The sequence below is a fragment of the Diabrotica undecimpunctata genome, chromosome 2 (assembly GCF_040954645.1).
Source record: "Diabrotica undecimpunctata isolate CICGRU chromosome 2, icDiaUnde3, whole genome shotgun sequence".
NCBI lineage: Eukaryota > Metazoa > Arthropoda > Insecta > Coleoptera > Chrysomelidae > Diabrotica > Diabrotica undecimpunctata.
The window spans coordinates 2,925,988-3,169,780 of NC_092804.1; the positions used below are offsets into that span (position 1 = coordinate 2,925,988).

The 243,793-nt window shown below is 33.4% G+C and overlaps 9 protein-coding genes and 2 long non-coding RNA genes across 30 annotated transcripts in view; 6 read left to right on the forward strand and 5 right to left on the reverse strand.

The window, feature by feature from the left end:
- The window catches only part of LOC140434072 (uncharacterized), a 10,133-nt gene extending 1,198 nt beyond the window's left edge, over window positions 1-8,935 (forward strand). For 2 of the 3 annotated variants that reach the window (XM_072522083.1, XM_072522084.1), the window contains exons 2-3: window positions 4,808-7,205; window positions 8,713-8,935. In XM_072522083.1, the coding sequence (XP_072378184.1) occupies window positions 4,977-7,202 (2,226 nt within the window). In that variant the 5' untranslated portion in view covers window positions 4,808-4,976 and the 3' untranslated portion in view covers window positions 7,203-7,205; window positions 8,713-8,935. Of the gene's footprint in view, window positions 1-4,807; window positions 7,210-8,712 lie in introns of those variants that run through there. The other variant, XM_072522085.1, reaches the window with a different exon arrangement.
- Window positions 8,936-10,507: 1,572 nt separating this feature from the next.
- LOC140434073 (uncharacterized) lies at window positions 10,508-17,247 on the forward strand. 2 transcript variants are annotated; one of them, XM_072522086.1, is made up of 4 exons: window positions 10,508-10,764; window positions 10,826-10,868; window positions 14,616-16,731; window positions 16,927-17,247. In XM_072522086.1, exon 3 carries the CDS (start codon window positions 14,695-14,697, stop codon window positions 16,699-16,701), a length of 2,007 nt encoding a protein of 668 aa, XP_072378187.1. In that variant the 5' UTR covers window positions 10,508-10,764; window positions 10,826-10,868; window positions 14,616-14,694; the 3' UTR covers window positions 16,702-16,731; window positions 16,927-17,247. The 2 variants fall into 2 exon arrangements, with proteins under 2 accessions (XP_072378187.1, XP_072378188.1); XM_072522087.1 differs by having other exon boundaries at window positions 10,508-10,746.
- Window positions 17,248-21,098: 3,851 nt separating this feature from the next.
- Window positions 21,099-24,575, forward strand: LOC140434074 (uncharacterized). 2 transcript variants are annotated; one of them, XR_011950019.1, is made up of 5 exons: window positions 21,154-21,168; window positions 21,495-21,815; window positions 21,875-21,918; window positions 23,274-24,148; window positions 24,404-24,575. It is a non-coding gene; the product is annotated as an uncharacterized lncRNA (long non-coding RNA). The 2 variants fall into 2 exon arrangements; XR_011950018.1 differs by having other exon boundaries at window positions 21,099-21,815.
- Window positions 24,576-24,747: 172 nt separating this feature from the next.
- Window positions 24,748-66,185, forward strand: LOC140434075 (uncharacterized). 10 transcript variants are annotated; one of them, XM_072522095.1, is made up of 4 exons: window positions 24,748-24,880; window positions 24,937-24,982; window positions 30,762-30,926; window positions 49,406-51,270. In XM_072522095.1, exons 3-4 carry the CDS (start codon window positions 30,830-30,832, stop codon window positions 51,043-51,045), a joined length of 1,737 nt encoding a protein of 578 aa, XP_072378196.1. In that variant the 5' UTR covers window positions 24,748-24,880; window positions 24,937-24,982; window positions 30,762-30,829; the 3' UTR covers window positions 51,046-51,270. The 10 variants fall into 10 exon arrangements, 9 of the variants coding, with proteins under 9 accessions (XP_072378196.1, XP_072378194.1, XP_072378197.1 ...); XR_011950020.1 differs by lacking the exons at window positions 24,748-24,880; window positions 24,937-24,982; window positions 30,762-30,926; window positions 49,406-51,270 and adding exons at window positions 40,514-40,711; window positions 55,459-57,309; window positions 60,195-60,245; window positions 63,142-66,185; XM_072522090.1 differs by lacking the exons at window positions 24,748-24,880; window positions 24,937-24,982; window positions 30,762-30,926; window positions 49,406-51,270 and adding exons at window positions 40,562-40,614; window positions 40,673-40,711; window positions 55,459-57,309; window positions 66,087-66,185.
- Window positions 66,186-70,232: 4,047 nt separating this feature from the next.
- LOC140433140 (uncharacterized) lies at window positions 70,233-85,368 on the forward strand. Its single transcript, XM_072521189.1, has 3 exons — window positions 70,233-70,747; window positions 82,316-82,717; window positions 85,052-85,368. Exons 1-3 carry the CDS (start codon window positions 70,592-70,594, stop codon window positions 85,316-85,318), a joined length of 825 nt encoding a protein of 274 aa, XP_072377290.1. The 5' UTR covers window positions 70,233-70,591; the 3' UTR covers window positions 85,319-85,368.
- A 5,370-nt stretch (window positions 85,369-90,738) lies between these two features.
- LOC140434078 (uncharacterized) lies at window positions 90,739-92,155 on the reverse strand. Its single transcript, XR_011950021.1, has 2 exons — window positions 92,016-92,155; window positions 90,739-91,774 (listed from the first exon to the last, which is right to left on the reverse strand). It is a non-coding gene; the product is annotated as an uncharacterized lncRNA (long non-coding RNA).
- Window positions 92,156-103,999: 11,844 nt separating this feature from the next.
- On the reverse strand, window positions 104,000-129,945 carry trbd (ubiquitin thioesterase trabid). Of its 4 annotated transcripts, none has more exons than XM_072522100.1 (11): window positions 129,875-129,945; window positions 122,335-122,607; window positions 121,740-122,043; window positions 121,366-121,522; window positions 120,377-120,617; window positions 119,387-119,586; window positions 118,936-119,206; window positions 118,583-118,827; window positions 118,078-118,313; window positions 117,737-117,885; window positions 104,000-112,648 (listed from the first exon to the last, which is right to left on the reverse strand). In XM_072522100.1, exons 2-11 carry the CDS (start codon window positions 122,451-122,453, stop codon window positions 112,570-112,572), a joined length of 2,001 nt encoding a protein of 666 aa, XP_072378201.1. In that variant the 5' UTR covers window positions 122,454-122,607; window positions 129,875-129,945; the 3' UTR covers window positions 104,000-112,569. The 4 variants fall into 4 exon arrangements, with proteins under 4 accessions (XP_072378201.1, XP_072378200.1, XP_072378198.1 ...); XM_072522099.1 differs by having other exon boundaries at window positions 129,711-129,917; XM_072522097.1 differs by having other exon boundaries at window positions 129,630-129,917.
- Window positions 129,946-132,890: 2,945 nt separating this feature from the next.
- LOC140434079 (uncharacterized) lies at window positions 132,891-170,812 on the reverse strand. Of its 3 annotated transcripts, none has more exons than XM_072522101.1 (17): window positions 170,649-170,812; window positions 169,965-170,165; window positions 158,186-164,329; window positions 149,787-149,930; window positions 149,617-149,727; window positions 148,533-148,675; window positions 146,413-147,184; window positions 142,160-143,027; window positions 140,945-141,160; window positions 137,714-138,084; window positions 137,425-137,611; window positions 136,166-136,461; window positions 135,799-136,022; window positions 134,507-134,684; window positions 134,119-134,282; window positions 133,543-133,810; window positions 132,891-133,215 (listed from the first exon to the last, which is right to left on the reverse strand). In XM_072522101.1, the coding sequence occupies exons 2-17, from the start codon at window positions 170,152-170,154 to the stop codon at window positions 133,058-133,060; spliced, it is 10,434 nt and encodes a 3,477-aa protein (XP_072378202.1). In that variant the 5' UTR covers window positions 170,155-170,165; window positions 170,649-170,812; the 3' UTR covers window positions 132,891-133,057. The 3 variants fall into 3 exon arrangements, with proteins under 3 accessions (XP_072378202.1, XP_072378203.1, XP_072378204.1); XM_072522102.1 differs by having other exon boundaries at window positions 170,610-170,812; XM_072522103.1 differs by lacking the exon at window positions 170,649-170,812 and adding an exon at window positions 170,261-170,408.
- Window positions 170,813-171,453: 641 nt separating this feature from the next.
- LOC140434080 (caspase-6-like) lies at window positions 171,454-197,173 on the forward strand. Its single transcript, XM_072522105.1, has 7 exons — window positions 171,454-171,612; window positions 171,818-171,883; window positions 179,592-179,668; window positions 182,962-183,569; window positions 191,783-192,030; window positions 196,289-196,383; window positions 196,457-197,173. The coding sequence occupies exons 1-7, from the start codon at window positions 171,563-171,565 to the stop codon at window positions 196,663-196,665; spliced, it is 1,353 nt and encodes a 450-aa protein (XP_072378206.1). The 5' UTR covers window positions 171,454-171,562; the 3' UTR covers window positions 196,666-197,173.
- A 1,908-nt stretch (window positions 197,174-199,081) lies between these two features.
- Window positions 199,082-223,005, reverse strand: LOC140434081 (uncharacterized). Its single transcript, XM_072522106.1, has 4 exons — window positions 222,659-223,005; window positions 221,885-222,139; window positions 215,883-215,996; window positions 199,082-215,010 (listed from the first exon to the last, which is right to left on the reverse strand). The coding sequence occupies exons 1-4, from the start codon at window positions 222,794-222,796 to the stop codon at window positions 214,441-214,443; spliced, it is 1,077 nt and encodes a 358-aa protein (XP_072378207.1). The 5' UTR covers window positions 222,797-223,005; the 3' UTR covers window positions 199,082-214,440.
- A 1,182-nt stretch (window positions 223,006-224,187) lies between these two features.
- On the reverse strand, window positions 224,188-243,503 carry LOC140434082 (PR domain zinc finger protein 10-like). 2 transcript variants are annotated; one of them, XM_072522107.1, is made up of 12 exons: window positions 243,462-243,503; window positions 243,049-243,208; window positions 241,178-241,595; window positions 240,525-240,836; window positions 240,271-240,366; window positions 239,912-240,091; window positions 238,865-238,995; window positions 238,325-238,659; window positions 238,015-238,267; window positions 232,743-233,331; window positions 231,632-232,258; window positions 224,188-227,540 (listed from the first exon to the last, which is right to left on the reverse strand). In XM_072522107.1, exons 2-12 carry the CDS (start codon window positions 243,172-243,174, stop codon window positions 227,521-227,523), a joined length of 3,087 nt encoding a protein of 1,028 aa, XP_072378208.1. In that variant the 5' UTR covers window positions 243,175-243,208; window positions 243,462-243,503; the 3' UTR covers window positions 224,188-227,520. The 2 variants fall into 2 exon arrangements, with proteins under 2 accessions (XP_072378208.1, XP_072378209.1); XM_072522108.1 differs by lacking the exon at window positions 243,462-243,503 and having other exon boundaries at window positions 243,049-243,448.
- Between the last annotated feature and the right edge of the window lie 290 nt (window positions 243,504-243,793).

Below are 243,793 nucleotides of genomic sequence, written 5' to 3' on the forward strand. Positions count from 1 at the left end.
AATAGTTTGGTAGGTACATATTTCCCAAGAATATGTTATGGTATAGAAAAAAATGTAGCTGAGATAATTCTAAACAAAAATGTTTATTGGCACATTTTGTGTAGAATGAACTGTGAAATCAAAATGCGTTTTAATGATGAAGAGTACAGCTTTCTTAAGCAATTTTTGCCAAATATGAGTATTATGGGGCACTGTAAAACCATTTCTTTTAAAGGTTACTTCATTTGTGAATAAAATATTGAAAACTTTTGTTTTCCACAAAATTTATTGTAATTTATTATCATTACAGCTGTTTCAGTATAATTTTTACAGTGACATATTTTTCCTGTATGCCTATGCTTTATAGTCTTTAAATGAATAAGTTGAATACGGGAGAGCTGTTTTGTCTTGAGTTAGTATTTCAGAATTATATCTGTATTTTTTAATTTATTAATCTCCATAGATTCTAATAAAGGCAGCTTAAGGCCTTTATTTTGAATATGGAGAATTTGAAATTGGTCATTAAAAGAATGATTATTGAAGGTGAAGGGCACATGTAGAATCTGTTTTTCTATTATTGAAAGTGCTTTTATGTTCTATAAGTTTGATAAAAGTCCTCCCAGTTAGACTGATATAAGTTTTTGGACAGTCATGAAACATACATCGCTTAAACTGGTAGAACTATAATAAACAGAGAGCAGAACACAATAGGGCTTTAAATAATAGAAAAACAGATTCTGCATGTGCACTTCACCTTCTATATATCGACCCATGCAACGAAAACTATTGTAACTCACTTTTGGTTGAACTGACATATGTAATCGCATTTGAAAATTTTTCGCAAAGATTTCGCTCTAAGAAATGGCGTTATTTTTGTAAGAAATACGTCTTACACACTTAAATTTCTGATATATTATTATGTAAAGGGTTTTAAGGGATTTCACAAATTAAACATAACAAGAAAACTTGTTTTTCTGCTAAATTTTGAAGACTTAATATAGTTTTCGTCGAAGTATTTTAGGAAAAAAAAAGTTACTCTAGATTTAGTAACAGATTTATTGAAAGAAAACATTACTGTTTAATAAATGTTAATAAAAAACATTCCTAGAACTAATCGGAATAACTGAAATTAGAATCTTGTTCATATTCTTCATTATTGTCACTTTCTGCTTCCATATTATTTTCACTAGTTTTAATAATCTGTCCCTTTTGTATTTTCGTCCCATTCTCGGCTTTAAGGGAAAAATAAAACTCATGGTAAACCTCAAGAATGCTAGGAAGACTGTTTCCTCTGGGTTTACATAAATCAAGTAAACCATTCAATTTTTTCTCATTTATTGGAAGCAAGCTTATATACAGTCAAGGTAATTCTTTAGAATTATCGTTTTTTATTGTATTTCTTTTAATCTTTTTTAAAGTTATTATTTTCAGCTCATCGGCATAGTCATATTTGAACTTCATTTTATGAGGCATATCTCATAAAAAGTGCACTTCTTTAATTTTGCTTATCTTTACCTTTTCTTTATCATTATCTTTATCCCAATTTTCTAATTTCAACTTTTGGTTTAAACTACAAAAGTCACTTTGTGCCATTTCTTTTACAATGTATGGCTTTCCAGACACTTTTGCCATGCGAATCAACATGATCCATTGATCAGGGGTGTATATTGCTGATTGCCGCTTTTTGGCATTTTCAATAACAGCATGCATCTGTCTCCTTCGTTTTGTGTATGTCCTGCTTTTAGGAATCGATGAACTATTTGAACTACATTTCTCTCTTACATATATTCTAAGTACAATCGATGCATTATTCCAACGTTAAGACCCTCCTTCAAGTACATTTTTGTTGACTTTTGCCTGGTGTAGTGGGAAGGCACCACAGGAAAAAGTTGAATGTGATGTCGTATCGAGTTTAAGATGCTTTCATAAATTTTATTTGGTCTTGTAGCCTGTTTCCCTCTTTTATCTGCCTCAAGGGATCCACTGTTTCCAATTTTACTTAAAGCGGTTGTTATCCACTGTTCGGATATTCCATAAGTAATGAGAAACATAACTTTGCAAACCGGTATGTCGTTGTTGTTAAGAGCAAGCAAATATTTTCTAGAGAAATTTCGTCTTGATTTGCCGTCTGTTTTTCTCACTTGCTGTTTATCCTCTTTCTTAACGTATCTTGCTATGTAATCCCATTGTCTAGAGTGATTACCAATTTTCCAAAATTGTTCAAACAATATCTTCCTATTTTCCTCACTTATTTTCTCTCGACATTTATTTCTACAGGCTTCTTTGCATGGATTCTTCATCTGTCTGGCAGGAATAAGTTGACCCTTACAGTTTTTGTGTTTGATACCTACCTTTAAATCCTTCTTAGCCTTCACATCAAGCCACCCACTTGTATTTCTTATACGCTTTCTATCTACAGACGTTGACACCCTTAATTTGACTTTTAACTTCAGTATCTGGCATATTAGATAAGTCAGAATCTGATGTTGGTTCCGGTTCATAATTAGGATCGAGATCTGAACTATCTGACAAGTTCCAAGTAAAGTTGTTGGTGTTATCAACAGTTATATTAAGTAATAGTGATGTACCTGATTGTGCATTATGAGCACTGCTTTGCTTGTGTGTAGAGTGGTTGCTGGGAACTAAGGCTGTATCATACGATGAAGTTCCTGCATCTGATACAATGGGTACTTCACTAGCACAAGTAAATTCTGTGATTCGGGAGTCATCCTATTCTAAAAAAAAGACCAGTTAAAATAAATAAATAATAAAAGCAATGAACATACCTAAATTCACTGGTACATTATTTGCTAATTTTACAGGCATAAGTAAACTTGGTTGTCGTTTCATAGATTGTAATGTACATGTGCTAGAAGGGCATACTGTTTTCGAATGTTCTTCTGGTTCTAAAATAATAATTCATGTTAGTAAAAAACTTAGGCTCCCTGATCACCAAGGAGAATGTCATGACGGAAGAAATCAAGCGAAGAATAATCCTAGCAAACAAATGCTATTTTGGACTGAGTAGACATATGAGAAGCAGAAACTTGAGCCAAAAAACAAAAATAACCATATACAAAACCCTTATACAACCAGTGTTGACATATGGGTCGGAGACATGGACCATTTCCAAGGTAGATGAAAATCTCCTGCTTATATTTGAACGAAGGATCCTGAGAAGAAAATTTGGTGGCATCTGTGAAAATGGTGTTTGGAGAAAGAGGTACAACTACGAGATATATCACAGATATAAAAATATATTTGGTGGTAAAGACGTAGTATCCTTTATAAAAATAGGAAGACTAAGATGGGCAGGACATCTGGCAAGATCACAGCAGAACAACCCTCCTAGAAGAATCCTTATGTCACAACCTGTGGGAAGTAGAAGTAGGGGTAGACCAAAACTCAGATGGAGGGATGGTGTAGATGAGGATGGTAGACAAATAGGCGCAGCAAAGTGGCAACAGTTGGCAATGGATAGAACTGACTGGCGTAATAGACTTGGGAAGGTCGAGGCTCTTTTATAGGGCTGTAGCACCAATGATGATGATGATGTTAGTAAAAAACAAGAAATAAAATTAATAACTTACTTGAATCTGATGATTGTTTTTCACATAAGTTTTTTGCATTGTGCAAAATTTTTTGTATTCTTGATTTCATTCTAATTCGCGTTAAAAATGATTATTTTCACAGAGGAGCTACTTTAAATCTTTATAGTAGTATATAACAAACATAACCTACAAGTAAGCATGAGGTGAAACCCATAGTAAGTCAAACTTGCAATACCTTCTGCTGTACCTTGCAACGAAGACTACAGTAACTCAACTTACTATAGTTTTCGCCTGCAGGAGTGAGGGTCAGTAAACGTCAAGCGTTTTTTTGAGTTACTATAGTCTTCGTTGCATGGTTCGATATCATAATCATTATTTTAATGACCCTATCTCAAACATTTCATATTGGAAAAAAGAAGACTCATATGAACTTCAAAAATCTCATTCCCACAACAACTACGTTGTATTTTCTAATTTACAGTCTCAATGCAAAAACTTGACTAGACTAGATATAAACTTATAAAGTTTATATTCCTCTTTTGGACCAAAATATCCATTATGATGCTAAACAATTCTGGAATCTAAACTCATTTAGAAAAAACTATGGTATTCCCAATAATTTGTTCTTAGAAGTGTTGTAATACTGGATCTAGTAAAGCTAACCTTTTTGCACCACATTTTTCTTCTGATTTCACTAATTAAAACCTGAATGTTTGTAACCTTTCTGATTCTGATCATTTAGCTGCTTTTAACATTCTTCCTGTCTATAATATAACTCTTGTAAGAGGTATTCTTAGATATTCAAATTTTAAAGGTTAACTGGAGCTATGGCCCTGATAAGATTCCTTTTCATTTTCTCATAAAGCGTGTTTATACTTTGAGTAAACCCTTGTGCATGTTGTTTAATCAGTCACTTTTAACTGGAATTTTGCCAAACTAAGTTGTTTAAACTACTTGAAAAAAAATTTCTTTCTTGGCATTGAAAGAAATTACTCGGTGCACATGAGTTGAGTCATTAAATACCTGGGTAAAAACCATTTAGATGGTACAAAATTTAATAGGTCTTACATTTTATTTAAAAATATGTTATGTGGTGATATTTATGTATTTCTCGGATAATCTACATAGCAACATAAGACTCCCAATAGGGGTTGCTGTTGACCCTCAGACGATGTCTGAATGGGTTTTAGATCGCAACTAATTAAAATGGCAGTTTTTGAACATAATATTTTAATCTGATAAATAAGACCTTGTTTAATAAATTTTATTACTTTCAGAACTATCAAGAATTTCAACAATAAAATTGTAGATAACACAGCAGTTCTTAGGAAACGGATGACTATTAACGACAGAATAGAAATTGACTAGCCTGAAAATTGACAGGCAGATATTGATCTTAGTCAAGTGGTGCTAAGAAGAGCTAACGCGTCTTTCTGAATAAAAGTGATGAGCTCCATATCTAATTCTGAAGATCAATCCAACGAAGATGCAGCCGAAAATAGTTCAGATGAAACAAAAAAGTTAAATTTAGATCTATGGGATGAGTCCCTATCTCCAGAGACTGATGAGGACTTGCCAGAAGTGTTGAAGTTCTCAGAATTATATGAAGAAGACAATAGCCGCGACAGTCATGTAGTAAATGAGGTATTGATGTCTGATTTACCTGGTGAGGAACTAAATATCTCAGCGAATGATAACGATGAAGACATTTGGCCGAAAACCGAAGAAAACGAGCAAGATGCCCAGTCGTTAAAGGAGGAAGGAGATAGGGAGACGAGTAAGAGGGACATGTCTCCACCTAAGGGCTCTCTATATCAGAAAGTTGAAGCAAACTTAATTTGTGAAGTTGACAAACGTGAAAAGAGTGAAACATTCGCCAGTGAGTATAACCCTTTTAAAACTACTGCAGATAGTAGAAAACCGTCCGCTAATGGAAATGACTCGGCATTTGCCAGTGAGCACAATCCTTTTAAAACTACCTCAGATAATAGAAAACCGTCTGCTTGTGTAAATAATTCGGTTCTTGACGGGGAGTACAACCCCTTTAAGTCTACCGCAGATAACAGAAAACCCTCTGCTCGAATAAAAAAAAGGAAAAGAAAAAATAAATCAAATAGCTTTCATGAAAGAAATCCTTTTGAATGTAATCCAGTCTCCACTTTCGCCAGTGAGAAAATACCTTTTACTAACGACAGAAAGGAAATCCTTGGAACCAATTCTGTCGTCAGTCAGAGGAGTCAATTTCGCCAAGAAACCGGAGGAAGAATTCCTTCCAGAAATGAAATACACTTACGTTTTGATCCCGCTGAAAAAAACCCTTTTGCTAATGACCGAGAAGGAAGCCCTTTTACTAACGGAAACCGAGAAAGAAGCCCTTTTACACGTGGAGCCCGAGAAAGAAGCCATTTTAAAAGCGGAAACCGAGAAAGAAGCCCTTTTAACAGCGGGAACCGAGAAAGAAGCTCTTTTACAAGCGGAAACCGAGAAAGAAGTCCTTTTACACGTGGAAACCGTGAAAGAAGCCCTTTTAAAAGCGGAAACAGAAAAAGAAACCATTTTAAAAGCGGAAACCGAGAAAGAAGCCCTTTTACAACCGGAAACCGAGAAAGAAGCCCTTTTACACGTGGAAACCGTGAAAGAAGCCCTTTTAAAAGCGGAAACAGAGAAAGAAACCCTTTTAAAAGCGAAAACCGAGAAAGAAGCCCTTTTACGACCGGAAACCGAGAAAGAAGCCCCTTTGCACGTGGAAATCGAGAAAGAAGTCCTTTTACTAACAGAAACCGAGAAAGAAACCCTTTTAAAAGCGGAAACCGAGAAAGAAGCCCTTTTAAAAGCGGAAATCGAGAAAGAAGCCCTTTTACACGTGGAAATCGAGAAAGAAGCCCTGTTAAAAGCGGAAACCGAGAAAGAAGCCCTTTTACACGCGGAAGAAATCCTTACAGCACTGAAAGAAATCAACTGCGTCCTAAATTCGATGAGGACAACCGTTTCGGAAGTGAAAGAAGTCGTTTGCCAAGTGAAACTGGAAGAAGCACTTTTAACAGTGAGAAAAATCAATTTCGCCATGAATTAAATGCATTTAACGGTGACATAAATCGCCCAGAATCATCTATGGAAATAGACGATGACATGAAAATAAAGACATTGATTGTTCCTGAAGGATATCCAATAGAACGATTTGCTAAATTAGAAGTTACAGTTCTTGAAGCTTTATTAAATAGACACGTTGAACAGCACGGTATCCTAGGGTTAGATATTGAACACACTAACACCGATGAAGGAACATGTTTGGTCGTATGTAAAGATTGGTTCACGAAAAAGTGGCTAGATAAACTGGTCCCAAAGTTAAAGCGATACAATGGTAAGTCAATGAGAACTTGGAAAATTGATGAAAATCCGAAGAAATTGCAACGTAATGTTGGAGCTACGATTTGTTTCTCTCGTAAGTGTATGTTACCAGCAGCTGTTATTCTTATACAAATAGCAGCTGAAAATCCTGGTATAGAGACGAAGCACTGGCTTGTAGTAAACAAGACTCCAACGTATATACGCGTATTTATGAATGAGAGTGACGCCGTTTATCTTGAAAAGAAATACAGCATGAAAATTAAAGCTGGTGGACAGCAGTTGAAAATAAAATTACACACTCCCATGCAGATGTTTCCAGGTTAATTGGTAAGCCATTTTCTGTATTAAAAATGTAGGCTAAATCTGTTTTATTTTTTAAAAAATAATTGCTCTTTCGATTTCTGATAAATTTGCAAAATAATCAATTTTAAATAAAATATGTTTGGAATAAACCACTCAATAACCCATGTGTCTAAAATACAGATTACGCTAGTAAAGTCCTTTTACTCTATGACGGCCGACATGCAATTAAGATATGAGCAGTGGGGCGTTAATATTTAATTCCGATTGCTTGAAAATTAAAAATATTTAATTTCCTGTATTTTATGTTCAGTAGTAATATTGGATTTTACTGTACCAAAGGCAAATAAAATGAATATAATATGTATATACAGGGCGTGTTAAAATAAGTGGGACGGAATTTCGAATACTCGAAATTATTTGTCGACATCAAATGTTCATCAAGGTCTCTATAAGTTGCTGGTATGTTCAAATTTGAATAAAATACATCCAAGACTTTACTTTCTGCAGACTTCTTCTAATGGCGCTACAACCCTTTGTGAGTCTTGGCCTGCTTAACAATGTCCTTCCATTCTGCCCTGTCGGATACTTTCCTTCGCCACTGCCTGATGTTCATGGTCTTAAGATCCCTCTCTACGTCTTCTTTCCATCTTTTACGGGGCCTTCCTCTTATTCTGTTTTCTTGTTTACTTTTACAGCTCGATTATCTGGCATTTTTTCTAGGTGACCAAGCCAGTTTAGTCTTTATGACTTTACAAATCTAACAATATCTGCGCTCTGCATTAGTTCATCCAGCTCGTGGTTCATTTTAATTTTTCACAAACCATCGCTGCATTGGGTTGGTCCAAATATCTTACTTTCTGCAGACACTGTATTAAATATAACCTAGAAAAACAAATTGGCACTAAATCACTTCGGAGTTTTCAGCAAAACAAAAGGTTTAAACACGTGTAGTCCAGTAATTAATACCAAAGTTATTGAGAGTATGCAGTCCAGTAATTAGACCGAAGGTACTTTATCGTTTAACTACAAGACCACAAAGTCCGAATTTAATTCCCAAAACGCTTTTTTGTTACTTCTTTTTAGCAAACGATTTGTCCTATTCACTGTCTGATATTTCACTATCAAAGTCGTCACTATCTGAATTGTCTATCCGAATAATTAGAGGCCAGACCTCATCTATAACTCGCTCGGTTTGAAAAGACTGAACGATTATGTTTTCCGTATGTCTAATACAATTTTGCCATTGTTCTGCCTTTATTTGTTCTAGCGATTCTTTCCATAAACTAAGAACGCTAGCGTCATCTGTTCTTTTGGATGCATGTTTATCCTAAAAAATTTTGGCTATACCCCAAACTAACTTAATTGCATTATAGTGGCAATGGTAGGGCGGAAGTCGAAGAACTTCACGATCATATTTAAGAGCCATTGTTATGATATGAGCTGATTTATTCGTTTTTGCAAAATTTTCGGCGGAACTTATTGAGTTAAATGGGTCCTATTGAATATTTAAACAAAATCTTTTATGTTTCAGTTAAAATAAAATGCAGTTGTAGTTTCCAACGTATATAAAGAAACACGTAATTCGAATGGCAGTTTAGACATAAACACCCTTAATTCAAGACAGAAAAGTTGGTTTTGTTTATGTAAAAAATAATGTAATATATATAAAATGTAATGTAGAATTAAGAATTGTATTAAGTCCTTGTCATATTATATTTGTATATAAATAAAAAATATAACTGTCGAAAAGTGTTTCTTTATGGCAATGAAGAATTTGTAAAAAATTTGGCAGTTAATCCAGACACTTAAAATGACGAAGAAAATGTTAAATATCGGTTGGTATCAACGTTATGTTTGTATCTAAGTGAGAAAATGACAGTGCAGATACAAATGCAGCATGTTGATTATATTAAAAGTTAAAAGAAGTTATCGATCAATGGATAGCTTGTGACATATACGTATGCTTTATAGATTACCAGAAGGCATTTGACAGAGTAAAACATGACAAATTAATGACTCTAATGCAAGAAATTGGAATTGACAACAAAGATCTTAGAATTATCAGAAACATTTACTACAATCAAACGGCCAAAATCAAAATAGAAGACCAGTTAACTGATAAAATTGCAATAGAACGTGGAGTACGACAGGGCTGTATTTTGTCTCCATTATTTTTCAATATTTATTCTGAATGGGTATTTAAGGAAGCTTTAGACGGTTGTGCGAAAGGAATACTAATAAACGGTGAATGGTTGAATAACATTAGATATGCAGATGACACTATAGTTTTTGCCGATAATCTGAATGACTTACAGATATTAACAAATCGCATAACAGATGTCAGCAACAGATACGGACTAGCTCTTAACATAAAGAAAACCAAATTTATGACAATTAGTAAAAAACCAATACTAAACGCTCATCTTACAATCAACCAACAGAATATCGAAAGAGTCGAGCAATATACATATCTAGGCACCAATTTAAATAGCCAATGGGACCACTCAACAGAAATTAAACAGCGAATAATAAAAGCAAAAGCAGCATTCGTTAGAATGAGAACCATTTTCAACAGTCGAGACATATCATTAAACAAAATGCCGTCTATTGAACTGCTACATATTCACAGTTCTGCTCTACGGAATGAAACCATGGACACTGACTGTTGCATCTATGAATCGGCTCGAAGCTTTAGAAATGTGGTGTTATAGGCGCATCTTACGTATATCCTGGGTTGACAGAGTTACTAATATGGAGGTCCTGCGTAGAATGGGGAAAGAATGTGAAATCCTCATGACCATCAAAACTAAAAAGTTGGAATATCTAGGACATGTAGTGAGAAATCAAGAACGTTACGGTCTTCTCCAGCTGATTCTCCAAGGGAAAGTAAATGGTAAGAGAGGACCGAGAAGAAGACGCATTTCTTGGCTTCAAAATTTACGAAAGTGGTATAACACGACTACCACTGAACTGTTCCGCGCTGCCATAAACAAAGTAAAGATAGCCGTGATGATCGCCAACATCCGGAACGGATAGGCACTTTAAGAAGAAGATCCATCAATGAGTTCTTACTGACTGTTTAAACTCTCAACTTGGATTTTTGTTCTATTAAATTATCTTAAAATGCAATAATTTTATATTTCATTGTTATTGTTGTACAGGATTTTAAGAAATTTTTCCATACATAAAACGGACTTTTCTGTACACGTGTGAGAAAATATTTTTTTCTTCCATGGTTAGACATTATTAAATAAATGTGGCAGCGAACGTGTTGGTAAAAATGTATACAAATGTTAATTTATTCTCTCTGAACCCTGAAGTTAGGTACATACACTACATACATATGATATATATCACCTATGTCAATTTTTGTTAGACTACAAAAATTATTTATTTTTCAACTGATTTGAAGAAAATATATTTATTTTTCAATGTATTTGCAATTTCTGTATCTTCTTGTTCTTGACCAGAATGGATTTTAATAAAGAACTACTTCATTGTATTTATTGACGAGGTGTTTGAATTGATATTTCACAATGTTTGTGGGATCAAAGTTTTGAAATTTGCTGGAAATACGGAATTTGTGAGTATTCAAAGTAGAATTATTTAGTAAACAGTGTGTAAATATATTGTAATTGTTTTAGTTTATGTAACGATTTAAATAGACGGCAGCAAGTCATTTATAAGGTAAGCTATTGCCTCCTTTTTTTTTTTGGTGAAAATATCAGTTTTTTACCCATTCTAAATCTGGATGTTATATGGTTATACAATGTCACGATGATTAAATGGTTAATTGTAAGAGTGCTTCGAATCGTGATTCCAGTAATTAGCAATCTGTCACACCAAGGCTAATACAATAATTTGGACGCCTCAAATATGCACAGAAAGCTTTGAAACAGAACATTTTCATTATATTATTTTATGGATTTTGCAATTTTTTTCTTTATATAAAACACGAACGAATAAATATGTTATTATTGCAGTTAATTAGAATTTTTTTGACAAATAATCTTCTGATAGATTTAGCAATCCTCAAACCACCAGTTGCCAGATTGTAACAGATGTCTTTTTAAATTTATAATATTTATACTGAAATTTTGCTATTTAGTGTTTTAAAACTATGTATTTATTTTTTCTTTTTTAATAATTCTAAACTATTAATTGTTTTATATCTTCTTGCTATTGATTGCATATGTTTCAATTTTAATGTAAATTTCAACACCGCCAAACTGTGTTTTTAGTTCTCTGGCCAAACACCAATATTTCGTTCTGTCGTGCAACATTTGTAGCTACCTTCACGTTATCTGTATATATTCAAATGTTCAAATTTTAACATTCGAAGTGTATTGATATTTGCCTACTATATGGATAAATTTTGTAAGCAACAACTTCTGCCAATAACTCATATTTTAAAACATTGTGAAGGATTGAAAAAAAAAACAAATAGTGATTCTGGTGACAAGAAAATGAATGACAGAAAAGCTAAGATTAGGAATAGAATAAATTAATAGTTAAAATAAAAATTATTTTAAATACGCATACAAAATAGATTTGTGCTTATATTGGAGGATATTGAGATGTACCTACAGTATTTTTCATATAAAAATGCGTGCACGTTATTCAAGATTTACGACGTTAGAACCCCACAGCGTTGCCAAAACATCAGAATAGATAGTAAGTGAGGAATTTTTAAAATGTCAACTATTTACAAATTATACAAAATTATATATTCTAAATTTTAAACGTCCCGCCATTATTTCTTGTTCAAAATAATTTATCTTATATGAAAGCTTATCAGCTTTCTACAGACTATTTAGTTGTTTTGGCATATCACAATCACACAACAATAATTAGTTTTTAAAGCTATTAATCTATAAATTTAATATGTATTTATAAATACAATTTATTAATATATAATATTATATTATGATCAAATTGTGTAAGAAATCAAAACATAAACAAAATTCTTACTCTAAAAAAGCGGCAACATTTTAAACAATTTCGCCACACACTCAACTGTCAAAAAATTTGAAGTATTCTCATATCAGTTGCGCACAATTTTGTCTAATATATTTAATTAAAATTATTATTTTGTGGAATATTAGACTTAAAGAGTTATTTTATAAAATTTATATTATTAATAATAATAAATGTTTTTGGTTATTTAATCAATATAATTCTAAAATTCCCAATATAATGATGATTACATTTTTCTGATTATTATACCATGTTGACGCCTATGAAAAATCGAGCAGTTCCATATGGGTTTCGTATTATTAGCTGTGTTAGGAAAATTTGAACTCTAAGGTTGACATTCTGGAAATTTTAAATAAAAGTGACGTCACTTTATATACATTGTGACGTGCACGCATTTTTATATGAAAAATACTATATGTCAATCTGCAATTCGCAATTTAAAGGGAAATGCAACCAAGAACATTTTATCACCAGATAATTTGACTGGTTTCACCAAGTTTCTGTCATATATTTTTTAAGAAACTCAAAAAATTATGATAATTATAATAATTGCATATGTAACACTATTATTTGATGAAAAAGACAGTCAAGATTTGATTTCACGTACAAAGTTTCTATGTATCTGTTTATACGTATTTCGCCCTAATAGGCCTCATCAGAACAGCTATTCATAGGCTTTGTCAACGTGAAAAATAAATCTTTTCTGTCTTTAAGAAGCAACACTAAAATGGCTTCGAAATGGACGCAATAGCGACATCTGATAATAAATCCGTAAAATAGTTTCGAAACACAATTCAGATTTCTGCCTTAATCTGAGCCTTCTAAAAATTGCAAGGCAAAACAGACGTTGATAAAGATGTTAATAGAGACATGGGGAATCTAAAATTTGCATTCCACGACATGTCTCCTCAACTAAGCAGAAATCCTTAGCGAATTGGTTTCTTGTACTCATATAGAGTAGATCCGAATAAAATGAAAAAGACAGTCAAGATTTGACGAATACGAAAAATGACCGATTTTTGCGATACTCGTTAAGTTTTGTGAACGTTTGTGCTTATTGTTGCCTAAAAGTACGAGCATTATGTCTGATTCCGGAGGTCACACGGCATCGCGTATTCTTCCAGATATTTTGTGTACTGCAAAGATTTTAAGCGAAGCTTTGTTGACTATTAACTCCACTGCGTCTTACGAAGCTTTTGACTTTTATACTTTTTTGCCTAAGAGGCGTAAAAGTAACATTTTTATATTGTCAATCATATTTGAAAAAAAAAATTTTATTTTATCATGTACAACTGGTTCCTAAAAAAACCGATACGAGTCTTATAACAGCTTATAGTCTTCGGTCCATCTGCGTGAAAGGAACTATGAAATTGTTTCCTTCAGAGAGATCTTTCCAAACCTCTTATATACCGTAGCACAGCTCTTCGGCATTTTGAGGTATAAAATTACGCCGAAACAACCGTTTTATAATAACCCCCCACACATTCTCGATTGGGTTTAAATCTGGACTGTAGCTGGGCCATGGTAGAAGGTTTCGATGTTGTTATTCTGGAGGCACTGGTTTATTATATTTGCAGTGTGAACAGGACAATTATCTTGTTGGAGGATAAAATTATTTTCTGGATACAACTGTTCTACACTGGGAAACATGATGTTTTCTAGAATATTCAGATAATTCTGCTCAACAAACCTGCCATCAATACGCCGTACCATTCGCATTCCTCTAGATGACATCTAGATGATTAAATATATTATTATCTGGTATATACACCCCAACTTTGCCCTTTTTAGAAGATTGAAAAATTTTTCCTTCTGTAAATATTACCCTGTCCCAAAATTCTTGATTTTGTAGCTGATGATTTAAAGCAAATATAAGTCTTGATTGCTTCTGTTGCGGTGTAAGAGCTTGTTTTTTTGCTGCAGTTCGGTACCTAAGATGCGATGCTTTAATTCTGCGCCAAGTTGTTTTCTTTCTTCCCGGAAACTGTGACATGACTTGCAATTTTCGCATCTTCATAATGATTCTCTTCTAATCTCTCCAAAAGCGAACGATCTTCATGAACGGTAGATATTTTTGATCTTATAGAACCTTCTCGTCTTTCGAGAGTTTCTTGTTCTCTTCATCTTTTATTAATATTAAAAACTGTTGTTCTGCTTACATTAAAATGGTTCGCCACGGCAGATAGTGACCAACCATCTTCTAATTTCGTTACAATTCTTGCTTTTAATTCTTTGCTAGCATGTGGAGCCATTTTTTGAGGTTGAACAGAATAAGTTATCTGACAAATTTTAAGATTTGAAGTGACAGAGACACTATGTAAAAAATAAGTATTTATCTTTCAAAATACACTGCTCAATTTGCCACAAAATACGCTAAGAGTCGTATCAGTTTTTTTAGGAACCAAATGTATATAAGATCCCAAGAGAATTTTGTTTAATAAAAGGTATTACTTTCAGAATTTTTCAATCCTTGGACACTGATAACTGTCTTAAAGCTGGTGAAAAGCGTTGAGGATAAAAAATAAATACAGTTAAAATGGATGCGATTTATACATTTGGACGACGACAAGATTCAACGTCAGGAAATTTAATGTACCCCAATCGACAAGGCAACACACCGTCTGGTGCAAAAACCCGAAGAGAAATAATTGAGGAAATGTTAGCCGCGAATAGCTTTTTATTATCAGAAACTGAAATGAAAAAAGTGTACTCGATGTTTAATATTAAAGATCCACCCAACTTTTGTATACAAGATCCTTTTAAAGATACTGCTGAAGATTGCCACGCAAGATACGTTTCTGGAACCGAAGAACCTGGAATCATGACTGAGACATTTGCAAGAGAGTGTAACTTGTCAAAGTTTGCCATAGATAATACACGTTCATCTTCTTGGGGAGATATATCAAATGAAATTGAAAATCGAAATGAAAGAAATCAATTTAGTCGCGAAACCCTAGACGTAAATCCGTTTATCCGTCAAAAAAGTCCTTTTATTCTCGAAAGGGGTCCTCTTAACTGTAAAAGAAATTCTCTAGAGCGAAATGATAATCACCGAGATGCCACAAATATGTCATGGGAAAGAAAATCTTTAAGTAATCCTTATAAGCCAGGTAGAATTGACCACTATGAGGATCCTTTTAAACATACTAACTATGCTATTTCTCGTATTCGCAAAAGAAAGCATGGTGGTAGAGAGTTTCCTGAAGTATATGGAGAAACATCATGGAACTATGATGAAGAAAGCACAAACAAACAAGCGAAATATGAAGAAGAAAACCTCAACGGGAGATACCTTTCTGCGACGAGGCAACCTGAAACGATGGCCGGATCATTTTCAAGACAGGAATCGGATATGCATAGTGGAGGAAGCCCTTATGATCGGGCTTCGAATTCATATGGACAGATACCTTCTTACGAAATGAATACTTTCGGGGGTGAAAGAAGTCAAGTCCATCGTGAAACTCGCGGAAGAAGTCCATTCGGTTCCGGAAGAAATGATATCCATCCTGAAACTCATAGAAGAAGCTCTTCTGCTAGTGAAAGAAGTAGCTTTGGACGTAAACTCCGTGAAATAAGCACTCCCACTAGCGAAAGAAATCTATCGAGTTATGAACTGGGTGAAAGTCCTGTTAACCGTGAAATAAATTCTCTTGATCGAAATAGAAGCTCTGATAATCTCCGAGATGTCAGAAATATGTCGCGGGAAAGGAGGACGCGAGTAGATGAGAGAATAGATTTTATACCACCACGAGATAATCCTTATGAGCCAGATAGGATTGAGCTTTATCAGGATGCATCACATTATCCTGGTGAATATATTGCAACTTCTAGTAGTAGAGATTTTGGTGGTGACAGCAATGCTTTTATGGATAGCCGGAATTCGGATTATAGTGAAGGTGATGATATTGACTCACTTATAGATAAGCACGAACCCCATTATTTTAGAGATATGTTCGAAAACGAAGGTAGATCAGCTCCAAAGACACCGAATGAAATAAAAAACAATGAGGAGAAGATAATTGTTGTTCCCCAAGGATTTCCATTTGTGCGATTTACGAAAGATGAAACCAAAGTCCTAAAGCGTTTATTAGGGAAACAGGCTGAAGATATTATTCAGCAAGGACTGCCGTGTCCAAAACTTAGATCTGGTATGTACCAAGGTGGATCGTTTGTCCTCAAGATTAAAGATCAGTACACTAAAGACTGGCTAAAATTTGTGATCCCGCGCTTACAAATGGAGACTGGTCAAATCCTACAAATTGGAGATTACGGTGATATTCCGGAAGATTCGAAGATTAAAGTCGTGATGTGGATTCCTAAGGGAATATCCTCCGGACCTCCAATGAGTATTGTTAAAAAACTGGCAGAACAAAATGCAGGTCTAGTGACGAATCATTGGCGTGTTTTAAATGTTAAGCGCAATCCACAAAAAGCCTCTCGATTCCTATTACGGATAAAACAGAGTGATGTCACTGCTCTACAGAAATTCGACATGAAACCTATTCTTCATAAGAAAAAAACGAAGTTTGTAATTCAAGGTTGAAAGTGAACTAGGATTTTCTCAGAGGAACTGGTAAGCGCTCTTTGAAGATTAACAGATTTTATATTTATTCTTCCCCTCTTTAATTAATTCTGCTTGTTCATTGACGGATTGATACCTCTATGTAAGGTTGTTACAAGTTCTTTTTTCTTCGTCCTTGTAGTGTACATATATCTATATTTTTTTCTATTAACTCTTTTGTAATTTCCTGCTCTCTTATGTTTACAGATTGCATTAGTCGTCGTAATAAAATCGTTCCTGTTCCGAGGCATAATCCTGTTTCTCTGAGCTGTATAGGTTTAAAATCTATCAGTAGGGTGCTAACCTGACAGTCGACCTCCTTTATCCAGGCTTGAGACCGGCAACGATTCTGTCGAGCTACTCGATCCACCCAACAAAACTTCAGGCGGAGTTATCTTTAAAATTATAGACCAAATTATTTATATGTCTGTCAGAAATGTGTTGAGATGAACTTTTATACATAATAATATAATTAATATGTAAAATTGTACTAATAAAAGTTTCTATTTAGTCGTAATAACCATAAAATTTGTTAATTTTATACCTCCGAAAAATCTAGTCGGCTCTTGTGAAAAATTTGGATAATTTACCGAAATCTGGGTAAAAAATGCTCATGACTTTACTGCTGCAGAATTTACGTAAACATATTTTGACAGATTCATAGCTGGAAACCTACAACACAAAAGTTCCTAGCTCGCAGTATTAACAGCTTAAATAAACTTTTATTACAGACTTCTTTCATTGAAAAAAGAAGAATTATTATAAATAGTTTAAGTGTATACTAAACCCATAAAATTTTGGGTAGTATATATTTAAAAAATATATTTCAGTTGTTATAATTTAACATCACTATTTATTATATGGTGCAAATAAATAAATATTGATTGTCGGTAATTCGTAAAGTTCTATTTTATTTACTATTTAGTTTGTTTACTTTTAATATTGGCTATGAGTACTTGTGCTTGGTTGTATAGTAATTTCCAGCCACTTCTAGTCTGTCAAAAAGTAACTAACTTCGCAAAAAAATAATTACTAAATTCACTAGACAGTTTGGACTGGGAATAGCGAACCGACTATATAAGAAAATCCGGCACAGTTACACAAAACTTACAAAATTTGGCACCATGATTCGATGGAGACTGAAATGAACCTCTAACAGTTGCAAGTAATACTGCGATTAATGCTGCAATTATTTTTTTTTTTCACTCGTATTTTAACATACCTTTAAAATTCGATAGGAATGGGATTTAAAATGTATTATTCGTTAGAAGATGTACTAGCTGATTTGAATATATATGTATATATATATATATATATATATATATATATATATATATATATATATATATATATATATATATATATCGGCACAAACGGACAACACTGATCAAAGTATTGTCGCAACAATGACTAAAGTCAAATGCAGTAATATGAAAAATATTGTAAATATTTTGGTAAAATAACAGCAAATTTCGAATTCAACACTTTCAAAATATATTTATAAATAAGTTAATTAAACCCGCAAGAACTACTCCTATAATTCCATACATGCATAGAGGGTTCTATAAAATCGGTAAATTTTTAATTATGGTTTCCTCTTGATGTGCCTATCCGTTACGAATGTTGTCGATCATCATGGCAATCTTTATCCTTCAGCAGCGCAGATAAGTTACACAGGTTTTGTATTGAACCAGATTCTGAGCTTCTTTAACCAAGATGTTCTTCTTCTTCCTGGACCTCGTTTTCCAAGTACGTCTCGGTTCTTATTCATTCTTCTGAGGACCTCCTCATTTGTGACACGATCAGTCCACGGGATCTTAAGCATTTTCCGATATAGCCATATCTCAAATGCTTCCAGTTTTCTGCACATATCTTTGTTCAAGGTCCACGATTCAACACAATAAAAAAGGACAGAGAAGACGTAGCATCGCAGCATTCTTACTTTTGTATCAAGAGAGAGGTTATGACTCTTGAAGAAGGTCCCCATCCGATCGAAGGTGGATCTAGCTTTTCCGATGCGTGCTCTAATCTCCTGGTTGTTGGTCCATTATTCATTTATTATGGTGCCGAGGTAGTTGTGCGTCACTCTTTCTACAGGGGATTGGTTGACGTAGGGTTGATCTTCTGTTATCCTTTTTTTGCTAATTATCATAAGTTTTGTCTTCTTAACGTTTATATTGAGTTAATGTTGTTAACTGTAATACGTGATTTTGTTCATAAGAACTTGTAGGTCTTATAAGTTGTCCGCAAATACTATGGTGTCATCTGCATATCTGATGTTGTTTAGCCGGTAACCATTTAGTAGAATACCTTTTTCAATTTCGTGCAAAGCTTCAATAAATATTCTTTCAGAGTACAGATTGAAGATTAGAGGAGACAAAATACAGCCTTGCCTCACTCCACGCATGATTTTCACATACCTAGTCAGTGTGTTCACCTTCAACTCTGAGATTTGCTGTCTGATTCCAGTAAAGATTGCTAATTATTTTCAGATCTTGGTTGTTAATTCCTGTTTCTTTTAGTATTTGCATCATCTTGGCATGCTGTACTCGATCAAACGCTTTCTCGTAATCAACCAGACATGCGAGACATGCGTATACGTCGCAGTTGACGTCTCTGCATCTCTGGAATAAGACTTGTACTGAGAACAAAGCCTCTCTAGTACCAACAGCATTTGTGAACCCGAACTGGTTGGGGGAAATTTGACTTTCACGTAGCTTGAAGATTCTCTTATGAATTATCTTTAGGAACAATTTTAGGAGATGACTCATGAGGCTTATAGTACGGTAATCTTCGCATTTTTTGGCTCCTGGTTTTTTTGGAAGTGCAATAAACTTAGATTTTATCCATTCTGTTGGCATTTCTCCAGAGTTGTATATGCTGTTGAATATCTTTGTGATTATTGCTATTGATTCGTTGTCTATTAGTTTGAGTAGTTCTGCTTGTATATTATGAGGGCCTGCCGCTTTGACATCCTTTAACTGTGTTATTGCGGAATAAACTTCCTGCTGTAATATTCTTGGTCCATCATTTACCTCTTCTTCTAGCTCAAAGGTATTATCTCTTTGGTCTTCAAATAGTTTTTCTAGATATTCTTTCCAAGTTCTTAATTTACTCTGTTTGTCCAAGATGATGTTTCCGTCAGAATCAGTTATATTTCCTTTTTGCCTTCGTCTTAGTCCCTCTGTGAGTTTTTTAACTTTCATATATACATTGTGACAATCGTACTTTGACTGCAGAGTCTCGTCCATTAGTTTCAGGATCTCATCTGCCATCTATGATTTTTTCTTCATTAATCTATCTGTCTTTAAGTGTTTATCCTTTACATTTTGCACTATTTTTGTAATATGTTCGATCGTTTGTTCTTTGTTCGATTCGTCTCTAATTACAGTCACTTGCTCATTTAACGTGGCTTGGACTCATCCTCGTATCAAGTTCTTTCAGCATACGTAGGTCGTATGATTGTGCTTTCCTTTTCTGTACTGTTTTGAGTTTGACTCGAAATTCTCCCACCAGTGGAACGTGGTCTGTCCCAAGTCTGCTCCAGGATAAGTCTTGACAGATGTAAAGCTGTTTCGGAATCTTTTATTTACTAAAATGTAGTCTATTTGATTCCTAATAATTCTCCCGAGTCTGTCTTGAGGGGATTTCCATGTGTACAGCTTGTAAGGTGGTAATTGGAAGAATGTGTTGGTGACAACTAGTTCTGATGAGACTCTGACTCTAATGATGAGAACTTCATGTCGAGAAATTTTCTGCATGATACTATTGATGTTCTGATAGAACTCAATTGCTTCTTCCTCCCCTTTGTCTGCAGTGGGGACCCTCATCACTCTCTCTGATATTGGTGTAAAGTTAGTAACGCATTTGGCAACATTGGGTGATACGATTATTCCGATTATGGTTAATCCTTATCAATTTTAAAAGCCATTTTACAACTGTTTGTGTTGTTGATTATCCCAAGGTCGCCAAAGAAAATTTTCTTCTGTTGCTTTATATAGTGACCAAGACAAGTGTTGCTCATGTGTTTAATCAACGTAAAACAATCCGTTACTTGATTTTAGCTTATACTGTCAAGTTGGATTTTTGTTATAAGATCTTAAAATCCAATATTTTTGCTATTTTTATTTCATTGGTACCTGAACTTAAGTTTTAGTGAATTTAAAAAAAAAATACATACATAAAGCTGGAATAAAATATCGATTTTTTTTCAGTTCATAAATAAATACGAATATTGCGTGGCAGCAAACGTGTTAGAAATGCATAAACATTTTAGTCTGTTCCCTATGAAATGAACTTAGGTACATAACCATAACATGAGTTGATTTTTACCGAAAGTACAAGCTGAATATATCCGCAAATGTCAAAAATATTTGGGTTTGGCAGTGTTGGCATGTTTTTATAGTGCATATGTATGCTTCAAATATAAAGAGATAAAGCTTTCAAAAAGTACATTTTGATTAAGTATATTATTTTATGAATTCTGCAATTTTTAATTTATATGAAGCAATACCGAGTAAATATTTGTCTCTTTCGAGATTAATTGTAAACACCTGTTGTAATCTGGCAACTGCTGATTTGAGGATTGCCAAATCTATCCCCTAATCTATCAAAGGGTAATTACTAAAAAAAAATTCTAATAATTAACTGCAATTAATCTACAAAGAAACAAATATTTACTCATCGTTGTTTCATAGAAATTAAAAATTACAGAATTCATAACATAATATAAACAAAATGTACTTTTCTAAAGTTTTATCTTTTTATATTTGAAGCATACAGCATCTACATTATAAAAACATGGCAACACTGCTATACCAAAATTTTTTGTTCCATGTTTGACATATGCGGCTATAATCATAATCACAATCAGCTTGTACTTTTGGTAAACTCAACCAATATTTTGATGAAAGTAGATTTATATTTTTGTATTTTCTTATGGTCTCTTGACTTTTGTATAAACGACTGGGTTTCATAAAGAATAAGTAAAGAACTACTTAAATTCGTTATATGGCCATTTATTGAGAGTTATGTTATGAAGACGTAGGATAAAATACAAAAAGTTTTGAAATTTTGCTGGAATTACAATATTAATTGTGAGTATTACATATAATCATTTATTGAATGGTTTGTAAACCTATTGTGTTTGTTTTAGTTAATGGTAAGGATTCAAATAGATTGCAGCAAGTCGTTTATGAGGTAAGCTATTGCTTCTATTATTTTTTTGATGAAATATTGATATTTTTTGTTTATTAGTAACAGGTCAATAATTAAGAATACACTAGAAAGGTTACTACAGAATGAGCTACTAAATGTAAATATAATGTACTGTTTATACGATTATAATTAAATCTGTAGAAAAATAGGGCTCTCCACTCTAGTGGGCTTCAATTCTCTATTAGATCATAAGGAGTTCGACGTTCAGATTATTTAATAGAACTTAGTATGTGTAATAAACTAGTAATACTTGAGTATTGATTGATTATTATTATTATAAGAATCATATGGTAAAAATGAACTTTTTGTTTAAAAATGTTTTACAATCTAGACATCTTAACCGATTTATATCCAAAAGGACATTAAGAAGGTTATGATGTATTCAATTCAGTTAATAAAATCGATTTTTTACTGGAGGTGTTATTTTTAGATCTGCTTGGAGGCTAAATCTAAATAATATGTGAGTTGGGAAGCAATTCTAGTCAAATTCGTGAATTTTTGTAATTGTCGCGATTATCATTTTATTTAGATACAAGTTTATTACTTAATTTTGATTGTTTTTTTGGCAATTTCCTTCCCCAAACGCTCCAACAATGCTATTACACTATTTCTTTTCTCAAGGGAATCAATGAAAAATAGTTGTAGATCTGAAAATATGAATACCAAGACCTAGCCAACTAGTATTTGATCTTTGACTGCTTTTGACAGCTCTTTTGGGAACAAATGAGCAGATTCGTTGACAAAAAAAAGGCTTGAAAGATACCTTTTCTGGCCCAGAATGCTGCAAGAAACCATATTCAGAAATGGCTGATAAGGAATCATAAAAAAATGGAGAGCTACTCAAGGGCAAATCCAGTCCAAGAAAATAAGCTAGAACATTGATAAAAAACTCTCTCAATAAACAGGAGATTAAAATTGTCATTGAAATGGTGACTGGACATTGTCATTTCAGAAAACACAAGATGAACCATGGTGCAGTAAATGCAAATTGAAAGAAAATACATCCTATGCAATTGTAATGTGCTGGGAGATATGAGGCGGGAATTCACTGGTCAACTGAGGATTGAACCAGATTGAGGCTGCAGCAGGACTTATTGGAGTTTCATTTAAAAAAATAGTGTTTGATACAAAGTCTTATGACCAAGTGCCAGAGATCAACCTGTCTCGCTTGAACGAAGAAGAAGGGTCATCATATACTTCCTGCCATTTATCATTTATGATGGTATTGTACTAAAACTAATTATAGAGTAAAAACTTTTTTTTAACCAAACAGTTTAATTTTATCATGTATGTAAGATCCCAAGAGAATTTTGTTTAATAAAAGGTATTACTTTCAGAATTTTTCAAGCCTTGAATACTCACAACTGTCTGAAAGCTATTGAAAAGCATTGAGGATAAAAAATAAATGTTGTTAAGATGTCTGCCATTAATAAATATGGACAACAACAAAATTCAAGATCGAGAAATTTAATGAAACCCAATCAACAAGGCAACAGACTGTCTGGCGCAGCAAGGCGAAAATTAGTAATGGAGGAAATGTTAGCTGCGAATAGCTCTTTATTATCAGAAGCTGAAATTAAAACAATGAACTCAATGTTTAGCATTGAAGGTCAACCCAAAGTTTGTATAAGAGATCCTTTTAAAGATACTGCTTATTCTGATAGAGGATTTCGCGGAGTACATGAAGACTTGCCATGTAATTTTGGTGAAGAAAGAAGAAATCATGAAAATAGGAACCCAAGATACGTTTCTGGGACCAAAAAACCTCAAACCATGGATGAGGCATTTTCAAGGCAGAGTCACTCTTCCAAGTTTACCATAGATAATAGAAGTTCATCCTCTCGTGGGTATAGATCGAATGCAGCGGAAAATCGAAATGAAAGAAACCTATTTCGTCGCGAAACCCGAGATGTGAGTCCATTTAATCGTCAGAGAAGTCCTTACATACGCCAGAGGAGTCCTCTTAATCGTGAAAGAAGTTCTCTGGAGCAAAATAGAAGTTCGGATAACCGTCGATATGCCAGTAATATGCCGCTGGAAAGGAGGACGCGTGTTGATAAAAAAAAAGATTTTAGAACATCACGAGATGATCCTTATGAGCTTGATAGAATTGAGCGTTACCAGAATAGATCACATTATCCTATTCTTCATAGAAGAAACTAAATTTATAATTCTAGATCCAAAGTGAACTAGGATTATCTCAGGGGAATTGGTAAGCTTTTTTTACTATGTCTGGAGCTCATTTTATGCTCATTCCGCAATTTACAGAGAGAATTATTTAAAATTCCTTGTTCTCGATAAGGGAGAGGCGGGTCGCGGGTGCATACTTTACACCATGAGTCAGCTTCGGTGCTTGACAATGCAACCGTGTTGAAATATAAATAATTCACATTATATTGAGAATATTTTTTATGTTTAACAGTTAAATCACAAATTGAATGTATTTAACACATGTTTTATTTTTTAGTTGAAAAAAGGATAATTTACAATCCTTATGGGTATTTAATTACATATTAACTTCAAATAGATGTCCCCAACTTCAAGATACAAGAATTTATTTTTTTATTAGAATTTTATTGTATTGTAGCTTTAGTTTCTTGATTTGGCGTTATATTTGTATTTAAATAAAGAGGTAACAGTAAGAATTTGTGTTTTAGTTGTACCTATTTCTGAAACACTCTTATGACTTTTTTGTCTAGCTTTCGGAATGGTTTTATTCCTTTTTCTTATTACCAAAGAATATAGACGCTTAAGCGTCTATATTCTTTGTTATTACAGTGTCTTGAACCTTGAAGTGAGGCCGGTATATTTATAGACAGTCGATTTTTGATTTGACATTTGACATTTTATCAATGCGTTTTTGCTTTTGCCTTTTGGTTTATCAAGTATCGAGTAATCAACGCAAAAAAAGTTTGAAATTACGGGAATTATCATATTAATAATGGTGAATATTAAATTGAATCGTTTATTGAACAGTGGATAAACATATTTTGTTTGTAGATGTAATGATTTAAATAGACAACAGGAAGTTGTTATATGTTATAAGGTAAGCTATTGCCTCCATATTATTTTGCTAATGAGTTGAAATTTTGTTTACCTAAATTTTGTATAAAGTTTAATTAAAATGATAACAAATAAATCTACAATAATGAGTAACGTGCTGGACAAGTTTTAAGTTGAAACACTGCAATGGAGAATTGTCTACAGTCTACATTTAATGCAGATGTCAGGGTGTATTTTAATCTTATAAAGTCGTAAAAAGAGAAGCATTTTACCTAGGCTGTAGCGGCCACACTATAGAAAATACTTAATTGGAGAAACAGGTTGTAAAGGGAACTCATTTTGTGGGTTTGGTAAAGAGATTTATTAAAGTGGAGATTAAACAAACCCTTAACATTTGGGGCACATTTGTGGTTAAATTGGAGAATATTGAAGTGAAATGAACTACTACTGGGGAAATGCTAGAAAGAATTATGAAGAAAAAGAATGAATTCAGAGCTATGAGATAGACAACAATATTTGTCTTGCAATACACAGAAAATTTGAAGAACTGAGCATAACATGAATAGCATTTGAATGATTAGGTGATTTGGTGGACTAGTTTCACTACTGGGTAATTTGATGGACTAGTTTCACTGCTGGGTAATTTGAAAACTCGTTTCACTATTATTAATCATCCTTAAGTAAACAAGAAAGCACAAAAGTTAATATCTTATTTATTTTTATGTAACTGCCATTATTTATGTGATTATTATTATTACTATTAGAACCATGTGGTAAAAGTAAACATTTTGTTTAACAATATTTTACTATCTAACTTATATCCAAAAAGGCTACAGTTTATGGATAATTATTTTGTAATTATGAGCTAACTATGACATAGGTCATAGTAGGTTACTAGACATCAATTAAAGCATCCCTCACTGACCAGAGTTTAATAAATAACATAAGGCAATGCATAATATTTTTAATTTGTACATGTTTAAAAAGTGATTAATTCAAGCTATCATTATGTTGTGGTTAAAGATAAAATATATTATTCATTATTCTAGGCCTGAAAAAAAAATGTCTACATTTATTGCAAGCTTTTATTCATGCTAATTTCAGGATTTTTATGTAGTTTTTGGAGCTATTATTGTAGATTCGTTCAACTTCATTATACAACATTCGTTTATCATTCTCTGTTGGAGCTTAGTAAATATGTTTTTGTACATGCATACTGTTTTTGATTATGCTTTGAGTGAATTACAAAGTTCCAGGGATTTTTATATAATATAAATTCTGTTCACTCATATGGCAGCTGTGGTAGAATGTATTGTAAGAGTAAATTAAAGCATACTACGATTTATCTTCACTGTTTATTTACTCTGTTTAAATTTCTTCCTAAAATGCACTGGCATTGATGAGTAGGATTCCTTTGGATTAAATCAACACATGGTAATGTGTATAAAATAATTTCAATTATGTTCCGTATTATCTTCCAATTTAGATTCATTAACCCATTGTCTAATATTGAAAAATTAGACAGTGTTAATTTTGAAAATGTGTGCCATATGTTCTCATACCTTGCAGTGGAAGATCTCTTTGTTAACAAGTGCAACAACAATCTGTAATGTTTTCGTAATGTCAAAATACCCACCTGCCACCTGATGTTAAATTTTAGTATCATTTTGGGTCCCATAGGCAGAGTGGATGAACCCTGTCTGCCAGGGCATCATCTCATTTGTTCTCTTACATGCCTGTGTGTCCTGGTACCCATACTAAATTAACTTCTGGACTATGTGGACTTATCTCACCAGCTTGATCTTTCACCTTTACTCTTCCAATCGAAGACAAATTTCATACATGAATTATTTTTTAAAATCTATTGTAGCTGTACAGGATGCCACTGACCATTTGTGGCGATAGTTATTAGTACATAGCAAGGGCATTCCTGTAATTAAGACCAGTGGTTAATATTTATACTATATGGTTTTCATGAAATAATATTGGCATTTAATTTTACTTTTGCTGCCTTGTGCACAATGTCAACTTCATTCTTGTAATCTCTCTAGTTTTCTAGGCTTTGGCTCACATTTCTTTGACATAGTATCACGGATAGATCCAAGAATGTTTTCATTGATTATAGAAGTCTCTTCTGTCATTTTCGAAACTTCTTTAAATTTTTGGGAGACCTTTTCGAATCTCATTGGTCTTTCTAGAAAGTTCTTTGGTGATTTGAGAATCTTAATCGATTTTACTGGTTGCATAAATTTTTCTCATTATTACTTCATCTGCCAACTGGAATTCAAAGCTTTCTATGTGTTCTCCAGTGGTTATGGTGACATCCTTAAATTGTTTTTGAAGAACCTTAGAACCCATACCACAACTGCTTCAACAGTCAGATGTTTTAGTCTTTAAATACAAAAATCAAATGTATTATTATTTATAAACCACACGCAACATTTTCCTATCTTTCATTAATTTTATTAGTTGGACATTTATATTCTTAGTTACCACTTTACATGTAATTACTATTAGTTGTTAGTGTTTGTAAAGTTTCAAAATAAATAAATGCGATATTATTTTTTTAACAAAATGTTAAATTTTATCATGGGGATCTAATAATTATATTACTCATTTATACAGGGTGAGGCATTAGTGCAAAGAAGTTGAATTACTCATTTATTGTAGGAGATACAAAAAAAATTATGTAGCTAAGAGTTGGAGCATTTATATAGAACCATACTTTGAAACTATTTTCAAATATGCAGGGCCATCTACTTTGACAGTGTAGAACCATTTTTTTTTAATGGAACACCCTGTGTATTTTTAGCTTTTTGGACTCTTCTCAGTGTTCTGGTTTTCGCAATATAAGGGTTTGAAATATAATATGCTGTATTTTAAAATAATATTACTTTTTTTTATTTTAGAACAACAGAAGGTTTTGTTAGAATCTTTATAATAAATTACACAACAAATTATCAGCACTTTTTTGTTGTACATTGCACGGAGATATCTTTGTCTAAATGTGATAAATATTGAAAATCATTTATGTAGTTTTGTTGTTGTATTTTATAAAGCTAAAGCGACTTATATCGCTGTATTTGAAAAAACTGAATTTGTTGTAAATTGAAATTTAAAAAAGGCACACATTTTATGTTTTACTCAAATAACTACATTAAGTAATACTATCATAAAGTTCTTTCTTTGCAATAATGTTCAATATCAACTAAATCCAGTGGGCGTATATCTTGTGTTTTTGTTGTTTCAACAAGTCCCTGAAAGTAAGCATTATTGATAGGTGGAATGTATGAAAGCAAATCTAACATGTCCCTCTTCTTTTCATTAGCCACAGGTCTTGGCGCAGGATATAAATTTGTCAGAATGAAATTGGCCTTCTTGATTTTCCTTATTTTAGACATGTGGAAAATGGAAAGGCCTCGTTAGGAGTTTCCTTGTAATATAGCGTAAATGGTTCTTTCTTCAGTGATTGAATCCATTATATTTTGAGCCATGACACATGTTCATTTGTGACTTTTTTTCCCTCTTTGTAATTGCCCCTTCAAGATTCTTTGTAGACTTCCAAGTCTTTGGTGGTGCCCTGTAGTGAAATTAAATCTTAACAGTAAAGATTTTTTAAATTTCAAAGAACTTAAATATGTGGTGTTGTTGTAAAAAAAATTAACAACTCAGTAATGAGCAGACATAAAATTTCAATAACCCACACAAGTAATAACCCGATATAAGAGGTATTCGCTTCCGTCAGCGCTCCCCAAACTCCATGCACCGTTTTTTATTCTTGTTTTATTGCATCTTTAAGTTCCCTCATTTTTGCTATGTGTTTTTTATCGACTTTTTCTGCTTCATTATTTGGATTACATCTTTCAGTTAGACTCTGTCAAACGTTTTTGTGAGGAAGAAATGGAATTTGTTGAACTCTATAGACTTCTCTACTAGTTGCTCTATAGACACCTTCTTTTATATAGCTCGAGAAAAAAGTCTAGCTTGTTTAACTCTGGAGCTCCAGAAGGTCACCTTCTAGCTCTTCCCATTTCAATCCATCTTTCAGGAAAATTATCATTTAAATGCTCATCCACTAAAAAACGCCGTCATATAATATCCACATTATCTGACGTAGATATGTTCTGCGATACTGCCTCCAATAATTCCGGCAGTTCGTTGTCTAGAAAATGTAGATACATTTCTCCATGATCCCCAAAAAATTAGAGTCTGGTGACATAATTTCCAAGAATTCCAGCCGAAACATTCAACGAGCAGATTGTTTGACTTTATTGTGAATTAGAAGATGAGTAATAGTGAAAGTTATATCTATTTATAGTATCATTCTTGTGGAAAGTATCTTCATCTTTAAATAAAACATATTCGAAGAAATATGCATCATTCTAAACTTGTTGCTGCAACCACCGACAAAATTCTACTTTTTTATTAGTCATCCTCACTAAGCTTTTGTACATAATATCAATACGTCTTGTTTTTTTTTAAATCCTACCTACATTACTACCACTATACTATAACAATTTTCAATTGGAGGTGACTCATTACAAATTGAACTGAGAGCTAACGGCAACATTGTTAAATGTCTTACAAATTCTTACTGGCACTTACCGGGAGCATTTTTGAAACATCGGTTAACTTATCAACACTTCGCTGGTCTATATATTTACGTCCTTGGAAATGGTTCGGTTTCTTCATTATCAAGCCTCCATGTCTGCATAGGCGTGGTGTGTTCTGTTTCGTACAGAACAGACAAATAGCAGAATAATATCATTTATTTTTATTCTTTTTATAGCATTAAGATGGTTGCCGTAGCGGGTCCAAGTAATGTACAAAGAAAGCGAAAGTTTATGTCGGTAGAAGAAAAGCAGATTGTCCCGTAGAGTGTATGAAAATTTAAAACATACATTGAAACACAGTGGAAGCTGTAATGTTCATTTTTAACGGGATTATCTGTATTTACAATTGAACGCATTGTAGCTGAAAAAAGGTGGCTGGAATTGTGCAATCTGCAAAAATTTGTCGTTGTAGACGAAAAATTGAATTAAAAAGGGAAACGATTGATTGTAGCGCATATATAGGTAGTGAAAGTGGCTTTTTAGACGATAGTACACCAAAAAAAACAGGATTATCACGAAGAAATGGACGCTTAACGCTTTGAATAATGGTTTGAATCTCTTCTTTCATGAGTCAAGGCAAATTCGGTAATAGTGATGGATAACGTTTATGACAGCCGATCAGTGAACAATTAGAGTAGTTATCAAGGAAGAAGAGAAAATGTGGAGATTGGACGGGATTGTGACACTGTTTTCGACAAGAAACTTCATAAGACTAACTTAGGTAGGCTACTGTTTATTGAAGTACTGTATTAGGCACTCTATAATAACAGTAAAATTTACTTTATTTTGTTAGACAATTATAAGATACCTGTCAAAACATATATGATAATTTAATAATTATATCAGTCTTGGATTTAAATTTTATGTAATTACTTATGTGTATAAATAAATAATTAAAATATTATTTTGGTACACCTGTGCAAAGTTGATAAAGGGAATAGCGGCGGGTCGCTTTAAGTGCGATGTTGCCAATGAATCAACTTCAATTGAAAATTGTTATAGTATAATTTCCAAAGCATTTGCAATTTCCCTCGTACTAATATGCAGATTCTCAGTGAAAATAAGGATTACATTTAATTTATTTTCTTCATTTACAGTAGTTTTTGTATCCGTTACGTCAAATGACGTCGTCGCACTAATGCTCACTCTATATAAATGCATACATAGGATACCGATAATACCTTGTTTAATAAAAGATGTTGCTTTCAGAATTTTCCAAGCATTTCAACATTTAAAAGTGTGAAAAACATTGAGGATAAAAAATCACTACCGGTAAAATGGATTACTGGTTCAATACATTAAAGTCCCAACATGACCAGTCTGTGAATATTGGGCAAGCTCAAAATTCAGGGTCGCAATATCCCAGTCAACAAGGTGCTGATAATAAACGCAAACGAAAACCGGCTTCGGAAAGACGAAAGGCAGTAATTGAGCAAATGTTAGCCGCAAATAGAGCTATATTATCAGACACTGAAATGAAAGTAGTGGGTTCGATGTTTAGTCACTCTCAAGGTCAATCGACAACTTATGTAAGAGATCCTTTCAAAAATACCAACTATTCTAATTCCAAGAAATTTCCCAAAAAAAAGCCTGATGATAGAGAGTTTGCTGAAATATTTGGAAAACCAAAATACCCTTCTGGGAATAAGCAACCTGAAAAGATGGTCGGCTCATTTTTAAGACAGGAATCAGATATGCATCGTGGAGGAAGCCCTTTGGGATATGATCGGACTTCGAATTCATATGGACAGATACCTTCTCGCGAAATGAGTACTTTCGGCGGCGAAAGAAGTCAAGTCCATCGTGAAACCTGGGGAGGAAGTCTCCCTTCCACGAGTGAAAAAAGTCGTTTCGGAAATGAAACCCGTAGAAGAAGCCCTCCCAATAGTGAAAGAAGCCGCTTTGGTCATGGAATCCGTGAGAGAAGCCCTTTCACAACTCGAGAAAGGCGTCCGTTCAGTGATGAAAGGGATCAATTTCGTCGTGAAACGCGTGAACTAAGTCCTCTTAACCGTGATAGAAGTCCTCTGGATCGAAATAGAAGTTCGTATAATCGCCGAGATGCCAGAAATATGTCGCGTGAAACGAGGACGGGAGTAGATGAGAGAATAGATTTTATACCACCAGGAGATAATCCTTATGAGCCAAATAGAATGGAGAGAATTAACCCTTTTATGAATAACCGGAATTTGGATTATACGAGAGATTCAGCACAGAGTGAATATGTCATCACGGCTAAAGATCAGTACTCGAAAGCGTGGCTTGATGATATGGTTCCGAAGTTAAAGGGACACAGGGGTGTAGATCTAAGAGTCGCAGACATAAAAGAATTACCACCCATAGCAGTTAAGGCCATGATGGCTCCTCCTGCAGTTAAGCAGCAAGCTAATACTAAACACGTATCGACTACGTCAGTTGTAGCTGTATTATGGCTTCGTCGCAAAACATGTGATGAAAGTCCACGTGATATTCTTTCAAAACTAGAAGCCCAAAATGCAGGACTATCCACTAGTCACTGGCTCTTTATACGTAAGCAAGGCAATAGAAAAAGAGGTCTGACGATGAACTTTAAGATAGACAACGAAGATGTCACGCGTCTACAAAGAATCAATATGAGACCTGGCCTTGACGGTCAACAATTGAAAATTACAATTAAACCATTTAAAGGGAAGAATTAGGATGTTCAGAAAGAAATCGGTAAGGCATTTTCTACTTTACCAATATAAATAATGCAGTATCTGCATGATACTATGAAATTTTTGTTGTTTATTATACGAGGTGATTCTATGAAACGGTACGATTTCAAACGAACAAAAAAACTGAAAATATATATTTTTATCAAATTTAATAAAACAAATTTATACTACAAAGATGGAAAATAATGTGTAAGTGAAGAAATATTCAGTTTTTAAAGATGATATGGGAAAGGTGGCGTCCATTTTATCGCCACAATCTTGCAGCCGTGGTACAAAGCTGTTTACAACATTGGGTAACATTTTTAGAGGTATTGCTTCCACTTCTTTGCGTATCCATTCTTTCAAAGCCTCTATAGTTCGTGGGGGGTTACTGACACTCGTCGTGTGTGACATGCTGCACCATTCTGTTGAAAGGTCATGTGTTCATTTTTGTAGTTCTTGATTGCCGGAAGAAAAAAATTATTGAACGTGTTCACATAACGATCAGAGTTTATTGTTACTGCGTACTCATTCTCGTGCTTAAAAAAATAAGGTCGGACGATCCTTAACGAAGGATCTTTACCTTGTCTGAATATAAGGTCTTTCGTGTAATTGATGCGGGTTATTGTCGGACCAAGAGCGGAATTTTTTTTTTTTTATTTACATACCCACTTACAACATCTGGCAACAACGCCTTCCATAAGAGCCTATGTGTTAGAGTGAGGTAGAAAATCAATTTTTCCCCAGATTTAGGGGAAATTTTTAAAAAATTTAAGGTCTATTCTGGTCATTTTTGACGCTTTTTGTGGTGGGGGTAAAATGGCTCGTCGGATCGTGACGTAAGAGGTATCATCGGAAAGGGGAGGGGTAACGAATACGTTAACACAAAAAACAAAGATGGCGGCATTACCAAAAGAACACTAAGCTTGTAACGTCTAAACGGCTCAACGTTTAACAATGTGCAAGGTATCGATGGAAAGGGGTGGTGGTAACGAATGTGTTAAAATAAAAATCAACCGCAAAGACAATGCCAAAACGGCACTATATCGTTTCTCAGTTATTATTAGTCAGATTACTACGTGTAACACGTTAAATGAAAGAGGAGGGGATATCCAATACGTTAACACAAAAAAACAGAAGAAAAGACATTGTCAAAACGGTACTATATTGTATCCCAGTTGCTATTGGTCCGATTTTGACTTATGAGACGTCAAATGAAAGAGGATGAGATATCGAATATGACAACAATAAAATCAAACATGGCAACATTGATAAAACGGCACTATATCGTATCTTCGTTGTTATTTGTTCAATTACTACGTATGAAGCTGTAAATGAAAGAGAATGGGCTAATGAATATGTTATCACAAAAAACAGATGCAGAGACATCGTCAAAACGGTATTACATCGTATCTCCGTTGTTATTTGTCCGATCATGATGTTCGAGGTGTCAAATGAAAGGGACGAGGAAATATGTTAACATGAAAAATAAAGATGGTGGTATTGTCAAAAGATCATTTCGTCGTACCTCCGTTGTTATTGGACTGTTGACATAGCCTTTAGCTATTTTAACGTTTTACCCCCACCACAAAAAGCGTCAAAAATGACCAGAATGGACCTTAAAATTTTTTAAAAATTTCCCCAGAATCTGGGGAAAAATTGATTTTCTACCTCACTCTAACAAATGGGCTCTTATGAAAGGTGTTGTTGCCAGATGTTGTGAAATGCCCTGTTTTTCAGTAGATCTGGGGAAATTTTATTTTTGTGGCCCCGAACCGGTGCTGCGCTTTTACTCCTCACTATCCGCATCTTGGTTTCCAAACTGAGATCACTGCAGCACAGCAAGGATTTCAACTTGATAAATGTAGACCGTGCCATTTAAATATATATATATATATAATGTAGGTTTACAAACGTTCTTCGACGTCTTCCGATTTCCAATCTCCATCTGATTCTATCGTTCCATAGATCGTCCTCCAGTTCTCTTTCTCTGATTTCTTTATCAACTCCTTCTCTCCAATTTCTTCTAGGCCTTCCTGGTCTCCGCCTACCTCTTGGTTGCCATTCAAGAATTTGTCTTTCTATTCTATTCTCCGGCATTCTCCTTACGTGTCCGTACCATCTGAGTTGTGTCGTTTTGATGTCATCAACAATATTATGTGTAACCCCCATGATTTCTCGGACTCTCTCGCTTGTTATTCTGTCGCGTCTGGAGATTCCCGCCGAGCGGCGCCAGAAGTCCATTTCTGTTGCTCTAAGCATTTTCTCTGTTCTGTCTTTTAGGGGCCACAATTTGCATCCATATGTTGTGATACTTTTTATTATGGTGTTGTATATTCTTCTTTTATTTTCTTTAGAGATGTTTTTATCCCACAGTACGCTGTTCAGTAAGGCTATGCCTTTCCTTCTCTGTGTATTTCGTTCCTTAATGGCTGCACCTAATTTTCCGTCCTGAGTGATCTTTACTCCTAGGTATTTGTAGTCATCACATAGTTTGATCTCTTGATTTTTCTCTACGAGAAGGTTATGTTGATTTCCTTCGATACTCATGTACTCAGTTTTTTCCATATTCACTTCCAAATTCACTTTCCATATCCACTTGCCATTTAAATTCTGGATCTAATCTCTTGAGCCTAGTCCCATTGTGAGTTGAGGGTAGTTCCGAGGTAAGTGAATCTGTCGACTCTCTGGATCTCTTCGCTACCTGCTATTAGTGTCCCGGGATCTAAATTTGACTTGCAACAATGAATTTAGTTTTGTTAATATTAAGGTCTAGTCCGTATGTTACAGTTCTCACTTGGTCTAGTAAGGGTTGTAGATAATTTAGGTTTTTTTCCTTTTTTTTTCCTTTATGAGGGTGGTGGTCCAAATGTTCGAAATATACCTCGGTCCTAGAAGGTGGGCAGAACCGCCTTCCAGCTTCGGTTATACAGGACTCATCCAGCGTGGCCATGATGATATCCGAGGCCGCGCGTTAGTGTTGTTAGGACACCATCACCGTCAATGCCAGAGACCTATACTGTAATTCCACTATTTGGAAGAGTGATTTCATCGTTTGAATGCGGAGAAGTGGGAAAAGATGTATGAAAATTCAGTGGCGTACACTCACTTTTATTTCAACGTTAATTATATTATATTTTTTAAATATTATTTGTTCTAAATAGGCCACAATTATTTCAACAACACAACTCCGAAAATAAAATGAATGAATTTTTTGCCGAATAACACTACTTGTCTCGTCATCCAAAACAATGTTTTTTCTACCTCTAGTTTTACCTTTTTCTTGTTTTTTTATTTTCCGATGTATTTTTGAGCACACGATCATGGCTACTTTCGAAACTGCTACAAATGTCGATCGCTTGGCTAACATTTGATGCCATTTTTCTGCTGGCAATTGCTTCATATCGTATCACTACTCTTCTGACGTTAACATTTTCCGTCTCTTTTGCGGCTTTTCATTTTTGGAATCAACATCAGAATTTTGCTGTTTTCTCTTGGAACAACTCGGTTGTTCGTCTATTGTATTTCAATAATCACAGAATATAACTAAAAATTGGCTATAAAACGACAAACTCCAATAACACTCGGTTTATCACCACAAACTTCAAGCGCACAAAATATATTCACAAAATACAACACAAGCACTCCCACCAGCACCGCCTATGTAAATGAATGTTTCTTGCTTCGACACGGACGGGCGGTAGTGATATCGTTGCGATGCTTTACAAATACCCAAGTTGCCAAGTCTTTTAAACAGAATGGGAATGAAATTTAAAATTTCGATTTTTATTTTATAAACTTAAATATGTAACAAAACCATGTAAATAAAATTTATTTTATTACAATGTTTGCTCAATTTTTTAGTACTAAGAAAACTCATTTTTTGGTATTTTTATGACGGTAATAATAGCTGTGTCGAAGAATTCAGGTTTGTATGATCATAACTGCTACTTATGAACAAGAATAGGCTACACTATACAGCAGCTCGTGGTCAAGTCTGCTATAGAGAAGCACCAATAAATGTACTAATTATACATTCTGTGATAAAGAAAGAAAGCTCCAGTATCTCGGACATGTGATGCGGGGCGAGAAGTATGGCATCCTGCGACTCATAATGCAAGGAAAGATAGGTGGCAGAAAAAGACGAATTTCATGGCTTAAGAACCTGAGAGAATGGTTTGGATGCAGCTCAAAACAACTATTTAGAGCTAGTGCCTCAAAAATTAATATAGCTATGATGATTGCCAACCTCCGTAGCGGAGATGGTACCTGAAGAAGTGATTTCTTATGAGAAAACGCAAATTAAACGGGTAGTTCACGACGGCCGCTCTGTGTACATTTAAATTTGAGGATATTCTGCGTTTAAACGGTGAAATCACTCTTCCAAATAGTGGATTTTTACTATATCTGCTAAAAAAACCTTCCTCAGCGATGAATTACCGGCCGGATCGCCCTGATTGGGACGCAACATCGGCACGGCGTTCACCCGATCTCTCCTTCACGCACAATTCTCCCGCATTCTAGCACTTTCTCGCTATGACTTAATTCTTATCTCCCTTTCTTCCTCCCTGTTTATGTTCGATCTCGCCCCTTCTCATTCTTCCTTACCTTATCGCATGCTCCTGGGTACTCTGCCTCTGCAAAATTCAGCTTGTTCGTATGATTTTTAGAGGTCAGCTCTCTGACGACTGGACTATATTGAGAATTTTTTTTATGTTTAACAGTTAAATCACAAATTGAATGTATTTAACACATGTTTTATTTTTTAGTTGAAAAAATGGTAATTTACTATCCTTATGAAGTAATTTACTATCCTTATGGATATTTAATTATTAACTTCAAACAGATGTCCCCAACTTCAAATTAAAAGAATAAATTTTTTTATTAAAGTTTTATTGTATTATTGTGTTTAAATAAAGAGGTAAAGTAAAAATTTGTATTTTAGTCAGTGGCGGCCGGCCAGGTGAAGTAGATGAAGGTGAGTTTCACCAAAAAAACATAATTAAATTGAGACAAATAAATAAAAAATAAAAGCAACATTATGATTTCTAAAATCAATTATTTATTCTATTTTAATTAATCTAAAAATTAAAAAAGACAGCTAGCTTTATTAGCGGTAGCTACTTGTCGGTGAAGTCCTGACCTGTGTCACTTGCCGTGTATGATTCAGGAATAGGTGAATATCATTTTTGAAATGAGAAATCCATCTGGATAAGCGTTCACGCTTGCCATTGCAACGTGACGTTAGTCTATCGCTAGTGATAGCTGAGAAAATTAGCAAGTGTAGCTCCGTTTAAAAATAGATTATCCGTCTTCACCCACTAGTTGGATGGGTATTTAGTATTCCTATTTTTCGGAAATTTCGCAGAGACAATATTTTGAAATTTAGTCTAATATATAGATATTTTTTATATAGTATAGTATTTATTAGTTTAGTTACAGTATTAAGTTTATTTGTTTAGTGCACTTTATTAATACATTTCTCTGTGGTTTGTTTCGTATATAAAGTGTTCTCGTGGATTTCGTTTGGACAAAAATAATTTTAGACAGATATGAATCCAATTAATGACTTGGTGAGTAATATATTAGAGACTCCGTTTAGGCATTGGAAAAATGAAGATAAAAAGGATGTTCTTTTACATGGTCGACCAACCAGTATTTTAAACATAGGACTAAAAAATGAAGTTAAAAAAAACATGCAAGTCGTATAACATTAATTTTAAGTCTTCTTGTTTTACAGAATTCAATTGGTTGTGTAGTAGCACAGCGTTAGAAAAATTGTATTGTTGGCCATGTCTCCGTTTTTCAAATAAACAGTCTGTGTGGAATAGAGACGGTTGTGTTGATTTTTTGAATATTAATAGATCGTTGCATAAGCACGCAGATTCTGGAGATCATTTAAAAAGTCGATTAATTAAGTCTTAAAAGAAAACGCTAGATTGCATAAACTAAATTTTAATGAAAATGTTCGACTAAACAGAATTTGTTTGCGGACAGTTATTGGCGCAGTTTTGTACCTCAGCAAACAAGAGTTGTCTTTTAGGGGATATGATGAGAAAAGTAACTCGAGTAACAGGGGTAATTTTAAGGAGTAATTAAATCTGTTAATTGTTCAAAGCCCTTTGGAAACTAAAAAACATTACGAAAAAATCAAAAATGTTTTTAGTGGAGAATCAAAAACAATTCAAAATGAATTAATCGAGTGCATTTCTGGTTACATAAATGATAATATAACTGAAATTAAACACAGTCCATTTTTTTCTCTCCAAATTGATGATACTACTGACATAACGCAGATGTCGCAGTCTTCAATAATATTAAGATGCGTAAATCCTCAAGGACTATTAATTGAAAGGTTTATGGGAATTTACGATGTAAGTGCCGGTAGAACAGCTGAGAATTTGTTCAGTATCGCTGGGACAGTTTTAGAGCCTTTGGAATACCGACATAAGCTTGTACGACAATGTTACGATGGAGCCAGTGTGATGTCAGAGCACTTAAATGGAATTCAACAAAAAATTAAATCACATGCTCCACAAGCAATTTTTGTGCATTGTCTAGCCCATCGACTTAATCTTGTTTTGCAACAGAGCTTTAAGAAAATATCAAAATGTCGATTTTTTTTTGCAACTTGGGATAAAAGTTAGCCAACTGAGGAAGAACATCGTTTCTTAGTATGCTTTAATATTTTTCCGCTGCCAAATTACCATCTACAAATATAGGACCAATAATATGATCTGTTAATACCTGCCCAAAGATTCAACTTTTGAGGTTACTGAGTGTGTGTCTCACGCATCCAATGAGGATTCTCCGCTGACCAATATCTACAGTTTTGTCGGTTTACCTCTCCGTTCAATGTAAATGTTGATTCATCAGAAACAAGAATTGTGCCAAGAGCTATTTCATTTGTGTTAATTTTATCCATCATTTTTTCGCAGAAATCCATTCTACGATCTGGATCGTCTTCTGTTAGCTCCTGCACAAAAATCAATTTATATGGATGAAGCTTTTCTTCATGGAGACACCTTGGGACAGTTGTGTGACTCACATTAATTTGACGTGAACTTGACGTTGGATTCTCTGCAACACTTAACAAAATATCCACTTTCACCTCATCTTCGATGAAGTTCGGTTTTCTTTTTAATGGTTTAACATGTCCAGGTTCTCTGAATTGTGCATACATTTTAGACACAGTACCTTGTGAAATATTAGGCAACTGAGGATACCTCTGATTAAATAAGTTTGCTACTTCAACTGGACTTCTACAATTCTCTCCGTAACCGATCATCATTAAAATCTCAATTCAGTGGGTCTGTGTTAAATATTTCATTTTTATTTGTGCAAGAAATTAGCTTTTAATTAGGAATTTATTATTTTAATGTAAAATGTCAACACACCAACAACTGATTGATAAAAATCCGCATTATTTACAGATTTAGTTTAATTAGCAGACTATCTAGACAGTTTTTACCTATTCATGACAAAAAATGTTAACACGGTTACTAAACAGAAATTTTCCCCAATATACTGACACTGTAGAAGTGTTTTGTCTGTATTTAGCTAATTTAAAATAATACCATAACACATAAATTATTAATTTCAAAATTTCACCTTGTATTATTCATTATAGACCCTACATGATATACCTAGTTCGTTGAAACCAGGTTGTTAAGAATCTTTTAAAAAAATAAAAATATACAGGGTGTTTCATTAAAAATAAGGATTATGGACTATGCCGGAGTTGCGTGGATCACCCTGTACATTTAAATTTATGTTCAAAAAGCGCATATTTAAATTTAAAAGTTAACGTGTCCCAGAGTTTTTTATTATTTTCTATAATAAGGTCACAAACAATTTTATTCCATAGGTGGTTTCCACATTGTATATTAAAGAAAGAGATAACGACGTAAATCGATAACAGAGATCGAAAAAAAAAATAGAATGTATTAAACAGAAAACCCTTGATATTGTACATAAATATTATATTATAGTGTCATAAGAAAACCGAGGTCACGGATGTCATCCACAGAATTAAATCTTTAAAATGAAAATTAAATTATTTTTTTAAAATCTTATTTATTCTGTGAAAATACTTTAGGTCTCATACAAAAATTGCAGTTTTCAGCAATTATTGTTTTAACTAAAAGTGGTTTGATGTAATAATATGAAAATTTTTGTATTTTTTTAGCATTATTATTTCCAATTTATATATTTTTTTATGGCGACTTACCATCCTGTATTGAGGCCGGTATATTTTATGGACAGTCGACCAGTCGATTTTTGGTTTGACATTTGACATTTTATCAATGTTTTGCCTTTGCTCACCGAGTATCGAGTAATCAACGCAAAATAAGTTTGAAATTACAGGAATTATCATATTAATAATGGTGAATATTAAAAGTTGAATCGTTTATTGAACAGTGGTTGAACATATTTTGTTTGTAGATGTAATGTTTTAAATAGACAACAGTAGGTTGTTATAAGGTAAGCTATTGCCTCCATATTTTTTTGAGTTGAAATTTTGTATAAAGTTTAATTAAATTGATAACAAATAAATCTACAATAACGAGTAACGTGCTGGACAAGCTGTAAGTTTAAACACTGCAATGCAATGGAGAATTGTCTACAGTCTACATTTGGTGCAGAAGTCAGGGTGTATTTTAATCTTACAAAGTCGTAAAAAGAGAAGCATTTTACTTAGGCTGTAGCGACCACACTATAGAAAATACTTAATTGGAGAAACAGGTTGTAAAGGGAACTCTTTTTGTGGGTTTGGTAAAGGGATTTATTAAAGCAGTGGAATTGGTGGAATGTTGAAAACAAGGTCACAGCATATACCCTGATAAGAATAAGAAATTTCTTCTTAAGAATTTGAAGCAATTAAACAGTGATATTGTGAAAAATATGTTAGTAGTAATGACACAAGCACAAATGAATAGCTATTTTCTCGGATTAAAAAACGTTTGTACTAGAGTAATTCCACTTATGAAACTCTTTACATTTGGGGCACATTTGTGGTTAAATTCGAGAATATTGAAGTGAAATGAACTACTACCGTGGAAATTCTAGAAACAATTATGAAGAAAAAGAATGAATGCAGAGCTTTGAGATAGACAACAATATTTAAGTCTTGCAATACACAGCTTAAGGAACTTAAAAAATTTGAAGAACTGAGCATAACATGAATAGCATTTGAATGATTAGGTGATTTCATGGACTTGGACTAGTTTCACTATTATTAATCATCCTTAAGTAAATAAGAAAGTACAAAAATTTATATCTTATTTATTTTTATGTAACTGCCATTATTTATGTGATTATTATTATTACTATTAGAACTATGTGGTAAAAGTAAACATTTTGTTTAACAATATTTTACTATCTAACTTATATCCAAAAAGGCTACAGTTTATGGATAATAATTTTGTAATTATAAGCTAACTATGACACAGGTCATAGTAGGCTACTAGACATCAATTAAAGCATCCCTCACTGACCAGAGTTTAATAAATAACATAAGGCAATGCATAATATTTTTAATTTGTACATGTTTAAAAAGAAATTAAGTAAATACCAAATGCCATTAAAAAGTGATTAATTCAAGCTATCATTATGTTGTGGTTAAAGATAAAATATATTATTCATTATTCTAGGCCTGAAAAAAAAAATGTCTACATTTATTGCAAGCTTTTATTCATGCTAATTTCAGGATTTTTATGTAGTTGTTGGTGCTATTATTATAGATTCGTTCAACTTCATTATACAGCATTCCTTTATCATTCTCTGTTTGAGCTTAATAAATATGTTTTTATACATGCATACTGTTTTTGATTATGCTTTGAGTGAATTACAAAGTTCCTGGGCTTTTTATATAGTATAAATTCTGTTCACTCATATGGCAGCTGTGGTAGAATGTATTGTAAGAGTAAATTAAAGCATACTACGATTTATCTCCACTGTTTATTTACTCTGTTTAAATTTCTTCCTAAAATGCACTGTCATTAATGAGTAGGATTCTTTTGGATTAAATCGACACATGGTAATGTGTATAAAATAATTTCAGTTACGTTCCATATGATCTTCCAGTCTAGATTTATTAAACCATTGTCTAGTATTGAAAAATTAGACAGTGTTAATTTTGAAAATGTGTGCCATATGTTCTCATACCTTGCAATGGAAGATCTCTTTGTAAACAAGTGCAACAACAATCTATAATGTTTTTGTAATGTCAAAATACCCACCTGCCACTTGATGTTAAATTTTAGTATTATTAATTCAGGTCCCATAGGCAGAGTGGAGGAACAATTTGTTACCAGGGCATCAGCTCGTTTGTTCTCTTACATGCCTGTGTGTCCTGATACTAAGTTAACTTCTGGACTATGTGGACTTATCTCACCAGGTTGATCTTTCACCTTTACTCTTCCAATTGAAGACAAATTTCATATATGAATTATTTTTTTAAATCTATTGTAGCTGTACAGGGTGCCACTGATCATTTGTGGCAATAGTTCTTCATACATGGCAAGGGCATTCCTGTAATTATCCAGTGGTTAGTATTTATACTACATGGTTTTCATGAAATAATATTGGCATTTAATTGTACTTTTGCTGCCTTGTGCAAAATGTCAACTTCATTCTTGTAATCTCTCTAGTTTTCTAGGTGTGATGAAGGTTTTGGCTCACATTTCTTTGGCATATCACATCACGGATGGATCCAAGAATGTTTTCATTGATTATAGAAGCCTCTTCTGTCATTTTCGAAACTTCTTTAAATTTTTGGGAGACCTTTTTGAATCTCATTGGTCTTTCTAGAAAGTTCTTTGGTGATTTGAGAATCTTGATCAATTTTACTGGTTGCATAAATTTTTCTCATTATTGCTTCATCTGCCAACTGGAATTCAAAGCTTTCTATGTGTTCTCCAGTGGTTATGGTGACATCATTAAATTGTTTTTCAAGAACCTTAGAACCCATCCCATAACTGCTTCACAGTCAGATGTTTTAGTCTTTAAATACAAAAATCAAATATATAATTATTTATAAAACACATGCACTAGGTAGTTTCTTATCTTTCATTAATTTTATTAGTTGGACATTTACATTCTTAGTTACCACTTTACATGTAATTACTATTAGTTTATAGTGTTTGTAAAGTTTCAAAATAAATAAACATATTTTGCATTTTTTTAAGCGATATTATTTTTTTAACAAAATGTTAAATTTTATCATGGGGATCTAATAATTATATTACTCATTTATACAGGGTGAGGCATTAGTATGAAGAAGTTGAATTACTCATTTATTGTAGGAGATCAAAAAAATGATGTAGTTAAGAGTTGGAGCATACATAGAACCATACTTTGAAACTATTTTTAAATATACAGGGCCATTCACTTTTACAGTGTACAACCATTTGTTTTTAATGGAACACCCATGTGTAAGTCATTTTTTGTGCATTATGAGAAACAGAAGGTTTTGTTAGAATCTTTATAACAAAATACACAACAAATTATTAATTCTTTTTTTTTGTTGTACTTTGCAGGAAGGTATCTTTGTGTTTTTGTTGTTTCATGTCCCTGTAAGTAAGCATGGTTGACTGGTGGAATGTATGAAAGCAAATCTAACATGTCCCTTTTCTTTTCCTTAGTCACAGGTCTTGGCGCAGGGTATAAATTTGTCAGAATGAAATTGGCCTTCTTGATTTTTCTTATTTTAGACATAGAGTGGAAAATGGAAAGGCCTCGTTAAGAGTTCCCTTGTAATATAGCATAAACGGTTCTTCCTTCAGTGATTGAATCCATTATATTTTGAGCCATGAGACATGTTCGTTTGTGACTTTTTTTTCCCACTTTGTAAATGCTCCTTCAAGATTCTTCGTAGACTTCCAAGTCTTTGGTGGTGCCCTGTAGTAAAATTAAATCTTAACAGTAAAGATTTTTTTAATTTCAAAGAACTTAAATATGTGGTGTTAATAAAAAAATATTAACAACAAAAATTATGTACGAAATGTTTAGATCCAAGTATCCTGAAACTAAAATTAAATACAGATATTATTATACATTTTTTTGCGAAAACTTTACTTTGAAATTACAATTTTGGAAACAAAAATAGGCCATTTGCAAAGCCTTAACCAGTGGGTACCAGAAGATAAGCAAGAGTTTTATGTCATCATAATAAATTCCTGTAAGACCAATAAATCCAAAACCAAATCATCTTAATAGAACTGGAAACCATGTTTTTTCGATTTTGTTTTAAACTTTGTAAGAATAATGTTTTATTTCTATATTTTATATTAAGTATATTATTTCTTTAATTTTGGTTAAATATATTTTGTGGCTGTTTTTCACAATAAAAACACCATAGAATGATATAAAAACCTAAAAAATTAAATTTGCTTTATAAAATGTATATTTCTGAATATGATCATTGCAAACATTTGGTATAAACTACCCGAGCGACGACTATACACTTGGAAAGCCCTATTTGATGATGGCAATAACCCTGATTCCTCAAGAAATCAAAGATACTATATACTTGTAAATGAGCGTTTCCGAAATGCTGTCAAAAAAGTCACTACATTTCCTAGGGCAGATATTGGATCTGATCATCAACTAAGGTTAAAGCGAATTCAACGACAAAAACCAAAAACCAATGTACTTAACTTTGACGATATAAACATAAAACATAACATTAAAAAAGAATTTAACAATAGATTAAAAAACATCAGAGAACAACTAGAAGATCCAGAAGAACTATGGAGTGAATTTAAAAACCAAGTTAACGAAATCTCCACAAACAATGATTATAGAAAAAACTTAATCAAGAAAAATGAATGGTTGACAGACGGCATCATGAAATTAATGGAACAACTTCGACTGATAAAATCTAATGAAACATAATATAGACCTGCAGAGAAAAATAAAAAAGGAGATCAAATTAGCCAAAAAAAAATGGATGAGAGAAATGTGCGACGAAATGGAGGATGTAATATCTAAACACGACTTATTTAATATGCACAAAAAACTAAAAGAAATGAGTAACATATTTAAAAAACGAGTTACTTCTGTACTCGTCGACAATAATAACACAATTATTGTAAATGAGCACGAAATGAGAAAAGAATGGCAGCTGTATATATGAGAGTTGTTTGAAGATGACAGGAATAATATTGCCGAATTCTACCAAAACTGTACTGACGGCCCAGAAATTATGAAATGCGAGGTAGAACACGCTATAAATAATGCTAAAATTAAAAAAGCTTGTGGTCCAGATGATACACCAACTGAGTTGCTGAAACGAACAGAGGATGATGACATAAAAGTAGTAGTAAGACTTTTTAATTCAATATATAACACCGGAGTGATTCCCACAGATTGGCCTAAATCCATCTTTGTCGCAATACCTAAAAAACACAATGCGAGAAAATGCTCAGAATATCGATTAATTAGCCTAATGAGCCACACTCTTAAAATTTTCCTAAGAATACTTCACAACAGATTTGTTGAAAAGAAAAGATGTATTTGCATGTTTCGTGGACTTCGAAAAGGCATTCGATAAAGTACAGCATGTAAAATTAATGCAAATACTGAAAAATATCGGAATAGATGACAAGGATATTCGTGTTATTAAAAATTTGTACTGGAATCAAACTGCTATCGTAAAAATTGGAGATAACTACACCGATGAAATCTCCATACAACGTGGAGTTAGACAAGGTTGCGTTTTGTCGCCAATATTGTTCAATGTTTACTCGGAGCAGTCATTTAAAAAGGCACTTGCCAGACAACCATAATATGGAATAAAAATCAACGGGGAACTACTTAATGTGATTAGATATGCAGACGATACAGTAATTCTGTCAGGTAATATTGAAGGTCTTCAAATTCTTCTTGATCGTATTCACAAAGTAAGAGAGGAAATGGGCATTAAAATAAACTCAAACAAAAACAAATTTTTAGTGTTTAGTCGTGACCCACATTCCGATGTGAAACTTCAATTAAACGGAGTCCAAATTGAGAAAGTTCACAAAATGACATATTTGGGAACTGTGATAACGGACCAACTAGATCCAGACATAGAAATAAAACGTAGAATAGCAATGACTAAAACTACTTTTATGAAAATAAAGTCATTTCTTTGCAATAATCATCTCAGTTTAGAACTAAGACAAAGAATGGTTAAGTGCTATGTGTGCAGAAGAGTGGATGCTAATGGTATCGATAATGAACAAAATTGAAGCATTGGAAATGTGGGTTCATAGGCGAATGCTGAAGATACCTTGGACAGCAAGGAAAACTAATGAAGAAGTACTAAGGAGCGTCAAAAAAGATAGAAAACTGCTAAAGACTGTTAAACATCGAAAAATGTCTTATCTGGGGCATATAGTAAGAGGAAGTCGATATAAAATATTACAACTGATCCTTAAAGGCAAAATAGAGGGCCGTAGAGGTGAAGGAAGAAAACAAGTTTCTTGGTTAAAAAACATTTGTGACTGGACTTAGATATCAAATGCAGGACAATTATTCCATATTGCAGGAGATCGAGAAGCCTTCGCAATGGTGATCGCCACCGTCGGATAATTCTGATATGGCACGCGAAGAAGAAGGAGATATTTCTGAAAGGACCCAAGTTATTTTTTTTTTGAGAAATCTGTCCAATAAAGAAAATTCAAAATTCTAGATCGATTTGATTAATACATACCTTGAACCGAACCATAGCAGGAGATAATAGCAGCTATCAAATCTCTGAGAAACAACAAGTCACCGGGAATCGATAACATTGCTGCTGAAATACTTAAAGCTGATCCGCATCTAACTGCTGACCTTTTGCTCCCCATAATCCGAGAGGTGTGGGAAATAAACCACATTCCAGCGGGCTGGAAAAAAGGTAACATTATCGAGCTTCCAAGAAAAGGCAACCTCACACTGTGCAAAAATTGGAGAGGAATAACCTTGCTTACTGTCATAAATAAAATTTTCGCGACCATCATACTGAAAAGAATAACAAACAAGGTTGAGTTTCGAGCTAATCAAGCAGGCTTTAGACCAGAATCTTCCTGAATAGACCAGATTAGTACTGTGAGGGTAATAATGGAACAATCGGTTGAATGGAACACACCCCTATACATGGTTTTAGTTGATTTTGAACGTGCCTTTGATAGCTTGTCTCACGCTGCTGTATGGAAAATTTTAGAGCTAAGAAACATCCCGCAAAAAATAATTTCTATTATAAAGTCACTATATACTGATGCGAAATTCAGCGTGACACACAATGGGATCAACAGTGACGAATTCAACATACTTACTGGAGTTAGACAGGGATGCGTGCTTTCTCCGTTTCTTTTTAACATAGCTATAGACTATGTTCTCTCCAAACTAGACTCCAACACAAGAGGGATACAATGGACGTTAACCACACGCTTAAGCGATCTAGAATACGCGGACGATATCTGTCTATTAGGTCAAAGGTTCCAAGATCTGGCTTACCAATTGGAAACACTTTCCACTGAAGCCAATAAAATAGGTTTGAAAATCAATATTAGTAAAACCAAGTCCATGAGAATAAATGCAAGGAACAACACGCTATTTACTATCGACAATATGCAGATTGAAAATTTGGAAAACTTTACGTATCTTGGAAGTGTCATAACAGAAAACGGAGGTACAGAAGACGATATTCGTATGAGGATACGAAAAGCCCAACAAGCTTTCAGCACGCTCAACCCTGTTTGGAGATCTGGCGAGTATACTACAAGGACAAAGATCCGAATATTCCGATCAAATGTCATGTCTGTTCTACTCTACGGATGTGAAATCTGGAAAGTGACAAACACCCTCACAGACAAACTGCAGGTCTTTGTTAACAAATGTCTACGAAGAATTGTTCGTATATTCTGGCCTAACACCATCAGAAACGACGATCTGCTACACCTGACCGAACAAAAGAGGGTACAAAATGAAATTAAGTCCAGAAAGTGGGGTTGGATCGGTCACACACTCCGAAAAAATAGTTGCAGTATCGCAAAGACTGCCCTAGAGTGGAATCCCCAAGGAAAAAGAAAAAGAGGTCGCCCAGTACAAACTTGGAGAAGATCCATCATGGACGAGATAAGAGGCCAAGGAAAGTCTTGGAATGAAGTGAAGGCCTTAGCGCAAGGCTCTATGCTCCACTTAGGAGTTCAAAAACCTTATATATATATATATATATATATATATATATATATATATATATATATATATATATATATATGTATATATATATATATATATATAATATATATATATATATATATATATAATATATATATATATATATATATATATATATATATATATATATATATATATATATATATATATATATATATGTATATATATATATAATATATATATATATATATTAACCGAACCATACTAATGAAAAAAGAATAAAAAGTTTAAAATATCAAGAGGTTCAAAAATAAACAACATTTTTTTGTTTTTCTCAAAACTTGAATGTATCATTTAGTCCCTTAAAGAAATAATCGATTCAATTATTTTGTCAAATTTTCTGTTTATTGAAGCACTGTATTAGGCACTCTATATTAACAATAAGATGCCTGTGAAAACATATATATATATATATATATATATATATATATATATATATATATGGTAATTTAATAATTATATCGGTCTTAGATTTAAATTTTACGTAATTACTTATGAGTGTAAATAAATAATTAAAATATTATTTTGGTACACCTGTGCAAAGTTGATAAGAGGAATAGCGGTGGGTCGCAACTTCAATTGAAAATTGTTATAGTATAATTTCCAAAGCATTTGTAATTTCCCTCGTACTAATATGCAGATTATCAGTGACAATAAGGATTACATTTACTTTATTTTCTTCATTTACAATAGTTTTTGTATCCGTTACGTCAAATTGGACGTCGTCGCACTAATGCTCACTCTATATAAATGCATACATAGGATACCGATAATACCTTGTTTAATAAAAGATGTTGCTTTCAGAATTTTCCAAGCATTTCAACATTTAAAAGTATGAAAAACATTGAGGATAAAAAATAACTACCGGTAAAATGGATTACTGGTTCAATACATATAAGTCCCAACATGACCAGTCTGTGAATATCTATTCGCAAGCTCAAAATTCAGGGTCGCAATATCCCAGTCAACAAGGTGCTGATGGCAAAACACGCAACCGACCAACTGAAATGAAAGTAGTGGGTTCGATGTTTAGTTACTCTCAAAGTCAATCGACAACTTATGTAAGAGATCCTTTTAAAAATACCAGCTATTCTAATTCCAATAAATTTCCCAAAAAAAATCCTGATGATAGAGAGTTTGCTGAAATATTTGGAAAACCAAAATACCCTTCTGGGAATAAACAACCTGAAACGATGGTTGGGTCATTTTCAAGACAGGAATCGGATATCCATCGTGAAAAAAGCCCTTTGGGATATGCTCGGGCTTCGAATTCATATGGGCAGATACCTTCTCGCGAAATGAATACTTTCGACGGCGAAAGAAGTCAAGTCCATCGTGAAACTCGCGGAGGAAGCCCCCCTTCCACGAGTGAAAGAAGTCGTTTCGGAAATGAAACCCGTAAAAGCCCTCCCAATAGTGAAAGAAGCCGCTATGGTCTTGGAATCCGTGGGAGAAGCCCTCCTTCCAATGGAAGACAAGAAACGCGCAGAAAGAGCCCTTTTACAACTCGAGAAAGGCGTCCGATCAGCGGTGAAAGGGCTCGATTTCGTCGTGAAACGCGTGAACTAAGTCCTCTTAACCGTGATAGAAGTCCTCTGGATCGAAATAGAAGTTCGGATAATCGCCGAGATGCCAAAAATATGCCGCGTGAAAGGGGGACGGGAGTAGATGAGAGAATAGATTTTATACCACCAGGAGATAATCCTTATGAGCCAAATAGAATTGAGAGAATTAACCCTTTTACGAATAACCGGAATTTGGATTATACGAGAGATGGTATTATTGACTTATGTGGAGATGAGATGGAAGACAAAAGTAGATCGCTTGGAATAAAGCAGAGTACAGTACAGAGCAACATTGAGAATAAGACGAAAGTTGTACGTGATAATCCTTTTAAGTCAATTAGAAATGGGAAAATTAACCGGAATCCAAATTACCGGAATTCGGATAATACGAAAGATGATATTATTGAATTGGACTTGTGGACATGTGGGGAAGAGATGGAAGACAAAAGTGTAGTACCGAGTAACATAGAGTATAAGACGATAGTTGTTCACAGACGATATCCAGACAAATTATTAAAGGAATTTGAAACAAGAGTTTTGGATGCTGTATTAAGGTCACACATCGCAAGTATTACTCCGAATGATAGACCACAAATTGAACACGGTATTTTCACGGGAGGTGAATATGTTTTCACCGCTAAAGACCAGAAATCGAAAGCGTGGCTTGATGATATGGTTCCGAAGTTAAAGGGACACCACGAGGGTATCCATCTAAGAGTCGCAGACATAAAAGAATTACCACCCGCAGCAGTTAAGACCATGATGCCTCCTGTCACAATCCAATCGAGGTCAGTATCTTTATGGGTTCATCGCAAATCATGTAATGAAGGTCCAAATGTTATTCTTTCAAAACTAGAAGCCCAAAATGCGGGACTGTTCACTAGTCACTGGCGCTTTCTAAGGAGGAAACGGAGTGGAAAACATTTTATAATGATGACCTTTAAGATAGACGAAGAAGATGTCACGCGTCTACAAAGAATCAATATGAGACCTGAGCTTGACGGTGATCAATTGAAAATTTTAATTCAAACATTTTTAGAGAATTAGGATGTTCTGAAAGGAATCGGTAAGGCATATTCTGCTTTACCGATATAAATAATGTACAGTATCTGCAGTAGACTTCCCTGTTAAGAATAGAAATCGTAACTGACAAAATCCCTATTTTGAGATATTCGATGTTTTAGATTTGATTAATTACCATCAAATGTAATGACTCATTAAAAATCTTGTTACAACATAGCAATATATTTTTTGATTACAAATTTAATTGAGTGCGTGCAATTTTCTTTCAGAGTATTTGAAATTAGACTTTTGATAGATACGACATTTAATCCTAACAAATCGTAAAAATAAGGTAAAGTAAAAAGTCTTATCTTAATCAAAGGTATAGTTTATTAAGATAAACAAAATAACACAAAGTCATAATCAGTTTTTTTAATCATCTAAAGCTCCAGGTTCCATTGAAGTTAGTAAATTATTCCAAAACGTTTGTCTGCTTTTAGGCATGTGTCCACACAATTTGGATATAATTAGTTGTTTTCTTTCAGTCGTTATGCCTCTAGGAATGGACTTGTGTGAAGGTTTTGTCATTCCCTGTTTTGCATTCTTTGCATTTAGAATGTTTACTTCACTTTCTGTCTCTGAGGTGAAGCTGGTTTTGTACGAAAAAGTATATTTACCTCTAGAAACATTTACTTGAACCATTTGATTTAGGTATGGCCTGGGATTAATTTTATTCAGTTTATATGCAGAAGTACCATCTTACCATTAAAAAAAGTCAGCTAATTCCATAACAATTACTTTAGCATTACTTGCTGCATTTGTTACTGCATCTGAAAAGTCTTTAAAATCGTATATTTTACCCATTTGCTTCATGGAGCGTTCCACTTGGTGGTGGAATGAGTCCGCAGCCATGAATTTATGGCCAGGCTCAAAATACTTGATACTTAATTTTTCAAGTGCGATATCCTCAGAGTTTCTCAATAAACAGGATGATAACATAAAAGTAGTAATAAGACTTTTTAATTCAATATATAACACTGTGATTCCCACAGATTGGCCTAAATCCATCTTTGTCGCAATACCTAAAAAACACAATGCGAGAAAATGCTCAAAATATCGATTAATTAGCCTAATGGGCAACACTCTTAAAATTTTCCTAAGAATACTTCACAACAGATTTGTTGAAAAGAAAAGATGTATTTGCATGTTTCGTGGACTTCGAAAAGGCATTCGATAAAGTACAGCATGTAAAATTAATGCAAATACTGAAAAATATCGGAATAGATGACAAGGATATTCGTGTTATTAAAAATTTGTACTGGAATCAAACTGCTATCGTAAAAATTGGAGATAACTACACCGATGAAATCTCCATACAACGTGGAGTTAGACAAGGTTGCATTTTGTCGCCAATATTGTTCAATGTTTACTCGGAGCAGTCATTTAAAAAGGCACTTGCAAGACAACCATAATATGGAATAAAAATCAACGGGGAACTACTTAATGTGATTAGATATGCAGACGATACAGTAATTCTGTCAGGTAATATTGAAGGTCTTCAAATTCTTCTTGATCGTATTCACGAAGTAAGAGAGGAAATGGGCATTAAAATAAACTCAAACAAAAACAAATTTTTAGTGTTTAGTCGTGACCCACATTCCGATGTGAAACTTCAATTAAACGGAGTCCAAATTGAGAAAGTTCACAAAATGACATATTTGGGAACGGTGATAACGGACCAACTAGATTCAGACATAGAAATAAAACGTAGAATAGCAATGACTAAAACTACTTTAATGAAAATGAAGTCATTTCTTTGCAATAATCATCTCTATCTTGATCTTATTGTGTATACAAGAGTCTCTCAATAAACTACCGAAATACACAGGGTCGCTTTTCAAAAAGTTTGTTATTTAATATATTTCATTGGTAGCTGTGTAATACACGATTATAAAAATTTATTAAATTATTTCATATGGTATTTTCAGGTTGTTCAAGTGAATATACTTGATAATTGAACATTTTTTAACATGAAGAAAGTAGTTTTTTTGTTCTACGTGAATAATTGTAGTATATGGATCTAAATTCAGAAAGGTACTTTCCTTCACACTTTTTACAGGCTTAGGACTGTCAGCAAAAAACTGGCGTGTTTAAAAGTTTTTGCTCTTCCTAATCGGATACCGTTAAAAATGTACAGTAATAATAGTTCTATTTACAGTATATACATACAAACGAATACATAATGTACAAAAAATAGATGAATTGAAAAAAAAATATAGAAAAATATATACAAGTTAATATTTACAAAAAAAAATACCCAAAATAACTAAAATATATGTATGAATTCCTAAATACCTAATTCTGTTTCGCTGTCGCTATCCTCTTCAAGATTAATAACAATTGGTTTAATTATGTGATTCAAAGTAACATGAATTTTCTACGTTCATTACATGGCGTACTGAATTTTTCCAACTTTCTGGGGAGATATCATCAACACATTTCCTTATTAATTCGACTACACTAACACTTAAAGTCGGAGAAACATTTTGTGACCTAACATTTGACTTTAGTTGGTGCCACATATGCTCTATGGGATTAAATAAACAATAGTAGAACGGAAACCGTAACACTGTATGCCCCTTGTCCTCGTCCAATGCGTCACAAACATATACTTTTTTAATAGAAAATGATTTTAACACTTCTAACAGTTCATTTTTTAAATAACTTTCTTCAAAATATATATCGTTTTCTAACAGGTAGTTTTGAATTTCAATTTTCGTGTTATTTGCACTTGGAGACTTATGTAATTGACGACTGTGGTAACTTGCATTGTCCATTACTATCACTTTATTTTGAAGAAGGTTAGGTGTAAGACAATTCTTAAACCATTGCTTAAAAAGCTCTGTCGTTGTATCCTCATGGTAGTCCACGCAGGAGTCTTTAATGTTCTTTGCAGAAAGCCATAAGGCATTTGGGACCCAACAATTTTCTGATCCTGCATGTAAAATTGTTATTCTTTTCCCTTTGTTTGATGGAGCTTTTGTTTGACACCTGTTGGAAGAATCGGACCATCCTTTGGATGGTGTTTCATGAGTGTCAAACCATGTCTCGTCCAGATAAATTATTGGTCGATCTTCTGTACGGTACTTTCTTATGGAAGTTATATATTCAGTACGCCACTTTTGTAAACGATGGGACTCCATAAGCACTTGCCTTTTGCCAATTGTACGATATCTGAAGCCCATTTTAGACAAAATCCTCCGAAGACTAATGCGGCTACAGTTTGTGTATATTTGTGTATCATCATTAGTAAGCCGTTGTTTTAAAGCATCTAATGTAGGTATCCGTTGCTCTTCGTACATTGTGTAAATTTTTTGTCTTATTAAGTCCTTATCATTTTCGTCAATACATTTGGTAGAACCGGCATCCTTACGCTTCCTTCTTGACTTAATGGGATTTGATGTAATTCTTTTCACTGTGGTTAGAGGTATTTTCGTTAAATCAGATATTTCACTGGCAGCAGTATTATCAGTAGGTCCTCTTGTAAGTAAAGAACTATATATTGTTTTTACGACTTCTCTAGCGTCAGCAATAAATGCTTTTTCTTTGCTGGAACACTGGAAGAAGCACCATCAATGTTTTTCCACGGACGCCACATAATGCTGTTTTATAGGTATACATAGGTATAACACTGATAACACTTGTAACACTTTCAACTAAATAAAACAAAATGTATATTTAAAAATTTCTCATCGGTTTTATATACTTTTACAAATTATACAGAATAGAGGGAACCTGTATAATTATTCCAGGAAATACTTAACGATCAACAAATTTATTGTGGTCATTAAAAGATCAACCATTGATAGTGAAACTCACTGTTAAAATGTTTACAACTTTATGAAATAAAATGTATTCTAATCGTTTTTATAATTTTATACGATTTTTTTAATCGTTTTTATATTACCAGGAATTTATTATAAAAACAAGATAACGACAATCCACAGTAGCTTCAATTTTACCTGAATACTTACCTGCTCAACTAATGTTAACTAAGCTGGGGTACTTGCGGTCGGGTTTTATTGCAATCATTAAGCACTCAACCATTTTTCGTGAAATAAACTATAAATAAATAATTAAAATATTATTTTGGTACACCTGTGCAAAGTTGATAAGGGGAATAGCGAGCGGTTGGTCGCTTTAAGTGCGATGTTGCCAATGAATCAACTTCAATTGAAAATTGTTATAGTATAATTTCCAAAGCATTTGTAATTTCCCTCGTACTAATATGCAGATTATCAGTGACAATAAGGATTACATTTAATTTATTTTCTTCATTTACAATAGTTTTTGTATCCGTTACGTCAAATTGGACGTCGTCGCACTAATGCTCACTCTATATAAATGCATACATAGGATACCGATAATACCTTGTTTAATAAAAGATGTTGCTTTCAGAATTTTCCAAGCATTTCAACATTTAAAAGTGTGAAAAACATTGAGGATAAAAAATCACTACCGGTAAAATGGATTACTGGTTCAATACATTGAAGTCCCAACATGACCAGTCTGTGAATATCTATTCGCAAGCTCAAAATTCAGGGTCGCAATATCCCAGTCAACATGGTGCTGATGGCAAAACACGCAACCGACCAACTGAAATGAAAGTAGTGGGTTCGATGTTTAGTTTCTCTCAAAGTCAATCGACAACTTATGTAAGAGATCCTTTTAAAAATACCAGCTATTCTAATTCCAATAAATTTCCCAAAAAAAATCCTGACGATAGAGAGTTTGCCGAAATATTTGGAAAACCGAAATACTCTTCTGGGAATAAACAACCTGAAACGATGGTTGGGTCATTTTCAAGACAGGAATCGGATATCCATCGTGAAAAAAGCCCTTTGGTTTATGCTCGGGCTTCGAATTCATATGGACAGATACCTTCTCACGAAATGAATACTTTCGACGGCGAAAGAAGTCAAGTCCATCGTGAAACCCGCAGAGGAAGCCCCCCTTCCACGAGTGAAAGAAGTCGTTTCGGAAATGAAACCCGTAGAAGCCCACCCAATAGTGAAAGAAGCCGCTATGGTCTTGGAATCCGTGGGAGAAGCCCTCCCTCCAATGGAAGACAAGAAACGCGCAGAAAGAGCCCTTTTACAACTCGAGAAAGGCGTCCGATCAGCGGTGAAAGGGATCGATTTCGTCGTGAAACGCGTGAACTAAGTCCTCTTAACCGTGATAGAAGTCCTCTGGATCGAAATAGAAGTTCGGATAATCGCCGAGATGCCAAAAATATGCCGCGTGAAAGGAGGACGGGAGTACATGAGAGAATAGATTTTATACCACCAGGAGATAATCCTTATGAGCCAAATAGAATTGAGAAAATTAACCCTTTTACGAATAACCGGAATTTGGATTATACGAGAGATGGTATTATTGACTTATGTGGAGATGAGATGGAAGACAAAAGTAGGTCGCTTGGAATAAAGCAGAGTGCAGTAGAGAGCAACATACAGAATAAGACGAAAGTTGTACGTGATAATCCTTTTAAGTCAATTAGAAATGGGAAAATTAACCGGAATCCAAATTACCGGAATTTGGATAATACGAAAGATGATATTATTGACTTGGACTTGTGGACATGTGGGGAAGAGATGGAAGACAAAAGTAGATCCTTTGGAATGGAGCAAAGTGCAGTACAGAGTAACATAGAGTATAAGACGATAGTTGTTCACAGACGATACCCAGACATATTATTGAAGGAATTTGAAACAAGAGTTTTGGATGCTGTATTAAGGTCACACATCGCAAGTATTACTCCGAATGATAGACCACAAATTGAACACGGTATTTTCACGGGAGGTGAATATGTTTTCACGGCTAAAGACCAGAAATCGAAAGCGTGGCTTGATGATATGGTTCCGAAGTTAAAGGGACACCACGGGGGTATCCATCTAAGAGTCGCAGACATAAAAGAATTACCACCCGCAGCAGTTAAGGCCATGATGGCTCCTGTCACAATCAAATCGAGGTCAGTATCTTTATGGGTTCGTCGCAAATCATGTGCTGAAGGTCCAAATGTTATTCTTTCAAAACTAGAAGCCCAAAATGCGGGACTGTTCACTAGTCACTGGCGCTTTCTAAGTAGGAAACAGAGTAAAAAACAATTTCTAATAATGACCTTTAAGATAGACGAAGAAGATGTCACGCGTCTACAAAGAATCCATATGAGACCTGAGCTTGACGGTGATCAATTGAAAATTTTAATTCATACATTTAAAGAGAATTAGGATGTTCTGAATGGAATCGGTAAGGCATTTTCTACTTTACTGAAATAAATAAGGTACAGTATCTGCAGTAGACTGCCCTGTTAAGAATAGAAATCGTAACTGACAAAATCCCTATTTTGAGATATTCGATGTTTTAGATTTGATTAATTACCATCAAATGTAATGACTCATTAAAAATCTTGTTACAACATAGCAATATATTTTTTGATTATAAATTTAATGAGTGCGTGCAATTTTCTTTCAGAGTATTTGAAATTAGACTTTTGATAGATACGACATTTAATCCTAACAAATCGTACAAATAAGGTAAAGTAAAAAGTCTTATCTTAATCAAAGGTATAGTTTATTAAGATAAACAAAATAACACAAAGTCATAATCAGTTTTTTTAATCATCTAAAGCTCCAAGTTCCATTGAAGTTAGTAAATTATTCCAAAACGTTTGTCTGCTTTTAGGCATGTGTCCACACAGTTTGGATATAATTAGTTGTTTTCTTTCAGTCGTTATGCCTCTAGGAATGGACTTGGGTGAAGGTTTTGTCATTCCCTGTTTTGCATTCTTTGCATTTAGAATGTTTACTTCACTTTCTGTCTCTGAGGTGAAGCTGGTTTTGTACGAAAAAGTATATTTACCTCTAGAAACATTTACTTGAACCATTTGATTTAGGTATGGCCTGGGATTAATTTTATTCAGTTTATATGCAGAAGTACCATCTTACTATTCAAAAAAGTCAGTTAATTCCATAACAATTACTTTAGCATTACTTGCTGCATTTGTTACTGCATCCGAAAAGTCTTTAAAATCGTATATTTTACCCATTTGCTTCATGGAGCGTTCCACTTGGAATGAGTCCGCAGCCATGAATTTATGGCCAGGCTCAAAATACTTGATATTTAATTTTTCAAGTGCGATATCCTCAATAAACTTAAACAAAGTAAACAAAGCCCAGTTTTTATTTTGAGCAGAGCAATTGTCAAGCCCCATTATAACATTTTTAGCGTCTCGGTGAGACAAAAAAAATTTATAGAATGTGCTGGCAATATCCGACTTACTCCGTCCGGCTATTTCTTCGTGCCATAAAATTGCAGTTGGTACTGTTGGCTTTCTAGCAGTGACGACAAAACTTTCATTAAAAGCAATTATTCTAGGTGTAAAAATAATCTCCTTAAACATATCCATTCTCGGAAGCATTATGACCTAGAATATCACAACAAAATAAAACATTTATAATTAATATAATATTTTATTACCTTTTGCAGACGAGTCAGTTTGGTATTCTGATCTGGCAACAGTGTATTTATTTTGATGTACACCAAAGTTGGTGCATTCCTCACAATTATCCACCAATGCATCCTTTTTGTGAAACGTGGATTTTGAATGCAAGTCAAATGATTCACACAACCTAAATTAGGACTCTTCGTGTCCTAATTTTACAAATGAAATATTTAAAGTTGCGACAACTTCTCGATATAAATAATACGAAAACTTGATATTTGGATATTTTTCAATAAAATTCTGGTACATCATTTTTATTGTGATGTCAATGGGAAGATAACGTCGTTCTGGTGCGTTTTCCCGGCGGTAGTGTGGTTCTGTGGGTTTGAAAGATTCTATATGTTCTTTAATAACATTTCGATCCATTTTAATTTCTCCTGTCTTTCCTTGTTTATTCCTGTTGACCGTTACTGTTGAATTTGTTTTAGTAAGGGCATCTCTAATAACTCTGTCATTTTTCTTTTCATATCCCAGCGTTCTCATAAAAAATATTTTTCAGACACTTTGTTTGCATCCGTCATTGTCTTTAAGAATATATAAAAAACTTTTCGACCTTCTAGACACAACACTAGCTGTGGTTTTCCGTTTGGTTACTTGTTCAGATGCGTTATTAAAATTAAAAATTTTCTGTTCGTCTTTTTGCAATTTCCAAAATTCTCCATTTATTTCTGTTCGTCTCGCTTCTATAATTTTTTCGGAACATCTGCTCTTGCAAAAGATACAAGATGGTTTTACATCGTCCTTAGCAATTGTGGCTGTTAATTTTCTTTGTTTTCTCATTGCTAGGCTCTCTTTAAATTTCTTTCGTTTACGGATTTCCCCTGTTTTAGTTAAATTGTCTTTTTCCGTCCTTTTAACGGATACATATATTATATCTACCAAGATTTCTTGAATAAAAGGGAGGCAGTCTTCTTTACCTTCTTCTTCACCTTTGGAATCAGATTCTTCAGGAACAACATTTGCAGCTCTCAAAGTTATGTCACTAATAATCTTCACTTTATTTAAACCTTTTCTGTATAATTTCGGTTCCTCAATTTCTTCCGTCTCTGAATCTGACAAAATAAAATCGGGGTCATTATCATGCTGAAGTTTAGGTTTCTTTTCCACACGTCGTCGTAAACTGTGTATTTTCTCCCTTTGTTGGTTATTTAAAATATGCAGCATTTTAAATGCTCTGCTATTTCTGTCCATTGTTACTGGTTCAGTTAATAAACTTTAATGTAAACACACTTAAAAACACTATAACAATAAGATTAATACTAGTAAATAACTGAAAATCAGATACGCCGAATAACGCTTACAACCGTTTAATTTTTAGGTTAAGAAACTAAAAAGGCGGGAACACTATGAAAGATTAGGTTGGATCTTCCTGTTAGAATATTTTGTCGAAACTACACAATTGTTAAGCAAATTTGTCGTAACTACCAATCGTCTAGATCCGACAAAATTTTAAAGTGGAATAACTTATTTTTAAACAGCAGATAAGACTTTCATTCTTAACATATAGGTAGGTTATTTGGCTGTCCTATGTATTGGCGTTATAACCTAAAAAAACTAAAAATTGCAAATACGACTTCTATTCTTAACACGGCAGTATAGTAGGCACGTAATTTCGTTGGAAAATTTACAGGAACAAGAGCGAGTAAGACACCTACAAGTTGGCAACAGTGTTAGAATGACCATTATAATTAGACTTCGGCAAATATGCAAATAAAAATGTAGAAAATATGCGCATAAATATGCACGTGTTTACCCGAAAATATGCAAATATTTTACAAAATATGCATACCAATAAATAAAAAAATCGTAAAATAGTAACAATTTTATTTAAAAAAAAAAGTGTACATAACTAAATATTTCCTACTATTCATTAAGATTTACATTTATTTTAAGTAACTACATCATTTTTAAGTATGAATAAACTTATTTAGAATTATGGTAACAATAAATGACCAAGTGGTGTTCAAAATTTTCTAACAAAAACTTGTGGCTTCTGTCTGAGTACATATATTTATATATGGAAAAACTTCGTTCAACATCAACTGATGTAACGGGAGCATTTTTCAAACTAACCAAAACATTTGGTTCTAAATTAATTGTTTCCGAAATATTTCCAGCTAGAACACTGACTACTTCAGAAAGAATATGGTAACCTTTATTTTTTTCCATAGTAGCTTCAAATTTTTTTAAAATATCTTTTCCAATATTACCTCTAACGTTCCGACAACATGACGCAAATTCTTTTATTAATGCTGTACTTTCGAACAATGACAGTTTTGGTGATTCTAACTGAGTAATTGTTTTTTGAACAAAACTAAAATTTGATTTTATAAATGAAAGTTCTTGTTGAAGCAAGTTACTCTGAAAAGTTTGTTTAGAATCCAAAAGAGATTGGGAACTTTCATCTGTTAACGTATCAATTATGTTCTTTATTTTAACAAAATGATCTGCATAAAAATTAGCTGCTTCTAACCATGTTCCCCATCGCGTTAAAATAGGTTGTGGTGGAAGAGGAATGTTAGGTAGCATTTCTTTATAAAGTTGAATTCTTATAGGAGATTTAAGAAATACTTTTTTGACACTGGATATCATGGTATTTACAAGAGGAAACTTTTTTCGTATTTCCTCTGCAACTCTGTTTAATCCATGCGCTACACAAGTAACATGTATTAAATCTGGGAAAAATATTTTTAAATTTTGTCCTGCTTTCACCATATAAGGAGCAGCATCCGATAAAATAAGCAGTAATTTATTAGAAGGAATAGTTGTCGGAAGAAAAAAAGTTGCTAATGTTTCTTGTGTAAAACGCGAAATTGTTAAAGCATTTGTTTTCTCAAGTTGCTGGCATGAAATAAGATGAGATTTTGGTAAGGTATCTTCTTTAAGAACACCAATCAATAAATGAGCAATATACTTTCCTGAGAAATCAGTGGTTTCGTCTACAGATATGTAAAAATAATTATCTGCAATTTCTTCCTTAATATTAATTAACACCGACGAGTATAGCCCGTTCACATTATTTCTTCTTAGAGACCGATCACTTGGAACATTAAGTTTGCAATATTTTTTTAGAAACGAACTAAAATTTACATTTGCTAATTTTGAAAGCGGTATGTTTGCAGACACTAATGCGCGACACAAGTCTTCATTAAAAGTTTCTTGCTCATCTAATTTTTTTGAAGTAGATTGGAAACATTTAGCCATTGAAGTTTGATGTTTTCCTCCTATTTTTCCTTTTTTTGCAATGTGTGAAGCAGTTCTCACATGTTGGTCTATCTGAAATTTCTTCTCACATGCTATCTATAAATAAAAATAAAAACCTTTATTTTAACCCAACCTTTAAAATATAAAAATATACAAGGTGTTTTTGGTTAATCAAATAACTGGTTTGGAAAAAAAAACACTCGCTAAGTGTTTTAAATGCAGTATTAATCCACAAATTAGTTTTTGTTACTAACCATTAGTACATCATATAACTTATTTTAAAATTCAACAAAAGTTTTTTTTTTGTTAATTCAATTACAATAAAAATAATTGTGTTTTAGAATAGCTGACTTCATAAAAAAAAGTAAAGGTGAAAAATTTTTCTAAATACACACCATTGTATTGTACCATGGACAATTTTTTCTCACTAAAGGAAGCTATTTTTCATTTAAAAACAACCTACGAGTACTAAATTTCAAGTAAATACGTTTATTGGTTTTAAAGTTATTGTTGTTATTAACTAAAAGAATTTAATTTTTTTTAATTTTAACACCCTGTATCTCGAAAAGTAAATAAGTTTGACCCCTCATTAACTATATCGTTTTGTTCAATTTTTCGAGAAGTATCTACAGTCAAACGTTGTAAGTGTCATTTGGAAACACCCTGTATGTATGAAATATTAGATATTTAATAGAAAATATTAGATACTTACAATTTTGCCACAGACTGAACAGTAGATTTTTCCCATATCCATAGACAGCTCTTTATAAGGTTTAATCCAAGTTGAAGCACTGGTTGTTTTAGGCATTATAAAATCACAATCTTCCTTTTTGTTACGCACAACGAGTGTTTACGCTTTGAATATCAAAACAAAAATGATTTACAAATCTGAGCATCAAATTAGAAATGTTTAGGTACCTAATTCAATAAACTGGGAGATTTTGGAAAATCCCTAAATTAGGAACAAAACTATTAGCCGTTTACCTGCTGTTAAGATACAATAAATTGTAGATAGATTTGGGGATTAGATCATAAAATGCAAATGAGCGAACCCTTAGCGATTATCCAATAACTAAATGCCTCAGTGACCGAGACTTTCTAAGAATGTTGAGGGCTACTTAAATTGATCTTCTTTGAAATTGTAAATGTTTTGTACCTGTAGAGATTACGTACTTAGATCATTTCTTGATTAATATGACTACAAAATTTTATACAAGAATTGAAATAAATTGGTATGTTTAAAAATTTTCAAATACAGTATAAAAATCTGAACTTTTATGCACTTTATGCAAACTTTTATACAAATATGCCAAAATATGAAATATTTGCATAAAATATGCACAATATGCAATATGCATATTTGCCGAAGTCTAATTATGATATTCTACTGAACAGTAGCGTCGATATCTAATTTTAAATTAAATAAAAGTGATTATTTTGCAAACATTTGATTTTAAGTGTAAATGGAACAGTCGCATGTCTTCAAATTATGTGGGTATCAGTAAATATTTTATTTTGTCAAAAAGTTTCATTTTCTATAAAGTTTAAATAAAAAATATGGGTGTTATCAACTTCTTATATACCTAGGTAGAATAGTTCTAGTAATAACACTAATCGATTCGACTGAACAAAACTTATTGTAAAATAATACCTACAGTCCATCTAATTTACTTACCGTTGCACGTCATTATCATTGACAGTTGACAGAGATCGAAGTTGACATAGTTGTCAAAGTATAAAAAAATCCTGAATCCATTTTAAATCAAATAGGTCACATAATTATTTCAAAAGTGGATTATACAACAAAACAAATTAATATTTAATGTAAACAAATAGAAACAAAACAAGAGTTGAAAAATAATCTTTTTAAAAACGATTTGAGCCGCTTGTAGCATCGTATAACGATGTAAAATGGAATACTTAAACAAAAACAACACTTTTTCATTACTTATTAACATTAGTCAACACAGCAACTGTCAAATAAGTGTTACCAATTTATGCCAAAATATCACCTTCGTTCGATTACAGTTACAGTGTGTTCCGAACAAATGTTCTTCATAAAAACGCTTTAAATGAAACATATTCTTGTGTATTTCTTCAAGTTAACATTAATAGAAATCTTTAAATATTATTTCTACGCGTATATAATAAAATATGTCTAGTGGCTGTAATGCCAGTGTACTCGGCAAAGTGATTCGAAAAAAGAACACACCTACCGCCTAAATATTTCGTGTTGGTATCATGTGACCTCACGGGTTATGATGCGGATGACGTGCAACGTTAAGTAAATTAGATGAAGTATATATAAAAAAAAAATTGTTAATAACAGTACCTAATTATCAAAAAAAGTTAAACAGTATGATCAAATATGTACGTTTTATGAACACAAATGCTCATAAGTATTAAAACTTCCTATTTTATCCCTGATAACTTTTATGTTATTATCTACTTTATGTTATCAACTCTATATCAAAAAATTAGAGGCATTTGAACTGTGGATGTATCGCAGAATCCTGAGAATATCATGGACCGAGAGAGTCACAAATGTCGAGGTCTTGAGAAGAATGAATAAAGAAAAGGAAGTCATATTTACGATCAAAAAACGAAAATTGCAATACTTGGGACACATTACAAGAGGCGAAAGATATGAACTGCTTCGAATAATTATGCAAGGGAAAATAGCAGGAAAAAGGTCCATAGGAAGAAGACGAAACTCCTGGCTAAAGAATCTACGGGAATGGTATAGCTGTAGAGCAACGAATTGTTTCGGTCAGCAGTTTCGAAAATACGTATAGCCCTGATGATCGCCAACCTTCGGAACGAAGATGGCACTTGAAGAAGAAGAAGAAGAAGAAGAAGAACTTTTATGTTATTGCAATCAAGAAGAAATAGAGAATACATTTTTTAAATTAAATATAGGGTGTTCTATTAAATAACCACAACTTTGGTTTGACACTGTGTTAGAGAAGACTTAGTACCTCCATAATTTTAAAATGGGTAAGAGGTCTAAAACTTTTATTAACATTTTTTTTAAATATGTACCTATAGATTGTCTCAAAGTGACTAGTCTGAACAGGGTAAATGCACAACATAGATGCGATACTTCTTTGCAAACTTGTATTAAAGTAAACGTCACTTCTTACTACTTAGCCTAATCCATCTTTTGTGTTGAGGGTAGCTTAAGTACTAATGCCCACTAACGACCCTGCCTAGCTTTCTTCTGTCAGTGGTTCTCAAACATAAATAATATTTGCTACAACATACTTGGGTTAAATTAAAATAAAATAGAAATTAAGAAATGCCTTTTATTTATGTTACACAAGCAGTTTGTTTTTAATTCTACAGTATGTGCTAGCGATACAAATCATTTGTTTATAGATTTAAATAAAATCGAATAAAATAAAACTAGAATATAAAGGAACATTTTATTTATGTATTGTTCCGTTCAAAAGTTAAGGGGGGAAGGACTTTTAAAAACCGCACTGTATATGTTGGCAGTAACAAAAAGTAGAAATATCCGAAAATAAAACTAATAAATAAGTTGAAAATAAAAGAAGTCATTGTATTTAATTTCGTGTGTAAATAATCGTAATTGTTCACCATTATATTTAGTTCCTTTTTTTTTGTCAATCGCTGTCACATTTAGTTTCTGCTTCACTATCGTCATCATCATTATTATCGTCACTGTCATCACTATCTCCTTTAATTATATTTATAATAATTGGTTCGATATCATCCAACAAATAGTCAATTTCCCACATTTTTTTTTCTGTTGCTATTACGTGGTTTGCGTAGTTTTTCCATGTCTCTGGCGTAATGCAAAATAATTCTGTTGATTGAGAGTCAGAGTTTTAACCTTGTTTAGGCTGTCGTCTCTTCAAGGAATGGGTACTCCTTTTTTTCTGTTGATAATATTCTAAAAGGTTGATATTAGAAATAAATATTGCAAAATCTACTAATAACCCAGAATATTTGGTAAAATAAAAATTTTGCATTCCAATAGGATCACCTATTCACTAGATTCACTATTAACTGTAGGAATTTTTGAAATACTATGTCTGGAGACAGGAATATTTGTTGTTTTTCACAGTTGAAGGACCTGGCATACTTTCCGCCATTTTGAATCACGAAACCACCACAGCAAACGTTACTAAGTAAAATATACCGTCTTAAAAATCAACGGGTTACTGTCCCCGATCGGAGTCGTGCGCAGCGAAAGTGTTAAAATTAAAAAAAAAATACTATATTTCGCATTTTTCTGTTTAATTGTTAAATCTTCGAGTTGAATTTATTTATCACAAATATTTTTATGTTTTAGGTGATTTCCGCTCCGTATTGGTATGGAGTTTTAAAATTAATGTCCGTACTTCAAGAGAAAAGAGTTAGTGTTATTTAAATAAAAATAATTAACATTTTATTTGTTTCGAGTTTACTTTTGTATTTAAATAAAGAGGTAACTGTGAAATTTTGTGTTATTTGGGGCATCTCACTGTATTAAATGTTTAGAAGAAAATTATAGAAGTAAATATTTGTTGGGGGTGTATTATTAAGGGAGAAGTGGGAGGTCTGGGACAGTGGCGCACCCAGGGGGGGTTTTGGGGGTTAAACCCCCCCCCCCAGGACCCTATTCCGACAGTGTTACACATTTTAAGGACTCTAAATGGAGGTAGTACCATAAAAAAAATTTCGGTGACCAACCAAACCCCCCCCCCCCAGAAGCAAATTCTAGGTGCGCTACTGGTCTGGGACAAGGGAGGTGTGAAACATTTCAAATTTCCCACCTTTATATGTGAACTATCAGTCCTGTACTTTCTCACCCGATGTATTACTGATTGTAGCATTTCCTATTCGTTAAGTGTTGGAGAAGCACATGTGTTGTGATAAAGAGAGAACATTATTGATTTTTCTTTTTGAAAGGTAAGAATTTAACTTGTTTGTAAATTATTTTTTCTTCTTAGCTGGCTTTACAACTCGGGATGAGTCTTCGCCGCATCCACTATCGCCCTCCATCCACTACGATCTTGCGCTTCTATTTCCCATTGTTGTTGTACCCCAATTCTAGATGAATCGGCTTAAAAAATTATTTTTTCTAATTATAATATTTCAAGGCAATACAGAAACCAATATAATGATAAGCTTTAATTAAAGTTTGTAAATTATATAATACAAAACGCTGGGGCACCTTGAGGTTATGTTTGTTCACTGATTTATTGTAAAATGCTCCACTGGGAGGACTTGGACATAAGATGCCTCATAAGTGGAAGAAGAAAAATTCTGAGAGGACTGCTCCATCAAAGTCTCGCATTGTAGAGGCCAGTCAGCAGATTAAAGAAGGGAACAGCACAAGGCAGGTGGCAAAGACTTATAGTATTTCAAAATCGGCTCTTCAACGCCATTTGAAGAAATATGATGAAGCTCCCAACAAGGAATGCGTTGTTTTTTGTTCTAATTTGATATGTGGTATGTTATTCTCCGAAGAGCGAGAATTGGCTCTAGTAGAATACATCCCGGCTGCAAGTAGAATGGTTTATCATGGTTTAACATCAGTTCAGGTCAGAATTCTAGCGTGGCAATATGCAAGTGCCCTGAAGTATAAAGTAGGCAATTCATGGTAAGTTAACCAAATGGCAGGATATGACTGGTTCAAAGGCTTCATGGAACGCCACAAAGAACTTTCGCTAAGGTCTCCAGAAGCTATACAAGTCTGGGAAAGGCAACAAGCTTCAACAAAACCAATGTTGATAGGTTTCTAAATAACTTAAAAACTATCTATGAAAAGTATAATCTCACCCCAGATCTATAAGATCCTATTTGTTACTTATATACCTAATCCTAGATTAAAAATTAAAATAAACTCATTGAAAGGAGTAAAAGTTCAGTTTAATTAAATTGTTATTTAATAAATACTTTAATCTATAATATTCATCTTAAAATATGGAAGAAACATTAGATATAGCTAGTTTAGCTGGCGCAAATGATGAAGAAATAGAGTTGTTTAAAATATTTATGAATATTATCGATGAATAACAATAATCATTAAATAGGACAAAACATACAACAAATTTGATCAAATATCTGTATAAATATAAGCTTTTCTTGGTAAATCTTGTAGTTCGTTCTCCAATCCGAGGTTGGCTGTCATCACAACTATCCGTAAATTATTGGCGGCTGCTCTGAAAAGATCTACTAAGCTGCAACTATACCACTCTCTTGGGTTTCTCAGCCAGGAAATTCTTCGTCTTCCTATGGATCTTTTACCTTGCATTATAAGTCTTAATATCTCATATTTCGCACCTCTGGTAATGTGGCCTAAATATTCCAACTTTCTTGTTTTGATGTGCTTTATGACATCGCAATCCTTTTGTTGCCTTCTTATCACTTCTGCATTTGTAACTCGTTGGGTTCATGGTATTTTCAAAATCCTTCTATAGCACCACATCTCAAATGATTCCAACTTTTTTATATTACCCACTTTTAGTGTCCAGCTTTCCATTCCATACAACAAAGTCGAGAACACGTTGCATCTTAAGTCTTTCATCCTTAGCTCCAGAGGATGGTCTTGATTAACAAACATTGTTTTTATTTTTTAATTGCTTGTTTTGCAATTTCAATGCATATCCTTATTTATCTACCTTGGTCATTGTTTTCATTTACCCAGGTTCCCAGATATTTGTAGTTATTCATTATCTCTACTTGATTTCCCTCGATATCTATCCTTCCTACTGTATGTCGCTTAGAAATAATCATGCACTTGGTTTTCTTAACGTTCATTTGTAGTCCATATTTAATACTGACTTGATGTAATCTATTTACTAAGGATTGAAGTGCTTTTAGACTGTCTGCAAAAACAGCGGTGTCGTCTGCGAATCTTATGTTATTCACGATTTTTCTATTTATTGATATACCCTGCTGTTCCTCTGATATTGCTTCCTGGGGACACCATGCCACTCTGTCTAATACATCTTTTGATTTCTATAGTTTCTGTATCGACATTTTCGATTCTAACCTTTGTTTTTTGATTCCAGTACAGATTTACAATAACCCGTATATCTCGACTATCCACATTCTTTTATTTTAACAGTTTTACGAGTTTCTGATGTCGTACTCTATCAAAAGCCTTTTGATAATCTATAAAGCAGATATAGCATATTTTTTGGCAAATATAATCGGCCAAAAAGAAAATCCGTTTAGAATTAGATCTCTATCTTTTAAAAAAGGTCTGGCCCTGCAAAATATATAGTACTTTTAGAATTTTTATAAACAATTAAACATTTCTCGAGAAGTCATTCGATTTCTAATTAACAGAGCTAATATACATTATAAAGCCTTTTGCATAAACAAAAGAATTTTTACAAAAGTTATTTTAAAAATTTAAAATGGCGAAAAATTCACATTTTTGAACTTTCAATCATTAATTTTGCATAAACTAGGTATTGGGTCAAATGCTTTTTTTATGTAAGTACTTTCATTCAATATTCTACTCATTTTATGATAAGGTATTTATTTGATACAATAAAAATAATCAAAAAAGACCTTTTCTGCACCTTAAAAGTGCCATATAACCAACAGTCTGCAGTTGCAAACACTTGGAGGTTACTCCAGGCACTCCCCTTTATACTACGAAAAGCGGTTAAAATATTGCCAAACATAATTCTTTCCAGAGCCAGCGCACTACAGTGTGGAGGAGTACTGCATTTATCATTTGTAAACAATTGAAGTTGAGTAATCTATTGAAAAGAATTTTGTTTACCGCATTTATCATTTGTGAACAATTGAAGTTGAGTAATCTATTGAAAAGAATTTTGTTTACTGCATTTATCATTTGTAAACAATTGAAGTTGAGTAATCTATTGAAAAGAATTTTGTTTACTGCATTTATCATTTGTGAACAATTGAAGTTGAGTAATCTATTGAATTATGATTTCCAACATCCGTAGGGAGACGGCACTCTAAGAAGAAGAATCTATTGAAAAGAATTTTGTTTACTGCATTTATGACCAATTGAAGATATTCATGTAATCTGCCATTCGAATTTTTAAGTACTGAATGAACTGTAAAGACCTAAGGTACATTAAGTTTCAAATAACATAAAACTGCGATAACAACAGATGACAAACGAAAATAGAAAGGAAAACTAAGACAGACATAGGACAATACTGCAAGCGAGAGAAGCAACATAGGCCGAAGCAAGAAATCTGATAAGAAAAAATGGATATATTTGTACTTACATTAACTATAAAAAAACAAACTCAATTTTGAAATAATATAAATTTGAACCTGCTCTACACCACTTGGCGATAAAAGGACTATTTGCTTATATAGTAACGCTCAAATTGACTCTAAAACTAGTACCTAATTAGAGAATATAAAAATCCTAATTAGATCTTTTTTTCATAGAGACGTTAAGCGACGCTTATTATTGTATTACTGGTCATCTACATCGGTATAAAAAACCAGCCAATTATAGTTGCTTGTTTCATAACCAAAATATGGCGGAGATTTACCAGAAATAAATAATCGGTGACCGTGTAAAGCAACAAAACAGGTTTCTAGCTTTTTATATATTACTTTAATATTTTTTTGATTACTTGTTTCCATCTCTGTCGATCTACTGTAACCATGTATAAAATAACAATCTCTAAATGATAATGATGACCTCATTATGAGTCATCACTCCGCTTACTCATACAATTACTCATAAAAATAATTAGAATCTCAAATAATTGTGGACATACACATCTGTTTTAAATTGTCAAAAAATAGAAACACAACTAAGGAGCCTTGTTAGTAAATTTAATATTATAATAGCAGCTATACTACAATATGACAGAATGGAATAATAGCTTAAACAATTTAGCTGGCAAGGATTTTGGATATATCTGCAGGCTCTGTTTAAGTGACGACATTGACGACAATTTAAAAAATCTTCAACAAGTTGAATATTTGATTGACTTACTGGGAGTCCTGTCAGGAGAAAAGGTAATTGTACAAAGATAAGTTAATTATTCAGTTAAAATATTTTCAATATACATCCAAATAGATGCTGACTTGATTAACCTTTATTTTTGTAATTAGTCAACAGGCGAATTTTATTTTTATAATAACTGTTAAACACAAGTCTTTACTGATTTTTTAATTAAACAGACATTTTTACCATCATAATACATGCATTTTTACTCTGGTTCTAGTCGTTGCTCGTTGCGTTTGCGTCGTTGGTCGTGAAGGTGAAGGATTGTGAACTCTGAAACATCGCGGTGTTGCCAGTTTTACAATGTTTCTTTAATAATCGTATTGATTATTGAAGAATTTAAGAATGTAATTGTTGGACAATAAATTGGCAATTTATCGGTTAGATAAATAGGTATATATCTAGTTATGACTTTTTTGTTATGAAATACACTTGTCCTGACATTATTTTTGGTTTCTATAATTACATACATTAGACTTGTTTAGGATTTTTACTAATATTACTAATTTTTGAAATTCATCTCATTACAATAATTTCCTACTGTCTTATTGGACTTAAAAATATGTTCAGCATTCGTAATAAAAACGTGAATTATTAATCTTTGTCCCTTTGCTAGAGGTTTTGATAATCCAAAGTTATAGAGAATTGAAATCGCGGTAGATATTCGAACGATATGGTATTCTATATACAGTGTAGGTAAAACTTTATGGTCGGTATGTATCTTACGTGAGATGGAATGAGAAACACCTATTTAAAAAGACAGAGGTATATTAGGTCAGCCCATTATATCGTCGAAATAGCATTAGTGGAACTAAGAAAAGAGAAGTTCAACATTGCCAAACTTATTGGTTTTATTTGACCTGTTGTCTTTTTAGCATTTTAACAACATTCGAATTGATTTAAATGGCAGCTTACTGTTTTTTATTTTAAATTTGCCACAATTTTTCTTTTCAATAAGTTTAATTTAACATTTTGATTTCCACTTCGGAAATCGTTTTATGTAAATAAAATTTATTAATGTTTCGTATTTTAAGTACGATTTCCGAATTGGAAATCTAAACATCAAAATAAGCTTATTTTAAAGTCACGTTGTGCCTTATTCGCAATAAAAATAATAAATTGAAATATCAAACCACAATAAAAAACCTTCATACGAAATTATTTGGCAACGTCTCATGTCGCGTAGTCAAAGCACCGAATCAAAGTAGAACACAGGTAACGAATGAGTAGAGGTGGGCATTCTTTTTTTTTTTCGAATCCTGAGAAAACTAATAAATATTTTTGAAAAATTTAAACGCAGAATGAAAGAATTCATTATTACCGAGGGCTGAAAGTCTCTGAAAACTTCTATAATGTTTATTTTAATAAGTTACAGGGGCGAAAAAAGAGAAAATTTAGTGTGATTTTGAATTTTAAGTATCTCATTCAAAAAAACTTTTTGTTTATTTCGGCCCTCGGCAATAATGTCACCTTTCATTCTGCGTTTAAATTTCTCAAAAATATTTGTTAGTTTTCTCAGGATTCGAAAAAAATGAATACATTTAAAAAGCATTGGCCTGAAATTTTGCGCCTACGCTCTTAACGCAACTAAACCGATTTTCGTAAACAATAACTATGATTGTTTAACAGTAGTTTCAAGTAAGAGAGTACCTACATAAACAAACATAATGGCTATTATCGTTTATGTGTATATTTATTGAAGTGAAAGAAACTAATCAAGGATATATTTATTATAACTTGAAAAATAAACTAAACAATACAAATAGTAAATCGTACTTACATTTACATTACCCGTTATTATTAAATCGCGAATCGTCTAAATTGACATTTAAAAACGTAAGTTTTTCTACTTTACTTCTTGTTAACCGTGTTCTTCTTTTATTTAAAATTAAAACCAGATTTTGAACATGTGTTCACATTTACAATACTTTTTGCTAAACCCGATATTAGTAATTATGGATTACTGGTTATGGACGTCGGATACTATGGATGTAAGGTTACCGTTTGCTAAAATTTTATTGCAAGATTCTTGAAGGCAGCGTACCATAACAATCACTGAACTACCCTTCAAGTATTTTTGGCCACTCATTGTACTTGTTATTTCTTAAGACCGTAAAATTTGGGAAAATTGAAAACAAATAATCCAGTCTTCATTATTTAGATTTGGTCCAAGTCTAAGTCTGTATTAACTAATACAAAAGTGGAACGGATTGCCTCTTCTAACTCAGTCATTCTTTTTAACATGTAATAGGTGAAGTTCTACCTAGTTTCCACGTCTTGGATTGGCCGTTTGGGAACTTTGTTATGTTGTAATTCATACTTTAAAAGCCTTTCAAAAGATAAGGTACTTTTTTTGAAATGTGTTTTTTTAGAAACTGAAATTTGAAATTAGTGAAATAATTTCACTAGTTTCAAAAGCGATCTTTTCTGAACTATGGTTTCCAGAAAAATGGCAGCAGCCTAATAAAATCGTTTTAAATTCTAAATTTTCGGTTAAATATTGTCCTGTTAATGCGATGTAACTCAGTTACTCCATATGTCCAAAGTTCAGTAGTAATACAGATATTTTCTACTTCTTTAACAACTTGTGATCTAATAATTTGCTTAGTTTTGGTAAAACATTCCTGAAGTAATGAGCCTGACGTAATGAACAAGTTTTTCTTGTTGGTGGTTTATATCCAGGAATCCACCCTGCAAACTTTTTAAAAGCTCGTTCTTCAACTATGGAAAACGGATGAAACGAGTCTTTGCATAGGTTTATTAAATGCATATCTATTTGTTTCTTTTGTTCTAAACTAATATTTTTATTAATGGAAGTATCCATCACCTTTTGACGCTTGGGTCGCGGTGGCAGTATGTCAGTACTTGTAGTAGAAGTAGTCGAAACGGACAGAAATGCGTCAGGAGAAGTTTCAATCATTGCAATATTCAGAAAGTGGACCATAAAAGCTGCATCTTCTACAAATGCGCATTTTTTGAAAATAAAATATTATTCTTATACTAGGTCAATAATTTTGACTAAGAAAAATAATTCATAATTGAATATTTACAATAAATAAATCCTTTGACGAACTATCAATAAAGGTTTGAAATCGAAAATGCAGATCAATCGTAAATCGAAACTCATTCATTAATCAGAATACCTAGTTATAGAAAACAAAAGAAAGAGTTAAGAAGCTGGTTACTTCTATAAAAAAAGAAAAAGAAGATTGTACTAGTGAAAATCAACCAGTACAAGAAAAAGAAACTGATAAAGATGACTTAAGTCCATGGTGTATTTTTGATGAATTTATTGGACATGACTCATCTAAACATACACCTGTATCTAGAGATATAAAAGAACTCGACATGTATTTGTCTGATGATATTACCCACAAAAAATTTCGAACGGTGTTTGGAACTGTCCATTACAGTGGTGGAAAAACCATCGCCATGTATATCCTAACTTAACCAATATATTCATAAAATATTGTACTATTGTAACAAAATCTGTTCATTGTGAACACATGTTCAAAATCTGGTTTAATTTTAAACAAAAGAAGAAACAACAAGAAAAATGGAAAACGTATGTTTTTAAATTTCAATTTAGACGATTCGCGATTTAGTATGTGTCATGTAAATGTAAGTACTATTTGTATTGTTTAATTTATTTTTTAAGTTATAATAAATATATCCTTTGTTAGTTTCTTTCAATATAATAGCCAATATGTTTTTTGTGTACTAGTTTATTTGAAACTACTGATAAACAATCAACTAGTTACAGTTTACGAAAAACGAATAAAAAATTTCGATCATTTATCTCACACATAATTTGTTTTATTTAAATTTAAAGATAATAAGCGCTTAAATAAATACCCTATAATACGTCTTGGCCTAATAATGGCCTAAATGCACTGATAGTCTTTCAACTTTTTTAACGTTTCATTAATATTTAAGATAGTGATTGTTTCAACTGAAAAATATAAGTTCGGCAACGCTGCGTTGTCATTTCATGAGTTCGCCATTAGTTGGAGTCATCGGCTTATACAGGGTGTAAAAACATTTTTTATCGCTTTGAATTATTCTACACTCAAGTAACCGAAGAGGCCCCTCTCCCCAATATAAGAAAAAGCTGAGATTTACATCCATATAGGAACTACCTAAATACAACATGTTTGAAATTTAAAGAATTAAATTATCCAAACATTAAAGCAAGGGTTAACATTGATAACACAAGATTATTTTGTTAATAGGTATTCATACTTTAATTTATTTCAGAGTTTTTACTTACCAACATTTTTTTTCTTATTTTTCTTTTTCTTCCCTCTTGTATGTAGGCTTTAAAGCGTGTTTCTTCTTCAGTATTAGCCTCCTAAATTGTTTAAATTATTGCACCATCTTTTTCTTGGTCTGCCAATACTTCTTCGTCCATTTGGTGATTTATCTCGTGGTATTCGTACTATCCTATCCTCTGCCATTCTACTAATGTCTTCGTTCCACTCCTGTTTACGTTTTGTCACCCATCCATTTATGTCTTCTATATTGCATGCTTGTCTTATATGTTTTCGCTTCTCTCCATATCCAACAGACTTTTCCCTGATATTCGTCGGAGTATTTTCATCTCTGTTGTTTCTAGTAGTCGTCTCGTTTTAGATGTGCCAGGTCTTGTCTCTGCCATGTATGTTCATATAGGTCTAATTGCTGCTTTATAGATTCTTGTTTTTGTGTCTTGTCGTAGGTGTTTGTTCTTCCAGATTGTGTCATTAAGAGATCCCGCCGCTTTACCTGCTTTTAAGCTTTGTTCTCGTACTTCTTCTTCAACATCTCCGTAACTAGTTATATCCATTCCCAAATATCTAAACTTTGCTTCCTGCTTTATTATTTTCCCATCAATTTTGATTTTACATCGTAGTGGGTATTTAGATGTTGTCATACATTTGGTTTTTTCTGTTGATATTATCATATTGTATTTCTTGGCTGTTGTATTGAAGATGTGTGTTAATCTTTGGAGCTCGTCTTCTATCTCGGCGATTAATGCGGCGTCATCTGCATAACATAATATTTGGATTTCTTTATTCCCCATTCTGTAACCATGACCTTTATGTACTGCTTGTATTATTTCGTCCATTATTATTTTAAAGAGAAGTGGGCTTAATGAGTTACCCTGTCTGACTCCGCTTTGTATCTATTGATATACACTGTGTTAGTTTCCATTTATCTTTGCCTGTATTCAATTATGGAAGTAGATGTTTTCGATAGTTTGTATAATGTTGATTGGTATGTGTCTTTTACACAGTAGGTGTAGGACGTCTTCGCCTTGGATGCGATCGAAAGCCTTTGTCAGGTCTATAAAACATAGATATGCTGGTTTATTGTACTCGATTGAATTTTCTATGATTTGCCTTAGTACAAATACGGCGTCTACGCAGGATCTTCCGGATCTGAATCTTTGTTGTTCATCTGATAAAGTTATTAGTTTATTGATTTTGTTGGTTAGGACTTACGGTAAGCTTAAGTGCGGTGTTCAGTAGATTTATTCCTCTATAATTGGGGTCTTCTTTATCTCCTTTCTTGAACATTGGTATCATTATGCTGTTTCTCCATGCGTCTGGTATATTGCAGTGAAGTATTATATTTTGTATAAGTTTTGTCATCTCTAGGGTTATACTTTCTCTTCCGTGTTTTAGAAGGTCGTTGGTTTTTCCGTCTGGTCCTGGATGCTATCTATTTTTACGTGAATATCTGGCTATCTTTACTTCCCGAAAACTGATTTCTATTTCTTGTATTAATTCAGCTACGTTATTCGTAGGAACTATTTCATTTCTGATTCTAGCATTAAAGTCACTCATAAGAATTAAGGGTTCTTCATGAGGTATTTTATCCAGGATGGTTTGCAATTGTTCGTAGAATGAATCTCGTTCCTCCTTAGGTTTGCATTGTGATGTTCATACGTATTATTCTTTCCGAGATATAACGGCAGTTATTTATGTTGCCTTTAAATTTTTTGTTAAAGTATTGTTCCATATTGCTAATCTGAGTGTGGGCTTATTTTTCCTTCTCGTTTTCCTTTTCTTTGTGTGGTTTGTCAACTTAGGTTCCGTCTGGTTCCGAGGCATTATATCGGTTCTTTGAGCAATGTTTTCTTTGGATAGGATGCTAACCTGGCCCATCAACTCTCATCTTTTATCCGGGCTTGGGACCGGCTGTGGACATGAACGCGGCATCTGAGCTACTCAATCCACCCAGTCCTCGCGCTCATAACTCCCAGGCAAATATTTCCTACTTTTATTTCTGAAAATTGCGTGAGTATGTTTGTCGAAGTTGATGTTGTTTGCTACTTGATGTATAATTGAGAGCATTGCCAAACTATTTAGCCGAGTCTGGCTCATCGTGGATCGTAAATAGCTTTTATGAGTTTCAATTTTGAAAAACTCCTTTCATTAGAAGCAATAGAGACACATACTGTTTTAAAGACATTTGAAACCGATTCTATCAGGTCCCTATCAAGAATAAACTGTGCCATCTTCAATGTAGTCCAATTTCTGGCCTCTTCATTTATTCTTGCAGCTTTTATATGGTTGCGAAGTCTTTTGATTTCATTAACAATTTCTTGCTTATCAAATTCTGTGTCACAATCATTGAATAAATACTCGACCTGAACGCTTTTGATTTTTTCGAATACAATCTCCATTCTTTATATTCTAGTTTGAAGCTCTTGGTGCAGCTTGTCTAAACATTCAAGCATACATCTTTTAATTTCATCTTCGACAGATAGTCCGGCATCTTCGGCTGTTACTCCAGGCATTATCTTTCTTTAAACGTCTCTTACTTTTTTTTCCAAGCGAGATTCCCATTTCACCACATTTTTCCGAAGCAAACTGGAGAGCCTTCGTAACCAACTCATACCGACTGTCTTTTAAAAGGACTTTTAAACTTCGGAGTTTTATTACGACGTTTTCAAGGCTTAAACACTTCGTCTGTAAATACCTGTCTGGACTGTTTATTTCTTGCAAAATGTACCCCCATAAATGAAGGAATCCAAGAAATTTTAAATCACAAATATTCGAGAGTAAAATTTCAGCAGAGCCCCGTGTTATAATATTTCCCTTGGCGTCACACAATTTTTTTGTAACTTGAACTAATTTATCAAAATGTTTCAAAATAGGTTCCATAGTTTCGTGATTGGCACTCCATATAGTGTCAGATAGCTGTTTTGCAGATACACCTATAACTTCCATTAAAATCCCCCATTTATGTGGAGAGGACGAGAAGAAATTATATACACTTTCTAAAGTTGCAAAAAACATTACACAGCTAGGATTGCTCGCAAATGCATGAACTCCACACAAATTGAGAGAGTGGTTTGCACAAGGCACAAACATGATTTTGCTATTTTTTCCTTGATCCTTGCTTGGACCTGTATGGGTGCCTGACATAGTAAATTTCATTATCATATCCTTGACTCTTACACAGTTATATATCCAACCCATCATATTCCAGTGCATTTATAATATCTTTACGTATTCAATGTTTGAATAAGCTTTTTATGTGACTGCAACGTGTATTACAATGCACACTAATTTTTTATAAAAGAAAAGAAATTAAAAATTAAAACTATTTTATGTACCAGAGTGTAATTTTATATGTTCAATTTTTTTTTCTATATTTCTTAATTTTTATTTTATAATTTTTATGCCCCTTTGGCGGCCCCACATATCAAAGGTCGGGGGGGGGGGGGGGAGGCAGCCACCGCTCCCCCGCCCCCTAGTTACGCCTCTGTTAATACAACATTTGTTTCCGCCATTTTTGTCGTTGAGTTCCGTACCCCGTTTTCCGTAAACGTTTTTGTTTTCTGATCACCACTAAGTAAGCTTCTTAAATTTCCATAAAGTCTGGGCCCATAACCTTTATAGATGGAATACTAAACGATACGTTGACAAAAATAAACGTTTTGTACGTAACTTACATAGAAATATAACCTTAGTACTCGTATAAAATGATTTGATTTCTTACATTATAAATTGCTAAAAATAAAACGTTGCCTTCCTATATGACGCAAACATAAAATATATTATTTTCTTATAAATGTGTCACTTGAGTCTTCTTGTTCTAGTAACTTTGAGTGACATGATGTGCACACTGAGGTTGTATGCTCGCCACAAATATATCGTTTACAATTCTTGCAAGTGGTTTTGGTCAACCTGGTCCTTCGTGATGTGAAACATAAAGCACAGCGACGACGCTTTGTTTGAGCTACATCTTCTGCAGCCACTAGTTCAACTTCTTCATCCTGCTCTTCCGTTGGTCTAAATCTGCTGAGCGCTTCAGAAAGAGAACGTGGTATACCTTGTGTCATAAGACTTCTTTTTTGTAATTGTGGTAAGTCTAACTCATGACCTTCTTCTTCTTATGGTGCCGTGCACCTATAGTGCGTTGGCGAATTATCTTAAGGTCAGACGTCTGTCTTTTGCGGCATGCAAAAGTTCGCCAGTGTTAGTTACGCCTGTCCAATTCTTTATATTTCGCAGCCACGACATTTGTTTGCGACCTACTCCTCTCTTGCCCTCAATCTTTCCTTGGATAATTAGTTGAGGGATTGCGTATTTTTCCCCTCTCAGGATGTGGCCCAGGTATCCAATCTTTCGTGCCTTGATCAAGCTGAGCAATTCTCTCTCAGTATTTGCTCTTCTTAGGACTTCCTCGTTTCTCACCCTATCTGTCCATGGTATGCGGAACATTCTTCGCAAGGTCCACATTTCGAAGGCTTCCAACTTGTTAATGGAAGATATTTTCAACGTCCATGTCTCCATGCCGTATAACAATATGGACCATACATAGCACTTAACCATTCTGTAACGGAGATTGAAGGAAAGATTGCCGTTACAAAGTAGCGGTTTAAATTTAAGAAAAGCTTGTCTTGCTTGTTCGGTACGGCATTTTATTTCTTGTTGAGGATCCCATTGGTCATTCACCATCATTCCCAAGTATTTGAATGTTTTCACTTGCTCGATTGGAGCATTATCTACGTGCAGTTGTACTCTGAAAAATGCGCCCTTTCTTATTGTCATGCATTTTGTTTTTCCAGCATTTATCTTCAGGCCATATGTTTTTCCTGTGGTGTTTATTTTATTTAGTATCAACTGCATATCATGTTCGTTATCTGTGATTATTGCGGTGTCGTCAGCGTAACGAATGTTATTTATCGGGTACCCGTTGACCTTTATACCACAATCAGTGCCTTCAAGTGCCTCTGCAAAAACATTCTCCACATAGAGGTTGAACAGCATAGGAGACAAAATACACCCCTGTCGCACCCCTCGTAAAATTTCGAATTCCTCTGTGTTTGTTGATTTGTTCAGCCTCACACGTGCCTTTTGATTCCAATAGAGATTCTGGATAACTCTTATATCTTTCTCATCAATATCAGCATTGTGTAGCATTTTTATTATTTCATCGTGTTTTACGGTGTCAAAAGCTTTTTCGTAGTCGAGGAATGTGATGACTATATCTTTTCGTTGGTCCATACAGTTTTGTACCAGGGTATTCAAGCAGAATGATGCTTCGCGCGTCGCGCGTCCCCAACTCATGACCTAGTTGGGCATTAATGCCTGCAACGTTCAGCATGGAAAAAAAGACAACCATGGGCCAACGACGTGTATTTCTAGCAACGTTGTAGGAAGCGCAAAGCTTATCGACAACGTCGACACTTGACTTTGTTTTATTATAATATGTGATCATGTCCGGTTTTGTAGCTTGTCTTGACTTCTGATCTATGGAATCATTGTAATGCTGAGAAGATATAACAAGAACATTTCGATTCTTTATTGGTACGTAGGAAACAATAGTGGAGTATTTTCCAAAACCCAACATAGTTGACTGTGGTGGTCGCCCTTTTACATTTAGCAGATCTACTGGTAGTTCCCTTTTATTTTTTTTATTGTGCCAACATACGACAGTCTATTACTTTTTAATTTGGTAACAAGTTGCACATCTTCTTCTTCTGGTTCCTATCCGTTTCGGATGTTGGAAATCATATTGGCAATCATGACCTTGCTCGCTGCGGCTCGAAACAGCTCCGTTGAGGTTTTCTTAAACCATGTTCTTAAATTCCGCAGCCATGATATTCTCCTTCTACCGGGTCCTCGCTTACCTTTGACTTTACCTTGCAATATAGACTGCAGCAGGGAGTAACGGTGCTGATTTCTCATAAAGTGTCCCAGATATTGCAATTTTATGCGTTTGATCGTAAACACAATCTCTGGTTCCTTCTTCATTTTTTCTAGAACTTCCTTGCACATGTATAAACCAATTATCTGTCGTTATATTGCGCCCCGTTCCATAAATAGGTTGTGCCAATCTTCTAACGACATCAGATGGTTTATTACTTTGTTCATAGGGTCCCTGGGGTTGCTTTCCAGCGTATATTTAGAGGCTATAACTATAAAAAGTAACTGCATCACACATAGCATAAATGTTTACTTCGTATTTGGATGGCTTTGAAGGGATATATTGTTTGAACCTGCAACGTCCCCTAACAGCCTCCAGTTTTTCGTCAATAGTCACACACTGTCCTAGTGAATAGCTATGTTTGCAATTATGAACAACATCGTCGAAGAGTTCACGATTCTGCGCAATGTTGTCAACAGCTTTCCTTTCAGGTATCCATCTGTACTCCAGAGATCCTCTAACATCAATTTGTTGGCGTGCAAAGTTCCTGTAAGATATAAAAGGCCTATGAAGGCCTTGAGTTCTGTTATGTCCGTGTCAGTTGCATCACGTTGTCGGTCAAAGCGATCCCTTACTTCAAGATGACTGTACTGGTTAGTGAACTTGACAATTGTTTGTAGCATTTTATCAGAAAATATCTGACTCCAACATTCTATATGTAACTTAGCTAGTTGTGCTTCATGTGTTACTCCTGGGAGACGTGTAACCAGGTTATGTGGCTCAATGCGTCGCTTCTTCGCGCGCGATGTTTTCATTCATTTAGTGGTTTTATCTTTTCCAAAGTAAAATAAATTGTCGTGTAGACCTGGTTCTACCTCTGTCCCACTCTCTTCAGTATCAGAGTCACCAACTCTTTTATCCGTTGGCTGATCTTCCGCATCTGTGTCCGGTTCATCCTCGAAATTTTCCACTTGGTTAGGGGCATCTTCATTTTCGTCCTCTTCTAACGTACATTTTCGAAGATATCTACATCATTCGGATTATTTAGGTTGTAAATCCGATTTGCAGTCATTATACTGAAAATAAAAATATAAAGTAACACTCACCTATAATAAGTAGGCCAAAAATAGCCTAAAGTACGACCAAAGTAAAACAACACTTACACTTTATGTCGCAATGTATCAATATGATACAATACGCTTGTATGCAAACACACTCAATCACTAGGAAGTTACGAATACGACTAAGCGGTAGACTAAACCTGTCTAGGAAGGTACTGTGAAGTTGTACTCTCCTTACTTTTGGGTTCAATAATAGCATTGAAAATTTGCAAGCTTGTATCATTTTGATACAGATGCGACCGACGGAGGGTTAAATTGGATGTATACTTTTACATTTATTCTGTCAAATACTATACAAACTTTTGTCGATAGGTCGAACACGACGATGGACTACCACAAAACATCTGCAACTCTTGTATCGAAAAACTCGAAGAAATATCAGATTTTATCGATTTAGTTAAATACAATCATTCATGTTTGAAACAAGTACACACTATAAAATCCAATTTAAAAAGAAAAGCTGTAAAATGCCAGAGGGATTACCATAAAGACCAACACAAGGAACTGCAAAAAAATTACGATGAAACTCTGGACGCGGTGGCTGTGACCGAAAAGAACGATTCTGTAGAGGCTTCCGAAAAGGTAGTGGAGTCGCAGATTATTGAACCTGTGCTTATGAAAGTGGAAGTGTTGGATGATGAAGATACTGAGAATGAAGACGAAGAACTTAGCAGTAATAACTCTAAGAATACAAATTATTCTTTATTTCAACAGGTAATCATGGTTTTATTATTAACTAAGCATATATATATATATATATATATATATATATATATATATATATATATATATAATATAAAATTAGTATTTCTTGGGTTTAGGTTCAATAAGATATATATTACATGTGGAATCCATGTGGATTCCATAGCAATCAACGTTTCAGCAGGAAACCCTTGCCTTTATCAAGATTCTAAAATGTACATGTATAAGAACAAACAGTTATTGTAAAATATGTATATATATATATATATATATATATATATATATATATATATATATATATATATATATATATATATATATATATATGACTTACCAAACGTAAAACGGTACACAGACATTAATGAACTGACAAATAAAAGTTTATATCTGATATCTCATGGTTTACTGTCATTAGTATATAATTATTTTTATATGAGCGTATCATTGATGTTTTCGAAAAAGGTAAAGTGGAGATATGTTATGACTTTAAGAGCATTTTAAGGTGTTATATTTATTATTATTTAAATCAGATTGAAATATATTTTATTTAGGTTTTGTGTATCTTTTTTGTCATTTATTGCGTTGGTATTTCTTTTTATTTCTATTGATTCGTATATCTCCCTCTTCTTTTTGTTTTGTTCTGTTTTGATGTTTTCAAAATCAAATTTATGCTTCTTCTCACTTTCATGTTTTGTGAGCGTAGTGACGTTGTTCTTGTCATATTTGTGAGAACGAATTCTGGATTGAAGCAGTTGACTAGTTTGACCGATATAGACACCTTCACAGTTAATACATGGTATCTCGTAAACAACATTTGATTTTTTAAGTTTTGGAGTTTGTGTTTTTAGTTTTGTGAAATATTTATCTAAAAGGTTGTTGCCTTTGTGGGCCACTGTTATGTTTGGCTAAAAGATTTGTTAATTGTTCGGATAAACCTTTTATATATGGAAGAGTTGTGTAATTAGTTTTGATGCTGTTGGGGTTGTTGTTGTTTGTGTTGTTATAAAATTTATTAAGTCTTGATTTGAAAATAGTTTCGATTAGATGTTCGGGATATGCATTCTTTAGAAGGGCAGAATATAGGGTTATCGAAAATAAAATCTAGTTCCACATGTAATATATATCTTATTGAACCCAAACCCTAAAAATACTTATTTTATATTAAATATAGTACGGTTCAAGAAACTCAAAACTAATATATATGTATATATATATATATATATATATATATATATATATATATATATATATATATATATATATATATATATATATATCATCATCATCATCATCATGTGCAGCTTTATCAACCGTTTCCAATTACGGTGCAGCCTCCCTTATTTCAATGATTCATAAGGGGTCGCGAGGCATACCTTACCACGCTGCCTCAGGTCGGGTTGGTAAGGGGCAAGTGTTGTCGTACAATGGCTTTTGCCAGTAACCATTGAGTTACTAATATATTAATTAGATTTATAGTTCCATCGTTGATTAAAATCAGTTTCCCAGACATCGAGGGGAGCATTATCTAAAAAATTGAATGTTTCACATTTTTCATCAAAATTATCATCATTGTTGTTGTATTTTGGATCAAAAGTCGTATTATTCATAAAAACTGCAACAAAATGAGATTTTCTGTTGCTATTTTATCCATTTACTTAACCAAATTTCAAATTTTAATATATATGAGATCTTAACGGAATTTTTCATATATTGTCATTTTGACAGTTTTGTTATATAAATAATTAACTGGATGCATTTTCATAAAAAAGGTACTTTGGGGTACCGTAAACAAACCCACAAACTGACACATATACAAAACGTGATTAAAATGTTCATAAGTAATTGTCAAAAACACTATAATCCCGGTTCTTATCTTACCGTTGATAATTAGTGTCATTGTGTGATATGTTTTCGACGTGGGAATAATTTCGTCTTCATTTAAATCAGTTGTATTGGAAATAAATTATTTAAACAGATTAGCAATAAAGTTTGTTGCACTACTAATTTCTACATCTGACTGCATCCAATTATGTGGTAACATCTTTTTGTAAATCTTTACAGAAATATCCAATTTATTCAGATCTTCTTCAGCTTGCTATTATTCATGATCTATTAAATAATGAAAAGTGATTTTCTGTTGCTATTTTGTTCATTTTTACCTTAAAATTTGGATATTTATAAGATCTTAACGGAAAATTTTGATATATATATATATATATATATATATATATATATATATATATATATATATATATATATATATATATATATTACTATTAAAATTCTTCGTGGCTGTTTTCTCGTTTTTCGACAACTTTTTCATTCCTTTTTTATGCACTGTTCCAGGGTCTGTCAGAAGAAGAAATTAGACTGATAAGGCGCCGAGCAGGAAATAGAAAAGCCGCAGCAAAACGGAGAAAAAAAGTTCAAGATCACCTAGATGGCCTTGTAAAAGATGCGAACTCATTGTCGAAAATTAATAAACAACTTAAAATCCAAGTGACAGAACTTGAGAGACATAAACGCCATTTACTATCACTTTTGTCTAAATTTAAATGTAGTAAACAACATTTGGAGGTATTAGAAAAGAGACTAAAACAGAAATCTTCCTAGTTTTTGTTTTGTATATTTAGTTTTTATGTAAATAAATAAAAATATATGAATTTTACTTTTATAAAACCCAACTCTCTTGTCCTTATCTCATCAATGAGGATTGTGATTTTCCCTAATACAGTAAATGCTTTCATTGGTTCTAACTTTGTTATGTTGTGTTAAGTTGTAAATCTACCTTAATATTTGTAAACCTACCTTAACATTAGTGACATGTCAAATAGAAGAAGAGGCCCGGGAGACAGACATTGACGGTCGACAGACTGGTCCATCGAGTTAAAATCTAACTCGATTCAGTAGTGGGAGCTACTTAAAGAGTAGTTAAAGAGTAGTAGTTAAATTCTAACTCGATGGAATGGTCCTATGACTCTTCAGAGATAATTATGTATTACATAATGACGGTATTAGATTTTTGTTTTGATACAGGGCAGCGACAACCTCTTATACGTATATATATATATATATATATATATATATATATATATATATATATATATATATATATATATATTTATATATATATATATATATATATATATATATTTATATATATATATATATATATATATATATATATATATATATATATATATATATATGTATATATATATATAATGTCTTTGTCTAGGACGGGAGAGATTTTTGTTTCGGTTCAGAGCAGTGGCTATACCGTTCTGACGAGACCTAAAGAGGTCGAAATACGTATAACTAGTTGTCGCTGCCCTGTATCAAAACAAAAATCTAATACCGTCATTATGTTTTGTTACTTACTTCGTTTGGAGTACCAGAAACTGAATTCACTACGAATTTTGACCAGGATGAACGGCATGTAGAATGCAATTTTAGATCCCCTTGCCGAGTAATTTATCCAGCTGTTTGTTTCGCAAGTTTTAGGAAACACAGTGGTAAACATTTGAATTCGCTTTCGCTAGGTAGAAATCGTTTGATTTCTCTTTTTGTTTTAATTATGTATTAGTATTAGTTTTCCTTGTAATAAATAAAATATACAGAAATGAGTCTATTATCACAAAAAGCCTACAAAGTAGAACAAACATGGTGTTAAAAGTAAAAAAAAGTAAGTCAAATATCGAAGAGTCATTATAATAGTTACAAAAGCCGGAACATAATCTAAGAACCAATTGTACGGCAGACTTTAATATGTGTTGTCTGTTCCTACGATAATGTACACCTTCAGGTGTTCTGACGACATATGATCTTGGAAAAGGACCTATAGTTCGTCCCAAACCCTTCTTTCAGTGCGTCATAGTTGATCGAATTCTCTCTAACACATTAAGCTAGAAGTGACAGAAAAAAACGTGAGTCTGTGATTATTATACATAGAACTTAGAAAATTATTTATCGTAAAGCTAATTCTACTTACGGATGTGTAATTGGTTGGAGTTTAGAATACGCTAAATACATAGATATCCAATCAACGATGCGCATAAATATAATTTGACACAGATTGTCTCGATCGTGACAGTACTTTCACAATGTCAACTGATAAAATGATAATTTTCATTCCAGGTTAGTATTATCAGACATTTTACAGTGAAAATTTAATTTTGTATTTATTGTCATAAAAATATTTTAAATATGCCGAAATATATCCAGAAAGAACAAAGACTAATATTAAAATTATTAAATTATTTTCAATTAGAAAAAGAGAGATTACGATCCTACAACTATCAAATTTAACTAAAATGTCATGCAATAATTCTCGACATTCTTAGAATTCTATATGACGTCAAAATTAGTGACGCACTGAAAGAAGGATTTGGGACAGACTGTATTTCTATCACAGTAGCTGGTATCCACGGTGGTGATGGAAACTTTTTATAAAATACATTTTCCCCAACAAACAGACTTGGTAGGTTTCTTGCTGACCTATCGTGATATTCTTTTACTTTAAAGATGGTCCAGGTTCGAATTTTTACCAAAATAGCAGTCACAATTCAAATCATTCAAGGTATAGAAGTAAAGTTCCAGGTCCAAGTTGGAGAAATGATAATCAACAGCACAACATAGACGGTAAGGCCACAGAATAAATAACAATTTTTATTATTCTGTGGTACGGCTGTTCGTACAAGTCAGAACTTTAATTTTAAATCAAGAAATAATGGATATGCAAGCCACAGTAGGAATAATAAAAATAATTAAGTGGTAAGAAAGGTTTGTCAAAGATGTGGTGAAAACAATAGAAATAAATGTAAAGCATTAGTAGCTATTTTTCATTTTTGTAAAAAAACAAGGTCATTATGCAAAATGTTGTCAAACTAAAAGTGTAAATAAAATAAATTTAAGAAAAAGTACAGTACAACCGTCTAGTAATGGAAATTATCGATATTTTGTGTTTAAAACAATATAGTATCAATCAGAATTGGTCAATAATGTAGAAAAATTAAAACTAATAAGTAAAACTAAAACTAGGTGTATAAATTAAAGTATTTTTCAAACGATGTGATACCTATTGTAGGAAAAGTAAATTTGTTATCTGAAATTGTGAATAGGTTAGAAGGTATTGAGTTCATTATTGTGAATTTGGAGTGTCAAACAATTTTGGGTCTAGATACTTGTCAAAAATTAAAATTAATAAAAAGAGTTGGTCTAGTAAGTCATGAGTCTATCCTAGAGAAAAATAAAGAAGTTTTTATTGGTCTAGGTTGTATACCCAATGTGTCATTTAGAAATTGATAAAAATATTAAACCTTAGAACCGCCAAGAAGAATACCTTTTTCTTTACATGATAAATTAAAAGAAGAACAAACAGAAACTAAAGTAGAAGATCAAGTGAACACAACAAACAAACTTCAGCTGTCCAAAGTTTTTCGTATAATCGACGCATTTGATCTGTCCACCGAGTCGTCCCCTTGCTATCTCATTCTTCTAAATCTGCCTATGTTTGTGTGTATGTTTCTACAACGTTATCCATCATCCTTTGGAGCCCCTGCGCACTTCTGCCAGCAGCACTGTATCGTCTGCATATCTAATGTTGTTTATAAGTTGGCCATTTACAGCAATCCCATCTGATTCGTCCAAGGCCTCTCTAAAGATGTTTTCAGAGTATATGTTAAATAATGTCGGTGACAATATGCAACCTTGTCTAACTCTTTTTTCGACTGTGAACTGCACTTGCACTGATCCTTTTTGTTGAAGATATAAGTTTAAAATCAGTCTTATATCCTTACCACCGAATCCTGATATTTTTAGGATATCGATTAGTTTCCCATGTGTGGCTTTATCAAATGCCTTCTCAAAATCAATGAAACATGCATACACATTGCAGTTGACATCCCTGGCTCTTTGTATTAGAACTTGCAAACTAAAAAGTGCTTCCTTCGTTCCGAGTCCTGCTCTGAATCCAAATTGAACTTCACTCAGGTGTTCTTCTAATTTGGTGTACATACGCGAGTGAATGATAGTAAGGAGTACTTTAAGTACTCTTTACATTTTCTAGCGTTGGTTTTTTTAGGAAATTTTCTAAAGATTTATCTTTTTATATTTGAAGCATACAGCATCTACATTACATTATAAAAACATGCCAACACTGCTGTACCGAAATTTTTTGTTCCATGTTTGACATTTGCGGCTATAATCAGCTTGTACTTAAAGAATGAATTTCTAGTGTGAACAGAACAGTTTAGAATTAGAATTAGATGTTTCTTGATTTCTTGGATTATTAGCATAGTATAAAAAAGAAAAATTGTGGTTAAACTGTGTTATTAGTAAAACAATGGACAACAATGCACGCGCTTTACCAGAATTCGGCAAACTACTACAATTAAAAAAATTAGAAAGTGTTTTAACAGATCTGATAGAAAAAGTGGACAAAGAAATTATCCAGACTGATGTGGAATGGATGCATTTGAAAAGTATGGTGGAAAGTAATAACAGAAATAAAGATAATCGTACGCAAATCGGTGAGAAATCGGAAAATATTAATAAACAAGAGAGTTCATATAAGCAGGAACCAAAATGTATTAAATACGAGTCTTTTGAGCTAGATCTAGACGTTTGTCAAGAAGGTTCTAATTTAAATGAAATTGAAGAATTTGACAGCGATTAAACATAATTTTTGGAGTGTTTTCTACAAATAATGAGGTGTTTCTAATTCTGCAAATCCTTTCAGGTCCACCTAAAAAGAACAAATAATGTTTTTGTCTCATATTTTTAACTTCTACAGTTAAAGACCACAATTTTTAAACGAGTGTACAGCTAATTGTTAGTTACTTGTTTAAACTATACTTTATATTTATACTAATATGTTGACAATTTTAAATAAAATGATTCTAAAAATTATGTTTTTACTTACTTTTTTTCTATGGCTTTATACAGCATATTCTATTATGCTATATATACTTCCTACTTATTTTTCTACGACTTTATACAACATATTCTGTTTGCCACATCCCAATTGCTATTTCTTATCATAAATATCTTCTTCAGTGAGGTCTCTTTTTTTGATTGTTATTTGTCTGTTTCACTATAATCTAGGACATCCCTTTTCCTCCTATTTAGTTTCCATTATTAAGTTCTCAGTGGTATTCTTTTCTTGTCCATCCTTCATGTATGTTACTTCCACTATTGTTTAAAGATTTGGTGTTTGTATTTGCTTGTAATATGGTTGGTCCATATAATCAAGTGTAATTGTCGTTTTATTAGCTTTCCTTTATTTTAGTTATTGTATCTGTTTTATCTTATCTGATATTTGTTAAAGTTGCCCCCAAATATTTATATTCATTTATTTGTTTTATTGAGTTGTCATTTTCTCATCTTCTAAATTTTTCATCCAGCTTTTTATCATGTAGATGATGTCATCTTGGCCTTGTGCTAAGGCTTGATCATAGGCAAACCAAAGGTTATGGATATAGTTGTCAATTTTTCTCTCATCTTTACATGTTTCCATTTGTTCCAGTTTTAATTTATATGAAGTTTGAAGGTTGGTGACGGGCAACAACCTTTTCAAAGTCCTATATTGACTTAAACTGTTCTGAGTAGTTTTGTCCAACTTTTATTCTACATCCAGTGTCTTCGTAAAGTGATTTTATGGAATTTATGTAGCTGTGTTTTTCCATTGCTCTTGGAGGACCATGATTACAATGTACAACTTGGAATTGAAAGTTGTTTTATAGAAAATGTTTCTTCTGAAATCCAAAGCTATTCCTTCATCCTTTCTTTAATGATTTTTTATATAATATACATACTTCTCTCATAGAAGGTGCAACATACCTAAATGTTTTTATTTATTTAAATCATTTTATAAAGAGATATAATGAAGCTATGTTGAGAGGAATAAAAATCAATGCAGTATAAATCAAATATGTAACAAATAATTAACAATTAACTCACAATACCAATAAACTGTGTCACCACAATGCATTAACCCTGTATTATACCATAATTCACTATTAAAAAGACTAATATGTATTCTATAGATGGATGATATATTTTATATATAAAATTAATAAAAAATTTATACAAAGAATTAATTTCATATTGAAAACACTATTCTTACAATGTACGTACAAAGAGATTCAATGTCGACAAGGTGTTGAAGTCCAAGCTGAGGCTTTACAGAATCAATCAGATTACTTTATATGTTGTATCTGTGTTGCAAATGCTGATACTCTGTAGTACAGGAAATATTAATAAACAAGCATAAGAAAACATATTATACAATAGTATTCAAAATCACTTTATTAACAATAAATATATCAAATAATCAGTAGCGCACCAAATAATCAGTAGCGTTAAATATTTGGTTTGATTTACATTGAATTGTGTCTGACCTTATGAGGATGTTGGACTAAAGGATGGACTTGTTGGCCTATAAGATGGGCTATGTGGACAATAGGTTGGACTAGTTGGATTATAGTTTGGACTAGTTGGTGAATACTTTGGACTAGTTGGCTCAGGACTGGATGGACTAGTTATCATATATGTTGGGCTACTTGGCGAATACCTTGGACTACTTAGTGAATAACGTGTACTACTTGGTGAATAACCTGGACTAGTTATCTCATAGTTTGGACTGCATGGTCTATAAATTGGTGAATTATATGGTGAATACCTTAAATATAAATCTTCCATATCAATCTCTACATCAGATAGATTTAGATCTATTTCTCTTTTTAATCTTTTGATTGCAGGACCTTCTTGAAGTTCCTCTTCATTATTGTACTCAGTATATTCGAGATATGGACCAATGGTTTCAACATTTAAGCAAAGCTTCTTCCATTTCGTCTGGTTTAATCGACTAACCACCCTAGTTGCATCATCGTGACATTTAAATATAACATACGCGAATATTAACTCTAAATGGCAATCCTCGCCCATATAAACCTTTTCGATGTTGGCTATTGAAGGGACAAATCTCTGTATATGTTGTATTAGTTCATTTGGGGTTGTACCTTTGGTCAAATTTACGAAACGGGCGCATCTTGAGCGTTTAACCATTTTCTAAATAAATAAAAACGAAAAAATTAATCTTACCAAATCGTAGATCGTTGTAATAATGTAAAAATAGGTAACTAATGCCACAATTTTAAATATTAAATAACAAATTGTAGGTTTCGTGGATGATCTTGTATTTCTTGTATATATTAATTCTTCTAATTCTAAGAAACACAAACCCATCATTTGTGATTATGACCTTTGTATTTGTAAACATCGGTACACATGATCAAAATGAATAGTTGACCTTCCAATCAAAAACCTAGAAAACTGTAAATGACTGGTAAAAAATAAAAGTACTGTCGAATGGGTAAGTGGAAAAATAAGCAGTAGATCTATACAATTTCGTAATGTCTACATTTTAGACAGAATTTTGTCAAATTCTATTACAATTATAATTTACTCATTTCACTATTTCAGCTTTGGCGATATTGACGTATGCGTTTGCGTAAATCTGTGGTTCTTTCCCTCCAACAATAACAATCTAAGGGGAATCCCCATTAGGATTTGAAATCAAAAAATTTCGGTGTCAATTGATAAAAGTGCTCTTAATTATAGATTGCTTCAACATTATCTGGTATATGTTGTACGTTATGTAAATATAAAAAGAGAAAGCTTTTAAAAAGTATATTTTGATTATATTACGTTATGAATTCTGCAATTTTTAATTTATATAAAACAAGAACGAGTAAATATTTGTTTCTTTGGTTGCAGTTGCAGTTAACTATTAGAATCTTAGACAACTTTCCTTGTCTAAGATTAGAATTTTTGGCAATTGTTGTCTGATAGATTTGGCAATCCTCAATGCACCAGTTGCCAGATTGCAACAAATGTTTGCAATTAATCTCGAAAAAGACAAATATTTACTCGTTATTGTTTTATATAAATAAAACATTGCAGAATTCATAAATTAGTATATTCAAAATGTACTTTTTAAATGCTTTCTTTCTTTATATTTGAAGCATACGACACGACATTATAAATATTTTATTTCATGGTTGACATTTGCGGCTATATTCAGCTTGTACTTTCCTTAAAGTTAACCAAACCAAATATAAATATAGGTAAGGTTATATTTTATGTAGATATAATACATTTATTGTGATTGTTAGGCAACATATATTGCGGATCCTGAAGCACAGAATAAATAACAATTAGAATGCCCACTCTCAATCTCAAATTGAGAAATCTGTGACAAGCTACGACAGAACTGTAATTTAAATTTTTAGAGATTAATAATTTAGTATATTTGAAATAATTTAATCTATTTTTCAACTAAAAGTACGAATAAAATAGTCCATATTATGTCTATAGTTGCCGTAAATAAATTAAACCGGGTTAATTTTTCTATGCACATCAGATAAAATGTCACTGAACAGCACTGATTCCACCTCAATCCAATCCCCTTGCCATTCACTTATCCACGAACCAAATAAATCCTGAGTGCCGTTAGCATAAGTATCATATCTTTTGCTTGCCCTATTTCCACCCCCAATAATTTCTGTTTCCAATTTTCAACCCCCCATAGTAATACCCTATGTGGTAGGCAAAATACTTCGTTACAATGTTAGTAGGTGGCGTTACGAGCAAACATAATATTTTATTGAAATATTTTAATACAATATAATTTGTTTAAAATATAAATAATAAAGTTACTCTATTTAATATTAAAAATACAAAAAAGTACTATGAAGCTTCGCGTTAGTCTACTGTACTGCCTACTATATCATCTTTTTTTTGTAGGTTTTCGATAGCAACCAAAAATCAATTCTGTACTCTTCACGATTTTGGACAATCCCAGAACAACCGCCCACAGTGGTGGAAAAATCAACACCAATGCCTACGCCCTATGTTCAAAAACACGCCGAAGAATCTACCTAAACAGGACACCCTTAAGCAAACACCAATTCCATTTAGGTGTTGCTCCTCTCCCGATTTTCGCTGTATTTCCAAAAAAAAGAAACGTCCAATTTTGCACGCCCTTCAAACAAGTCTTGTCCTCATGTTGTCTGAGCTTACTAGGAGTAGGAAAGATAAATAAAACACCAGCATGTCATAAAATACGGCAAAAGATTTAAGTATTTTTTATTATCTATCATATATATATTTTTTGTTTCAATAACAGTATTAACAATGTAATATAGTATATTCAATATATATTTTTAAATTTCTATTCAGAAGCCTATAGGTAAATATTTGTGTAAAAACAATTTATACATAATTTGACTTTTAAATATAATAAATTACATATTTCTGCACTACTTGCTCACCATTCTATCTTACAGCTCAAAACATCAATAACAAAAAACATTCCAACAAAACAACAAATAAGTTAAAGGGCACTAACAAAACTTACATCATGAAACAGGAAGAGTATATGTATTGACACAAGGCAAAGACAAATTTACTTAAAAAAAATTGTTTTGACTACGAAGTGATATTTTTTTTAAAGACACAAAAGTGATGGCGTTAAATTAGGTATATATATATATATATATATATATATATATATATATATATATATATATATATATATATATATATATATATATATTTATTCTATAAAACATTACAACCTTTTCAAGGACACGTCGCTCCTCAGCTTGAGAACAAGAGTTCGAGATAACGTGGCTGGTCGAAGTGTTTGCATTAAATTATGGTGTCATTCTATAATAAACTTTCTGTTTAGGTGGGATATAACTTCTTAGAACAACAAAATTTATATGCCATGAACACATACTTCAACAAACCAGCAACCCAAAAATGAACGTGGATATCTCCCGATAAAAAGACGAAGAACGAGATCGATCGCTTCTTGTGTGGAAACAAAGACAGTTTTGAAGATATAACTGCTCTCAATCGATTCACAACTGACAGCGATCATCGCCTTTTAAGAGCAAGGATTCTTGTTAAACAGATGAAAACCAGTAGAAACAGGCCACATAATTATTGTAATCAGAGAGATCAAACTAAAATGCGACAGAAGGGAGATGAGTACAGAGAAGTCTTAAGAAAAGAATTTGTAGAACATTATCAACAAGAATATTCCGACATGAACACAATTAATAAAGAAATGCAACGAAAGCTCTTGAAATCAGGACTGACTGTTGCAAAGAAAACGAAAAATAAAGAAGACGGAATAAGTGATGGAACAAAACGGTTGATGGAAAAGAGACGCAAATGGAGCTTCGCAGGACACAATGCCTGACTGAAGGATAAAATATGGAACCACGAAATACAACAATGCAGACCATGGTTAGGAAAGAGAAGCAGAGGAAGACCACAAATGAGATGGACTGATGATATTAAGACGCTTGGAGGACACAACTGGAAGCAAGTGGCGCAAAATAGAAAACACTGGATTGATTTGGAGGAGGCCTACGTCGAAAGTTGGATTACTTAAGGCTGAGGAAGAAATAAAGAAACAATGAGGAACCGGTGTAGAGCGATACTTGAACCGAATAGTTGTAGAGAATACTTTGGAACAGTTAGCCAGTGAAGTAAATGATCTACAAATGATGCTAAGTTCAAGCAGATTCGAATGATCTTGATTCGAGTAATGAGAATAATTTAACACCCTGAATTTATTGTCGGGATTAGGTGGGTACATCCTATCCATTAGACTGACCGGGTTTATCGACCACGTGATCTAAATGACCAACGAGAAGGTAACGTGGTCGATTAGAAACCCGGTCGTCACGATCCCGGTCCATTGGAAAGATATGCAGCGATTACTTTGCGTCAGTTTTCTCTTTCGCACTGGGGGAACGGGCCTGTATTTCAACAGTCAGTCTATTTGTATTATATGTCTATGATCCTACCTAACGTAACATAACTTAATCTCTAAAGACAAGTTAATTTTGTGACAATTCTGACGTTTTAGGTAAAATTATAGTTTCCTTCAACCAGAATGTGGTTCTGATTAATGTATCTAGCTTTATAATAGATTGATTCAAAAATTAGTATTCTAACATTGCACCTAAGCATATAAGCAATCCTTGATGATTTGGCTTTCCTATAAGATTGGAAAAGGCAGCACAGAAATAGCGTTACAGAATACAAATCTGAAAATCAAAAGGGAGGGCAGCCAAACCTTTCTGCATAATGCAATAAATTGACGAACAAGACTGTTCCCATTCGAAACATTACATTTGAACACGAAGGGGGAACAAAAGATGGGAATCTGGAAGAGGAAACTCCTCGGAAAAATCGTAAGAGCTACACAAGTAGTAGAAATAGGATTTAATTTAGATATAAACTAAGACAGAAAATTAAGATTTGTGGAGTAATTATGAGTGTCGACGAAAAGGACAAAAACAAGGAAGACGAGACCGGTTCGACCACGAAAAGGAAGGGCAGACGCAGCTCAAAGAGATATCGAAAAGCAGATTGAGGAGAACAAGTGAAGTATTAAAAAAAGTGGAAAAATCTAGTCAAGGATTTCAAAAGTAAGGGCAATCAATCTTCAAAATAGAAGTGAAACTCGACACTAGGTATAAATTAGTACCACTCCTTCAACTTGTTTGTAGAACTGGTAAAATAACTAATGTCGAGTTTTATGAACCAACATTTAATATTTGATGAATGCAGATATTACCTTATGTCAATACAATTATAAGTTTGTACAACAGCCCCGTACTACACTAAAATTATTATGAAAAACCCTCAATTTTTAAATTACTTGCATAGACTTACCAGTAATTCGTTAAAATTCACCATGAAAATCAGGGTATTATAGCACAAACTTTCTCGTGTGATTTTGTAGACAATGCAATTTTTTTTACGGTATCTACATTGTTTACTTTTATCGAGTTTCTATAATTGTTACTTTCATTGTGGTAATTTACACACTGTGCAAAAATGTTAATGTTAATTTTATAATACATCATTTTCTAAGAGTTTGGCAAAAAGATTTTTCGAGTTACTTAAGTTGTATGTTCACCATTGAATGACCAGCAAAATCTCTTGATTTATTAATATTCGAGAAAGCTACATGCTAGAAAGTTACTTTAGGTTTTGTGCATATTATGTAACACGTTAACCACCAAGTATGCTAAAGTAGAAGCCATAGTTAGAATGCAGTGCAGGTAAGATAGACAATGTATTTCTTACGGGAGAACGGCTGACCACGTTGCCGGTTTGCCGCGAGCGGCGCATCAGGACGGGATTTAAGAATCTTAGCACTGGAATATACGCGCACAGAACAATTGCCTACGAAGAATGCTGAATGAATGGCTAATCGAAAAACCCAATGTAACTACAACCTTGGGTATACCTTTGCTTGTTAAGTTCAAAGCTACCATACATTTCAAACCTTAAAAAAAACTTTTTTTGCACATAGTAACAAAAAACACCACTATGTTACTAGCAAAGTTTTTTAATATTCTAACTCTACAATTCTAAGTTACGGTAAGATCAATAATGTTTTAATAGATAATATATGGTAGCTAATTATAATTTATTCTCTTTCAGCCCTGAAGAAGCCAAATTAATTCTCTTTGGCGAAAATATATCGTGTATAAGTATTTATGAGGCATTAGAATTAATTTGTTTTTTTTTTGTTTATTCTCTTATTTAACTCAGTTAAATTAATGAATAAAAATTTTTGAAACGAAGCGCGTACGGTCCTGATTTCTCAGTCTACCACACACCTACCTCCGTGACGACATGAGTGGAATCACTACGCGCCGTGCAGCATTCTAACTGTGGCTCCTCTACTATAGTATAAATTTTTCCCCTTGTGCCAATTTGTTTTTGGAAGCATAGCTTTCTTATCGCGGGCTACGGACAGAATGCATTGATCGATGCAATGGATTGAGCCGAAATGTGAAAAAATAAAAACAAAAGAATCGCAATGTAACTACAGATCGCGCGTCCACACACTACGTTGAGTAGGAAACGCAGTCCCATCCGAATTTCTTAATAAAACAAACTAAAGTAAAGTAAAATAAAATTAAAATACGAAAATAATAGAACATTGACTCGAATCGAGTTGAATTGCATCGAATCGAGTCAAATCGAATGGAATTGAATTAAATTAAAACCACCGTACGTAGACGATAAAAAGGCTATGCTTTCCCTCTTCGGTCACTCCCGGAGTGCCAAATCCCGTTTTTATTTTATTATAGTACTGAAGCCCATATGTTGGGTCAAGTAGCCTGGGCGGCTCTTTCGTTTGTGAACCGCATATTTGTTCACGTGGCACTTAACGTGTTAAAAATACTGTACTGAATTTTACACTTCGTTTATTAACGAAAATATTGATTAGGAAAAAAAATATAGATACGTGAGAAATAACGTAAAAAGAATTAAGAAACGTCTAAAAAGCGTCAAGATCATTGACAGTTCATTTAAATTTGTCGAGAAAACGTCAAATTTTTTCAAATAAATATTGGAAAGTCTCAAAAATGTGTTAAATTCGAAGTCGGAGAAGCGTAAAACTGAAGAGAAAGAGTCAAAAATGAAGAAAACGCGTGCAACAGTTGACTCTTGGTGTTTCGGCGCATTTTAATGCTTCCTCGAAGATTTTCTGATACAATGTGTTAACCAGTATAAAAAAGCAAATTAAACCCACCAAAAATGTCGTAAAAAGTGTTAAGAAACAGCGTCAAAATCATCGAAAATTAATTGAAACGAGTCAAAAAAACGCCAAGTTTGTCGAAAAACATTGGAAAGTGTCAAAAATGTGTTAAATTTGTCGGAAAAGTATGGGAAAGCGTCGAAAATTCATCAAATAATCGGATAACTAAAGAGAAAGACTCAAAAATAAAGAAAACGCGTCAAAAGCGCAACAACATCATGTCAAGGTCATGATATTTGACTCATTTTGACTAACTTTCTCATCTTTGGACGTGTTTAAACGCTTTTTAATGCTTCCTCAAAGATTTTCGGATACAATGTGTTAACCAGTACAAAAAAGCAAATTAAACCTACCAAAAAGGTCGTAAAAAGTGTTAAGAAACATCTATACAGCGTCAAAATCATCGAAAATTCATTGAAACGAGTCAAAAAAAACGCCAAATTTGTCGAAAAACATTGGAAAGTATCAAAAATGTGTTAAATTTGTCGGAAAAGTATGGGAAAGCGTCGAAAAAGCATTAAATAGTCGGATAACTAAAGAGAAAGACTCAAAAATGAAGAAAACGAGTCAAAAGCGCATACAACACCAAGTCAAATACATTACATTTGACTCATTTTATCTGACTTTCTCCGTTTTGGACGTGTTTTAACGCTTTTTAATACTTTCTCTAAATATTTTTAAGATTTTCTGATATATTTCAATGATTTGATTATTTTGATGATATTTTGGGGCCTTTTCTACACTTTTTCGTTCCTTTCGACAATTATGACGGTTTTTTGTTACATTTTCTACCCTTTTGACGCTTTGCCTTCTTTTGAAGCAATTTTAGAAGCTTTTAAGCTTTTTCTTTGATTTTGAAACTCTTATGTCGCTTTTGCGTCTCTTTTTGGTAGTTTTCCATCGATATTTTTCTTCAATATGGATGCTTTCGGCCCATTTTTTTTCTTGATACAACTTTCTTGATATGTTTGAAGGCTAAAGAAGATAGCATTCATAGGTTAGTAAAGTATTGTCTACTAAAAGGAACGAATATATTTAAAAAATGTCAAAATAGTCAAAAATCGCTGAAAGAAAGCATTGAAATTGTGTCAAAAGCGCCAAAAGAAACGCTATCATTTCAGTTTTTTTTTCTGCTTTCCATAACGCGATTATGAGGCTGTCGCTTTTTCGACTCTCTTATACATTTTGGCCCTTCTCGGTCCTCTTTGATGCTTTTTGTAGTAATTTTTCGTACATGTTGATGCTTTTTAGACACTTTCACTGTGTTATTAGACGATTTTGATGGTTTTTATCATTTTCTATTTTAACCTTTTCTCTTTTTTGAAATTATTCATTTGAAACTTTTTTTATGATTTCCAATAGTTTTTCGACGTGTTTTGACACTTTTCAATGAGCTTTTTAGACTATTTTGGCGGTTTTTTCTTATCATCATAAGCTTTTTAAATTTTTTTTGTCGCACGTCGCAAAGTTTCTTGACCAATTTGACTTACTTTTTGACGCTTATTCGACAACTTTGACATTTTTAACGATTTTTCTCTTGCTTTTTTGACTGTTTTCGGAATTTTTAATACGTAACCTTGAACGCACAATTTCTGTTAGTGATGAAGTGGCCTAGTATCTACTTAAATAAATATGTAGAAAAATAATAAAACACAAATATCTTGTTTTTCTTCTTGTGTCATCTTAATATCAGCCAAATTTTTTGTTTTTCCTCCCTCTTTTTACTTTGTTGTGGTCCATTCTGCAGATTTGCAGACGGATATATGGTTTTTGACATTTAGTGTTTACTTTGGGGATTCTTTAATATCCTATGCCACGTAAATATATCCAGAAATTACTAATAACAGCAAAAATCTTTGTAAATACAATATGTTGTTAATAAGAAAAAAATAAACATTATGTCATCCTATCCATATTCTAACTATTAACTTTTTTCCATTTACCAAAAATTCCAAAACTATTTTATGCACAATTAATAAAAAGTAATAAAAGTGAGTGTAAAATAAAGTAACATACGCTTTTTGAGAAAAATCAGTACAGCATTATTATTTTTGACAATAAATTTACCAAATCGGTAAAAGTAAGTTTTAAAATTCTAGAAAACTAAAAAAATCTCAAAATATTAATCAAAATTTGTATTTTTTGCTATATTTTTCTTGAAAGTACAATTAATGATGAAATTATTGGAGCCACTTAATAAAATTGAATTCATAGTGAAATGTAAATTTTCACAGGCTTCTTGCTTGTCTCCTCCTAAAAACAGAAACATTCTGTTACATCAATTACAGCTCATGGGCGAATAAAGCAATCTTTTTCAACGTGTAGCTCTGAAAAAGAAGCCTTTTGGCCATCGCGGAAAAACAGTACCATCAGCCAGAGATCATAGAATTTGATTACAAAAATACTACAACTATTCCAGGGTTTCTTTTCGAATAAATCAACATGAATAAAACTGGATTTGTGTGATGACTAATAGAAAACAGGTCAAAATTATGTCCAAACATCCGCTAGAAGTCCCAGAAACATTCCATGACAGTCTTCAAATAAAAATGGCTGCCCAGTATTGTTCCAGAGCACTTTAAAATACTACAAATTAGACTGATATCATTCTGAATAAATTATAAGGTATTTTAAATATTAAAGCACTGCTCTGAAACCTTTAAGACAGTTCTGACGCTCTTGGGAACTCATAAAAAAAGGCACTCTATTCCACGACAATCACCTCACAATCCATACTGCCCTGAAGTAATTCAGAGTCTCCCTAAAAATATTACAGATTAACCTAAGATCGCCAGAACCCCTAAAACATTCCATACCTGTCATGAAAACTTCTATGACTGTTCTCAGGTCCCTTATAACCCCCATAAATATTCCATAACAGTACCAATAAAAACCTGTATTACCAAGAAGAAGAATGCTGTAAACTTCTTTTTCTTTTTTTTGTATCGATGTTTCCATTGTATATTCTCCATTTTTTTAAAATATGAAAGTATTTTCCAAAAGAATTACAAACAATTATTCACGACACTGTTTCTCTTCGTTTTTACGAGTTTGTGACAAAAAACCGTCATCGGTATTAAAAATGTCATTATAGAGTTGTAAACAACTTATTTGAGGTTATGATCAGTTTTACCGAGCGGCTCTAATAATTAATTCATCGTAGAACAAATAAGTAACCACGGATTACTTCCTTAGTGTACCCAACAATCATTTATAGTGATTGCAATCTAAATTTTAAAAATATTCGGTTATATATATTTAAGTACCCGAAAATGTATCACGTATACCACACTCGTGCGCAAAAACCTTAATTTTGTACGCGTTTAGTACCAAAAATTGCCTATAAATAATATAGAAATATTTCATTCCAAAATATTCTATTAAAGATCGAAAATTTAGAAGACAAGAAAATCTAAAATGTGCAAAATAAGTATAAATTAATATTTGATCGGAAAATTTTTAATTTTGTCCGACGTCACTCCGAGGATAACGAAAGATATAAAAGGGAAATTCATGACAGATGACATGAGAGTAATCTTATTATGAAACAACGAAAAGAGCTCCTGTCACTAAACAAAAGAAATACCACAGAATACAAAGAACTTAATCGAGCTATACGAAAACAGATAAAAGACGATATTAAAAAACATCAACAAGAACATGTAGAAAGAGTGATAGAGAAAAATCGAAGTCTGAAATATACCAAACCGAAATTAGGAAAGAAAAATATTATAACTATGAAAAATCAACAAGGCCAACTAGAAACAAACAAAGCTCAGATATCAAACATAGTTGAAAACTTCTATACTGAGTTATACCGCTCAAGAAACGATCCCCCCGACTCTTCAAAGCAAAATCTGAAAAGACAAATAACAAACGTAAATTCTGAAGTAATGCCCGAAATAAGCGAAGTAGAAATAGAAAATGCAATTAAAGAATTGAAAAGAAATAAAGCACCGGGTAGTGATGGAATTCTGGCAGAAATGTTGAAAGAAGGCGGAGAAGAAGTCATCAGGTACCTAAAAATACTTTTTAATAAATGCCTATTTGAAGGAAACATACCAAAGGAATGGAATACTGCTAACACAATATTAATACACAAAAAAGGGGACAATACAGATCTGAAAAATTATCGTCCAATATCACTACTATCACAACTTTATAAAACATTGACAAAAATATTTACAAATAGATTGACAACAAAGTTCGATGTATATCAACCAGTAGAGCAAGCCGGATTTAGAAAAGGGTTCAGTACATGTGACCATCTTCACACACTAAAGGTCCTAATAGAAAAAGTTAACGAATACAATTTACCAATCTGTTTAGCATTTATAGACTACGAGAAAGCTTTTGACAGCATAGAATTATGGGCTATTGAGGAAGCACTGGTCAACAGCAGAATAGATTCTAGATATAGGATATTAATACATAATATATACCAACACGCTGAAATGGTAGTCACGATGGATAACGGAATGAAAACGAGGCCAATAAAAATCAACCGAGGAGTAAGACAGGGAGACATATCTCCAAAACTATTTACTGCCGCACTTGAAGACATCTTTAAATCACTAAATTGGGAAACGAAGGGACTATCGATAAACGGAAAGTATTTAAACCATCTAAGATATGCAGATGACGTAGTACTAATAGCCGACAGCTGGAAAGAACTGAAGACGATGATCGATGAGCTTAATGATGATCCATAAAAAAAAGACTGAAAATGAATCTAAGTAAAACTAAGCTAATGTCGAATAAAGATGATCAACCGACGATAACCATCCAAGGAACAAAAGTGGAACATGTAGAAGAATACATATATCTGGGTCAGAGTATCAAGGTAAACAAAGAAAACCAAACTACCGAAATAAGCAGACGAGTAAGAATGGGATGGGCCGCATTTTGAAAACTCTCATACATACTGAAAGACAAAATGATACCCCAAAACCTTCGAACCAAAGTGTTCGATTCTTGTATCCTTCCCGTTCTCACTTACGGAGCTCAAACCTGGACATTCACAAAAAAAGAACATGGACAAGATTCGAAAAACTCAGCGAGCCATGGAACGACAGACGCTTGGTATCTCACTAATAGATCGGCAAACGAACACGAAGCAATCCGGAACAAAACAAAAATAAAGGACGCCGCGAAACAAGCAGCTAAATTAAAATGGAAATGGGCTGGATACAACGAACGTCTCGAAGATGGTAGATGGAACAAAGAAGTCGGAAACTGGCGACCGTACGATGCGAAGAGACCAAGAGGAAGACCTCAAATGCGCTGGAGCGACGATATCAAAAGAGTCGCAGGACCAATGTGGAAACGCCTAGCACACAACAGGGATGAATGGCGAGAAATGGGAGAGGCCTTTATTCGACAATTCGGATAAAAAAAGGGCTATAAAAAAAAATCTTATTATAACAAAATATACAGGGTGTCTTATGTAAAAAAATGTATGTTTGCTATACCATGTAGTTATTAATCACCCTGTAAAGTTCGGTATAGTATCCAAGCCTGGTGAATGTCATGGCCTACATTTTTTTTAAATAACTTTTTTGGATATTCTGTACCATAATGGAATTATCGACAAATTTCGCACTAAAAACGCATCCTCTATATGGAAAAAAATACATGTGTAGTACTCTCTAGTTCTCGATTACTACAATATTTGGAGAGCATTAGAGCCTCTGATCGATATGACAAGTGTTTTTATCCTGGATAAGCTTCTAAATGGTAGGTTTTTGCGCATTTTACAAACCAGTAGGTGTACGACGATACAGAAACACCACATACATAATGACAAGGCTAAAGTGTTTGGCATAAACGAAAAAAGTGGTGTGATATCACGTAGTAGGCACTTTAAATCGTTTTACTCTTTTGATCTAAGTCATATTAAAGAAAAAGAGAATTAACTCTTTAATATAAAGAGTTAAAAAAATAAAATTTATTCGCTACTCAAAAAGTTATTTGTATTACGACTGCCAAATTGTATTATTTGTACTAGCTGCCTATAAATGGTTGTAATTTCGAGTTTATTCGTCGTTTCTACCCAAACCAGTGTCGCTATTTGTTAATACGTGTTTAATAAAGCTACAACAGATACAGAACTTGATAAAGTAGGTTTCTCAGGGTTATTTATTCTTTTAATATTATATTCGGAAGACATTAATTGTAGATCAGGTCTAAGACATCGCATTTCCAATAAGAAATATGTTTACCATAAGCCAGTGATGGCATAAACACTACAAGGTTGTTGTTTTGTATTAAAACTGATCCATGAATGAATTGAAATGAATTTAGATCGTTGAAACACGAACTTACGTCAAAATATTAAGCATGCCATGGCTGTAACAAATAAAAAGAGAACTAGTTATTTCCTTGGCAAAAAAAAACATGATTTTGTACATCTGCCACACGTTATCTGACGATAAAATATTAATTCTTACAAAAAATGTAAAAGAAAAACAATTTAGGCAAGAGCATTGAGTTCTGAAATGGTTCTATATCAAAATCTATTTATTCGAATCAGTAGTCCAAAACATCCAATTTTCAAGAAGTACAACAGAAAAGAAAATACTCTTGATAAAAAGGTCTCTCCGAACACTTATGTTATAATAAAAAACCATTTATTTTGACCAGTATTTCCAAAACATCTATTTAGCAGGAAGTACTATGGAAAACAATATATATTTGGCGCAAATATCTGCACGAATCATTCAAAAAGCTACACAGTCTGCATATCTACACTAAGAGTAACAAAAACTTTCCGATTTAGTAAAAAAAGTTCTATGATAAGAACACATGATGCAAAATATAAAAGACAAGAATGGAAAGGTAATAACAGAAGAAAACCAAATAATGGAAAGATGGAGAGAACATTTCAAAGAGCTAACTCATACAGACGTAGACAACATAGTGGAGATACAAGAAATTAATGAAGAACAAAAAGTAGAACCCATAACAACAGAGGAACTAGAAAAGGCAATTGAAAGAGTTAAATTAGACAAAGCACCAGGCAAGGATGATATCACCCCGGAAATGATAAAATTCATGGGAATAGAGGGAGTGGACAGCATGAAAGAACTAATGAATGATATCATAAAAAGAGCAGAAATACCACAGGACTAGAAGAAAGACATTATACTACCAATACACAAAAAGGGCGACAAGAGAAACTGTAATAATTACCGAGGTATTACTATATCAAGTATTCCTGGGAAGGTATTCGCAAGAATAATAGAAACAAGAATAAAAACCCAAATAGAACCAACTATGGAAGATACACAATGTGGATTCAGGAAGGACAGAAGCACGCAAGACCACATATTCACAATAAGACAAATAAGAGAAAGAGAATATGAGAAAGTAATCAATAAAAATAGAGAAATACATATATGCTTTATTGATCTGGAAAAAGCGTTTGACAGAATACAAAGAAAGGACGTATGGAGGACATTAAAGGAAAGAGGAGTTGACAGGATAACAATTGATGTAATAAAGGATATATACAATAATAATACAAATACGGTGAGAACCAACAACGAGGAATCCGAAGAATTTACTACAAGTCAAGGCGTCAAACAGGGATGCGTGTTGAGCCCACTGCTGTTCTCAGTGGTACTGGATGAAGCAATAAAGAAAGCCAAGAGAAGAATAAGAAAACTAACATTAGGATACTGGCAAATGAAAGAGACTCAACTATCAGAGCTTCTATTTGCAGACGACATGGTTTTGATAGCAGAAAACAGAGAAGACTTACAGAACAACCTTGAAATCCTAGAAGAAGAACTGTCAAACATAAAAATGAAAATAAATACGGAGAAAACAAAAACAATGATAATTTCAAATAAGAGAAAGACACACGCAATACAATTAAACGGAAAACAACTAGAACAAGTGGAACATTTTAAATACCTAGGAGCAATAATTGAATCAAACGGTAAACAAGACATGGAAATAAATGAGAGAATGGGACGAACAGGAAGCTTATTTAACACTATGAAAACAACATTTTTGGGGAAAAAAGAAATACCGGAGAAGGTAAAAACGGCAGTCGTCAAATCAGTAGTTAGACCTACAATCATCTATAATAGCGAGTCATGGACATTGACTGGGAGACAAAAATCTCGAGTCAATGCTATGGAAATGAGGTTCCTGAGGAAAATAGCAAACAGAAAGAGGACAGACAAAATACGAAACGAAACAATCAGACAAAACCTAAAACTAGAACCAATAAACGAAAAAATAGTAGAGGGGCAACTAAGATGGTTCGGGCACGTGTGTAGAATGTCGAATGAAAGATTAACAAAACGAGTGTTTGAAAGGAGAATGCAAGGGAAAAACAAACGAGGAAGACCAAGAGTTAGGTGGGTAGACGAAATCAGAAAAGAAGTTGAGAAGAAAGGATTGAAATGGGAAAGTGCACGAAATCTAACACAAGACCGGATAGCATGGAGACAACAGTGCAAATCTTAACCCCACCAGCCTTACACCTAACGGTAGAAAGGCTTAGGACTAAGTAAGTAAGTAAAAAAGTTCTATGCTATCAAAAACCAAAAAAACCATTTATTTCGATTAGCAGTTCCAAAACATCTGATTCTTCAGGAACTACAACGGATAAGAAACTTTTCTTAATGAAAACATTTGGGAAAATGATTGTATGCTACCAAAAACCACTTATTTAAATCAGTTTTTTTCAGGAAGTACGAAGAGAAAGAAGATGTCCGTGGTGAAAATATCTGCAATAACGGTTCCAAAACCACAAAACATCTAATTTTTTAGGAGGTACAATGGACAAGAAGATATTTTTAATGAAAACATTCACGAGAATGGTTCTGTGTTAGCAAAAACCATTTATTTCGACCAGCAGTTCCAAAACATCTGATTTTTTAGGAGGTATAATGGACATGAAGATATTCTTGAAGGAAAAGAAGATATGTGTGGTGAAAATATCTGCATTGACGGTTCAAAACCACAAGAAGCGTCTATTTAAATTAGTAGTTCCAAAATATCTGATTTTTATGAGGTACAATCGGCAAGAAGGTTTTCACGGTGAAAAAAATTGACCGAAATGATTTGATGTTAGCAAATACCGTTTATTTCGACTACCAGTTCCAAGATTTTTCAAGAAGTACATTGAATAAAAATATGTCCTTGGTGAAAACATTTGCCATAATGATTTTGTTACCAAAAACCATTTATTTAGGTCAGAAGTCCAATATCACATTTTTCAAGAAATTCAGGAGTGTCTACAATGTTCGACAAATTACAAGCAATAATCGTAGTTTGGGTAGAAACACTGTGAACTCGAACCTCTACAATGTCTTAACAACTACGACAAAAAACCGCATATATTCTGCACAGGCAAGAGGAAGAATCGCATGTTTTAAAAAAATAAAGTGTGGAAAATCCGCAAAAATATTCAATCCCATGATTTATAGTGCAGCTTTGTTTGTCTTCTACCTATGTACAGTTGACTGGGTGTCAAAATAACTATTGATTTTAATGGTATTAATAAGAAATATTAAAAAAAACATAGTTCTTATTTAAATAAATTAAAAAATAAAGGTCTTCAAATAAAGTAATGAATTTACTTCACATATCCTTTGTAATCTTGTTTTTCTCTCATTAGAATGATTGTTTAATCATTTATTCCAAAAGTCTCGTTCATACGACATCACGCTGTCATTGTTTGACGTTAGATCCTCACAAAAAGAAAAGGATAACAGTATAGTCAATAGTAATGTAAACTTCATAGAAAATAGCAAAAGAATAAACTAAAAATGTTGTCAAAAGTGTTTTAACGAAAATATTGGAATATATTATTAATTTATTTTAGTGACTATGAAAAAAAGTAGAGCTAGTACATACCACGAGATGACCCTTATCGATAAAAGTGTTGATTTCACTTTGACAAACTTGTATTTCGGCGGGTTGAAATAACTCTTATTGAGGTATTGCAAAAAATAAGTAGTACAGAGGAGTACAAAATGAGTTAATTGGAAACCTGACTGCCAATAAATACTACATAGTACCCTAAATTATATCAGACCGGTCTAAACTTCATCATAATCCCGTCATAGTTCTCCAGAACTTCGGAAACATTCTACGATAGTCTCAAAATGAATCTGCCTGCCTTGATGTACTCCAAAGTTCCCTAAAACATTTCAGCTTGCCCTGAAATTGCCAAAAATTTTCCAAAATGCATCAAATATTCTACGACGATCTTAACACAAACCAGGCTCCTCTGAAACAATTTAAAAAAAATTCCATGACGGTCGTGAAAACGTTTATATAATCCTTCAGGCTGCCCCGAAGCTCTCCAAAGTCTGTGAGACATTCCATGAGACTCTCAACTCAAACCGGACACTCCCGCAGCATTCTAAAGTTACCTACAAACATTACAGATGGCCCTGAAGTACTTGAAGAGCCCCTAAAAACATTCCATGGCAGTTCAAAAACTAGACAGTTCTTGAAGTTTTCTAGAATCCCCAGCGGCATTCTATGACAGGCTCAAAAGAGAATTGGTTGAAAGAAGTACTTCAAAATTCCTAAAATAATAAATAACGCTCCTGTATACTTACAGAATTACCTAAAGATCTCCATCATCCCCCGAAACGTTCCATCCTAGAATCAACAAAAACCTGAAAAGATTCAAATTATTCCATGATGGTCGTGAAAATTTCTCCAGACTGTCCCGAAGCTCTCCAAAGTCTCTGTGACGTTTCACGAGACTCTCAACTCAAACTGGACGCTGCCGAAGCATTCTTAAGTTCCCTACAAACATTACAGATGGCCCTGAAGTACTTGAAGAGCCCCTAAAAACATCCCATGGCAGTTCAGAAAACTAGACAGTTCTTGAAGTTTTCTAGAACCACCTAAAGCATTCTATGACAGGCTCAAAAGAGAATTGGTTGAACGAAGTAGTCCAAAGTACCTTAGAACATTTCAGACTTCCTTAAATAATAAATATCGCTCCTGTATACTTCCAGAATTATCTAAAGATCTCCAACATCCCCGAAACGTTCCATTATAGAATCAACACAAACCTGAACAGATTCAAAATATTCCATGATAGTCGTGAAAATTTCTCCAGACTGTCCCGAAGCTCTCCAAAGTCTCTGTGACGTTTCATGAGACTCTCAACTCAAACTGGGCACTACCGAAGCATTCTAAAGTTCCCTACAAACATTACAGATGGCCCTGAAGTATTTGAAGAGCCCCTAAAAACATTCCATGGCAGATCAGAAAACTAGACAGTTCTTGAAGTTTTCTAGAACCACCTAAAGCATTCTATGACAGGCTCAAAAGAGAATTGGTTGAACGAAGTAGTCCAAAGTACCTTAGAACATTTCAGACTTCCTAAAATAATAAATATCGCTCCTGTATACTTCCAGAATTATCTAAAGATCTCCAACATCCCCGAAACGTTCCATTATAGAATCAACACAAACCTGAACAGATTCAAAATATTCCATGATAGTCGTGAAAATTTCTCCAGACTGTCCCGAAGCTCTCCAAAGTCTCTGTGATATTTCATGAGACTCTCAACACAAACCGAACTCTTTCGAAGCGGTCCAAAGATCCCTAAAACATTTCACATTTATAATCATCAAAAGCTATTCCATACATCGGATGTAAGCCTGCCTTGTGTACATATTACTTTGAAGCAATTTCATGGCTCCTAAAATCTTAAATTACAATCTTATAAACTTTCAGACTACACCAAAACTCTATAAAATATTATGTCACTCCCAACACAAATTTAGGTCTTTTAAAACAGTCCAGAGTCCCCTAAAACATTACAGATTGTTATGAAGCTTTTCAAAAGCTCTTACTACATAATATGGCATTCCTGGAAACTTCTGGAATTCCTAGAAGTCTACAAGAATATCTGAAGTAACCTATGACAGCCTGGAAATAAAACTAGCTGTCCAGAAGTAACGTAGATACCTCTAAAACTTTACAACACAAACACAAAACTCCGACACAAACTCTAATGAAAACTAACTGATCTGAACTACTATGTAGCTGTCGGAAGCGTTATGATTGTCACATTTTAATCTGGCATGTTCATGTCTATAAATGAAATAGATAAAAATAGTTCTGTTACATGCTTACAATATTTGTACTAAACGTTGAAAGGGATCTATCTATCATACATATCTAATCTATGGATCATTCTTAATTTTTTTCGGGGATCTTTTCTGGAACGATACAGATCGGCGTAGAACTTTTCAATTGAGTTTGCCATATCAGATTTACTTTTTTCTAGTTGTCCTTGTTCATTTTTAATGGTTATTATGTTTTTCTTTCCAAGTTTCGGTTTTGGTGCATTTGAGACTTCGGTTTTTCTCTATGACTTGTTCTATACGGTCTTCTTGATGTTTTTTAATGTCCTCTTTTATCTGTTTTCTTATTACTTGATTAAGTTCCTTAAATTCTGCAGTGTCTCTTTTGTTTTGTCTCAGAAGATCTTTTCTTTGTTTCAGCATGTTTTGTGATTCTACACTTATTTTGGATTTTTGTTTTCTGTTAGCGGTTGCCACTTCTGAAATTACATTTAATAGTTTTGTAATGACTTCATTTAAGCTAAGTTGATCTAGATTTAATACTTTCGCGGGTTTTAACTTGCTTTTATATTGTTCTGTATTAGATTTCAATTTATCTGTGTCTATATTTCAAGTTTTTCTAAATTTATTTCTATTTTTATTATGTTTTATCTCTAATTTGGTTCTAACCATTCGGTGATCGCTACTTACTGACGCCGTATTTATTACTGTTACGTCCTGTATGATATCTGTTTTGTTACACAGTATGTAATCTATTTCGTTCCGAGTTTTTTCGTCTGGAGATAGCCACGCCCACTTTCTTTGCGGTTTTTTCTTATAGAATGTGTTCATTGCATAGTATTTGTGGGATTGTTGGAAGTTAACCAAGGTTTCTCCTCTCTCATTTTTAACTCCAGAGCCGAATTGTCCTATATAGTTCTCGGTTTTTTTAAGTCGTTGTCCGATCTTAGCGTTAAAGTCTCCTATTATCATATCTCTTCATAGGGATGTGCTGCGGTTGGAGCGTATACTTGAATAATTTTCAGGAAGATGTTCTCGTTTACATTTAGCTTAATCATTGAAATTCTTTCAGATATTCGTACGAATTGCTCTACTTTATGTGCATATTACTTGGAAATTAGAAATCCTAGTTTATTGCAAAAAAAAACTCTAAATAAATTCACAATAAGAAATTACACTGAATTTTTGTGGAAACAATCCAAATATTTGGGTTTGTTTAATATCAAAACGAATCTAACCTAAAAAAAAATGACAGCGTGACGTCACATACTCGTGACTCAAAAATGTCAAAGTAGTGCGTTATTAAGGTTCATAAAAAAACTAGTTTTTTAGTTGGGTATAACTGTAAAAAGTGAACAATAAATAGAAAATATAATTTTGTAAATACTACATTATTTATAAATTATTTTCAATAAATATTAATAAAGCGATGCTTGTTTTATAAAAATGGGATTTCTGTTGAGGACATAAATCAAGAAAAAAAATTGGTTATGTTTTACAATACGAGGAATGACGATGGGACATGTGGAATAATGAGGAACTGTAAGAAGGAACGAAACTTACGATAGGAGGCACTTATATATGCATAAGCATTTCGGATTGTTTTAAGTCTACGATCAAACTACTCGAGATATTTTACCAGAATGTACCCGAAAAATAATTCATTGCTTTGTAAAGTATGTGCAAAAGAAATCCCACCTTTACATGTTTTAGAACGAAATAGAAAGAAATACGAAATTTCTTCAGAAAGCAATATTCAAGTTGGAGAAAAACGCCAAATCTGCTGAACACGTACAAATCCATAATACCTTCGTTCACATTCGGCTATTGCTTCACCGCATGTGGATTTCGTGTAGAAGATTTGCCGATTTTTAACTCGCTTATTTCATAATTATAAATTTCCGCATGAAAATCATATTTATTATCAATAATTTGCCGAATTTTCGCGTATTAGTTCAAGAATGAGCTACTACAAACGATATTATCACAAGAAACGTCTAAGACCAATAATTATTTCAACCCAGCGAATTTTAAAATGATTCCATTCATCTAATATTCGTCTCTTCGAGAAAATGTATTAAACGTTAGGTACTAAATTATCACTACTTGGTTTTTCGTGTTACTCATAGCACGAACTTCAACCTTCGCTATTCGTCGTCCGTGTCGCCTTCGCTGGAATAGTCTTGGATGGGAATTGGCCTCGCGAAAGGTGCTGATGTCATTTGCCTGAAACGAAAGGAGACTGTAAATAGTATTCCCAGAGTGTTCTTGCAAAAACAATAACATGCAGATTTCTTAAACAATGTACAGCTGGTTCCTAAAAAAACTGATAAAAGATTTGATCATTTTGAGCAGTGTATTTGATTAGTCTGACATTATATTATATTTATTATAACAGCCAAATAATAAAATAAACAAACAATTGATTACATATGTTAACTCATAAATTGTAATAATTATTATTAAGATCTAAATTTTGATATTATTTTGAATTCCTGCATTTTATAAAGAGTATATAAATGATAGTTTTTACATAAAATAGAGTTGTTGTTATTATTATTATCCTCTTCCTTATTATTAACTTCTTTACGTGCCATCTCCGCGACGAAGGTTGGCAATCATCACTTGTATTCTAACTTTTGACACTACAGCCCGAAAGAGTTCAGTTGAGCTGCATCCAAACCATTCTCTGAGGTTTCTCAGCCAGGACATTCTTCTTCTACCTATGCTGCGCTTTCCTTGAATCTTTCCCTGCATTATTAATTTTAGGAATTCATATCTGTCACTACGTGCTATATGATCCAGATATTGTAGTTATCTTATTTTGATGGAATCCAGTATCTCCTTGTGTTCTCTATTCTTCTTAGTACTTCTTCATTGGTTATTCTGTATGTCCAGGAGATTCTCAGCATTCTTCGATATGTCCACATTTCAAATGCTTCCAATTTATTGAGACATTGTTTATTTAAAGTCCATGTCTCCACACATGTTTTTGAGGTTATGTAGCATCGCAATATAGAAAGCATCCCAGAAACTGTTATAAACATCTTAAAGTCTAAGTCTCAATCTATTAAATACAATGAGTTTACTTGTGCGAAGAATATCGAACAATCAGCCTAATGAGCCACATGTTGAAACTGTTTCTTAGAGTCATCCATGGAAGAATTTATAAGAAGTGCGAGGAACAAATATCAGACAGACAGTTCGGCTTCATTAACGCAGTGGGTACCAGAGAGGCACTTTTCGGAGTACAGGTACTGATTCAAAGATGCAGGGACGTTAACTGCGACGTATACGCGTGCTTGATCGACTATGAAAAGGCATTTGACAGAGTTCAACATCAAAAGATGATAAACATTTTAAAAGAAGCAGACCTGGATGACAAAGACCTCAGAATAATTTCAGAACTATACTGGAATCAGACCGCATACATGAAAATTAACGGAGAAGAAACAGATCACATAAAAATACTACGCGGAGTTAGACAGGGATGTATTCTATCGCCGTTGATATTTAATATGTACTCAGAAAAAATTTTTAACGAGGCTCTTTACGGAATAGACGAAGGCATCCTTCTAAATGGTGAAAGAGTAAACAATGTTAGATATGCCGACGACACCATGGTGATAGCAGATAGTTTAGACGGACTTCAGAGGCTAATGGACAGAATAAACGAGTACAGTCAACAGTACGGACTAAACATTAATACCCACAAAACCAAACAAATGATTGTCAGCAAGGAGAATATAAATGGGGCTCATCTATACATTAATGGGACGCAGATAGAGCGAGTAAAACAGTATTGCTACCTGGGAACTATTATAAACGAACAGTGGAGCAATGTACAGGAAATAAAGTGCCGCATAGGAAAGGCAAGAACGGTCTTTAACAAAATGGGCGCCATCTTCAAAAGTCACAACATATCCCTGGATACAAAAATGAGACATTTGAGATGCTATGTTTTCTCTGTGTTGTTGTACGGGGCGGAGGCATGGACGCTTACAGACACCACTATTAAAAAACTTGAAGCATTTGAGATGTGGCTTTATAGAAGAATGCTGAGAATATCATGGACAGCAAGGATCACGAACAAGGAAGTTCTAGAAAAAATGAAGAAGGAACCAGAGATTGTGTTTACGATCAAACGCATAAAATTGCAATATCTGGGACACGTTATGAGAAATCAGCACCGTTACTCCCTGCTGCAGTCTATATTGCAAGGTAAAGTCAAAGGTAAGTGAGGACCCGGTAGAAGGAGAATATCATGGCTGTGGAATTTAAGAACATGGTTTAAGAAAACCTCAACGGAGCTGTTTCGAGCCGCAGCGAGCAAGGTCATGATTGCCAATATGATTTCCAACATCCGAAAAGGATAGGAACCAGAAGAAGAAGAAGAAGAGTTTACTTAGATATCTTTCTTTTTCGCTGAGATGTCGCATTTTAAAGTTTCTTACTTTTAAAAAACCTACAAACCATACGATTATACTATACAGTATAATGGAAAATCTAAATTCAGTAATCACAAACTCATAAAACCTTATTTTAACAACCTCATGCCTACACAACCCAAACCAAATCTTAGTAACCATCCCGTACAGTCCACTAGCAGGCAAACCCACCTAACCTTGGAATTCCTAAGAATAATTGCTCAGTGTATCATATCAAAAAATAAAATCACATACAGTAAGAGCCCCTTAACAGTTTTGATATTAATTCTTAAAGCTTCTAAACCAACTAAGAGTCCGCTAGAACTTAGTAGCTATTGCTTAGTAGTATACAAGAGTCGCCTAAACATGCCAAACTACTAAAAAGCAATTCCGGAATTTCGACGATCCTGAAAGCTTCTAGATTGCCCTAAACCCTTCAGAACGTCTCAAAGTTTCTATGAAATTCTCAACACAGATAAGGCTATAGACTAAAACGGTCGTAAAACTTCAAAAACAAACAAATATAAAGGGCCCAAAGCTTTTTAAGAGTCCCAAAAACAGTCCAAGATAGTCCTGAAAGCTACTAGACTATGCTGAAGCCCGTTAGAAAGTCCGGAACAGTTTAATACATTCAAAACACAAACTTGAATGCCTTTAAGGAGTTTAGAGCCCTCTAAAAACAGTACAGATTTGAGAACTACTAACACCCACAATTATATTCCCGAAATCTTCTAAATTGACCTGAAGTAGTCCAGTACAATATCAAAATAATCTAAAAACTAAAATGACAATCCTAAAAGCTTCTAAAGCACACTAAAGTCCTTCATAAGATTTAGATAGACCTGACCTAATGAGAGATTTAAAAGCTCCTAGATTGACCAGCAGCCCAACAGTTTCCAGAAACATAATATGACAGTTTGAAAATAAATCTGGAAGTACTCCAGAGCCTCCCAAATATTCAAGGCCACTATGAAACAATTCTCAGGCCTCTAAAATAATAAATAACTATCCTGAATGAAGCTTCTAAATCGCCCTGAAGCAATTCAGAATGTCTAAAATATTCTATGGGATTCTTAATACAAGTCTGGCAGTAGAGTCCCCTAAAAACATTATTGATTACCATGAAGCGCTTTAAGTGTCCCTAAAACTATTAACGAAAGTCCTGAGAGAGTCTAAACGAACCAGAAGGCCTCCATGTTTTCTTGAAAGATTCCATGAGATTTTCAGGAACAAACCGGAAATTCTCCAGAACCCCTTTAATATTCCAGGCTGCTATGAAGCAATGTCAGAGTCTCGAAAATATTAAATGATGCAATGAACAATACTGGACGGCCCTGAAGCCCTTCAAAATTTTGAAACACTCGATGATACTCACAATACATACTTAGCCGTCCTGAGAGCTTTCAGGCTGACTGGAAGCCTTTCAATGTTTTCTGAAATATTCCAGGACAATCTGAAAACAAAAATGGAAGTATCGAGGACTTCCTAAATATTCTGGACTACTATGAAGCTATTCTAGAGTCTCGAAAATATTCAGTGGTGGTCCTGAAAGCTTCTAGATTGCATTGAAGCTTTTCAGAACTTCCGAAACATTTTATGATATTAATAACACAAACTTAGCTGTTTTTAACCACTCCAGAGTCCCTAAAAACATTACAGAACACACTAAAGCTTTTTAAGAGCTCCTAAAACAATCAGTTATACTCGCGAAAGCTTCTAGACTGACCAGAAGCCATCCAAAATGTCCTGAAATAGTCTGAAAACAAAAACGGAAGTTTTCTGGAGCTCCGTACTTCTCTATCCAGAAGTTCTGAAACATTTTAGGATATTAACACAAAAATGGCTGTCCTAAAGTAGTCCAGAGACATCAAAATCATTACAGATTGCCTTAAGCGCTGGAGGTGCCCCTAAAACATTCTTGACAATCCTGAATAATTTTAAGACTACCATCAAGCCCTATAAAACGTCCTGAAACAATAGATGACAAACCAAAAACAAAACTGGCTGCCTAGAAACGCTATAGAGCACCTAAAACATTTCCGATTGCTCTGAAGCAATTCCAGGGCCCCTAAGTTATTAAAGCTGGTTACTGAAAGCTTCCAGACTGGCTTAGAACTATCCAGAATCTCTGAAACATTCTCTAAGCATCCCAACACATACTTGGCTACCATGAAGTAGTCCACAATCCATTAAAACATTACAGATTGCCATTAAACGCTTCTAGGGCCTATAAAACATTATATAACAGTCCTTAAAACTATTAAGACTACAGTCACGTTCCGAAAAATTCTATGACAATCCCAAAATAAAACTGGTGGCCTAGAAATACTCCAAAGCTTCGAAAATATTTCAGATTACTCTGAAGCAATTTCTGGGTCCCTAAATTATTAAATCTCGTTCCTTAAAGCTCCCAGGCTGGCTCAAAACCTTCCAGAATCTCTGAAACATTCTCTAAGGATCCCAACATATACTTGGCTACCATGAAGCAGGTCAGAGTCTCCTAAAAATACTACTGATTGTCTTTAAGCGTTTTAACAGTTCTTAAAACATTCCTTGACAATCGTAATGACTTCTATACTGACCTGAAGGTTCGTAGAACGCATTCAAAGTCTTTCACGGTGTAAAAGTTTTCCCAAAATACACCAGGTAGACCTGCAGTACTCCACAGTTCGTTAGGATAATTCCAGGAGGTTTCATAAAGAGATCGATTTGGAAATTTACTGTTCACATAAAAGTTATACACATAACACATATCACATAACGTTCAAAAGTTGATGTCGACACACTCAATATTAATTTTAATGTTTTATTTATATGTTAGCACATTTTAAAGGTCTCACTAAGTTTTAATAAAAAAAAAATAACTAAAATATAAATAAACACTTACGACAACCTTCTATAATGGTTTAACCATTCCTCTACCATTTGAGCAACTAATAAAGGTCTTTTATTTAATAACTGCTGGGCAACTAGTATACCGTTTTCTGTTTCACATACGTCCAACCATTGGCGTAAGATTGCTTCTTCTCTCCCCAACTACAAACCAAATAAAATATTAGTTAATATAAATATAACGAGCAGTAAATATCAAGCACAAAAACGAGTTCTTGTCCCTCAATGTTTTTAACAAAATTTAGATGGTCTTGGGTTTATATATGCCTACGAGGGATGTCCAGTAAGTACACAAGAGCCAAATATGTACAAAAAATAAAAAAATATATAAGTTACCTCTGACTCGGTTAAAAAATGAATCGGTAACAGTTTCCTGTCCCTATCCATCAGCGGCAAGAAGGTGCTCCTCATGTGGTCGGGTCCGAGGTTGCTGTGTTGTAGTGGGGGTCTGGAATCTATTCTAGTGTAAGGTTCGATGGGAACCAGCGCCGAGAAGTGACCTCTGGTGTAGCCTAGAGCTATCGGAGTACGTATGCAGAAGCTTTGTTCCCACAGCAAAGGTAAGTATACACCTGGAAATGATTAGAAAAGAGAAATATTACTAACGCCTTATTTATATAAACAAACTTATCTACGAAAGTAAATCAGGATAAATATATGTTTTCTTCTACCAAATTTGAAATAAAAAACTTTTCAAAAAAGTGAATTATTATCAAGTACAAAATTTTTATGTACATTTTGTTGTAACACGCTCCACAGTTATGTTAATGTGCGTGTAATACCATTCTATATTAGTCAAAAACACATTTAATACAAATTACTGTATAATATATAAACTTACCTTCGAACCGCGCATACCCTATGGCCTCCCCTCTAAAACTCTTCACGTATTTTACGCCATATACGATTATAGGACGCCTGAGTACGTGCGCCAACGCAAACACGTGCAGTTGTTCCAAGCTCGTGCCCGGTTGATTGGCTAGGGACAACAAGCTCGTCCAGTCTTCCTCCCATTGTCCCTCCTCTAAAGAATACTGAAGAAATGAGGCGTGGCTCGATTCGTACTCCTTCCACCTCGGGTAGAACCTTTCAAAAATATTCGCGATAAGATATTTGTCATATAGTATATATAACTTACACAATAAATTACATTTATAAACAAAATTTTCGTGATGTAATATTTTATTGACTTACATGTGTCCCCCTTGGCCTAAACTCTCTGCCAACGCCCTCCTGAGCATATTGTCCCTATCAAAGACTCCCCACGTGGCTTGCATCACCGAATCCAGAAGGCAGTCACCGGCAGATCGATTCCATAAGGCATACAGTCTCGATCCTAACCGAACTGTTATATCTAACGACCAATTGATCACAGCCGGATCGGTTTCGAGTTGTTCTTGCGCATCTTTGTCTAATAATTCTGTAAATAGCTGCTCTTGAACTGTGGTTGGGAGTTCGTCAACTTCTGTAAAAAAATGTATATGTAAAAGATGTAATGCAGAACTTCAATGGGCTTCCTAAAACATTCCATGACAGTTCCAAAAGAAACCTAGCTTTTCTGAGATATTCTAGAGGCCCCTAAAGCATTTTAGATCGCTCTGAAGCAATACCATGTTTCCTAAAATACGAAATATCGTGTCCTCACCTGCAGGTAATGTAAAGGTTGGAAACTCCGTGACGAAATTACAAGGAAAATTTCCTTTTCTCGATCGAATAGTGGAAGCAAAATGTCTACGAATGTCGGCTGCTATATCTGGTGCTACATAACTAGGTACTCGCTTAACACCCGAACCGGATCCTTCAATTTGGGATAGTAGTACGGCTAATAAATCTTCTCTTTGAAATCTGTGAAAAGAAACATATTTGTTTATAATTGCTGAATGACAGAAATTAAAAAATTTTCTTAAAAGAGGAGTGAGGTTTTTACCAAACGTTGAAAAGGAAAGAGGCCATTATTGAACATTAGTCAGCTAAAACAAAGAAAAATTTGTAAATAAACTCATTGCTATTGATACAATCTGGGCATTCTTCGATCTCAATGGCCTTTCTCCCTCAATAGATGAGTCATGGAGTGTAAAAATTGAGAACGGTTATAGTTTAGGTTTTAAAATGTATTGTATGACTGTTTGGAGGTGATGCTGGGTAGGGCACTCTTGGAACCGATTTGAAACTGAATGTTCAAAGATTATATTTAGAGAAGTTCTTCGACTGCCTTGATCTATGCAATAATGAGGATAAGGAAAGTTGAAACGTTTTAATTTGTCGTTTCGAATTGTGTCTTTAATAATCTGAAAAGGAAAGAAAGTTTTGATGTGGAGTAAAGATGGTTTCGTTTCTATTGGTTAGAAATATTTACCGATCTTATCTGTGACAGCTTAGTTGCAATCTTTGACATCTTTAATGTTTGTTTTTTGAACGCTCGTATTGATATGTCTTGAATGACAGGTTCTTTTAAAGAAATTAGCTATGTACGTACATATGTTTTTAACATGCCAGAAGTGGGAAACGGGAACATTAAGAAAATATTAAAATTTTCAAAGCAAATCGGAATTTTCCTGCTATAGCTTTGCTACTTTTTAACTTATCTGGACAATATTCAACTTATCTGGAAAAATATATAAGCGAAAACACTTACCTTATAGCTAAATGAACTAAAGTATGCCCGACATCGAACGCGGAGCTTCTATTCAACATAGCTACCTCTGCTGCTGTAAGTGTTCGGGCGGGATCGCCTCCGGAACTAAGGTAAGCTTCGACGGGATTGGGATCCCCGTCTATCACACCCATGCAAGCATTCAGCCAGCGCCAATCGGCGTTACGCCGAACGTGCCTTAGTTTACGGTCGTTTTCTAAATTATTTGGACTTGTAGCGGAATCTGGAAGCGTTCAGTTTAATTTTCGTTAATAATTTGATCAATTAGAGGCGTATGATAAACTTAAACAAGTTTGGTCTTGTTTAGAGACGTTAAGAATAGTTTGTGATCATATTACGATGAAAATACCATATTTGGCGCGAGTTTTTGTTTGTAAATTGATGAAACAAAGTAATTTTTAACCAAATTATTACAATCAAAAATTGTTTGATCGAGAGCGAAATCGACAGGAGTGAAATTCAAAAAGTCATGGAAATATACCGAAAACATACGAAGGCGGGGAAAATACTTTATACAGCATATTAATATGATAAAATATAAAAAATGGAATATAAAAATATTTTATACCTTAGTTATAAACCGTTTAAATCAAAAAGTTTTATTTTATCAAATGGCTCTAATAATTTCAGTGTGAAATAGCCCACAAAAGGTGTATCGTCGCAAATAAAAAGTACTGAAAGTGATATTGCTGTGATTTTCTGCACGCGCAATGATTTGACATCGTGAGACATAACCTAATATAACCTAACTTTCTAAAAATTTGAATTGGCTTCGGCGACTTAATTTTTGAATAATAATTTTCTTTTTCAACATTCAATATTGAACAAGAAACCTAGAATATCTACCTGGAAAGTTCTAGATACACTTAAAGATTATAAACAATAAATTTGCGGCTTTCTTCATGAATATATTACTCACCATTCCACAGAACACTTTATTTCAATCTGTTTTAATAATAATACAAACTTACCTAAAATATAATCCTTAAACCTATCATCTTGATTACGATCTGGTTCTGCAATTTGATCTGGCGAAGGAATTATTAGACTAGATGCTTGGGATCGTTGATTACCACTTCCACACATAGCACACTTTATAGACTTTGGCCAATTTTCGTAAGTACAAAGCTGAAAACCGTTTTTAAATTAAAAATATATACTGAGTGGAGCAAAAATCTGGAAACATTTATATTCTCTTAAATGGATGGTCCGAATTATACAAAAATATACTTATGGAATTTGCACTAAACCTTGGCTATGCATTCACTTATGTCAACATATGTTGATTTTTTCATAATTACATCAAATCCATATACTACAATCCTGTATTAAATCGATTACTTACCGAACATATCCATTTTGACTGTGACGATCTTCGGGCATTCTCTATATTCGTTACACTAGCGGGGGGACTGTTGTTTCTCGACCGAGACAAACTTTGGGCTAGATCGGAATTTTGGGAGATTCGCAGCGGTTGGATGTGTTCATGTAATGTCTGTGACGATACGGAGGTACCGCCACAGTTAACGCATATTCCCGACAGGTTGTAGGAGCATTTTGTACATTTTGATTTGTTCTCAATGGGACCAGCTGCCGATTCTATGCTGGAAGGGAATTTGTCTTCGGTGTTGTGTGTATCATCATGTAACCTAGAAAAAGAAACATTTTTGATATAAAAAGGGATAATTTGAAGTTTCCAAGTTGTCACCCGGTATAAAACGGTTTCATTGCATCAGTCATCGCTATATTTTCTCTTCTGTAATCTTCTCTATCAATCCCTACCTTTTCTAATGTTAGTTTCCCAAGTTGTTTTTGATTGACGTTATTTTATTTTCTGTTCCGGTGTTTATACCACTTCAGCTGTTGTTTTTCACATCCACACCCATGTGCAAACATATTTGATAAAACTGAGCAACTAATAGTAATTTTAGAAAACTTACCTGTATATATCTTCATTAACAAACGGTTTGGGACCTCTGCACATAGTGCACTTAATAGAAGAAGGGTAATTTTCGTATGTACAATATTCACATGACCATTTCTTATCGCTGTCACTCATTTTGAGATCGGTTTTTAGCCTGATTATTGCAAACTAATTCAAGCCTTACTCCACTGTCATGAATTTACCATAATTAGAGAATTTCAATACAATTTGTTGTACTCTAAGAGCAGCAATGTAAATATTAATTAGTCCGACATAATGTCACTAATACCTGAAACAAAAAAGAGTTGTTATTGAAGCTAAATGATTATTTTTAAAATTTTTCTGTTTTAACATGTTAACAAATGGGAGCAGTTTTCTATTTTAGATTAATCATCGGCGATTTCAAGCCGTCAATTATGTACCTACATAGACAAGACATTTACAGAAATGATAGGAAGTTTTTAGTTTGTCACCCTGTAAAGAAAATTATATTTATTTTTTTCAAAACATACAAACAAACATAACATGTAGTATTGGTTAATTATAATCCTTTCTACTAAGATATTTAATATGCAAAAACATAAACAATATTTGTTTTGTTGTTCGAATTCCAAACGAAATAATTTTATCTGAATGTTTCTGATTTTTTTATATAATAAATTTAGACGTTGTAATTAATACAATCATAATAATTAGCATTTTATATGTGCATTTTGTAAATAATTTTAATATGTACTAATTAATTTCTATATATGAAACAGATGCCAGCAAAATATAATTATTAAGAAGCTCTTTTTCTTTTAACATTTTAACAGCAGCTGTTTTACATGTGCAGTATTGCTAATAACTCAACTGATCAGATAGACATAGGTCATTCATATATTTCATACATTTAATTCAATTAGAAAGGACTACTGACCTCTCTAAAAGAGATATTTGGATCAAATACGTGGAAAAAACTTTTGAAGATATACGAAGTAACACTGGTATTACAACAAACACCAATTGCGAATCTGGACCACCATTTACAGTCGAAGAAGTAAAATATGCCATCAAAAGCACCAAAGATGGTAAAGCAGTAGGCCCTGATAATTTTCACTCAGAATTCTTAAAACTTATGGACTATGATGGCATAAAATGGTTGACAAATATATTTAACAGTATATATGATACGGGCGTGGTTCCCCAAGAGTGGTTGGTGTCAACTTTTATAAATCTTCCAAAAAAACCCAATGCGAGAAAGTGCGAAGACTATAGAATTATAAGCCTTATGAGCCATTTACTTAAAACATTTCTAAAGGTCATCCACAAAAGAATATATACAAAATGTGAGGAACAACTAACAAGAACACAATTCGGATTTCGTGATGCTCTGGGAACACGGGAGGCCCTTTTTGCTGTACAGGTGCTATTTCAGAGATGCAGGGATGTGAATTGTGATATATACGTATGCTTTATAGATTACCAGAAGGCATTTGACAGAGTAAAACATGACAAATTAATGACTCTAATGCAAGAAATTGGAATTGACAACAAAGATCTTAGAATTATCAGAAACATTTACTACAATCAAACGGCCAAAATCAAAATAGAAGACCAGTTAACTGATAAAATTGCAATAGAACGTGGAGTACGACAGGGCTGTATTTTGTCTCCATTGTTGTTCAATATTTATTCTGAATGGGTATTTAAGGAAGCTTTAGACGGTTGTGCGAAAGGAATACTAATAAACGGTGAATGGTTGAATAACATTAGATATGCAGATGACACTATAGTTTTTGCCGATAATCTGAATGACTTACAGATATTAACAAATCGCATAACAGAAGTCAGCAACAGATACGGACTAGCTCTTAACATAAAGAAAACCAAATTTATGACAATTAGTAAAAAACCAATACTAAACGCTCAACTTACAATCAACCAACAGAACATCGAAAGAGTCGAGCAATATACATATCTAGGCACCAATTTAAATAGCCAATGGGACCACTCAACAGAAATTAAACAGCGAATAATAAAAGCAAAAGCAGCATTCGTTAGAATGAGAACTATTTTCAACAGTCGAGACATATCATTAAAAACAAAATGCCGTCTATTGAACTGCTACATATTCACAGTTCTGCTCTACGGAATGGAAGCATGGACACTGACTGTTGCATCTATGAATCGGCTCGAAGCTTTCGAAATGTGGTGTTATAGGCGCATCTTACGTATACCCTGGGTTGACAGAGTTACTAATGTGGAGGTCCTGCGTAGAATGGGGAAAGAATGTGAAATTATCATGACCGTCAAAACTAAAAAGTTGGAATATCTAGGTCATGTAATGAGAAATCAAGAACGTTACGGCCTTCTCCAGCTGATTCTCCAAGGGAAAGTAAATGGTAAGAGAGGACCGGGAAGAAGACGCATTTCCTGGCTTCAAAATTTGCGAAAGTGGTATAACACGACTACCACTGAACTGTTCCGCGCTGCAATAAGCAAAGTGAAGATAGCCGTGATGATCGCCAACGTCCGGAACGGATAGGCACTTTAAGAAGAAGAAGACTGACCTCTCTGGTTCATTGAAAAACCCTGAAGAATTGAATTAAGCTGTCGAGACAATTACCAATTAACAAATAGCTTAGAATAATAGACCAATTATTTCCCAAAGAACTGTAGGCACGTAGTGACAAAACTGGCACAGGACTAGAAACCCTGCAGATATATCTATTTTGAACAATGGCACACAGCAAGTAAGAGAAAAATCTAGCCTATTCAACAAGAAACCATAGAGGAATATCTTGCTAAATTAGCAGCTAACAAAAAGGATCATTACTCCATGTGAAATGCACCTAAACAGCCCAAAAGAAGCTCCTACTATGAATAACAGTGGCACCTGGGTATACAGTGATGAACAAAAAGCGATAAGATTTGGAGATCATCTAGAAAATATATTTCTACCACATGATGGAGAAGAATTTTGATCATAAATAGAAACAAACAATGAAATTATATCAGTCAGCCATATTACTCCTATAGAAACAAAAAAACATGAACACAAAAAAGCACCTTACTTTGATCTCATTACTGATGAGAGTTGTTTAAAGTAGTTGTTGAAGAAAACTATTATAAAATTGACTCATCTTTTATGATACCTAAACCTGGCAAATCACCTCACCAGGTATCATTTCTTCCTGTGATTTCAAAGATTTATGAAAAACTGCTCCTAAAGCCAATAATGAAAGAAAATATACAAATTCTAATATCAGAGGTGAAACAGGCAATTAAAACTCAAAAAATGGTACAGGGCCAGGTTCTGATGAAATTCCAGTAGATATATTAAAAATCCTAAATGATGAAAATATTGAGTGTCTAACTAAATTATTTAATAAAATATATGACTGTCAAACTCCTGATGAATGGTTAAAATCTATCTTTTTATCCTTACCCAAGAAAAATAATCCCAAATCTTGCAATGAATACTGATTAATTCGCCTCAAGAGTCACACTTTAAAAATACTACTCAAAGTTATTTAACAGCGTATATATAAAAATGTGAAGAACAATAAAATTAGACAACACAGAGTTTGGATTTAGAGGTGGAATTTAGATTTAGAGTTTGATAGAGTTCAACATGGTAAACTCATACATGCATTGAAATACATACACCTTTTTTTCGTCTTTATAGAGGGAATCTTATTTATATAATATAATCGTCTTTATATGGAATCTTCAAAAGACATCTCAGTCCAGGACGCCGCCTGACTGACCTTAGTGCAGGATTCGTTCTTCGTACTCCCGACGAGTTCCCGAGTTACTTTAAAATGCCCTCTCGTAGCAGAGTCTACGACCCTCCTATGTCATCCAGCTATCTGGAAACAGAATGGCCGCTGTAAGATCACTTCCGTAGCACTACCACTCCCAGACAGGCATTTCCTCCTTCCCCACAGTCTGACTCACGTATTCTAACTCATACAGTCTGACCCACTTTTCTAGTTTCAACTTTCAGCATCTTTCCCTCTTACCTTTGCCGTGAAACACATACACCTAGATTCCAAGGATATTCATTTAATCAAAAATCTATACTACAATCAAACAGCGATTGTACGGGTGGAAAATAGTGAGACAAAGCAAGTAGAAATCCAAAGAGGAGTCAGATAGGGATGTGTGCTGTCACCACAATTATTAAATGAGTACTCCCAACTAATATTTCAGAAGTCACTATGGGAATGAACTGAAGGTGTACGGATTGGAGGGAGCATCATTAATAACATAAGATTTGCAGATGATATCACATTCATGGCAGAAAATATAGAAGATTTACAAATTCTTATAGAAATCATTAACATAGAAAGCAAAAAGATGGAACTAACAATGAATATCGATAAAACCAAATTCATGGTGATCTCAAAAACCCCTGTTGACAACATATATCTAACATTGGAGGGTAAACCCTTAGAGAGGGTCAACAATTATAAATACCTCGGAGCAATTATAAACTCACAGTTATAAACTCAATCCTTAAAAGGATTTATAAAATACAAGTCAATGTTGGCAAATAAGAAATTGAGTATAATTATCAGAATGAGGTTCATCGAATTTTATGTATGGTCACAATTGCTACATGGGGTAGAAGCTTGAACTCTGAAAGCCGAATCTGAAAAAAAAATGTAGGCATTGATTGGAGACTGTGATTTTTAAATAATGGTAATTTTAAACGGTGATTGTGATCTTTTATCTCTTATATACAGCAACAGGCAGTCACAGTAATCTTAAACCCCTACTCCTAGAACCATTTATATCAGCCAGAATCAAGCAGGAGGCAGTTTGCTCTGATTAAATTGTAAATGGTTCTACCATTGAAATAAATAAATAAATAAACATTTTAATGTGTGATACTGTGTGAGTATGTGTGTATGTGATAAATACAGTAGACTCCCTCTATAACGAGAACTGAAATGGCAGACTAATTACCTCGTTATAAGCCGATCTCGTTATATCAGACAACAATAATGTGCATACATATGAATATGTAGTTTTCTAAAACATTAACTTCCTATAGTGAAACCATTCGGAGCAATATAAGATGCTAATAAATATTGTTTGAATGGCGTTTTTGAAAAAAAGTTGTTTACTTTTATTGTCAATTAAATACATTAAAACAAAAAAAAGTTTTTTTTTATTGTCAATGATTTAGGTTAAAACAAAAAATCTGTACTTGCATTTTTCCCAACTACATAATGTATAAAGCCCATTTTCAAGGATAATATAAACTATTGCTTCTGCAATTGGAAGAATTCTGTGATTTTTGACTACTTTAAATTGTCCAGTATTATTCTATCATATTTTCTAAAGATGTGAAACAGTTGTATTTATTGTACAGAAGTTTATTGCGGGGCCGTTTAAAAAGGTATTTATTTATAGCCACGCCCGGGCCAAAAACATAAAAAACACGTTTTTCAATTATATTTTCACTTGTTATAACCAAATTTGCCTCGCTATAGAGGGTTATAATTCAATAGAAATTTTACGAAACATCTAATGTACCTCGTTATAAGCAAAACCTCGTAATAACAGTGTTCGTTATAGAGGGTGTATACTGTATATACATATCATAGAGTATCATATACACTCAGAAAAAATATGTAAATATTATTAAAAATACTTCCAGAAAAGACTAGATTTCTGAAAAATATAAAAAATAGCAGCATACAGCATTCTCATTACCTATTACAGTTCTTCAAAATTGTAATTTTTTATTGTTGGCAAAGAATTTTTTTAACAAAACCAAATTTGCAAAGATTACGTTGAATCAGAATTAAAATATTTTTCTAGAATTTATAACAAGTTTCTCATTTTCCACCACCTCTTATTGATGAAATCAAATACATGCAGAATTTTGTGAAGAATATGATAATCATGTTTCCGGAGCCTTTTAATTTGTTCAATCTACAACTCTGTAAATAACTTTTAGGTTTTTCTCAAGGTTTTTTTTATAAAACTCTTATAAAATTTCTTATCCCTTGCCTATATCATAATTCATTCCTGAGATCCATTTTTAGTTGGCCCATCTAGTAAATAATTATTAAATGAAAGACTCTGGACCATTGATCTCAAAATTTACTGTATCTCAGCTGTAAAATGCCATTATTTTTAACACTGATAAACAAATATTTGTACTTTAACACATTGCCAATAAAAATAATTAACCAAAAAAGTAGAACTATGCATATTAAGATTTTAAAAACTTGTTGGTATATTTAAATAATGTCAATGAACATTCACAATTCTGAATTTATTAGTTTGTGCATGAATAATTAATTAATAATGTAAATAACAGTCAAAGTACAATAAAAACTATAATTATATATTCGAAAAAGGTAAATATTGTGTTTATAAGCACAATCAGATTCTGAACTTTTAAAATGACCCTACAGTGTTGCCAATTTCAACATTTTTTGCTTAATAACCACTATGTAGTTCTTAAATCAGTTATACTGTACAATATAAATATATATTACCACAAATACATAAATTTAAACTATGACAGTAAATAGTTCATATATTTAATGCAAACACTTCTTACTTCAAGAATTTTGCAAAAAAATGTTCCTTAGCTAGCGGAAACTGTTTTCTTGGTGTACACACCTTTTCATGTAAACCTCTGAATTTTTTACAGAAACAAGAGAAAAATAATAAAATTTTTTTTATAACAATACAACAGCTGTCATTTCTATGAATTTAGAACTGTTTTGAACATGTGTGAGTTAAAATGCACAGCAAAGGGACACTAAAAAAAAGGGATGTCAACTATTTTTTAACATATAACATGAAAATCAAAACAACAGCCTGTAAATTTATGAAATGTAGAAAAGATCCACATGGCAATCAGAACAGAAAGCCTTTGAAGACCAATTTGATAATTAAACAAAGAAAAACAAAAATAATGGTTAGCGAAAAAAAAACAGGGAATCTGAATATAATAAATGAGCCCATCAACATTACTAACTAGGGAGGGATAACGGCAAAAATTGGAGGAATATAAAGATATAAAAGTATAGAGAAAGTGTACAAACAAATAAAATGTAAACTGTCAACTTGATCCCAATGTTGAGATTGTAAACATAGTCCAAATGTACCGCTTCACAAACAGTAAATTTAATGAATCATGTAAATAGAAATTATTTTAGCTACAAATAATCACCTGTATCAAATTTAGCGATAAATCAATTGATAATTTGTGAGTATAAAAAATTGGCATGTACAACTGTAGGGCAATGCCAATGTCAGATATAAATAAATCTATAAAGGATTTCGATTAATACCTACGTAATTATACACTCAAGAATATCACGATAAAAGGATATAGCTACTTTCAAAAGGTCTCTACAAAATATCCTCAGCTCTCACCTTCCACAATAGGGTCATAAATTGTGAGGAAGGCACAACGATACGATTTGCGTGTCGACTCGAAAACAAATAATTTAGATACCATTTGTACAATGCACTACACCAAAATAACAATAATAACGGACTAAATGTCAAAAATACTATTCTGACAAACTATTTATCACCTGTGTTGCTTCGCTCTGTTTTCCTTTTTCATCGAAAATGAAAATGGACAACTAAATGTCAGTTTACTGTCAAAGTTGCCGGTAATGCAGGTATCGCCACTATTCTATGCAATAACATCCGATGTTACCCGAATGAACTTGGGCGGACGCATTATCAATTATTCACAGGCTTAACAGGACGTTCGATTCATAATGATTGTCAAAATTGCAAAGTTATAAATGTCATCCAATTAATATTGAATCATCTGTTTACATTTTTATGACACTTGACGTTTTAAAATAATTTCATATCATTATTATTTTTAACATATTTATTTAATTTATATACCATTGTTTTTCATGCAGTTTTTAATTTAAACCTGCTTATAAAAGATATATGATGACTAGAAACGAATTGATCGAGAGTGGTGAATTGATGTGAAGAACCGCTATTTCGTGGCGCTGCCCGTGACGCTAGTTCCGTGACGCTCAGCATTTTACTATGGGGAAAATAAAGTAATAACAACGCCAATATAGAAGTTTGGCTTCAAAAAATCACGAAGGAAATAAAATTTCAATAGTGTTTTTGAGAAACTTCTAAAGTTTCTACGTGCATAGAAAAGATGAAAAATAAAGTGTTATTTGAAAAAAAAAATTATTTATAGAGAAATATTACTAAAGGAATATGAAATTCTTAAAAATGTTGTGTATAATAAAAAGTAAAGAAGGGGAGGGGCCATTGAATAAAAATATTCTGTGCGCACTGTAGGTTGCATACATTTGGCGGGAACTCTGTGCAAAGAATATAAATATACATTCATATGCCTCTATACTCTTTGCTCTGTGTTTCAATTAAATAGAATGGGTGATTGGAAAAAGGATAACAGTTCAAAAATATGGCGAATTAAAGTGAGAGACATTTTATGAATATTTGTACCTATCTTCTATCTGCTGGTAAAATCGCCTTTATGTAAAAACATTGTTGTTTGAAACACATTGAGAGGAAAAAGAATAATATTACTGGGTTTATCCATCCAAATTGTAAAAAACGTGTCGCTTAATAACCTTCAGAGTCTGGAACAGCTGATTTTCAGTTTGTTTTGCACTTTCGTTCAGTAAACAGTGTTATTGAGCTGTTGTTGAAAACAGCTTTAAAAGTGAATATTATTTAACATTGAACTGTCGTGAAAATTGAAGGTACATATTAAGAATTTAATAGTTCAATGTCTAGTGGGTAAGTTAGCATTTAGTTATTTTTAAATAAAAATATTAAAATTTAATCTTTGTTTATTGAAATATTGGTAGGGTAAACCTGCAGGCTTAGGAAAACAGCGAAAACTCGATAAAAAATTTCAAATAAAAGAAAGGGAAAAATTGGCAAAACAAAAAGGAAGAGTTTATTACACATAAATGTAAAGTAGTTAATGCCAAAGTAACTGGACCAGATTTCACTTGTGGTAAGAAATTTGTGGTGGATTTCACATTTGAAGAAAAACGGTCAATCATTGAAATCGTTTATAGTGGAAGACCAAAAAATGAAAAAGATACATACCTAATCGGATCAATAGAAAGACCTGATGTTGCCAGACATCGTCCTGCATAAGCAGAAGCTAGACAGTTTTCTTCTTCTTTCAAGTATTTTGCTATGAAAGGTATGTGCAGAGTTGAAATTTGTCACATTGCTTGGATAAGTTTATATTAATATTACAGAGCAGAGGATGGAGACTATGTCACTATTTTATTTCGATTTTTCTCCATTTATTTGTCCATCCTCATACAGTAAAAGTATTTGTAATTGTTCCAGATAGTCTCTGTTCGCATGAAATCAAAGACTTCTCTCAGATCCACAAATTTTAGGTATATTTCTATTTGTGATGTTCTTGTTGATACTTATTCCTCTTCCATTCTGATCTCCACAATTTTTCTCAGTTTATTTTCTACAACTCTCGTATATTATTTAACTAGGTATATCAGATGAGCCCAATTTTTGCCTTCTCCATTTTTTGACGTGACAACGTCTTAAATTAGGTTGTGGCTCGGAGTCATTCATGAAAAAGTGTAACGCCCGCTCACGTCTGTTACAGTGAGTCACCGAACGAGAGAGAGGCCCGCCGGACCAGCGAATGCCTTGCGTCTCTCTCCCACTCAAACATGATCGGTCCGCTGCGCGCGCAGCACTAGAGAATTAGGCGCGTTGAATCGGTGCGTGCTTCCGTGCTTGTGTCTCTGTCTTTCTTGAGCGTTCTTGGCGTTCAAGACACATTACAGCAGAAACACTTCCTTTCATTTCATATTTCTCCTATCATCGTCCTATCATCAACAAAATCACTCAAATAGAAATTAGTTAAGTTTAAGTTTACATGTACAATGTTTTAGTAAACAAAATATATTTCTATAGTTAAAATTTGTGCAATTCTTATTTTCATTCAATTCCTTGTTCCTATTGTGCAATTTAATAATATTCATATCAATAAATATTCTACCGAGAAAAAGACGTTGTCACGTAAAATCTTCGCCCGTAAAACCGACTTTACAGGCAACCAGATTTTTTTTTATGGATTAACAGGAAAATTATTTCCCCACATCGTTAGTTCCATATACATATAATACAGACTGAGCGCTGCTATACGGCCACGTTTCGCCAGTGCGATAAAGAAAACTCATGCAAGCAGTCTCTTTCTGATGGGCCAGGTTTATCGACCACGTGACCTAAATGACCAGTGAGATGCAGGCACTGCTTTGCGTCAGTTTTCTCTGTCGCACTGGGGGAACGCGTCTGTATTTCAGCGCTCCGTCTTTTTGTATTATATGTCTATTGTTAGTTTCTCGATGAAGGTTATGTAGGTCTTTTTATATTGTTTATATTTGCTTTCTTTTCTTCGGTCTTAATACTTTGACTTTGTTTCAGAAGGCGCCAAAGTTGGGATCTTTTTTAGGTCTTGCATTGACAACGATTCCTTGATAAAAAAATAAAGATGGTAAGGAATTTGTATGGAAAGGTGATACTATATTAATTAAAAATAAACGTTTCGTTTAATTAAAATGGTTTATTTCGATTTACATCAATTAAACAAAAATCATATAAAGTTCTATTGAGTGTTCAAAGTAAAAAAGTCAGAATATGAATAGACACATTTCTTAAAAAGAAAACCAAAATATATATATTCATGAAATTACAAAAACTACTAAACTCTATGTCTATATCTACATATCCACATTCAGATTCGACTCGGTCGTATCATTTACACTATTGGCAGTGATTGTTTTCCTATTAGAGAATTTCAATTTCCTTTTTTTAGAACGGAGCTTTTTAATTTGTTTTTTCTTCCTTTTCGGTCGAATTTCTTCCTCAAAATCGGAAACTGCAACAAATTATTAATTAAAGTACATCACAAAATCCACCCTACAAAATATATTTGGTCGTTCCCGCGTAGAACCCTCGCACGTCACCCGATACGAGGTCAACATATTCACACAGTGTTGCCGTATTGTACTGCCTTATACGTGCTTTATAAAGCACAAACTGCCAATTGTGCTTTATAAATTATATGCCCATTGGCGTACTCGTTCAAAGATATTTAATACAAACTGTTTTTTGTGTAGTAAACCAGAAACTATACTAAAATTTACTTGAAAATTTAGGCAATTTCTACGCAGTTGGCTCGAAGACAAAAAAAAAGTTCACTTACCTGTTGCACTAGAGACTGTTTCGTCTTGCGAATCATCATCTGTGCCTTTCAGAGGACTCGACGTACAAGATTCACTAATATCAAAATCGATATTCTCATCTTCTTCCACTACAGTCTTTTTACTTTTCCTCGATTTACGGCACGTTAAAGAGTCTGCTTCGGCATCGATGTCATCGTTATCGGTGGTCGTAGAAGACACCTGCGCCTCATCTGTTACGTTGTTGCTTCTTCTTTTTCGTATCGTAACGTTCACAGCCTGTGATGTTGCCTAAGGGACATAAATCGATGAAAATTAATGTTTTCTACATTTTCTTCACGAATAAATGATTATACGTACAACAATTACGTCATAGATAGGATAAGCTAATACATTTTTACCAAATTAAGTCAATGAAACATAAATCTATATTTCAACAAGGCATGACTTGACTTCCATTGCGCTGACAACGTAAATAAAAATTAGTTGACAGTTGACAGTCTGTCAATTGTCAACTGTAAACCTCTTGCATTTTCTGATGACAAGTAATTGACAGATTGTGTTTAAAAGTAATAAGTAAGATTTTTGGATACACTTACATTTGTCGGATCGTGCGTGTGACACACGAAACCCATCAAGTTGTCGTAACGAACGTTTCCTTCTGAATGCGACGGACAAAACGAATTCAAGCACTTGACACAACATCGGATGGTTCGTTTTGAGCAAACGTTGCAATAGTGCCACGGGCATACGAATTTTTTACCTAAAAATGCATTTCATTAATAGTCATAACTATAAAATAAATCAGCTGAGTTTAAAGCTAATTCGAGTGTTACGTGAAATTGTCACAGAGTGACATATATGAGTATCCAGACTTTGTAGTTCGCTGTAGTCAATTTTGTGATGTAGATCCAGTGTTTTATTGATTTTCTCAGTTTTTTTTTGGGTTTAGCGATCATATAACTATAATTTTTATTATATACTTACTATCTGGCCTTTCTTTTAATTTTAAACATCTTAAATGATACGCCTTGTTACAGATTTTATTATTACACAAACTAACGCGACCTTTTCTTTGGCAAATGTAACAGGGTGGCAGTTCCATTGGTTTTTCAGGTTCTTTTTTCTTTTTTTCCTTCTTTGGTTTTCTCAGTTCGGTGGAATCCTGAAAATCGAAGACCGTTACGTTAATGGATACAGAATATAACAGAATAAGAGAGAGAACAATAACGAAAGAGTCTACTGCAATCGATACTCCCTTAAAAACATTACAGATCGTCTTAAAGCGCTTCTAGAGACCCTATAATAGTGCGTGACAATCCTGAAGTGATCCAGGACGTCTTTAAACATTCCATGACATACAGCATAGACTACAGTATTCCAGATCACCCTTAACATTCCACAGAGAACTTTCAAGATCCTTAAAATATTAAATAACGGTTCTAAAAGCTTCCAGAATGTACTCCAGAACTTCTTAAATCATTCGTTGGCAATCTTAAAATAAAAACTGCTACCCTGGAGCAATCACAAACTTGTTTGCCTTGAAGCAATCCAGAGTCCCTTAAAAACATAACAGATTATTCTGAAGCGCTTCAAGAGGTTCTAAGACATTCCATTGTAGTCCTGAAATCTACTAGACTGCCCTGGATTCCCCCAGAACCGCCTGTAAAATTCAATGATAGTTTGAGAAAAAATCTCGCAGCCTATAAATACTGCAGAGACCACTCAACAATTCCACAATAGTCTCATACCAAACCTGCCTATCATGAAGTACTCCAGCGTAGCCGAAAATATTCCAGATTGCTCTCAAGTAATTAAATGATGGTCTATGACGGTCGTGGAAGTTACCAGGTTGGAAACACAAGCATTTTAGCCCTGCTACTGTCACAGAAAAAACATTACAGATTGTCCAAAAGAGCTTTAAGATCTCCTAAAACATTCCAGAACACTCCTGAAAGTTACTAAACTCTAAAATATTCCAGATTGCTCTCAAGCAATTTAGTGGTTCAGAAAATATTCTTTAACGGTCCTGAAAACTTCCAGAATTTACATAGTGTCACAGAAATTATTACAGATTGCCGAAAAGACGGCTCTGAAATCATCATTTTAAGATTTTATTTATATATGTATTAATCGAGTAAACTCGATTTTATAATGCCACATTTTTCCCCGTACTTCCCATAAAGTGAACAAATGAAAAAATGATTAGCCTGTCTTAGATTAGAATGAAATAGTCTTTCTTTTAGTTTATGATAAATGAATGAATTGAAGTAACTTACGTTTTTGGCTTTAACACCGATGAATCCACTACAATTGGGGGCTCCGCATTTGCAGACCTTCTTTTCAGTTCCGGTGCATTCTAAATTGTAGTTAAACGTTAATTCGGTATTGGCGGGAATGTCTCCGGTAGCGAACAATCCAACTCTGGTATTGCCGTTTACGGTCCATTTTTGTGTTTCACAATTGGGTTGGCAACAGTGGTTCATGAATCGAGCGATGTTACCTAAAAAATGGTTAAAAATTTGTGTTATGCTTATACCTTAAGGCAAATTATAATTTTTTAAATTGCTAGAGTGACTTTGTGACAAAAGAAAACATTTTTTTGTCACAAAATACTGAAAAATCATTCCAAAACCGTTCACTTACCTTTAGGTCCAGCATCGATCATTCTATCCTTGTAAATAGTAAGAAAATAATAGTTCTCCTCCTTTTGCTCGTGCATCTTTTGGATCCTACGTTGGTACTCTTCGTCGTCTATCAGTTCTCCAACGTACTCAATCACGAATTGTCCCTTTTTGATCGGTTCTAAGGTCTTGAGTCCCCAACCTCGCGTTTCTGTTCGGTAAGGAACTAACGTAGGATATTCCCGTTTTTCGAACGATTGATTTTTGCAGTGTTTCCCTGCGGGGCATACCTCAGGATGACATTCGGTGAGGAGTAACCTAGAGATAATATATTACAGATTAAATAATATATACTTTTTATAAATTTTATCTTCCATAGATATTCAAGATTGATTTTTTAAGCCACGGATCATGCGAGAGACGATTGAAATTGAGAAACGCCCCAATTGTTTCAGCAAAAAAGACTAATTTCCAAATTAGCGAACACAAACCCCTCTCTTACTGTCAGTCTTTTTTGCCCTAATATTCGGTAAAACTCAGCTACCCATTTTCTGCTCATTGTCAGATGATCAATCATTGATTTGATGAGTTTTAGATTCTTAATTATAATATCAGTTTTTGTATGTCAGTTCATTGGTTGTTATGTAAAAAATAAATATACTAAACATACATGTTTATATTTAACGTTTTGTTTTGTTAGTGTGTTTGTGAAGTTAAACGGGAAACACAAAATATTGAGACCACGAATCCAAATTAAGTCCAGTAAATGACTACAAAATGAATCGAAATCTCAGCGTAGCTTCCGTTTTTCTCAAAATTCACTGCATATTGTCATTCGTCGGATCTTCTTCATACGTCCACGATCCTTTTTATACGACAAATCCAACTGTCCCATTTCTCAACTAAAAAGACGAATTTCTCAAACCAGCCGGAACAAACTCCTCGATCTTCTCTAATCTAATTGAAGGTCTGTGAAGTTAAGAGGGGAACCCAAGAGGCTGAGGCCACGAATTCAGCATAAGGCCAAAGATGACTCCACAGAATTAATCGGAATCTCCACACAGCTTTCATTTAACTCAAAAATCGATTCACGATCTCAGAAGCAACTAAGATAGAAAAACGCCTCAATTGTCCCAACAAAAAACTAATTCCTCAAACCAATCAGCACAAACTTCGGTCTCATTGCTAATTTCTGACAAATCCAACAGACCTACGCCTTCAGTGTCCTTTATATATTCGTTATAGGGTAGTTTTCGCCGAATGGAATGAAGTGGCACTTACCTATTCAAGCAATTACTATCAGGTCCACAAGGATTGACCTGATGAGGATCACATTCGCAGGCTGTGGTGTTGCTTAGGTCTAATTCGGTCAACCTGACATTTCCTACAGGTTTACTAACTTTAATTTTTATGTACGGAGGAGGCTTCATCGAAACTGCCGTTTCTGCAGCTTGTAGTATTTTAAATTCTGTAACAGGATAGAAAAAAATTTATATATTTCGAAACCAAGATTATTTGTCCATTTTGAGTATATTCAAGTCTGAAATAGAGTGTATGTACATATACTTACGTTTCTTCATCTGATGAGCAACCACGGCTTCCTCTACAGCTCTCGTAAAAGCGGCTTGGAACTTTTTCTTAGTGTTTATACCGTTATCTATAGTATCACCCTCTTGGAACAAAAACGCCCTTCCCCTATTCATCCAATAATAGTCGTAGGTACCGAAAAACTTCACCACGAACTCCCCCGGATGATGCTTGGTGCTCTGCACTTTAGGGGGTATTTCGTTGGGGAATATAATAAGACTCGGCCACCATTTGTAATTACCCAATTTGACCCAGACCACTTCGTCGTACAACGGTAGCCGGCCGGATTCGCAGTCTTCGCAAATGAATCTATCGTCGTCTGTTAAATTTACTGTCATACATTCCGGATGAACACTAAAACGAAATATCCACATATATCGGTAAATATTAGGAAAGAAAGATGTGTAAGATATAGTATAGTTGCTGTAAGAAATTTAGTAGTGTACTAAGGTTTTAATCCTTAAATATTAAAAGTAAAAAAGCTTCCGATATAAGAATAAGTCAATATAGGAATTATTTGTAATTGAAATTACATTGAACCTACAATGAACGAGCGACATTGAAAAACACATATTTGTATAACTTAAAATATAAATACAAAGACAGTATTTATTAGAATAGGTATTAATCAATAATAATTAGTCATTGTAGACAGATAGTCTTTCGCAAGTTCATGTAGGTCGGCGTATCCAATTATTGTTTATATGTTCCGGTTAATAATGTAAACAGTTCTTCACCTATTTGTAGAGAGATAAATATAGTCAATAAATATGTGTTAAATGGAGATAGTAACACATAGTTTATAAACTCGTATACATCCCGTAAATACCACCTGGGACCTTTTTTTATAATACAGTAAAACGCTCAGCAAGGGTGATGCTCATACAACTGAATGCAAGACCAATCGACATCAATATAATTCAAGTGTAAGCACCTACAACAGAAGGAACACAAGAATAGGTAGAAGAACTATACCATAGCATTAATCGAGCCATGAAAAGGTTGAAAAAACAAGACCTAACAATTGTCATGGGTGACTTCCACTCCAAAGTTGGGGAGAGCAAAACATCATCTGTAGTTGGACCATTTGGAGTAGGAAACCGGAACGATCTGGGAGATACATTGGAGATTTTTGCGAAAGCAAATCAATTAGTAATAATGAACACCTTGTTAGAGCTACACCCAAGGAAATTGTACACCTAGATCTCCACAGGATTCTGTGGAAAGGATTGTAAGAAATCAGATTGATTACATGCTAGTAAATAAGAGGTATAGGAACAGCTGCTCTTCATTTGCGTTTTGTCTTTGGATTAAGTTTCTTACAACGTTTAAAGCACTTTTCACATCTTGTCTATTAGGACCGTCTTATTATTTAGGTGCGAATGGTCAAACCCCTACACTGACACTTGTGAATCATAAATTGTAAATTTTCGACAACACAATATCAGTCGGTAGATCAAACAGAAGAAGTTTATTTATTTATTATAGGCGGCAGTTAAAAAGGTTATATAGCCACGGCCGGGTCAAAAACGTAAAAAAACACGATTTTCGATCTTATTTTCTTTCGTTATAGAGGCATTAGCGTCACTAGCTCGCTGGGAAGGTTATATGGTCGTATATTGAAAAGAAGAATAGAAGAGGAGTATAAAGAAATTGAAGAACAAAGCGGCTTCAGAGCAGGAAGATCGTGCGTGGACAACACATTTACCCTTCAACAAGTAATTGAAAAACGAACAGCTCGAAACCTCCCTACGCATCTGGTATTTATAGATCTGTAGAAGGCTTATGATACAGTTCCTTTAAAACTCTTTAGTGTCTTGACGAAAACGGACCTTAGTAAAACATATCTAAAAGCAATACTGAACATCTATAAATGTCCTCAAAGCACTGTAAAAACAGGAAATACTTTCTCAAGGGTATTTATAGTAACGAAAGGCTTGAGACAAGGATGTTGTCTTTCCCCCACCCTATTCAAAATACTTATCCAAGAAGCACTGCACCAGTAGAGACAAAAATGTGCGGGAATGGGGTTGAAGCTTAACAACCATTATCTGACAACGCTGTTCTTTGCAGATGATCAAGTACTAATTGCAAGCTGTGAAGAAGATGCAGATTATATGCTTAGAAAGCTCAAAGATGAATACGAAAAATGGGGGATGAGTATGAATATGTCTAAAACAGAATATATGCGAATAGGCAGTGAAGACGAAGACCCGGATTTGGAAATTAGACAAATGAAAAGGTGCTACGAATACAAATATTTGGGAAGTATTATCTGCAGTAAAGGAACAACGGAACGAGATATAGACTATAGAGTGCAACAAGGCAGGAAGAGCGTTCAAATTCTGAATTCGATACTTTGGTCCAACAAAGCTACTATGAGAACTAAAATGACTATCTATAAAGTAATTGTAGAGCCCATTCTTACATATGGAGCAGAATGTTGGCAAATGACAGTAAAAGGAAAGAAAAAAGTTGACATGGTTGAAATGGACTACCTGAGAAGAGCTTGCCGTATATCAAGAGTAGAACGTATACCTAATTCTGAAATTAGAAGAAAAACAGATAGAGTACATACAACTTCTGAAAGAATGGAAACTAGACAGTTAATATGGTATGGACACGTACAGAGGATGGACGACAACAGATGGCCAAAAAGAGCTATGGAATACAATCCAAGTAATAGAAGGAAACGAGGAAGACCAGCCAAGTCTTGGATACAAGGTGTTATGGAAACCATGAAAGACAGAGCCATTGATGAAGACACCTGGAGAGATAGAAAAAGAAGGCGATCGAAATGCGGGAAGCGGCAGAAGCTGTAGGAACCCCGCTTATATATATATATATATATATATATATATATATATATATATATATATATATATATATATATATATATATATATATATATATATATATATAACCAAATTTATCCCGCTATAGAGGATTATAGTTCAATAGAAATTTCACGAGACATCTAATGTACCTCGTTATAAGCGACACCTCGTTATAAGCGAAACCTCGTAATATCCGTGTTCGTTATAGAAGGAGTATACTGTATTTCTTACCACAACTATACATTCCGACAAGCTTGCAGCGTTGACAATTATTTTATTCGAGTATTTGACAGTATAAAAAGCTCTTATTATAAACAATTTTATTGGAAATATATTATATCCTTCTTCATTTTTAGACGGTACCAAAAGTGACTTACCTGGTTGGGCACGTTTCGCAGCAGATCAGGTTTCCCCCTTCGTTACACAAAAGACACCACGTCGTATTTATGGTGTACGGTTTAGTTCTGTACCTGTGTCTCGGACAAACTATTTGGGTGGTACTTACAATCGCCGTACCGGCGGGAATACAAAAGTTGGTCGAATGGTAGCTGGCCGGACAACACAGACATTTGACGATTTTATCCCAGGGACACCTGGAAAACATACACAGCATTAAACACTTCATACTGCGACTTTAATGACGACAATTGTCACAAAATGTTCGAAGTAATTACGAGTAGATTTTTCCCTTCTTTTTTATGAATATGTGAAAAATTTTACAAATATTTTTACGACTATTGATATTAAACACGGACCACTTTGAGATTTCGCGGTTAGACAGCATTAAGGTATCGTTGGCTCACGGAACCAGGCCAACTAGGAAATAACCTTTCAACAAGATGGTGCTCCTGCACCATCTTGTTGAGACAAGGTAACACCTAAGACGTTACCTAGATGAGGAATATCGTGGTAGATGGATTGGACGACGAGGTACTATAAAATGGCCAGCTCGGTCACCGGACCTCACACCTTTAGATTTTTTCTTTGGGGATACTTGAAATCTGTTTATGCTATCTGCTAATCTGAAAGTTTATGCTACAGCACCCGACAATATTGACATTTTGAAACAACGAATTGTTGAAGAATAGATATTTTCAATACCTTTCAAACGAGGTATCACTTGCCATAAGGTTCTATTTAAAATTATCTGTCACAGTGCCGCTGTAACGTCATCTGTCACTATTACGTCACTTGTTGTGACTAGTTAAGAAGCCTACGTCTGTTTATTACCTCCCTCCAAATTTCACTATTATAAGTATAACCGTTTAAAAGATACGAGGGAGGGAACGGACTTTTAACTAGCACTGTATATATATAGGTATATGTGTCGCGTGTCGCCTACCCGCATCCTTAGGACACGAGCCGCCACTGCACGGAACGACATTATTCCAATATTCGCACCATTCGATGGGTTATATTTGTAAAATAACTTTTTATTTGATAAATAAATACCAATATACATTTTTTGTTGGTGCCTTGTTCACTTATTAGAAAAAAACCGGGCACTTAAAAAAAGCTGCGAGAAAAACTATGTATACTATACGTGTACAGTATTCATAGAAGACAAATAAAATAAAATACATGAAACTTACCTAGAAATGGCAGCACGAGGATCATCCGAAGCGCACGTGTGGCAGACGTGTTGCGGACACACAAAACTATCCTGCTCTTCTTGCGAAAACCGGTTTTTCGTAGTCTGTATCAACGACCACTGCGTTTGGGGCCACAACTTTAAACAATCCGGATGGTAAAAGCGCGGGCACGGATGCAGCGAACATTTCTGTCTCATCAAAGCGCCTTTCTTCGATATCATCTCGTTGCAAATAAAGCAGTAAGGATCAATGTCCTCCACGCAAAAGCCGCACTTGAACGTTTTCGAGTCTAGAACTATCTCACTGTCGGCGGTAACATGTTTTGCGAAGGGGTTTCTGAAGCCGTTTACACGATGAGAAGGATCTTTGCTATGAGTTATTGATCTACAATCTGCTGTTACGTGTTTTGTTGGAGCTTTATGCTTGCTAGTAAGTTTATGATCTTTGGTATAGTCGACGTCTGCATTCATTGATTCTTCTCTTACATTCTGACCATTACTCGATTGTGATTCTTCAGCCCGATTGTTATCCAAAGGTTTTACTGGCAGGGAAGTTTTATTTACATCATTCTCAGGTGTCGTTTTCATTACAGGAGAGCTGGTACCTCTTTCGTCACTCGACGACTCACTCAATATATCTAGATACGTTGTCGACTCGAACTTCCCCATAATTTCCTTCATTTTAAAATCGATCCTATCCGCCAGGGACATATTCACAAAATCTGGCGGGAAGGTCTTTTTAGGCGGGCTCTCGTATCGGAAAGATGGCACTGTTACTATCTGAACGTGAGTTTCGTCAACTTCGGACGTTTCGGAAGCTTTTACTGGCGGAGTTTCCGCCGGTTCTTCTACGACTCCTGGGGAAGTGGCTAAAACATCGAAATGTGATATTAATATTACTAGACAAATTACGTTAGTAATTAGGTTTGAAAGCTAAAATGTGTAGAATGAGATATTACAAAAAGACTCTCAGTAGATGAGATAGGCCAGTTCTGTGCGTGATAAGGAAATAAATGAGGGGGGAGAACGTGTGGTGCCATGAAAATCAATGACGCCATACGTTCTCTCATCTCTCAATCTAGAGATTCATCAATTTTTAGTTGGAGACAAAATTAAAATTAAAAACAGAAAATATGAAATAGTACGCCATATGCAGATAAAACAATTGTGGGATTAGGCTAATCCACATTTACCTTATGATGCTGATTGCATTTTGACGGACTTTTTAAATGGTCGGTGATTATTTATCCCTTCTATTGTAAGTTTCCTACAGTCGACTCTCGTTAATTCTAAACTCGAGGGACTCTTAAAATATTATTGAAGTGTTTAAAAAATCAAATGGTTCGAAATTTGTGAAAAAAAAGTGTTGATCAATTATTAAAAAAAAACAGAAGTTAAAACACTTCACACTTGTATTGTGGTATAAAAACATAGTTAAAACTTTATATAAAAAGTGTCGTCAAAATTTAAATACTGGCATAACGTTTTCGATCTGAACAGATCATCCTCAGTGCCTTGTGTAATTGTAGCTAACAATAAAGTTAAATGTGTGACCTCCTATATGGGTTTACATCATTCCGAATGTTACATTTTGTTTATTTAAATAATTATTTAAATAATTATTATTTATTAACTGCTATTCTATGACAATGACAAACGTTTAGAGGCACATTCTTGTACATACATGTATGTATTCATAATGTGAATTAATCAATTTTTCGAAAGAACTGTATTGTATTAGTTTGCTTCATAGCACATTGCTGTTGCTCAGACTGCTCAATAATTTTTTTTTAAGAGAAAAAGTGCCTGAAATGCTTTTTCATCACTTTCGTTTTGTAGATAGAAGGTTTATAAGGTATCGAATGAAGATCTTGCTTCCTTAACTGACACCTTTGCCAAAGGTTCTGATCTATCGTACTCATTATATCGTTACTTTTTTCATTCGTATCTGTCACAGATAAAATTTCGCCATCGGTTGATGAACCAGAGACAGTAACATCTTCACCCACTTGAACAAAGTCAGAAAAACTCACACCGCTAATGTCCACTGATGGTTCTATTGCAGGTTCTTCATCATCCATAAGTATTGGAAGGTTTTCCTAATCTTCTTTGTAGAAATCGGATTTTTTGAAGCAGTTGAGAATTGTTTGCGATAGAATGCCTTAAAATTATGGATGACCAATTTGAAAGTTGTATTTGGCGGAAAGAAGTAGAGTTCCACGTTGGGCAATATAGGAGGACTGTTGTGGAGAGTACAATTGTCTAAAAATTGTAAAATTTTCCGCTTTTGCAGTTTCATGTCCCCATTTACTATTAAAAGCCAATTGTTAAAAAGTTCTGTCGTCATCCAAGCTTTTTTATTAGCACGATAATTCGTAGGAAACGATTTAACACCTTTGAAATATCGTGGTTTCATTGCTTTTCCTATCGCTAAGGGTTAAATTTTTTCCGATCCGTCCATATTTACTGCAAGTAAAACTGTCAACCTCGTTTTACTGTTTTCCCCCATGATATTTTTAAAAGTAAGCGTCTTGTCCGGTAAACATTTGAAAAATAGGCCAATTTCATCAGTATTAAAAATGTCTGGGACACCATAGTTTTCAATGAAGGTCTTCAACTTACCGTGCCGATCTAAACAAACTGCATCATCAACACTTCCACTTTCCTCACAAACTTTTTTAAACATAACTCCAATTCTATATTATAATAGACACTTTTTGTCCTCGACACTGTCTTAACCAGATGACCAGACTTTCTTCCAGACTAGGAAATTCACCTTTAGTAGTTCTTTTCCGTACTCCAGCAGTTTGAGCAGCATTAATTTTCTCCTTGTGCTTAATTATAGTTGAGAGAGTACTTTGAGGAATCTTAAATTCTTTTGCAACATCACTTTTCTTCTCATCTTCCTCTACTTTTTGGATTAACTTCTTCTTTTCAGCAATCGTCAAACATTTATACTTTCTAGGGCCATGACAAACGAATTCGTGAGAAGTATGTAGTCAAAAAACTTACTACAATCTTTCCGCCTCTTTCTCTCTGCAACTTTGAATTGTCGAGTGTTGGACGCCGATGAGTTCGCATTAACGCGTCGTTTTGTTATATAGCAATGATTTTTTTTTCGTTCGAATTACCAAGTGCATAAAAATGTATTGATTTAGTTTGAAATATAAAGAATTTTTGTAGGGAACTCGTGATAACTTTGAATTATAGAGAGGTTAGAATTATCACAGGTTTGAATTAACGCGAGTCGACTGTATATGCGACGTACTTGTGCGTCAAGCTAAAGTTGCAGAAAATATATGACGCATATGTGCGTCATCCGCATTTTACATTGATTTTAAGGAATAATCAATGTATTAATTAAAACAACTAATTATCGGTCAAATTTTAAATACTCATAGCGCACTAGTTGCTATATATATAAACTATCTGTGAGTTTCGTTAACTTCGGACGTTTCTTAAGCTTTTATTGACAGAGTTTCCATCGACTCCTAAAGAAGGGACTTAAAATAAAAATGTAGCACCACAGTATTTTGGCTCAACACACTTTTACTAAACACCTTTTTTTTGCTTAGAAAAAGATGATGATTGCTAAGTTATAGGGCGAACAGAGAAATAATTCGACAATTTCAGCATTGCAATCGCAAATTTATGAGGAGTTAGTCATCCTAATAGATATATGTCATTACATAGAGATTTTTTGTATTTCATTGATTACGAAAAAGCCAGTAAAACATCAAGAACTATTCCACTAGAGGTCAAAGAACTAACTACGACAGACATTTATTTATTGAGAATCTGGGTAGGACCTGTGGACTTTCAGTTCGAGAGAATAGCGATTAACGATGTGAAATAAGAGTTCCACCGGGATGTGTATCGTCTTCCTTTCATTTAAATTACCTTGGGTGTAAATGTTACAAAGAGGAGTAAAAATATCGACACCAAAATAAGACGAATATTTGAAATAGTGCGCGACATGTCAATAAAACAGTTACAAAAGTGAGACTAACCTAATTCACATTTACCTGACAGTACTGATTACATTTTACATAAGTTTTAAATAGTCGGTAACTATATTTCCCTTTCTATTGTAATTTTCGCGCATGTGACGCATTTGTGCGTCACGAACAACTTTAAATGCATACATTAAAGCAGTATTATTTAAATTATTAAATACTCATGACGCACACATGCGTTTTACGATTAGTTTATGAAAATTTACAGTAATATTGTACATTTGAGTCAAAAACTTACCAGTTGGGCTAATAGATTCAACAGCTTCAGGCTTAAGATTTTCGACCTTAGCAGTACTTTCGGTCTTGACTGGAGACGTTCTAAACTTCCTTCTTTTAGGGTACTTTTCCACGAGTACTTGACTCGCGCAGTAACGATGGTAGAGTCCATTACAGCCACCCTTACATCTGAGCAGATCCCCTGATTCGAAACAGTAATGACATACTTTTTCCCTGGGTACACCTTTGAAAAGGTTGTTTCTTTTATATAATGCTTTTTGTTCGTCGATGGAGTAGGAACCGAAGTGACGTTGAGTGTTGGCATTAAGCTTGTGTTCTATACTATCGTCTTTGTTAATTTCGTCGTCGTCGTTCGGTTCTTCCTTTTTCGGCATCGTTAGCGGATAAGATGCTTCTGAAGACAGCTCTGAGGAATCTTTTACCAATTTTTTTCTAGTCAATTTCTGTTTGCTAGTTGGCGGTGAGTCGATTTCAAGTTTAATTTTTTTCTGCACGTGAACAATGTCCTCCTGATCATCTAGAGACTTTTTCCCCTTACTCAATTTCTTTTGCGAACTCTCCTCTATACTCAAATTTATTTTCTCCGACTTTATATCCTCATCTGTGGTAGATTCTTCATCTGATAAAACATTGGTTAATTCCAAAAATCTAGTAATTTGTTTGAAGTCAAAACCGCTCGCCTTGACATACTCTAGCTCATCTACCGCAGCTGTCCATCTTTTTATTAGACTAGACCGCACAAAACATGCTTTAACTTCGGCAAATGCTTTAAACTATAATACAAAAAACGTATCAATCAAATGAACTAACAAATCACATGAAAAAAGTTGAGATAAACATAGATTCAGTGAGAAGGACTAGTTGATAGAGTATTGGTGAGTCACTTTTTATGGATATCGATGAATTTTTGATACGGGAATTCCTCCTGAGATTTGACAGTGAGGTGAAATAATTTTGATTTCTCACCCACACTGTCACATTGGCAATGAAAAATATGAAAAAAGTATCAATTAATCTTCTTTATTGATTATACTGATAATAGTGTAAACGGAGACTAACATTGACACAATGCGACGAAGAACTTCTCTGTCCAGTCTTCCTCAATGATTATACTGACCAGAGAAAAAGTTCTCATTGCCAATCATACAGTTGTTTTGAGAAGAGACTAAAATTTACTCCCTGATAGAAAGTATTTCTTCTAGCTTTACCAAGTGATTAAGCTAACACAATAACGTGAAGAACTTCTTCATCTAGTTCTCCTTAATGATTATATTGACCACAGAAAAAGTTTCCTTTATCGATCACATATTTATTATGAGAAACTAAAAATTGACTCACTGATACTGATTCTTTCTTCCTACTCAGTTATTAAACTGATGAGAGAAAAAGTCCTCTTCGCTGATTACTTATTTAATTTGAGGAGAGGCCAACAACTGACTCAGTAACATGAAAAACTTCTTCATCTATTTCTCCTTAATGATTATATTGACCACACAAAAAGTCCTCTTCATCGATTTCATGTTTATTTTGAGGAGAGGCTAATATTGACTCAAATAGACGAATAACTTGTACTATATAGTGCTAGTCAAAAGTCCCCCCCCCCCCCTATCTTACTAAGGGTTATACTTATAATAGTGAAATTTGGAGGGGGGTAATAAACAGACGTAGGCTTCTCAACTAGTCATAACAGGTGACGGAATAGTGACAGATGACGTTACAGCGCCATTGTAACAGATAATTTTAAATAGGACCTTATGGCAAGTAATACCTCGTTTGAAAGGTACCATTTAAGGTCCCATTTAAAATTATCTGTCACAGTGGCGCTGTAACGTCATCTGTCACTATTACGTCACCTGTTATGACTAGTTGAGAAGCCTACGTTTGTTTATTACCCCTCTTCAAATTTCACTATTATAACAATAACTATTCAAAAGATACGAGGGGGGGAGGGAACGGAATTTTGACTAGCACTGTATAAATAAAATACAAAGGTGACTAATTTTTGGCCCCCAATCCGAATTCGTTGCAGTGGTCCTTTTTAGAGAATATTGAAATTCGAACAATAAATCTACTAAAACTACGAAATGTAGATTAATAATTTTAAAGAAAAATATTACTTACCTCTTGTAAAGTATTGTACCGTTTCTCTAAATCATCTTTACTTTTATATGCCATTAGTTTTTTGTTATATATCCAGGCGCTTCGTCCTTTATCTCCGAAAAAGTTAACATGATACACTGTTCTTTCGCTGAGGCCCTGCTTTGCTAGAAAATGACACGATGACTAAATGATTTATACTAGAAACAACAGGATTTTTATACATTATATCTGCTGGTTCTTACACATATATTATTCCCGAATTTTTTTATCTGTTAGTTACATTTTACTCGGATCGTAAAAGTTTGTGGCATAACTGTGTGGCATTATCAACAGCAAAAGCAAAGTACATTGCAGCAGCATAAACAGCTGAAGATTTAATCAATGTCAAGAGTATATTGGGCAATTTCAATTTGATTGTCAAGACAATTTTATATTGTCATAATAAAAGTAAGATTTTAATGTCAAACAGTAATGAAAATTCTAAAACAGCAAAACATATAGGTATAAAAAATCATTTTTTAAAGGACTTAATTTTTAAGAAAGAAGTTGTAGTGGATTATATATGTACTAAGCAAAATTTGGCTGATATTTTGACTAAATCTTTAGGTACTGAGACTCTCATGAATCTCAGAAATAAAATTTATGTTATGTAAATGCTTCTAATTGTAATAGAGGAGTATTGTAATTTTATACTTGGCAACACTGGTTCACAATGTCAATAACAGTGATTCCGGTTGTCAACTGTCACTTGTAAACTTATTTTAACAATGTAGTACATGCTTAGTTTTAATTGTTAATGTAGAATAAAGTATTTAAATATATAATTGTGAACTCTTAATTAGCATAACTGGTGAACACATTCTAACAGGTTTATGTATTAGATCCGGGATTTTTTTAATGAAATGTTATCTACAACAGATCAGTTCAAATTATTTTTGTAATGAAATATTGCCTTCCAGTATAAACCATGGACTAGAATCGTTTTTTCCTAAGGTTTCTTGTAACTGCGCCAGATATTTTATTACCTTTAGGTTTTTGTTTTAGTTACAATCGGAAATATTGAAAACAAATACGAAAAAAATATATTTTCATCAAAATAACTTACCCATCTTCGTAAACAATCCAGAATCTGGCTCGTTCGAAACAAAGCTTGGCCAATACGGATAATTACTGAACTGGGCCCAAACGAAATCTCCCAACTGAGGCAAAAATGGTTCTAAAATGTAAAAATTTAGCAAAGGAAAACAACAAATTTAAAAAAAATGCTCAACGTACTATGTTCTTGTTTATATATCGTCTTAAATCTCTTCATAATGTCGCTTTTTGATCCGAAGGTGTGTCTTCTTTTAACGAATCTTTGCGAATGCTTCAATGACTGTATGGATCTTCTGCTTGTTGAGGGCTTTGCATAAGGAAGAGCTAAAACATTAAATGACACGATCTTTTATTCGACAAAAAGTAATAAGTATGAAAAAATATGTGTTACAATTAAAATCGAGTAGTAAAGGCTTCTTAGAGTTGTATAAAACTTTTTTGATGGTACCATTCTTGTGATATTTGTAAAAAATTGACTTAAGTAGCCATTTTCGAGCAGAGTTATATCTCAATGAGGAAGAATGTCAAAATGCAAAAATAAAAAAGTTTTCTGTGACTATGCTACTACCGACCCGTTGAAATAAGCGACTCCGTGGCCTCAAATTAAGATTGTTTTCTATGGCTTACAGCAGAGGTTCTTAAAGTGGGTGACGCGGCACCCTAGGGTGCCTCAAGCATTTGCCAAGGGTGACATTTAAGAAAAGTCGAACAACCGGCCGCTGCACCACTGTCCAATCGAAACATGTTGACTATTTGTACTTGTGTATTCTCGATGGCGACCGAGAAACAAACAGCCGAATTCGACCGACGCCACTGCTATAGGATTTTTCACCTAAGAAGACCGCTTTGCCATTAAATGCTGGTAACTTTATTACTAGCGGACCAGATTAGCGGCGATATATTTTACACTACCTTTATGAATAACATTTTACTGCTCTGTTGTTTCAATCAGCACTGCTCAACAAGTTATCGTTTATTGGTTTATAATTTTATTGCAATGACGTATCGTATAATGTAGGTTTACCCAATAATTAAAGTTATGCATTTACAAGAACATATTATTTGAAAAATAAGGAGTACATACCATGTGTCATAATAATTGTAATCTCAGGAAAAAAGACAGTTAAGATTTTATACACACTTATCCACACAATCATTGAAAAATGATTCACGCTGTTTAAAATATCTTTCTGTTAACGACACTGTCATCAACAAAGTAGATCAAATTCAAACGTCATCATATTTCTCTTCTGTTTATCGTTAAAAATTAATTGATGGTCGTGGATTGTATTTTTGTGTTTTAATAATTTAATAAAATACATAATCAGCAAAAACCTTATTTAAAACATGCGAACGGTTTTGCAATCACAATAAATACAGTGTTTATGCTTGTTTAGCATTGGCTGTTAAATAATTTGTGTTCGATTGTTTCATCTGTTGTACAACCCTCGTCCTTTTTAGGGTGTAGTAGTTGTATATAAGTACCTATTTTTTATAGTAGTGTAGTGAAGCGGTACTTTAAAGCAACATGAGTAATTTGGAATAAAATAAAATACAGTCGAAACGTAGAGTGTTATCTCCAGAAGAACGGCGTTTAGTTGTAAAAGTCGAAAGTTATTTCAATTTGGAAAAAAATAATATGGGTCCATTGACATCTGTTATGGCAGTTCAGAAACGCACATGCGATGCTTGCGGTATCTCAGAGAGGACATTCCGAAGAATTAATAACATGAGTGAGGATGAAATAAATAAAGTAAGCAAGAGAAATCGCCAACATCCAAAAACTTTAGATTTGCACCAGTCAATTAAACTTGCAATTAAAAATATTATATATATATATATATATATATAATATGTATAAAGCCAAAGAACATGTGTGATATTAGTTTAACAAGTTTGTGGAGAGTGTTGAAACATTTAGGTTTTCGATATAAAAAGACAAATAATAGACAAGTATTGTGTGAACTCTCTAATGTTGCTTCAAAACGGTGGCATTTTTTAAGAAAATTCATGAACAATAAAATGTCTGATAGTCCGAGGCAAGTTGTATTTTTAGACGAAACTTGGATTTTCGCTAAAGGAAACATGTCAAAATCATCTTGGCAAGATGGCACCACGACATGTTATTCTTCTAGTCGTTCCGGTAATGGTAAACGCTACATTATACTTCATGCTGGAAATGATGAGGGTTTTATTCCTGACGCTAGTTTAATTTTTTCGTCCACAAAGAATACAGGTGATTACTATGGAAATATGGATGCAAATATTTTTGAAGAATGGTTTGCAGAAAATTTGTTAAAAAAATTGGAGCGACCGTCCATAATAGTGTTGGATAATGCATCCTACCACTCAAGAGTAGAAGAGAGATTTCCTTCAAGCAGCTGGACAAAAGAAGAAATAAAGTTGTGGTTGACAGAAAAGAAAATTTATCACAGTGACATATTTTTAAAAGTCGATTTACTTCAAAGGTGTGGAGAGCACAAAATTCAAAAAAAATTTGTTACTGACCAAACGGCTCTTAAATATGGACATGAAGTTCTTCGACTTCCGCCCTACCATTGCCACTATAATGCAATTGAGTTAGTTTGGGGTATAGCCAAAAATTTTATGATAAACATGCATCCAAAACAAAAGATGACGCTAGCGTTCTTGGTTTATGGAAAGAATTGCTAGAACAAATAAAGGCAGAACAATGGCAAAATTGTATTAGACATACGGAAGACATAATCGTTCAGTCTTTTTAAACCGAACGAGTTATAGATGAGGTCCGGCCTCTAATTATTCGGATAGACAATTCAGATAGTGACGACTCTGCTAGTGAAATATCAGACAGTGAATAGGACAAATCGTTTGCTAAAAAGAAGAAACAAAAAAGTGTTTCGGAAATTCAATTCGGACTTCATACTCTCAATAGCTTTGGTATTAATTACTGGACTAGACATGTTTAAACCTTTTGTTTTGCTGAAAACTCGGAAGTGATTTAGTGTCAATTTGTTTCAAGGTTATATTTAATACAGTGTCTGCAGAAAGTAAAGTCTTGGATGTATTTTATTCAAATTTGGACATACCAGCAACTTGGCAAGTATTTTCCAATTTAACTGTATGCAAAACCATTCGTATAATTTTCACTCTACGCAAAATAGAGACTTATAGAGACCTTGATGACTTATAGAGTCTTGCACTATTACGGTTGGAAAATACCTTTCATTGTTGGCAATGTTTTGCTCTCTTTTATTTGGGACATTTTTTTCATTCCAGAATAATGGAAAATTGGCTGAAATCTGGGCCTTTGAAAAAAAAATGTAGTGAAGTCACTGAAGCATCTGAAACAACTGATTCAGTGACAACTAGCAGAGATGGAGAAGATGCAAATGTCCACGAGATCCATTCGAGTCCAGTTCATCCAAGTTGTTCTCCCTCAATTCGTGGAAAGGAGGTTCCTTACCAAAAAGAAATTCGGGGAAAACTAAGAAGGTATGATCCTATCTCACGTAATATGGCTTTATTCAAGTTAACAACGAACAGGCACCAGAAGGCCAATGCATTAATTGTCTTCTATCCATCTAAATTAAAAAGACATTTGGAAAGTAATCATCTTGGTGTAGCCGATAAAGCCGAATAAACCTTCAAATATCGTGCTTCATCTCTTCAGGCAGGGTCATGCATGATGGAAAGAGTCTGCAAAAATGAAAACGAAAACGCCACTGAAGCATCATTTATTGTTGGTTTGCACATTGCAAAAGCTGGAAAACCCCAAGGATGTCGTACAATCCATGTTAGGTCCAGGTACGACCAAGGAGATTGATAATATGCAGATGTCAAACAGCACTATAAGCAAGAGAATTCACACTATTTCAGACTATGTAGAGAGAGAACTTATAAATAGATTAAAAACTTGTGAATTCTTCAGTATACAGCTTGATGAAAGTACCGACGTTGCTGGTCTTGCTGTTCTGCTTGTGTTTGTGAGGTTTCCATTCGGGGTGAAAATAGAAGAACTTATGTGTGAAGAGCTTAAAAGTTATGCCACTGGTAAAGGAATTTTCAAGGCTGTCCACGAGTATATAAGAAAAAATGATATACGAGTGGAGTCAATGTGTGGATATTTGCAGTGATGGAGCAGCTGCAATGGTTGGTAAAATTAGAGGGGCAGTGTCTAGAATAAAGGTAGTGGCAGAAAATGCCTTCAGCAGTCATTGTATCCTATCGCCATTCTTTGGCAACTAAAAAGATGCCGCAATATTTGAAAGACGTATTGGATGGTTCTGTGAAAATAATTAACCATGTGAAGAGCCTTCCGCTTCAAGCACGCCTTTTAAAGCTCAACGCTGAAGATATGGGTATGGATCACTTCAATCTTTTACTCCACACAGAGGTCCGGTGGCTATCGAGGAGAACAATTTTAGGGAGACTATTTCAACTAAAAAATCCACTGATTATCACATTTACAGAGAAGACTTTCAACCAAAAATTAAAAGATGTCAATTGGCTGCTAAAATTGGGATACCTTTCAGACATCATCGAAATAATAAATAAAACCACCACTTCGCTTCAATGCAAAGGAGGAGCACAATTAGATAAAATCAAAGCCTTGAGTAAAAAACCTCACAAATTTCTCTCGATTACAGGAATTTGTTATAACAAATGATATCAATCCTTAAACAAACTTCTTTGAAATTGTTATTGCTCATTTGCAAGGTTTGGAAGAAAGTATTGTAAACTATTTTCTTGACATTGACTCAGATGACTTATACAGCTGGATGATGGACCCGTTTTCGGGCGACCCAAAAAATAAACCTGTCGGAATGAAAAATGAAGTTTTTCAAAATCTACTTAACCCTTAAGTACTAACGCCCCGTCTCTCAGACGGCAACGCTTGTCGAAAGTGGGATATTTCCCTACCTAAAAAATTTTGAAGGTCGCCTGTTGCTGACTTTTCAAGTTGGGTTGTTATTTATTAGTATTGAGATCGGCAGTTTGCTGCAGGTTGTTATTCTAAAGATATTTAGATTCAAAGTGTGATTTCCGTCTGATAGACGGGTTGTTAGTGTTCGTATTTATTTACTATTTATCTGAAAATGGATGAGGGACCCAGTACGTCAAAAAAGGTCAAATATGGGGATAAAAACTATGAGGAAACGCTTTTGAAATGGCTTGATGACGTAGATGACGACATAAGCGAAGTTGAATCAATTTGTGATGGAAATGTTGCTATTGACAGCGATCACGAAACGGAATCGGAAATAGAGGGTAAGTCAAATCTCTTGGAATTATTATGTATGTATTGTACTAAAGTTCGGTGTTACTCTAGTATGTGGTCTATCTCGAGGGTGCGATCTACCTGATGCACAAAATAATGATATGCAAGAAAAATCTTGTGGAAAAATTAATTATTCACAAGTAACGACTATTTTACATTTATTTTGGAGCAAAATCAATGTAAAATGAAATGAAAGTAAATCTACCTTGCCATGTTATTTGAAAAGAGGGGTTCATATTTGTGCATACCCTGGGAAAATATTAGGGTGTTATTTGCATATTAGTAAAGAAAATAAATTTGCGTAGTTTATTTTATATTCCTAAATAATAGTAGTATAAATGTTTATTGTACTTAGCAATAAACAGTTCGTCTACAATGGTGCCTTTCATTATTGTTTGCAAACCCTTCTGAGAAAAGAATATGGTGATTAGCAACACATGTATACAATACCAAAAAAAACAATCTTTACAAAGTGAATAAAACGGATAATGTTGAAGAATTATTTATTGAAAGTATTGATATGTAAAATTAAAATAGAAATTCTTATGATTTATGCGTTTTGTTCACTTTGTAAAGATTTTTGTGTCGAATACAGCGTATACACCGCATCCCTGGGTAGACCGTAAGCTATAGTAGAAACGCGACGGCAGACCGCATAGTATACCATTACCTAAAGTTCTCTTTTTAGTTTCAGAAAATGAAAATGAGGTAGAACAGGCGTAGAGAAGATAATGTTGACCAAAGCAGTGAAGAAGACGATCCAGAGGAGACAGGGAATTATTTCTATGGTAGAAATAGATACAAATGGTCAAAAAATCCTCCCACTTCAAATAGAGGCCGGCGTCCACAGCAGACCCTTTGCAGGTTTGGAAGTTATTATTCAGTGATAATATTTGCAACATAATTCTTAGATGGACGAATGTGAAAATCGGCAAAAAAGAGCCAAGTACAAAAATCAAAATTCACCTTCTCTCAAAGACCTTGACATGACAGAACTTCACGCATTTTTGGGATTTTTAGCATTTACATGCTTATTTAAATCAAACAATGAAAACCTAGATACTATTTTTGCTACTAATGGAACTGGTAGAGAAATAATGAGATGCATTATATCAAAAGAGAGATGTGCGTTCCTTTTGTCATGTTTGCGATTTGACAATCCCGAAGACAGAAATGAGAGAATAGTGTTGGATCCAGCAGCACCGATTTCAGAAATTTTTAGTGAATTTATTAACAACAGTCAGGCATGCTACACTGTGGGAACTTCAGCCTGTATTGATGAGATGCTAGTGGGATTCAGAGGTCGATGTAGCTTCAAAATGTACATACCGAGTAAGCCCGTAAAGTATGGTATAAAAATTATGTGTTGTACTGATGCTCGAACTAGCTATTTATTCAATGCTTATATAAATACGGGAAAAAATTCTGACGGTATTGGACTTACAGAGGAACAGAAAAGATACAGTAAGCCGACACAGGCTGTTATGCGCTTAACTACTCCTCTCTATGGGACCAACAGATCTATAACCTTTGACAACTGGTTTACATCTATAGAACTGGTAGAGGTATTGAGGAGTAAAGGTCTAACTTGCATTGGAACTCTCCGTAAGAATCGTAAAGAAATTCCTCCTATCTTCTTACCCACCAGACGACGAGACGTGGGAACGGCAATTTACGGATTTACAAAACACATTACTTTACTTTCACACACAACACATAAAAATAAAGCCGTAATTTTGGTATTATCATCTCATCACGCAGCCACTGAGGATACAGATACTAAAAAACCACACATAATAGTGGATTATAATTCAACAAAGGGTGGTGTCGATTCAATGGATGAAAAATGTGCCAAATTTACAAGCAGTCGTCGAACTCGCCGTTGGCCTATGGCTATATTTTTCAGAATGTTTGATATAAGTACAGTAAATGCTTATATTCTTTATGAATCTTTTAAAAATAATACTCATTTAGAAAGGCCCAATTTTATTGAAAAACTGGCATTTCAACTTATCCAACCTCAGCTACACAGAAGACTAGAAAGTTCCTCTTTACCTAGAAAACTAAAGTTGAGCATATGCGAGATACTGAATCTATAGATGAACCTCAACAGCGTCCAGAAGTAAGAGTGGAAAAATTAGAAAAAAGGAAGGACTGTTCTTACTGTCATTATAAAAAGAAAAGAAGAACAGCTTATGTCTGCTTTCATTGTCAGAAACCAATTTGTTTGGAATGTGCGAAAAAAATTTGTTTGGAGTGCGCTACACTCTACCAACTTTAGTGACTGTCAGTTTTTTTTTGTGTGAACATTTTTTAAAAATATTATTGTTTTAATGTTTCTTACTCTTTACTTAACCCGATTATAAATTTTTATCAATATAGTTTAATTTGTTTAATTTTTATCACATTTTTTTTTCAGGCGTAAAAATGTCCACAAAAAACCGATACATTCTTGTTATAATATTTTTTATTTTAATAAATACAGATAAACTATATTAATTACTGTATTTTTTGGATAACTAATACTTTCAGTAAGTCATTGCAATATTTTTTTGCATCAAGGTATATAAAAAACAAAAAATATTCACTAAAATGTTAAACCCGTCTGTCAGGCGGTTAGTTAGTGTTTACGCCATTGATTTAAGGTGTTAGTACTCAAGGGTTAAGATCAGCGAAGATAGCAGTTTAAAACTCAAATACTGTGAAGGAAGCCAAGAAAAAGCCATTAATTCTGGATGCAGGTATATTCAGAAAGTAAGGTTGTTGGCACGGTTGCGGTGAAAAAACTTGCGTGTTTCACATCGACTTATCTCTGTGAGTCTTCTTTCTCCGCATATGCTTACATTAAAAACAAATATAGAAACAAACTTCAAGCATTAAGGGATTTGAGGGTCAAACTTACAAAGATTCCCATAATGATAAAGGATATTAAAGAAAACATCATCAAAACAGTTTAATTCATCACATTAAGTAAGGATATTTGAATATTAAATGTACTGTATTTTATTGATCTGAAATAAAATTTATATTGAAATCAATGGATGCTCAGAATTGTATTTTTTTCATTTTTTGTAGTTTCTCAAATCGCTTCAAGGGTTGGTGTGCCTCGAAATATGTTTAGCCCTACAAGGGTGTCGCGACTAAAAAAGTTTAAGAACCACTAGCTTATAGTATAGAAAACTTCCTCACGTTTTAATGTGACATAATCTAAAGAGAAATATAGAAGTAAAGAGACATACGGAAGGAAAAATACAAATGTCTAAAGAAAAATAATTGTGAATTAAAAAAGTATCAAAATATTATAGTAATAGTTACTCACCTTCACCACTTGATTCATTTGTGGACGCCGCCTTCTTCTTTCTAGTACTCATTTCCTTCTTACCACCATCGACGATGTTTTCCTTACTACTATCATTCAATTTGCCACTCGTATCACGGACCTTAACATCACTATTACTTTTGAATCGGGTTTCTTCTGCATCGGCCACAATCATATTTCTAGATTGTCGTTTTTCCTCTAAAGGTAAACTTTGGTTAACAGAACTACTTCTTCGTGTTCGTCTTCTTGGCAGTATATCATGCTCTACAAAACTGCGAGCTTGCCCTAAACTGGATTTGCTTCTTAATTTGGCGTTTTGAACAAAATCTTCGCGATCACCTGACGAGATTCTCTCACCAAGACTGGTTTTACTTCTAGTTCTACGAGAAACGTTATTTTCACAGTCTGATTCACCCTCATCGTCAGTTGTGTAGAAAATGTTGTCGCCTAAGCTAGTTCGGCTTCTGGTTTTTCTACACCAATCATCATCGTCGGTGGCAATGTCTGAAATTCTACCAAGTAAGCAACTTTTGCTTCTCCTTCTACGAGCTGGAATTATTTCTTCTGCCTCTTCGTGAAAATCACTAATTCTTCTACTATATCTTGTTTTACGTGGCGAATCGGCTAATAACTCCCTGGGGCTCGTTTTATCTAGGTCTTTGAGCTTTCCAGTAGAAGCAAATTCGTTGTTTTGTTCTAGTTTTTCGTCAAGACTAGTTTTAGCTCGTTTAAGTTCTTTATTATCTTCATTTGATGAGCTTTTGGTAGTCTCAGTACTTGTTAATTTGTTTATAGTCGAGACTTCTTCGTCTAGCAAGTTTTCAGATTGATTTGATGTTTCTTTTCGTCCTGTGAATAAGGTAGGAACATTTTGTGTACTAGTATATTCTGTTTCTTGACTATTTTCTAAAATAGAGTTTGAATTGTTGTTTTTTAGCAAATTTTTACTCTTTATTTGACCGTTAATTCTAATTTTCAGATCATCTACAATTTTGTCCACTTGTAATGTACTACGTTCATTATTGGCATCTAATCTTTGACTTAGACCTAGATCTTCACAATTACTAATTATTGATTCCCTCATTTCTTCTTCTGTCATTGTTTTTCTAGGTCTTCCAGATCTTCTCTTTACTGTTACTATATCATCGTCCGTGTTTATGTTTTTTTGTCCATTTTTGAGGACAGGGGAGTTATCTAGCAGAGAATTATGTTCTGTAAGTTTGCTTTGAGAGTTATCTTCTTTAATGGAATGTTTTCTTGGTCTACCCCTTTTCCTTTTTGGTGTACCAAGCGGTGACAACATACCAGAGCTGTCATTCATTGTAGTAACGTCTAATGTGTCATTTTGGCTCTTACCTGAATCTATTGGTTCTTTAGTATCTGTAGAACCATTGTTTTCCGAATTTTGAGGTAGATTCGGGGATAACATGACCTGCGGAGCAGATTCATTCTGTGTTGTGTCTGTAACTTCTCGTTTAAGAGCTGTATCTTTGATTGTTTTGTCTAGTCTTCTTTTGGGAGTAGTATCTGATGGTAGTAATGTCTCGTTCTTTTCCACTTTTTGACATTGGCTCGCATTATCTGTTGTATCTGTACCGTCAGGTCTACTAGGTGTAGTTTTGTTTGATCTGCCTGATTTCCTTTTTGGAGTAATATCTGGTGATAGTAATGTCTCGTTCTTATCTACTTTTTGACACTGAGTTGTATTTAAAACCAGAGACGTTACCGCGTTTAGAGAACCAGATTCATGCTCTGTTGGGTCTGTAACATCTCGTTTATCAGGTTCACTTAATGTCATTTTTGGAGTATCTGGTGACACTTGCTGAAACTGATTTGCGTTTATAATTGGAGAGGTATTTAAAGCATTAGTTTCATTATTTGTTGTATTTGTAACCTCCCGTTTTTGGGGCGTATGTTTGCTACGTCTGCCTGCTTTTCCTTTTGGAGTAAAACCTGGTGTCTTTGGTGTTTCTTTGTTTTCTACTTCTTGACACTCACTTGCGTTTAAAACTGGAGTTTTTGTCAAGTCTTTTACGGAACTAGATTCATTCTCTGAAGTAATTGTATTAGGTTTATGTTTGCCTGGAGTAATATCTTGTGCTATGAAGGTTCCAATCTTTTCCGTTTGTTGAGATTGATTTACGCTTACAATTGGAGGCGTTGTTAAGGTTTTTAGAGAATCAGTTTCGTTCTCTGTTGTGTTGGCAACATCTCGTCTATGCGGCGTATGTTTGCTACGTCTGCCTGCTTTTTCTTTTGGAATAAAATCTGGTGACTTCATTGCTTCATTCTTGTCTGTTTCTTGACACTGATTTGCATCTAAAATTGGAGGCGTTGTTAAAGCTTCCAGAGAATCCGATCCATTCTTAATTTCCGTTGCAACTTCTTTACGTAGTGTATATTTGCTAGATCTGCCTGCTCTTCTTTCTACAGGAGCAATATCTGGCGTTGACATCGCCTCACCCTTCTGAGCATTTTCATGGTTTTCTAACACCTCTGTACATTCCCGTTCTAATTCTTGCTGAACCTGTATATGGTTCTTAGATGTCTGTCCTTGTGATCTCGTTGATCTTCTTTTTGACAACAGTAAGTTGTTAGACTCTAGAGTAAGGTCTAATTTATCTCCATCTGTTTTGTTAGACTCCAAGCTGCTTTTTACACCAACAGTAACATGTTGTTTTATTTCTTTTTGTTCTCTACTGATATCTAAATCCTTTGTTAAAACTACTGCACTATTTTGTTCCTTTTCTTTTGACTCTCGCTGCAAAAATGCTTTTGGAACACTACAACTGTCTAATGATCCATTCTGATTACCTAAATCATTCTCTTTTGCTGTACTTCTTGAAGTATCAAGTGGTTTCAAAGTATTGTCGTTATTTTGGGCTACATTCAGTGTATCACTCAGATTTCCTTTAGTTTCTTCAGTTTTTGCTAAACGTACAGTACATACTCGGTCTTTATCTTCACCACTCTTGGTAGATTTTGTATTTTTTCTTCCATTTTCAGTTTCTATATTAGTTTGCGTTGTATTACACGACATTTCAGTTTCTTTACAAATTAAAATGTCGTGTGATTCCACACTAACAGCACCTTCGGCACTATTACTAGTATTATTATCTTGTTTCTGTAAGTTTTCTGTCGGAACATTCTGGTTAGATTGCTTTGGTACAATTTTGGGCTCCAAATTTTCAATATTTGGTTCAATAATTGAGCTTCGACTCTTATTTTCTTTGTCTCTATTAATTTCTTCTTCACTAAGCAATAATTTGTTACTTCTGTTCACTTTTTTAATACTTTCAACACCAGCTTGAGTAACCTTGGAACTAGTTTGATTTTTGACAGGCTTACTATTCGATGAATCATTTGTGGATTCCTGTAGTTCATTTGTTGTAGTATGTGTAGTTTCAACTGGTAGTACACTTTTTATTTCAGACTGATTTGCGTCACTAGCAGATTTTTGGTTGCTACAAGTGTTGTGATCATCATCCACAAGCATTTCTATAATTCTTCGTGTTCTACCTCTGAGATTATCAGTTGGAGATAAAAAGTGATTAGTTGAAGAACCTGGAGAACATACAGAATTAAGATCTACTTTGTCTGGAGCTTCCAGTTCTTTCAGCGAAGAATTTGAGCTCATACTATCTGTTAGATTAGATGTAGAGCTTGAGGGCTTTTTATTATAGTGCCTAGATTTTAGACACTCACTTAATTTCTCATTAGTGGTAACTTTACACCGTCTTCCTTCGCTTTCACTAATCTTTTGGATTATGTTTTTTAGTTCCAATATTTCTGGCGATTTTTTCAATTTGCTGGAAAATTTTGTAGGGGATTTAGGTGTGGGCGACTTGTTGGCATCAGTTTCTTCGACTGATTGAATTCTAGATACTCCTTGATCAGATGTTGAGCATTGTGGTTCAGTATTACTCTTATCATGGTCGATAGCTTTAACTTCTAATGCTTGTTGATGGGATTCCTTCGATTTTGAGCAAGTGTTTTGACCTATTACTGGTAAATCCTCATTTTTAGATGTTGATGGGAGATTGTGTGTTGTAGAATTTGGTTTAGGCCCACAACTTTTCGGTTCTTGTTTTCTGTTTGCCTTCACCTTGATCTTTTGTTCTTTGTTCATAAACACATCAAGTAGAGGACATTCTTCTTTTTGGAACAACTTAAGAAAAGCTGGATTTTTTAACAGTGGCGATTTATATTCTTCTTTGTCAGGAACAGGTATGACATCTATGAGTTGTAAAATCATTTCGCGAGATCCCGATTTCTTTTCGTTTGTAGTTTTTGAATCATGTTGTGAATTATTTAATCGAGTGCTCCGTCTTTTGGTCTGTTTTGCTTTAGGTGCTTCCGTAGGTGTCCTGAGTGGATGTAAAATTATTTTGAGTTGCTTTAAATAGTCCTCGTTTCGAGACACTTCGGAGTCTGATACACACTTCATCTTTTCATTTTTCTCTTTATTAGAAACTCGTATATCAGGATTACTAGTGGTTTTTGTAAGCTTCGCTTTTGGCTTGTCACTAAAGGCAGAAGTTTCCTTTGTGATGTTAACCATGAGTTGTTGTTTGTTAAAGTCAGTTGAAGTGAGAGTTTTTAAAACCGGTGTAGTTTTTGTCGTTTTGAAATCCGTCTGGAGATTTACTGTTAATTTACTAAAAACTTCATTCGTTTTTGAACAATTTGTCGGTTCTGAAGGAGTACTAGGAGCAGTAGATGATCTCAATTTGCGTGTTTCACCTGAACATTGACTTGTCGGTTCTGAAGGAGTACTAGGAGCAGTAGATGATCTCAATGTGCGTGTTTCACCTGAACATTGACTTTCTAACAAAATAAGTTCTTTACTTTTATGGGGGGTCATATTTTTGGTTTTATTGGTATTGTCTTTAGTGACATCAGATCTTAACGTTCTTCTTTCCCTTGGTGTATCATTTGTTGGTGTTTGATCAATGTAAGATTCGGATTTGCTTCTTGTGTTGGGGGTCGATTTGCTTCTGTGTGATTCTTTGTCCTTTTGAACATTTTTATCCAGTCTATTTGTTTTGACAGTTGTGGAATTTGGTGTGGAGGTTCCGTTCGAACTAAAAAATTCAACTTCATGTTCATCTATCGTTAAATTATTTTTCTTAACAACAATATCAGACTTGTTAGGTGATATATTCACATCATTTTTTAATAAATAATTACTGCTAAGCTTAGAATTTGCAATGGCTCCGTTGAACTTGTTTTTAACGTCGCTGATTGCTGAACTCCCTTGCTTTACAGGACTTGATGCTTCTGTCGATGAATTCAATGATTTATTGACCAGTACATGATTGTGCTTGTTTTTAACGTCACTGATTGCTGAACTCCCCTGCTTTACAGGACTTGATGCTTCCGTCGATGAATTCAACGATTTATTGACCTTTACATGATTCTGCTTGTTTTTAACGTCGCTGATTGCTGAACTCCCTTGCTTTACAGGACTTGATACTTCTGTCGATGAATCCAATGATTTATTGACCAGTACATGATTCTGCTTGTTTTTAACATCGTTGATTGCCGAACTTCCTGGATTTACAGGATCCGATGATTCAGTCGATGAATTCAACGATTTACTGACCAGTACATGATTCTGCGGACGAGCTTTCACTCTAATTTCCGATAGGAGAAGAAAGTCTTCTGGAAAATCTACACACCAGGAGTCATCCCCAAATTGTAAAGCTTGGATCGTAATTTCCGAAGCGTCAGAAACATTCGCGTCTAAAATACTAGGTTTCGAGGGTTTCTCGGGTATTATAGAAGTATCGGGGAGTCCGAAACTCTCTATAATAGCACTCTTCTTCAACGACTTTCGTGGATTACCATAAGTTTTAAGAGGTGTCTTTGAATTATTACGTTTATCCCATGGAGAAGTCGTAAGATTGGGTTTTGATAGAAGCTTTAAAATTTTCGAAACATCTTCTTGTTCTAAATTGCCGTTGTTGTCTTGGAATTGATTTGTACTCATTTTAGAGGTGCTAGCACCTGCTTTAAAATGATATTTGTCGTTTGTACTTCCAGATCTATCAGTTTTAGTCGAGAAAATTGGATCGTCTGTATCGGTAAAGATTGCTATTATATCATTATCTGTTGTTTCCATTGAGGTTTTCTTTACTATATCTGCAATGATATAAAATAATTAGGTGTATGCCATACAATAATTATGTAAATGCAAGTTAGCAAGTTAATTAAATAAAGAATTTGACAGATAACCAGTTTTGCTAACAGGGACAGTAACAGCAATGGTCATCAAAATAACACACAAATCGCTAAAGCACTTCAAGGGTATCTAATGGAAATTGCTAATGATCTTTTATCATATAATTTGACTAGTCAGGATGTGTCAGACTGTTACAATCAGGAAACTAAAAATGGATCACTAATTGTGACAAAATTGAGGTCTCGAAATATTAAAACAAAAAGGTATTAAAGGAAGGAAACATTATAAGATAGACTCAAATATGATAAATTGTATTACAGACACATATTAAGAACTTAAGCAGAAAAATAAATAAAAGTCTCTTTATTTTGAGAAATCTTTCTAAATGCGTCTCATTGGAGACTATATGTACTATTTATCACTCCATATTCCACTCACATCTTTCATACTCTATCCTTGTCTGGGGTCATGCAGCTCACCTGACACTCACAGAGTATTTGGTCTGCAGAGAAAGGCAGTGAGGGTCCTTGCTGATTTGGCATTTAGGGAAGACTGTCGTCAGGCTTATGAGAGATTGGGAATTCTTACTGTAACAGCACAGTACATTCTAAAAAACCTTTAATTCCTGAAGAGGAATACCAATCTTTATAGAAGTCACGAAGATCAGCATGGTTACGATACTGGGCACAGACAGAATATTATATGGATTCAAAAAATTGGCGTTTGAAAAGGTGTCAAAATGGAACCAGGGTATTAAGCAATAAAATGTTTTAATGTTCTGCCTGAAAATATCAGAAACTTGCCTGAGAAGGAATTTGAAAATATAGATAAAAAATTCCTTTTGAAGAACTATGCAATTATGGATATATTGCAGTGTATGTGTATATAGACAAGGAAATTGGAGCTGTAGGGATATTTATTAAGGACTGTTTTGATTATTCTGAAGTCTATAGATATAACATGAAATGTTCAATACTTTTCTTACAGATTGATAGTCATTTGATAGTGAGAGAAGTATATAGACCTCGTGGTTTCTATCACAATATCTCTTGGGAGTACTGGATATGTCCTTAAACATGTTTATGAAAAAAACAATACCAATCTGGATATTTGGCGACTTTAATATAGACCTGATCCAAGAGAATTTACCACAAAAATGAAGAAGTCAAACACTCACTTCCAATGGTTTTAAAATACTGAATAAAACTGTTCATACAAAAACTATCTACCACTCAGCTACTTGCATTGATTTTATAGTGACCAACACCTTAAATTATGATACTAAGCTTTATTTAGTGGATGAGTGTTTAGGTGATCACCAAATCTAGTTATTAAAATTGGTAAACTCATCACATAAGTCTACCGAGAAATATATGGTAACAAATATTTATTTATTTATTAAGGGGATCACCCCAATGACAGTAAAATGCAATAATACTGAAATAATAAATTTATGAAAGTACAAGAGACCTCTTAGTTGACTCAAACTGGTCTAAGGTCTACATCTGAGTTATTCAACAATCTCATATATATTTGTAACATACTGTGTAACCATATGATGTTTGATGAAGGGGGATATTAAAAGTAGTTAGTTATATGGCGCAAATCTAAATATGGAACATTAAATCTGATTTCATTCAGCAGGTAAGAGCAATCAATATGACTATTTTTATTTAATTTTAAAAATAAAAGCATCACCTGAAATATCCTGCCTAATACTAAGTGGTGGTAATCCTAGTAGTTGCTTGATATTAGTATAATCATGATTAACAACAATATTATGAGTTCTAAATGCCCAGTATCTCAAGAACCTATGTTTAACAGCCTCTAATGTGTCAATATGACATTGAAAGTAGGGTGACCAAACTATACAACAATATTCCAAGATGGATACAAGGCAACAATAAAATAATCTAGTCTAACATAAATATAAACAGAGAGCAGTTTAGAAATCAAAACACTCTGGTAATCAAATCTGGCGTGAACTTAATTCATTCTGGCGCCGACATAATTCAAAATCATAAGAATTTACTTAAATAACCTTGGTAAAAAAAAACAGTAAAAACCATTTTTGACAAAACAGTGATCCTTGGTTTAATATTATATTGCACAACCTTGTTTTCAAACGAGATTTCCACTATAGAAAGCATAAACAATTTCCAAATAGTAAGCTTCTGCAGGATACCTATAGATCTGTGCAAAAAAAATATGGTTAACATTAAATCATATTATCCACAACTCAAAACAAACAAAAAAAGACAGTAACAACTCATAAGTTACAATATCATAATTCTACATTCAATAGAGCTGAGAGAAGTATCAGAAACCATATTAGAGATGTCATAAGAATACTAAAAAGAAAGGGGAAATCTCCAGACTCTGATGATTTTAGTGTGGATATTATTACAGAGTTTTTTTTTATTTATTTATTTATTAACGGGATACCACCCAATTCAATATATACACAAAGTATTACAAGTATTATCTAGTGATACAATAATTACAAAGATATAGCAAATATGTATGAAAATAATTGGCGATGCAGCCATATAGAAAAAAAAAAAACGAATATTAAAACTATATAAAGCACATAGCAAATACAAATCACATAAAATTACAAAATTTTTTTTAAACACATTCTACAGACATTTTCCGAAGCGCACAGCAACAAATCAAAGTCTATTCTATTTCCATTTAGAATGATTCTACTCAGTGGAGAATGCCTACCAAAATTAGAGCGATGAAATTTAATTGCAAAATTATGAGATGTTCTAGTAACTCTAGAGGGAACATTAAAGTCGATTAGAGACAGTAGATCATTGCAATTAATTTTTGAATTCAGTAGTTTATGAAGAAACAAAACATCAGCATACATCCGTCTGGAAGATAGCCTAGGAAGGTTTAATGTATTTCTAATTTCTGAGTAGGAATGGTCGCTTAAAGGTTTGTGTAATTTAAAACTTAAGTACCTAATGAATTTATTTTGGACTTTTTCAAGCTTGGCTATATGGACTTCATAAGTGGGTGACCAAATGACTGAGCAATACTCAAGAACAGATCTTACTAGGGAAATGTAAATCAGTCTGATGGAATTAATGTTATGCAAACATCTAGAGGTTCTAATAATGAAGCCTAACATTTTAAATGCCTGGTTATTCACATAATCAAAATGAGCGCCAAAATTTAGTTTGGAATCTAATTGAACACCTAGATCTCTTACAGTTGAGACAGCCTTCAGTGGTTCTTCAGCTAATTTGTAATTATAAGAGAGGTTGTTAATTCTTCTACAGAAACTAATAAAGTGACATTTTCCAACATTAATGCTCATTTGGTTCCAATTGCACCATGCCATAATTTTGTTAATATCAATTTGGAGTTTTTCACAATCTGAGACGTCTTTGACAATTCTATAGATTTTTAAATCATCAGCAAATAGCAAAAATTTAGAGTTAATTAGAGATTTAATGTCATTAACAAATATTTTGCAGAGTTTGCAGAGGAGCTGCCACCGATTATAACTAAATTAGTTAACCTCTCTCTTATCATAATCTGCAGTCATATTTCCAACCACAGACACACACAAACTCTCTCTTATCACTGGATTAATCCCAAAAGGAGGGGACTCAAAGCAACCTGGAAGTTGTTGATCAATATCTCTTTTAACAGCCATGTCAAAGTTCTTGGCATCATGTGTAACTAACCAAATTGTACAGCTCTTTAATTCATACAGCTACTGGTTTAAGAGGCAATATGGTTTTAGACATGATTCAAGCACAGTTTCCGCTACTATTGACTGAATTACAGACATATACAACAAATTAGACACAATTAAGTTATGTATTTGTATCTTTGCATTTTGCAAAAAGCTTTTGATACACCTGACCATGACATACTTATTTTAGTGCTTGAACAATATGGGATAACTGCAATGGCTTTAGTTTGGTTAAGGGATTATTTGACTAGCAAAATACAAAAAGTAACAATGTGCTAAGCATAGAAGATATTGCATGTTTAGGTCCTCAAGGTTCTATATTTGGATCAACACTTTTCCTGGTTTATATGAATTCAATATCTAATTTACCGTTGCAGTCCATGTTGTATCTGTATGCTGATGACACTGGTCTTCTGTATGCCAATAAAGATCTACGAAAGTTAGAAACTGATGTGGAAAAGGACTTAATCGAAATAGATGAGTGGTTTAAGTATCACAAACTCACTTAATATGAATAAGTGCAGTTATATCATAATTTCAAATGAAGATCCACATATGGAGATGCAGTTAAACTTTGGAAAATTCAAATTTAATAAAAAGGAGATGATCAAGTACCTTGGATTGCACATAGATAAATGACTTAATTAAGAACAACACATATTATCATAAAATAGCAAAAAAAAAAATAGAAAAAAAAACGTGTCTGTAAGAACATAGGTTACTGAATCAAATTATGTAACTAAAAATATCTTATTTTAACTTTGTAAAACTATTGTTATTGTAAAATTTTATTTATAATGTCATTGTTAATTTAGTACTCATAAAAACAACATAACTGCAACTCTTGGTTTATTAATGTGTTTTTGAATTAAACTTGTATATTGCAAAATTAATAAACTGGAAAAAACATTAATAATACTGTTTATTATTTTTGTTTAAGGAAACATTCTAGTCTTAAAACTTAATGCAAAGATTCCTTTTGGTATACAAAATATTTTGAGTTATAGAAACCAATAGATCTTCATCTCATATTCTTATGCCTTTTACTTTTCTTCAACGAAAAGTCCTAGAATCTAGAATCTTGAAACTTTGTACATCAGGTCCACTTGGTATACAGAAGAATCATATTGAATTTGGGATCAATAAATCTTTGGGGGTTTTAAAAAGATCTTCTTCAGACCTAATTACATAGTTATTAAACTCTTTTTAGCTAAATTTTTACATTTAAACCATATAGCAAAAAACAACTGCTGCAAAGCTTTTCTGTCATTAACCCTCTATCTTCGATCCAGACTGTAGGGTTGTACTTGGTACTCAAACAGGTCCCAAACTGCAGAAGGGTCGGGGAAAGAATTTTTGGTGGAAATTTAATTTAAAAATTTTGATTACACTAGGAGAATATACTTCCATATTTCATGCAGATTTTGAAAGAAATTAACATATCAGGGATAGCCATTAAATCCAAGATAGTTTGTATTCTTAAAGTCAAGTACCAACACAATGGACATGCTGAATACTAAGAAGAAAATAAAAGTAAACATGAACTATAACTATTTGTTTTAAGTTTAAAAAGTAGAAATCTTATCATATATTTCTGACTACTAACAGTCTCTTGTGGAACATTGTAATCTCTGCAATATACCAACTTAAACAAAGACTACATACCTATTCTCAGAGGTATGTAGTCAGTATACATAAGGTACTTTTCGAAAAAAGTATGTATCTCAAAAATTTAAAACCACATAGTTATGTAGTGAATGCTGCAAAATTTGACATGTATTTGTAATAATCCATAGCTGGATACTTAAATGAAATAAATCCTTTACAAAGCAGTCACAAATATACATTTACACAACAATAACAATTATAATAATATGTCTTACCATTTTCTGCTCCATTTCCAAAAGAGGTGGATTCAGTATCAGATATGCTATTTGCAGTTTTTCCAATGTCCTTGTTGACAACTGCTTGTTCAGGTCCATCATCTGGAGCACTACTCTTTTGACTTGATTGAGGATCATTTCTGTTATTAGTGGATGTACTGGCAACTGAAGACTTCATTTCATTTTTCATGGATTTTTGTTCTACAATGAAAAATTGGGATTATTGTGGAAGTATGAGTTAAGTGTGCTGTATTCTACTGATAGAAATAACACAAAAACATACAATTGCAACATACCATGTGGTTGTAATAAGTTTTACTGTGAAATTTTTGGACCACTATTATTAGAATATATGACTGGAAAAATCAACGGAATGAAATTCTTAAACTACAACCAGTGAACCAGTACAGATGTACATATGTTATCGTGTATCACATAAGAAACACAAGCAACGGGTGGGATCACCAAATATAGTAGGTAGTAGAAATTACTAAAAATCGGTAGATCTATGCAGTTAGCTCTTTGTATAAGACAAACTCAACTTAAGTAACAGAACTAAAAAAATCCGTAAAAATATCAGCAAAAATGTAAATTTCCCATTAACACCCCAATATTTTTGTTGAATTAAAAATTGGACCAACTTGCATTTTTGTGTAATTGTGGTATTAAAGAATCATCTAGTACCTAACGAGTTTTTATGCCCTGATCAATTCATTAGAAATAAGCATTTAAAATCAGTAGCTTATTTTAATTTCCTTTTAATTATTGATATTGAAACAACAATAAATACTCCGTCCCATCACAACATTTCCCTCTTTTTAAAGCTTACAGGGCAAACTGGAATGAAGTTAGTTGACTTGACGCTAGATTTTTTGACATTTAAAAAATTCTGTCATAATCATTCTGTGATCATATGATTTATTTAAAGATTTTCATTGTTAGAACATTTTTTATACATTTATACAAGTAATAAAATCTAAGTAAGGGTATGCCATAAATTTAGTAATTCTTCCGTTTATATATAATAAAAAAATTATCAACATTATTACTGAAATTAATTTTCTGTGACTGTATAGGCTTTTCTGTTCACTTAAAACATATGCAAATAGACTTGTTTTTATTTTAACAATTGCTTTATTCGGCATGAAATATCGTAGGGGAAAATAATCAATTATTATTGAATCAATTATTGAATATTAAAATAAAAACAGTTAACATGCTATTAGGACAACATGTTATTATAGAAAGGGAATCAAGCTGTCAGTTATATGTAATATAAAAAGAGAAGAATGAGCGGCATTTAAAAGTATAATTAACTCTTTAAATAAAGATTTCACATGTTCGTAGCAATAAAAAATTTAAATAAATTAAATTTCAGTATCTGTTTGATAATTACTGAACACATTATTTTAACTTTTTAATAAATCCACTAAATGGGATATTGTTGGTTGCCTATCATTATTTATTATATTTCATCTTATCTAATCTGAACATTTACAACAAAACAATTTATATTAGTCATAATTGCACAGTATCTAGCAGCGGTCAGAGCAAGTTCTTTGTTTAATTACGAATTATTATGAAATATAAAATTAGTTATGTTCTCTTGGAAAAGTAAAGACAAGAATTCTGACAAGAATGAAAAAAAGTGAGTACAATTTACAAACTGCATTATAAAAATAAACCTTTCGAGATAATATTTTAAATGCAAAATTGATCTGTCAATGTTGAGATATCTATGAAAAATTGACTCCTTGATTAAACAATATGTAGTTAAAAAAACAGTATCAAATTATAAATGATTGGGAATATATTAATTATCGGATTACTTATCTATCTAAATTATGTTCTAGGAAAAAGACTGTCTCGGAGACAGGCACAGTCGTACAAAATAACAATACAACCAGTTACAATATGAGGTAAGTTGTATTTATCTATATTTTTAATATTTTTGGGCTAATAATTTTAAATTTTACATATTTCCAATTTCTATAACTTTTGGTTATTGGTACGCGAAAAATCTAACAATGATTTGTTACGAAAAATCTTTTATTACTTTATTAGTCAACTAAACAATAAACAATAGACCTTGTATTCTATTGTTATTTGCTAAAATAACAAACAATAGCTGCTTTGGGGGATAGAAAAGGGACCATTTCCCAAAATACTATGCAATATAATAAAGATAAGATAAACTTGTATTTGCAACTTTTAAACAATTTAGCTGAATTATAGATTGTGTTATCAATATCAGATAACTGATAATCAAAAATAGTTTCTTTTTCACAAAAAATCGGATAATCACAATAATAGATAAATTTTTTAAATATATTTTATTTTATATTTCGAGAAAATCACAATTTGTGCTACTATCATTGATACAATTTTGTTTTAATTTTTGCATAGCCTTGCATCATATTTGGAAAATATTTGTGTTGTTATTGGTACCTGTATTGAAAGAGTATGTATATACCAGTGGCGGCTCCTGGGTTAATTATAACGATTTTGTTGCGTCAAGTCGAAAAAAATATTTATTCGAGTGGATGTAATATTTAAGCGTAGTTTAGCTGTAGACTGAGAGTTCCGTTTCCTATCTGGTCACCGAGATCGTACGATTTGACTCTTTCTTGTGGGGTTTTATTAAGTCCATAGCGGCTCTCGACGTTAGCATAATCAGCGACGTCGCAACGGACATTTGAACGATGTTATACTTCATTAGTGGCATCGAATACATAATGGCATTTCAAATGAATAAACAATTTCGATGATAGTTCATACACACACTTTGTTTTATTTAAATTTAAAAATGGGAAGTGCTCATTTAAAGACCTCTTACATTCAAGAATACTGATCTGCATGCTCCTTATGATCAACATCTGCATATGGGAGTACAATCACAAAAACAATGATATACGATACAAAGTTCGTAGTGTAGTCAACCACATCAGGAGCAAATTCAAAATGTCTTTGTGTTATTGTTGATAGTTTTTGTAGTTTTTGCTATACAAAGAATAGTTCCAAGCTCCTTTGTCTTTGACAAATTTTACCTGATGTAGCTTATTTAATATCATCGCTCCATCGTATTTGTGGTCGATTTCTTGATCTGTATCTCCGTTTTTTGAGTCTGTTTTTTTTTGTTTTAGTCCTTCATCATCATTATTACGCTGCTACAGCTCTTAAAGGGCCTCGACCTTCTCAAGCTTTTTTCGCCATTCTGCTCTGTCCCTTTGCCACGATTACACTGTTATACGAGTACATCAAACGTTCAAGATTCAAATAATACAAATTATCCCGCAGCATGCATTAGTATTTTTTACCACAGACGAGAATTTACATGAAAAGTGCTCGATGCAGCGCGAAAAACAGGTTAAAACGTATTAAAACACTAAAATATAATATTATATTTTATAACTGGTTGCGACCTAATGTTGCATACAAGTATCTATTAAAAAAATTAAATTGATATATACAATTGCAAATACAAAATAAGAAAAACGGGATGTGGCAATCCGGGAGTGACTGAGGAGGGGAAGCATAGTTTTTTTATAGTCTAAGCAAGGAGCGATGGTTTTACTTTATTTTATATCTATTCGATTCGATGCGATAATCGATTCGAATTGATTCAATAATCGATTCGATTCAATTCGATTAGATTCTATATTTTATTCGATTCGATATTTGATACGATAATCGATTCAATTCAATTCTGTAATCGATTCGATTCAATTCGATAATCGATTCGGTTCGGTAATCGATTCGGTTCGGTAATCGATTCGGTTCGGTAATCGATTCGATAATCGATTCGATTCGAAAATCCATTCGATTTGATTAGATTCGATATTTGATTAGATTCGACATTTGATACGATAATCGATTCAATTCGATTCAATTGGATTCAGTTCAGTAATCGATTCATTTAGATTCGATTTGATGTTCGATTCGATAATCGATTTTATTTTATTTTATGTCATTTTATTTTATTTTATTATATTTTATTTTATTTTAATAATAAACCCTCATGGGACTGCGTTTAATCCCACGTACTGTGTGGGGTTAACTTTAAATATACAATATTACTATTTCTTTTCTTAAATTCAGCCTTTATGTTACTATGGTTTGTTTTTTAACCAGGAGGAGTAAACTAAAAAGACAGATTTACACCCAAGAAAGTTACTAAAAAGTCACCAAATACATCTTCTTTTTTGGTTGATTATCTCGGCCTTGCGGTAATCCAGTAATTAGTATCGGACAACTAAAATAGGAATATAATACCTATAATATTTAATATTTCCTATCTTTATAATATAATATTTCCTATTTTTCGACTTCTCTTCAAGTATCTACAAAATAATAAAATGTAAATTTGAATGAAGCTCTTTATCTTCTAAATGGTTGCCTAACTCACACAATATGACGATTTTTTGACTTTTTATGTTTTATTTACTATATAGGTATTTGTGGCTAACCGATATTTATTTACTTAAAATTGTTTTGCTTAAAGAATTTATATAATAATGAACCACACATATTTGGAAGATCCGGGCGATTTGTTCATTTCCCTTAAAATTTTATTTAGTGGGCATTTCATTCTTGAAAAAGAATCTGTCGTACAGATGTTTTAAGTCTTTCGTCGTATGTTGCAAGGATAGAAGGTCGACCGCCAATATTTTTAGGACATCTTACTGTTCCAGTCTGCTTATATTCCTTAATTGTTCTGTAAATAGTTGAATTTGCAACACCCAAAATTAACACATTACTTTAGTAAGTCTTGATTTTAACAATAATTGTTCTGCAAAACTAACCTGTTCATCATCATCATCACTGGCTCGACAACCCTTTTTGGGTCTTGGCCTGTTCTAGGATTCTTCTCCATTCCGATCTGTTTCGTGCTTTTTTTCTCCAGTTTTTTATTTTTAAGGTTGTTATATCATTTTCTATTTGTTCTAAATATCTCAGTTTCGGTCTTCCTCTTGTTCTTTTTCCTACTGGCATCTGTTTGAATACTTTGTTTGGTATTTCGCCTTCTTCGATTCTTTCTACATGTCCTATCCAACGCAGCCGTCCTATTTTGATGAATGTTATAATATCCGAATCCTGGTATATTTTGTATAGTTCAGAGTTGTATCGTCTTCGCCATATTCCGTTTTCTTTTGTGCCCTTATATATGTGTCGCAAGATTTTTCTTTCGAAGGTGGCTAACAACGTTTCCTCTCTTTTAGTAAGTGTCCAGGTTTCTGAGCCATATGTGAGTACCGGTCTTATTAGGGTTTTATATATTTGGCATTTTGTCTTTCTTGCGACGTTATCTGATCTTAGGTGTCTAATTAAGCCATGGTAACATTTATTTGCAATAAATATTCGCCTCTTCACTTCCTCCGTAACGTTATTATCAGACGTGACTAGGGATCCCAAGTATATAAAGTTTTTTACCTCCTCTATGTTGTCTAAAACTAACCTGTTACCTGTTTTAATTTTGCTACCATTGCTGTTATTTTTATTCCAGGATTGTCATTTTTTATTTATTTGTACATGTTTATAATGCATTGTTTTTCATTTATGATAAATGACCCAAATCTACTCGGTGTTTTTTGGGTGGATAAGGATAAATTTCCACTAGTACTTGGCATTGAATCCATATTGTTATGTTAATAACACTAATACGTCTCTAAATAGTTCTGAAGAGAACTGTTTTTTATATAAATGCAAACGAAAAATCTAAAAATTAAAGGAATAACGCAGAAAATACAAAAAATCATCGATATAAATTTTGATTTTTAAAATTTCATAAATGTCATTATTGTCAAAATGTCATAATTTAGTGGAGTAAACCTACCTGCGGTTGGACCAATTACAAACAAGCATTACGGCGTGGTAAATTTGAATTACTCCTCCTGGTTAAAATACAAACTATAGTACAACTATAATAGTATATTTATGTTTTTAGAATTATTACTAAAATTAATTTTCCCCTATTTTTAGAGCGGCTCGCGCTGCCCCCTTTAACTTGCCGTCCGGGTGCCCCGTTTAATATAAAATAAAACTTATTCCTAAGATATTTATATATATTTATATATTTATAAAAAACCCGAAAGAATACTTAACCGTAAAAATGTTATTATAAATTACGTAAATTGTTTTCAATCGGAAATCTAGGGTACACGTATTATTAACATGCGTGTCTAGTTTAAAAATACTTTTGTTGCACCTTAAGCTCAACCTTGAAGATTCAGCATTTTTATATAAACATTATTTGGCCTAGTAAACGGGTCGATTTGTCATAGACCGATATGTTATAAGAGCAATAACAGAAGAGCAATGTCATTAAGTTATCTGTGTGTATATATTAATAATAAATACGATGCATTACAAGTTATACAAGTTATATACAGGGTGAGTCATGAGGAACTTTACATACTTCTACCATATGTAGAGTCCCTCAGGGAGCATATCATGTGGCCACTAAAAAATGTCAACTCCTCTTCTTTATTAATTAACAGGGTGATTTGTGTAATTGACCATTTATTTCATTTTACTGTAGTGTTTATACGGCTCATTTGATTTTTTTAATTTTTGCATGATACAGTACACTACTATCAAGCATTCGACTGGTATTAGCTAAACTAAAAAATTCCAGGACTGGCTTTGGAAAAATTGATTTAGGGATTCGTATTAAATATTACACCCTGTATAAATTTTTTTTAAAATGAAATAAGTGATTTTCAAACTACATAAATAGCCAATGAAAACGACATATGCGACAATGTTGTCGCACTTTTATTAAATTTTTAGTGAACGATCAAATCTTACCAAAAATAGAACAACCATAATGAAGTATCAAATTATAAGGTATTAATTTAAACAAATGTTATAAATTTCAAACATTTTAATTAAAATGAGTTCCAACAACATAATCTAATACGTAGAAAATTAACATCTTTACTGTCACTTTGTATTATCTCTACGATAGAATTAATTGTTTTTCAATTTTAAATTTTTACTCATAGATCGTATTGGGGCATTATTTTCGATAAATAATAAATTAAATTGATTAAAAAGTCAAACCTCTTGTATGTGTTAGTTTTTGTTGATTGTAAATGATTAAAATTTTATGTCAAATAATAATACAGTGCATCAACTGTACTAAATAAAAATAAATCTAAAAAAGTTTAAAATGAAGGTTGGCGTTGACCGTTTGACGTTTCTTGATATTTTATACCCATTGTCATTATTGTCATTATCAATTGTTATTTATGTGTACAAGAATACATATTTCTTCTGTCATATCTACGTTAAGTACATTGTGTTAGTTTTGGTAGAGCTTTTGTTACTTTCGTTCAAAATGCCACATCAGTTTTCGACCACAGAATATCTAGACATAATATTTGTTTATGGATTCTGTAATGGGAATGGTAGGGCTGCTAGTAGAGAATATCGCAGGAGATTTTCTAATCGTCGAACTCCCAGTCATCCAACATTTGGGTCAGTTTTTAATTATTTGCGAGAAAATAGCACTTTTCCTAGTGGAACAACAGAGCGACATGTAGATGAAGCGCAGGAAGATGACATTATGGACGCCGTTACTATGAACCCTACAATAAGCACTAGACAATTAAGTCGAGAACTCAATGTTACTCAATCAAAAGTAAGTAGAGTCTTACAAAAAAATAATCTATACCCATATCACATTCAAATGGTTCAGCGACTACATGCTGGAGATGAGATCGATAGGTTGGAATTTTGTAGATGGATTAACAATAATCGACCAACGCTATACAGGACACTATTTACAGATGAAGCCCAATTTACCAGAGACGGGATAAATAATTCACGAAATTCACATGTGTGGGCAGAAGAGAATCCCCATGCTATTCGAGAACGTTGTTCTCAGTTAAAGTTTTCGGTTAACGTGTGGATTGGTGTCATAAATAACCAATTAGTAGGTCCTCACTTTTTTGATGGTCCTTTAACAGGGCAGGTCTATTTGAACTTTCTACAAAATATTTTGCCGAATTTGCTTGCCAACGCGAACGTTGCTATCCGAGGGATGTATTTTCAGCATGATGGCGCACCCCCACACTTTTTACTGGCAGTGAGACAACATCTTAATAATGTTTATGGCAACAGGTGGATAGGACGTGCAGGTCCTATTTCCTGGCCTTCAAGATCCCCTGATTTCAATCCCGTTGATTACCATATTTGGGAACGATTGAAGCAACTAGTTTACGCAGTGAATATTAATAACCGACAACAATTAATTGATAGAATTATACATTGTTGTAATACTATTAGAAACGATCCCCAGAGTATCCGTAATTCAATACGTCAATTAACAATTCGGCAACAAAAATGTGTACAGGCTGCAGGGTTCCATTTCGAAAATCTATTTTGAATTATTTTTATTTTGTTACCATTATTGTATATGGGTTTATCATAACTATGTACATATTTTTAGTTTTTTTTTAAATTGTTCTTCGTTATTGTTAGTAGTTACAGTTTTTTGTTGTGCAGTGACTCAGTTTATCATTTCAATTAAAATGTTTGAAATTTATAACATTTGTTTAAATTAATTACCTTATAATTTGATACTTCATTATGGTTGTTCTATTTTTGGTAAGATTTGATCGTTCACTAAAAATTTAATAAAAGTGCGACAACATTGTCGCATATGTCGTTTTCATTGGCTATTTATGTAGTTTGAAAATCACTTATTGCATTTTAAAAAAAATATATACAGGGTGTAATATTTAATACGAATCCCTAAATTAATTTTTCCAAAGCCAGTCCTGGGATTTTTTAGTTTAGCTAATACCAGTCGAATGCTTGATAGTAGTGTACTGTATCATGCAAAAATTAAAAAAATCAAATGAGCCGTATAAACACTACAGTAAAATGAAATAAATGGTCAATTACACAAATCACCCTGTTAATTAATAAAGAAGAGGAGTTGACATTTTTTAGTGGCCACATGATATGCTCCCTGAGGGACTCTACATATGGTAGAAGTATGTAAAGTTCCTCATGACTCACCCTGTATATATATATATATATATATATATATATATATATATATATATATTTACCAATCATGTCCCAAGTGTAGTTGCAAGAGAAATATCACCAATCGATTTATACTTAGTATATTGGTAATCCGCTAAGATGAATGCGAGATAAATTTCCATTCTTATATATATATATATATATATATATATATATATATATATATATATATATCTAAATTATTAGAAGAATTTTTCACTAAGTAACAAAAACAAAATTTGTTTAATTTACTAATGTTTGTATTTTGAGAACGATTTCCGAAGTGGAAATTGAAACGTCAATAAATGTATTTTAACCTTTAATTGTGGCTTATTCCCATTTAAATATTAATTAATTTAAAATGCCACAAGAAAATAGCTTCAGAACAATATATATATTTCCATATACTATACCCGCATCCCTTGGCCCCCCCGAGTCGAAACGGCCCTGCTAATCAATTAATTAGAAAATAAGAGTACAGAACAAAGCGGAAACAACATAAAAACAAAACTATGTAACCATGTGGTGTGTAGTTGACCCATGTATATCTATATATCCTATATCTCTATATGTTGTTCTATTATGTTTCAGGAAAACAGTTCAGATCATGGAAACATCCCATTCTAGTCAACAACGTACTATTACGACTACTAGTTCCAGTAGTGGAAGTAAGTAAAATGTAGCAATTTATTTTTTTGTCGCCAATGTCTAGACGTCGTATCTTCTTCTCATGACGCCGTCTCCTTTCGAAGGTTGGCGATCCAAATGGCAATTGTAGTTCTTGAAACTGCTTGAAAAAACTTGAAAAGATTTCTGCGGATGAGCGGTCGAACTATCTCCTCAGGTCTTTCAGCCACGAGTTCTGGCGTCTTCCTACTGATCTTTTGCCCTGTACTTTTCCTTCCAGTATAACTTGAAGTAATTCATATCTTTCGCCTCTCAACACATGACCCAAGTATTGCATTTTCCTCTCTTTGATTATTCTTACTAATTCTTTTTGTTTACACATGCGACGAAGTACCTCAACATTAGTAACTCTTTGTACCCATGGAATTCTCAACATTCGTCATATACGTAGAGTATATACAATCATTATATTTTACTTTAAAATCTAAACATGTTAAATATCTAGTATTTTGGCAGGTTAAATTATTTATCCATTTGGTATTCGCATATCTGGCAAAGCCAGTAATTATAGAGAAGGAAGATGGAAATTTAACACGAGATCTTGAACGGAAAAATATAGAGCCATAGAATAAAAAGTAAGAGCATTTAAATCCCATCTACTACTAGATATTTAATTAAAATATACACGTATATATTGTTTTTGTTGTTGAAAATTCTCATTTAGAAATGTCACAATTTTCTTGTGTTTAAAATACCCTATATTGGAATTAATTAAGGTAAATTCATTTTCTAAGACAGTTCATCATCAAAACTGGCATCACAAATTCTTGATTCTGATTCTCAATGAAGTAGTTTATTGTTTTATAATGATCTGGAAAATGTATATCCTGAAATCGGTTAATTATCTATTTATGTAATGAAAAGTTTATATTAACCCCTTCCGCTCCATCGTATGGATATTTTTAGGTATGGCGAACTTTACCACGATATCCACATACGGATATTCATATAGGGGATATTAATGCACTCTGTAAAAGTAGTGTAGGGCTCTGTAGATTAATTTGGATCGCAGTAGGACATGGATATCCATACGGCGATATCATGGTTAGCCATTTTTTTTAATTGCCAGAATAATATAAACAGCTCAAGGTCGACGTTCACTCTGGTGGCAACTCAACGCAGTGGCAAGATATTTATTTAGTGCACGTTTATAGTTTGCTGAGAGAGCACGTGTTCTTTTTCTTGCCTATTAGGTACGTAATTGTGTTTTACATTAGTAAAAATGAATTTGGATCTCGAGATTGAAAGTGATTTGAGTTATGAAATATCTAATAGTGACTTCGAGAGCGATTCAGACAGCAAGTATTCATCAACGGATGAGGAAGAAGTCATTGAAGGGGTACAAATGAGCGGCTATGATCCGTATGATGATAAACTTCCAAGAGATATGCCCGAATTTCGCTTTAACTACAACTCTCACTCAGCTATTGAGTTTCAAGATTGTATGGAAACTGTAAACTGTTTTGAGTCATTTATAAGTAGCAGTTTTGATTAAAAAACTATGCGAATGGACCGATCAAAGAGCTGATAAATATTTTAATGATAATCCACACACCGCCATGAAAGTTTTTGGTCTTATATATAAACCAGTGGCAACAGAAGAAATGTATGTATTTATAGCGCTATATTTTCTTAGTGGATTGACCAAGTGTCCGCAAATTTCAGATTATTGGAGTACAGACAATATATGCACTGGTCCTCCAGTTTTTCATAAATCTGTTATGAGCCGAAATCGCTTTTTGGTAATTCTTAAATTCCTTAGATTTTCACCACCAGAACTTTTCAAAAGTAATGCATCGCTTAGTAGACTAGGCATTTTTATGGCTCTTATTAGAGTAAATTATCAAAACTTAGTGGACCCAGGGCCAATTTTCGCAATAGATGAGCAATTTATGTTATACTTATAAAGGTCGACTCCATTTTCGACAGTATAAACCTTCCAAAAATTCCAGGATACACCTGGAATTTTTGTATATATATCGGCAAGTATATATATGACATATCGCACATTTCAGGAACAGAAAACCTTTCTTTTTCCGAGAAAATAGTAGTTTATCTTTGCCAAAACCTACTGAACAATAATCGTGAAGTGATTGTAGATAATTGGTATACATCCGTTCGTCTTTGCGAGTTTCTATTGATATAAAAGACTTTTCTTACAGGCACTATTCGACCAAATAGGGCGTTCCAAGAATATTAACCATTGGTTCCATTAGATAGACAACAATGATGTTTTGTTCGCAAGGATATGCTCCTTCTAGTTCGCTACTAGGACAAGAAAGACGTTTATCTGCATACCACAGTGGCGCACCCAGGGGGGTTTTGTGGGTTAAACCCCCCCCCCCCAGGACACTATTCCGACACTGTTACTCACACATTTTAAGGACTCAAAATAGAGGTTGCATTATAAAAAAAATTTCGGTGACCAACCAACCCCCCAGAGGAAAATACTAGGTGCGCTACTGGCATACCAGTAAACGTACTGCAGGATTTTGCTAAAGAGAACGATATGTTGTAGGAGGAAATGTTCTCTATTATAACAAACTGAAACATATTAAATTCTACAATCAAAATATGGAATCAGTTGATGCAGTGGACCAAGATGTTGAAAAGTACAGTACTTCAAAAGTGAGTTTCAATGTATAAATATACAAAACTCTGCTGCCGGGGAATACTTCTGAAATATAGTAAAGGATAGTAAAGGATGATAAAAAAATCAACCTACTACATCTGGGAAACCGTTACATGCAATGGCGGATTTTCCAAAAGAAATTGGAAAAAAGAGGGCTCTACGAAAAGTTTGTGTAATTTACAAAAGACGTGGAGTGCGTAAACTAACGAGAAAATGTTGCATTGCTTGCCCGGACAAACCTGGACTTTGCTCAGCGGAACATTTTGAAAGTTTTCATAAGTAATAAAAATAGTGTTCTTTTATTTTTTGCTTTGTTCTGAATATAATTAAATTGTTCACTGTCTTTTTATATAAACACCCAAATATCTCTATGTGGATATTCTGATAAACACTATAAATTGTCGTATAAATTCAAATTGCTTCAAACATTTTTTTGGTCCCCATAGGTAAATATCTCTTCTATTATACATCATAACTATCGTAAAATGTATTTTCATTAAAAAACTTTTGCTGGTATACAGCTCCCTATCTCAAAAAATGACCTGGAGCGGAAGGGGTCAATTTAACTTAAACTTAACTTAAAATGTTACGATATTCTAACAAATACTTATTGTATATTAATGAATACTTATAAATTTTTAGCAATCACTTCAAGACAATGGCCTCCGCCTTCAAACATTACTGAAAATACTAGACACAATTCCTTATCGGAACTCAAACTTAGACCAATACCTTTCGCTGGCCAGAGTTATAATTTGCCAAGAATGACGCCAAATTACATAAGCACATTTACTAGGCACAATAGTGAAAGACTGCCCACAAACACTACTAACAATAACGTGGTATCCAAAAAGTACATTCTTCCTGGTAGTCAAAAAGTTGAATCTGACGCCAGACTTTTTCAAAATAGTGCCATATCAAGTGTACCACGAACACAGCCTTTTCAAAATGTTAGTGCCATTTCAAGTGTGTCACGAACACAACCTTTTCAAAATGTTAGTGCCATTTCAAGTGTGTCACGAATACAGCCAACCACAGTGCCAAATAATGATAGGCTCATCACCTCGAGGGACGTACCGAAGTATGATACTAATGGGCCAAGAAGAGGAACTGTTGTGATATTCAACAACATTAAATTTTTGGACAGTAATGACGAAAGAAAGGGGGCAGAATTAGATGAGAAGAACCTTAAGAAACTGTTTCAGGATCTGGGTTTCGATGTCAACGTTCATCGAAATCTAAAATTGAGTGTAAGTATATCTATCTTTATATTTTCCAATAAAATAAATAAATGTTGCAACACTGCAAATTTAGTCTATTACTCATTGCTGCGCTATTCAGTGACGTCAGATACGAAATAAGAAACAATCAGAATGTAAATTCACAAATTTTTCTTTATAAAAGGGAAAAAATCTCAAAATTTAATAACTCTACAATAATTTTAGTACCTATATTTCTGAATTCTTCTTCTTCAGTATCTTATTCGGTCCGGATGTTGACGATCATCCAGGCCATCACGGTTTTGTTGACTGCTCTGCGAAACAGCTCCGCGGAGGTCATCCCAAACCATTGTCGAAGGTTTTTTAACCACGAGGATACGACGGCGCCCGGACCTCTCCTGCCAAATACTTTACCTTGCATAACGAGTTGAAGAATTCAATAGTTTTCTTCGTTCCGTATCTTGTGTCCGACGTACTCAAACTTACGTTGTTTCATTAAATTAAGCACTTCTTTTTCTTTTGTCATGCGCTGTAGAACCTCAACGTTGGTGCCATGGTCCACACACGATATTTTTAGTATCCTCCTGTAGATCCACATCTCGAAGGATTCAATCCGCTTTTCAGTGGCTTGCGTCAGTGTCCAGGCTTTAACATATAGTAACACTGGAAGAATGTAGCACCTCACTATCCGCATCTTGGTTCCTGAACTGAGATCACTGCAGCACAGCATCTCAACTTGATAAATGTAGACCGTGCCATTTCAATTCTGGATCTAATCTCTTTAGCCTAGTCCGATTACGAGTTGAGGGTAGTTCCGAGGTAAGTGAATCTGTCGACTCTCTGGATCTCTTCGCTACCTGCCATTAGTGCCCCGGGATCTAAATTTGCACGGCTGACAACCATGAATTTGCCGTCTATCAGCCATTGGGACGCACCGTGTTGGGGTTGAGGACTTCCCCGCCTAGTCTGTCTTACGCAAAGTACTGAAGGGCCCCTACTCAATCCAAAGCTCCTCCTCCACACAAGTTGAGACCAGCCACGGATTTCTAAATTGAAAATTTAAATTAAACCCTCCACGCCACTGATATGTCACTGTATTGTAATAATCAACTATATATACCACAATACGACGAGAACCTCCTCATTCATAGACCAGAACTGCTATAGTCCTTTTCCATCATATTGATAGCACATTATGTATGCAAATCCTCAACAGGTCAAAAAACCATAGGCGTCACCCTATACTTGTTTTGAAATAAATAAAAAAAATTAATATTTTAAGATGCCGTCAACAATTCATTATCTTTTAAAAAATCTTCTGTAAAATAAGTGTCCACTAATCTCACTATACCTTTTTTGTGCGTAAAAAACGTCGGTATATATGCCACGATTATTGTTAATTATACACGGGTGATTAACGAGAGAATTCAATGTTTCACGAAATAAATTAATGTAAACAGTAATTTAAAGGTGATTATTGTTTTCTATACAAGTTATCGCCTGACACAAAAAGAATACCTTCTTTGAACGATTACCTGGAATTACTGATAAGGCTTCACTAATGAGAGTTTAAGTAGTTTTTATGCCACATTACAGCTTATGCCAATAATATTGTTCATGTCTTACCTACCTACGTTTTTGGTGTCGATATTTTGTTATTTGCATTTAAAAATGACGTCGACAACAGGTTTTATCCCGGTTAAGTGTAGTTTTAAAGGTGCCTTCAGTCTAAGAGGAAAAAATATAATATTAAATGTACACGACGCACTTGTACATCAACGCCCTTTAAGTAATGTTCGTGAAATCGTTAACATGTGTTCAAATATGACAGAGGTTGGAGAAGCAACAATTTATAGATTCCTAAAAGAAAAAAAAAGGAGGAACTGTTTCATCTCCCAAGAAAAGTGGAGGGAGTAAACCCTTGGAAATTGAAGAAATACATCAAAACATGATAAGACGCAACGTCCACTCATTTTTTTTTTTTTAACAAAGAATTTCCAATATTGGACAAAATCCAAACATTAAGTAGAGAAAACGAAGAGTTACCAATCATAAGCAACAAGAAATTATGGGGACTATTGAGAGAGATGAGATTTCGTTGGCAAAAGAATAAAAGAAAATCCGTTTTAATTTTAAAAAGATTACATTGTATGTTGGAGACGAGATTATCTAAGAACTATTAAAAAGTACCGAGAAGAAGGGAAAACAATTTTTTATTTGGACGAGACTTTCTAAATGAAGGTCATACTGTACCATATCTATGGGTTGATACAGATGTGAAAAGTTCCCGTCAGGCATTCATTGAAGGTGTATCTACTGGAATAAATATTATTCCCGTTGGAAAAGGACGCAGACTCATAATAACCCATATTGGACACGAATACGGTTTTGTCAATGGTGGATTATTAAGTTTTGCCTCAAAATCAACCAAAGATTACCACGAGGAAATGACTGCTGACGTTTTTGAAGAATATTTTGAGCAAATGTTGGATTTAATTCCCAAAAATTCTGTCATAGTCATGGATAATGCTAGTTACCATTCAAGACTAGCAGAAAAATTGCCAACAACGGCATGGAAAAAAGGAGAGATAATCGAATGGTTGGATAAACACGCAATTGAGTACAAGGAGAATTCGACAAAAAAGGAATTATTACCTATTGTAAGGCAACATAAAGCAGCTTATAAAAAATATATAATTGATGAAATGGCATTAAAAAGTGATGTAATTATTTTACGTTTACCCCCATAACACTGTGATCTGAATCCGATAGAAAATATATGGTCTCAAGTAAAGGGTGAAGTCGGACGCAACAACAAAACTTTTAAATTAGAAGACTTACAACAATTATTAGAACATTCCTTATCAAAAGTAACTCCAAAAAATTGGAAAAATGCTGTTAGTCATGCTCACAAGGAAGAAAATAAAATGTGGAATTTGGATAATATGACTGATGCAATGCTGGAACCGGTAATAATTAACATTGGAGTTGAAGATTCCTTAGATTTTGAAGAAAGCAGTGAATCTGAAATGGAATTTGATTATAATAATATTCATTTTTTTACAAATCGGTCCCTGTTACGGCCACAAATTATTTTATATATAACCAATAAAATAAACATCTTATATTTCTTGCAAATTCATTAGTACCTGTTAATCTCCATCACTCCGACACTGGCAACTTTATTTAGGGATTAGTAACCCTCAAAACTATTGTATTCTATTCTGCTTCAACCTTTATACCTGGTGGGCATACTCAATTTAAAATTGTTTTCCTATATACTTCTGTAAACTTGTTGACAAATATCTATTTTTCATTGTCATCCGTATCAACAGTTTAGGAATTTGCATACATAATGTGCTATCAATATGATGGAAATGGACTATACCACTTTTTAAACTCTTACTTACAAAATTTACGCCGTTCAAAACTACCAGCACTAGATCACTTCTTAAGTTCTCAAGAAGTCACTTAAATTTCTTATTTTTGTTTTTGATAAACAAATCCAACAATGTAACCTGCATAATTAACTTTCTCCGATTTTTTTCCGCCCTGTGAAGGGCAATAGAAACTGTTAATCGCTTAAATTTTGTTTATTGAAACCTTGATGAAACATGTAAAAGGTTTTTCCCATGAATTTTGCTAACGACACAATTCTGAATTTAACGATTCACCATATAAAGTCTACACTAAATAAAAAAACAATGTCAAAACTAACTAGTATATCTGGGGGTGAAATAAAAAATGTTTTTCATAAGATCAATGGAATGAAAAGAATAATTTTTGACAAAGGACGAGGCGTTTTCGGCTAATGGTTGTAATGATAAGGCGAGATGTTTTGCCGAGCGGGGCAGTTGCATGCACTGACGATGGGTCTTAGCATTGGGCTTATGGATTTTTGGAAGGCCGTATATTTTTGGAATTTGGGATGATTTTTCTCTAGGTATAAGAGATTTTTTGATATCTGGAGGTAAACGGTAAAGTAAACTTATTTATGATGGATATGGTCGTTTTTTCTAGATAGGTGGTGGGATCGTTTGGGACACGTTTGTATTCTGTGGAATTGAGAAGTTCGAACATTTTGTCGAAATAATTAGAAGAGTAGAGAATGACTGCGGCATTACCTTTGTCGGCCGGAAGGATCACAAGGTCAGGGTTGTTATAAAGTTCTTTGAGGGTAAGTCTTTCTGAAAAACTGATATTTGACGGTGGGGGTTTGGAAGTATGGAGAATTCTGGCGACATCTTGTCTGGCAACTTCGGCTTGGTCAGAAGGAAGATGAGAAATAGCTTCTTCAGTTTTACAAATAGTTTTCTCAGTTGGGATGGAAAGAGGAGTTTTGTAAATATTTCTTTAAAAATCAATTTTATGGAAATAGAACTGAAAATCTATGAGAAAGCTAACAATAAAAGATGTAAAATTATAACCGATATTTTTGGAGAAAGGTAAATAAATTTAAGTCGCGCAACTGACAGCTGCGTGAGTACCTGCGCCGAGCCGTATAATATGCGTTATATCTCTGGATTGGCTTCGAATTTTTATATATTTTAGACAGTTATTGTCAAGGTTTTTAAGATTTTTTAAAGTCAAGACGGTAATAGTACTTTTATTCTTTATAAAATGATGTGTGTTCGTTGGAGAATTAAATAACGTAACTCTGAATGAAATGCACAAATTTATTTAGATGTTAACAGTTTAGGGTATAAGACTATACTAACTTAAGAATTACAAACTATCCTAAAAACCTCTCATAGTTCTTGATAATATCGTAAACACCTCGAGATACTCAGCGTGGATGTTTATCATCTTCTAAGTAGTCTGAATATTGAGATAAAACCATCGAGCAAAAAGACAAAAGAGGGAATCTAATCGTTATGAAAAGGAGACCAAAAAAGTGGCCTCTGATGGCGGACATATCCGGAAATGCGAATGCGCCAAATTTAAATTTCATGACACTTCACAATAATCATACAGTGGTGTAGGGGTTCTAATTTATCTATTTATTTGTTATATTACATAATATTAATATTACATAATATTAATACATAATACACTTTTTTTAACACTAGAACATAATAAAGTTTTAATTAAATAATAACAATAATAGTCTAAAATGTGAAACAATTGTTAAAAAACTTCAATAGAAAATACAAATAATCTTTCATGTGACAGTTGGGACAAACAATAGCATCAGCAATAACATAACCCAACTAAATTTGATTTCTTAAACAAGGAAAGAGTCTCTCTTTCCTTGTTTAATGTGGCCTCTCAAGATGGCACTTCCTGTCTAACAATATTTTTGCCCCCACTACCTTTACATTCCCTTTTGTCTTTTTGCTCGATGGATAAAACACACACTCACACAGTGGCGTGCTCGCCATAACACCTCCCTCCTGAAGACCGAAGCTGGGGTGTCCAAGAAGGGCTTCTTTTGCAGCTTCGCTCCGTACAGGGCAGGTAGGTCCACATGGAACAAAAAAACCAACCGGAAATAACTTATTTGACTTTTGTTGTTATGAGAAAGCCGTAGATGAAGTGTACCACAAGGTAATCGAATTATATATTGCAGTCATTATTGATTAAAATTCCTTTATAATATGGATAATTAAAGCTCATATCTACTACTTGTCGTGTTACACTTCAACTTCGTTTAGTTAATCGCATCATAAAATGGTTTTATATTATTAAAATGAAATTTTCGAAATGATATACATTTCTGTCATTCTCATCGTATAGATATAAAATATTCTTATTGTTAACGTCTAAGATTTGCTCATTAGAGTAGGAGAAATTATTTAAGTTTAAGTTAGTTTTAATATTCCCAAATTCGGTATATTCATTTTGTTTTTGATGGACATGGTTTAATCGAATTCTTGGCAGAGCTTCTAATTTTAGTTTACTTACAATAGTATCGATTTTTTCAGTTACGTCAATAACATTATTACTTCGGACTTGATGTTCGTGTATATTATTTACACTAAGTATATTATGTTCCTGATCAGATTGAAACAATGGGATTTCCTCGCGATTAGCAAATAAAGTATTTAAACCAAAGTCAATAACACATTTATTCTTTTCTAAAAAATCATAACCAAGTATTCCATCAAAAGGAGAATTTATGTCAACTATATAGAATTTTTGAACACCCGAAAATAACTTAAAGTTTACGCTCTTTGTAACTTGAATTGGTTCGTTATTAATACCAAATATTTCAAAATTTTCATGATTAAAGTGATAAGAGTCTAAAATTTTACCTGGTTTCAATATTGATATAGCTGCCCTTGAATCAATTAATAATTTTATATTCAAATTTTTAATATGCGCGTAAAGAAGCGGTTTATTTGCTACTTGGTAAACTGTAACGTTGTCAGCGGCACTTGCTCTAAAGAAATCCTGATCAACTTCGATTTCTATTTCTTTTTCTGAACTATCGTTGTCGAAATAGGTATTATGAACAACATTGTGAGATTGTGGTTTACGATAACATTTTTCTGCTTTATGTCCATATTTATGACAAACAGTGCACTTTGGAATGGTTAATTTAATTGGTGGATTTATCGATTGATTTGTTGAACAGAGATCAGAAAATGTTTTTTGCGTACCTGCAGTACTTGAAAAAATTTCATTGTCATTATTTATAATTAATTTAGAAAAATTGTCATTTGTTTGTTTGAAATATTGTTGGTTTTCATAATCATTTAAAATTTGATTAATTTGAAGTAACGAACTAGGATTTAAAGAGCGAAGCATTTGACACAAAGGTTCTTTTATGCCCGTAATAGCGGTCAGAATTGCAGTCTTACTATGAAAATTATTTAAACATTTTTTCTCAACATTGTTCAAATTTGAATCGTATTTGATAACTGTATTGATTCTTATTAATTGTTTTTCAATTCTATCAACGAAATTTGTAGGTTTTTCATTAGAACGTTGTTTAAAATGACATAACTCAAAATTTAGACACTGCAAATCCAAATTTTCACCAAACTGAGAAAGGAGAGCATTTTTTATCTCTTGCCATGTCGAAAATTCTTTCGAGCCAATGAAATCAAGAGCTTTTCCCTCTAACCTGCTTTTTACAATAAAAGGAAAAATTTGCAATTCCTCTGGGTCAAATTTTGCAAAAATGAAATCAACAGAATCTATAAAATAATGTAATTTTGAAGAGGACCCATCAAAAACATTTATAAGCTTGATAGCTTTGTCACAATTAATATAATTATTAGAAGTGGTAGCGGAAATTATTGGCGTAGTTGCTGTTACGTCGTTAGTTGCCATTGTATCAAAAATAAATTAAACAATTAAAAAAAAATGCAAATACTAGATATGATAGCTTAAAAGTTTGAAAATTGCGAAACAGAGTAAATAAAAAAAATGAAAACAAATAAAAAATTAATATAATTCGACCAACCTCAAGTACTTCCGTGAGAACGTGGCTTTACACCGGAACGGATTGAAAACGTTGCAGCGTCTCAGCTTAAGTGGATTTACACTGGAACGGGTAGAGAACGGGTGGAGAACGTTGTACCTTCTGGATCAAATGGGTTTACACTGGAACTGGTCGAAATTCTAAACTGTTTGTAGTCGGAATGGTAGCCGAGATGTTGCTTCTTCTGTGGAAATGCTTCACCGTCTCCAGAGTCGAGTGGCTTTTCACTAAAGCTGGTTGAGAAGATTTCACGAAGTTGCTAGTTGCGCCTCCCCAGAACTTCCGAATTACTTTGTGGCTTTACACAACAAGTGGCCTTACACTTGGAATTCTTCGAAGTTGCTTACGGGTTCATTCAGTTTTCCTTCCTCGTGGCCTTACACTCGGAACTCAAATACTAAGTCACTAATTCTCCAATTTTCCAATTAACGATAAAAATCGATTAAAAAAAGGCTTTACTTTTTCTAATTGGAAATCCTACTGACTGCGCCACTTTTATTCTCTATAAAATGATATGTGTTCGTTGGAGAATTAAATAACGTAACTCTGAATGAAATGCACAAATTTATTTAGATGTTAACAGTTTAGGGTATAAGACTATACTAACTTAAGAATTACAAACTATCCTAAAAACCTCTCATAGTTCTTGATAATATCGTAAACACCTCGAGATACTCAGCGTGGATGTTTATTATCTTCTAAGTAGTCTGAATATTGAGATAAAACACACACTCACACAGTGGCGTGCTCGCCATAACATAGTTACCTTAACGAGAAGAATGTTAAATTTACAATTGTTGTATTATTATTTTAGGAAATGAAACAAAAAATTAACCGCTACAGACAAAGTAACGATCTCGGCAAAGGTGCCATGTTAATTGTAATAGTGATGAGTCACGGGAATAATACGAGAGGCAGTGAACAAATACCTGGAGGATTCACACAAATTCTAACTGTCGATGACAAATATTTGAACGTCGATGACGTTCTGTCGGAGTTTACCAACGATAGGTGTGTGGCGATGAAAGGAAAGCCGAAAATTTTTATATTTCAGTGCTGCAGGTAAGTTGAGTAACGTCATTTCTATTACAAGGTATTTCAAGAATCACGTTAAAACGCAAAATTTTAATTAACGTTTAGAATTGTTTATAAAATAAATATATAGTTCTCTTTCATTGTTTATTTTAATTGTGGAGTCGATAAACCTTTGACAAGAAAGAAGTCGTCAAACAGAATTAAACCACATGATCTAGGGAGCCAATTTTGATAATAAAACCAGAAATTGTCTCACAAGAACGAGTCATGGAGTAATTCAAATGTTTCACAAATTGTGACATGGTCTTGTTGGAACCACATTATCATACATCTATGGTAACTTTTCCAGAGAGCAAACATTATTAACAATTATTGACTGATTATCGTTATTGCCGAAGAAAAACGGCCCGACGGTGCCTCAAATGTGCCCCAGGCAGGAGAATGTTCTGACTAGATTTGTTTCTTCTGGATTATATGAACTCCACAGACGACAATTTGGACGATTTACGGTACCAGTTCAAATTGTAAGTGAAGATATGATCTTCTAGGTATGATCTAGAAAAGACTTGAATGAGAAAGGATGTTTTTCAGTTTAGACATTATGCGTCATTATTTATCGTAACATTAACCTGACCGACATAATATTTAACAGTTTTTTTTTTGTCAAGTGTTTTTTTAGCCAATCTTTCTTTATGCTGTTCCTCTATGACATCTTTTATGGGGCGTCTGTTATTGTTGCTGACTATAGCTTCTTTCTGCTTCTCCTAAGGTTTTTCCTAGGAGCAGCTTTGGCATGTGGCCTAATTTACTGAGGGCTTATTATATTGGATGAGCCATTAATTGGTCTGACATGAATCGGTTCTTTTACATCTTGAACATCTACATCCCGAACATCTTTATTAGCCTTATATTCGTTACTATTTCCATTTTCATTTTCTTCGGGCCTTTCTGTGACATAAGAGGACATAAAATCACTCTTTGAAAAAATTTGGGAATTTAACCCGGCGACTGTGTGGTGAAATTTTCTGACAGGAGCTGTGTGTTGGGGTAATTATCACCCCATTTTTTTTTATTTATAAAATTGAGAAAATATTTTATTTTTACATGCAACCTTAAGATTTTAAATCATGGTTATATTGTTATATAATATTTTTCAAAGATAAATCATTTAAAAAATTTCCGTTAAAAATTCAACGATTTAAAAAATATACTAAAATTTAGTTTATATTTAAACCACTACCACAATTTTTGTTACCAAAATTTTTATTAGAGATATAGAATAAAAAAAATACTAATTTTATAAAAAGTAACTAGGAACTTTTGTTTAAATAGCATAATTAACAATTATGTGCACATTTAGAACAAAAATATACACAATGTTCAAGACAAAGAAAAATGTCACATTTCACACATTTTTTTTGGCACTTTCTGTCCTTTCCACGGGGACCCACTCCACATCTGGATGTTGTTCGTTGCTTCTTGTTTGGAGGTCCTTGAGAGTCCTCTCCGCCATCATTTCTTTTTAGTTTGGCTCTTATGTCTGATGGTATTCTTTGATTGTTACCTCTTTTTTTAATATGTGGTTTAATTAGTGCCAAACCAAGTTCTTTTAAAAAAAATCTGCGTTTTAGTTTTTCAGTTGGCTTGTTATGTTGATAAATAACATAACTATTTATTCCTGCATTATTAAGCAGTGAAAAAAAAATTGTTAGAGGCCATCGCTTGCTATTACGAGACACATTATATAACGCAGACATTTCGTCAACCATATCTACGCCACCTTTTGTGTGATTATAAAAGTCTATAATCTCAGGTTTATTTGATTTGTGGTCAAATTCTGTATCATGATGAAGTGAAGAAGCTACTAACACTATTTTATTTTTCTTCGGGACAAAGAGTTTTCTACGTTTTCAGCTCTGTTTTTGGAATTCAAAAAGATTGTCGGTATTTCCCTCTTGTTTTTACGAATAGTTCCAACAGATGTTAACCGATGTTCATTAAGCAAATGTTCCATTAGCAGTATGCTGGTAAACCAGTTGTCGAATGTAATGTTGCGGTTAGTACCACGGATTGGATTTACAAGCCTGTTTACTACATCAAACGGTCTATTACTAAATTGAAAAGGTCCTTCCATATACCTCTAAATTTAAAATGTAGAATGTTTTGGCATCCACTAAGGCAAATATTTTAATTCCGTATTTGGACGGCTTATTGGGGATATATTGCCGAAAGGAACAACGTCCCCGAAAAGATTCTAATTTTTCATCGATCGTCAAGTATTGACTAGGAATAAAATATTGTTGACAATTGGATACAAATCGATCAAAAACAGCTCGTATAGCTGCCAGTTTATCTACTCTTTTTCGTTCTTCTCTATTTTCGATATTATCGAATCGTAGGCATTTTAAAAGTAATATAAATCTTTGCAGGGACATTGTTAGCCTGAAAATGTCAATTCCTGTTCCATCTGTAGCCCACAGATCCTCCAGATTTAACCTATTGGCTTTATAAACGTCTGATAGATATAATAATCCGAAAACTGCACGAATTTCTTCTGCGTCCGTAGACTTGGTGATATATTTATGTTGGTCATTATAATTCTGAGCGACTAAACTGATTTTTTTATTAGTGCAGTGGACAATATCTTTCACAATAATATTATCCATGAATAATTCCCAGCAAGAAATGGGCGACTTGCAATATTTTGCATTATTTCGAACACCGGGAAGTAAAGTTATTAAATTTTCTTGTCGTGTTCTAACCGATTTATTAGGACAGTTCTTTGCCCATTTTGTTTTCCCATCCCGTCCGATAAAAAACTTAGATTGCCTTACTTTATTATCTTATCTATTATTAAACTTATTGTTGTCTTGAGAGGAATCTTCCGACGATGATTGATTTTTCTGATTAGAACTTCCAGGCTGACAATTTTCCACTGATTGAAGTTGGTTTTCTAAACCATCCTCACTGGGACGAAGGCTAACCTGCTGACTTTCATTTTCAGATTCGCTTTCTGATCCTAACTCTGATCCAGTTAATTCATCCTGCCAAAGCTTCAAGAGAGCTCCTTGTTCTTTCTCCCAACTACACATATTTCTATATGTCTGAAAGTAAAAATATCTAATCATTTTTCAATATTCCTACCAATTCTGTTAAAAAAATAAAGATAAATTGTGCTAGTATAAGAACTTACCTGTTAATAATTAACCGGTGTTGTGGGGTTAAAATTACCCAAAAACTAAATATTACTGCACTTCAACTGTGTGGTGGGGTTAAAATCACCCAAAAGTCCAAAGAACGCGACACCACGCGTTCAAATCTTATTTATATACTGAAATTTATGATGCAATACAAGATCTGTTATATTATGGGAAGGTACTCGTGGCGCCAGATGAATCTGGCGATGTTGCCACTATTTTAACAAGCGCTAATGAACGACGTGGGTGATTTTCACCCCACAACACAGTTGCCGGGTTAAGGGTGCTATGTCTGTTTTTTTAAATCCATTGAGAATGTTGACAGGAGTGAATGCTTTAGGGTAGGCGGTACCAACAACATTACAAACATCATAAATGCTCATAGGCATGGCAGGATGTTTTAGCATCCAGTCATCAACTCCTTGGTTATAATAGCTTTTAAATGGAAAGAAGCAGCTCACGTCGAGATGTTGTAATTTATGACTGCAATGGGGCGGCAATATCAATAAAATAATCCTATTATCTTTACACAGATTCAGCACATGCACTCATAACGGCTGATTATAGAGGAGTCCCAGTAAGCATGAAGGGCTTAAATATTTTCCTCGGAATACAGAGAATGGAGGCACAAAAGTCCCATTATCGCATATTGCAGTGCACATTGTTACTAATGAGCCTCTTTCAGCGCTAGTCACTTTTCCAATTTGACACACTTCTCAAGTTTGTGAAAAATGTAGCCACATTATGCTTGTTGAAGCTGGTGGCCCTGCCAAGGCTAGTTGCTTCTGGTTTTCGAAGCGATAACATAGGGCGTCGTTTCCTAAAATTATTCAAAACATTGTTCACATTCTTAAAAACCTATCCAAATGCATCGCCTTATAATGGTCAGTGTATTTTTATCGAGTTTATGTTATAAGAAATGCAACGGGTAAACATAAGCAAAATAAAAATCGACGGACGGACGGAGATGACTTATCTCATTTATTGCATTTTGTGTTTTTCCGGGATCATATAAACTTCGCACATGGAATATGCCTATTCTACAACTCATTTCGATATTAAATAATGATTTATTCATATTATTACAGGGGAAATAGAAAAGAATTGCAAGTTGATGCAGTACCTTTTACCAACATTGTAAAACAACACGCAGACATGCTGATTGCGTATTCTACAATACCGGGTGAGTAATCATTCTTCAATTTCATTGTTGAACATAAGTTTTCACTAATATGCTGTTTATTTAAATTGTTTAGGCTTTTTTTCCCTTCGAGAACCAAAAAACGGATCGTGGTATATCCAAAGTATCTGTGATGTATTTAGCCAACATGCCGCAAACTATCACGTAGAAGAATTGTTGAAGATTGTAGATGATAGACTGTCTAGAAAGCATCCAGACTATAAACAGACCTCCACTTTTGAAAATAGAGGCTTCAAGGAATGTTACCTGCTACCCCAGCCTTAGATGAATATTCAGAGTTACCCTTATAGTTAATTTTAACGATTTTTTTCAAACGTGATGTCTATAAACTAATTTGCGATGGTTCGAAGCTACGATTTCTGACGGTTCACAGTAACTAATATGGAATTAATGTTTACAATAATGAATTTTTGTGAAGTTATAACGAATGAGGCAAAATAGCAACAAGAAATATACTAAAAATTAAAAAACTGCTAAAAAACTCAGTTTTTCCTGTACTCAACAATGTTGTTAAATAAATATTGAAAATAAACCAAAATTTTGTGCAAATCGGAAGATTTGCGACGTGGAATTCCAACCGTTAATGATAAATATATGTTTTACAATTATTTGTTTCAATAATCAGTCGGTGAAAGTTGATTTTTTTAGTAAAATCAAGTCACTACAAAATTTGAATGTAATTTTATTTAAACCTGGAAAAAATGAACGTATTCTGTAGCAAACGTACCGTTGATAATTATTTAAGTAAACTCACAACTCTCCAAGCCCTTTTCGTTGAAAAAATAATCAAAATATTTATACTAATCGTAGTGCGCATGCGTAGGAGGTTTAGAAGTGGCATGTCTATGAGCTAAATACAATTTTAAATAACGAAACGCGAATTTAACAACTTTCCCATCACCTTAGAAATAGCATAGAAACTTACTTGATTACATTTTCTATAGATTCACACTTGAGACCATTAAGAAATAAAATTTCAGTAAAATTAAACAATTCTTCAAGCCATTTTCGTCGAAAAAAAAAATATTCAAGTAATTTTAATAATTGCAACGCCCAATTTTTAGTTATAGTAGTAGTATAAGCTGGCATGTCTATGAGTTAAATATAATTTAAAAATACAAAACAAGATTTTGAGAACATTCTTACCTTCAAAATCTCTCAGAAAACTTATCGGATTGTCTTCTTTATATATTCAGACTGTAGATATTAAATCAATTAAATTTCGGGTAAAATAAAAAATAACTTTTTCCGTCGGCCATCCATTTATGATCAATTTTAACAGCCTCAAAATAATTGATTAATGACCCCTATTAATGAATGATTTTCTATTAATGAACGATTTTATTATAGGCAACACAACATACATTGCTTGTATAATAATTTAACCACATTTAACGCTCTGTGATTGGCAGTGACCTGTGGTGTAGGCAACCAAACATATAGGTACCTATTTATATTCCCACTAAAAAATTAATGAAAATGACATAGCCGCTGTAAGTACTGTCTGTCATTATTTATCGTTAAGTAAATAAAAATTTAAACTAAGATATTTTTATTTCTGAAAAGTTCGGTCGACGGAAAAGTTTTGTAACGAACTCGTGAATTAAAATGGCGATTAACAATTTCGAACATTAACGCGCTCGCTTCGCTCACGCGTTAAAATATCTCAATTGTTAATCGCCCTTATTAATACACCTGTTGGTTAAATTACTATTAAAGCCACCTTTGTTGAAATAGTTATTTAACCAACAAGTGTATTAATAAGGGCGATCAACAATTGATATATTTTAACGCGTGAGCGAAGCGAGTGCGTTAATGTTCGAGATTGTTAATCGCCATTTTAATTCACGAGTTCGTTACAAAACTTGTCCGTCGACCGAACTTTTCAGAAATAAAAATATCTTAGTTTAAATTTTTATTTACTTAACGATAAATAATGACAGACAGTACTTACAGCGGCTATGTCATTTTCATTAATTTTTTAGTGGGAATATAAATAGGTACCTATATGTTTGGTTGCCTACACTACAGGTCACTGCCAATCACAGAGCGTTAAATGTGGTTAAATTAATTTATACAAGCAATGTATGTTGTGTTGCATATAATAAAACCGTTCATTAATAGGGGTCATTAATCAATGATTTTGAGGGTCTTAAAATTAATCATAAATGGATAATCGACGGAAAAAATAATTAAAACTGTTTTACTAACCGAAGCGCACTTGTGTAATGTGTTTTAAAACTAGTATATAGTGGCATGGCTATGAGTTAAATACAATTTAAAAATACAAATCGCGATTTTGACAACATTCTTATCTTAAAAATCACTCAGAAAACTTACCTGATTGTCTTCTTTATATATTCAGATTGGCAAACATTAAATTAATCAAATTTCGGATAAAATAAACAACTTTTCAAGCCACCTTCGTTAAATAGTGGCTTTCATTTAACAGATACTTGAATCTACTTTAGTTTGTCTACTTTACTATAAGTATAAAAAATATGTGAACACGTTCCAGTAAGCCTTTATAAATATTTTTTATTGTTATTAACCAATTCGTTATAATTAATATTGATCTCTTTTATAATAGATAAAACTGAATATAAGGTGTGATTGATTTTTTACTGTGTCCCAATTCTGTGTTGCTTGTTTTATAAGGAGAGAATTAAAATAAAACAAAAACCTATTGCTAAATTTATTTTATACTACATATATCTACAAAAACTGTATAAAAATTTAAATAAAAATCATTAACAGCGATTCAAAGCGTGAGCTAATAAAAAGCTGGGTATATATTCCAATATAAAGTTGCAATAAAAAAGATACATATAAACAACTTTAAAGAAAATGCTGAGCAAATTAAAAAATACAAAACGACTCCCTAGAGAAATATTGTGTCTTCGTTAATCAAATATTTCAAAAAAGAGGGCAATAATGTAGGGTCAATGCTGTTAGTAAGTGCTGTGAAATAGATAAGTCGAACAATGTTTAGAAATATGGAACTGTTTTCTTGCATATTACAGTTTGTCTCAAACTTGCACGAAAAATTATTAAAGAAATCGTAAAATGATCATTAATAGAAGAAATTATTTTAATTTGACTCCATGTATTCAATTTTATAAATCATTTTCGTTGATTATAAATCACATGCAAGAATTAACTTTCTACTTTGATTATTCTACAATTCCCTACTACCCTTAAAATACCGCAACGCTGTGTGAAAATGACAACGTCATATGGACTGACTAAGCTCTGACGTCACAATCGGAGGGGGTTTTAAAAACCTTTACCAACATTTCTAATTTGTGTGTATTTGTCCCATAAGAAGTTGTTGCAAAGTTAACAGTGCCTGCGCTGCACTATTTACACCGCGCTATTTCGACAGTTTTGACATACGGCTGATACATCAAAAATGGAGATATTGCTATTGAGCTTATGCATACTTTGTTGCGTTATTTACGTTGTTTATGTTTTCTTTTCATTTGTTCGCAAAATATTGAAAATCAATCATGATTTAATAATAATAGTCTCCCGTTTTATACCGCTGTCGCGGCTTTGGGAGTATAGCAGGGTAGTCTGCTATATCTAGGGCCTACGGTATACAAGGAAGGTAACATGGCCAGTGCTACGCTTCAACCGTCTATTATTACCCCTGGTTTTACCCAAGGTACTCATTTTTATTCAGGCTGAGTCGACCTGGGGCCTATAGACATTTTTAAAATGTCTAGATGTTCTTGCCGGCGGTAGGATTCGAACTCCGGACCACCGGCTTGCGAGGCAAGCATTCTACCGCTTGCGCCACGCAGGCCCCAACCCTAATCATGATTTAGAAGCACTTATTTTAGCAAATGCTCATGATGATGGTGTAGAGTTCATCATTTTAAATAACATTGTGGGTGAACATGTATTACACCCACAAAATCAAAAATTTAATTTAGAAAACATGTTGAAAGGAGATGTAAAAATAAATTTTAGGTTTAGCAGACAAGATATTCCTACATTTGCAAGGGCTTTACGCCTACCAAATTTTATTCATACCAATACTAGAAACTCTGTTAGTGGTAAATGCATTTGCATTCCACATTACTTTTGAAATTATGCCCTTATATTTAATCAAGCAGGCTTAAAGATCTTCAGCTTTTATTCAATTTGTCACCTCAATCATTATCTCAAATTATTAATTATTATATTGTTGCATTATGCTACTGTCTGATGTACTCACTTTAGAAAATTATTACAAATAAACTTGGTTTAAATGAAAGACAAACAACATACATAACCTGGGAAAGAAAATAGCGCAACGAATTCCGCACAGCGGAACAGCTCCCTTAATAACGGCAGGCCGTATTTTCAATAACGAAGCTTAAGCCAAATATCACATCTGCACATGCTCTACTGTCAAAATAACGCGTGCTGTAATACAGCAAGTGCAAAATTGACTCTGCAATATCTCTCTAATATTAGTTTTTTTAATTGTTTGAAGAATAAATAAGGACTTTTGGAACATTTATTCCGTGCGATTGGTATTTGTTGTTCGTGATTTGTGAGGTTAGAATATCAAAGTATTAAGATATTTAATATGAATGTTCATATTTTAAGTTTATGTTAGTGTTTGATTAAAACTTTATAAAAATATTTAAATTAATGTTTTATTCCCTTTTAAGTCCTAGTGATTTTATCCCCTAAAAGACTAAATATATTCGTTTTCTCTTAGTTTAAATAGTTAATAGTAGTTTTGTTGTCATTACTATACCCAGATCAAAAATATAAACTCAAAAACTATTACAATAGTCAAAAAACATTTTTTTAAACACTCATTATTGCAATTTGATAGAAAGGTTTCCACAGAATGTTACATTACACACAATCTTAAAATATGAACATTCATAATACACTCAGATGCAAAAAAACGCAACGGAAAAAATTTTGGTCAAATTTAAAGTATTTCAGTTTTTTTTTATTTTTAATTCTATTTTGATTATTTTTTTAGCACACTGTGTATAAATTCATAAATTTTAATTTGGTATAGTCAGTTTTTTGATAAAATTTTATATTTGACTTATTGTACGGGGTTAATCAAAACGTGGTTTTATTATTCTAACTTTGAAACATTCTGTGGAATAATTCCGTATGCGAATTTTCGTAAAACGTTATTTTTCGGTTACAACCATGTCTCCTTAGCATCGAGTTTTTTGTTTCATGTTAAAATATGACTCGGTTCATTTTTTAGAGCCAAATGAATTTGCCACCTACAATTTAGGACTTTTTTAATTATGATTATTTTGGAGTTATTTTGTAATACAACGAGGTGGCTTTGGTGAGTGTTATCATTATGTTATATTGACACTTACAGTTTGTTTACCTATGATTGATCATGGTTCTTAGTGTCGAAGATTGTGCGAAAGCCGTTGCTCTGGTTGAATATGGGCAAAATTATGAATATGTGGCTAGAGTACTACACACTCATCGCTCTACCATCCAAAGGGTAATGGAACGTTTTATACGAACTGGAACAAACAAGCGTAAAGCGAGAAGTGGCAGGAAGCGCAAAACTACCGCTTTAGATGATCGTTTTATACGAGTCAACACTTTGCGGAATCATCATTTAACAGCGGTACAAAGAAGAAATCAGCTTCAAGAGGTTCGAGGCAATAATGTAAGTGTATTTACAGTTCATCGAATATTACATGAATTTGGTTTGCAAAGTTGCAGACCAGGCACAGAGTGGCTAGACTACAATTTTCCAGGGAAGATTTACATTGGAATTTAGGACAATGAAGTAATGTTCTTTTTACGGATGAGTCAAGATACTATCTTCACTCATCAGATGGGAGAGAACGAGTATGGCGTCGAACTGAAGAGAGTTTTGCGGAGTGCGCTTTCAGTCCCCGCGTTAGTCATGGAGGGGGTTCGGTGATGGGCAGAAATATCCAGAGCGGCGCACACTGAATTGGTATTTATTGAGAGTTCGTTGACTACAAACCGGTATATCGAGTAAATTTTAGCGAATCACTTAGTACCCTTTTCTCAATATATCGGCGATGATTTTCTATTAATGCAAGATAATGCGCGACCCAACTCTGCAATGTGTGTCACGCAATATTTAGAGGAAGTTGGTATTAATAAAATGAACTGGCCAGCATGTACGCCAGATCTGAATCCAATAGAGCACGTTTCTGACATGCTTGGTAGAAATATTAGAGGTCGAGAAGTCGCACCAGCCTCAATTAACGAACTTCGCTTGGCTCTACAAGAGGAATGGCAAAACATCATGAGCCGACGTGTACAGGCAGTTATAGAAGCTAGGAGAGGCAATACAAAGTATTAAGTTATTTTTTTAGTAGTTTTTCTTTGTTATTTGAGTACTTACGTTAAGTTACATTTAAGTTGTTTTTTATGTTTTGTTATTGTTATCATTGTTTATTAAAACCAAGATCATGTTGCTTTTAATCATTATTGAAATACAGTGCTTCTGGGATGTCGATATGACATTCCTTCGATATCAGTCACCAAAGCCCCCATCGTCGTATTACAAATTAATACAAAAGATAATGGTAATAATAGGAAAAGTCGTAAATTGTGGGTGCCAAAGTCATTTCGCTCCTAAAAATGAAGCAGTCCATATTTTCACATGAAACAAAAAACATAATACTTAGAAGACATGGTTGCAACCGAAAACAATGTTTTACGAAAATCCGCTAACGGAATTATTCCACAGGATGTTTCAAAGTTAGGATAAAAAACCACCTTTCGATTAACCCGGTATAATAAGTCAAATACAAAATTTTATTAAAAAACTCACTATACTGAATTAAAATTTATAAATTTTTACACAGTGTGCTAAAAAAATCATCAAAATAGGGCTAAAAATAAAAAAACTAAAATACTTTGAATTTGACCAAAATTTTCTCCGTTGCGTTTTTTTGCATCTGAGTGTAATTTATAATATCTTAATACTTTGTTATTCTTACCTTTCAAATTCACGAACAACAAATAATACCAATCCCACAGAATGAATGTTCATAACCAAAAGTCCTTATTTATTCTTCAACCAATTACAAAAAACAATATTTCCAACGTCTTATGGCACCAATACACACAAATTAGAAATGTTTTTAAAATCCCCGCTCATTGTGACGTCACAGCTTAGGTAGTTCATTGGACAGCTTGTAGATGGCGTGTAACAGATTTGATAGGAAAACGATAATATAAAAATTACTTATGTATGTGTCTTTTCTGACAATAAAGATAACGAAATAAATATATACATAAATAGTAAAATATGGCACATGTAAAATACTAATATCGCTGTAAATGATTTTTACATTTAAAAATAAATTAAGTTTTTATGTTCTAAAATTAAACCAAATAAAAACGCGATGCCTTTTTGCATAGAAAATCACTATTTTTGGCTGAATAATCAACATTTGAATGGAAATGAATGGTATAAATCAAGTTTCTGACAAAAACTGATCATTTATGATAGAAACAGTAGGATAAAGCATCTTTACAACGCTACTGATTAGTAGTACGGAACTGAGTAAAACACGAAATGTAAATTTATCGGTTCTAGGTTTGTTGTCGAATGTTCGAGACTGATTGATGACAGTATTAAATTAATGATATATTCATTATTAGTATCATGCTAATATTTTTATCTTCCATTTCGAATTTCTCAGTTGTAAACGCATAGATCGAGAAATACACATAAAGGTCAGATAAAACAGACCAATACCATGGTAAGCCATGCCCCCATTAAAAATGGACGCCTTGATGCTAGTACAAATAAGGCGGCATTGGAATTATGACAGTTGACAAAGTTTTAAATGCTAGTGGACAGCATTTGACGCATAACAAAAGATATTCCACTTAGAACATCAGCAGAGGTAGAAAAAACACTCCCTAAAGTCTGTGTCACTAAGAATCTTCCATATGTTACTGTAAGGCACACCTCTTTAATAATGACCGCTCTGATGTCACTACAAATATGGCGGCTTCGAAAGCATCACTTAACAGATGAATGACAGTTGACGCATAACAAAAGATATTTCATTTACATTAGCTGAACCAGAAAAACAACTTTCTAAGGTATAATAGAACAGCCACGTGAGATGTAGATAAATAGTTCGAAGAAATGGAAAACCTTAATAGAGAACACGAATACAGAAAATTTTACAAACAGGTTAACACAAAAAGAAAAGTTTTCAAGCCACAAGCGAACCAAGTCAAGGCCCTTAACGGAATTCTTTTAAACGAGAGAGTGGAAGTACTAGAAAGATGGCAGGAAGATTTTAGTACGCTACTTAATGGAGAAAGTAGATCTGAAGGTAGATATATAGAAATAGAACAGGAGGATACTGAACTACCAACTTTGGAAGAAATAAACAAAGCAATTCAGTCTCTAGCCAGAAACAAGTCACCCGGAGCAGACAACCTACCCGCAGAAATATTTAAATGTGGCGGTCAAACATTTGTAACCCTCCTTCACAAACTACTAATACGGGTATGGCAAGCGAGTTACCAGAAGATTGGGATACTGGAATTATATGCCCCATACACAAAAAAGAAAACGTTCTTGAATGTTCCAACTTTAGAGGGATTTCCCTTCTTAATACATCATACAAAATTGTGTCCCTGATACTTAACGAACGACTGGCACGGTATACTGACAATATAATAGGATCCTACCAAAGAGGCTTCTTGAAAAATAAATCTACCATTGATCACATATCATCCATCAGACAAATATTAGAAAAAACGACGGAGTATGACATAGACTGCCATTACATGTTCGTAGACTTTAAGGCAGCGTACGATACTATTGACAGGTCCCAATTATATTCGGCGATGATCGAATTAGGAATACCAAAAGGATTGGTAGAATTAATTAAAATAACAATGATAAAAGTCGAATGTAAAGTGCGCGTACAAGGGGATGTTTCAAAACCATTAAAAACCAACGGAGGACTGCGCCAGGCAGATGCGCTATCATGCACGCTGTTCAATCTAGCGTTAGAAAAAGTTAAGAGAGATTCGGGAATAAATTTAAAAGGTACGATATATACCTATTGGAAGAACCCAAACTGAAGCAGTGGAGGCTTTCACACGTATCAAAAATGCCGCAGAAAACATCGGACTTCTGATTAACATCCAGAAAACTAAATATATGCTGGCCATATCAAGAATTCAACAAAATAACTTAGAGGTGCAACACGAAACGATAGAAATGGTAGAAAAATTCTGCTACTTAGGATCACTGGTAGACTACAAAAATAACACATCCAACGAGATAAAAAAAGAATATGCGTGGCTAACCGCTGTTATTTTGGCCTGGACCCTCAACTAAGAGCGAGAAGTATGTCAATAGCAACAAAGTACAAACTTTATAAAACAATAATACGCCCAGTGCTCACATACGGATCGGAAACATGGGCAATGCAATGACGACCCGAAATGAAGAGTTACTGCGAGTCTTTGAAAGAAAAGTATTGAGGACCATATATGGCGGAGTAAACGAACAGGGTCTGTGGAGAAGGCAATATAACTTTGAACTCTATAGACTTTTTGGTGATGCAGATATTGTGAAGACCATCAAAATAAACCGCCTAAGGTGGGTGGGCCATGTTATGCGGATGGATGAGAGTGATCCCACTAAAATACCTATGCTAAACAGGCCGGTCGGAAGAAGAAGAAGGGGGCGACCTAAACTCAGATATCTGGACGATGTACAGGAAGATCTGAGAGAGATTGGGGTGAGGGGCTGGCGAAGACAGACACTCGATAGGGAAGGATGGAAGAATGTTTTGAAGCAGGCCAAGGCTCACGAAGGGCTGTAGCGCCAACTGATGATGAGATGTAGGTACTAATTTTGTCAGAAACGTTGATTTATATTAAACAAACTAATACTAAATATCACACAGTGTTTCATCTGGTTCAAATATTTTACAAAAAGTTGACTGCTTACAAAAAATATTGGCAGTTCGCTTGCATAATATGATATAGCTAGTTCTTGTTCATTTCTGTTCAATATAAGCTTCAGCTGAAAGAATAAATAGGAAAGTTAAGCAAGTATTATATGAATTTGGCTACAAAATAACAAGGGCAGACGAATTACGCAATCCGAAAAATTCACAGCTATGGAAATGACACCACGTGACTTTTTTATAAATATTTTAAGGTCAAATATGCATAAACTGCAGCAATATATCACGGGTATCACGTTTGACACATGAAGTATACATTTCTTTCAACGTTAAATATGCAATTGAAGGAAAGACAGATCATTTGACTTTAAAATATCAAAATCATAGATAAACCAAGCACTCTTAAAATGTATAAAAGGGACAGCTGTGTAGTATGAACTGTCACCACGTGATTTTTATCCGTTCTCGAGGTCAAATTAGCATAAATGGAAATACTATATCAGATTGTGGTATGGTAATAAAGTAACAGGATGATAAAAGTAAGCTCATATGATGAAAAAGATACTCATAGAAGTATTTGTACCGTCAAATGTGTCTTAAAACATCAATATTATTTTATCTCTCTTCACCATATGACTTGAATCTTTCCCTCTGTTATTGCATATAAGGAAAAATAAGCAATTGAAGCTGATATCGATAATTTCGCTGTGAACTAGAGAGAGCAATGCTTCTAAAGATGAACTCCGTGCGCGGGAAAAGTTGTACAAGTGACAGCTATTTGTCAAATGTGACACCACATAACTTTTGTCTGTCTTTAAGGACAAATCTGCATAAACAGCCTGATTCCTCTCTTTAACACACCAATTGGAAAGAGACACGAATAATACATGGGTCCTTTTAACATTTTTGACAGTTTTGAATACGTATATTAAACAAAAATGAACAAGTTACATAAGAAATAAAGCTGTATATAATGGACGATTAAATTTTTAGAGCCACTTGATAAAATTGAACTTTTTGTGTTTATAATTAAGCTGAAGAATATATTCACATCTTTTTTCCAATTTATTAGGTTGTTATATTTGGTGAAACAGCAAAAAATAACCTGGCAATACTGTGGGAATGCTAATAGTCTGGATCAGTTTACAAGACGTAATATATTAGTGTTCATTCTTAATATTTAGCAAATTTATAAAAGTTATGAATAATTTTTAGTATTTTTTATGAACATTTTAAATATTGTCCTACATGTATGTGCGAAATAACCAGTTAGTTCTAGATTGTTTGTGACAAAAGATCCATTTTATCAATTGGCTTTAAAAATTTTCATTTTCATCACCCACTGTACATATATTTATGAAAATTTATTTGTTGCATTACTTAACAATTGATTTTTTTTACATAATTCGCTTTTTGGCTGCTAATTAATGTAGAATAATAGGTACAAAAACTTTTTTTGTAGTTAAAAACTGGTTTTTAATATATATTTATTCTATCGGTATAAATAGCAAAAAAGTAACAAATAAGATACATTTAGCTGCACCGTAAGACGTGGACTGTACACATTTTAATTCATTCAATCTGAAACTCTTAAATATTTGTCTTTCTAGCGCCAGTAGATAGGCAACCCGTAATGCACATTGAGTATTAAGTATTTATACATTAGTTGGATCTTATTTTTTTTTAGGTTAGGATCTAGCAGATGTTTTATATTCATTAGAAACTTCTTAGATTCCGAAAAGACAAATAAAACTATAATTATCCTATTATAATACAGCTATAATTAAAAAATGGCAAAAAATGTACAAATTAAGGTACTATGGTAAATGTTGTAAACATGTAAACTATAAAGAGGTCGTTTATATAACTTTTTATCCAGAACTTTTCAAAAACCAAAATAAAATTGGTTGGGACGCGTAAATACGCTGCAACTATGCTAAAATCTACCATTTAGGGACATACAGTGTCAAGTAGCTTCCCTTTGCCACATTTGGGCTCTTTCTGAGTGCCGACAATTCCAAAAAGTTTAGAAATTTGCAGATAAAAAACAATTTGGGTCATACAAAAAAGTGGTAGCCGCAGTAAATGTTATACATTAAAACTCATACAAAATTATGGTTTGGGAGCGGTATCTGTATACTGAAGACACGTCTGGATATAGTAAATATAGTAAATATGAAGAAAATACATTGTGAGGGCATTTTATCTTCCTCTCATATTATCTTATCCAAGCCACGTTCATATTAATTTCTGGACGACACAACCGCCCGGTATATCCAATTACACAGTTCATTCATTAGATATATAATTTCAGATTGAAGGAATTTTTACAAACAAATAAGCTTATCAAATAAAAAACATATTGGTATCGACGAATACCAAAATTTCAATAAAACAATTATTTTTTGGCGTAGGTCATTTACAACTACAATTGAATCGTTCACATCACAAATCGAATCGAATATTTAAAGATTTAAACATAAATTTTTAAATTTAAACATTTAAAGGATAATAAATCATGGAATTCAACGATTTGTGCAGTGGGCGGCTCAATTGACACTTTGGAAAACTTTTCATAAATACCTTTTTTTATAATATTAAAATATTCCTAATAAAAACTTTTTCGAATATTATTTTATTATAACATTTTCATAATACGTGATATGTTGCAGTCTAATCGAATTCTTATGTATTAAGTCATCAATACTTATCATTCTGAAAGGTCCAGTTCATGATTTTTAACCACATAATTAATAGATCGTTTCCCAGTACGGTTTTTGCATGATGTATACATTTTTAATAAAAAATTCCAGTGGGAGCTTATAAATTATAACATTGAGGGCTAAAAAGTGTAAAAAATATCGTAAGTAAATGACAAGTGACAAATGACATCGAACAAATAATATATAGACTATAAGGTTGGCATCATGACACCCGACAAATAATTAAACGTCAATGGTAGAAATGAAGTTTGAGATTCATAGAGTGGACGAGAAGAATAGATAAAGAAAGAGAAGAAGGGAAGCAGAAAAGCCGTAACGGTACTAGTATAGTAAGAGGGTACAATACATACGGATATGTAATTTATATCAATGAATTCTGCTTCACTTACTAATGATTGTACAATGATTTTTATTGTCTGGAAAACGTTCTTTTTTATGAAATTTCCATTTAAAATGTCTTATTTTTAAAAGCCACCGCCATTATATACCATAAAACAACAAAAGATGACACTAATGATAACCGTAAGTAGAGCAATTCTAAACAGTGTTGCCATAGTTATACAATATATGTTTTCTTATGAAAAAAATTAAGATTTTTAATTAAATATTTTAACATTTTATTCTTAAGTACTTTTAACCAAAAATTACTGCTTTGATAGCAGGTTTAGATTAGTTTAAGTTTGGTTAGGTTAGGTTATTCTAAACCTTTATTCTTAACTACTTTTAACAAAAAATTACTGGTTTGTTAATAAAGGTTTAGGTTAGATTTGGTTAGTTTAGGTTCATAAACATATAATACAAATAGACTGAGCTTTGCAATACAACGTCGTTCCCCCAGTGCGACAGAGAATACTGAAGCAAAGCAGTCCCTGCATCTCTGTCTAATGAGTCGCGTTTATCAAACAAGAAATATGGTTGATATAGTGAAACAAAAGGTGATAGAAGTTGCAAATGAGCAAACAATCAGTGACCATAAAAACTTTGGAGAGCGTTCTGAAACAAATACTATTTTAAATGAATTACATAATACAGGGTTGATTGAAAGTCATGAAAATTTTAATAATGAAAACGAACAACAGTTTATACGAACATTAATAGAACACGAAATGGATAACGAACAGGCTGATGAACTCGATATGGAGAATGAGCAGACAGCAACTCAACCTTCATCTGATACCGACAGTATCGAAGATCCCTTTGCCAGTGAGGATTCATTGCTGGATAAAAGTTATTTTCCTAAATCTTCTTCATCCTCCGATTTAAATTCTTCTATTGATAGTGATGACGAAATTATTACTACATCATATGAGCAAGTTCCATCAGATAATAATGAACAGAGTGCTGAGAATAGTGATAGTGATGAATGGTGTGATTTAGAAGATGTAGGTGGTGACGATTTTGTAGTAAGAAAGAATACATTAGTTGGTATTGAACCACATGCGATACAGAAACCAATAGACGTTTTTAGTCATTTTGTAACTGATGAAATATTGGATATTATTGTTAATGAAACCAACATTTATGCTGTTCAACAATTAAGTATGCGACACTCAAGAAAATCCAGGTCAAATTTATGGACAGCCGCAAACAAAACTGAAATAAGAGCCTTCCTAGGTAATAATCGCAATGGGTCTCAATCAGGTACCACATTTAAATTTATATTGGTCTAAAGATAATATATTTTATAATAAATTTATCGCAAAAGTTTTAACTCGAGACCGCTTTTTGCTTTTATTGAAACTTCTTCATTTTGAAAATAATGAGACATTAGATACCACTAATAGATTACGCAAAATAGAAAATTTAGTTGCGAAGTTGATTCAAAATTTTAAAAGAAAAATGGCAACATTGTCGTTATAGATGAATCTATGGTACCTTTCAGAGGGAGACTCCATTTTCGTCAGTACATCCCCAACAAGACTCATTAATATAGAATGAAACTATACAAACTCTGTTCTCCTGAAGGCTATACTTTCAATGTAAGTATTTACACAGGAAAAAATTAACAACAACCAGTTAATGTAGCACATTCTGAAGCAGTTGTTTTAAAATGACTTTAGTGTATCACAATAGACGTCATTGGAAAAAAGAAAGATGGACTAAAGAATTATTAAGTGGACGTTTCCCAGCCCATACTAAACAGTTGATTCCAACAGGAAAGCAGTATAGGCAAAAAGAGGATATTGTGAAACCGAAATGTATAATTGAATACAACTCAGCAAAAAAGGCGTAGACTATTCTGACCAGATGTCATCTTACCATACAGTGCTACGTCGAAGCTGGAAATGGTACCGGTAGGAAAAAAAACTAAATTATTATTTTAATATCTCTTTCTTATTAATTTTTTTTAGGAAAGTAGTATTTGAGATGATACTCGGAACAGTTATTGTTCAAAGTTTAATTATATTGAATATGTGCTCTGAAACAAAAATGGACATAACAGAATTTAGACGTGAGTTATCTTATAATTTAATACAATCACCTGAAGAAAAACTACTTCCAAAGAAAAAGAGTGCATACTTTTACCAAACCTGAAGGACCTGGAAGGAAACGACGAAAGCCATCTAGAGACTGTCGTCAAGTATTAAAATCTTCAGATTTAAGTTACCGTGAAGTGGATAAAAAAGTTCGTAGGATTATAACTGCTTGTTCCGATTGCCCTGGACCACCTGGATACTGTTTGCCTTGGTAATGAGGCACATTATTAATAAGAAGAAGCAGAAATTACAAATCAATTTTAAACTACATTAAAACCAATATCCGGTGTGCTACACCGGATGTTGGCAGCATGTGCTGTTTGAGAGGAAAGTAGGCTAATACTTCTATAATAGTTTTCTGTATGTAATATATGCAAAAGTTATACTTCTGTGTACTAGAGGGCATGAAGTACTTACATGTACACACATGCCATAGGGGGCATGTGACGCACAGACAAAATAGACCATAACGTATCTCCGGGGGCATGTGACGCAAGAACTAGTATATTAAGTATTTAACCGCCGCAGTCAAGGTGTTGTTAGATTCGATTAAATTTTTTAAATCAAATTTTTAGGTCTTTTTAAAAGTGGCAACACTGTCGAATGTACTTAAACTGTTACTTTGTGTGCATATCTTGCTATAGCCCATATTGTTTTGAAACATTAAAAATCTTAATTTTATGTAATTTTACACAATTTAATAGTAAAAATCACTGATATTTATTATTTTTAATTAGGTTTGTTGTGGTTAAGACAATTACATATTTTTGTTGGCTTTTCACGTATTTTTTTTAGGCTATTGTATTACTTTTTTGATTTTTTAATATATTTCTTGATTTTTGGTCACTTTTACTAGTTTCCAACAAAGAAAACATTAAAATTTGAGCTTTCCTTTACTTTTGCGACACAATTGACAAAAAATTAGTATTTTTTGAGGCGTACCCTCTTACTATAGCTACCGCAGCAACAAAAACAAAATAATTAATTAACATACTGTTAGTATTTTGTGTATGCTTGACACATTTGTTAACTATGTATTGAAGTGTATAAATATATCATGAAATGAAGCCTTTCACGTAATGTGATCAAAGTTAAAAAAGGTATGTTTTATTTTGGGTAAATATATGCAACAGTCACAGTAAGAGACGAAAACAGTTTGAATAGTTCCACAAATAAAATAAAAGTAAATATATAATTCTAAATAGTTTATTCACAATATTCTTTGTAATTAAACACAACCAAAGTTGAAAAATAAATGAAAGAAGTTAATAAAACAAAGAGACAATCTTTTATCGATTAAATTTTAAACACATTTAATAGTAATAGAGGAAAAGAAATCCTACAATATAAATAAAACTTCTTTTACTATTTTATCATACTTTTTAAATATTTTTATCAACAAAATAAAACTATATAAATTAAAACAAAGATTAAAATATTTATTTTTCACATATTAGTCTTTTATAGATTAGTATTTACAAAAGGAAAGTTTTTACACAAAATTAACGGTGCATACAAATAAATTTGTAGAAGGAGATGGTAACAGATTAGAAAAATGTCTTATATAGATGATAAATTACACAGAATACATGATCGTTTAAAACTGGTGTATATTAAAATTGCATTCTTCCAAAATAATCATCATTGGCAAATAAACCTGACAGAAGCTGCAAAAATAAATGTTTTCGTACAAAAGTAAAGTTTTTAAATGTATTCACGTAGCCAAAATGACTTATATCGGATCCACAAGAAACAAAATACAACTCTATAGTTCTGGTCAGTAAAAAAAAACGAAATCTGACCGTTATTTGTGGTAGCATGGAGTAAGAACTAACACAGAACACGTATAGGTGACAAATGACATAGAAACATACAATGGCATGTGTCACTATATTTAACAAGTGACATAAGTACGAATCTTGAAAAATAAAGATGAAAAGCGATGTACAATTTTTTTATCGTTTTTCCAACTATCTAATATTCTTAATATCTATTAGATTACGTACTTTTGATTCTTAAACGCAGCATTTGAACAAAATTTACCCAAAATAAACTACTTTCACTTTCCACCACATTAAAGAATGGTTTCTAGGGAGTAAATACAAACATTTGATCACATTGAAAATAATTTAAAAATCCCGCGTTCAGCAGTCTTTGTGCAACAAAAAATCGGCTACAAACTTTTGAGCAATCCGTTTTCGACACCCCGTCCCGCAGCAGAGCCGTCATTTCGGTATTTTAAAAGGGAAGTACGATGTTCGGCATTATAGTTCAGTAATTAGTGCAATTTACTATTTTTATTGAGAATAAACAACAATTTTGAAATTTAGATTTCCACTTCAGAAATATTTTGTATTTTGAGAACGATTTCCGAAGTGGAAATCGAAACTTATAGGTTTATATTTTTGAGGATTTTTATAATTAACGGTTTAAGACAATTAAATACAATGACATTAATGTCAAAAAATTGACAGTTGACATTTCTTTCCTTTTTATCTTTCAATATTCGGTGTTTTACGTCTGCCAATAACGAAAACTCTACACAGTATGTTGTCACGCCAATGTAATCTAGTTGAAGCTGAGTTTAGGGGCAAAAGAATGTCAAAAATGGCTATTAATTAATTACCATAGTTGTAGTATGAACGAGTTAATTCCTTATTTAACTTTACTATTAAAGTGAATTAATTTTGCTTAGAAGCTCAGATGGCAGTAGATAATAAACGAAACGTCAACTGTCATTTGTCACTTATTTTGACCTTGACATATATTGCAAAGATGACTAATTTTTTCAACTCTCTTTAATTTTTTCAATAAATTTTAGTTGCACTTATGTGCGAACATATAATCTTCACTTCCATTTTCAAATACCCAACAATAAATTACCCCCAAAACTCTACTCAATCATTCGCGCAAACTTCACTCGTGTGTCAAGTCCGTCAACTTACCCTCTGTCGTTGCATTCAGCTCTAGCTTCCTGAGCAACGCATCCGCTTTACCCAAACTAACTTTTTCGAAAATTTTCGCGGGCTCACTACAAGTGTACTGACTAGTGTTCTGCTTGAATAACAACCCGAGAACGATGTTCAACGCCGACGTGTCGTAGCTGTGACAACCGGAATACCTGTACTGCGGTTTCTTGTCGAACTTACAACCGGCCGATTGGGCACCGATAGGAATGATGCAATCTTGGGTGAGCGTGCATTGGACCCACGGTAACATCACGTGTTTGTGAATAGTCTCTGTATTAACAATGAGAAGCGCTTCTGCCTTGACCATTTGGAGGAAAAGAAAGTTGTCGGCGTCGGTGTGGAAATACTCGAACATCTTTTTGTGGGTCAAGCTCGACACCGGGTTTTTCAGGCTCAACGGCCACGCTAAGATGCCCGTTTTTAGAGTTCTTTCCTCGAATAAGGTCGGTATCACATTTTGAGTTACGCGGTAGTTTGATTGAAGGAAGAATATTGCTCCAGTATGATGAAGTGCGTCCTAAACCAAAACACATAATATAAATCGTAAGTATCGAGACATAAAAAAAACATAATTAGAGAAGACTGTGGAATGTAAAGCAGCAGCTTCAAAACTGGATAAACTTAAAACACTTTTAAGCCCTTTTGATAGAGTGACGTAATATACGTGTGTAAAAAGGCTCCGATATTTAACTCAAAATTTCGAGTTGATTTTTCCACAATAGAGAATATATAAAGTTTACCCATACAAACAAGTAGTGTTATCCTACCGATTGAAACGCTGAATAGTGCGATGCGGGGAATAATATATCGAAATCATATGTATAGGCGTATAGGTCTAGTAAGAGAAAAGTAACCCAAATTGAAAGTGAAGATTGATCCACCGAAGATGAAAACAAGCAAAGGTGGATTGATGAGGATTAAGGAGAGAAAAAATCGTCAATTAAGAAGGGGTGTGATAATCAAGAATTGAAAGAAATGATAACAAAACTAAAAATGAGAAGAAAAGAAAGAATAAAATTAATTTAAGAAATGAAAATGTAAAACCCAAGAGAAAGGTAAATTTCCTGGAAAGCAGAATCGAATGGAAGGTCAAACAAATGAAAAAATATTACATTTAATGGATACGATTTTAAGTAATGAAGAAATTGGAGTGATATGGATCTGGTCCTATGCCAAGATCATTTCTCAATTTCTAAAATCTCTTAGTGGGATGAAAAAGCAAAAAATCGATTTACCAAGAACCTGTACGTCGTAGAAAAAAATGTTTCAAATAAAAAATATCGCTGAGATAATTTTAAACATTTAAACAAAAATGTGTTCGTATGATTTTTATGGGTCAATTCCCTGACGACTGGACTAAATATGCTAGAAATTAAAGGAGTATCTTACCTGGATAATTAATGGGCGGTATGCACGTAGAATATCTATCTCTACGTGTGGTGGAAACTGTGACAAATCAAAATTTATGACTTGACATCTTGAGTTGTTGCAAAAACTTGTGAGCTAAAAAAATATTTCCTATAAGAAATTCGTTAAGCGTGTTACATTAGAAAGGGTTACGTGATTTGCTCATATGTTGATATTTGAAACATTTATAAAAAAAAATTAAGTAAGATTTTAAGTAATAAATAAGCACAATAAGGCAGATAAACTAAGGGTACGGACATACCAAAGATAGCTTCAGTGTTCTTTGCGGTTTCTGAGGTGATAGAAAAGTGGTTAATAGATCAATGCATAGAAATAGAAGAGTATGACAGAAAATACGACAGCTTTAATATGCATAAAAAAATAAAAGAACTAACAAATACCAAAAAGTGAGCACGAGCACACTATGGGATACTCAAGATGATATTGGTAAACTCATTGCAGACATCAAAGATAGACTAAGATTTTGACAAGAATACATAATGAAACTATTCGACGATGAAAGAATGATACAAGAAGAACCACAGGGACACACAGGACCGAAAATAATAATGTGCGAATTAGAACAGGCAATTAGAAATGCAAAGACCGCAAAATCAGTAGGCCCATATCAGATACCCACTGAGCTAATTAAATGCATTGACGAAGAAACATTACATATACTTTTAGATCTGTTTAACAAAGTGTATACAACAGGAATAATACCCGAAGATTGGTTGCTGCCCACGTCTGTAACACTACCAAAGTCAGTACATGCGACAGAATGCTCCCAGTACAGAACAATTTTCTTAATAAGCTACACACTTAAGACATTTCTCAAAATAATACATGGAAGACTATACAAAAAAATAGAAGAAGACATAGATGACACCCAGTTTGGATTCAGAGGAGGACTAGGAACGAGAGAGGCCCTGTTCGCTCTTAACGTTCTCGCGCAAAGACGACTAGATATGAACCAGGATCTCTATGTCTACTTTATAGATTATCAAAAGGCTTTTGATAGAGTACGACATCAGAAACTCTTAAAACTGAAAAGAATGTGGATAGTCGAGATATACGGGTTATTGTCAATCTGTACTGGAATCAAAAAGCAATGGTTAGAATCGAAAATGTCGATACAGAAACTATAGAAATCAAAAGAGGTGTTAGACAGGGTTGCGTGCTGTCTCCAGTGTTATTCAATCTATACAGTGAAGCTATTTTTAAGGAAGCAATATCAGAGGAACAACAGGGTATATCAACAAACGGAAAAATCTTGAACAACATAAGATTCGCAGACGACACCGCTGTTTTTACAGACAGTCTAGAAGCACTGCAACGCTTAGTAAATAGATTACATCAAGTCAGTATAAAATATGGACTACAAATGAACGTTAAGAAAACCAAGTACATGATTATTTTTAAGCAACATACAGTAGGAAGGCTAGATATGGAGGGAAAACAAGTAGAACGAGTGAATAACTACAAATTTCTGGGAACCTGGGTAAATGAAAACAATGACCAAGGTAGAGAAATAGGGACACGCATTGAAATTGCAAGACAAGCACTTATAAAAATGAAAACAATGTTTGTTAATCGAGACCTTCTTCTGGAGCTGAGGATAACAGCCTTAAAATGCTACGTGATCTCGACTTTGTTGTATGGAATGGAAAGCTGGACACTAAAAGTGGATAATATAAAGTTGGAATCATTTGAGATGTGGTGCTATAGAAGGATTTTGAAAATACCATGGACCCAACAAGTTACAAATGCAGAAGTGTTAAGAAGGCTAAAAAAGGATTGCGAGGTCATAAAGCACATCAAAACGAGAAAGTTGGAATATTTGGGCTACATTACCAGAGGTGCGAAATATGAGATATTAAGGCTCATAATGCAAAGTTAAATCAAGGGTAAAAGATCCATAGGAAGATAAAGAATTTCCTGGCTAAGAAGCCTAAGAGAGTGGTATAGTTGCAGCTCAGTAGATCTTTTCAGAGCAGCCGCCAATAAGGTACGGATAGCTGTGATGATAGCCAACCTCCGATAGGAGAAAGAACTACAAGAAGAAGAAGGTGATTGAAATGAGTTTCGGGAAAGTTAGCTTTTTACATTATAAAATTATGTACAGTATAATTAAATAATGAGTACAGTGAATGCATGTCTTCAAATGAAAAGTAGTGGAAAAGTTTAAGTAATTCTTTAAATCGCCAGCTTTCGGCTCATCCTATAGATCAAAAAAGGCAGTATCTAGGAGAATACCATCACCTATTTAAAGAGCTTAACACAAATCAGACAGATTTTATGCTTATATGAGCATGAGCCTGGATACATTTCAGTATATTTATCATACTATCTGTATCTCCGGCGAATGTCACGTGGTTTGAAAACTACCAATAAACTTGTAGTTTACCACGCGATCAGAAGCTCGAGCGCGATGTAAAACAAACTATTTTGTGCTTTCATAGACATCGCTGTAAACCGCGATGATAGGGCGCGAGGGTGAACGGGTGAAAAATCCTTGGTATGTGCAATCTCATAAGAAAATGAAGGTTTGTTTTGACATCGATGTATCGACCACGACCTCTATCGCACACATTCATGTATCTTCGGTATGGCCGTACCCTAAGAGGATAAAGGAAACAAGACTAGCGGACTTAATTAAAAAATATCAAATATACAAATAAACTTTTTCAAGTAATGCGAATATTCACACGATTTAATTAACTTACTAAAAATGCCAATTAAATATCTGTACATAGGTAAATAAAATTTCTGAATTTCCGAAATTTGTTTTCCCTTTAGGTATATATGCTGTTAATAGTGAAAAAGCGATAACAAACAACAATACAAGCAACACTGGTGATACTCCGTAATAAATAATCTAATCTCGATTTAATTAATCAAATTAACACTCAAAAAGCTTAATTTTTATCAATGATTGGATTATCATAAAAACTGATTTTTGACTTATTGTAATTTTTACTTTTCCAGTTAATTAATTTTAAAATATATAAATTTAATTCAAATACACACTATCAAACCAAGAGCCATAGCTGTGTTAGTTTTATGAATATTATCGGTATTATATTAACAATGGTTTTACAAAGTTTAAATCAGATATTTTTAGTTACAAAATTTGATTAAGTAATTTATGTTAAAATACAGAAAGGTTTTTTTTCATTAATTCAAAATATACAAAACACAGATTTATAAAACATCAGTGCGAAGTATTATGACATATGGGGCTGAAAATTGGATCATAAACAAGAAAAACAGCAGTAAGATAGTAGCAACAGAGATGGAATGCCTGCGAAGATGCTGCAGAGTAACAAGAATGGATAGGAGCAGTAATGACAAAATAAAGCAAAGAACATCAAAAGAAACAGACACACTAACATATATAGAATAAAATAGACTAAAGTGGTATGGACATGTAAGAAGAACTAGCGACAGCAGATGGATAAAGAGAATAACTGAATGGAGCCCCATAGGAAGGAGGAAAAGAGGACGACCCCGAAAATCCTGGAGGAACGAAGTAGACGACGCCATGAGTAAGAGAGGCCTAAACGATCGAGAATGGGACAACAGAGAGAGATGGAAACGGTTGAGCGAGGGAAAGCGGTGAATACTGTAGAATCCCTGAATATATATATATATATATATATATATATATATATATATATATATATATATATATATATATATATATATATATATATATATAGCTGACTGTCATATTTTTGGGCAGTTTATTATACAAGAGCAAGCCATTTGAATATATGCTTCTTTGTGCACCAGAAGTTTGCATTCTTCTTGTATAAAAGTCCCCCATTGACTAGTATGGCAATCATGTACATCTTCAGTCAGTGTTAGTGCAATATTTGTAAGTACTTAGAGTTAAGAGTTAAGAGAAAGCTAACATTTATGAATTAATAAACAAACTTGTATAATCTACATTGATTCAATAAATATTAAGTATTCTTCTTGGATAGTACAGAGGACAGATCTTCTGTTGGATGAAGGCATGTAAGTTGAAAAACATATTTAATAGAGCTGTTCTGTAATACCATAAGATGATGAAGCTGTTTGTGATTGGTATTACCTCATATGATTGTTAAATAAGACAGGTGTGAGTTTATTAGCGAATAATACATCATTTTACAATAATACACTTATAAATTTAGCAATTCTTCCTAGCATGTTCACTGCTGGAGCTATTTTATGACATATCTGTAACATGTGTTGTTACCAAGTAAGTCGTCTATCTATATACAATCCAAGATACTTATCATCTCCTTTTTTATTAAATTTTATGATACTTAAGCCACTTATCTATGTCTATTAAGTCCTTTTCTACATCAGTTTCTAATTTTCTGGGATCTTTATTGGCATAAAGAAGGCCAGTGTCATTGGCATACAGATACAGCATGGACTGCAATGGTAAATTGGATAATGAATTCGTATAAATAAGGAAAAGTGTTGGTCCCAATATAGGCCCTTGAGGAACTCCACATACAATATCTTCTGCTGTGCTTAGCACATTATTACATAGCCCTTTTTTCACTTCTGCCACTCAAATAGTCGCTCAACCAAACTAAAACTGTTCCAGTTATCCCATTTTGTTCAAGCACTAAAATAAGTATGTTATGGTCAACTGTATCAAAAGCTTGCTGCAAATCCAATGGTACAAATACAAATCTTAACCCTTTGTCTAATTTATTGTATATGTTTGTAATAAAATCAGTAGCAGCAGAGGCTGTGCTTGAATCATGTCTAAAACCATATTGCCTGATAAACCAATGGTTGGATGAATCATGAAGAATGGACAGAATTCCATATTTTACCTTTTGGTTCTCGTTGTTACAGTCAATAATGTGATTGATTACTTTTGGGATCTATAGATCATTACTAGTAGATTTATTATGTTCTAACCTTTTATCTAGCTGTTTTAATTGTAACATGATTAATTAAGGTTTTTAAGACTCTTCTCTTATCTACACTGGTGCTTCAAGTTGTTCAAATAATAGATCATCAATGTATTTTATATAAATGTCAAACTCAATGTTTGGGGGAAGAATTAAATTAAGTCTTAAAACATCTGTAACAAGCATTAACCAGAACAAATATATTCCATGCAATATGAAACCAGGGAAACTAAAAATAAAAGCTTTTTTTACAATAAGAACAAATGCCCAGTTAACTGTCACTTTTGTCACTGGGAAAGATCAACTGTTACAGATTACACTTTCACAAAAACAACCACTAAATGTTATCCTAAATATTTCAAACAATGCACAAATCTTCACAGATTTTCTTGCAAATAAAACATCAAGACTATGCCAAGCCATGTCCTTTGTGTGTTTACATATTTTAAGTGAAACATTTGTTGTTTTTATGAATTCAACCTTGGTATATTAAAAGCAGATAGCTATACAAAAAACAGTTGGAGATCAACTCACATTTTTCTTGACTTGTTCACATTGTTTCTGCCACTTTATTATTACAGTTTTTTTGACTTTACAACATCAGTTTTGCTACACAGATACTGTTTTACAACAACTAATCAACTGCAGTTTTTTATTAATAATATGAGCAATTTTCATATTTTACAATTAAGCTATCCAAATGCAATATTATATAGTTAGTGGAGGCTGGTTTTATGATTTTGAAACATGTAATACTCTAAGTTATGTCTTAACAAAGTGTAAAATCCACAGTTTCAACTTTCAAAATAAATCCATTGTTTCTGAACCACCATGTATTAAAATAAATTATATATGACGTTAGTAAGATTGTGAAATATATTCCTAATAAAAATGTATGCCCACAAACATATTTCTTATCAACACCTGTTTTTTGGAACAAACTATCACTCAAAATGGAATAATTTGAAGGCCAACTTGATATATTAAGAGATTAAAATGAATAATGAATATTAAAATGCACAAGCCAAATGCTATCACATATTTATATATTTTAAAACTTACCAATTTGTATCCTTGGTCATCTAAGCCTAAATTATACACTAAAATCGTATTGTTTGGTAGCACTCTCGCCATATTTAAAATTAGTCCAATAGCTTGGCTCTCTTCTCCATCATGCACATAAGTAACTACAACAGGTAACGACGTATTCCTCCATACGTCTCTTGGATACAACCTGGGCTCTTCAGTAAATCCCAAGAGGTTTAAGTACTTCTCGTCTGCATTTAAGGTTTTTGTTTCTGCATCTCTTAAGTTATCCTAATGAGAAAAAAATCTATAAGAACACTATCCTCAAAGAACATAAAACCTCTTTCTCTTATAGAACTGATGAATGAAAGAAGCAGAATAATCATAGAACCAACAGGCATCTTAGAATATAGATTGCATAAAATAATTGCAAGACAATGTTCAAGCTACAGAGAATAATAAAACATATTATATGTAATCTCAGCAACTGCTTTCTCGCCTATTAATATGCCTTAGTGAATGAATAGTTGAAAAACTCTGGAAAAAGGAAGTGATTAAACACTAGTAGGTGCGGAGAAGATAAAAGGAGATACAGTTTATACTTTGTGTTTCTATTATCAAAAAAATCAACAAGTTTTGATGATGGTACTGAAACATCAGCTACAAACAATTTAGAGCAATAATTATTGAAAAACGATTTGGTTGACATTAGGTACAATACCCTACCAGTCTATAATATTACAGTGGATCTTCCACACCAACAAATTTGGTTACTGAACTGGAAATACCTTGAAAATGCTTGACACTTACCTTAAAGTTCTTTATCTGTTCATTTGTTGAAGAGACAATATTTTGAATACTTTCTGGTTTTTGTTGGCCAAATATAATAAATATTAAGCTTACAGATACTATCACACATATTGTAAATAAAAAATTTTTCGTCCTCATTGGTAGCACCCAAGATTTGATATACCTATCGGAATTAAACTATTATATTCATTAAGTGAATATGTGTAGTTCACATTTCTTAGACACTGTTCCTCACACCTTTGATTCTAATTACTCTAATCGCTATTTCATAACATTAGTTGCTCACTTAAACAAATACAATTGCGGGCAAATTTGTACTTAAGCGCATCCATCTTCGGATAATTTGAAACTTCCGAAAATGACAGCTTCTGTGTTGCCAAGTCTACAAACAACCATAATATTGTACTTTATTAAACATTAGGCTGATATAAAGCAATCTTTATTAAAATAAAAATGTTAAATATCAACTTCTTGGAGTCTTTTTCTTCATAGACACTTAACAGCTAAAAGTTTTAACAAATAGTTTAAAATGAACAAAATTTTTATTGTGACGTTTGCTATTTAAAACTTCTAAGGACTTAACAGCAATAAAGAAATTGTTCTTAAAACTATCTTTAAACTTAATATTGTATGTTCTCTAAATATACTTATAAATTGTCTTGTGTTTTACCTACTGCATATTAGCCATATTAAAATATCTCATTTAAAAATGTGTCTAAAATACTAATTTCTCAGGAATTGTAAACTGGCAACACAGGGAGTCACATTTTTATGTCCTCGGACTCGTTCGGCATTTAAGAGTTATGTTTGACAGATTAAACGTCAAACATTACATTTCAAAGTCATTAATCATTAGTATGCAGCATTTGTCTTGTCATGGACACACATCAGCTGATTTTTAAAATTATCTAAGAATAAAATTGAAGGATATGAAATTACAGCTAAATTTGTTATAGTAATTTTTGATGATGTATAGAAAAATTTAATTAAGATTAATTTAATGTTGTGATTATGACACAAGAGATAAAGAAATATAAGAAGGTACCTAATTAATATCTTCAAAATATGTAATTATTTTTTAGAAATCATTTTCTGATAATTTAATCTAAGATGATTTTTTTAGTGAAGAATTTTTCTATGTAAACTAGTTGGAACTTATATTCCATAATTTAACTATGTATTCTGTGGCTGATAACGTTTATGACTATAGTGAGAAATGTAAAAATTATCAAATATTACAGATTTAGATTTGTGGAATTTTTTCAAGCAAGGATTCCAATCTATGAAATAATAGATTTAGGGAATCTGTACACAACAATGAGAAAAGTATTAAGCTTCTTACTGAAAGTAATAGAGAATTCAGATTCAATGCAGAGGTGGTTAAATTTATTTTAGTCAACAAAATTGAATTTATATGTTCCTCCATGGATGCTTTCAGATCTGCAAAAATTAGGTATTAAGAAGTAATTGTTAATACATGTTTCTAGATTTTAGAGGATATAAGCAGTGCTCAGTTAAAAGCACAAGATCTGGTCAATCATTTTCGCTAAGAAGCACTTCCGGTTCCTCAACTTTATTGCGTACAACATATGATGTATAAAATAATAGACAATTTATTACTGATATTAGATTTGGATATACTAGTATCCAGTTTATCACCTACCACACGGACAATACTATTTGTTATTTTTGTGCCCTATATTGTCAAAATTAATTCCTTTATTGTCTGAGAAGGCATTCAAAAAATCCTTTTGTTTCCTTGATAGTTGTGGAAGTTGAAACAAATTCCTTTGGACTGAATAGATTGTTGGTAGATTTGATCTTTATATTTTTCGCTAATCCCAAACATAAAACACTTATTATGTTATGGTTTTCCTCAGTCGGGAGTTCTTTTACAATAACATTCGTGTCAGAGAATTGTTCTTGATTTTTGTTTAATATTCTTCTTCATAATTCTGGTTCTTCCCCTTTTCTTATAATGCACTGTTGTAAAATCACTCAAATCCTGTACTTGTTGGGCATTAGGGAATTCTGTGTAAAAATAATAAGTCAAAATTGGTTAATTAGCAACAGGTTTATAAGGAAGTACCCAATAGCTGTAAATGATGAAAGGATTTAGGAAAAAAATAACACCAATTATCAGTAGCAGAAAATGTATATTTATTTGCAAGTAATATAATTGCCAAATTATATTATAAACAAAAAATAGTACAATTTTACAGACACAATTCATATTGCTTATTAAGTTCTTTCAAAGCTATTGTAAATCACAATAAAGTGGCAGATATGTATTGCTATTATCCAAAATTACTATAAATTTTACAATAAAAAACCACAGGAATAGAATAGTTTTAATAAGTATCTGCATATCTTCTGAAATGTTTAGATTCAGATGATTTTCAACAGAAACTGTATTACATGATGTCAACAATTCATTCGGTTAGGTTAAGTGAAGAATAAGTGATTGGAATTTCCCATAAATACCAAGAAGTCAAAATAATAACAGTATACTACAAAAATTTTTAAACAGTTGGTAAATTCTTGCAAACGATGTTTTATTTTTGACTGTACAAGAAAATTTTTGATAGAATTCCAATTGCTACTAAAATTTATCAACCATGTATTAAAATGCTCCGTAAAAGTGTATCTAACATATCTTCGCAGATCTTAGGGGTCAATTAAAATAAATCAAGTGATAAAAGTTATAAATGACCAACTATTATGGTATACCCCAACAAATTAATCCAAATACATTCAGACAAAGTGGTAAATAAAGCAAATTATAGGAAGTAACTGAATTCTTCCCCACAAATACTTCAGAAGTAGAAAAACTTATAGGAAATAACTATTGGTTGGTAAAATTCCATTGTTATTTCAGTTTATGCTTATATTTCTCCAATGGGAATCACCAAATCTGTCGTCACATTTGAACTACTGCTTCTCTTTTATAAAAATATGTTTTTCTTCTACTTTTGATGAAAAGATATTACCCAATCCACACAAAAACTAGTAAATTCTTCGTTAACATTGTAATTGTAGCATCAAGTAACATCAATAATGGCCAATTTTCAGTGATGAGAAGATCAACTCTCAACTCAAACTAATAAGGCATACAACTAATGGATCTTCAATTCAGGCTTATATTTCATAACTGGGAACCACCAACTCTGTTGTTACATTTGAACTAAAAGCATATCTTTAAGAAAAATATAGGTAGTCGATATTTTTTCAAAAAAGCATGTTACTTATTGTTAAATAGTATCAAGTTTTTTGACGCGCCTACATATAGGTAACTGTAAACGATGTAAAATCAACAAAGTAGAGATTTCTTTAAAAGGACCTAAATTATGATACAGAAAGCATTTTAAAGCTCTAGTTGTTCCTAAAGTTGGCATGAAGACAGACAGACAAATGTAAATGCTCGATCATAGGTCAATAGTTCAAAAGTAAGTAAACATTTCTTTAAAAACGCCTAAATTCCATGAGCCCTATTTGTTGATGAAGTTCGTAAGAAGCTTCCCTGGAATGGATATAGATAGGCAACTCTAAATACTGGATAGATCAAGAAAACTCAAAGATAAATCAATATGTTTGACAACGTCAAATTTATCATACAGGGCTTTATTTGTTGATAATGCTGTTAAAACTTTTTTATTATTTAGTAGAAAATAGCTTCTGAACAATATTAAATTAATGTTAAAAAAAAAACGTTACAGCTAGGGCTGTATTTGTTGGTAACAAACTTCCATGGAACGCCTATAGATAGGCAATTATAAATACTTATAACAAAAGTCATAAAAATAAGTCAATATTTTTTTAAAAACGTCTATTCCATTCTTATGGTTTTATTTGTTTAAAAAGTTGGTAAGAATATTTCATGGAACGCCTACAGGTAGGCAACTGTAAATACTTAATCACAGATCAATACAAGTTAAAAGTAAGTAAAATTTCTTTAAAAAACGCCTAAATTATCATACATTAAGCACTTTAGAGGTCTACTTGTTGATAATATTGGCATAGTGATTCCATAGTATGCATGTAAATAGGTTTCTTTCAATACACAATGAAGATTTAATAAATGTTTGAAAAATACATTAATATATTTTTTAAATCCCTAAATTATTATTTAATAAGCGTTTTTAGGAATGTATTTGTTGGTACGATTGATATAAACATGTCCAACACCGTTAACAGTTCAAAATGTTGTTTTTTTACAGCACAAATTTTTAAAAATTATTACATCAATATACACGGATCATTATTACTTAAAAACACCAAAAAATTTGAAAAAATCAACTTATTTATTTAGATATTACACCAAAGTAGTTTGCAGTCACTATAAAGATACAGGAAGGCACTTTTGAGGATTTGCTTCTAGACATTTTTGAAATTTGTGCATTTGAACTACTGGTCTACGGTCACAGTTCAGCTAGTGGTGTGAAGAAGTCAATAAGCAATACGAAACGAGGAATCAAAACATTTTTAAATCTTCGAAAATGCAACTATACTAAAAATCAGACTAGAAGTTTTGTTTCAGCTACCCACCTACTTGTAGAAACTAATTCAACATCGTGTGTTCTTCAAATATTATTCACTTATTTCAAGTAAATACAGCTTAATCGTCGTCACGAATAAGTTTATAAGGAAAAATTGACCAACTATAAAATTTTTCAAATACCAATAGTTAACAATATATATCTCTCTCTTTTTGCTATCTGTGCTATGTTCAATCTGCTCTCAATTATTTCTGCTTAATGAACGTACAGGTTTCATCCCACGGCAATTACAAAGTCTCTCGAATAGACAGCGAAACACTCGGTTGAGTGACAGTAATATCCAGACAAATGAACTCTACGAACCCTTCAACGAGGTGGTAACATTCCTAAAAAATACAAAAGGTTAACGAATGTACTACACTAAACATTCATTGTAAATGCTAAAATTGATCTATAGTGAAAGAAAGCGATGGAAAAGGAAATATTTCTATAGAGGAAAGGAATTATTGGGACTGTTATGCAGCTGTGGATGGTGGATCAGTTGTCTTACAATGTGGGCTAGAAAAATGTTGTCTTTGTTTCCTTCATTCTCATTCCATTTTTAGTATTTGGTTTATTCATCTCCATCTTCACTAATTAACATATCTGTTTCATATCTCTTCGTTTTTCGAACTTCCAAATGTTTATAAAACTGTTTTTTATGTTTTAAAATGTAAATGCTCCATATAACAAACCTTCCTCCCCCTCTTTTTCACTTTATATCCACTTTTACTTTTACACTATTCTATTCCCTCATCAATCTTTCTCACTTTCATAATCATTATTTCATCTTGATCACTCCCTTTCCTTAAGTGTTTGTGGTCTAAAATGTCCATGATCCATGTAATAGAACCTTTTGTTTTCTTTTTCACTAAGCGTCTGCGCTTTTTCAGTCAATAAAAAATCTTACAATATTTGTAAAACGGTATAAAATTTTTATTAAAATTTTAACCTCAAATTTTACTTCATTGTAAGTTTTTTTTTTTCAATTTATATCGACACTCTCAACTTGTCTCACTCTGCTAATTTTTACTTTGTCTCTTTTTCTCTTCATATCCCATTCTCCTTAACTTTCTGTGTTCTAAAATTATATGATACATGTAACAGGCCTTCTTCTTTCTTCCGCTCTTAACATCTGTCCATTCATATTCCCCCCAATCTCTGTTTTTCCATCTATATGTACCCCTTGAACACTTCTAACTTTCATACATTCGTGAAATCCACATTCCCCCCTTATGCAGTTGTTTTCTCTTCTCTCCTTTTTATTTTTTATCCTCCCCTTATCCTGTCCCTCCCTCGTTCTCTCCACCTAAGCTACCTCCCTCCATCCTCATTTATATTCCTCCACCTTTACTTGCTGCACCCTTTCCTTCCCTCTACATCTTTAGTCTTCCTCTTTTCATCTTCATCTCTCCGTTTTCTCAACATTTTTTCGTATAAAATTTATATGATACATGTAATAGACATTCTTCTTTCTTTTTCTCTAGACATCTGGCCATTCATATTGTCCTCTATTATTTGCAGCGATTTTTCCTTCTCTTCTCCTTTTTTTTTCAGTTTATATACTCCCTATTTCTCTCTGTGTTTCTCTGTCATTCTCACCGTCTTGGGTATTTATCTCCATTCTTGCTATATTCATAAATCGTCTCTACAGCACACAATCTTCGCTGTCGATCCTTCCCCCTTTCGTTCTCCATCCACCTCATCTTCTCTCTCTCCCTCTTACTCTAGTCTGCTTCATTTAATCTTCATCCTTCAGTATCTTCCACTTTTTGTATTATAAAGTGTTTATGTTCCATCTAAAAGACCTTTTTTATTTCTTCTAGACATCTGTCCCATCATATCCTCCCTGTTTTTTGCACTGCTTTTGCGTGAGTTGTAAAATGTGGGCTTAACTTTTTATTAAACAAAATAATATGAAAAAAATTCGATATTTTTCCTATTTTTTTCATATACATCTAAAGAGCAATTTTGTATCAGACATAAACGTTTTGTAATTGAATTTTATATAAGATAATTCTAGCGTCAAACCTTAAAAATTATTATTATTGATAAAATACTAAAAAACAAACAAAAAAAAACAAAAGGTTTTTTTGCGAGTTTATTTCCCATACTAAAATCAAATTTAGCACCTTCATGTTCAGAGAAAGAAAACTTTTTTTTTTAATATGTTTAATCATCACAAAATTTCACTAACATTGATTCAATAGTTTTTGCAAAATTTGCAATCTACATAAAAAGAATAATAAATAATATTCAAAATTATACGGGTCAAAAACTAAAACTTAATACTTTAATTTGTTTTACATATAGAAGAGCATTCAAGCTTTTAAACCCATTTTGAAAAATTGTACAATCAATCACCTAGGAGAGCCTAGGGAATCTTTTAAAAAAAAATTTAAATTTTAGGCTTATAAACAATTTGAATAACTTCATGAATTGTTGATCGATTTTAATTTTCAAAATGGGTATTTAAAGTGCTTTGAAAGACGCTTCAAAAGAAAAAAAAATAACTTCCGGAGTTATGATCGGTCAAAGTTGACTGCGATTTACAGTAAAAGTGTATGGAGTTCTCAGGTCTGTTTTTTAAATAGAAACCTTAACTATACAAAGCACTAATTGGGTACAAATTGACATTACTTACAGATCACTAAAAGTTGATAAAAGTCGATAGTCAGGCATGAACAAATGATGGAAGTGCTGAAAAGGGCAGGGATTGACGGAAGAGACCTAAAAATGATAGCTAACCTGTATCGGAATCAATCAGCGGTGCTCCGAATAGATGGAGAATATACAGATCAGGTCAAAATCTTAAGGGGAGTGAGACAGGGATGCATAGTTTCACTACTGATATTCAATCTGCACTCGGAGCACATTTTTGAAGAGGCTCTAAAAGATATTGATGAAGGCATCTCAATAAATGGAGTCAAGCTCAATAACCTGCGGTATGCAGATGATACAATAGTGTCTTCCAATACCATAGAAGAGCTGCAAAATTTAATGAACAAAATAAGGGAAACAAGTAGAACATATATGTACTTAATATAAACACACAATCAAAACCAAGCTAATGATCATCAGCAAGGAAAACATAACTTCATTTGCATGGAGCAAATCTGTATGTGAACCAAATGAGATTTGAACGTGTCTCACAGTACAACTACATGGGAACTATAATCAACGAGTCATGGGACAATATCCAAGAGATTAATGTCGAATCGGAAAGGCTTAAAGTGCATTTTTGACTATGTGCTCTGTGTTCAAGAGCTATGAGCTCACCCTAGAAACAAAAATAAGGCTCCTTAAATGTTACGTGTACTCAGTGCTTCTGTACGGAGTAGAAACGTGGACATTGAATGCGGAAACTCTATCAAAACTTCAGGTTTTTGAGCTATGGTTATACAGAAAGATCCTGAAGATACCATGGACAGAAGTCACCAATGAAAAAGTACTACGGAGGATAAACACAACCGCGGATTTGGTCAACATCGTGAAGAGCCGTAAGCTGCAGGGCTTGGGACATATAATGAGAAATCAAGGCAGATATGAGGTACTCCAATGCATTTTGCAAGGTAAAATTGAAGGAAAAAGGGCCGAAGAAGAATATCCTGACTTGCTAACCTGAGAGCATGGTATATAAAGACCTCAACACAGCTATTCCATATAGCAATCAACAAAGCCATCATATCCAGAATGATCGCCAACGTTTGAACCCTAAGAAGAACAAAAAGATGATTGAAATGTCAATTAAAAGTAGTCCATCCGTCAAAAAGTTGACGGGATATAGTGGTGGGGTAAGTGAGAGAGCGGCTGAATCAAAATTGATTCTATGCGTTCAAAATCGCGTCGCGTCTAAATCGAAATTGATTTAACGCGTTCAAAATGGCGTCGCGCTTAAAAATTTCAATCATCTCTGCTTCTATTCAACCAATTTTGATGTTTTTTTTTTTTAATCGAGGTTTCGCAAGATAAAAAAATCAAATATCGCATTTGCATAATCGTATTAGTAAAATTTATAGGTCCTTTAGGTATAGCATTATCTTATGTAAAATTTAATTAAAATTTTTTTAGACTTTTAAGACCAATATCTTTTGAACTAAATATGCGAAAAACAGGAAAAATATCGAATTTTTTCAATTTCTTTCATATTTTGTTTAAGAAAAAATTAAGTTCACATTTTACAACTCGCGCATAGTTAAAAAACCATTTGTAGTGATCTTTTGGAACGATTTATGAAAAAAACTGCGTTTATATACCAAAAATGGTTATTTTAAACAGTTGAGTCCTGTTGAGTTTCTAGTTATTGTTACTTTGCATTTATTCTCTCCATCAATACCTCCTTTATTTGTTAATACTAATAATGACCATAACTTTTCGTATACCAATTATCGCTAATTATATGACTGAAAGAATAAGTGACAGAAAAAGAAGAACTTACCATTATTCGCAGTCGTCAGAAGTCGATACAACTGAGAATTCGGATTTTCCAATTCACTAGCCTCAATAAAACTCTCAGCCTCATTAATCGCCAAATGACAATACTGAGTCCCTTCCTCCAAGCTGTAATCCACCAACTCGCCGCTGATCATATTTTCTACAACTTTCTCGAACTCGGCTACGTCGTCATTACTGTCCTTTTTCTGTTCGACGCTATCGGCAACAACTGGGACTTCTTCCTCCTTACACTGCACTTCGTTACCCAACAGATCGCGGTGTTTCTTTCTCTGGTGCTGCAATAGTTTGGCCTTGCTAGCATATTGTTTGTGGCACCACATGCAGTTCTGCGGCCTGGTGGTGATGCTGCCCACGGTCTGGGAGAAAGTCGGGTTGGGAAGACCGGCCACTTCTTGAAGGGAAGCGCCTCGTTTTCTGTTGCTCATCGGCAAAGCGGCACCTGGGTGGTTCTTTAGGATGTGCGCCTTTCTTTTGGAGCTGCTCTTGTAGACCTTGTCGCAGTATTGGCAATAGTAATCCCGCGTGGTTTGTAAAATTGGTAGATTCAACTCTGGTACCGAATCGGGAGGAATGTCGGGGTGTTTTTTCGCTAAATGATTGACCAACATACCTAAAACATTGATACATTCACATACCATTCGTTTAAACAATTTGATTACTGCGATCGTAGTTGATAAATGTTTGCAAAATACAGAGTGCTCAGATGGTACGTGTAAAAGCTACCGGAGAAAATACTTGTTAATGACTACAGGATGAGGAAAATGCAGATTGTATCCGGCTTGAAGGACCAATGTACATATTTTCGGGGATCCCAGAATGTTTTAAAAGATAATTTGTTGACAAAAGTTTGTTTAAAGACGGAGATGACTGACACCAGTTCAGAACAGTGTCTTCTGTAGAAGACAATTCTTATAATAGTAGTCTGTTTATGTTAGTGACCGGGGCATATTTGAACATTTTTGGAAACGATAAACTTGCTTCAAAAATAATACAAATAAAAGAGATAATACAATTTGTTACGGACTTCAAAACTAAAACTAAATTCACAACACAAAAATGACCAATACAATAGCCTTAAAAACTAGTTTACTCACCTCTTCTCTTGAATCCCACCATGCAGCTGTGACATTTATATATAAACCTGTGAAAATCAGTGGGTTCGACCCTCGGCATAAACTTCTTGATCTTTTTAGCGTGCTTTATCATCGGAATCGTATTTTCTCTCTCCTCGGAATGGATCCTCTTGCAATGCTCCTGTAGCTTGTCCTTTCTTTTAAATTGTTTGCCACAATTGGCACAAAGAAACTCTTTGTGATCGGAATGTCTGAGTAAATGCACCTTCAACTTGTCCAAGGAGGGAAACCGCTTACCGCAATCGGGACAATCGTGCGTTATGTCGCAGTGGAAGGCTCTGATGTGCTTTCTGACGATGCTGTATTTTTTGAAGACCTTCTTGCAGTGTGGACAAGTGAACGTGTTGTTGTGGCAGTGGCTGGGCACGTGCAGTTTTAGTTTTAGTACGTGGTCAAAACGTTCTTTGCAGATCGGGCATTCGAATACTTTTTTGCCGACACTGTGCGTTTTAAGGTGGCACGATAGAGCCGAATTGTTCAGGAACCGTTTGCTGCAGATCTTGCATTGTAGTGGCTTGTTCTCGTCCGAGCCGTGGACTACCATATGTCTCTGGAAGCACAAATGGGAACGTTTTAGAAACAATATTCTTATGTTCAGAAACAATTTCTTCGTCCAATTTCAAGATAAGCTCGAAGTAAACCGATTCAGACACGTGATCCGTAGGTGTGTCGTATCATCGCAGCTTGTCATTGGTTACAGACTAACTACTAACCAATGACAAATTGCGCCACACGACATGACGTCATATGTTTTTCGGAGCACTGGCAAAGTAAAGAAAATTTAAACTTAATTAGCATCCCCGGCTTTTCATTAGCTAATTTCTTATGTAGGGTAAAAAAGAAACAAGGCGGAGTTGCAATTTATGTATAAGAAAATATTTTAACGGCAAAAAATTACTTTAGCAACTCACAATATGGATTCAGAAGTGCTCGTTCTACTATCGAACGCGGTATTTAATGTTGTGAGCGAGGTGATTGAGGGACTTGAACGCGGCAATCGCATAGCAATTATTAATTCTTCTCTGTTTTTTTTTGGTCTAATCTTTGTCCACCCTTTTGGGAGAAGAATTTCACAGCACATAGTCGACCATGCAATAATAACTGCAGTTGCTATTCAGAACCCAATGGCCACCTGAAGATAGAAACATGGAAGTATCTAGATTCAGCTACATCAGCAACTAACCACTGCATTGTGCAATCCTGTCCAGAAACTTGAAGACAACATCAGATGCCATAAGTATCATTTAAAAATCTTTGTATGTAAAGCTGTAGGCAAGATTTGCTCTGTTAACTTTAATTTAATATTAAAATTTCTTTTTTTTTATTTTTTATGTACAAGGTGGTCCAGAATTATGTACATTAATTTCTAGAGCTCATAGTACGTCCAAAAATAAGGGTACTTCTTTATGTACACTTTTTTATAAAACTGAATAATAAGGGAGATACAACCCTTTAAAGGGGTGAATTGAAATTCTTATTTTTTCAAATATCTTCCAAACGGTTTTGAATACGGAGTTCATATTTTGGGAGTGGTTATAAGACATTAGGATAATTAATTTCATGTCACCACCTACTACATCCTATATTAATACAGGGTAGTTTTGGAGGGTAAGTGGGGGTTATTGCATCACATGTTTTTTAATTTTTACATATTTTAAAAAAATATTTTAAAAATTGTTTCCTTAGACTTTTCTACGCAAAAAAGGTGCTCTTGTAATATTTCGATAGATATCACCGTTTTCGATTTATTTAAACACGAAGGTATACATGTATTTTATTGTAATCGTTACATTTCTTAATATTCATCAAGTATGCTTTGGAATGGACACTTGTGTTAGCAACAACACTTTAATCTCAACTAGTCTATGAATTGTCAGTGACGTTTAATAACAATTAAATTATTTTATCTACACTTTTATTGTACTCGACAGTGAAATTTGTTTAACACGTCTCTTTTGCTATATTTTTAAATTTGTTTGCCCGCAATATGGCACACTATTCAAATTCTGAGATGATAGACATACTTTTAGTATTAGGGGAATGTTCGGGAAATGCTGCTGCCGCTGTAAGACGCTACAGAGAAAAGTATCCGAACAGAAATATTCCCAATGCCAGGACTTTTGTAAGTACTGAACGACGACTGAGAGAAACCGGTTGTCTTCAAAGAAGGAATACAGATGCTGGTCGTCGTAGAGAAGCAAGAAATGTTCGCATTGAACAGCAAATATTGGATGCTGTAATAAATGACCCCACAATAAGTACACGCAGGTTAGGATTAAGAACGAATATTTCCCATCAAAGTGTTTTAAGAGTTCTGCATGAAGAGCAATAACATCCTTACCACTATCGACAAGTGCAGGAATTGTTACCTGACGATATGCCACTTAGAGTTGATTTTTGTGAAGTATTGCAAAATAAAGTTCAAACTGCACCAAATTTTTTAAGCAACATTCTGTTTACAGACGAGGCCACATTTACAAGACAAGGTATGTTCAATTCTAGAAATATGCACTTCTGGGCTGAAGAAAATCCAAGGGCTACAATGGAAACTCACTTCCAACACACGTTCAAGATAAACGTTTGGGTACCTACTTTAGGAAATAGTTTCATAGGATACCACATCTTTCCCGGAAATTTAAATGGTAACATGTATTACAATTTTCTAGACAATATTTTACATGATATTTTGGAAGATATTCCATTATAAATACAAAGAAACATGTTTTTCATGCATGATGGTGCTACACCACATTACACAAGAATTTGTAGAAGGTGGTTACATGAACATTTCCCTGATAGGTGGATAGGCTGGGGTGCGGATGCACCGATTCATTGGCCTGCTCGTAGTTGTGATCTTAATCCAATGGACTTTACAGTATGGAGTTATTTGAAATCAAAAGTGTATAACACTCCAATTAATACAGTAAATGAGTTAAGAGACAAAATTGAACAAGTATTTACCGATTTACAAAACGATCCAGTAACATTAAATGGATTAATGCGTTCGCTAAATAAAAGAATTAGATTATGTATTCAACAAAATGGAGGACATTTTGAACAGTTGTTGTGAAATATTATTTTCGCCATTAATTAAATATTAAGTATTAATTAAGTTTTCCATTAATTTGTAATATTATTGCTAACACAAGTGTCAATTCCAAAGCATACTTGATGAATATTAAGAAATGTAACGATTACAATAAAATACATGTATACCTTCGAGTTTAAATAAATCGAAAACGGTGATATCTATCGAAATATTACAAGAGCACCTTTTTTGCGTAGAAAAGTCTAAGGAAACAATTTTTAAAATATTTTTTTAAAATATGTAAAAATTAAAAAACATGTGACGCAATAACCCCCACTTACCCTCCAAAACTACCCTGTATTAATATAGGATGTGGTAGGTGGTGACATGAAATTAATTATCCTAATGTCTTATAATCATTCCCAAAATATGAGCTCCGTATTCAAAACCGTTTGGAAGATATTTGAAAAAATAAGAATTTCAATTCAACCCTTTAAAGGGTTGTATCTCCCTTATTATTCAGTTTTATAAAAAAGTGTACATAAAGAAGTACCCTTATTTTTGGACATACTATGAGCTCTAGAAATTAATGTACATAATTCTGGACCACCTTGTATAATAAATATGATTAGTTAATTCTTGGTTTATTTGTCCTAACCAAGCTCATTTATCACATTTACTGCTAAGATAATATGTGTACTGAGACACTGAGGTAGACGAGGCCTAACAATTGGCTCACAAAGAAAGTTGAGAGTTTTGTTCTACATTGGCTCCCAACTTTCGGAGATAGTTATATTGTTACCCATTGGCACTCACTGTTTCTGATGGGTCGTTCAATGGTTACAGAATATACTGGAGAGTGTGTGTGTAGAGACAAGGAAGATGGAGGTGTAGGGATATTCATTAAAGACTGTGTTAATTATTCTGAAGTCTATAGATAGATATAAAAATGTTCAATACTTTTCTTACAGATTGATAGGCATTTGATAGTGGGAGGAGTATGGTGAAACCATGAGGTCTGTATACAGATCATCACAATGATCTTTGCTGAGTAGTGGATATATCTTTAAACATGATTATGAACAAATCAATAGCAAGCTGGATATTTGGCAACTTTAATATAGACCTGATCCAAGAGAGTTAACCACAAAAATTAAGAAGTCAAACAATCTTCTTCTTCTTCTTCTTTTGGCATCATAACCCTGGATGGGTCTTTGCCTGTCTGGCTATGTCCTTCCATTCATATCTCTCTTGTGCCCTTCTTCTCCATTGTCTTATGTTCATTGTTTTCAGGTCGTCTTCCACGTCATCTAACCATCTCGTTCTGGGCCTTCCTTTTTTTCGCCTTCCTATGGGCTTCCATTGTAACATTTTCTTTGTTGTTTTTGCATCGTTTTGTCTCTGCACATGTCCCAGCCATGACAGTCTTTGACTTTTCACAAATCTTACAATGTCATAACCTTCATTTAACTCATTAACCTCGTCATTTCTCCTGATTCTCCATGTGCCATCTTCCTCTTGTAACGGGCCATATACTTTCCTCGGTATTTTTCTCTCGAATGTCCTGAGTTGGGCTTCATCTTTTTTCGTCATTACCCAAGTTTCACATCCATAGGTTACTACGGGTCTAATCAGTGTTCTGTAGATAGTCATTTTGGTTCTTTTGTCTAATAATTTCGATGTCATCAATCTTTTATTAGCATAGTATGTACGATTCCCGCTGGAAATACGTGCATTAATTTCGCTACTTACGGAGTTATTCTGATTGATTTCTGTGCCGAGATATGTAAAGGCATCCACTCGTTCGATAGTATAGTTGTCTATTGTGCCAAAGACAAACAATCACTTCCAATATAATAATAATTATAATATTGAATAAAACTGTTCCTACGAGAGCTACGTGCCACATTACTTGTATTGATTATATAGTGACCAACACCTTAAATTCTGATGCTAAGCTTTATATAGTGGATGGGGGTTTAAGTGATCACCAAACCCAGTTATTATAATTGAAAAACTCATCACGTAAGTCCGCTGAGAAATATTATAAACACAGAGCAGTTTAGAAGTCAAATAAACCTTCTGGAAAATCAAATATGGACCTTGTGTGACGAAATCATAAGAATTTATTTAAAAAACATTTATACAAAAACATTTAAAAAACCGTTTTCAAGAAACCAAATGAATAAAGAAAGATATACTCACCAGTAGACGATCCGGGTGCGAAAAAATCTTATAACAAATTGTACATTTGTTCTTCTTCGGTTGCGTGGCACTGACGACGGCGTGTTGCATCACGTGCAACACCAATTGACGTTGGGTAGGAAACTTCTTTTGACAGTCAGGACATACGTGGTTCATTTGTTCCTCCGAGGTGTCAGGATCGTGCTTAAAGCTGTGAATTTTTAACAAACTTTCCGACTTAAAGCTGGCGGTACATGTATTGCATTTGTAAATACTAAAAGGGAAAGAAGATTGATTAATGTTGTCTGTTAAAGAAGAGATGAGTACATACGTAATCGCAATGAAACATTCTTCGACGGTTCCTTTAGCCAGCTGATGCTTATGGAGGATATGTTGTTTCAAAAAGTTGTGATTGCATTGGAAAAAGGTCTCGTAGCAGATTTGACATTCGACGGCTTCGTTATGAAACTTCTTGAAGAAAAACAGTTTCTTCTTTTTCGGTTTGACGTTTTCGTCTTTTTCCTTATCGTGCGTGTCGAGATGTTTCTGCAGCTCATTGGAGGAATTGAATATGAGGCTACATTCATAGCATGGCCAACAGAAGTCTTGTTTCGGTTGTAGCCTTGGTAGATCGTAGAATTCTGCATATACCTTGCTGTACCATACCTGAAAGATATACACATAATAAAAAATGGTTGAATATGGAACAACATTGGAAGACATTTAGAAAATTTTTACACCAATGGTACAAAAACAAAGAATTAATGGTATAAATATTACAAAAAGAACAATTATTAACAAGCAAACAACTAGCTTAGTAAGAATTTAATTTATTTTCGAAAATATTGACTGCAACAAGATAAAAACTTACCCTCAACTCTTGTTTTGGCATGATAACGGTTGTTGTGGTGAAATAAATACCGTTGTCTTCTTGTGTTATCACTAAATTTTGTTCTTCATACGTTGTTGCCTTTCTGACAAACATCATCCAATTTGAAGTGTCTACAAGAAGAAAAAAATTAGCCTAAGTAAGAAGTGCAAGAGTTTTGTTATTTTCCTTTTCAAGTTCCCAAGTTTTCACTAAATATATTTGAAAATATGCTTTTATCATATCCGAAGTAGCTCGATCTTCTTAAAATATACTGAAGATTCCATAATTAGTTACAAAACAGTGTCCTCGGAGACATTTTTTAAGTTTGATAATAGGAAATAGCCACGGGAGGTTAAATCTGGCGATTACGGTGGATGGTCGGTCGATTTGTATCTCAATTGTTGTAATTTTGCCAATACAATGGAAAGAAAGTGTTTGCGAGACAAACCAGGGAGTATTTTCCTCAAATCAGCATTGAAGTAGTCTAATAGAGCTGGATAGTATTCACTGGTTATTGCTGTATCCTTTTAGAAGTAAGCAATGTGAATTAATAAGACTTTTCGTACAGTTTTTTGTAAACAAACATTTTAGTGTAGTTTTGCATTTCCTTTTCAGCATTTTCCACTTTTCAACTTCTCATTTAACAAGATTGGTATCACTTTGTAGCAACATCTCTTTTAGATGACAGAAAATATGCTGAAATATTTTCTTTCACACAGAAATAAATTTTGGAATCTTCCAGAAACTGTTGAGAATTTAGTTTCCATTTTGTACGAAAGGTTTATAGATGTGTCGCTATAAGCTCATTTAATATTTTTGATATACTGAGCTGTGAAATAAATATTTTAATTACTTTTTCTATAAATCAATCGAATTTTTCATATGACAACCTATTCCTAATTTCTATAAATGTGGAACAGTTTTTGAATAATTCTTCTGGATTATTTAGGCAGTAAACCATGAAAGTTTAACAATAAAATTTTAGAAAACAAATGTAATCCTAATCAATACAAAACAAACTAAACTGTACATAGAAAATCTACTTACTCTCGTCTGCAGCATCAACCCTACAGAAGGTGTTATCTGTTTTCACAAGATACATCAAATTGTTTTCTTCCGAATTTTTTAAAAGCACAGCATCGTCACTTGTTACCGGAATAAGGACCCCTTCTAGCGGCCCGAATTGGGTTCTCTTTGGAATGGTCTTTTTCGCAAAAACTGCATCCTCTGAAATATTTGCACAAAAACAAGTAAGGATAAAAAACTCGAATTTTTATGTGGGGAAACCACAGGCCACAGGAATTCACATAACCTCAAACGATTTCGTCGTTTTAAGTTCTGTGAATATCAAAGACATGTAATATAAGAAAGTATTAAATAATAATTTTATTCTCGAGTGTACTTACCTTTATCAACTTTAGTTAGGGTCAAATACGATTCTGGAAGTGAAGCCCTAGCTCTCGTCAATACAGGCTTATCTGTAATACTGTACACACACGATACTACAACAAAAAAAGGAAAAAATAAACTTATAGTTCAATTTTTATTTAATATACGTTTATGTAATAAATTTGATATAGTTCTTTTCAGAGACTTTTTTGAAAAGAACCATAATATACATTAATGTAATATTTATTAAAACTAAGACCAAAATACTCACATAACTGCTCCTCCGGATCTAGATATTTCGATCTGGTCGTCATTTTGAATGAATTTATAGCATTAGTTTTGCCAAGTTCGGCTTCGGATAAATTATTGATGTAATTATTTACAGCTTCAGCATTTACAGTTGCCATTTCACTAGGGCACATATCTATGTCATCGTTTAGCTCTGACTTTAAAGTTCTGTCATCTAAAGTGAGAAGATCTGATTCCAGGATGGGATCCGGTGCAAGGGCTTCTAATAGTCTTTGGTCATCTTGAAGGCAGGGTTCTACTAGTAATTCTTGTGCGTCGACACTATATGAGATCCCTGTAAAAGCGAATTTAGAGATATGGTAAAAGAATTTTGTTGTGAGTGTATACCCGCCAAAGTTGAGGTTATGTCCAATTTATAACACTATCCATTGTGATTCTAATTACAATCAATTGTGGTTTAGTCCAATATAAACACAATATTTATCTTGTTGACTAATAATGTACAATCTACTTTAATATCTAAAGTCTAGTGTGATTTTAACAACATAGTTATGAAGATCCCTCATATCAGTTTATATGAAAATGAAATTTGAGGAAAAACACACTGATTTATTTTGTAAATGACATTCCCTTCTATCATAAAATAATATAATAAATATAAAATATAATACATACCTGTAGTCTCATCTGTTATCAAAAGCTCAACTTTTTGTTCCCGTTTTGGAACCAACATAGAATCAGCATTAGCAGTATTAACAATATCAGCATCGTCTTGATTGACCATATGTAAAAATTCACTATTAACTTCTCTAATATTATTATTGCAGAGCACAGTAGATATGGCGTCAAGAGAAGGGTTTATGCTACTGATATATTGCTCATTTTGTACAGTGCCATCTTGAGTAATCAGTTGGTGTATTACAACAGGGTTATAATCTGCTGAAGACTCGTTAAAAACAGAACTGTAATCTGCAACAGAGCTCATATTTGGGTCAAGGGGGCTAACATGAGAGTCAAAATCGGAAAATACTTCAGCTTGAGATGTAATGACTCCATTTGGATCATCTGCTTTGTAGTCCTTGACATATTCAACCTGTAATAAAGAATTTTGATATAATAATCAAGAGTAACTGCAAAATTCGATAGTTATCCCAAAAAAACATAATCATTCATAAGTTCACAAAATCCACCATAATCCATATATTGTAAATTATTAAATGTGACTCCATAGATGATGCATTCTTGCCTCACACCTTGTTCAATTGTTATGTTTTCTGATGTTATGTTGAATATTTTTATATGTGTTCTTTGGTTATAGCAGGCAATATCAAAAGATATATTTGAAAATATGATAATAACACTTTTGCCCTGATAAGCAACAATGAAAGGCAAATCCACAATTTCACTCCAAAGTCAAACCAGCATAATCATAATCATCAGAGACTGGACTCAGCATCAGATGAAAGCTGTCAAAAGTAATCAATCACATTAAGATCAGCCGTTCACCATTCTGGTCACTTAAATTCGACAGTTGCCTTGAAATTTCAGAAAATTATTCTAGTGTGAAGTTGTGTGAGATGGCAAAGAAGTTTAAAATATTAGACAATAGTACATACACCATTTTGAATGAATTTGTGTCTATAAGAAATATGTATTCAACATTTGTGCTATGTTTTCTCAATTAGATCAGAAACATAATCACTCTAAAAATTACAAATTTGGAGTGTGATATTCAACTGTATATGTGCAATCAGTACTCGATTTTATGTTGATACATAACAATGGATGAAACATGGATGCATAACTTCACTCCAAAGTCAAATGGGTAATCAGCTGGCTGGACAGACAGCAATAGATGAAAGACATTCAAAGTGATCACAGACACAAAATTAAGTTGACAAAATTTCGTTTTCAGTATTTTGGGATATGTGATATAGTTTTTATCAATGACTTTTAAAATGAAAGAAGCATTAGTAGCAAATTGTAGCATTATTGGAGCATTTAAATGACAACATTTTGAGAAAAAATGTGACAAACAACAAAAATATATTAATCAAACTTCAAATTGTTTTCACATTTACTGTGTTCCTGAGATTAAGAAATAATATTATGATAAAAGCAATTTGAAACAAATTAACTGGTTAGTGCATATTTTAGAGCCAAAACTGAACTTAGCTCACCATATTTTAATTCTTTTAGAAAAAAAATCCAACTTCAATGGTTCAAGGCACCAAAATGAGTGAGACAACTAATTTTAAACAAGTACTGTATAATTTTGACATTGATAAAACTCAAAATTTACAGTATCAATCACCGTCCTTCGTTTTGTCCCTTTTATTGTCTAATGTACTGTGTACAGTGGACAGATAAACCTTTTCATTTTATGATTTTAGATTTAATGAGTACAAAAGAGAAGTAATATAAAAATTACATGTGAATAATGGTATACATATGTAAAGAACAGATAGATGGACATTTTAAACATATAAGATAAATCCACATTTGGCTTAAACAAAATGAATATATTATAAATTACAAACACTTACCGCAATATACAGAAGAGTAGGATTAATAATTTGCTCAGACTGTGTACTCCAATCAGAGGCATCCACAATGCCAATGTCTTGAATTTGGGCCCTTTCATTTTGGGGCTCTTCTATTATTGTATCCATATTGGCCTAGTTTCTTATTAATAACAAAACATATCTAAAAACGATCATACTAAAGTAATAAGTTTATTTTTAGAAACACAGCAAACTGTTCGATCATTAAACAATGAAATAATGAAATTGGAAAAAGTGTATTTGGGGGAAATAATAACTTTTTCAACAACAGTTGCTAAACAAATAATATTTAATTTTTTAGATTGTTTTTTACTATCGTTAAATTTTTTTGCTATGCAAATACGTTTTAAAAATGACATACGTAAAAACAACAAATTTATTTACACCTTTCTTACCTATTAAATCGCCTCCATATTCAATCTCTTCGTTCTGTCAATATTGTCATTTGTCAGATGTGACTTTTATCCGTTAGTTCTACCACTTGCACATAGAGGTCAGTCAAAAATAACAATAATAGTTCAAGTTATAAAATACAAAAATTTTATAACAAAATTAACTGGACTTGTAGAAATATAACTCAATTATTGTTGATATTATATTAATTAATACTTTTATCTATTTTAAAAATAAAATTATACATTACAAATAACTATTAACATTGGTTATACATTTTTCGCACAATTTTTTTTAAACAATCCGGAATGGAAATCGAAACGTCGAACAATAG

Coding starts and splice junctions, on each gene's coding strand:
- LOC140434073 (XM_072522086.1), top strand. CDS start 14,695: ATGGATGCGATTTATACATTTGGACGACGACAAGATTCAACGTCAGGA.
- LOC140434075 (XM_072522088.1), top strand. CDS start 55,527: ATGGATTACTGGTTCAATACATTGAAGTCCCAACATGACCAGTCTGTG.
- LOC140433140 (XM_072521189.1), top strand. CDS start 70,592: ATGACAGAATGGAATAATAGCTTAAACAATTTAGCTGGCAAGGATTTT. Junction 70,748..82,315: donor GAGTCCTGTCAGGAGAAAAG/GTAATTGTACAA, acceptor TTTTGTCGATAG/GTCGAACACGACGATGGACT. Junction 82,718..85,051: donor ATTATTCTTTATTTCAACAG/GTAATCATGGTT, acceptor GCACTGTTCCAG/GGTCTGTCAGAAGAAGAAAT.
- trbd (XM_072522100.1), bottom strand. CDS start 122,453: ATGAGTGACAGCGATAAGAAATGGTCATGTGAATATTGTACATACGAA. Junction 119,207..119,386: donor AACCTTTACATTACCTGCAG/GTGAGGACACGA, acceptor ATTTTTTTACAG/AAGTTGACGAACTCCCAACC. Junction 118,314..118,582: donor AGGGTATGCGCGGTTCGAAG/GTAAGTTTATAT, acceptor AATCATTTCCAG/GTGTATACTTACCTTTGCTG.
- LOC140434079 (XM_072522101.1), bottom strand. CDS start 170,154: ATGAAAAATGAAATGAAGTCTTCAGTTGCCAGTACATCCACTAATAAC. Junction 149,931..158,185: donor AAATGAATCAAGTGGTGAAG/GTGAGTAACTAT, acceptor TTAATGTTTTAG/CTCTTCCTTATGCAAAGCCC. Junction 147,185..148,532: donor GGTACAATACTTTACAAGAG/GTAAGTAATATT, acceptor TTTGTATTATAG/TTTAAAGCATTTGCCGAAGT.
- LOC140434080 (XM_072522105.1), top strand. CDS start 171,563: ATGTTCTCTTGGAAAAGTAAAGACAAGAATTCTGACAAGAATGAAAAA. Junction 171,884..179,591: donor ACAACCAGTTACAATATGAG/GTAAGTTGTATT, acceptor ATTATGTTTCAG/GAAAACAGTTCAGATCATGG. Junction 192,031..196,288: donor TTTATATTTCAGTGCTGCAG/GTAAGTTGAGTA, acceptor ATATTATTACAG/GGGAAATAGAAAAGAATTGC.
- LOC140434081 (XM_072522106.1), bottom strand. CDS start 222,796: ATGAGGACGAAAAATTTTTTATTTACAATATGTGTGATAGTATCTGTA. Junction 215,997..221,884: donor ATGACCAAGGATACAAATTG/GTAAGTTTTAAA, acceptor ATATTTTTTTAG/CTCACAAGTTTTTGCAACAA. Junction 215,011..215,882: donor ACCGCCCATTAATTATCCAG/GTAAGATACTCC, acceptor GTTTTGGTTTAG/GACGCACTTCATCATACTGG.
- LOC140434082 (XM_072522107.1), bottom strand. CDS start 243,174: ATGGATACAATAATAGAAGAGCCCCAAAATGAAAGGGCCCAAATTCAA. Junction 238,660..238,864: donor TGCCAAAACAAGAGTTGAGG/GTAAGTTTTTAT, acceptor TATATCTTTCAG/GTATGGTACAGCAAGGTATA. Junction 227,541..231,631: donor TCTGACGACTGCGAATAATG/GTAAGTTCTTCT, acceptor TGTATTTTTTAG/GAATGTTACCACCTCGTTGA.